This window comes from Acanthochromis polyacanthus, chromosome 18 (genome assembly GCF_021347895.1).
Source record: "Acanthochromis polyacanthus isolate Apoly-LR-REF ecotype Palm Island chromosome 18, KAUST_Apoly_ChrSc, whole genome shotgun sequence".
In the NCBI taxonomy this organism is placed as follows: Eukaryota; Metazoa; Chordata; class Actinopteri; family Pomacentridae; genus Acanthochromis; species Acanthochromis polyacanthus.
This window is the reverse complement of record NC_067130.1, coordinates 30,737,362-30,990,822: the sequence shown is the minus strand read 5'-3', so window position 1 is coordinate 30,990,822 and position 253,461 is coordinate 30,737,362. Positions and strand designations below refer to the sequence as shown.

General features: G+C 38.3%; 6 protein-coding genes across 9 annotated transcripts; 1 reads left to right on the top strand and 5 right to left on the bottom strand.

Moving 5' to 3' along the window:
* Positions 1-10,569: 10,569 nt before the first annotated feature.
* On the bottom strand, positions 10,570-26,907 carry LOC127530958 (tripartite motif-containing protein 16-like). The gene is made up of 2 exons (XM_051938964.1): positions 22,094-26,907; positions 10,570-10,760 (listed from the first exon to the last, which is right to left on the bottom strand). The coding sequence occupies exons 1-2, from the start codon at positions 23,790-23,792 to the stop codon at positions 10,570-10,572; spliced, it is 1,890 nt and encodes a 629-aa protein (XP_051794924.1). The 5' UTR covers positions 23,793-26,907.
* A 106-nt stretch (positions 26,908-27,013) lies between these two features.
* Positions 27,014-56,619, bottom strand: LOC110957167 (cilia- and flagella-associated protein 44). The gene is made up of 35 exons (XM_051938623.1): positions 56,541-56,619; positions 56,364-56,441; positions 55,234-55,390; positions 54,743-54,905; positions 54,369-54,471; positions 54,075-54,291; positions 52,690-52,804; positions 51,609-51,773; positions 50,736-50,891; positions 50,597-50,644; positions 49,692-49,791; positions 49,512-49,606; positions 49,224-49,430; positions 47,186-47,296; positions 46,948-47,100; positions 46,633-46,866; positions 45,618-45,760; positions 44,162-44,441; positions 43,003-43,058; positions 42,576-42,738; positions 42,081-42,211; positions 40,695-40,888; positions 40,470-40,614; positions 40,232-40,385; positions 39,032-39,294; positions 38,603-38,846; positions 38,307-38,510; positions 36,436-36,631; positions 36,245-36,352; positions 35,302-35,432; positions 35,072-35,188; positions 33,102-33,303; positions 32,808-32,968; positions 32,589-32,723; positions 27,014-27,922 (listed from the first exon to the last, which is right to left on the bottom strand). The coding sequence occupies exons 2-35, from the start codon at positions 56,419-56,421 to the stop codon at positions 27,644-27,646; spliced, it is 5,388 nt and encodes a 1,795-aa protein (XP_051794583.1). The 5' UTR covers positions 56,422-56,441; positions 56,541-56,619; the 3' UTR covers positions 27,014-27,643.
* Positions 56,620-57,080: 461 nt separating this feature from the next.
* On the top strand, positions 57,081-73,275 carry pum3 (pumilio RNA-binding family member 3). The gene is made up of 18 exons (XM_022203047.2): positions 57,081-57,163; positions 59,022-59,112; positions 59,376-59,585; positions 60,002-60,167; positions 60,546-60,621; positions 60,850-60,943; positions 61,528-61,594; positions 62,374-62,548; positions 62,785-62,888; positions 64,962-65,040; positions 65,621-65,719; positions 65,954-66,007; positions 67,149-67,229; positions 67,313-67,455; positions 69,643-69,865; positions 69,983-70,070; positions 70,922-71,012; positions 72,369-73,275. Exons 2-18 carry the CDS (start codon positions 59,046-59,048, stop codon positions 72,496-72,498), a joined length of 1,947 nt encoding a protein of 648 aa, XP_022058739.2. The 5' UTR covers positions 57,081-57,163; positions 59,022-59,045; the 3' UTR covers positions 72,499-73,275.
* Positions 73,276-74,202: 927 nt separating this feature from the next.
* Positions 74,203-82,405, bottom strand: LOC110957163 (potassium voltage-gated channel subfamily V member 2-like). Its single transcript, XM_051938641.1, has 8 exons — positions 82,281-82,405; positions 80,298-80,476; positions 80,026-80,203; positions 78,917-79,108; positions 77,226-77,480; positions 77,029-77,145; positions 76,404-76,529; positions 74,203-75,563 (listed from the first exon to the last, which is right to left on the bottom strand). Exons 1-8 carry the CDS (start codon positions 82,326-82,328, stop codon positions 75,294-75,296), a joined length of 1,365 nt encoding a protein of 454 aa, XP_051794601.1. The 5' UTR covers positions 82,329-82,405; the 3' UTR covers positions 74,203-75,293.
* A 5,084-nt stretch (positions 82,406-87,489) lies between these two features.
* On the bottom strand, positions 87,490-173,472 carry vldlr (very low density lipoprotein receptor). 2 transcript variants are annotated; one of them, XM_022203050.2, is made up of 20 exons: positions 173,002-173,472; positions 157,846-157,965; positions 149,519-149,641; positions 136,977-137,099; positions 130,630-130,838; positions 126,247-126,409; positions 125,315-125,437; positions 123,751-123,873; positions 119,658-119,777; positions 116,297-116,422; positions 114,601-114,772; positions 113,634-113,858; positions 113,427-113,545; positions 112,651-112,790; positions 107,254-107,395; positions 105,999-106,148; positions 96,304-96,363; positions 90,344-90,421; positions 89,164-89,333; positions 87,490-88,617 (listed from the first exon to the last, which is right to left on the bottom strand). In XM_022203050.2, exons 1-20 carry the CDS (start codon positions 173,069-173,071, stop codon positions 88,582-88,584), a joined length of 2,592 nt encoding a protein of 863 aa, XP_022058742.2. In that variant the 5' UTR covers positions 173,072-173,472; the 3' UTR covers positions 87,490-88,581. The 2 variants fall into 2 exon arrangements, with proteins under 2 accessions (XP_022058742.2, XP_022058743.2); XM_022203051.2 differs by lacking the exon at positions 96,304-96,363 and having other exon boundaries at positions 173,002-173,471.
* Positions 173,473-184,526: 11,054 nt separating this feature from the next.
* sh3bp2 (SH3-domain binding protein 2) lies at positions 184,527-212,917 on the bottom strand. Of its 3 annotated transcripts, none has more exons than XM_022216787.2 (13): positions 212,538-212,917; positions 196,081-196,220; positions 195,883-195,985; positions 194,489-194,606; positions 193,759-193,826; positions 192,964-193,049; positions 192,792-192,869; positions 191,964-192,669; positions 189,794-189,911; positions 189,044-189,099; positions 188,726-188,801; positions 187,801-187,860; positions 184,527-186,638 (listed from the first exon to the last, which is right to left on the bottom strand). In XM_022216787.2, the coding sequence occupies exons 1-13, from the start codon at positions 212,639-212,641 to the stop codon at positions 186,513-186,515; spliced, it is 1,839 nt and encodes a 612-aa protein (XP_022072479.2). In that variant the 5' UTR covers positions 212,642-212,917; the 3' UTR covers positions 184,527-186,512. The 3 variants fall into 3 exon arrangements, with proteins under 3 accessions (XP_022072479.2, XP_051794587.1, XP_051794588.1); XM_051938627.1 differs by lacking the exon at positions 212,538-212,917 and adding an exon at positions 197,579-197,696; XM_051938628.1 differs by lacking the exon at positions 212,538-212,917 and adding an exon at positions 197,579-197,696 and having other exon boundaries at positions 189,794-189,908.
* Positions 212,918-253,461: the final 40,544 nt, after the last annotated feature.

The following is a 253,461-nucleotide window of genomic DNA, read 5'->3' as shown; positions in this document are numbered from 1 at the left end:
TTTTAAAGTGAAGTGTCAATGTTTTCCCTGACCAACACAAACAGATATGAATAAAGAAAGATCATCAGCTATGGCAAAAGTACCTAATGCACATCACTGCCAATTTAAACAAGCTGTAGGAGAATACACAGATATGAAAGTGAGTGGGTGAATGTAACATAAAACAAAACCCAAACGTCAGGAGGATAAACAGACTGTGTCCTCACTGAGTTGAGTCTTTGCTGATTTTCATACACAGTGTCAAAGCTCAATATGGAAAGTTTCCATGATTTTGTCGTCTTTTATTGCTGAGAACAAGTCTTTCTGGTTCTCTGTGGTGCAGCTGACAAACGACACTTCAACACCATGGATGAGAATGGTATCTATGGTATGAAAAACAATCCTGCTCTGCTTCACTGAAGAAGTGACAATACTTTACAGCTGTAATGACAACAGCAAAGTTTCTCGGTGTTGAACAAAGCAGACATTAAAATACAGAGGAATAAAACCAGCAGAAAAAAATACAAACATAAAAGTTTAACTAATCACAATGTAAAGGATAAAAAACAATTAGACTGGTGCAGTATTTATTCATACGTCTGTCCAGTATTAGCTAAAATGTTTCTGCTATTCTTTCCTCTTGTATGATTTACCTCCATGCAAAGACTTCCACTGAAAGCTGGTGGATCAGTTGTGTTATGCAAAACCACCACCAGGTGTCACTCTTTTTCTTTTTAAGATCAGTTTAAGGGTTTGGAAGATTCTCCATGATGGTGGACGGGGAACAGTTTCCGGGTCATGAAAGGAGATAAGCATAAATTAACATATTTGAAAGCCTTCAAGGATTCACAAACTCTATGAACAGAGGAGGTTGGGGTTGATGGATGGGTCAACAAAAACTGGGCATGAAACTGCTGTTAATTTCTCAGATTAAACATGTCTTTTTACTATGACCTTATCCTTGTGTTTAGCATTGAAACCAAGCAGCTGTTCCACATATTTTGTAGATATCTCGGTTATTGGGAGACAAGAAGCAGACGGCTTGGGTCTTCTCTCTGATTTAGATCTGAGAACTTTAACCTTTAGTTCAAAGTGGCTTTGTTGTAAAGTGATACTATTGACACCTATTCTGTAGAGTCATTTACACACCCAGCAGAGGCACGTGAAATGCACACGCTCGCATACAAACACGAGCAACTACAGAACTACAAACGATCTGTATAACCCTTCCAAGGAGTTGGCTCTTTATGATTTGATGGTGTGTTGAAATATGCTGACTCACAACTACAAACAAGTTAAATATAAAAAGGTTCTTTAATTCTAGTTATCTCTATATCTTAACTGTCTCCATCTTGTAGCCATAACTCCCATCAACTCAAAATTGATTTATGAATAATAGAATTTTTCAAATAATGGTCTCTTCACTGTCTTGGTTTGGTTGTAATGCCTTTGCTTCACCACCAGGTGTCTGTCTTGTCTTATTTTTTCCTCAGTGACGATTGATGTCACCACATTTATTCAGAACTGTTCATCCATCCATTCTCTATACACCGCTTTATCCTCACTAGGGTCATGGGGGGTGCTGGAGTCTATCCCAGCTGACTCGGGTGAAGGCAGGGGACACCCTGGACAGGTCGCCAGTCTGTCACAGGGCTACATATACAGACAAACAATCACACTCACATTCACACCTACGGGCAATTTAGAGTCATCAATTAACCTCAGCATGTTTTTGGACTGTGGGAGGAAGCCGGAGTACCCGGAGAAAACCCACGCATGCACAGGGAGAACATGCAAACTCCATGCAGAAAGATCCCAAGCCAGGATTTGAACCAGGGATCTTCTTGCTGCAAGGCGAAAGTGCTAACCACTATGTCACTGTGCAGCCCTAGAACTGTTTAATTTCCCCAAATTTTGTGATATTGCTGAAGCGTTGCTGCTTAATCTTTCTTTGTTGTCAGATTCATGTGATGCTAAACCTTTGTCTACTTCAGTCTTCAGTTGATATTTATTATTTATTTTAAATTGTGAGAGGAACCACTTAAGTTATTGTAACTGCTGTGATTTCAAATTTAATTTGAATCTAACTTAATAAAATCTGTACTATCTTGTATTAGGCTTCTGTTGAAATAAGCAGGATAGAACTTTGATCACAAACAGTCACTTTTCACCACGTTATTCTTGAAATGTTATTTATTGACTGATTATCAGTATTTATCGGTATTATTTCCCCTTCCAGTCTGTGAATGCTTGTGAATGTCATTCAGTTCAACAGAGAGGAAGGATTTGATTTTGATTTCGGAAAGAGGAGTGGTTTAGAAAAGGTTGCGTGTGATCAGTCAATTTTTATAGTGGCGCCTCGATGACTGATAAACTTGTTGTTCTATTACCATGTGTTTTTTTTATTTTTATTTTTTACTTCAGTGAGTAACTCTGGCCGTCTTCGGAGATACAATAAAGTTGGAATAGAGTCACAACACGCATGATTTGAGTGGGTATTATGTTGGTCTCTGCACTGAAGGAAGCTAAAGAAGCCAGTAAAATACAGGTTCAGATTGATGATTAATGGGTGAATTTCACAAATAGTGGATGATGGTAGGAATAGTTTGGATGAACTATGAGAAAGCGGTCAGCCATTCAGCAAAGAAAGACCTTTTGATGCCAAAACTCCTGAAGCTGTCAGAAGGAGTCATATCTGTGTAGAGCTGAAGGTCATCTGGGTAAGACAGTTGTTCATGGTAAAAGAAGGTCGCACCATTCTGCTCGACAAGGGGTGGTTGCCAAGTGGACGAACAGAACAGTGGGTGACTAGCATCCCAGTGCCAGTCGTGAAAGTGTGGAACTGCTGAGAAGAGGGAATATAGAACAGGCGATCTGGTATCTTAGTGCTGGAAATAGAGGTGGGAGATTGTTGAGATGAGAAGGTAGAACAAAAGCACGGGTCCTGGCATCCTGGTGCCAGAATTGCAAGTCGCTGATTGTTAAAGTGGGGGACAGAGGCTAGTGAAACTGGCATCCTGGTGGCAGTTAAAATATCAGAAGATTGTTGGGTGTGGATACTATGGTTGAGGAAAACTAGCATCCTCGTGTCAGAATGAAGTCAAAACATTGTTGAAATGTGGGGTAGAGGCAAGTAAAACTGGCATCCTGGTGCCTAAAATAGCAGGAGACTGTTGATGTGGGAGGTAGAGTTAAGACCAGCTGTCAGTAGCAGTAGAACTGTTGGAGTCAGGGTAGCTTAGAGAAACAGTTATCCTGTTGTTGGAAATCTAAATAGAAGATTCTTAATCTGTGGGATGGAGGAATGTGTTACGAGCATCCTGGTGTTTAAGTAGATGGTTGACATGAGGGATAGTGGTGGAGGAAACTGGCATCCCGTTGCTGGAACTGCAATAAGTGAACTGTTGAAATAGAGTACTGAAAGAATGCCAGCATAAGAGCTGAAGATTACTGAGGTGGAGTTAATAATGTCTCTTCACTGAATAACTTGTGAGTCAGAGTTTCATCCACTACAAAACTTGACGTTATGAACAGGATCTCTGAAGAGCATAAGACATTGTGTCACTTCTGCTAAATAACACTGCTGTGTAAGCCTAGTTCTGAAGAAAGTATTATGATGGAGGTCCCTGTTTTGTCGGAAGGCATTAAAAATCATAAACTTTGGTTTGAGAAGCAGCCATCTGGGGACCCATAAATTTGAGCTGAATCTTGCTCGTTATTAAAATCTTTATATACATACACTACTGTTCAAAAATTTGGGGTCACTTAGAAATGCCCCTATTTTTGAAAGAAAAACTTTTTTTTCAATGAAGATAACATTAGAAATACAGTGTAGACATTATTAATGTGGTAAATGACTATTCCAGATGGAAACGGCTGATTTTTAATGGAATATCTCCATAGGGGTACAGAGGAACATTTCCAGCAACCATCACTCCTGTGTTCTAATGCTACATTGTGTTAGCTAATAAGTTAAATAAGCAAGACAGAACTTCAGACTGGGAAAAGAACAAGCAATTTTTGTCCACTTCTCACTCTGAAAATGTATTCATTGACTGATTATTAGAATGTAATTAGGTCTTTATTATATGTTTGAACACATTTGCAAGTGTCTCTGTGTGATAAATGAACATATTTAGTGGCATTAAGGGATATGCAGCAGAACAGAGGAGCAAAAATATTACAACAATACAAATATATAAAACATATACATTTACAGACTATACAGGAAATACACAATCTAAAGAGGATTTATTGTCATTGTCAAAATAGCTAATAATGATATTGACTGAAAAAGTTTAAAAAGTCCAAAATGAAAAAGCTCATTATGTCGAGCTGCCTTTATATTTATGTTGCAGATGTTTGAGTCGGTCTTGAATCATGTGAAAAAAGTAGAATTTTCTCTCTTTAAACCATGGTGTACTGAAAACAAACTAAATATCATTGAATATGCAATATGAAATACAATATCTTTCATTTTTTGTTCATTGTAATTAAGCGTTGTGGTGCTGTAGTAATGTAATGGAACAGTCTTGTTTGGAAAAGACCATTTAAAAAAACAACACATAAAATCATATATATGTGTATATAAATGTACTATTACATATCCTTGAAAATATGTAACTACGCACAAGAGTCATATTATCACACACAACATATTATTATTTTGATAATGTGTCACAACAAACCATTATAAATGAAGCATTGTGGTGCCATGGGGATGAAAAGAAACACGCTTGTTTGGAAAAGACCAATAAAAAACAGCAATACATATATGTGCATCATATATATGCAGATATAATTTTGTTATCACATATAATTGTAATTGTGTGCAAGAATCACATTATCTTGGATAATATATTAACATGTAGTTTAGACAGAGAATTATTGAGGTCATAGCGGGTGGATGGTTGACATTTACTGCAGATATATAAAAAGATATCAAACTTTTTATACGCAAGCATTTCTGACACTGATAGTGGCAATGAACAACGCTTGATAAACTAGAAACCCTAACAATGGACCTTTTTTTGAAGCAAACAAACACAAATGCAATTGTTAGTATGTGTATATTATAATTAAAGTTGGCAACATGTTCACACTGGATATAAAACTATTGTTGATTATAGCATCATCAAAAAAGCTTTTTAAAAGTAGATTTATGGTAGATACAAAGAGGGCAACACTGCACCCATCCATTCCATTCATCCATTCTCTATACACAGCTTTATCCTCACTAGGGTCGTGGGGGGTGCTGGAGCCTATCTCAGCTGACTCGGGCGAAGGCAGGGGACACCCTGGACAGGTCACCAGTCTGTCAGCACTGCACCCATTTAACAGAAACATACTCAATGTCTATCTTAGCACACAGAATATATTAAGCTGGGGAATACAGCCGAGGATTCTGAACCTATGTAATAATAAGCCTGAAGTCCAACATGTAGCGGCTGACTGAATGTAGTCTGGACTTTGTGGAGTAGAGTCATGGTGTCAGAGACGCTGTAGAAGGACAGAATACCTGCTCTGTGATCCACATAGACTCCAATTCTGGAGGACAGAGGACCTGAGATGGGATTGGAGACTGAATTATGACTAAATTTATATTTTTTGGGTGAACACCTGAATGCCCAAGACTTGTCATTACTCCCAAATTCGCTATTGTCTCCTTTTCTGCTTATATCTTTGTAGGCGACTGCTACAATAATACCTGACCCGCTCCACTCCATCTCCCAGTAATGACGTCCAGTCAGAGCTTCTCTACTCAGGACTTGAGACTTGGTCGTGAATCTCTCACAGCGACTCGAATATGACTGCTTTTTACTCGTATAAGATGCTTTTCTGTTCCCTTCAGATAATAACATGTGTGCGTTTGCTGTGTTTGGATCCAGTGTGATCTGATACGAATGCTGTAAAAATTCCTCTCTGGTCACAAGTTCCATTTTTGTCAACAAAACATCCACTTCAGTGACTCTCTGTGAAAGTTTTGGAAGTTCCTCACAGAGAATTCTCTGTAGTTTATCTTTCAGTTCTGACACGGCCGCTGTCACATCCTCAAAGTACTGCAGGTGACGGGGTGTAGGGCAAGTCCACTTTGTTGTGCTGTGTCCTGAAAGCAAAGGGAACATCTGCAGGAACTGGCAGTCGTCCTTTGTATTACAGAGTTGCTCCAGTTCTGCACCTTTTCTTTCCAGCTCAGTGATCTCCTCCTCCAAATTTTCTTTAAGATCTTTGGCCCGATTTACTTCAGTTTGCTGCTGAGACCTGATCTGCTGCTTCACCTCCCAACTTTTTTCCTTAATGAGATGTATGACATCTTTAGAGAACCTATCTATGTTCCTCACAGCTGCATCAGCAGACTGATTGATGGCCTCCACCTCCTGCTGAAGCACCTCCACATCTTTCTCTCTGTTCTGGATTCTCTGCTGGATTTTTTCAAAAACTGCATGAAGCGCTGTCTGCTTCTCACTTCGTTCCGCTGAAGCTGGAACTGTATAATGACCTCTATGTTCGCCCAAGGTACACAGAAAACAGATACACTTCTGATCACTGCGACAGAAAATCTTCATTACCTCTTTGTGATGAGAGCAGATGTTGTCGTGAAGCTTCTTGGACGGGTCGACCAGATTGTGATTTTTAAATGCAGGAGATTGATAGTGAGGCTGGAGGTGTTGGTCACAGTAAGAGACCAGACACTGCAGACAGGACTTGACAGCATTCAGTTTTCTCCCAGTGCAGAAATTGCAGGACACATCTCCAGGTCTGGCAAAGTCAATGTCTGCTGTAATAGAATGGTCTCCCGTCTTCTTCACTGCCTCCACCGACTGCGCGATCCTCAAGTCAGGCCTCGGTAAGAACATCTGTGTGCACTGAGGACAGCTGTAGATATGCTTATGATCCTCTTCATCCCAGTGGAGGTTAATACAGTTCATACAGTAGTTGTGTCCACAGGGAATTTTCACCGGATCCTTCATTAGATTCCGGCAGATCACGCAATAAATTCTTTGCCTGTCTAAATTAAATCCTTGCTGCGCCATTTCACCTCTCAGATGAAGTGTCAGTGAATGTTTAGATGGAAGTAGGAAGGATTTTCATATTCGTTCTAACTCCAGAAAGAGGAGGGGTTTGAATGAGGGCGTATGAGGTAGAATTATGGTTACTGATTTCTGGTGAAGTTTCATTGGTGGGCAAAGATCCAGAAACAGCACCGATAGGCTTTGTTCAAAGTTCAAGGTTACTTTATTTGTGTTCCTCAGGAGGAAATAGCTTTAGATATGTGCGGGAATTTCTGTGACACAAAACACACAAACAATAAAACCATAAAGTAGGACACGTGTAAAACATTAGCTTGTTTGTTTTGTTTTGTGCACATTACAGATTTCTTCACGTTATTTGTCAGAAGCTCCTCAATCAGCTGCTGTTACTGTCTGTCCTCCATTTTTGCAAGAATGAATTTAACTGACAGAGGGATGAATGAATGTTGGTATTGTTTCTGTTTGCAAAGAGTTCAATCATATATATTCAGAATTCAACATATGAGAATTCTCACAAAACAACAACTCTGACAATTAGAAATTATCGCGAGGAGCGGATGAGTCCAGATCAGGATCCGACAGCAGATCACATTGTATTGGCCTATATGTCTTAATATCAGGCAGGAGACTTGTCATAGACATGAACATAGTTTAGTTTCCAGCTATTTAGAATAGATTTCTTCACAGTTTATTACAAACCTGCAGCTTAAGACGACGGCAGGAATCCCGAGAGCTGCTGCATTTACTCACCAAGCCCCAACAGAAACTTCAGTTTAGTTTAACTACAAATTATCCTGACATTAACAAATTACCGATCAGGATCTAACAACAGCAGTCAACATTTCTTCACCTCAGACAGGTGAGCTGTCACATAGAGTCACAGTTTGATATTTTGTCACATCGCAGACATCATCATGTTGTGTCCTGAACTTCCAGTTTTACTATGTAGGAGATCTGAGATGAACTGGTTGATTAATTTCTATAAAGTTTGATCAGCTGCTATTAGCTTAGTTGTAGTTTTTGTGGTTTAAGGTAGCTGGATGTTGTGCTGGTTGGTAAAATCTATTTTTACTGAGAAAAGCTTGATCATATTGCCTCTGTATTCCATCTCTTTTTGTTTCTTCTCTGAGAATACACACACACATACACAGGCTGTTTATACACACTCATATGTGCACATATGCACACATAGATGCAGACCTGTTTCCACATTCACCAGATGAAATTCAAATGCACACGCTGACTGACAAACACACGAGGTCCCCGTTTTCTAGGAAGACATTTACACTCGTATGTACCGGTTTAAGAACCTACCATTTGGGGACCCCCTAAAAGACTTACAAACGTGACCCTGTGTATAAGGGGACCACTTAGAAAACAACTAATTAATTAAGTTTTGCCCTCTATGTACACTCACACACACACATCTGGGGACCCACGTACACATTTACACTCTTGATCCTCTGTATAAGGGGACACACACAACAAATAATGAAGTAATTGATTTTTGAAATAAAATTGGGTTGAAATTCAATTTTCTTAGTTGCTGAAAGTATTAATTAAATTGCATAATAATAATCTCACAAATCATGCATCCATCAAGACAACCTTACCAAAGAGTCCAGAGATAGCTTAGATTGACAGTCATATGTAAAGTCTTTGATTTCAAACACTTGTCAGAGCTCAAGAATAATAACACAACAGCAGTAACAAAAAATAAACACATACACAGTAATACAGGGTGCTGGGGCTGTTTTTTTTTTGGGGGGGGGGGTTGAAGAGGGATGGGATTGCTATGTGAGAAACTACTTAGTCTTTTAAATAAAAGAAGCACTAGCACTGACAGAACTCCATCAACTCAACATTATTTTATAGAATTACACAGTGATTCAAATTCTGGTCTCCTCACTGCCGATGTTTGGTTGTAATGTCTGTGTTTCACCACCAGGTGTCTGTCTTGTCCTTTTTCTCCCCTCAGTGCCAGCTCGGCTATCATTGCCCCACATTTCTTTTATCTTATTGCTGAAGTGTTGCTGCTAAAATTTCTCAGTTTTCAGATTTGTGTGAAGCTAAACCGTTTTCTGCCTCAGTCTGCAGTGGACTGTTGAAAGTGATGTTTAATGCACAGTTCATAGATATTTATTGTTCATTTTAAATCATGATAGGAACCACTGAAATGACCATCTGCTGTGATTTCAACTTTTCTTTGAATCTAATGCATTAAAATCTACAGTATCTGGTATGAGGGTTCTACTAAAATAAGCAGGATACAACAAATAGTCACTTTTAACCACATGTTGTTCTTAAAATTTGATTTATTGACAGATTATTGAAATATGATCTGATCTTTGTTATATCTTTATGAACATATTTACAAGTTTTTGTGGGTGATAAATGAACATATTTAGTCCCATTAAGAGATATTCAGCAGAACAAAAGAGCAGAAATATTACAGCAACAATACAAACATAAAACAAACAGATACATATATGAACTAAACATTAACTACATAATCTAATTAAACTTCGTTGTCATGGTTAAAATAGGTAAAAATTATATTCAATAGCAAGTCCCTTATGTTAACCTGCCCTTTATGTCGATGTTGCAGATGTTTGATTCTGTCTTGAATCAGCTGGATAAAGCTAACATCAAAACTTTACTTGTAAGTACATGTGTACGTGGACTGAAAACAAACTAAACATTATTGAAAATGCAATATAAACAAGCACAACATCAAATTTGTTTGTCCATTATGATGCTGTACTAATGTAAAAGAACATTCTTGTTTGGTACCAAATAAAAAAAATGCAACACACAAAATGGTACATATGTAAACATAAAATCACAATTTCATGAAAATGTCTAATTACACACAAGAGTGACATTATCATGCACAACTTTTTTTTGATCATGTGTCACAACGAGCCATTATTAATAAAGTATTGTGGTGCCACATGTTTGTTTGTATGATTTTATAATCACATATCCTCAAAAATATGTAATTGTGTACAAGAGTTACCTTATCAAGTATAATACAGTAACATGCAATATAGACAGAGAATTACTGAATTCTTAGTGGGTGGTTGGTTGACATTTACTGCAGATATATATAAAGATATCATATAATTTTTTGTATACAAGCATTTCTTACACTGGTAGTGACAATGGACAATGCTGGAGAAACTAGAAATCCTAACAATAGAAATTTTACTGAAGCACACAATCACAAATGCAATTGTTAGTCCATTCATATTATATTTCAAGTTTACAAGTTGTTCACACTGGATACAAAAGTACTCTACTGTTGATTATAGCATCAACAAAAAGGCATGAAAGAAAAAAAAGCAAAAAACCTTTGTGAACGTAGATTCATGGCAGTGATGTCGTACCAGATTTCACAGGCGTACTGCACACATTTCACAAAAACATACTCAATATTTCTGGAACAATTAATACGCAGATTTATGACAGAGATGAAGTGCTTCAATGCATTACATTTCACAGGTATACCGCACCCATTTAACAGAAGCCCATTAAGTGTTTCTGGAACAACTCCAGCTTACTTTAGCTCACAGAATACAGCCGAGGATTCTGAACCAAAGAAATAATGAGCCTGGAGTCCAACATGCAGCGGCTGACTGAATGTGGTCTGGACTTTGTGGAGTAGAGTCATGGTGTCAGAGACGCTGTAGAAGGACAGAATACCTGCTCTGTGATCCAGATAGATTCCTACTTTGGAGGACAGAGGACCTGAGATGGGATTGGAGACTGAATTATGACTAAATTTATATTTTTTGGGTGAACACCTGAATGCCCAAGACTTGTCATTATTCCCAAATTCGCTATTGTCTCCTTTTCTGCTTATATCTTTGTAGGCGACTGCTACAATAATACCTGAGCCGCTCCACTCCACCTCCCAGTAATGACGTCCAGTCAGAGCTTCTCTGCTCAGGACTTGAGACTTGGTCGTGAATCTGTCACGGTGACTTGAATATGACTGCTTTTTACTCGTATAAGATGCTTTTCTGTTCCCTTCAGATAATAACATGTGTGCGTTTGCTGTGTTTGGATCCAGTGTGATCTGATACGAATGCTGTAAAAGCTCTGCTCTGGTCATGGCCTCTGTTGGTTGGTGTTCAGTCATGGGCTCTGGTCTTGGCAGTGAAACATCCACATCACTGACTGTCTGTGAAAATTTTGGCAGTTCCTCACAGAGAATTCTCTGTAGTTTATCTTTCAGTTGTGACACGGCCGCTGTCACATCCTCAAACTGCAGGTGACAGGGTGTAGGGAGAGGACACTTTATTGTGCTGTGTCCTGAAATCCTAGGGAACATCTGCAGGAACTGGCAGTCATCCTTTGTATTACAGAGTTGCTCCAGTTCTGCACCTTTTCTTTCCAGCTCAGTGATCTCCTCCTGCAAATTTTCTGTAAGATCTTTGGCCCGATTTACTTCAGTTTGCTGCTGAGACCTGATCTGCTGCTTCACCTCCCAACTTTTTTCCTTAATGAGATGTATGACATCTTTAGAGAACCTATCTATGTTCCTCACAGCTGCATCAGCAGACTGATTGATGGCCTCCACCTCCTGCTGAAGCACCTTCACATCTTTCTCTCTGTTCTGGATTCTCTGCTGGATTTTTTCAAAAACTGCATGAAGCGCTGTCTGCTTCTCACTTCGTTCCGCTGAAGCTGGAACTGTATAATGACCTCTATGTTCGCCCAAGGTACACAGAAAACAGATACACTTCTGATCACTGCGACAGAAAATCTTCATTACCTCTTTGTGATGATCTTTGGCTCGATTTATGGCAGTTTCCTGCTGAGATTTGATCTGCTGCTTCACATTAAAGCTCATACTGTTGATAAAACATATCAGCTGGTTGAAGATCTTGTCAGTGTCCTTCACAGCTGTATCAGCAGACTGATTGATGGCTTCCACCTCCTGCTGAAGCGTCTCCATGTCTGTCTCTCTGTCCTGCTTTCTCTGCTGGATTTTTTCACAAACTACCTGTAGAGCTGTCTGTCTCTCAGTTCGTTCTTCTGAAGCTGAAACTGTATCGTGACCTCTATGTTCACCCAAAGAGCACAGGTAACAGATACACTTCTGACAGAAGCGACAGAAAATCTTCATTACCTCTTTGTGATGAGAGCAGATGTTGTCCTGAAGCTTCTTGGACGGGTCGACCAGATTGTGATTTTTAAATGCAGGAGATTGATAGTGAGGCTGGAGGTGTTGGTCACAGTAGGAGACCAGACACTGCAGACAGGACTTGACAGCATTCCTCTTTGTTTCAATGCAGAAATCACAGGACACATGTCCACGTCCAGTAAAGTAAATATCTTCTGCAGCAGACTGGCCTCCTGTCTTCTTCACTTCCTCCACCAATCCAGCCAACATCGTGTTCTTCATCAGGTCAGGCCTCGGTGTAAAGATCTGTCTGCACTGAGGACAGCTGTAGGTATTCTTCTGATCCTCTCCATCCCAATGGAGGTTAATACAGTTCATACAGTAGTTGTGTCCACAGGGAGTAGTCACCGGTTCCTTCAGTAGATCCAGACAGATCGCACACGTAAGTCTTTCCCTGTCGAAAATAACTCCTGACTGCGCCATTTCACCTCCCAGATGAAGTGTCAGTGAATGTTTGGATGGAAGTAGGAAGGATTTGCATATTCGTTCTAACTCCAGAAAGAGGAGGGGTTTGAATGAGGGCGTATGAGGTAGAATTATGGTTACTGATTTCTGGTGAAGTTTCATTGGTGGGCAAAGATCCAGAAACAGCCTTCCATTCAAAGACATTGATAAGCTTTGTTCAAAGTTGAAGGTTAACTTATTTGTCTTCCTCAAGAGGAAATATTTTAGATATTTGCTGGAATCCTGCGACACAAAACACCCAAACAATAAAACCATTAAGTCAGACACGTGTAAAACATTAGCTTGTGTTAACTACTGTGCACATTACAGATTTCTTAAGGTCATATAGAAGAACCTCCTTAATCAGCTGCTGTTTCTGTTTGTCCTGAATTTTAGCAAGAATGAATTTAACTGACAGAGAGATGAATGAATGTTTGTACTGTTTGTGTTTGCATGGAGTTTATTCATATATATTCAGAATTCAACATATGAGATGCGTCAGTTAGGATCATATTGGTCAGCCTATTGGTGGACTGTTAAGAGAGATCGTGGGTGTCGTTATTAGTATAAAGTTCATGGTACAGTTTTGTCGCTGCTATGATCACAAAGAAAACACCTGCTGAGAGACAGTCAAGGTCAAGATGGTTGTGATGGATGGAGGAGGTTCCTCCAAGCCCTGGTGCTGCGGAAAGAATCATCAGGCAGGATTGCTCACACCTGGAAGGAAGTGGGTGTGGCCACTGGGCTGAGACTGCAAAGCACTGCTCAGGGCAGTCAGTCTGGGTCTGGCTTCGCACCTGGCCAGATCTCCCACACCTCGTGTTAATTTGTTTTGTTTTTTTTTCTTTTTAAAGGTCAAAGGTTCTTTGTTGTCATATCATTCCACATTTGCACATGAACCAATACGTAATTGGACCCTGTTCCCGGTTTCAGCCATAAGACAATCTAAAAATACTTTCATAAAAAACAATATAAGTATAAAGAGACACAGTAATATATACAATATATAAAAACCTACAACATAAATATATGTGCAGTGAACCATCACTTAGTGCAATATTTAGTAGGTAAATAAATAAAGAGCTTAGTGCAGTAGTGCAGTGTGTGTATGAATGTGTGTGCCTGTTTGCGTGTGTGCATGTATATATGTGTGCATGTGTGTGTGCGTGTGTATGCATGTGTGTGTATGTGGGGATGTGTGCATACATGTGTATTTGCGGGGAGAGGTGGTGGTGATACGAAAACAGAGTCGACAGAGACCTGTTTAACAGCCTGGCAGCTTCGGGGAAGAAGCTGTTTCTCAGTCTTGGTTGTGGTCTGGATGCTGCACAACCTTCTCCCTTCAGGGAGAAGGTTGAAGTGTTTGTGTGCAGGGTGGGTGAAGTCCTTTAGGATGGAGGTGGCCCTCCTCCTGCATCTGTTGGTGTAAATGTCAGCGGTGGTGGGTAGACTGCCTCCTACAGTCCTCTGAGCCTCTTTCACCACCCCCTGCAGAGCCTTCCTTTCTGCAGGCGTGCAGCTGCCATGCCACACAGTGATGCCAGTGCTGAGGATGCTCTCCACCGCCCCTCGGTAGAAGCTCTTCAGGACTGAGCCTCCTAGACCGGCACGCCACAGCTTCCTGAGGAAGTAAAGGCGCTGATGTACCTTCTTAATCAGCTGGGAGGTGTTGTGGCTCCAGGTGAGGTCCTCAGACAGGCGTACTCCCAGGTATCTGTAGGTGGAGACCACCTCTACGTCAGCACCGCCGATGTGCAGGGGACGGAGGGGATGTCTGGCTCTGCGGAAATCCACCACCATCCCTTGGTCTTCTTAACGTTGATGCAGAGGTTGTTGTCTCTGCACCAGCCAACCAGCAATTCTACCTCCTCTCTGTAGTGGGACTCATCGTTGTTAGTGATGCATCCCACCACTGCTGTGTCGTCCGCCAACTTCACTATAGAGATAATCTAACGCATTACGGGATTGAATTCGCGAAACGGCTTTTCCCTCACTTTCGCAAGACGGGTTTAGGGTTATGGTTATGGTTATGGTTAGGTCAAAGTTTGTTCATGGTGACGTTTCAGCTGAGACACCGGAGTGTCGATATTTACTCAAGCGCTAGAGTTCACTTAACTTCAAAACGTAATACTCGGTCGTAATAAGGGCGTGTACAGATGACCTATGTGGTCGTTTTTTCAAGGAGGACAGTCTCCTTCATGACTATCGGTGTGAGGGCTAGAGGCCGATAGTCATTTAGGCCCGTCATTTTGGAAGACTCGGGGACCGGTATAATAGTGGCAGCCTTCAGGCAAACGGGAATGGATGCTACCTGAAGTGAGGTGTTGAAGATGTCTGTTAGTACCTCGGAGAGTTGATGTGCACAGTCCCTCAGTACTCGTCCTGAGATGTTGTCAGGGCCTGCAGCTTTGTGGGGATTGATCCTCTGGAGTGTCCTTGTCACATCTCCTTGGGTCACAATAAGGGGCGTGTCATCGTGTCTTTTGTTTGGAGAAGTATGTTTGGTTCTTCTTTTGTTTAGAGGAATGCGTTTGGTTCAGCGGACTATGTTTGATTGATTCTTAATTCTTTGTTTTGTTATATTCATTTATTTGTTAAATAAATTACTTCATATTCTAGTCAGTATAGTGTGTTCTTTGCCACAGAACATAACAATCATCAAGAGTCAACCAAGAATCAGCAATAAACAGGTCTGAATGAATGATAAGCTGCTGTTTTATTTCGTCATCAAGCAGACATTCAATTCGATTCACCTGTATGAAATATTTACATTCAAAGCACATTTATGAGACAAACAAGGTATTGAAAAATTACACAAAAGCAATTAATGAATTGTAAACAAATGTAGATATAAAGCAGGAATTTTGCTTGTTAAAAGAATGACAAAAATGCTTTTGAACCTGGATAGAACAATTTTTCCCAATACACTGTGAAGAACAGGCAGGTAAGTGTCTTAAAGTCTTAGACATACTAGCATTTCTGTCGCACTTCACTTTCTGAACCTTGTTAAGTTTAAGGAGGAGCTGGTTTTCGAAGTTAACACAGTCTATCTGGCTTCATTTGGCTGTGAAGAGTAGACCGGCACAGCTATAAAGTCGTTCATTTGCAGCAGAGGCAGGCAGTGTTCAGCTTTAGAGAGAGCTTCTTAATGGCTGAGAAGGAGTGCAGCAGCTCCATGGTGTCTGTGGCACAAACAAGATAACCATCAAGCTCAACTGGACGTTTTATTGTTTTCTTTATTGGTAATTAAACCTATTCCACCTGTTATTCTGCCTGTGATTCATGTTTGTTTCCTGCTTCTCAGACTGGCCATGATACTAAAATGCCTTAAAGAGGCTGTGATAAGTCTCTGTGGGTATGTCCCTAGTCACTTGACTTGCATTATTGCTGATAAATGTCATCTGATAAACATTTTGGTGGCTTGTTGACTGCTGAGTCAACACCTTTAAAGTACTATTATAAAAATTGATGGATCCGTTGTAAACAGCCTTTTGGAGGACAGAGGAGAAACTAGGCTGAAAGGACGGCAACGAAAAACAAATATGAACAACTTCTGGTGAATAAAAAGTCCATCCATCCAGTCTCTGTACATGTATGTATAAGAGGCATTACAGTAAATTGGATAAAAACATTATTTAAATCATAGATTTCAGGATGTAAAATTTAATAATACTGTGTCACATCTTAGAAAAGGAACTTGTGGTGTTCCACAAGGTTCAGAATTGGGGCCGAAGTTATTTAGGCTTTATTTGAATGACACTGGTACACTATATAATATGATGAAATGTATTACATTTGCGGATGATACAAATTAATTTTGCTCAGGACCAGATATTAAAGCATTGTTGACAAGAGTGGAAAAGGAGTTGGTGAGGTGAAAGGAATGAGTTGATATCAAAAAATGATCATTAAATGAAAGTAAAACAAAATTGATGATGTTTGGTGGTGTTAAAGCAAATTGTGAAAGTCAGTTGTTCCTAAATGGAGATGAAACTGAAAGAGTAACTGAAATCAAATTCTCGGTCGAAATTTTAGAGCATAAATTTAGTAGGAAGCCATATATACAATATATAAACAGGAATAATCTAAAATTATTGGTATTATTTACAAAACTAGCATTTGTTTTGAACAAGAAATGTCTGCATATATTGTATTTCTCACTTATAATGCCATATATGTCATATTGTGTTGAGGTTTGGGGTAATACATAAAAGAAAAGAGTTATTAGAATAATAAATAAAGCTTCCTACTGTGAAACTGCTAATAAACTATTTATACAGTCTTGCACCTTCAAATTTTTGGATACTGTATAGATAAAAACAGAAATATTATTTTGAGTAAAGAATAAAAGTCTTCCCACCTGTGCTCAACAATTTTTTAAATTAAGAGAAAAAAATGAATTTCAGAAGGCTGGGCATCTTTGAAAGAGGTAATGTGAGAACTAATGTTAAATACGGATGTGTCTCATATTTGGGAGATACACACGTGGACAAAATTGTTGGTACCCCTCAGTTAAAGAAGGAAAAACCCACAATTCTCACTGAAATCACTTGAAACTCACAAAAGTAACAATAAATAAAAATTTATTGAAAATTAAATAATCAAAAACAGCCATTACTTTTGAATTGTTGATTAACATAATTATTTAAAAAAACAAACTAATGAAACAGGCCTGGACAAAAATGATGGTACCTCTATAAAAGATTGAAAACTATTTGACCAGAGTGACATGATTAACTCAGGTGTGTCATTTAATTGACATCACAGGTGTTTCCAAACTCATAATCAGTCAGTCTGCCTATTTAAAGGGAGACAAGTAGTCACCCTGCTGTTTGGTGAAAAGGTGTGTACCACACTGAACATGGACAACAGAAAGCGAAGGAGAGAATTGTCCCAGGACATCCGAAAAAAAATTATAGACAAACATCTTAAAGGTAAAGGCTATAAGACCATCTCTAAACAGCTTGAAGTTCCTGTGACAACAGTGGCTCATATTATTCAGAAGTTCAAGACCCACGGGACAGTAGCCAACCTCCCTGGACGTGGCCGCAAGAGGAAAATTGATGACAAATTGAAGAGACGGATCGTTGGAATTGTATCCAAAGAGCCCAGAGCAACCTCCAAAGAAATTAAAGGTGAACTCCAAGGCCAAGGTACATCAGTGTCAGATCGCACCATTCGTCGTTGTTTGAGCCAAAGTGGACTTCATGGGAGACGACCAAGGAGGACACCACTGCTGAAAAAAACTCATAAAAAAGCCAGACTGGAATTTGAAAAAATGCATGTTGACAAGCCACAAAGCTTCTGGGAGAATGTCCTTTGGACAGATGAGACCAAACTGGAGCTTTTTGGTAAGGCACATCAACTCTATGTTCATAGACTCAAAAACCAAGCATACGAAGAAAAGAACACTGTCCCTACGGTGAAACATGGAGGAGGCTCAGTAATGTTTTGGGGCTGCTTTGCTGCATCTGGCACAGGGTGTCTTGAAAGTGTGCAAGGTACGATGAAATCTGGAGACTATCAAGGCATTCTGGAGAGAAATGTGCTGCCTAGTGTCAGAAAGCTTGGTCTCAGTCGCAGGTCATGGGTCTTCCAACAGGACAACCATCCAAAACACACAGCCAAAAACACCCAAGAATGGCTGAGAGAAAAGCGTTGGACTATTCTAAAGTGGCCTTCTATGAGCCCAGATCTGAATCCCATTGAACATATGTGGAAGGAGCTGAAACATGCCATTTGGAGAAGACACCCATCAAACCTGAGACAACTGGAGCTGTTTGCTCATGAGGAGTGGGCCAAAATACCTGTTGACAGCTGCAGAACGCTCATTGACAAATACAGAAATCGTTTAATTGCAGTGATTGCCTCAAAAGGTTGTGCAACAAAATATTAAGTTATGGGTACCATCATTTTTGTCCAGCCCTATTTCATTAGTTTGTTTTTTTAAATAATTATGTTAATCAACAATTCAAAAGTGATGGCTGATTTTGATTATTTAATTTTCAATAAATTTTTATTTATTGTTACTTTTGTGAGTTTCAAGTGATTTCAGTGAGAATTGTGGGTTTTTCCTTCTTCAACTGAGGGGTACCAACAATTTTGTCCACGTGTGTATATTATGGAATGGACTTAGTGATGACCTATTGAATTTCAAAAAAACCATTGAAAGGTAACATAAGTAAAAATTACAATGGAAAATGACTGACGTGAAATGATCAAGAAGAATATTTTAAATGTGTCAAATTTTTTTCTTTTATTTCTTGTATTACTGATATTCTGCATTATTTTATGGATTGTACAGGATAAGCAAAGATAAGCCTCGGCCTCAGCCTATTCCTTTTTCGGTTACAGAACTTGTTATTTTTTTTCTTTTTTGTGAGAAAAAAAATGTTTACTGCAAGCATGTATAATAATTGTCAGCTGAATGCACACAATTCAATTTTTGTACCGCAGATCGTAACCGAAATAAACCACTTATTCATTCATTCATTCAAATTATCCTGACACGGAGAAATGACTGATCAGGCTCTAACAGCAGCTGTGAACATTTCTTCACCTCAGACAGGTGAGCTGTCACACAGAGTCACAGTTTAATGTGTTGTCATGCTGCAGACATCATGATGTGTCCTCAACTTCCAATTTTACTGTTTAGGAGATCTGAGATAAATTGGTCTATCAGTTACAGAGAAAGCTTGATCAGCTGCTATTAGCTTCGTTGTAGTTTTAGTGATTTAAGGTAGCTGGATGTTGTGCTGGTGTTTATAATTTATTTTTACTGAGGAAAAACTTGATCATATTGTCTTTATATTCCTTCCCAGCTTGTTTGTTCTCTCTCTCACACACACACAGCTGGAAATAATATTTAAAAGGCATAATAACGATGTCACAATAAGAATACAACTCATGCATCCATCAAAAGATTAATTAAAGCCAGTTTGTTAAAGAAATATAATGAAATATATTACTTACATTTGATTCTCATTTCATTGTCATTTTTTTTTGATGTAGTGAAAAGTACTAATTTAATTGTAATTGGAGACCTAAATGGTATATCACTGTCTGTTTTGTCTAGCAGCTATTTTATTTTATTGTATTATAAGTATGTGTGAGTGTATATATGTGTATGTGTGTGTGTGTGTGCACATGTATGTATATGCGTGCATGTATATATGTATTTATGTATGGATGTGTGTATGTATATATTTTCATGTTTCCTTGTTGTTGTTGTTTTTAATTTCACTTTTTTGTAATTGATTTCTGGGGATAAAGGGGCAGACATAATAAGACTTGTCTTCTTTCTGCTCCCTTTCATTTGTGTTTGGCGACTGTCTGTATTTACATGAAACCTTTTTTTTTTAATTTTACGAATGAATGAAATAAAACAAACACTAAGACAACCTCACCAAAGAGTCCAGAGATAGTTTAGACTGGCAGTCACATGTGAAGTCATTTAAATAAAGTGTTGATTTCAAATCCTTGTCAAAGTTGAAAACAAACAACAAAAATTAAACACATACACAGTAATACAGGGTGCTGGGGCTGTTTTTTGACGGGGAATAGGATTGTTATGCAAAAAACTACTTAGTCATTTAAAAACAGAAGCAATAGCACTGATAGAACTCCCATCCACTCAACATTATTTTATAGAATTACACAGTGGTTCAAATTCTGGTCTCCTCACTGCCTATGTTTGGTTGTAATGTCTGTGTTTCCCCTCAGTGCCAGGTGACATCTCCACATGTTCAGACCTGTTTCATTGCCCCACATTTCTTTTATATTATTGCTGAAATGTTGCTGCTAAAATTCTCAGTTTTCAGATTTGTGTGAAGCTAAACCGTTTTTCTGCCTCAGTCTGTAGTGGACTGTTACCAGTGATGTTTAATGCACAGTTCATAGATATTTATTATTCATTTTAAATCATGATAGGAATCACTGAAGTCACTGTATCTGCTGTGATTTCAACTTTAATTTGAATCTAACTCATTAGTAAAATCTCCATAATCTTGTATGAGGCTTTTATTAAAATAAGCAGGATTGAAAAAAAAATTATTTTTCACGTGTTATTTCCAAAATTGTATTTATTGATTGATGATTAGAATATGATCTGAATTTTTATTTCATCTTTCTGAACATATTTACAAGTTTTTGTGGGTGATAAATGAGCATATTTAGAGATATTCAGCAGAATGGAAGAGCAGAAATATTACAGCAACAAAACAAACATATAACAAATATATACAATTACAGACTATACAAGAAATACACAATCTAAATAAAATCCATTGTCATGGTTAAAATAGGGAAAAATTACATTCAGTAGCAAGTCCATTATGTTGACGCGCCTTTATTTCGATGTTGCAGATGTTTGATTCTGTCTTGAATCAGCTGGATAAAGCTAAAGTAGAATCTTCTCTCCTAAATCCATAGTGTACTGAAAACAAACTAAACATTATTGAAAATGCAATACAAACAAGTAGAATATCAGATTTTTTTGTCCATTATAATTAACCATTGTGGTGCTGTACTAATGAAAAAGAACATTCTTGTTTGGTTGAGACCAATAAGAACAAGCAACACATAAAATTGTATATATGTATATATAAATTTACCATGACACATACTTGAAAAAGTAATTTTGCACAAGAATCACATTATCGCGCACAACTTATTTTTTTGATAATGTGTCACAGCAAGTCATTATTCATTAAGCATTGTGGTGCCACAGGAATTAAAAGAAACATGCATGTTTGGTAAAGACCAATAAAAAAGAACCCAACAACACATAAAATCAGGCAATTGTGCACAAGAGTTACCTTATCATGTATAATATATTAACATGTAGTACAGACAGAACTATTCAGGTCATAGTGGGTGGATGGTCTATATTTACTACAGATATATAAATAGATGTCATAATTTTTTGTATACAAGCATTTCTTACACTGGTAGTGACAATGGACAATGCTGGAGAAACTAGAAATCCTAACAATAGAAATTTTACTGAAGCACACAATCACAAATGCAAGTGTTAGTCCGTTCATATTATATTTCAAGTTTACAAGTTGTTCACACTGGATACAAAATGACTCTACTGTTGATTATAGCATCAACAAAAAGGCATGAAAGAAAAAAAAGCAAAAAAAAAAAAAGCTTTGTGAAAGTAGATTTGTGGCAGATACATAGAGGGCAGCACTGCACCCATTTAACAGAAACATGCTCAGTGTTTCTGGAACAAGTCCATCTTAGCACACAGAATATGCTAAGATGGGGAATACAGCCGAGGATTCTGAACCAAAGAAATAATGAGCCCGGAGTCCAACATGCAGCGGCTGACTGAATGTGGTCTGGACTCTGTGGATCAAAGTCATGGTGTCAGAGACGCTGTAGAAGGACAGAATACCTGCTCTGTGATCCAGATAGACTCCTACTTTGGAGGACAGAGGACCTGAGATGGGATTGAAGACTGAATTATGACTAAATTTATATTTTTTGGGTGAACACCTGAATGCCCAAGACTTGTCATTACTCCCAAATTCGCTATTGTCTCCTTTTCTGCTTATATCTTTGTAGGCGACTGCTACAATAATACCTGAGCCGCTCCACTCCACCTCCCAGTAATGACGTCCAGTCAGAGCTTCTCTGCTCAGGACTTGAGACTTGTTCATGAATCTGTCATGGTGAAATGAATATGACTGCTTTTTACTCGTATAAGATGCTTTTCTGTTCCCTTCAGACAATAACATGTGTGCGTTTGCTGTGTTTGGATCCAGTGTGATTTCACATGAATGCTGTAAAAATTCTGCTCTGGTCATGGCTTCTGGTAAAAATTCCTCTCTGGTTGTGGGCTCTGGTTTTGGCGGTAAAACATTCACTTCAGTGACGGTCTGTGAAAGTTTTGGCAGTTCCTCACAGAGAACACTCTGTAGTTTATCATGCAGTTCTGACACGGCCGCTGTCACATTCTCAAACTCTTGCAGGTGACGGGGTGTAGGGAGAGGACACTTTGCTGTGATGTCTCCTGAAATCAGGGGGAACTTCTGCAGGAACTGGCAGTCGTCCTTTGTCTCAGACAGTTGCTTCAGTTCAGCATCTTGTCTCTTCAGCTCTGTGATCTCCTCTTGCACCTTTTGAAGAAGATCTTTGGCTCGATTTATGGCAGTTTCCTGCTGAGATTTGATCTGCTGCTCCACATTAAAGCTCATATTGTTGATAAAATATATCAGCTGGTTGAAGATCTTGTCAGTGTCCCTCACAGCTGTATCAGCAGACTGATTGATGGCCTCCACCTCCTGCTGAAGCATCCTCACATCTTTCTCTCTGTAATGGATTTTCTGTTGTATTTTTTCACAAACTAGCTTTAGCTCTTGCTGCTTCTCAGTTCGTTCTTCTGAAATTGGAACCGTAGCATGACCTCTATGTACACCCAAAGAGCACAGGTAACAGATACACTTCTGATCGGTGTGACAGAAGATCTTCATTACCTCTTTGTGATGAGAGCAGATGTTCTCCTGAAGCTTCTTGGACGGGTCGACCAGATTGTGATTTTTAAATGCAGGAGATTGATAGTGAGGCTGGAGGTGTTGGTCACAGTAAGAGACCAGACACTGTAGACAGGACTTGACAGCATTCCTCTTTGTTTCAATGCAGAAATCACAGGACACATGTCCACGTCCAGTAAAGTAAATATCTTCTGCAGCAGACTGGCCTCCTGTCTTCTTCACTTCCTCCACCAACTCAGCCAACATCGTGTTCTTCTTCAGGTCAGGCCTCGGTGTAAAGATCTGTCTGCACTGAGGACAGCTGTAGGTATTCTTGTCATCCTCTCCATCCCAGTGGAGGTTAATACAGTTCATACAGTAGTTGTGTCCACAGGGAGTAGTCACCGGTTCCTTCAGTAGATCCAGACAGATCGCACACGTAAGTCTTTCCCTGTCGAAAATAACTCCTGACTGCGCCATTTCACCTCCCAGATGAAGTGTCAGTGAATGTTTGGATGGAAACAGGAAGGTTGTACATATTTTTTCTAACTCCAGAAAGAGGAGGGGTTTGAATGAGGAAGCATGTGTTAGAATTATGGTTACTGATTTCTGGTGACATTTCATTGCTGGGCAAAGATTCAGAAACAGGCTTCTATCCAAAGACATTGACAGGCTTTGTTCAAGGTTCAAGGTTCCGTTATGTGTCTCTCTTAGGAGGAAATAGTTTTAGATATTTGCGGGAACTGCTGCGACACAAAACACACAAGCAATAAAACCATAAAGTAGAACACGTGTAAAACATTAGCTTGTACTAACTACTGTGGACATTACAGATTTCTTAAGGTTATATATGAGAACTTCCTCAATCAGCTGCTGTTTCTGCTTGTTCTCAATTTTAGCAAGAATGAATTTAACTGACAGAGAGATGAATCAGTGTTTGTACTGTTTGTGTTTGCACGGAGTTTATTCGTATATATTTGGAATTCAACATATGAGATGTGTCAGTTAATGGTGGACTGTTCAGTAAGATCATTGGGGAGGCGGGTGTTATTGGTGTAATTCTTAGTATTAAGTTCATGGTACAGTTGTGTTACTGCCATAATCACACACAAAAAATCAACTGCTACTGAGACAGTTGGTCAAGATGATCAAGAGTCAGTGTCCACAGAGTTTTACATCAAGATGAGCTGACAGGATCCATGAAGAAGGAAGTTCTTCCTCTCGAAGCAGAACCTTAAAGCTCCACTCAAATCTGCTGCTGATAACATGGATAAAGAAAAGACCTTCTGGAGGAAAGTTCTGTGGTCAGATGGAAGAAAAACTGAGCAGAAGTATGTTTGGAGGAGAGAAGGTGAGGCCTTCAACCCCAAGAACAACAAACCTACCATGGTGGTGGCGGCATCATGATCTGTGGAACTGGAACTTTATACAAAGGGAATGGAATAATGAAGGTGTCACAGCTCCCTTCTCCTCTGCCTTGCCTGTCTCCCATCCACTCCTCTGCCCTGTATCTTCCCCTACAGCTCGGTGCCTGAGTGGAGTCTAGCTTCTCAGCTGACTCCACTCAGGCAATCAACCACCTCCACGGCTCCCGGACAGCTGACGATCATCTCACTAATGACTCACCTCAACAATAAGTACCGGCTCAGCCTTCCGCTTGCTGCCAGAGTATTGAACAAGAACCACACAGTTCAGTTCACTCTCTTGCCTCTCACAATATCTGTTTTGAGTTCCTACCTGGTTTTCTTACGTTGTTTTTTCCTGCCTCCTCACAGTTCAGCTGTCCGGGATCCCTGCCATTCTCCTTCCCCTCCGGCTCTCCCCAGACCAGTCATCACCGGTTTCCCCTGCCTGGACCCCCCCACTCCTGCCCGGACCCCCACTCCTACTTGGACCCCTTCTGTCCCTGCCTGGAACCCCCCGCTCCTGCACCCTGGTTTTCCCCCACCAAGCCACCATTTCACCCCCCAGCAATAAAACACTTCATTCCAACCAGCCTTGGTGGTGTGGCTCTCTGCTCGGGTCCAGCCCTCCTCAGATCGTGACAGAAGGAGGTTTTGTCTCCACATTCTTCAGGAAAACCTAAAATCCACAGCTTAAGGTTGATCTTGAATGCAGTTGTGTTTCAACAAGAGAATGAGGCCAAACACATGTAGTAAACGGTCCCTCCAGGAATTTGCGATGTTGCGATCGCGCGAAATCAACCAATCTCCGCCAATTTTGCACGGCCTTGCAATTTTGTCCAATCACTGCAACTTTCCCGCAATTTTGGCCCGCCTCCCGTGAGTTCCACCAATCATAGCAGCTCCCAGCGCAAACGTAATGCACGTACGTCACCGAATTCACTTCCTGTTTATGGTTTGAAGATGCAGACGTGTGTGATACTAATGTCTCTCATTTACCAACAAAAATTACTGCTGAAGACCATGATAAACAATTAATTCACTGATGTTCTTCAAAGTGGAGCTAAACTGTTTTACAACCGCGCAATATTGTGGTGGAATACAAAAAAGGAAAAAAAAATCATTGATTGATACACAATTTTTTTAACACGAAACATATTAGAACGGCTGAAATGAACGACAACAGACCAGACAAATCACCATAATGGAAACTGTTGCATCCAGATCCGTTAGAGCACTGAAAGAATGAAGGAAAATTAGATTATTTATTCCACCTAAGAACACGACAGAGTTATGTGACGATCAGCGTGTGTGAATCCTTCCTCTGTTACCATATCACTCAAAAACAGACTCAGGGATTTGAATGAAATTTTCAGGGTCGGTCAGAAATGACACAAGGACCAAGTGATTAGACTTTGGCAGTGATACGGCTTAAAGTCTGGATCCATGGATTTGTTAAGGATTCATAGCGGCACGGCGTCTGATAGCAGCACGATAACCATGGCAACAAGTGAACGCTACCTCAGCAGCCTGCTGACGATCACATGATTGTGATCCTACTACAAATCTACCACTGTGGACGTATCGGAAGTGACACAAGGGAAAAACTGATTAAATTATGGGGGTGTTTCTGAGTCCCATCAATTCCTGTTGCCCCCTGCAAAGTATGGTCACTTCATGTTAAACCAGTATCTGGCTGCTGCTAATGTCCCACCGTGGTGTGCAAGCTTTTGTGGAAACGTTAAATAATTAATTTCGGAATAAATTTAGTCAATTACAGTGTCAAAATGTGTTCTACAAGCTGGAAAAAATGCAGCTTTTTAGCAATTGTCACTGCAATTTCACCACAACAAATAAGCTTTAAACATCGCAACTTTTATCGCAATTTTTTAGAAAAGCTGCCGTGAATTCAGGCATTTTCGGCCGCAACAATCACAAAAACGCCCGCAAAATCCTGGAGGGACTGAGTAAGTGTTAAAGAAAGGGTTCAGTCAGGCTAGAACAAAGGATCTAGACTGGTCTCCCCAAAGTCCTGACGAAAACCCATCAAGCACTAACTGGTAAAACTATCCTTCCTAGATCTGCTACACCATTCACTGTCACTGTCAAAAGTGTAATAAATGGGAATTTCCAACAAGAGCTTTGCTGATGACAAAATGTCTATGTCTCCTAAACACAGACATCTAAAATCAAAGTTCAGCCCACATCTCAGCACATGGTGGCTAATTAGAGCTCGTGTTGCTCTGAAATCAGCAGTGACGTTAGTCATGATGAGAAGTTTGATAAAGTCAGCTTTTACAGTCATTTTTACCACAGGTGCAGTCTGTAAAGCACTGAGTTACTTCATCTCAAATCACCATGGGTGTTCTTTCACGTCTATCCTTTTTTTTATCATAAACCATGGGTATCTAAAATGGTACCTATGAAATTTTAGCTTGATTTACCAAATATTTTCCAAGACAGAATTTTTAAAAGTTCGACAAATGAGACCGGGAATACATTTATTCCAGTGCAGAAATCACAGGCCACATGTCCAAGTCTGGTATCTCACTGACCAGCTCATGTAGATTGAGATCTTGTGTTCAAGTTTCCCCATTAAATCTCTTAACATGGCGTGTTTCTTCAGGGTAATAAGAAGATCTGTCTGCACTCTTTCCCAATATTGTCAAGTGTTCAAGCCTGGAAGTCACTGTGGGGTTTCTACGAGGGAGCAAGTGAAGTGGTGATGAAGCCACAGTCCGGTGGGACAGAGAGCAAAAAAATCAATCTGTCATTTTTTCTTCACGGTTGTTTTGGGTTCATGTATGATCTTTGTATGTGTCCAGGAAAACACGTTCTTTGAACATTTCATTCACCAACTACAGTGATTCTTAGAAGGAAAACACAAAATAACTGTATGCATCTCGAGGAAAAACAGTACATTTCATGATTTTGATTGTGTGTCCAATCAAATCTCTTTACAGTTACACCGATCTGATTTCAAGATCCCTTTTACAATTCTGCCAATTAGCCGAGAACGGTGATGCAAAAAAGTCAAGTGGTGATTCTAAAACAAGTGATATTATTGAGCATTCATGATATAAGTATGTGCATTCCTCATGCCTCGGTCCACAGTTAATTAGCTCCCTGTCTGCTGGCTGAGTGTTGTGCTTTAAGCTGTTTGTGTGGTCCCTGGTTCCCAGTGCGGATGCTGCCCATGGGGGTGGGTAGAGGGGCGAGAGGGGGCAGTTGGGTTTGGTCTGGGGGCAAGACGTGGCCTCCTTTGCAAGACAGGAGGCTGATCTCTCTCCTGAGGGCCTGGGCCTGCTGTGATTGTGTTTTTACCAGCTCCTGGAGCCTCTGGATGTCCTCCTGGTCCCCGTGTCTCTTGTGGTTCTGGAACTGCTGCTTGCCCTGGATACACAAACAGATGGAGGCCATGCAGTATGGTGCACACTGGTGTCCAAATAAAGAGTTGTTTGAAAGACAACAAAGCTTATGGCAACATTTGCCCCAGATTGCATGAGAAAAGACCGAAACATGGAATACTTATGTAATATTGAATCAGTGTCACCTTCTCAGTTACTTCCTGGTTAATTTTGAAATCGCGTTTCCTTGTGTGTTGCTTCTAGGAATGTTAGTGATGAATCATTAATCAATAATTACCCTTCATGATTTAACCAATAAAAATATCTGAACCTACGAGTCTGTAAACATGCACATCTTAAAATGTAGTGTACACACGTGGAGAAAATTGTTGGTACCCCTCAGTTAAAGAAGGAAAAACCCACAATTCTCACTGAAATCACTTGAAACTCACAAAAGTAACAATAAATAAAAATTTATTGAAAATTAAATAATCAAAAACAGCCATTACTTTTGAATTGTTGATTAACATAATTATTTAAAAAAACAAACTAATGAAACAGGCCTGGACAAAAATGATGGTACCTCTATAAAAGATGGAAAACTATTTGACCAGAGTGACATGATTAACTCAGGTGTGTCATTTAATTGACATCACAGGTGTTTCCAAACTCATAATCAGTCAGTCTGCCTATTTAAAGGGAGACAAGTAGTCACCCTGCTGTTTGGTGAAAAGGTGTGTACCACACTGAACATGGACAACAGAAAGCGAAGGAGAGAATTGTCCCAGGACATCCGAAAAAAAATTATAGACAAACATCTTAAAGGAAAAGGCTATAAGACCATCTCTAAACAGCTTGAAGTTCCTGTGACAACAGTGGCTCATATTATTCAGAAGTTCAAGACCCACGGGACAGTAGCCAACCTCCCTGGACGTGGCCGCAAGAGGAAAATTGATGACAAATTGAAGAGACGGATCGTTGGAATTGTATCCAAAGAGCCCAGAGCAACCTCCAAAGAAATTAAAGGTGAACTCCAAGGCCAAGGTACATCAGTGTCAGATCGCACCATTCGTCGTTGTTTGAGCCAAAGTGGACTTCATGGGAGACGACCAAGGAGGACACCACTGCTGAAAAAAACTCATAAAAAAGCCAGACTGGAATTTGAAAAAATGCATGTTGACAAGCCACAAAGCTTCTGGGAGAATGTCCTTTGGACAGATGAGACCAAACTGGAGCTTTTTGGTAAGGCACATCAACTCTATGTTCATAGACTCAAAAACCAAGCATACGAAGAAAAGAACACTGTCCCTACGGTGAAACATGGAGGAGGCTCAGTAATGTTTTGGGGCTGCTTTGCTGCATCTGGCACAGGGTGTCTTGAAAGTGTGCAAGGTACGATGAAATCTGAAGACTATCAAGGCATTCTGGAGAGAAATGTGCTGCCTAGTGTCAGAAAGCTTGGTCTCAGTCGCAGGTCATGGGTCTTCCAACAGGACAACGGTCCAAAACACACAGCCAAAAACACCCAAGAATGGCTGAGAGAAAAGCGTTGGACTATTCTAAAGTGGCCTTCTATGAGCCCAGATCTGAATCCCATTGAACATATGTGGAAGGAGCTGAAACATGCCATTTGGAGAAGACACCCATCAAACCTGAGACAACTGGAGCTGTTTGCTCATGAGGAGTGGGCCAAAATACCTGTTGACAGCTGCAGAACGCTCATTGACAAATACAGAAATCGTTTAATTGCAGTGATTGCCTCAAAAGGTTGTGCAACAAAATATTAAGTTATGGGTACCATCATTTTTGTCCAGCCCTATTTCATTAGTTTGTTTTTTTAAATAATTATGTTAATCAACAATTCAAAAGTGATGGCTGATTTTGATTATTTAATTTTCAATAAATTTTTATTTATTGTTACTTTTGTGAGTTTCAAGTGATTTCAGTGAGAATTGTGGGTTTTTCCTTCTTTAACTGAGGGGTACCAACAATTTTGTCCACGTGTGTAGACCTGCTGTACTGGTTGAAGCCCAGGTGGAGCCTCCCACTCTTTAACACAGTAGCGGCCAGAGAAGGCGTCACTAGGACTTTCGTCAGTTCCATCTTGGCAAGCAGAGCAAGCAATGTGGGAGTTTAGCTAGTAAAGTACAACCTGTGACGCTTCACCGCCCGAAATACTCAGATTTATTGGAAGAAGATCTGTTTAAATGAGCATTATTTCAAGCTGCTGGTTGGGTAGCTGTGTGATTTGTGTGGTTAGTAATGGTGTACTTTGCTCTGACAGTATATATTATGTAATTAAAATCAGAAAGTATCATGATATCTGGTTAATTTTATGCCACTAATTAAATGATTATTGATTAGTAAGACTGGCAATTATGTATTAATGAAATTATTCAGAATTTGCATCCCTAAGTGCTTGTGTTTTTACTTCTGCCCGTTGTCTGGTTTTCCCTCCCCTTTTGATTGACCCCATGATTTTTACTTTTGTTTTGTCTCTCCAGTTAGTTTCCTGGGTATAAATAATCCTGAAAATTCCTTTGTTCTCTACTAATTCATCCATTTTGCCTCCTTTGTGTCTCTACCTTTTTGTGTTTTTTAGATTTTGTTCTTTTATCACATCAGCTTTTAGTTTCATATTTTCCTGCATCTACAGATGCTCTTTTGTTTGTCTCCATCTGGCATTCTTACACCTTTCTGAAGGAAATTTCATTATCAAAGGTAAGTTTTTTATACTGTTACCACAATCTGTCCGTCTTGTGTTTGCACCCCGTGACAATCATGTTACTTTCAGCTGTAATATCTGCAGAAGCTGAGGCTAACCTTTGCAGGATGTAGACTGGTAAACTTTCATTCTGTCTTCCACTTAAAATGGTAAATTGAAGCAACATGACAATATCTGACAGCATTCCAGTTTACCAAAACTGTTGCTAGTGCTCATTTTGGAATGTTTTTGAAAGCATCTGTCAAATACCAGTCAGACCTCATTACAGGAGTGGAGACAAGTGCATGAGGCTGGATCACCTGAGAACACTTCTGCAGCCAGTCGCATTAATGCAGACCACTTATGTTGACACTCTTGCTCATTTCATTAGTTCTTGTGGTAAATTCAGTCTGTGTCTTGAGCTCTCAGTTACTGTGTTCCTTGTTTTATACTTTTATGATTCACAGCCTTGTTATCCTAGTCAACCTTTAGCTCTCATAATTTGGCTTCAAAATACTAGGGTTGACTGTTTTTTTTGTTTGTTTGTTTTGTTTTTTGCCTGTCCTGTATTATATTATCAACTCCAGTTGAATCAATGATTTATTCTTGGTTGTCAGACTGGCCATGATACTAAAAAATGCTTTAAAGAAGAAGTTGTGAAAAGTCTCTTCTGGTGCATCACGAGTCACTTGACAGACATAGTGCTAATAAACGCCGCCTGATAAACATGTGGATGGCTTAATGACTGCTGTTTCAAAACTAAAAGTGCCTTGATTGCAAAATCTTATCAAAAACTTAGCAGCCTGTTGGAAGACAAAGGGGAATCTGGGCTGAAAGGACAGCAATGAACCCCCCCCAAAAAAATAACATTTGGTGAATTTAGGAAGTTAGGTGAAGTTTGGTGAAGTTAGGAATACAGGGGGTCCTTGACTTACATTGGAGTTCTGCTCCTACAGAATGACGTAAGTTGATTTTCACTGCAAGTCGAAACTCTGGCAAAGCCATTACGTGCATCACGATATCAATCAGTTTCCTTAGAAAAGTCATGTTCAGAGCATTTTATTTGATCTAATTTCACTTCCATGGAGATGGCTTTCCTTTTCTTCAAAGCACTGTGCCATCAGAAGAACCTGATTTATGCTTGGGAGCAATAATAAAGGGCAAAAAGTTAGTGAACAATCTAAGGTGGCGTACAACCGTCGAATGTAAACAAAGCTTATAGCGCTGCGTGACGACGTATTGTCCACTCTGCTTGCCAACTAGTACCACGTAACCAGTTCCGATGTAACGACGAAATGTTGTACGCCTTAAACCGAGGACCTGCCTGTAACCATTATGACCTGACAAGGAAACACTGTAGGTTGAGAACATCAAAAATGAGTCAGAAAGGGCCAAAAAACAGTGCATTGATAGAGTCACTGTATATTTCCTGTTCAAAAACCAAAAAAAGCACTTTGGTCACCACCACCGTGACCAAACCTGAGCCAAAAAGAGACTAAATAAACACCCTAAGGTCCCTTCCAGTCACACATTACAACATTTGAAAATAACAGTGCTTTGAGTAATAAGGTGTCTTATGTGTTTTTTTCCACAAAAATGGTAATTTCACAAACTTGGGCAGCTTTTTCCATTCATTGAAAAATTCAAGATCTTCAAATAATGGAAATATTTATAGCTGAAAACAAGATCTCTGTTGCTTTCCCCAAAAATCTATTCTTATTGTGGGTGTGCTGGAAGTCCTAGCTGTTCATATCACACTTTTTAAAATAGTTTATTGGACAGGGATTGGCCTCAAACATATTTCTGATGTCACAAATGACAGAGTCTGTCTATGTTCGACTTAAAATCAGTTTTAAGGTAAGCTCGGTCAAACTGTCCTTCCTTGGCAGATGAAAGTGAAAACACTCTTCTACTGTGAAGCTCTGTACAGACGAGTCAAATATGAGTGTCGTATTAAAATATCCATACACTTGGACAGTACCAATTGAATTTAATGCACAGAAGTTACCATTTTCTTCTGCCTGGCGTTGAGTTTAAGCTCCAGCTCCTTCTTCTGTTCAAAGAGACTCGTCACTTTTTGGAGCTGTTCTGTGTTACACCTGGTCACCTCCATCAGGTTCTGACGGGCCTCTTCCACCTTCACCTGAATTTGACACCAACATGCAACCAGAAAAAGATCAGTAAACTCATTCCAACAAGTCTGGATCACACATTTGCTGAAGCGTACATCCCACTGTTGGATCTCTTTGGCGTATTCGGCTTCTTTGAGGAGTTTTTCGTGCTTCAGTTCCTCCAGCCTCCTGTTTCCCGACAGCATCTGCAGAGCCTCCAGATCCACCAGCTTCCCGAACTTTGTCATCATCAGCTCGTTGCACTGCTTCCCCAGCACTACAACCACAAACAGATCAATGAACATGAGCATAAGATTATTTCTGTTAGCGTCTTTCTTTGAGATGTACGTGAACTCTTTTGGTGCAGAAGACATCGAGCTCCTCTACTTTCAGGAAAAAGCTGGTCTTACTCTGGATCTTGGCGGCCATGTCCTTGCGGTCGTGGATGAGCTTGGCTTGCTGTTGACAAGCCTGACGGTAAAGCTCTTTCTGATGGATTTTATCCGCCTGCAGCTCCTGGATTCGTTCCTGCAGCCTGTTCATTTCTGCCTTGTCCAGCACCAATGCTTCACTCAGATCTGACGGTATCCAGGCCTTAGTGACAAACTCAATCTGGTAGACGTAAGGGAGGACAAGAAATGGACGGAGTATTTAAAAAATGAAGAAGTTTAACAAGTTAAATTAAATTTCCAGATTACTGAATACATTTAGAGCCAGTATTTTTTCACCAGAGTTTTGCAGTATTTGTACAGAAGTCAGGACTTCCAATATTAAAATGCAGCAATCCGATTCAATCCCCATAAACGATTTAGTAATATGAAGAAAAGCCAGACTGCTCAGACAGAGTACGCTTTAATTCTTTGTTAATAAATAAGGTACAATGTGTAGTTAGACAATTTTTCCAATTTTCATGTTTCTCTGGAAGATTCAAATGTTTGCCAAGTGTCAGTGTATCTATTATTCTTTCCATGTAGATAAAATGAGCCTCCTGAGTGAAAAGCCTACCTCATAACTTCTCAAATTAACTCCTCTGACCTTAAGGAAATTGCTAATATTAGCATTTAGGATGTCCAGATCAAGTTTTTTGTGCAACTGATCCAATCTGATCTAAAAGTTGCAATTCAATATCATTTTCCTGGACAAAACACACTTAAGTACATTACAGACATAAAAATCAATACAGTGCATAAGCTTGACGATTTAGCAGCTCTACAGTGCAAGTAGAAAACATTTTTATTCCTGCATCTGCTCCATGACATCCACAAGACAATGAAAACCAGAATTCTCTACATGCATGTCCAACCCGGTCTCATGGGGATTCGTGAAACTGTCACGTAAGTTTTAGTTTCGGTTTCGTGCGCACCAACACGATTTCGTCATGTTTTTCATGCCGCTCACCACGAAATGTTTTTCGCTGTGGTAATCACATCTGAAAGTGGTTTATACCGGTGGATTCATGACGATCTAAGCTGTCCATCGGCGTATACTGCTTGTGTGATCGCGTTTGCGGCCGCCGGCCGCCGGACATTCTTGAAATTCCTATGCAAATTGGTAAGTGTACCACCGGCTTATGGTTAGGTTATGGTTAGGGTTATGGTTAGGGTTATGTTTAGGGACGATGTCATGCAAAATATAGCGTTGGATTCGCCATGGTTTTACATTAAAAATATAATATAGCCATTCTTTTGAAATACGCTCTGAGTGGCACGAAAAGTCCGCCGTTTAAAATACATTGGTGTGCATTTCGTGGTGAGCGGCACGAAAAACATGACGAAATCGTGTTGGTGCGCACGAAACCGAAACTAAAACTTACGTGACAGTTTCACGAATCCTCGTGAGATCGGGCTCGCATGTCAGAACTTGTATCACAGCTGTAGTACCTGGTCATTCCACCAGGTGATGCTTCTAGGGACACAAGAAGGCAGTAACTTGGACTATGGGTAGCTCTGTGTTGGCAAGCAGAGAGCATTGTGGGAGTTTAGCTAGCCACAGGCACCATGACAGATACTGATGTCATATAATGTTCTCCGGTCAGAGCCAATGTGCTTTCAGGAAAATGTCCAAACACGATTTTTGTTCTCAAATCCTGACATTGCAAGCTTTCTTCCAATAAGATGTTAAGTGTTGGGAAAGAGGTCAAAAGCTTCATTGTTGTCCACATCTGGCAACCAATTCTCTCTCATTCACAAATCAGCAATAAAAAAGCAATTTATGCATGGAAATGGCTTCATATTATTACATATTTAAGTAACGTGCTTAAAAATGTAAGAAGGCTAGTCGTGGTTCTTCACTGCTAACCATCTTCTAGGACTTCCAGAAGTCTGCAGCAGCTTTAAGTTGTTTTGTCACCAGTGAATCTCCACAGTTTTTGTCGGTTTACCTGGTGCAGTCTGAGAGGAACCACCACATCCAGTTCGTTCATTTTCTGCAGCTTCTCCTTGTTGATTATCTCCAAGTCGTCATCCACCGCCGTCCGACTGCTCTTCACTGACTTCTCCTGCAGAATCAAGCAATAAAAAAGTTAAACAAAAGCAAGCACACACATTAAAAAATCCACAACAGAAATACATCAGAAATGAAAAGATGGAGAGATGAATAATGGAGTTTGACCTTCTTGATCAAAGTGTCGCGCTCCCCCTTCAGAGCCTCTGCGATCTTTTTCTCCTCCACCAGAAGTTCCTCTATGTCAAGTCGACGCTTACGAAGCTGCAACGTGTTCTCAAACAACTCTGGCTCACAGCCTGGGAAAGCCAACACATTTTTATACCTAAAGTAGAGGTTTATGAAGTGCAGAGAACTAATGTAATCTAAAACATGAGGGTCAGTGTCAGACTGAAACCTTAAGGGTTTGGTGGGTGTTGTCATGTTTTAGATTTTCTTGCTTTTTTGTCCATCTGTTCGAATAAATCTTGAAAATCTGAATCATGACAGCCAAGCTAGCAACAGAGTTCTTGTTTATGATTCGCACAATAGTCAGATTTTTACCTGTTTCACATGGGTAACATACCAACTCAAACATGCTATCATGTACAAAAAGGATTCAAAGAGACGCTTTTGAATCTCTAAAGCAGTTATTTCAGTCTTTGTACAGATGCAAACTATGGTCAGTCTCTTGTAGGATCCAACTATAGTTCCAAAAAAAATACATGTTTTGCACTACTCAGGTCTGTCTGGTGACAAATCGGACTGAATCCAGTCAGTTTTGAGCATTTTTGGACCTAAGATCAGATGTATAAACTTGACTAAAATGACTACAAATGTGCATATGCAGAAACACTAAATAATAATGCAAGTCCTGATCTAAAAAACTTAATATTTATATGATGATGATGTGGGAAAGATGCAGCACAAAAAGGCTTCAGGTTATACAAATATCCCATTATGTTTGATGTTTAGTATTTGTGTTTCCTCGATCCAGTCTGCTGTAGATCAAGAAGAGCCTTAAGTTAAACAATCTAATACTTCATGTGCAGCATTGCTGATACAAAATTAAAAATCCACTTTACTATGAAAAACTAAAGAACCTGAATGTTTTTTGCTCCACTACACCGACCTGCAGGACAAACCCTGTCGTCCAGAGCAGCTTCCTCAGCGTCGCTGTCATAATCATCATCCCAGTCATCGCCTTCATCTGAGTCTTCATCCCTGTCCTGCACTTCTTCTACAAACACACATCTGGATCATGAAGAACACAAAGATAAACCGGTACAGACATCATCACATGGTGTGCTACTTTCCCCTCACCTTCACTTCCTGTCTGATCGTTCTTCTTCCCCCGTTTGACCTTCTTCTTGAAGACTTTGGTCAGAAACTCTTCGAACTTGTTGTTTTCCCCCAGCGAGGCCTGAAAGGCAGCAGTCAGAGACTTTTCTTTCTCTTGCAGCTTCAATATGTCTCTCTTCTTCTCCTCCAGCTGTTTGTTACACTGCTGCAGCTTAGACTGTCAGGAAACGGAGAAGAGGAAGTGATTAGGATCGATAAGCGGTGATCACCCGTACTAACACAGTGAGCTGCTGCACGTTGAGCTGCAGGCCAGGACTTTGTAGCACTAAGAGACAACTACACTATTACTGTGGTTAGATGTTTTAAAGTGGAAGTGCAAAAAAGTACGCGTAGCATTAGCACATGTAGCATGAGTGAAACATAATTAAAGTAGATTGGCAAACACATTTCAGCTTTGATAATTAAGTTTCAAATCTGTTTCTAAAATGACCCGCTGTAGGTGTCTGTGTTGTTTTATTGTCTTTTAATTTGGTGCAACTACTGATTTGAAAAAACCGCTATGTTTTGGCAGAAAGTCACGATGCAAAGAACGTTTGTATGACAACAGCTTCTAAATGTGATTTTAACAGCCCGATATCCGACAGCAAAGTATTTTTATACATAAATGAGGCAATTCTAATGAGGATTTGTACTTTATGTGTCTTGTAGCTGAATGTGTTGCTGTCTGCAAAAGAGTGGAAAACCACAGAGTGGCATTAAAACCAAAGACTGCCTGAAGGAATAAAATTAAATACCTAAAACATTAAATTCAGCCATGTTGTTGTACACTGGTATGAAATAATGAAATATACATTATTAGTTAAATATTGCCCCTTAAACAGAGTAATTAATAACTGCATGAACATCAAGCTTTCCACAGCAGGGATACAGCGATTATCTGGCCGGTATTTAGGCAGATATTACCAGTATCATTATTTTTATAAACCAATTTGAAATTAAATAAATTATAGGCTCTACTTTGACTATAATGTAAGCACATCTCAGTCTGTATAAACTTTTTGACCTGAAGTAACGTCCCACGCACAGATTTTTCTGATTGGATGTTACATGTCACAGCCAATCAACACTGAAAGCGACTGTTTACAGACAGAGAAGCACATTTGCAGAGCAGAACAGTGTTTTGAAGGGGATATCAGATGTTAACGAAGTCGTAATTAACACCACAATCTTACAGAAGTACTTCTATTTTCTCCTTTATACTAAAAATACCAGAATTTTGACTTGTTTTGCTGACTCTGCCGGGCTAACGCGATCAGTAAGAGTTTTGTTGGCACTCTTAGCCTGTGGTTAACGCTGTCTGAGGTATCTGAACCGTCTTTCTAAAGTAAGACTAAATATATAAATCTGCTCTTACTAGTAGACATGTCTCTCTAGAAGAGACACAACCTGCAAAAACTAAACACAAACTGAACCACAAATCATAAAAACAGGCTATGTTCACAGTGGCTAATGCTATGCTAACAGCTAGCGGCTAAGTTAGGAGGTAGCCTCAGATTAAACTGAAACAATTGCTGGAAAACAATAACAAAAAAGGCTTTAAGATTTGGTCCTTAGTGGACAATGACAGGTACAGAACAGGTAAAGATTAAGAAAATTTAAAAGGACAGTAGACAGATCTGCAGGAGACAAACTGATCAATCACAATCAATCTCACAGTAAAAATAGAACATCCCAGTGCGACATCCTATTTATATTGTACATATTCAACTATTAATGAAGTAATCCTGTTATGAATGACAGACTGCTGCTATCACATGTTGTTACTATAAAATAAGTACATTTCTAATTGACACCAAACTTTTGAATGGTAGTGTCCATGAACTTCCTCCCACCGTGATGCTGCTCTCCTCCTTCACATATCCATCGAGTTTCTCCTGCAGACTTCCATCCCTCTTCTCAAACTGCTTGAGGAGCATCATCTCCTGGAAGAGCGTCAGCAGCCGGAGGTCGGCCAACTTCAGCCGACAGTCCAGACGCTGCTTCTGGTGACGCAGCAACTGGAGATCAGAGTCAAACTCACAAACCGATCTCTCCATCTGAAAGTTCAAGAACATCCACATGTTAGAGTTTAAAAGACATTCTGCTCATCTTTACACTTTTATTTGATAAAAGGTGGATTACAGAGGACCTGCTCCAGCAGAGAGCTCTGCTCATGCAGCAGTCGGATCTCCTCCTCCTTCTGCAGATCCTCCTCCAGCTCACTCAGATCTTCATTCACAGCTTCTTCTTCTTCGGTTTCAGCCAAAGGTGACAGACTCATGTCTTCTTCTCGTGTCTCTTTTTCTTCTACTTCCTCCTCCTTCATTTCTTTCTCCAGCTGCTCCAACAGACTCACAGCTCCATCCTGATCCTCCTGTTCCATGCTCTTCAACCTAGTTGAAAACACACCAAAAAAGTGTAGATAATTCTTGAAGAACATAAATTCAGGAGCTGCTTTTATCCAGTGTTTGAGTAGAAGGCTTTATTCTGACTACAGAAGAACAACTGGTAATGCATGACTGCTGTAGACCTGCTTCTCTACTGAAACATCCAGAAAACCACAGAAATAATTGTGTACTTTGGTCTGAATCCTCCGTAGCTTTGCTCCTTCAGCATCCGGTATTTCTCCAGCGTGGCTCGGCTGCAGTGGAGCTTCTCCTCTGGGGTTTCCTCTGGTGATAGTTTTGGCAGGATGGGTGGAGGTCGGTGGAGATGAACCTCCAGACGCTGCTGGACTTTCTGCAGCTGCTGCATCTGAGCTTCCAGCCGAGACACCAGGAGAACCTTGGAGTCCCGTAACGCCAATATCTGTTTGTTCATCTCCAGCTGCTTTTCACGGATCTGACGGGATGAAAGGAATCATTAAATGAATGTACTATACCTTCAACTAATGTTGTTTTTATATTAGTGCCTAATCTATAGTTATTTAAAACAAAATTCCCAAAAAGCACTCTAGTGTCTTCAAACAGACGTAATCCCAAAGATGCTGGAAGTTTTAGTTTATTAAATGACTCGAGGGTTTTTCCATCATCAGAGACCTTCTTCTCAAACGTCTCTGATTTTCCTGAAATGGTGGTGTTTTTCTTTTCATCAAAACCCATGGATATTTAAAATGATATCTGGGAAATTTTAGCTTGACATACCTAATAGTCTCTGAGACATTTTTTTAATTGCCCTTTGACCCCCATTTAGCAGGTTTTCTCCCTGTACAGAAATTCTAGTCTAATTGAACAACAATATCTGAGGAACTACTATAGATAAAAACCTGAAACTTGCCCTTTTTTTCTCATCATGTTGTTGATCCCAAATCTGTAATATTGGACAAGCAGATCATAGGCAACTGGTCATATTTTCTGAGGCTGTATGTCACAATAATGCAAAACTAAACACGTCACGAACATGAAAAAAACTGATATTTTTGCAGAATTTTTTTTGACAAACTGCTCCAGAAAAAGTAAAATATTGGAGGATAATTTGTTCCAGAAACAGAAGTCTGGTGTCTTAAAATAGCCAGGAAGTTATTTTTTATTTTTACAGACTGCACTTTGTAGGAAAATGTTTGATATATCAGGTTAAAATTTCACACAATTCAGAATCAATGACATGATGACAAATAACACTGAAAAGTTCTGGCTTTTATGTGAAAGTATTTGATATATGAAGATAAGATGAAACAGATACAATCCATAGTTAATAATAAAAAAGCTTCAAGCAAATCAGAGCTGGTGGAGCAGAGGGAAGCTGATGATCTGAGATGTGTTTGTCTGCATGTTTGTACATTTTCCTCCAAGGCGACCAGCTCCTCTTTCTTCCTCTCGGTGTTTATTCTCGGTTGTTTCACCACCATCACATCCCCGATGTTCTCCTGAGCTTCTCTGATGGCCTGAACATCCCGTGGATCTTCATAGTCCTTGTCTGGCTTCTCTGCATAGCTGAGAACAACAGCAACAACCCAGTTTAATTAGAATTTTAACCCCACCAGTGGCTCCATCTGGTTGATTTTTGAATCCACTCACATCTGATCCCACTCCTGCTTCCTCTTCTCTATTCTGGCTCGAGCTTGTTCAGCTTTCTCTGCAGCCTTTCTGAGCCTCTCCTCCTGCCGATCTCCCAGCTTCATCCTCGCAGTTCGAGCCACCGGAGGCCGAATCACCTCCTCGTCTGCAGAACAAACGCAGGCTGATGATGTAGATTACAATAACAAGATAACAGGAGAAACAAAGACTCAGACGTTTCTTCACCTTCTATTCTGCTGCTGTCTTTTGCAGGTTCTGCTTTAGATTTCCTATGTTCTGGTGCAGCGTCTCTTTCTCCGTGAGGTCGACGTGGTGAACTCTGATGAGATAAAGTTTCAGTGAACGTCGGCAGCCGGTAGGTGGAGATTCTGTGGTCGGATCGGATGGCGACTACAGTGACCTGCAGAGACTCTCTGAACCTGGAGACAAACACGAGTTGAAACATCTCATCAAAACCTCTCAGGATGCCAGTAAAATAGAAGATTTAGACACAATATAGGAGTCATAAATAACTGACAACTTCAAGGAAGAAATTAAGTTTTAATCGAGGTTCTTTATAAACAAACAAGTCTTCAGTTTGCAGTCAAAACAGTGAAACTTTACTTGACTGAAACGTGTAAAACACTTAATAAATGTACTTTTGTGACACAAAACTAAAGGCTGTGCCTGTTTAATTACCTGTCACAATAATATAACAATAAGTATGTTGAAAAAAAAATCTAAACCAGTCAGGCTAACCTCCATAATTAATATCACTGTAGGGTTTTAGGTATAATATTTATACTTCCTCTGGTTTATTCTTATTATAAATTCTTCCAACACTATTTCTGATACCTAACTCTCCCTAATCTTTCAAAAAAACATCTAAACTATACATAAAAATCTGAAGCTTAATCATGAATGGTGTACTGTGGCTTTTGTTTGTGATTCGTCACACGTTTTTTTTTCTCGTCGTAAATACTGCATTGAAAATCCCATTGGAATGAGTGGGATGTTGGCTGGACAACTGCCAAAACTCAGCCATCTTTGGACCCCTGTAGCTCTGACAGGTTTTACAGTAGAAGCTTCGTTTAAAGTTTAAACTGGTCACAAGGGTTCAGCTGTTATTGCTGTAAATCTGTGTTTTGATTTCTTTTATGGTTTTTATGCAGTCACAGTTTAAGAGTGGGTCCCTAGGTGTCCTTCAAACACTTATTCTGCTCTAGTTACTGAGTATGTGAGTAGCTGAAAGTCAGAATTAAACTTTAAACTTCAGTTTACCTCTGTCTTCTACCCGCTTATCCACTTTCTGATGAATCTGGAAGGTATGAAAAGTTCTGCTGCTTTGGTGTCTTCCTGTTTGCATTAATTTGCAGAAAACAAACAAAAAACTATACTGATCCTGAAAAAAGTCTGAATTTGTTGATCATGAGGTGATTTATGGACCTTTCTTGTTTACTTAGTTATATCTGACTGATTTCTGACTGTGAGAAGCAGCTGTTTTAGGTTTAATTCTGTTCTATGTTTGGTTAAAGGTAGTGGGACTGCATTAGGGGATGCTGTTATCTGTAGATATCCAGATAATACATTAGTATTTGGTTTTAAGGCGTATATTTGTGTGTATTTGTGTACCGGTTTTGCAGTTTTCTGAGTGCGATGCTGCAGTGTTCCTGCTCCCAGGAAAACTGCTTCCTGACCTCCATCGCCCGCTGAGCCTTCAGCCTCTCGGCCTGTTCGTAGAAACGCCGGTCCAGCTGCAGCTCCTACAGACAAACTCTTCAGGACACTGAGTTTTCAAACATCCTGAACTCATTCCCATCAATAACAACATGCATTAGTCTAAACCTTAAAGCTCACACTGACAAAACAACAGTCCTCATCTTTCCATTTGAACGTCATTTTCACAAGTTTTCAGTTCAGATTTTGAACAGCAGTGGTTTAAAAACATATCACAGCTTTATAGTCACATGAACAGCTACAGTCTTTTTTTAGTGCTCTTATATAGCGCTTTTCTACTCATCAGAGTACTCAAAGCCCTTTTACAACAATTGCTGCCATTTACCCAGACACACACACATTCACACACTAATGTGCAGGTTGCTAATCAACCTATTATCTGACTCGTACCTCTGGTTTCAGGCGAACGTGCTCCGGCAGACTCTGGTTGTCGTCCAGAACTTGTATAAACTTCTTCTGCAGCTCGGCAAACTTCTTCTGCTTCTCTGCGATCTTTAGCTCGGCCTCCCGACGCAGACGGTCGTTTTCCAGCTTCTGTTTCGCTGTCTCAATGCTGGAGGGGTGAGAAAGTTAAGGCGACATTTTCAGTGACACCAAGAACAGGATGTTCTTAGATGCTAATCAGAGCTACAACTTCAACACAAGAATATGAAAATTCATGCAAAATACACTATTGATACACAGTTACTGCTCAAATACTTAGAATAGAGAGCTAGAAAGTAAAGAAAAATGACAAATAGACAAAAAGAATACAAGAATAGAGAGACAGTGGACACAAATAAGACCAAATTATAACTAAATGTGTGAATAAACTCACCTGTAGGCTGCTGGATCCTCAATATCTGGAGCTAGTGTCTCATTTTCAACACCCATCTGAAAAACGTGTTAACAAGACCACATTACATTTTTATACATTTATCTTCATCTTTAACTCTTTATTTTCCTGCCCAGACGTCTGAACCGTCCGATGATTTTTCCTAAAGAAGCTGCTGATTTCTGGAAAAGGAGATTAAAAATCTAAAATTAGACCTAGCGTTCTTTATACTTAGTATAACACCAGACAATACGATAGAAACAGACAGATCTCATCTTTCTACTGAGAATTCTGCTTTAATAACAACGAGGCTGATAACAGTTTCCTGTCTCCCAACAAAACACATCTTTATCTTAGAAAACACAGCAGGATGAGAAAACAGAGTTTACTGAAAGATGTTCAGATGTCAGAACTTTAGACACCTCTTTCTCTTTTAATTTCCATTTATTTTAATATTTGTATTATTCATGTATGGCACTTGTTGCTTTTCTTTTCTCATACACAAACACTAATGTTAACGTGATTTAAATTCATAGGTGAGATACCAAGAATGGAAAGTCGCATTAACAAGTTAAAAACATCTAGTAAGGGAGTAATTGAAAGGAGTGTTCTTTTGTATCTGAATCTTGTGAATGTTGTGTGCCTTTTGTGTGGAAGGTTCAATAAATATCAAGTTAAATAAAACTGGAAAAGAACTGAAGATATGACTTTTAGCAACATATGACAGTTAAAACCTCATTCCAGCACCTCACATCTGTAAATAAAGTACAGTGAAGATAATAAAAATAAATAAATCAGAGAAAAATTCATTTTTTTTCTGTTTTACTGTGTCTTGGTTTGCATTTGAGACAGTTACAGGTAGAGCAAATGGTCTTACAAGTTGTTTGTGGCTATAGAAGTTGTTTTTCTCAGTCCAATTTTGTAAATGCACATTTAGACTTTAGATCATTTGACGAAAACTATATTTTCCATGTCATCGTCACATTCATGATCTGTTTTAACCCATTAAAGTGTTGCCACATGTGTGTTACCATCTATATAACATGGAATCACCTTCTATGCAAAAATATGTACTTTCTAGGCTACAGGTGAGCTCAGTGTTGCAGGTTTATCTCTAACAAAAAAAACACAACATAAAAGAAAGAATAAACCGCATCCTGACCCTGGGTGAAGGAACTTTGGCCGTCTTCCTCTGCAGCTTTCTCTGCAGCTCCTCTGGAGGCAGCAGGCTGAAGGAGAAGATGTTTCCGTCGTCTCCGGCCGTCAGGACGAACAGGTCGTCGTGGCTGCAGCGGAGGTGTCTCAGGTGACCGTAGTGGTTGTCGTGGACGCTCAGAGCCCAGCAGGCGTCCATGGAGGAGAGGCTGAGGTCGCCCGGCTGCAGAGGATAAACCCTGATGGAGCCTGAATGCATCCCACAGAGCAGCAGCTGCCTGTTGGAGCTGCAACACATCAAACACCACCTTAAACTGGAACACTGTTGAGTTATTCCACCTTAAATGATCAGGGGCCTTCTGCTCGACCATCTCTAATTAGATTGAAACTTCTTTTTCACAAAATATTAACTTTTAAAATGTTATCTTTGAGATATATAAAATACAAAAACATCCGTCGATCCCCTTTCTGCAGGTTTTTTCCTCACATTGAAATTTCAGTTTGTTTGAACAACAACATCTGAGGAACTATTAAAGACAAAAACCTGAAATTTTCACTGTTGTTTCTCATCATGTCATTGATTCAGAAACTGGAATATTGGACAAGTAGATCAAATAATCTCTGATTAAAGGTGAGCTGAAATCTGACCAAAAATTTCAACCAACATGAAAATGACCATGTTTGAGCTCAAAAAGTCAACTAGTGATATTTTCTGAGCCAGATGTAGCTGCATGTCACAACCAGATACCGCACCGAATGCAATAACCCCGCCGACGTACCCGTCGGGCGTGGTTAATAATACAGAACTAAACCTGTAGAATACTGTTAAATATGAAATATTTGGTCACAAAAATGCCCAAAAAAGTTTATATCTTGAGCAGCTATAACAAGTTGCACCACAGCAGAAATATTACTACATCGTCTGATCCAAGTACAAGAACGTTCAAAATGTTTCCCCAAATATGACTAAGAAAATATCTCTTAATGCAGGGACATTTTTCATTTTTTTTACAAATCATAAATATCCACATTTGTTGCGATAAAAACTTCTTGTTGTGGTTCCATTTGAAACTTTATAACTTGAAAATCTCCTTAATTTCTGGTCTTATTTCACAATCTGTCTGTGATTCTAGCAGCCTTTATAAATAGGCTCTTATTGTAGAGAGATTGATAACTATATTCTTTGATTTTTTTATCATTTGACCACACAGTCACCCTTTACTACATCTGTTATGTTGCTGTAGGTTCAGTATCGACTAAACCAAACCAGAACTGTGTCTTTTAGCTCTGGTTTGGTCTCCACCAGCGCCTGAGACAGATTTCTGACTCTGTAGATGTTAAATTACATGTTAGCAGTACAGCTAGTTGCAGCTGTCTGCTCCATGGTTGATGAATCTGCTGTAAAACCAAAGCTATGAACCAAAAGAAGAGTTGGCTGATTCGTTAGTTTGCCATCCGTCTACCTGAAGGTGACGGAGCGAATCGGGTCGTCGTCTGCGTTGTGAACGGACAGGAAGTCGAAAGGTTCATCCTGCCGCTGGTTCGGATCTTCATCCTGATTCTCAGAGAACCTACAGTGGTACAGATAACCAGAATCAAAGCCTCCCTGCAGGAGAGAGATGTAAGAAAAACAGATTCAGTGTTTAACAATCTTTTCTTAGATCCTTTTTCTGGATTGTAGACAAGACAGGAAGACTTTTTAAACCCTGAAGGAAGATCTTTAGGTTATGAAAGCTTTATAAAAATGGTATTTTAATGTTTTTCTGATGTTCTTCAAGAAAGTGTTTTGACGAAGCCAAATACAGACCATAATCATCTTACAAATACCAAAATATCCACACCAATACAATAAAGACACATACAACAATGGTTACCCCAAATATAAATACGACTGGGACGTGAGAACTGATGAGGATGACTAACTCTGCTCCAATCTCAGCCAGTAGGAAAACAAAATTGCTGTCAGCTGTTATTATTCAGATAACTGTAGAGTTTATGGTTGCCTCATCTGTCCATCTATTATCTCATCCATTTTAGAACTTTTCATCAGCTTCTATTTGTTTTTTGTGTATTGAGATGAAATAGAGCCACAAACAATGAAAAAATCGGTGAGATGGTGGACATAGTGGTCACATACGGTTTGTTTGCAAGTACAAGTTTGGTTACTAATCTCTGCGAACACTTAAAACGCATCTAGAACCACTTTTAATCTTTAGGAAAAAGAATGAAAACAACCCTGAGGTTCAATACCATGCATTCTTTGGGTTTTATACGTCAATGAAACATTAATTGCAAGAGCAGACTCACACTATTTCCATCTACGATTCAAGAAATACACAAAAAACTGTTCTAGACCTGCACTGCATTTTAGGTCATTTTCTGCCAGAAATGGGTTTATGTTTTCTGTTATCCATCTATATGACTCAGTTTTTGGTTCTAATAAATATAAATCAGAGGTAATTAACCCTGGAAATGTACCATGGAGAGCCAGAACTGCCCAGGCTGTGAATAGAAACCACAGTAGAGAGGACTTGGAGGATCTGGGATGTAGATGGGTGGAAGTTCCTCCTCCTCCTCCTCCTCCTCCTCCTCCTCTTCTTCTTCTTCATCTTTTTCTTCCTCTTGTTCTGTTTCCTGCTGATTCAGTTCTTTCAGTCTCTCTTCGCTCCGTTTCTTCTTCACAGCTTGACGTCTTGCGATTTCCTCTTCTCTCTGAAACACACAAACATCGATCCCTCAAATGTTTCTGTGAACTCGAGCTGCAGTCTTTGACAACAATCAGTAGGTTCAGACCTTGATTCTGGATTTGATGCTCTTGAACCTGAAGGATCTTCTGGGTAAATCCACCAGCTGGAAGGTTTCTGGGGGTTTCCGGGTGTCTGGATCAGGACTGTGGACTTCGACTACGTGGCCGTTCTGACACAAAACCAGCAACTGGTTGTCACTCTATAAAAATGTAAAAACAAGGTTAAATCAAATTTGTGTACCCTTGATTTCTTGGGTAAATTTCATACCTGAGGCTGGAGCTTACATGGGAATGAGGCGACCACTCCAGCGCCTGTACCGGCCCCGGAACATGGATGAAACCGATGGGGTTGTATTTACCTCCGACGGTGAAGAAGAACACGGTGGAGTCTGAACTCTGAGCGGAAAGTTGACGAAGACGAAGGCAAAAACAAAACAACTGATTGATAAAATGTCAATAGCTTTTTGCCAAACTCATCTTGCAACATTTTCCACATCTCTGCCATTTCCTTCTTTGTCCAGATGCCACATAAAATGGACAAAAAGTGAATCTCTGGATGAAAAACATGCCAGTAAAACTGACATTTAACAATCTTAACTGAGTTCAAGACAACAAAAGATGAGCCTTTATTCATTTAAATTTGCTCCAGCAACAAAGAGGATGTAAGAAAAGTGTAGGAGCATGAGTAGAAAACAAAAACAAGCAAACATTATACAGAACTACTGTTGCTATTGTACAGATTCTTCCATACAGAGTATAAATACTGACACTGCACAGATTAATGTGCATCTGTACAGCAGCTAATATTGTACGGTGCAGTTTTTAAATGTATAAAATATTCATAAGGCAGTTTTTAATGTGAAATCTGCAGTAGTAAAGGAGAGACCAAGCTGCAGTAAGTTCAAATTTATGGGATTTTCACACATTTTAACATTAAATCTTTGTGCTTCAGAGAAAACTTATACTTCTGAATGGTACAGAAAATAAAGACCAAAGTTGTGTTTTTACTGATGAAAGTCAAACCCAATACGACCTACCATTGTGCAAGTCTGCCGGGACATATTCTTACATTTTTACATGCTGTACTGCATTTTTTTGGAGCATTTTTATTTGCTTTACATCAATATAACTGATACATATCCCAAATTTTAATAATAAATATTAGCTTACGTCTTAATTACTACAATAAATTGCTGAAAAGTGCAATAAACATAAAAAAATGAAACTAGTTCTTGTTTTTTTTCAGAAATACAGCCATGGCCATAAGTTTGGACACAAGTACCATGACGCTTGTGAATCTTAGAAAATACCACAAAATTGTCACTTACCAGTCATAGCCATCAACCAAAATGAAATACAGATATTTCCAGTGCATAAATTTGATGTTTGACAGCAAATATTGAGATTGGAATATTAACTGCAAATTGTTGCACAAATTTTGTCATTGACCGACAAAAGTTTTTCATATCCTGTGACAAACATCAAACATCAAATTTATGCACTGGAAATATCTGTATTTCATTTTGGTTGATGGCTATGACTGGTATTTATATTGTAAGTGACAATTTTGTGGTATTTTCTAAGATTCACAAGCGTCATGGTACTTGTGTCCAAACTTATGGCCATGGCTGTACAGATTGCATAGCTGTCATTTGTGAATGTAAAAAAGTCGCACAATACCCAGTAGTCTTGTGTATAAAGATTTTTGCTTTGTACGCTTTATTGTGTATTTTTACAAACCAATCACTCCAACTAAAAAAGTGCTCTGACACATGGTAAACATGCGAAATGTTCGTGGAACTCCCTAGATTTTATCTGCAGAAAGAATAATCGATCTATCTTATCTGGTTTTGAAATCTACCACCAATCAAGAATGAATATGCAATCGTAGCGTCGGCACTACGCTGGGTTCTATAGATTTAAGAAGCATTAAAAGAAAAATATCATCATCAATGCTGTACAAGCACAAGTAAAGAAACCAAACAGAACTCAAACTCGTGCGCTGACTTTGTGTCAGTCTTGTGTGAAACTGATGCACGTAAATGTAAACACCAACACAAATAAACTACTGAGGTATAAGCATACCTTTAAAAACACTACTAAACTTTCTAATTACTAACAATCCTTTCACTGGAAGTACAACAACCTGAGAAACTTCCAAAGTCCAGACTGAAAAGAACACCTGCTGCTAAAACTATTTCAAACCTACGATTTCTGGATTCTGGTACAATGACGACTTTAAAGTAAAAATTTTGACAGGTTGCTTCTTCCTGTGGAGCTGTGTGTGTTTTCTTCTGACTCCTACAGGGATAAACACTCTTACCCCGGTGGCGAGGATTTCTCCGTTTCGCTCGTAGGCGACGGCGGTTACAGGAGCATTGTGGGGTTTGAAGGCCTGTTTGAGGCGCAGCTTGGACTCTCCTTCGGGGTTTCTTTCAGTGATATGAAGCCTCTGAGCGGCGTAGAGCTCCAGCAATCGAACCACTCCATCCTCAAAACCTGCTGCCAGTAAACCTCCAGTCTGGTTCACCTGAAGACAAACCCCAGAGCTGCAGAAGTCAAAGTCTGTCCTGTGATTTATGTGAGAGAAGGATTCAGTTTTCAGGTTTACCAGCGGTGGAGCCCAGCGGAGAGCAGTTCCTCCCTGGTTGAAGCGACTGCTGGTCACTTCTCTTTTGGCCACAAAGTCAAAAACTCTGACTGAACCTGGAGAACGTGAACAGAAACGTGCACGGTGGTGGTCATAGTGTGTATTTATACACTGTGTGTGTGCAGGTGTGAATGAGCTCACGGTCCAGGGTGGTTGTAGCCATCAGGTGGGATTTCTTGGACACATCCAGGCCTTGGATCGACCCGGAGTGGAAGGAGAACAGACACTCTGGATCAGAACTCTGCAGAAAAGATGACAGAAAGATTCACTGGACCAGCAAAATGCTAATTACAACACATAGTACAACAATGTAGCTATCTATTTATACAGAACAGACAATATCCCATGTATGTTATATTGCTTTATTCAGTGTTTTGTGCATTGGAGTATCATGTTAAACACTGAATTTTAATGTGTAATAGATTCATTTCACGTATAGCATGTCAATATAATGTGTAAGACTTAATTTTTCCGGTACAATATTTTCATTTCAAGTCCAATATCTCAGTTTAATGTGAAATATTTCATTTTTCTGATACAATATCTTGTGTAACACCCTAGCTTAATGTGACATATTTCATTTTTCTGGTGCAATATTTCAATTTCTTGTCTAACATGTCAATTTAATGTGCAAAATAAAAATTTTTCATGTGCATTATTGGAATTTCTTGTGCAATATCTCAGTTTATTGTGCAATATTTAATTTTTCTAGAGCAATATTTTTAGTTTACTGTGCAATATTTCATTTTTCTGGTGCAATATTTCATTATCATGTGTGATATTACTCTACTACCTCATTATCATCACCGGTATTGCTTTTTTCTGAGCAATACCTGGCAAAAAAAAAAAAAAATTATATACATCCCTATAAACACTCATATTCACCTCAGTTAAAATAAATGCAATGACAACTTTATTAAGCAGTTGTTTTGTCCTAATTAATCAACAGTCTGTCTAGTTAAATACAGTGGACATGAGGACTGTGACTCTTAAATGTAACATCCTCATAACATCTCAATCATCAAAGTGTTGATGTAGAAACTCACTGTGTTGGTGAATGAAAGGTCCAGTTTCCAGATGGCTCCACTGGAATCCTACAAACCCCCCAGAGGAGAGGTCAGGATGCAGGCCATGCTGGATTTCATGTTAAAAACACTTTTATTTAGTGAGGTTTTGTGTTCAGACCTGAGCGAACCAGATGAAGGAGTCGGTTGTGGAGCTTCTGACCATCGAGGACAGACAGACGTTGTGACCGACCACCATCTCATTGGTCGGCTCCACCTCCATCCTGCTGCTGGCGCCGTTACCGTCGGCTGAGTTGATCTTCTCAAAGTCCCAGCCCTGCAGAGAGGGTTACAAAGGCATACTGGATATAAAAAAATTAGTTTTAATGTGATAAGAAATAAAAGTGAAGAGTCCCCGTTTTTGTCTTTAACAGTTGCTGCGATTTTGATGCTTAAATCAACTCAAATTTGAATGTGAGGAAAAAAAACTTGCTGAAAGGGGGTTGATGTGCACTTTTTAAAATGTAGTTTTTTGGACAGTAATTGATAAATCAAGCCAAAATTTCACAAATATCTTTATAAATATCCATTCTATGCTATAAAAACATCTGGGAAATCAGAGATAGCTGAGCAAAAAAAACCCTGATGGTTTGAGAAGGAAGTACGCTGTTGTTTTAGGAAATTACTGAGCATTTTTTAAAAAAAAACTCTAAATCATATTCTCTTTGGGACATTTGGTTCCTTTCCATTAAGTAAAGCAAATAATGGAACCTGCATCACTCCCTTTATAGGAAGAGGACACATTTCAACCTGTGCAATATAGTGCAGGCAAAATCAAATTTCTGAATATCATTGGCCATAGAACTTGGTATAAATACATGTCAATATAAGGTGACAATGTGTTGGAGACAAACATTGCTGATTTCTAAAGATATTTAGTCACAGGAGATGGACAGCTATCCATTGTTTGCTTTGAGAAATTCATTAGAAAACCTTGACAACTTCTTCTAAAAGTGATGAATTTTTAGGTGTTTGGAGGTTATTTTAGTTTTACCCGGATCACTCCATCAGAACCAAACGTCATCAGCTGTCCGTCCTCCAAAGCGAACGGCTGAACCGTCCCGGTGTGGCAGCTCCGTCCATCTTTACAGCAAATCTCCACCTTGATGGTGTTTCCATCCCACAGCAGCAGGTTCCCCCAGTCGGTGCCGGACACCACCTGACAGGAAGGAGGGAGTTAGACAAGCAGCTAGTAGTTCTGTTCTTGCAGAGGATGTTTTAATAAAATAGATATTTGGAAGGTCAAACTTGATCTGTTTGAAATTATGCAAACCACAACAATACATGTTGAAAAAGTGGAACAATTGAAAGTACAAGGAATCAACCGAAAACAACCGAGGAAGACCATATGACTGGATCAAAAGCTCCTGCAGGTCTATTGGGTGGTTGAAACAAAAATAACTTTCCTTTGTGGTTATACTGTTCCCAAAGCTTAATGTGTAGACACAAGTCATCTTGTTGTCATTAATGCAGCTATATTCCTTTACAGACAGAATTTACATGTATATGAATTTACATTTTAATTACAATATATTTTAGGTCTTGTGAGTATACAGGGGTCAGTAATGACACAAAATCAAGCTAAACTGAAAATAGAAACATCCTAAATTTGGAAAATTAACAAACTAATGCATGTTTTAGGCACGGCTTTGGTGGCTTGACTCCAGGTTAATTTATCTGTCAGATTAAAATAATGTATAAAACACTGAATGCTTCCCCGTGACCTGGCATTTCCTACACATTCAATATCCACACAAGATGAATCACGATAACTTGGGTGACTTTTCATTAATTGCCATCATTAGGTCAACATTTTTACAAATACTTTGGTGTCTAAATACCAACAAAACTAGTAACATTCCCAACAATTATCAAACATTGCCAACAGACTAAATTAAGCTAGTGAACATTCTCCCTTATGACTATTAGCATGGTAGCATTCTCAGTGTGATCATGTTAGCATGCTAATGTTATCATGTAGCTGCTGTGTTTTGTCTGTTTGTGTTGTTAGATGCATTTCCAGGCTTTCCTACCTTGCATATAAACTCAAACTGTTAGAACAGCAGAGTACAGACCTTTCCATCAGGAAGCTCCACGAAACCCTCGATGTCTGTTGCCACAGTTTTCCCAAAATGCCCCATAACCCCTTGCAGCTTCAGACCCGTGAATGTGGTAGCCATTTTCCAGAACCTGACAAACAGAAGGAGAGAATTTTTTATTATATGCTTTGAAAAATACATCTTTATTATCACCATTATTTCTCAGACTGTTTCCCGTTTTCACTTTGGAGTTCTGTGCTGGACTATATCTTGGTCTTGAGCAGTGATTTCCTGGAGGTACGTCTAATTGTCTGGGACTTCAGGAAGTAACTGAGTCGGCCTACAGCACATTAACCCAATATAAAGTGCCTCACAAAAACTATTCACCCCCCTTGGAAGCTTTCTTCTTTTATTGCTTTTCATTATTGAACTATGGTCAGTTTTGTATGTGTGAGACTATGAAGGCAACTAGAAGAAGGTTCTCGGGTCGGATGAAACTCAAATTTTGCTTTTTGGTCATCAAACTAGACTCTAAATACCGGGCTTTGCAAAAGTTCTGTTACACGGTCTCATGATCTTCAGAGACGTTTACATGTCGGAGTGAAAAATTCCATTAAATAAACTGAAAGTTCTACCTTATAGGCAGGTGTCATTAATACAATTTTTTTCTCCGGTGAAGTTGTATCAAGATGGAAGTCAAAAGAGTTGAGATATCTGCTCTCCTTCATGCTGGCCACAACAAGTCTGACAGAGCCAAGCAGCTGAACATCAGCCGGATGACCGTCCATAAAGTCGTGGAGAGGCTGAAGAATGGTGAAGATCTTTCAGATGATCTTTCAAGAATGGTGAAGACCTGAAAGATCTTCACCATTCTTTAGCCTCTCCGCAACTCTGTGGACGGTCATCCGGCTGATGTTCAGCACAAAGGAGAGCAGATATCTCAACTCTTTTGACTTCCATCTTGATACAACTTCACCGGAGAAAAAAATTTGTATTAAGGACACCTACCTATAAGGTAGAACTTTCAGTTTATTCAATGGAATTTTTCACTCTGACATGTAAACATCTCTAAAGATCACAAAACCGAGTGTAACAGAACTTTTGCAAAGCCCAGTATGTGATCATGAACACATTTTCTCCATGGTGAGGCATGGTGGAGGCAACATCATGATCAAGGGGGACTGTACTTTTACTATTTTAGCTACTTTATTGTCAGAACAGCTCAATCTGTATCTCAGTTTAAAAAGCTTCTGAAATCTCAGGTGTATTCTTTCTGAAGTTTTTTTTTGTCTTTTCTAAAGTTTTATTGTGCTTTCTTGTAAAGCACCTTATAAATCTTGTTCTGAAAGACACTAAAGACATAAAATATTACATAAGGAGGTTGCAACATTTTCAGATTCAGCACTCAGTACGTCCTTTACTTGATGTGTGCGGATCCTGAGGATGTGAGCAGTCCTTTGTTATACGGAGAGAAGCCGACTCTGTAGACGTCCTGAGAAACGGCTTTGCAGCTCAGCATCACCTCCTCCTGTTTCCACTCCCACAGTGTCAGCATGTAGTCGGGTGAACCTCCAACGCTGGCCAGCAGGCCGCCGTCACGGTTAAAGTCCACGAAGCTGTACTCGAGCTCTGTGCCCCCTACAGACAGGAAGGTTAAAACATCAAAGCAACTAATAATGTAAAATAAGTACTGTGGAGAAGGTCAGTGGGTTTACCTCTGAGGATTCGGTACGGTTTTAGTGAAGGATATTCATACACAATGATGTTGGGCTGGTTTCCTTTCTCTGCGACGGCAAAGTACTTCCTGCTTGGGTGTACCTTTAAAAACACAGAAACACAAAGAAATAAATAAAGATGTATTTGTACTTTTTTTGAACTTTTTTAATTCAGTATGTCCTTCAAAAGGCTTGTTAAGGAGTTAAAACTAAAACATTTTTTATGATGTGAAACATGGTGGTGGTAGCATCATGATACGGCAGCACTTCCTCTTTAAAACACAATAAAATATAAATCTACCTAAATATTACAGCTTAAAGGTTCCAGGTAAGTGATTCTTCCTCCATGTTTTACAGTTTGTCAGTTTTCTCACCGCGATGCAGCCGATTCCTCCTCCGCTGCAGGATCTCAGATATTTCTGCTCCTCGGTGGAAACATCCAGAAGAACCAGAAGGTTTCCTGCTACGAACATGAGAGTTCTGTCATCCAGAAGCTTCAGATTTGATCTGCGGCTGCTGTCGTAACCGAAGGAGTGACTGAATACAGGACGGATTAAGGATCCACATTATACAGATTATTTATACTGAGGCCTTATAATAGATGTATCTGAGATTATTTTATCATGCTGCCAAAGGTTTTATAAGAATACTCATATTTAGAATCATTATAATTGGTTGTTTACAGCAATACAGGATTTATTTTTACTACTTGTGGCATATATTTCTTTGTGAATTAGATAAAAGACGGAGGCTGAACATCTGTATGATGATAACTGTGAAGATCGCCCCTGTAATGGATGTTTATTTACCTCTAATCATCCTGAGAGAAAGTGAGAAGTGAAATGACTTTAGTGTAGAAGGATACGAGAGGTGCAGGAGGTTTTCTGGGATTTCAGACTCGGCTGTGATGGACGGTTTGGAGTGAAGCTCCTCGTATTTGTAGAAAAAGTTTGCAGGAAGCTGCTGTTTTTCAGGTTCTCCTCCAGCCTCCTGCTGCATCTCAGGCTCTCCAGAATCACATCCTGAAGAGGAGGAAGCACATGAAATCAGGTTTTAGTCACTAATTATTTAACTTGAATTGTCCACTTAAAAAAGCATGACAAAAACACACCAGGTAACATAAGTACTAAACCACTGTTGTCAAGTAGAGACTGTCTTTAAGTAAGATTGCTTTTCTCCATAATTTTACATGATTTTCAGGGAAAAAGTTATTTGTTTTTATTCTTCAACTCTCTTCACACTTCTGCTGACATTTCAACTGTTTTTTGTCATCAGCGCTTCCAGTTTAACTTAAAAGCTCGACTAGTATTACTGCTGACATGTCATCTGTCATCTTTATTTTTCAACTGGCACTACAACTATTTTTCTTCTTCAGACATCAACTAACAGGTCAAAACATTTAAATTTACTCATCAAATGGTAATGCGTCAGCTAAAATCTGAACTGCTGTAATGTGTTTTTTTTTCTTAAATTTCTGCTTGGGCTGAACAATTAATTTAAACTTGCAGTCAAAATCCTCATTTCTGACATTCCTTTAGGAGACCTTTGGATTTAACATCCAAGAGAATTCAACCACATATCATGTGCCAATAGTACAACTTATTTAGCATGAATATGTCTGTTTGCCTCACATTTGTGTCCATCTAGACTCTGATGAAGACACTTTCGTACTGAAATGTTGCTCCAGACACCAAATTTGTTGTGAAAAAATTTGCTTCAGTCACTTTATTCAGAGCTCACATTTAAAATAAAGCTTCTGAAGCTTATTTCAGCATTTAAATCACCATTTTAGCTTAACCTGGGAGGTATTTTTATTTCTACTGTCACTTCAACTTTACCATGAACTGTCAGTGTATAAAATATTTGTAATACATCTTTTAAATGCACACTGAGTCATGAGTGAGTACACTTCTATTTTATTCATCTGTTTGTAGTTTATGCATGTTGTTTGTCTGTTTGTTTGTTACCATGTAAAAGTTTTTAAGGAGACTTTACCTTCAGTGTTTTCCTCTGAAGCCTCTGTAGCAACACAAATTGTGTTTTCTTCGGACATTTTTGCCAACTGACGTCAAACTTTGAACGTAAAAACAAAACAAAATACAAAGTTAGCAGCTGTATTCCCAATTCTTTTCTATCAATAAAACATAACATATTTCTTATAAAGTATCCTACCGATAACAACGACTGATTTTAACGTTTGCTACCTTCTGGATTTGGCTGTAATTTCAGCTCTAGTCTGTTTTAGTGTGTTGCCAGGCAACAAGGAAGCCAAGTGCTGCATAGCCTCATGGGTAAAGTAGTTCTCAACCCGAGCTGCGTCAACAGACATCAGACGCCCAATAAAATCAACTACAACTGCAAATTATAATAATATACTAAAAATATGAAGGTAAATGGCCAAAATAAACTTTATAATTGAAGCATTCTGATGATTAAGATGTGTTAATTCGGTTTTTTACTGCGGTGTCCCTTTAAATGTCAGTTGTAAACAAACATGGCCGCTTTAGAATCGTGAAAAAGAGAAAGAAATGGACAGAAATAAACAGAAATTGAATTATTTTGTTGTCGCTATACTTTTAACTTCCAAACCGATTAATATATCTAAATTTAGTGATATATAAAGGGTAAAAAAATGACGTTACGCTGCCGTTTTGCGAGATAAAGGTGTCGCAGCTCTTTTCTACGCTTTACGGCAGCTAAGGTCGACTGTGATTGGACGGTCGCCGTGCCGTAAAGCGTGTTGTTCACAGAACGCATGGGACAGAGCTGATCCAGCGTGTGCGTTCATCTGGAATGTAAGTTTGCACAGTAAAAACGTTGTAAATGTTGTTGTTTTACATTATAATGATATGTGAGTTTTTATATTTACGGTTTCTGACTTTTTTGTGTGTGTTAGCCGCTAACTAGCTTTTAGAAAATGCACCTAAACAGTTTAGCCACGTAAAAGTAGCGACAACACAGTCAAAAACTAATAAAAATAAAGTAAATGGGCTGTAATAGGATATTAAATCAGACAAATTATTAACAGTAAGAGTACTAAAAGAATAAATACCAATGAAAAGTGTTTCTTTAGAGGCTTGTTGTGCTCTGACAGTGTCTCTTACTGTTAAAACTGAAGGTATAATTTTAATTTAACACTTTTCTCTACAAAAAATAAACACATGTAGTGAAGAAAGCGAAACAACAGCGTGTCCTGCAATGGATGTACATTAGTTAATGCATGAACAAGATCACATTTACTTTAAATCGGGGGTTAAATTGGGTCAGTGAAGTTCTAGTCCAGTGAGTTCATACAGTCCATGGCTCAGACTACAGACACTAGAAATAAGGAGTATTACTTCAGCATTCAGTAGTTTTAGTTAAAACTGTACACATAGTGTTTATAGTAGAAGTGGCTTGTTCTGTTTCTGAAAAAAAAAAAAACTAAATTCTCTTCACTTCCTCTGCATTGGTGGCATTTTAGAGTCAAATGTCTCAAATTAAATCCAATTAAATAGTCAGATACCACCTGTGAGAGGTCAGAAGTTTTTAATATTTGCTTTTCTTTTATTTCTACATATACTTTCTGTAACTTCTTTGTAGTTTGGATGAAAGGTGTTAAATGAATCTGGAGGAAAATGTTCACCTGAAGCTGCGAAGTACAAAATACTTCAACCAGACACACTGACGGAGACAAAATCTACAGTAACTGATGTTCTGACCACAATAAATTAACTGACTGTTATTTACTTAAGTGATTAAATCATTTTATGTTTGCAGTAACGCTATGACTACAGATGTTCTATTAGACAAAGATATAAAGATGTTTTTAAGCAATTCTTGTCTTCTTTTTTTTTTTTGCTTTACATCCATGTGGATACAGAATGTCCTTCAAAAGTTTAAAGAGTTTAAAAAAATTGCATTTGTTTAGTATTTTGTCTGATAGTTCTTGAAAGAAAAGCATCAATTTAGTGTCAGACAGTTGTCATATATGTTAGAACACAAACATGAATTGTTGCCTGTTCAAGGATAAAATTTACACTTTGTGCTTGATGAATGCAAATGATTAAGGAAAGTTTATCAGCTTCACTCAGACTCACAAACTTATGCTTGAAAACTTATCAAATGCTTTTTAGATTTAAAAAAATATTTTCAGAAGAAAAGATTTTTGTGGCAAGATACTTCCCGTCATCTCTCTACTCTCAGCTATAATTAAAAAAGAAAAGCATGAATGCCTAAAAAATACTAAAAGAAAGAAACTTTACTTGAAGTATTCACAACTTCTTTTCATGTTTTTAGTACCTTGGTTAAGGAATATAAACATTTAGTTTAACACAAAACAATAAAAACAGGAGAAGAATGACAAAATTCAGACAAAAAAACAACAAAAACACGACAAATATTACAAAAATTAGACACAAAATGACAAAAGAACAATCTAGTATTTTACTTTATGATCAAAACAGCTTGTCATGGTCTAGAAATGATTTTAATTTGATTGTTTTGCAGATTTACAGTCTGCAGGTAATGTCTTCTCTATAATTATTACACTTTACAAAGTCGTCTTGTGGGATGGATTGGACCCTCTGGAGGGCTGGTTTTGGCCCACGGGCCGCATGTTTGACACCTCTGCTCTAAGGTGTGTAAATCTTATCACTTGTTTTTCTGTTTCAGTTTGTCTCCTGGACACACGTTAGGATGGAGGCCAAATCCAAAAAACCTTTTTCTCCCAAAGCAGGAAAGAAGCTCAACCAGAAAGGAAAAGGTAAAACATGTTTCAGTGCAAAATAACAGCTGATTCAACATGAGAACTCGCTCTGTGTGACGTCAAACTGCAACGATAACATCTGGAGAACGTTCAGAGAGTAGATTTTGGACCATGATGGCAGATATCACGTTGTTGTCGACGTTTTTGTAAAATACAACAGGATATTAAAGAGTAATTCACACAAAATTGTTGAAATTTAAGAGCAATTTCTGAGCGAGTTTTTCACTCAACATTTCTGTGAAACGTCTCCGTCCGTCCAGATTCAATCGGGACCAAACTTGGAGGAAAACCAGGGAACAAACCGGGCGGCAAAAAGCCTTTTAAACCGTACAACAACTCAGAGAAGAAGAACCGACCGGGGAAAGGAGGAAATGGAGGCAAGAGAGAGCAGAAGTTTGGTTTCTCTAAAGGCGGGAAAGGAGCGCTGGGGAAGAGGAGGATGTCAACAGATAAAGACGAAGGAGAAGAAGGTGAGAAGACGTCTACTTCTTGCTTTCTCTTTGCAGAAACATTCATGCTAACCCGCATATTAAACCCTTAAACTGGCTGAAAAACATGGATGTAAATATATCATGATTAACGTTTAATACAGTTTAACCTCATTCCTGTGAGCACAGAGCTGCATTTTCCATCTATAACCACATGTATAGAGTCCTTTTTTGTACTTTTTATCAGCTCAAGAAATGCAAATATTCAAGCAAAAGAAGACAGAATCTCCAACAAATGAGATGAACCCACAGCTTTTCTTTCTCTGCGTTATTTTGTCCTTAAACTTTCATTTCTGTCCTGAGTTTTGATTTAGTTTCAGCGGATATTTTTCTGGTTTTGGCTCCTGTCGGCTCCAGTTTTAGCTCTTTTTGTTGACTTTTGTGTGTTTGTGTTTCAGGTCCGACGGCTAAGAGGGGAAAGAAGGAGCCGCTGACGAAGGAGGAGCTGAACAAGATCCGTCAGCAGAAGAAGAAAGACCTGAAGAAGAGCCGGCAGCAGGCGGAGAGGAAGGACATGTTCGAGATCATCTGTCAGTCCAAACAAGTGTGGGGGGAACTGAGGAGGTGAAAACAGTCAGAAAGATGGAATTTTATAATCTAATGTTGGATCTTTACAGATTTTATTATTTTATCTTAGTGGAACAATCAGTAAAGCAACTATCATCCTTTTAGTTATTTCTTAAAGTCGAGCAGAAGCAAAGTGAATCTTATTTTCAGCCATAAAGTGTCAGTATCAGTACAGGATGATACAGATTTACATCCACATTTATTTATTTTTCAACTTACTGGGAACTGAAACTTGCTAAAATGTGCAGAAAAAATCTGAAAAGCGAGTTACCTGCATCATAACCGTGTGTCTGACTGGAGAAAAACTCCATTACAACATGTTACAGGTGAAAAAATGATAAATTTACTAAAACGTCTGCTTGTTTTTATCACCAGGAAAAACTGTGACGACGACTCGAAGAAGAAACTGATGAAGAACCTTCATGATCTGATGAGAGGGAAAGTCAAACAGGTGAGTCCCAGCATCAGTCTCATGTTTTTGTTACTACTGGTCTTTAAAGGAAAACTCTAATTTGTAATAAATAGGGTCATATATTCATAGAATTGTCCATTTTAATTCCAGTAATAGAAGTAAATGTGATCTGACAACATGAATATTTCACTGGATTTGAGATCTCAGGTCTCCAAACTGTGTTTTAAACTCCGTTCTTGTATTTTTTCTTTGTTTTTTTTCCTCCAGATGGCGTTTGCTCACGACTCTGTGCGAGTTCTTCAGTGCTTCATTCAGTTTGCCAGCCACGAGCAGAGACAGGAAGTGTTTGAGGACCTCAAAGGTCAGTTTTTCATCATCTGCTGCTTTTCCTACTGTTGGTCAATAAAGCGGCCGCCTTCACTGTGCGAAGAATAACCGAGAAGTTACAGGAAAAGCTGCTTTTTTTTTTTTTTAAAGTTATAGTCTTCAAAATGTCCCAGAATCCCGTCTGCTCGTACAGAATCAGCTGCTGGCTTCAGAAATCTGATCACAGAAATGGATTTTTAAACAACTTGGTGGATAGTTTGGCACAAAATCTAATAAAACAGGATCTGTTGGAAGGTTGTGCAGCTCACATTGTTACCGCTCAGACTCTGATGATGCTGTGTTCTTATTGTCTGTGTTGGTTTTAAGGCTTTAAAATGTTTGATTAGCAGAGTAAAGTTCAGTGTTGATGCGCTGCAGGCATCCAGCTGTAATTATTTGTTGAACTAGCACAAGAAGTGATGCATAAATGTAACATCTGATGCGTTTTAAGGTGAGAATGTTACTGCCAGAGTCCAGATTTCCACCATCCTGCTGCTGCTGTGGATTTCCCCTGACCATTAAGATCTAATTTACGATGAGAGTAGAATTCACAGACGTGTGTTTTCTGGTGCTCCACAGACGACATCATTGGTTTGTGTAAGTCTCAGTACGGCAGACATGTGGTGAAGAAGCTGCTGATGTACGGGTGAGTCCACACAAACTCCTCTTCTCTGTTTTACGTTAACAAACAGCTGTTTTTATTTTTAAATGAACTACTTTATGTTCAGCCACTGCAAAAGAATCTTTAAGTTAAACGAACGTTTCTCTAAAATTGAACATAATAACCTTCATAAATGTAGGATTTACTGCAGATTTGTTCCATTAGACTTGATTCAAATCAGAAGTGATCTCCTAAAAGTGTAAAATTACAGATTTAATGTGATTTTCAACATTTTAAGCAAGATTAGCGTTTTATTTTGGTTTTTGTTCCACATTTTTAGAGCAGACAGACACCACAGGAGGTTTGAGCTCTGAGGCCTCGCTTGATCACGGTTTGCATTCAAAAATAGGACCAGATGCAAATTTTAAAGCTTTATAAATCCTCAGACGTCGTCCCAACCATCTCCTCTTTCTGAAACGCTCGATCTCATAAAGCAGCAGGTCGTTATAAGAAGTGTTTTTAGTCGGCGTTTCCCCAGTTTTTAATGAAGAAGAAATGGAAGTTATCAGGAAAATTAGAGCAAGAACAACCAAGAAAACTTTCTGCGAGAACTGCAAACTAAATCTGACCTTTTAGAACGTTTGTCAAACTCTACAGCTGATATTTGGCTCTAACATTCAGCAAACACTGGAATCTAGCTTCAAATACTAAGGTACCGTGTCCTCTTTAACCTCGTGCATTCACCGTAGTTCATTCTGGGCGCTGTTATTCCGTCTTCAGTCGCGTTTATACGAGCCTTTGCGGTTTTATTTCTGTCCTCATAGGAACAAGGATCTGGTGGCGGCTGTGATTCTGTCCTTCAAAGGTCACGTGAAGGCGATGCTCCGCCATGCTGCTGCCTCCTCCATCATTGAGTACGCCTACAACGACAAAGCAGTGCTCAGTCAGAGACTCCTGCTGAGCGACGAGCTCTACGGGAACACCTTCACCATCTGCAAGGTAAGACCACAACGCAGTTATCTGAAGAGAATATTTTACACACTTTCTGCTCTGCACACAGATTTTTAGACTCTTTTTGACCTTTAAATCTTGAAAATGAACCTACATCTTTAGACTTTAAGAATTATTTTTGCTTTTTTGACAACTCGAGTGCAGAGAAAGTCGACAAAACAAACTGAAAACTATCCCGATTGAAATGTTCTGGTTGTCTGCTAAACATTTCTGTGTGTGTCCAGTCTTTAGTGTGTAACACCATCGACAAAGTTCTGGAGGCGAATCCGGACAAAGCGAACAACATCATCGACGAGATGAAGCAGATTCTGACACCCATGGCCCAAAAGTAAGGGCAGAAAATGACAAAACACACTTTATTGTTGTGGAAGTTCAGCGATGACTTAGAGGAAGGTTTGCTGATATCTGGAGAAGTGACACAGACAGAGCAGCAGTTCATGGAAGCATCAGCTCTGAGGATTCTCTCTGATCTTTGGGTTCATATTGTAGTCAGAAGAAGGTCAGATTTAGATCACAGAGCATTAAGGAGACAACCAGTCTGCTCAGTCACATCAGAATAGACGATATCTGACCCTGACCAGAGCAGAGTCCTGTCTGAAGGGCAGGAACAGGGACCAGAGGTGGATCATTTGTCATGATGTCAGTTAACAGCTGCATGGAAACACCTTAGTGAGAGGAAAGAGTAGTTTTTCCCTTTAGTTTTTATGTTAAAATAGGAGCCAGAGTCAGTGCAGTTTTGCTAATTAGTCAACCACATTTTTGGTAATTATCACAGATACTTTATTGTCATTGCACACTTTCATATACAAAGAAAGTTCATTGGAGCTGCTCTGACTGCTGCACCTTTAGGAGTGCTGTCTTTGAGGAAAAGGGGAAAAAAAGGACATTTGGGATCTGGGTAGGGATAGCAGAGGGTAAAATGAAAAAAAAAAAGGTTTGTTATAACAAATGAAACCTCCAATGTTGGGAAATTCAATTTGAGAAGGAACCTGAAAAAAAACAAACCTGCAACAAGCAAAGCATGACATTAGACAAGGTCAGCTGGGGTAAGGATGGGGGGTGATGGGAGGGTGGCTCAGCACAGCAGTCCGTCTCCTATACAGCTGCTGCTCCATAGGGGGATTCCTGACCACTGCATCACAAGTGGGAGGGTTGTGGAGGCGGCTTGGAGGGGGGGCATGTGTGTGAATGTGAGCTCAGTTCATGAGTCCAAGTGTGTGTGTAGCCAGTCTCCTTCATCCCAGACCCCGGTGTCTCAGTTCGTGATAACAGCAGGTTGCTATGGAGACGTCCTCAGATAGACTGGTCCAGAAGTCAACAGGTGTCTTTGGGGAAGTGAGGAGGGTTTAGGAGAGCTTTCTATTGGCCATGAAAACTTCCAGAGGAGTTTGTTTTTGTTCCAGGGGCATCAGAATCAGTATCTTCTTGTTTAGGCGGGGGAGAGGAGCATTTTCACCTTCCCCTGGCTGCTCTCAACTTTCTTAGACCTCGGCTGCGGCTATTCTCACCCTGATGGCGTCCACTTTGTGACTCACATCAACAGTCACACCAAGCAAATTGTCCATCTTATGTTTGAGTTCGTCATTCCGGTCACCAGCAGCCTTGATCCGATCGTTCGCAAACACCAGCAGAGTTGGGACGTCGTTTCTGTCTGCGGCCATCCGAATTTTCCGGAAGCTCAGGCCCACAATCAAGACAATTATCAGCAGGCCTGTCGTCATAAATCCGAATATATAAACATCCTCCACGGATAGCGGTGCCAGGCACACGATCCCCTTCTTCCCCCAGGCGTCCATCACGTCACCAGAGGCCAAACCCCCATCCAGGCAGATCGGCTCCCATAAGCCTGTGCTCTGTGTGGCGACAATCTTGTCAATCTCGTTAAGAGACCAGCTAATCAATTCCATGATCAGTGTTTCGAAGGTCCAGTGCCAAGCGATCGCTCCAAGTCAGTGAGACGAGACAGAAGTGCAGCAAGCAGAAATAATGAGGGTGTGGGGAGAAGAATAGAGATGGAGACGGAGAGAGGAAAAAAGCGACCGCCTCCTACCAGAGCTCAGGCAGAAAATGTCAAATTATGTCAAGAATTCAGCAAAGCTACAAATATTTTCTGTTTTCTGACTTTTCATAGTTAAATATTTATCAGACAAACATGAGAAATATCATATATGGGATAAATGAATGTTTGTTTCAAGGATTTTTGTCAGAATTGAAGTCAGTCAGAAGTTTCTGAGTTTAATTATTTAATGAGCAAATTAAAGGTAACAAAACTGCAAAAAGACGTTCAGATGCAGCTGTTTCTGTCTTTATTTTTCCACTTTTATTCCACTTTATCTCTTTTACCGTCATATTTTCTGTTCATTTTGATTGAACTACATGTGTTGCCGTTTCTGTTTTCCAGAGAACAAGTGATCAAACATTCTCTGGTCCACAAAGTTTTCCTGGATTTCTTCCTGTTTGCTGCTGATAAACAGAGAACGGTAAGCGGCTTCTTAATCGTGTTGTAGAAGAAATAAATGACGACACAGCTGCATATTTGTCCAGTAGGTGGCGCAGTAGGATAACCAAATGCTTGTGCAGTTGAGGAAATGAAGGACAAAGTTTGATATTTTGATCTGCTTTAAGGATTTGTGTGAAAATCTGACGATGTTTTTGGTCGTATTTACGGAAAACAATGTAGAAAATTCCACCTTCACTGGAATATAATGTAAATGCAGTAAAAATAGTCTAATTTTGCAGTTAGAAAAAATTAGTATTAGTAAAACTGCAGATAGTTTTTTTTCTTTTTAAAATGAACATTGTGAGCTGTGTTGGCCGTTTTTTTTTTCCTCACAATTAATCTGTAAAATAACACTTTTTTTTGTTTATTAGATTTCAAATAAAAAAGTCACTAATATACATGTTTCTTCTTTCATATTTGGGGAAAAAATAATTAAAATACAGTGAAAAAAATAGTGTAATTTAAATATTACAGCTGGATTCGACCTAATTTGTCGTCTCTTGATGTGTCTGTCGTGTGTTTTCTCCTCTGACCCGTTTCCTTCGTGTCCATGCTACCAGGAGATGATCGAGTCCATCAGAGAGTCGGTCGTCTACATGGCTCACACTCACGACGGAGCTCGAGTGGCGATGCACTGTTTGTGGCACGGAACGGCAAAGGTTTGGTTTTCACACAAACACACACTTTCTGGGTCATTTAGTGACATTTTGTACTGTTGGTCAGCAGTCAGACAAATGTGTATAAATGGTGAAATAAACAAAGTATTTGTGTTGTTTTCCATCAGAGAAGCTGCAGATTAAAGCTCCTTCCATATTTTATTAATTTGCAGCACATGAAGATTTAACTCGAACTAAAATGTTTTGTTTTAATCACGTTTGTTTTTCTTGTTTCAGGACAGAAAAATCATCATCAAAACCATGAAGACGTACATGGTGAAGTTTGCAACGGTGAGTTTCATCACCAGTAGAACCGTTTGTATTTTATTAGAGAAGCTTTAAAATAAGCAGAAATATTTACCATGAGAGGACAGAGTTAAAGTAAAGCTGCACCCGAAAATGTTGGTTTTCAGATAGAAATGTGCAGAAACTTAATCTGATTGATTTTTTTTATTCAACTTTAACTTGACAAGTATGAAGACTGTGAAGGAAAAATGACTGTCCTTTCTAAGGTCATAAATCTGACCTTCTCCCAACTACAAAATAAACCCAAAGATCAGAGAGAACCTCAGAAGTGATGCTGGCGTGAGCTGCTGCTCTGTCGGTGTCACTTCTGCTCATTTAAAATGAAGCTGATTAGAAAATAAAAGGCGTCTGCACACAAATAACACATTTAAACAGCAATGAAATGATAAAAGTCTGAGATAATAGAATGATAAATACATTAATTAGAACATTTATGTTTAATATGAGCAGCTGGAAGCAAAATAAGATGAAATTTAAGGGTGAAAATATGAATTATTCCAGATAGTAGGTACACAGAAAGTGAAGGAAAGCTCAATAAAAGCAACATCTGTAGCGTAATTCAGTCATTTTGGTGTATTTCATGAGATCCTACATTAAAATATTGTATATAACTGAATTTAAAAACAGTAAAAGCTGATGTTACGTGTTTAAAATGTCACTGGAAAGCAGTTCTGATTTACAAAGTTGCCTCAATAACCTAAAATTCAGCGAGAAATGTGTAAAATAAACCATTTTTAAACATAATTCAGTCTCCAGGTTTGACAAGAGGTTTAAAAGTCAAATTCTTACATATTTACACTTTAAATACATGTATCTATGATACATATTACATCATATCTACAAATTTTTACACTCAGCTGCACCTTGTGTGTCATTTTGGACCATTAAACCATAATTTATCGTAGAAGTTCACCAGTCTCCAACAGCACCTGCAGTCTTTATAATTAATAATGTAGCAAATGTTTCTAAATGAGAAGGCCGTTTCCATGGATACACTAACACACAATGTTTTCTTTCCTCCACTAGATGTTATATTTGATATTTGATGATCAGAATAAGAACAGGAACAGTTAAAATCATGTGTTTGTGAAGCAGAAATGATTTTTTATTTATTTTTGTGTTAAAGGGGGAGTTTGGTCACCTGGTTCTTCTGGCCGTGTTTGACTGTGTGGACGACACCAAGCTGGTCAAACAGGCGGTCCTCTCCGTGAGTCTGGAGAAACAAACTTTAAATCTTTATTCATTCATTTATTTATTGATCGTCTTTTATCCGTCGTCTCGCCTGTTCAGGAGATCCTGGCGTCTCTGGACGAAGTCATCGGGAATAAATACGGGAAGAAGGTTCTGCTGTACCTGCTGAGTCCCAGAGATCCGGCTCACCTGCTGCCGGAGATCATCAAGGTGTTGGAGAAAGGAGACGGAAACGCTCACAGGTAACTTCCTGCTGCTGTCAAAATAAAAGCAGTCTCATTGGTTTAACTTTCTTATGAGGCGTTTTTAAAGATCATGAAATCATAAGTCTGACACAAAAGGCTCAGTTTAATTTACTTCCATCCGCGTTTACATCCTGCTGCTGTCAAAATAAAAGCAGTCTCATTGGTTTAACTTTCTTATGAGGCGTTTTTAAAGATCATGAAATCATAAGTCTGACACAAAAGGCTCAGTTTAATTTACTTCCATCCGCGTTTACATCCTGCTGCTGTCAAAATAAAAGCAGTCTCATTGGTTTAACTTTCTTATGAGGCGTTTTTAAAGATCATGAAATCATAAGTCTGACACAAAAGGCTCAGTTTAATTTACTTCCATCCGCGTTTACATCCTGCTGCTGTCAAAATAAAAGCAGTCTCATTGGTTTAACTTTCTTATGAGGCGTTTTTAAAGATCATGAAATCATAAGTCTGACACAAAAGGCTCAGTTTAATTTACTTCCATCCGCGTTTACATCCTGCTGCTGTCAAAATAAAAGCAGTCTCATTGGTTTAACTTTCTTATGAGGCGTTTTTAAAGATCATGAAATCATAAGTCTGACACAAAAGGCTCAGTTTAATTTACTTCCATCCGCGTTTACATCCTGCTGCTGTCAAAATAAAAGCAGTCACAATCACAGCGAGGTAGCGCAGCAACAACATTGACACAAAAGTTCACATAGATGACTTGTCAAACGTAAAAATGATTAATCTGCCTTAAAAAAGTCAGAGACAACTACACAAACAGTGAAAGGAAGCATTTTTAAAGATTAATCAAAAATCTGACATAAGACGGCAAATTTAATATACTTCTGTCTGTGTTTACATCCTGTTGCTGTCAGAATAAAGGCAGTCAATATAAGGAAAAAATTGAATATTTGTGTGAAACATGTAAATGATAGATCAAGTTTAAAAAGTCAAAAAACAACAGCTATGCAAACAGTAAAGGGTATTAGTTTATTATGAGGCATTTTTAAAGCTTATTAATCACAAATCTGATATAAACTTTATATGTTATAATGTAATTATAATATACTGTCTGAACTTGAATTGCTTCAAATGATCCATGAACTTCATATTTATTCACCACGCCTGACGTACGTCAGCGGGGTTACTGCATTCGGTGTGGTATCTGGCTGTGTGTGTGTGTGTGTGTGTGTGTGTGTGTGTGTGTGTGTGTGTGTGTGTGTGTGTGCGTGTGCGTGTGCGTGTGCGTGTGCGTGTGCGTGTGCGTGTGCGTGTGCGTGTGCGCGGTCGTGCGGTCAGATATCTCTGCAAGTGCTGAAGTCAGGATGATCAAACTTGGCACTGAAGATCAGTCTAAGGTCCCCTGCTCAGTTGTGGAGTTAGAGGTCAGCAGATCAAGTAGGAAGGGAGATACATAGGATGATCAAAATTGATAGTCATATGCAAGTATTTAATGCCATCTACTGAAACTCGCCAGTAGATGGCGTGGTTCTGCAATCGACTGAGGGCTCGTCTAGTTCGCTGTGCAATCAGTTTTGTTCATGCAAAATCGCAGTGACAGTAAATATATTTGATTCTGTAACAGCAATTATGGCAAGATAAACTGTGAAAAGCCTAATTTTGGACATAAAATATGACCTAACTAGTGCGTTTTGTAGTTTCTCATAAAAGCAGCTTTATTAGCATTATTTGACTTAAACAACTATTTTTATGATGCCTTTTTTCCTCATAACACCTTTAATTTCAAAACCTTAACTATCTGGAACTGAAATATAAAACAAACAGGGTTAATAAAGTGTTGATGTGAATAAATAACTAACGAGCGTTGTTATTTCTGCTGTAATTCCTGTTTCTGACCAGCAGAGGGCAGCAACTGTTAGAGATCTGATCTTAAACGTCCCTTTAGAGAAAATTCTGAAATAATTCTGTGTTCATGATGATGTCAGCTTTGACTTGATTGGTCAAAATAATTCATCACTTTTGTGTTTTTGTGGATTGTTTATATTACATTCCTGTTCTGTGGTGCTGCTGTTTGTTGATTTTTGGTGACACTGATGGTGTTTCTGAAAGTAAAATTGAACTGATTAGTTGGTAGCAGCAAGTTTTTTTTAGAAATGAACTAAAACAAATGTCTACATGGAGGATAAAGAACAGAAGCTTTCAGGTCTCGTTTCTTCTTCTGCTCAGTAAAAAGGACGCAGCGGTTCGGAGGAAGGAGCTGCTGGAGGTCGTCTCCCCTCCGCTGCTGGAGTATCTCCATGACAACGCCGCCACCATGGCGATGGACAAGGCGACCAGCGTCACCATCAGCGACATTCTGGCGTCGGCCTGCGGAGACCTGAGACCCGCCATGACGGCCGTGGCTCAGCTGGCCAATCAGGAGTTAGTACCAGGAGGGATCAGCGGACAGGTTCGTAGAGGGATTCACATTTATTTTACATTTAAAGAGAAACCGTTTCCAAGTGTTTAGCATCTTAAGCTATAAGACAGGAAATAAAAATAAGTCATTGTTTCCGTTTATCTGCAGCTTCACATGGCTGAACATCCAGCAGGACACCTGGTGTTAAAGTGGCTGATAGAGCAGGACATCACACTGGCAGAAGCTGGAAAAGAAGGTAAAAAAAACACACAATAACACACACATTTATGCTGTAAAATATAAAGATTGTTCCATCTCAGATCATCAGGATCCTTCAGCTCAACATCTCTGATTTACTGATGAAGTTTTAGTGTGAAATATCAAACACTAGAGCAGGATCCACGTAGAACAGGCTGCTGGAATATAATTAAGAATAGTTTGGTTTTTGGGCGTTTTTCGTTGTAGTTTTGTGTCATTTCTTTGGGAGTTAGATCAGTCAGTCTACCATTAAGCTTTGGTGGTACAACTGGTCAAATCTGCTCATTCAGTTCTAGAAAAATGTATAATTTTCCATTTTTCTGATTGTTAGTTTTGTTTTATGACATTCAGCTACGGGTGGTTCAGAAAACGTCACTCGTTGGCTTCTGGATTGTCAAAAATGGAACTTTTCATGATGGCTTCTCTTTTTCTCATATTTCAACTCAACCGTAATCAGACTATTTCAGCTATTTGTCCATTATTCCAGATTCTGAGTCAGTGGCATGATGAAAAATAACTGAAAATCTCAGGTTTTGAAATCATACTTGTGAGAATTATATAGTGCATACTGTAGTTATTTGTAGACAGCTCACACACTCATTCAAAATAATCAATGTGGCCCAGCAATAATGGTTCCTCAGATATTGTTGTTGAAGCAGCGTCCGATACGTGGGTCAACCTGCAATCTTTAAACAAAAAGTGTTTGATATAACGAAGCTAAAACTTCAGAGATATCCTTAAAAACGGCCATATTTTATACCCTAAAAGTTCCAGGTTAATCAGAAATGGTCGAGCTGAAACTGTTGTAAAAATCCTCCCCGTTGATGTCGACTTTTCTCGTCCTGTCAGAGCGCTTCGGTCGGATCCTGGTCGACACTGTGGGGACAGAAAAAATGAAGACGTGGGTCAAAGTGAACAGAGGAGCCATGGTGCTCTGCAGGTCAGTGAATACATGACACATTACGTTGGCTTACCGAGTCTTCTTACTAATGATTGACATTAAGCAGGGATGCACACAGAGGAGTCGGACAGGAATGAAGTTGAGCTCAAGTCTAGTAAATATACTAGCAGATGCATGAAATGTGAAAGGAAAATACATCAACATGACAAAGTATGGCCTCTGAAAACCTTTTTCTTCATGATCTTAGAGCCCTGCAGATGGCATTTTGCAGCCGAGTCTTTGCTTAACTTAGGCGTCATTTTCAGAACTGTGGATCATGTTTGTGTCACAGAACCAAACGTATCAGGAGTTATTGCTGCACAGCATCGAAAAAAAACAAACTTCTGCAGTATAAAAAACCCCAACAACTTTCACAGAACGACTTAGATTAAATCTGCATAGAAAATAAGAATTGAACTGGATTAAAGCAGTTTAGAACTCTTCTAATAAAATGTTTAACCCTTAGATGCATCAGTGGGTCAAAATGAGCCGCTGACGTCATTTTCTTTCAATATCTTTGTCATGTAAAGTTTTAATCGTTACATTTCCCAGCTATTCCTCAAAAAACATGCTTTGATATCATTCCATTTACAAGCTGCCTCTTATACTTTTAAAGAAATTGTAATATCTTTATTACTACCCCGAGCTTTTTATCTCTGATATCATACAAGAGGTGATGCACAAACTTGGAGGAAAAGAGTGAAAAATATCAACGAAATGAAGGCTGACATTCTATTACTGTTCTGTTTATAATTCCTCTTTTTCAATCATCAGAATGTTCAAAATCTGTTATAAAGTGAAAAATATAATACAAACAAGAATTTAAATGATTATTTTTAACCAAAATGACGGTATAAAAACACATTGATTCTTACACGGGTCATTTTTGGCCCACTCACATCTGGCTTTGCATTTGAATGATGGAGCTAATTAAGCACCTAAACTAGTTTTGCTGCATCATGTGGTGGCAACAACCGCAAAATGCTGCAGAAAGAAAACAACCGGTTTTGGTCCATATTTCTGTAGCTGAAATCTTTTGACAACTAATGTTTGGTTTCTTTTTTTCCAGTCAGATCTTAATTTCCAGAGAACATGTAGAGCCTGCACGACAACAAACAAACTTTTGCATCTCTGATAAATTAAACTTGCATTTCCAACAATCCTAAAGGCAGAAAACTGTTATTTAATCACAAAAACATTCTTTCATTTTCCTGTTTATTCGCCCACATCCTGTAGAATCTTAGATAGGAGGTAAGAATTTAAGAGACAACAAAAATATTATAAAAATGTGGATGGACTTTGAAGCCATGAACACCATGAATCCTCTTCTTTTAATGGTGTTTTGTGTGTGTGCAGCCTCCTGAACAGCTGTGACAAGTCTGTGGTTGAAGAAGTGAAGGCGGCGCTGAAGTCCATCACATCTGAGCTCAGCAGCTTCAGCAACAACAAAGGAGCAGAAATCCTGCTGGAGAATCTGAACAAGTAGAGACTCTACTCCAAACTAACTGCTCAGGTTGGAGTTTGTGGACTTTTTCCTCCAGGAAGCACCGAAACCAGATCGTTCTCTGGATCCTGTTGACCAATTTCAGCCTCTGATGGGAGAATTTGTTTGGAATTATTAAATAAAAGTGTTTTGAGGACGAGATGATGCAGCAGGAGAACAGGTTAGAACACACAGATGTTACTTCTGCGATAAATTCTCTAACAGAGACAACAGCTGCTCTGAGTTTCTCTTTTCAGTCACCGTTAAGCAACACTTCTACACAAAACTCACCAGATAAACTAGAAACTTTGGCTTTTAAACCACTGAAAATGTAACAATCTTCTGCAGAAAGTCTTGATCTTCATTGACTTTATGTCAACATTGACTGAACTCAGTAACAAAAGATAAAGTCCTGGTTTCTCTGCAGTCGAGGTAAACGGTAAAATGAGAATTTATAGCTCAGAAACAGCTTTTCACAGTCGGTCTGCCCAAAAGTATAAAAACAAATCACCGTCCTCTAACGGTTTCTGTTCATTAGAACAGTTTTTTTTCTGAGCGATCCATCTTCCCCTCAGAGCCCTGGAGCTGAATAGAAATGATTTCTGCCGTGGAAAACAGACGCAGGTGGACAAATAAAATCAGTTTTGGTCATTTGGGTGAAGCTACCCTTTAGCCAGGACTCATGATGTTCTGGTTTAGATCTTTTTGTTTTGTAAGATTTTGTATGTTGTGATAAACTGTATGAACTTAAAACAACTAAAGATTATTGTGAGAACTAAACTGCATCTTTTTTCCTCATTAAACTCAGTTAAAAGCTTCAATTACAATCAATTCTAGAGTAGACAGTCATACTGTAAAATGTTTTTCTTACCTTTCTTTGTGTGTATCAAAGTGAAATCAATGGTTTTATTAGTTTGCTTGGATTTAACAAGAAGCAAAGTAAAATCGTCAGACTGATTTTCTTCCGTACTTGTTGAAGTCGGCGGCTCAAAGTGATCTTGATTTCAGCTTCCTGTATGACGGAGTAGTGCAGACTTTAACTGTTTACTCGCTCAGTCGGCTGCACGGCTTTCAGAAGGCAGATAAACACATCCAGCGTCCAGATGTTGGGTCTTTAACTCACGGTTTATTTCTGGCCTGCCTTCATTGGTTCCTGAATCCTGGATTACACGTGAGCTTTACAGAGTAATGAGCAGAGTGTGGATGAAGGAGAAGAGGGATGGTTTAAAAAATAAAATAAGAACCTATTCCACACTAACACCACCGACTCAGAGGGTGTTCTCCAGTCTAAACACATGCTGGAAGACTTAAAGTCCTCGTCTGACAATGGATTAAACCTCTAAAAGCACATCTCTGTATCAAAGTCCCATATTTACAAAGTTCTTATTCTATGAAAATAATCCCTTACTGCCTTAAACTGCCTCTTTCTGCACTCACCTGTCCCTGTTTACTGCAGCTCACGTTAGATGCTGCTAAAACGCTGTAAAACTACTCTTGCAAGCTGACAGGATTGGTTCCTACAAGGCCAAATCAAAAATGCTCAGCCGCAGCGTAGACCGATTGCTTTGCTCATGATTTGTTTTTGTAGCACATAAAAAACTAGCATGTGGACACGTTAAAGTGAAAAACTTCATTGGTGGAGGTCTAACAGGAATCAACAGGTAAAAAGGACAAATGAATGGATAAGATAAAATAACCTTGGGGGGCTGTAGGTTTGGTAACCCAAAGTTTAATATGTCAAGCACCATACGCAAAGTCTCTTAAAACGTCCTTTGATCTGAATTCTATATTAAGGAAGAGAAAGAAATGACAGAAAGGAACTCCTGGAGAGCTGGGCGGACTGAAAACATTGACCATTTCATCACAGCTCAGGTTTTCTGCACTTCGTTTTGTCTTTCGAACAACTCAGGGTTGACAGTCCGACTCTGGAAGATTAGTTCCTGGTCCACAACCACGTGAATGTTGAAAACTTTTGGAAGCTTCAGCTGCTGTTTCTTCTGATGGTAGCTGCAGACCCACCCCTCATCAGTACTAATGACATGAAGGTTAAACAATCCCGCTGCTTCCAGACACAGAATTAGAGCTTTTCTGATCTGCTCCAGTTTGAGCTCCATGAAGAATTCGCAGACGCAAACCTACCAAAAATATATGCGAAACAAGTCCTGGTGTTCGTCTGGTACAACTCGCACATGTAGCACCGTGCAAAGTCTGGAAACTTTTCGAACAACCGTCATACAGTCCAGACATGTCTGGTACAAATGTGAAGGGTAAAGCTGTAACTGTACAGAACCTCATATTTACTTCCAGTTCTGTTAGATTTGAGGATTGATCCCTCAAAACTAGATCAAAAGACAGACATGCTTTCCGACTACGCTACCACTGGAATCCAAAGTTTGTGGATGTTCCGAAAACTTTGGATGAAAGGGAATGATTTCTGATTGATCCTCTGTGGAGACGTGGCAAGTAGCACACCTATTTAGTGAAAGCAGAGGTAGAACAAGATGAGCTTCTTTTTCCCTCTGCATAGTTGGACGATCACGATGAAAAGTCGATGCCAGATTTTCAGTTTTGGAAAGTTCCACAGAACGAGAACACAGACACCTCCTATCCGACGTCGGAAATGTGTTCCACCTTCTGGCTTTAAGGTAAATCTCACTTTTACGTCTCGCTGTACTTCATAAACTGGCAGTTCCAGGTAAAGTTTGCAGTATCTGCCATTAGGAATCAGTGATATCACCAACATGCGTCTCAAGATTTGACGTCTTAGCGTAGCCTTGCAGCTCTCCAACCTGAACACCTCACCACGGTTTCGGGTGAACGGGGCGATCGCAGTACTTTGCAAACTTCTTTGCCGCCCTCTGGGTGAAGCGAACCTTCCCACGGGCCTTGGTGACGGTGGTGTACTCATGGGCCTTGAGCTTGGTGTAATAGTCGGAGAACTTGTTGTAGAGGACCGAGATGGGCATGCCGTTGAGGATGATGCCAAAAGAGATGCAGATGAAGGCGAAGACGCGACCGAGATTGGTCTCTGGGAACATGTCGCCGTAGCCCACCGTGGAAATACTCACCTGAAGGACCAAAGAGACAAAAAACACACTAAATGTAAAGACAATAAATGCAGACACAAGAATAAAAACACTTGTTTTCCAGACATACACATTATAACTGATGGTAGCCTTACTTGAAGATGGACTTATGGTTCTAAAGGAATTACCTTTGACTGGAAAATGAGTTTTTTTTCCAAACAAATGTCTCTTTCACACCATTTACTCAGTTTTATCCAAACCACACATTCCAGAATGTCTATAGATTATTATTTGTGGTTGACATTTACTTAGCAGCAGTCATTCAGTGTGTTTAAACTCTGTTTCAAGAGCTTTTATTGTTGGTAATGGAGCGACCCATTTCTGTCCTGGATTCTGAGTGTCTATTTACAGAAAACAATGAAATCCCGATTACCAATTTGTAATTTTATGTCTACTTGCGTTGCACTTTTTCTGTTCATTGTTATACAGCTGAACTGAAGAAACACAGTGTGGCTTTTATTGTAAAAACATAACAGATGGTGTTTAGTGTTGAGAGAGAGCATCATCACAGATGTACCAAACAAGAAACGACTCACTTTTTTAATTTGTTTTTTGTGGGTAACAGCTCAGCTTTACATATTTCAGGGGGTAGAAACTATGTGATTGTTTGCAGTGTTAAACTAGATCACAGCTGTTCTGAGCATGAAGGAAAATAGTTTTTTTTAATTGATCCAATGCTTTGTTCAAACAGCGTGTGTTCGTCTGGCTGTTTTGTAGATGAACTAGTTACTCCTGGAGATAAATCTCTACAGTTCTTGGCAACTAGTGGCTATTTTGAAGCTTGTGATTTACTAAATCCGGTTGCACTTTGTGTCGACTCACAGCGGCCCACCACCAAGCATGCGGCATGGAGGTGAAGTTGGTGTTGTAAACGTCGTGCTCCACGGTGTAGACCATGGCTGAAAACATGAAGATCCCCATGCAGATGAAGAGCAGCAAACAGCCCACCTGCACAGACATTTTCCAGCAATTTAAACCGCAACGAAGTCCATCAGCTTATTACTGGAAAAAAGTGGGTCATTATGCCTCAATTCACAGATTCCCCAACCTCTGACCATCTTCACTTTGACTGCATTTTTCTTCTAAAACTGGTGAATATTTATTGACCATGTGTAAAATCTGAGTTCAAAAGTAACGTTGGTTTTTGAGTAAAAAATTCTTAAAGAAGATTTGGTCATGCCAATTTTTGTGTCATTTTCTTGATGTCATAATTTCAGAAATAATAAAGCTAGAGTCCTTTAAATTTTGTAGCATTTTGATGCAAATTTTTGATAGAAAAGTCAACAAGACCTCATCGTCTTCAAGGATTTTTAACTCAAAAAGATAGCAACCAAAAATCTTTCACCAGCTTTACTTAGGAGCAAGTATGAGATGGTTGGTCATGAACTGAGGTGACTGACCAGAACATTAAAAATATTTGTTTTTCATTCATTGATTTGACACTGACCTGCTGGTAGCATTGTCTGAGTGTGAAGCCGAACGCTCTGAGGCCTGTCGAGTGACGAGCCAGCTTCAAAATCCTAAATATTCTCATCAGACGCATGATTCTCAGAACCTGTCCCACCTACAAACAAAAAAACAACTAAATATGGGTGAAGCGGATATATCTGAAGCTATCTCGTCCCGTCAGGTTCCCATCTTTACCTTTCCAACCCGAGCTACAGTCTCGATGTCTCCAGAGTGCGGCCGAATGTCCTCGTCCTCGAAGCACTCCAGGACGATCTGCAGGTAGTGCGGCAGGATGGCGACCAGGTCGACCGTGTTCAAGACGCTGCGTCCGAAACACTTGATGTCGGGGGTGGAGGCCAGACGCAGCAGGTACTCCAGGGTGAAGAAGGTGATGCAGAACGTCTCCATGCACTCGCCGTAGAATCGGCCGGTGAGCTCACCGGACGGCGTCTAGAACAGACGATACAGCTTAGAGTGTTGTACAGACATTTATTATTTAGAAAGGTAGATCAAGGCCTTTTTAACTGGTCGGTATCGACTTCAACCTCAGCTTGTTCTTGAGTTTACTTCTGCTGTCAGACAGGTGTTGTCAAGAGAGATCATGAATTGCAGCAGGACATTAGTGGTGCAATTTATTAATTATTGGCAGCACTTTCAATCATTAAATGCTTAAATAATATTACTGTTTGTGCACAGAGAACACTTTCCTTGTGCTGACAGTGCAGATTTAGTCAACAGACATTATTCGTGTCATGCAGCATCACAGAAGTCTGTCATGGTGCCCCTTGTTAACCAAACCCCCATAATGCTCTCTGCTCCCCAATATGAGATTGCTTTACTATTAAACAGTAAGAGACTCCACCTTGTGGGACAACCAGGTAACTACAGCTGATCTACAATAAAGACCACTAAAACGTCACACTTAAATCTGAACAATATCATCAATATCACTTTCAGTATCACGTGTAAGATTTCATTTTCATGAGCAATGTTTTGGTCACATTACATATTTCACTTTTATTTCCAACATCATCAATGTAACATGCAATATTTCATTTTCCTGTGTATTATTTTACTGTCATGTCTGATATTTTCTCTGTTCTAGTCCATGCGTATTTTGGCTCACTTATTTTTAGTTTAGTAATGTATCGTACTTATATCTTGTGCTTTTCTACTTTAAAGTACTACATTCATATATTTGTTTTTATCTGGAACAAGACTTTCCGTCTGGATTAATTCACGTTTTAATTTGTAGTTTCTGACATGCATGTAGAGAACACAGGTTTTCACCATCAGCTTGGGAGACACCGTACACCATACTCTTTCCACACAACTTAAAAACAAAACAAAACTCATTCACCACTGTTCCCATTGTCGTTTGCCATTTTTCTAACTTATTTTCATTATTTTATACATTTCATTTGTCTTTGATTGATGATGATTTGACTTTTTTATCTAACATCTTTCTTTTATCGTCATATTTTAGTCTATTGTTTGGTGAAACTGTGGTGTACGCTGACTACAAGACAAACTGGCCCTTGGGGATATAAATAAAGATAAAGATTACTTTAAGACAGTGCCCTGCTGGAGTCTTACAATGCCTGTAACCACCTACAGAACATTATTTAACAGCGTGGCTGCAGAACTGTACTGCAGAGATATTCAGTAGACATTCAGTGATTTTATTGACTTTAATGTACTTTACGTGTGCATTATCTAGAAATATGGTATCGGATTGGGACTTAGTGTTGGCAGATGCTAAATATTAAACGTTATGGGGCAAAACAGTTTGATTTACATGTTGAAGTATTACTAAACAGACTGTTATAATAAAGGTACATTGAGTGGGTTTGCACGTTTCAGCTTGAATTAAAGCAAATACTCACCTTGTACTGCATCTCATCCACGGTGTTGAGCGTCATGACGACCAGAGATAACAGCACGAACAAGGAGGAGGCGACGGCCGTCAGCTTGGCGGTGATGGAGGAGAACGGCTTCTCCATCAGGTTCCAGATCCTCCTGCGGATCGACCCGAGGACCATGCCGTGAAATAGTTTTTCATTCTCCTCCATCTCCACCTGGAGGACAGGAATGCCTCAGCGTCACGACAAAACAGAAACACAGCATGATACTTTAAGCAAGAAAAGAGTAACAAACACATATGACAAAGCAAAACAGAATCTGAAGCTCACAAAGCTACATTTCAAAACTACACATCAAGAAAACACACAACTGGTACAAGAAACTGTGATGGAAACAGCTGTCTAAATCTGTGCCAAGAAAAGCTTATTCTGCTCTGCCCATCTGTCAGGAGGGCGAAGCAGTGATTTATAATGTAGGTCAGAGACTCAGTCTGAAGCAGATTAGTGGCAAAATCTCAGGTAAATATATATATATATTTAAAAACACGTAAATAATTTATATATGGAGAGGAGCTGGTGGTAAAGCAACTAGCCCTAGTGAGCAATTCATTACATTTTGACTCCACTGTGTCCTATAAATTATTCACTATAACAGTGGAATTATACACTTCTAAACTTCTATGATGTAAGCACCACAAATGGACATGCACTATTTATATGTATTTGGTTTGAGAAAATAATCTCAAAACTTGAAGAAAAAACTCCAAAATGATCTGTATGGACAGATGCGCTGAAGCATTTAAATTAATGGCACTAATTAAGGAGAAAATATTCCACTAATTGTAGGACTTCTCTCAAGTGGCTGCATCTGTGGTGCATTAGCGGAGTCACTTTAAAAGGGGTAAATATTTATGCAATGACTTATTTTACATTTTAGATTTTTAATTACTGACATCTGTCTCAATTATGACATAAAGAGTCTTATTTTTTGTAACTCTTAGTCAAAAAAGTCAGATTATATTGACTGTGATTAAATGTGGAAAAGCAACAAAAAGGGAAACTTCTAAGAGAGCTGAATACGTTTTATAGACACTAGAGGGAAAGCTTTAGATGTATTTACAGGACACACTTACACTAACTTCTGCCAGCAGCTGCTGCTGGATCTTCAGCTGTTCGTTCAGCTCGTCCTGCCTCTCCTCGAAGGAGATTCGGCAGCAGCGGTGGCTGTTTTTGATTCGGACGCCCCAATAGTTGATCTCCTCCAGGAAGCTACGAGGACACAGCTCGTCTTTAATCCACAACACTCCAGTCCTGAAGGAAGAACCAGAGACAAACAAGAACTGGAATTTATCCAGAAAGTCACAAGAAGAAATAGAAAGTCATTTTATTCTGTGTTTCATCTCACATGTAGAAGTTAAAGATGTTGTGAAAGACTTGAGGGTCCCGGTCGAAGAAGAACTCTTTGCTATGGACAACATAGTCGTCACACAGGTCCAGCTTCCGGTTGTGGTCCGTGTACGTGGCCAACCGACCAATCCGGGTCTTTGGATACCTGGCAGCCAGCCTGTAGGGCAGATGGTACCTCTAGGAATCCAAAAAGAAGAGAAAATGTTTTAGTGTTGAGAAACGGGGAAAAAAACAATTATCATTCGGAGTATAAAAAAAAAATCTTGTCACAAGTCTGAGTGGTCAATTCCATCACCTATTAACCTGCTGATAACTTTAACTCTCTAATGTAAAACATGAGTTAAGAGATACCCATTTTCCATTAAATATGGGTCGTTTTGACCTATGTTGTGCATTAAAGGGTTAATACTTTTTTAGTTTACAAGAGATTAAGAAATTGTGAAGTGTTCATCACGACTTCTCAGAGCCAAATGTAGTATCTTTATGTTGCTAGTTTTGTCCAATAATTAAGCAATTTACAAGGATATCCTTCTCACATAATTGCTTGAAAAAGAAAAAATCCAGTGTGACATGCAGTTTGAAGGAACCCTAGGAGATAAATTACAGTTCTTGTTCCTCCGTTTGATTTAAGACAGGGTGGCTCAGTTGGTAGAACGGGTCGTCCAATGATCGAAGGGTCGGTGGTTCGATTCCCGCTCCCGCCTAGTCATGTGCTGTTGTGTCCTTGGGCAAGACACTTAACCCGCCTTGCCTCCAGAAGTGCTTTGAGTGCCTTGAAAAGTGCTATATAAATCTAATCCATTATTATTAACATCTCTTAATCAAGATTAGTCCTTGGACTACTGCCATTTTCAATTATCTGCTTCCTCTCGGCCAGATTAGCATCTTTAACCACTTCTATGCAGATGACACACAGTTATATGCGTGTCTTTGAACCATGAAACCCAGCAGCCTCATGTTTTAGCCACTGGTTTCTATACTCCCAGCAGCCTGCATCACAGTAAGCTGACCAACTATCTGCTGGAAATCTTGGTATTTCTGATGCTGATTTCTGTTTTGATGTTCAAGTATGCGATGTTGTTCACTCATGGTTTTTCAACTTCAGTCATTCCTGTCTGCCAATAACTTAAAACTTATATATCTGCACTTATTTTTTTCCTTTTTTGATAACTGTAAGACTAAATACCAAGATCAATCAGAGCTCCCTGCACCTACTTCAACTTGCACAAATCTAACAAAATAAATAAATCATTCCATTAGTTCAGTTCTCACTGCCTTGTGCTGGCTACAGCTTAAATTCTGCATTGATTTCAAAATGTAACTTCACTTTTACATTAAGGACCTAGTAGCCCCTCATGTCATTGTCTGAAATTGATAAATGTGATCCTGTTGGTTATTCCAGGGTCTTGGTTGGTGAACAAAGGTGACCAAGGCCTTTGTCATTGGAGAAACCAAAGTATGGAACCATCTTTATATTGTTAGCTGTCTGGAAATATATTTTAATTCATCGAGTGTCTCATATCTCCCCATAACATTCTTTCATCAGAAGGTGCTCATAAATGTTTGCTATGTTGGGTTTCATTATCTCTTTCTATTTATATTCCTTTTGGATTGCTTTCAGGATCTCTGGTTGTGTCTATGATATTTTTATATGATCCGTTTTTATCTTCAAGCTACTTATGATACTTTTCTTTCATTATTATTGATGTTTTTAGTCTTTTTTAAAGCCCTATTCACACAAACCAGTGTTAATGGGGGACTTGGAGTAATCTGTAATAATCACAGAGCTCGTCTGTTTTCCAATCCAGTATGAATCTGCTCATGAATTTGATAATGTCCGTAAATTTGTAAAGTAAAAAGGTGTAGGTGGTAATATCTGCATATCTACCTTTCAAGATATAAACAGTTGCTTTTTAAAAATCTTTCTAATAATATAATAGCATTGCAGGAGTGTTTTGTGATAGAAGTGCAGTAAAGTTACCGTTCCTCCAACGTTGATGTTGAGGGTGAAGTGTTTGGTCGGAGACATTAGCAGGCGGGACGGAGAAACCGGCAATCGATCCTCCACCTCCTCACGTTCATACTCAGCATAAAGATCATAGATGTCTCTGCTCAGGTCCTTCACAAATTAAACAAAATTTGTGTTAATGAATGCAGCATTTCAGGATTCTATTGGATGTCAACGAGAGAACATGAGGAAACTAGAAAAGCACTCTGAGTGCAGACCTCCACCAAGGATAGTGAGGAAAACAGGGAACCCATGCAGTAAAGGATCATGAGCTGGAATCAAACCTGCGTCTCTGACACAGTTCTGTTTAAGAATCACCTTCTTAACCAGTTGAGCTATTTGGACACCTTGCTCCAATTTGTTGGACGACATACTAACCTATGATGTTTTTGTCCTATTTTGGACCACACACTAAAAAATTCAAAGTGATCCAGAATCCAGGATCCTTTCCGGATTGCTACCAAAATTAAATCAGCTCTTCCTCTTACCATAGTCTACATCCCCTGAAAATTTCATGTGAATCTGCCCAGGCGTTTTTGAGTTATCTTGCTAACAGACAGACAGACGGACACACAAACGCCGGGTGTCACATAACCTCCTTGGCGGAGGTAATTACCAAAGAATAGAAGAAGCAAATACTTGATAATATAAATATTTAGAGAAATATTAAGAGAACAAAATGAAACAAGCAATACTGATACTTTCAAATTGATTTCTCAACCAATAAATTCTTCTAAAGTGAGAAAACTGAGCCAGGAAGGGGTGCAGAAGGCTACTTTACTTACATTTTCATATGATAAGAGGTAAGGCGTGGAATATTTGCCCAATAATGCCAAAATACTGCTTACTCTGACACTAACTGTGCTATTGAGTTTCATAAAAAGGACTTATGTTTTAAAAATTCTACATCTGATTTGTTTAACAATGGTGAACTTGACAGAGATTTTTACAGTTGAAAGCAAAGAAACTGGAGAGAAACTACAAGAAATCAACAAACCATGAATAAATCCAGTATCTCACCTGCATGGAGTTCCATGGCTTAATGAAGGTGTTGTATAATTCCAGGTGTTCGGCCAGTTCTTTGGCAGCTTGAGTCTGGCCGCCGGGTTTGTAGCTGGGGAACAAACTCCTGCTACGAGCTCTGAGGTGGGTCAACATGGTCGCTCCGTACAATGTTCGTACTCAGACAAAAAACAATTAAATTACACTGAGAAACATCCCAGAAAGTCTCAAGTCCATCTAACCATCACACATGTTCTGGCATCTTGCGCACCTTTCATTCAGAAATAAGTCCTGTTCACGCTCACTGCCAGCAGCTGTGATGATGAAGGACGCGACTCCAGGCGTCTAATGCTGCCGACTGAGATGATCTGGGTGCTTAAAGTTTTAAATACTATTATCCTCTTGTGTCCTCTGCTGATCTCTACCACTCTCCTCCCACCGACAGCAACATCTCAGAACTTTCAGCGCTGAATTGGGTTTACAAGGTGATCCTTTAATAACAGTGTTGTCCCACACTGAATTATCTCAGCAACTACTGGATGAACCGCCATAAAAGGTTGTGAAAATGATATTTTTCCATTTTCTACCATTAGCAGATCGAACTTAGAATTTTATTTTGTCACCTGGTTGCACGTCGACAGAAAACCAAGAATAGTGGTACTGCAAGTGTGTAAAGCTCAGCTAAAAGATGGTATTTGTTGTGATATTTGTTAACTACATGAATTGGAACAATATTTAGCAAATTCATGGTGTCCAAAGGATGCTGCCATTTTTGTTGTTGGCACAATTTGGTTTGCTTTGAGTGGAGTAACTATCGGATGGATTACCGGGAACTCCAAAGGGAATTTCTTGCATTGATACATCGCCGTCATCCAACCATCTTCTTCCACTTATTTGAGGTTGGGTTGCGGTGGGAGAAGGTGAAGCAAGTCATTTCAGAGCTCCCTCTTCTCAGTGTTTTCCACTTCTACCTAGGGGATCCCCAAGGTGTTCCCAGGCCAGATGAGATATGCAATGCCAACAGTAAGGTCTGTACACTGGGGTCTCCTTCTAGTTGGACATATCTGGAAAACCTCCAAAGGCATCCTAACCATTAAATAAATCCAAACTACCTCAACTGACTCCTTTTGACATGAAGGAACAGCAACTCTACACTTCAGGCCCACCTGTTTTTTTTGGATTAATCGGGGTTTAGGAGGACTTGGGTTCTGCCAAGATGGTGACGATTAGAGCCGCCACACTGAGCCTCTAAATAATTTTTCAGGAAACCTATGGTTGACATTACGAAGGGTTCAGCTTTAAATACACTAAATGATTTTGTCTTCTGTGTACAAACCAAATAGAAAATAATGGCACTGGGATTAAAGTTATCTGGACACATGGCAATATCTGTTAAGACGTGGTGGACTAATTCAGAGTTGAGGTGAATTACTGACATGGCAAGTTAAGGTGCTGGTCTTAAGAGCATTAAAAATATGCAAAAACCCAATTTGTAACTTTTTTTAAACATGAGAAAACAGACATTCAGTAATAACGTGGTAATTTTTGAATTACAAATGTGCAGAGATCGTTTTGAATAAAGTCATATGTCTAGATCCCTGCAGTTTCCTAGAATGACTCAATCCCCAAAGCCTTAGTGCAGCATCAGCAACAGTGAGGCTGGACTGCCAGATCTTTTTGGAAGGCAAAGCTTTTCATCTACCAGTTGATCTACATCCCAACCATCACTTTTGGCAATAAGCTCCAAGTACTGAGTCAAAAACTGTACCGAATAAAGTTTCCGCTCATGTTAAGTGGAACCAGTTCACTTTATCCAGGTATGTGATCAGGATACCTTCTGAAGGACTATGATTGGAGGTTTTCCAGGAGTATCCACCTGCTCTCACTTTACCAGGGATCACCTTGGGGTCCCCCAGGAGGAACATTGATGATGGGAGGGAAGTCAGTACGAACTTTATTAGCCTGCTGCCTCCACAATTATACTGTTGATAAGCAAAAGAAAATGAATTATCTGATTTCATAATACGAAGTGTGTGATTGTGTGTCTGTATCTATAGCCCTGTGACAGACTGGCGACCTGTCCAGGGTGTCCCCTGCCTTCACCAGAGTCAGCTGGGATAGGCTCCAGCACCCCCCATAACCCTAGTGAGGATAAAGCGGTGTATAGAGAATGGATGGATGGATAATACGAAGCATACTGGATCTCCAGGAAGGCTTAACCTATAAAACATGCATTAACTGCATGAATTTTGCATTTTTGTATTTGAAAGCCGTTTTGGAAGAAAGGGAATTGAATTATTTAGATAGATCTGGTTGTCAACGTCATCAAGACTTTTTTTTGTTGTCTCAATGTAAAACTTTCATTTTCTATCCTAATAAGTTAGTTGGGGTGAATCTTTTCCTTCGTATATGACTCAGAACTGCACATGTGGCATCTTTGCCTTAATCCAAGAGTGTGTTTGACATCTTTTATCACTCTGATGTCTCAGTGTTATAGATGGAGATTAATCCTCACTGCAGTTAATCAGACAATGTACAGATGGAGGTTGACTCGCGCCATATAAAATGACATACCGGCTCACCCACCGTCTCGACCCACTTCCTTGAATTCACAAATGTGTCGCCTCCTGTTCATCCCTCAAGCCGGCCTGATCTGGACGAGACAAGACTGGAGCAGTGATTTTCTGAAGAGATTAAAAACTGAGTGCTGGATCAGGTAGGAAGGAGAGATTCAAGTTATTACCAAGATAGGGTTCTTCACCGATTGTTGATTTTAGGTTATGTCTTTCTTTGCTGCTCTTGTAACTTTTCAGAAGTTAGCTCATAACAAAACAGTGAAGCAGGTTGAGAAGAATTTAGGTGTAAAACAGTTTCTGTTAAGACATGTTGGTAGGTCAGAAATTTGTTCTAAAAGGAAGGTATGAGTATAGATCTGCATCTTAAATCTATACAAACATGGATTGTTAAAAGAGAATTGTTCCAGGTTTTACTTCAAATCATTGAGATAAAGTAAAGCTACATCCTGGAACACATCCTTGAGAATTGAAGATTTGTTTTTTGCAGTTTGAAAACTTGTTCCAACCTCCAATTCATTGTTGCTGTTCTCTAGTCCTTAACAATTTAAGCGTGAAAGTTTATTCTTGACATCAGAAGACTAGGTTGGCAAAATATTGGTTCAAAGACACCTGACCCATAGCAAAATGTTCTAGCTTTGGGCTTAGAAAGGATCAACAGTAAATTGTGTTAAAGTCTTGTCTTCATACTCCAGCAGTTTTGGGTAGATAAATCTAGTCAGGGATCTTGGTTTGAACTGGTGTGGGGCCACATTATCTGCCAACGTGATGGGTTTGAATCTTCTGGACTGCTCATAATGTCTCTGATATCAAACATCTTTCGTATTTAGGAGGTAAAATCTGGATGGGTAGAATTATTACATTAATGCCAAGAGCGGTAGACACATTTGTGGTTGACATTAGCTTCAAGGGCTAGAATGTTAGCATTGCTAGGTAACATTTTTGCCTTTAAAGCCAATGGTAGCTACAGATGTTAAATACTCACCTCCAGTTCTCACGGAAAAATAGAAAAACTATTTCTGCTTTTGCTATTTGAAGGATTACAACAAATCTTTGCGCTGCAGTCCGTTTTGTTTACATCTTGTTTCCCCAAGAGATCACACAAAGTAGCGCTCAAATCTTTAATATCCTGTAGTGTGTGTGATACATAATATTTGTCTGAGACTAGAGAATATCTGTCAAGTTTCTCCTCATGTGCAACCAGATTTAAAAATATGTTAGGATGTTAAAACCAGTCCTAAAAGAAGAAGTCATGTGATCTTGGACAACATCTAAAGGACTTTGTTCATCCCAAAGGTTTTGGATGGGTTGAGTGGAAACCAATGAAGTTCTTTCACACCAAATTGGAAAACTATTTCTTTAGGGAGCAGCTTTTCAGTCACGAAACCAACAGAAACAGAGACATGACTCCTCTGGCCTCTCTGTTATTTCTGGCTCACCACCTGCACCGTAATCATGCAGCATTAGGATTTCCCTTCGGCATCTTGACCTTGAAAATCAGGCCAACAATTCCCAACAGCAGGTGGTTGGAAGTGCACTGCTGGCCAAATAGTGTTATCTTTGTGCACACACAACAAGAAAAATAGAAGACTTTGTTTTGAACAACGTCGTGGATTAGGTTTTAATTCCGAAGTGGTTTGCGAATCAGTTTTCTTCACAGATACAGAGCTTTTTAATCGTGTTTCCCCCTCACTGTACATGGCTAGAAAAAGTTCACAGCAACAGCACACAAACATACAAAATAGTTTTACCAAATCCAGTTGTGTTGTGTTTTTTTTCTTTTTATCTTTTCTGGCTTCTTAAATACATCTGAACTCTAACCCAGGTACGATGCCCAACCATAGCAAAAAATTGATTTCAAGTCAAACGTATACAATCTTATTTACACAAGGAAACATTTGATCAAAGTGCATTGAAGAGTGTCCTGATTGACGGTCATGTCTCTGAGGGGTGATGTGTTATGTACATTGTTTACAAATGCTGTAACCGTGGTGATTTTTACACAGCTTCAATAATAATAATAATAATAATAATAATAATAATAATAATACTGACAGTTTGAAGGAATGCACTCCAGGAGGTACTGATGGAAATAATACACAGAAATGAACAGAAAGTAAAAGAAAACTTACATTTGCTTTTAGATATTACTGCCCAAAACATGATCGTACATAAATATTCACATCTGAATGTTAGATCAGGAAGCAAGAAATAAAGTTTGGACCAAATTTTCCCCGTTGACGCCTCACGTTGACCCTCAAGTCCCACAATATGTTCAGATATTTGCCATGTTGAGTTCTGAGAGCTCAGAGTTCATACATTATCCGGAGAAATCCTGCCTCTATTTCCCCATTCATTGTGGACACAAAAGCCCCAAAAGAGGCGATTAAATTGTGGAAATTCATCCCTCTCCGTCGGACTCCTTTAAAAAGCAGGGCGGAAAAATGTGGCCCAAAAATAACAACGCTTTGGACGCGGAGTGAAAACAGTTGTGACACGTAAATTTGTTGAAGTATTCACATAATAAATAACGTTTCCTCTTCGCCACGCGTAATGACATAATGCACTTCAGAAGGCGTGTGGTCGTAACTGTAAGGGCTTCTGCTGCTACGGACAACCGTCAGCACGGTAACGACGCTAAGGGCTGCCGTAAACAAAAAACAGAAGGAGGAGGAAAAAAACAAACAACCCCAACACGATCAGGATAAATCGTCGTCTGTGCTCACTATCGAAATCTGGAGACAGAAAGAGGGGAAGGGGGAAGAGAGAGGAACAAGTGGCTTAATTAAATTGGTTTTTTGGTTCTGTGTTGAGTGGCTTAGCATAAAGAGGGTGAAATTAATGTGCATGCTGCATTTTGTTTAATTCATGCAGGAACAAAGCTTATTTCAGGGGGAGATGTGTGCTGCAACAGTTTTTTTTTTCTAAGTTAGTGCATGCAGAAAAATGTGTGCTACAACAGTTTTTTTTGCCTTTTCCCCAGTTAGTGCATGCAGATAGATGCGTGTTGCAGCTGTGAGGGTGACGCCAGAGGTTTGAGTCCATCTTGTGACTCTGGTCGGGCTTAGGTTAATCTGTTTAATCTGTGTACAAAGATGTGGACGGGCAACAATGCACTCAGGATTACTCCTGACATAGGTCACTGACATGCTGCCTCCATCCTTTTCAGTGTCAGGATGAAAATATTTAAACCGCCCAGCTGCTCAGAAGCTTTAAGTTGATAAGACTGTGTCCTATTATTTAATTAAGTTTGAGGTGGTTGTGTGTTTCGGGCGACTCACCGCGGGGTAGGTGTGTCCCACGTTGGCGCCGTGCCGGGTGATGTCGATGTTGAGGTCTTCTTCTGTGGTCTTCAGGTAGACGGGGTTGTCGAAGTTCATGCTCTTCTGGTTCTTCAGCTGCCAGTTTCTCCACATCAGGTAGCCGCCTGCTGCCGCCATCGCCAGCAGCACTGAGGGCAGCGACAAACAGACACAAATGATCAGTTAATGTTCAGTAGAGGACAGCATCCCAAACAAGTACCAAGACCTCCCTTCAGGGGACGAAGTACTCTTTTAAATAAGCTTAAGTGTTCTGAATGTAGAAATCAGTAAAGAGCTATTCCATCTCCAATCATCAGGAACCTTCTGATCAATCTTCTCTGATTGGCTTGAAACCTTATTATAAAATACAGATAGTTGAAATTGGTATCTGTAGCATTTTAGATTGATATGTCAATTATTTTTCAATATAAATAAAATAAAAATTGCTTGTCGACCCATTTTCAGCACCTGTATTGCACCTTTAAACGTGTTTGAATGACAATATTCCTATTAAAACAATACCTGAAAATAAAAAAATATTCCAATATTAAAAGAATACATTTTCGTGGCTGTATTTTTTTTAAAAAACATTTTTGAAACTCCAGAACTCTGTTGTCCTTGGATTTGACTATCAACCAATATCTTTGTGGTACAGCTTGCCAGACTGAATAAGCTATGAAAGTTAAATGAAAATGACCTATTCTTCATTTTGGTTACCCAGTATTTCAAAATAAAAGTATTCTACATGTGTAGTTTCATATTATTGTTATATGCAGCTACATGTGGTTCAGAAAATAGCACTAGCTGACTTCTGGATGATCAGTTTTTTTGTTTGTGCTCAAAGACTAGACTTTTTTAACTTCTTCATTTTTTTCGTTCACCAATAATCAGAGATTATTTGATCTATTTGTCCAATATTGTAGATTGTGAATCAGTGACATGATGAGAAATAACAGAAAATTCCAAGCTTTTATCGTCAATAGTTCCTGAGATACTGTAGTTCAAACAGCCTCAAACATGTAGGAATGACACGCATATGAAAGTGGGTTGATAGTAGTGTTTGATTTATCAAGCTAGAATTCTACAAATATCTTTATTACCTTTTATGAAGAATGTGATGTGTTTGTACGTGCTTGCATGTGCTTTTATTTCCACTCACAGACTGGCAGTATGGCCCAGGCAGCAGCAGATCCTTTGGCTGTAGAGTTCACCTGGATGGATGTGCTGATGTTGGCTTCTGAAAGACAAAAGGGTCAGGTCAACACGTGAACCAACACATGCCGTCAGCAGTAAAAATCTGATGTCCTTTATAAATAGTCTCCTAGCTCAGATTGTTTAATGTGTTAAAAGGAAAGAGATTAGTCGACATATTGTCCTGGTGAAGGTCTTTAAAGGGAACTGGGGGGTTTGAAAGGTCAAGATAATGGCTACTGTTTATCCCCACTGCAAAAGAAACACTAACGATCTAGCAGCGAAACCACCTGAAGAAAGTCTTAAAAGATTCAAAAACTGCAAAATTAATGACATATCTGCAAAACACTGATTTTTAAAAGCTGATTAATTGCAGGAAAACATGTCATTATACAGTCATACACTGGAAAAGGAACGATTTACTCGATTTAACAAATACAGATGACTTGATGTGCACATCATTACACGTGTTGTCTGTTTTTAACTGTTATTGTCTAAATTAATAGCCTTTTTTCTTCCTTTTTATTTAGTATCTGTGATTAAACAGAACATCTGTAGCACAACAGTAAATTGTTGAAAGAAATTATAGCTTATAAATAAAAAAAGCTTTACAGTGTACTTTGGCTCTGAACTAAAATTCATAAATTGAAGAGACATATGAAGAAAACTGGAGAAAAAAAGCACAATTTATTCACTATATACAAATTTAAAATATCTGAAAAAACCTTTTCCAAGTACCCACGGTGACTAGTTCAAGGGAAGTCGAAAAACATGATGTCTGGTTAAGAATTTTGGCATTTTTCTTTTAAAAAGATAAAATAGGATTTGGGTTTTCACAGGGTTAAAATGACTGTTTGGGAAAATGATTCCCTGCTTCAACACTTGGTAATGATCCTACCAAAGCTGCCAACATTCATGAAACACAACTTCACACTTTATAAAAGCTTCTGTGTGGAAACCAGTGAAGAGAACCAGCATGAAAGCTTTGATGGTGGATAAATGAGGTTTAGCACGACAAAAATCAGACACTTTAAAGCAGACACTGCACCTCATAGTCCTACTTCACCGTTTAAGACTTGTTTTTATAAAGCTGTTTGTTGTTGTTTGTTAAAGTGTGTTGTTTTTTTTAAGTGCCAACAAGATTTCATTGTAGAAATGCAATGACAATAAATATCTATGACCCTTGAAAAATGGAAACACGCAACAGAAAATCTGCAGTTCTGACATTAAAAATACGAAAATGTATACTTCAAACATCTTGTGCTAATGTGCATTCGGACATTTTTATTACTAAATGTCAATAAAAAGGGAAAAAAACAGAACGTAGCCTGTGGAATCTATAGGAGAATAATTTACAAAACTGATTCAAGCTGGGGTGAATCTCAAAATCCATCTGTTGTCGTACTGGAGTGGTTTCTTTCTTTCTAAAAATAAATGTTAAACTTTGATACAGCAGCGTAGAAAGATGATTTATCATTTAGTTTCCTGGATTTGCATCATCCTTGTCTGGGTGCTGTGATGTGAGAGCTCAGCTAAAAGCAACAACAGACTTGAGGACAAAGAGATAAAACAAAAAGCTCTTGTTGCCAGTCAGTCTGCTCTGCTGACAAATGACCCGCTGATGTCAACCTGAAGCTGCTTTCAGCCACAAAATGAATGATAGAACAACGTCAACGATAAAAACTGGTAACGCAAAGTGAGCCATAAATTCTCTCCGGGGAAGGTAAAGTCAGTCTCCCCACCACTTTGGTCCAGAGTTAAATAAATAGCCATGATGGTGCATTCAGTGCACACCTTCAAGATAAATGGATGCCATTACTTTGGTGCCAACATCAGGTCAAAAGTTTAATTTGTCCAATCATTTGGTTTGTAATTAATCACCGGCAGAACCAACATTCTCAGCTATACTTTGTGTTTAGTGGCAATTAGCAAATGCTAGCATGTTAACACATTGTACCTGCTAAACAACAACACTTCAGAGGGATCAATGGAAGCATGTTAGCATGCTAACTCACAAAATATGAAAATTCTGTATTTTTCTGACTCACTAAAAGGCCAAAATGACCAGCTTCTTTTCAAGTCGCAATCAAGTAGAACATTCTTCAAATTTCTGGGCTCTGACTGAAGTTACACAGTTAAAAATTATTCATCTTCCATGTAAAATTTAGATTTATAGAGCCTTTTTCTTTCACCAGCTGGTTTGTCCTGGCTGGAAATGACAAGTCATAAAAATATTGTAAAACATTGTGTTACTTTTTCTATTTCTATGACTGTTTTTTTATTAAATCTGACTAAAAATGCCACGTCTAAGTTTGTACAGCCTCTTTTTCAACAAAAACAATCCAGCAGTTTTCTAATTACTAACAAGCTTCTTACATGTCTCCACTGAGATTTTATTCCTCCTTCCTTTGCAACAGTCTCCAGCTCTTTGAAGTTGAAAGCTTCCTCACCATCACTGGTCTTTAGTTCCTTCTATACAGATTCTCAGATTCAGGTCTGGACTCCTGAATGTTTGTCTAGGTTCCTGTTAATCATTGCTTGATGGCTTTGGCTGAATGTTCCAGATTATCATCTTGTGAGAAGGTCCAATGCTGCCCAAAACCGAGATTTTCAGCTGATTAACTCCAGAATCTTAATGCCGTCCTCTTTTCTCATGATGCTCTTTACAAAGTTTGACAAGATCTTCTGGCCGATTGGCTGAAAAAAACCCTACTATTACCACCATACTGGACCATGGGGATGGCGTTCTTGAGGTTGAATGCCCCTCCTGGTTTTTTTTCCACCAAATGAAATCCACATCTTTGGGTTCAAAAAACTAACTTTTTGTCTCATCCAACCAAAGAATTGCTAATGAAAAGCCTTCTTGCTTGTCCAGGTGAGCTTTCGTAAAGGCTAGGCAAACTTTTCTTGGTTGGCACCCTTTGAGATTAGCCTCGTTTAGCGTCCGTCTTGAGGTCTTGGGACCAAAACCTTGGTCTTACTGCCGATCATTGGATTCTTCTTGGCCTTTCCCATTTCTGCCACTGCAGGAGTAACTTTTTGCTTCCTATCTTGCTCTTCAAACATTTAGCACACCGTGAAACTCCTTGTACTTTTTGGATTCTGCTTTGCACTGCGGTCACTGACACTTTAAAGCAGATGAGCGATCCTTCTCCCATGTTGTGGGCAGCCACAATGCACAACTCTCTCAGTGACAGACCATAAAAAAAATAATCTCACCATGCTGTTTCGTTTAAGCCATAATTTGTAGGAGTTGTGTCAGTTGCCAGTCAGTTGTATCACCTATTCTCACTTTATAGTCTATCAAAACTCTCTAGAACACAGCAGAAATGACCTAAACTATTCAGGATGATACGGAAGTTACATTTTCTCATCGATTTGTGATGGGTATTAGTTATTTTGGACATGAAAAAAACACATACAAATAGTTAAAGGTGATGACTGATATCTCTGACACCGGGTTTTGTGAATTGTTGATGTCATTTCCAGTCAGAACAAACCCAAAAGTCAAATAAACATTGTAAATCAATATTGGGACATGTTTCATAGCTGGAACTCTTAAAAACAGCCATAATTTATGTTTTTGGCCACTTAGTGGAAGGTCAAAAAATTGGAACACAGCACCAATATTTTACCGCCTTTTTATGCCACTCAGAAGAAAACCACAGAATACCAGCAGTCTTCCCTCAAGATTGAACACGTTTTTACCTTTTCACAGCATCTTTCATCAAAGGCTGGACTCTAAAAACAGGCCGACGTTAATCTAAAACAAAACCGCTCAGGTCTGCAGAGCTTTTGCCCCTGTTGTAAGCATAAATTCTGCCTCTCTCCCAGAGAGCTGAGATCACAGAGTCAGAAAATATGGAGCAGAAGAAAACGAGTCGGCGAGAGTTGCTGATGTCGGCGTCTCTTGTTGCACAAATTCATTTCCTAAAGACGCCCGAGGGATTTGAGTTACACTCCTTTTTTGTTCGGCCATATAACAATCACTTTAATTACCAGATTATCTCAAAATGTAAGTGGAACTTGCACAGAACGTTTTTGAGACAATTTCTCATTTCTGCCACAAGGTGTTGCTCCTGAGTTGTGCTTAGTAACCAGACGGAACATTAGCAGAAGATGTATAAAAATTGGACTTTAACCACTATAATGACCTGAAACCTGATGAATTAAAGTCACAAGAACAAGTGCTGTAATTAAGAAACCAACCAGGGCTCATCTCGTGTTTCGAGTTAAGATTCTCGCATGCTTTCATTCACCAACAGCATTTTTCACAGGATTAAGTCCAAGTTACTGAGCAAACACCTAATGCTAACAAGTTTTCCACTCACTATTTAAGTCTCATGGGTCTGAAATGTTTGACGCATAACCAACACAAACAGCATTCACACATTAGGCCCCAAAATCAACAAGCCAACTCCCTGATTGGATTCTAGCAGTTCAGCAGATGCGAAGCAGGCAACAAACACTCAACCTGCACCGAGTCGAGACACACAAAGCCTCTACTCAGTTTATTTGCACATGGATTAAACGTGAGGTGCGATTAAATCCGAAGGCAAGATAAACAAAAAATCTTTAAAACCACACAAAAAAACTGCAGCCTGAGAATAGAGATGAGAGCAAAGAAAACAGTCAAATCCAAACAGTGCAGCAGAAAAGAAAAGAGTTTTAACAACCATAGACTTTCCAATTTTTTGGACCAAACTTTGACGTGAACTAAATATTGATTTGTGAATAAAAAGACTTCAAGGTTGAGTTTTGTGCAGCTATTCTCCATCAGAGTAAAGTTACAACCAATTCAGTGAAAATAAATGTTTTCTTTACACTCGATTTAACCACTTCGTCATCGTTTACAGATGTTTGACGGCAGGTTCTGCTTCACTTTGCATGCAAACAGGAATAAGCATGCTCTAGAAGCGCATTTATTATGAACCTTGAAGTTGTATGGATGTTTTTTATGATCATACGTTTTTATATTTCTGTAAATATCTGTATGGATGTATGCTGAAAACGACATTCAGACGAAAAGGAAAATAAAGCCAATATTCATGGATTTTCTCTCCAATGTTTCTTGTGTTTCTTAATTCAATTTTGGAATAAACACATTCAGCGTTGTGGCAATGATTGAACCAATCAGGACTTATTAACACTGTTGTAGAGCCAGTCTGGAGTCAGAGTGTTTTAATTTTGAAATAATTTCCATAACGAATGAAAACGGACAACGACGCTCTGATTACAGATGAAAAAATTACAGCTATGACGACAAAATGATTTATTAGTGTCTAAACTGTTGATTTTAACTGAAAAATAAACCACTGTGCCTGGTGGAGTGATTTCTCACATTGTGGGACCTTTTTCTTTTCATACTGAGCCTTAATTTCTTTACATTTTGTGGGCTCTGCAACAGTTACACTGCACCTTAACCTCACATCTGAGTGAAAATTGGTCCCATTATTGCCTCGGTTTTTAGCAAATACTTGAAAATCTACTGCTAAAGTGGTGTTTTATGGAAGACTGAACAGACCACATGGTAGGTGGGATGCAATTACCCTCCTCAGGCTACTTGACCATTTGTTGCAAATTAACTGCCTTAAATCAGTTATCTGTAATGCACCGAGGCTTAAAACATGCCCGAGTGTGCGTCATTACCAAAGAAGAGACCCCAAAGGAGAGACAGAAGACTGTATTGCAAATGCAGCTAAAAGGGAACGTTAAAAATCTCCACACAAGAAGCAATCTCACCATTAATTGCATAGAAAAAGCTGATTCATGAGTACATAAAAGGCTGCAGCCAAAAACAGATGTTTCCCAGCTTAGAAATTCAAAGAAAAAAGGCACTCTGAATCCACATTTTTGAACAACATGCTTCAGAGCGAGCCACCACAACCCAGAGACGAGCAGATTGCAGGCGACGGATGATTGTTTTACCTTGGGGTGGTTGTATTAGAGCTTTCCCATCATCCTTTGCGGGACCTTTGGTAGAAGGGTCTGCCACAGAAAGAGCCGAGAGTCATGCTTTTGATGGCAAAAACATCAGATGCTGGCCTATTTTTAAACTCCGCACATGCAAGCGGGCCTTCTTTGAATATAGACCACATCTCAAGAGGCCAAACTAGTAAATAAACGCCTCATAGACGAAAGAGGGATCCATTTTGTTCAGCGAGAAAGAAGCCAAGACGAACACAAACAGCAGTGCTACATAAAGACAGCCCTTACAGTTCTTCTACTTTGATCCGACGCTTAAGCTGGACGAGCAAAGGAACGACACTGAAGAGCAGTTAGAGATTCAAAGCTGCATCGCACAGTAAACGGTATCGATCAGGACGTCTATCAGTTCCTGTACGATCAGGAAGGACAGCCGCGGCAACAATGAAATCCTTACAGCTGGATCAATATGTGGTTAATTGGAAGAGGGACGGCAAGGTTAGATCTGATAGTTGTGCTGTGTAGGGGCTGGAAATAAATGCACAACATGATTAATGTCGAACAAGCCGATAGTCAGTACAAGATCAGATGAAAGGGATAAACACAGATTTACAAGTTTACTCAATCATGGGAGACACTGCACAAACAAACTAGTAAATATTCGAAAAACGCTTGAGAGAACTTAAACCGCTCAGAGTTTGGTTGGAGTTTTAAGGGTTTTTTCTAGCAGCAGCTAATATAAACTTGAGCCAAATGCATTCTTTTTTAAACTTGTCGTGTCTAAACATGCAGCCCCAAATTGTTTAATGCACTTTCTTCACATGTTCATCGGTGGAGTTCCCCTTAAAGGTTCCATATAAAAAGCCCCTTTTAACAAGTTAAAGTAAGTTTCATGTGTCTGTAGTGTCTGTTTTTCAAGCTTTGGCTCAAAATACTGCACAGATTTTTCATTCTAACCCCTGGTTTTAAGGTTTTAGCATCATTTCAAATCTTTAAAGCATACTATCCCTTTCCGGAACAGGGTAAAAGGTAGATATCTCCCTGTATTTACATAAACTATGTTAAATGAGTATGCGAGTTTGAAGAAGGAAATAAATGGACAGTTGTTTCTCAAATCACACAATGGGGGCATGTAATTAGATTCAAAAACAAAGAAAAACACGATTTTGCTGGAGTTTTCATACATTTTATACTAAACAAATAGCAAAAAACCCAATATCTTCCAAAATGGTGTATATTACCCAAGATGCTTGATAGAACTTGAACTTCTAAGAGTTTGGATGGAGTTTAAGGGGTTTCCATGCTAGCAGAAGCTAATGTAACCTCAAGCTTAGAGGATTCTTTTTCTTTTTTAAACTTTTAGTGTTCAAACACGCAACCACAAACTGTTTAATTCAATTTCTTTACATGTTTAGCACCAGCAAACAGACTAATGTGTTTATTGATGGAGTTCCCCTTAAAAGTTCTATATAAAAAACTCTTTTTAAGTTAATGTAAAGCTCACGTCCTTAGAAAGTGTTTTTCAAGTTTTAGCTCAAAATACTGCACAGATTGTGAACTTTACCCTCCTTTTTAGGGTTTTAGTGCTGTTTCAAATGAGCCGTTTCAGCATCTGTAGCTTTAAATCTGATACATTTCAGAAAGAGGGTTACATCTAGGGTTATAACTCTCTGTATCTACAAATACTCTGTTCAGTGACAGTTTATCATATTCTCTGGGTCCCTTGACTCAATGGGGGGTTGCAAATATGTTCAAAAAAAACAAAAAAATAGATTCAGCAAAAAAAAGTTTTTTTAACCTAAAAATGTCATCTAAGGCATCAGAAAACGGACTTGCTGTACATTTTACATTAAATTAATAGCAAAAATAACCTAGATTTTAATCAGCTAACCAAAGACACACATCGTAGTCTTTGTCAGTTTGAGGAATGTTGACCTAATTAATTGCAGCAGTATTCCCAATGGCAATCTTTCACAAATCTTAAAAAAAAGGAAACACAGGCACTACCACATTTAGAGCAGCTTTCAAATGTCAACTTAAAAATTACCTACATTTATTCTATCGGGCTCAAAGTGCCTGAAACTGCCTTCATATTAGCAAAGTGTCGGGCTGTCTGGACCAGACAATCAGTCAGTCGCGCCCACGTATCGATCGATCATCGATGGGCCAGGTGTGCGACAGCCTTTTATCTCATTCCTCACACACTCATCTTCTGACTTTAGTGCCACACCTCGAGTGCTTTTTCAAGAGAAACTTTCCAAATGTGAGTGGCGTTTTTAGAATTTGACTCACTGCACTGAAACAGCAAAGATAAGCAGAAAATACAAAAAAAAAATCTTGCGGAATAACCGAAGATGCAGACAGGAAGAGGTTATAATGGTAAGTTTTTAGTCGGTTTTTGGATATGGAAAAAGATTTTCAGTGAGAAATGCAGAGTACAATCAAAGGTGTTTACAGTAAAAACTTGAGAAGATACCTTCAGGACTGCAGAAAAGTGAATCTTAATAAATCCAGTAAGGGCTTGGAAAGGATTTGAACTCTATTAGCACATTTAATTCAGACCTAAATTGTGATAAAATACTGGCAAACCCTCAATCTGAACCTGACTGTTTTATAGACAGATGGAATCCGTGATGAATGATACCTTAGGAAACAAACTGGAACTAAGTAGGGTCCCAACAGAGCCAGACAAAGAAACATCCCGTATTTCAGCCCGAGATTGTTCAGCCGGCAGGAAAAGCACTCCCCGGTTGCCTCTAAAGGCGGCTCTATGAATCCCTCTGCGGTAGTTTAAGGTTCAACCCTGAAGTGAAGAGCGGTGCTTATTACTTTCTCTCGCTAACAAGATTAGAGCCGATCAACGCTGCAACCGCACAATGCTTCACAGTTCCTATTCGGTCCAGCTGCAACGGCTGTAAAATGGGATAAATATGTTAGCTGGTGGTTTAGCAAAGAGCAACGAGGCCTTTGGCAAAAGCCCAACTAGGTGGAAAGTGGAGGAGCATTCAGCGAGTGACAGGCATCCCTTTTTTTTTTTTTTTTTTTAAACCACCCACACTATTCTAACCATTTCAACAGTAGCTACAAACACAGACAGGCATGTAAACACAGTTGTAGAAACACACATGCACATAAAGACACTCCCAAGACAACCGAGCGTGCACATAAAGACACTCACTCTCTTGGATGTGCATGCAACCGGACCCAGTCGTGCTTCAATGAATACAAGTTTGCATGGATTCCCATGCTCAGAAGTGAAAGTGTACACTCTCACACATGCCACGGGGATAAAGACGCTCACAAGCTGCGTGAAAGTGTGCACAGAAGAAGGAAAGGAAAACAAAAACAGCACCACACACACATCTCGGCGGTCTGGGTGGCACATTCAGCCATCAGAGAGGCTGTTAAAGAGCCCGGAGGCAGGTCCAGATTCCCAAACAGGCTGTGAGGAGGTGAGTCAGGCTGCAGGGGCATTCACTGCATAGAGGCCATTACATTTCTGTGGAGCAGGCAGGCTGTAAAATGTGCTGCAGAGCTGGTGCAGAGTTCATCTCATCCTACTGTATCATCCACTGCTCTCTATACAAGTCTTGTGTGAAATCATTGCAGCTTTAGACTAAAAGTCAACTTGCACAGGGATTGTTTTTTTTTTAAATTTCAGAATAAGGAGAAGCTGTGTGACCAGAGAAGCACACAAACATCAAGCTACAAACGGCTACTTATGTAGACGTGAGAAAGAAACGCACTATTTTTAATTTTACCACATTGCTACAGTTATTTGTTGTTTAAAACCAAGAACAACACCTTTCTGAGCTAAGAATGTGAAGCATTATAGTGTCTTTTGATTCCATTTTCAAGTGTAGTCACTCAAGGTTTCCTTCCACGTGTTTTTTCCTTTGAAAAAGCTGAAACCTTAATCCTGGTTGAAGTAAATAAGGCATCATTACACAGTAACTGGAGGTAAATGAGTTTACTTCTACACAGCTTTTGCCTCCTACAGCTTCCCAAATACACTTAAAGAATTTCAAAATGCCTACACAGTTTGCACAGTAAATTGGAGAAATTTACTTTATATTAGTAAAAGTAGCAGCGTGCTAGCATGTTAGCGTGCTAAGAGCTGATCAAAAGCACTAAACATACAGATGACATTGGAATTCTGAGATGATGAAAAGTCAGAGGATCACCAAGTGAAAGCAGGTAGGAGTTAATACTTTAAACCTCATCTTATTTGTCTTCAGACATTAGTTTAGGCTTTGGATTGGCTGTCTTGTTTGTTTTGCTAACTGAACAAATTCATCACAATCCACAATAATTCCTGTGCATGGCTAAAAACCAGAGGTGTTACCAGAGAAAGACGAGCTGTTGAAAGAATCCATCTATTACCGATAGCTGCTTTATTCTTTGGAGGTAGCTAACCGGTAGCTAATGACCTTATAAATCCATAACAGTGATCAATAACATGGAATGAACTCTGTGGACATTAAGTCTTGTGTTGGAGACAACCATTGGCATTCCTGATGCCATTCCTATTGTGCATTTTGAGACATTTATCACACAAGAGCTCTGACTAGTTCAGAAATCCTTTTTATAAGCAAGCCAAATTAATCGTTAATCATTAAGCGTCACAGGAGACTTTGTCATGGGTGCACTTCACCACCTAAACTCCCACAATACTCTGTTTTCCAAGCAGGTAGAAGTAGTCTTGGGTTAACACATTTCCTGACATGCATGTACTTCATCTTCTGCCTTATCAGTTAATGTATTTTTCAACAGCAACTACTTTAACAGTTAATAATTAACATCCCTACTTTCTACTGTGGGAGGAAGCTTGAGCACCTCGAGGAAGCCCATATATGCCCAGAAAGAACATGCAAATTCTAAAGGGAAAGGCTGAACTGACCAGCAAGTTCAAACCCAGAACTTTGTTGTTGTGAAGCAACAGTGTCAACCACTTCAACACCATGCCACCCCAACTTAAAGAGTCACGAACAGAAGTCTAGACGAGAATACTTCAACACCAAAGATGTTGGATTTGTCAAACATAGCCAACTGTCTGCCTTATAACAGCTAAACCAAGAAACATCCAGCTAATTGTGGTCTTGTACTGAAGATCTTCTAATATAGGGGCAAACTTAAGATTTTCTTTTTACACACTCACATTTCACTGGTGACTCTGCATGTAGTTTTACGTTTCAGTGAGCATTGAAAATGCAGTGACAGTTCTCTCCCCATTCATTTCAGATAGATATCCCGTCTTATTAGCCCAAACTAACTGCCCAGGGGCATTACCTTTAAGGCTGCCACAAGGCAAGACTTCCCTATAAGGACTAAAAAAAACTTGACAAATACAATTTGAACATGATAAAATGCTTAAAGGAAAAATATTGGATTCAAGATTTATGTTCAGTCTTTTGAACAGAAATACCATCAAATTTTTACAATGAAGTTAGTGATGATGCCTTTTTGCCTCAAGACATTTGGCACAATTGGGTGAAAACAACTGCTGACATAACCCCCAATGACACTAAATTTAGTGTCATTGATACCAAGCAGTCCTGTGCCACAACACATGCTTGAATAAATGTTGACATGGTGGATGGAGAGATGAGCATTACAATCAAAAACGACATCCTCCAATACGTTTCTTTCCCCCCCATTAATTGAGGGTAGCTTTGTTGAAAGGCAATTACTCTTTTTCCACTTTTCAATGCAGTAAAGTCAATGCGAAGATCACTACTGCTAGAGCAGTTGGGGTTAAGAGCCTTGCTCAAGGGCACAACAATGATATGGTGTTGATTAAGAATGACAAAAGCAGCTTTTAAGCATCCTTACATTACTAATCTTTGGGCTACTGCCTCCATGTGTTATGTATAAGAAGCTAGCCACAACTTCTACCTAAGAGATACCAAAAAAGTTGACAGATTTCACCGATATACAAAATGAAACTGCAGCATGTGAGCAAAATGGAAGCGGAGTAGTACTTTAGAGATCATACAGATGCTATTACTGGAAAGGACAGGCTGCAGAAGCTGTCAAGACTCAGCACTCGCTTTAAAACAGGGGAGAAAGTAGAGAAGAGTCTTAAAGAAACCTCAACAGGCTAACTAGGCAGACTTTCACTCAGGAGGACGGCAGTGCTGAGAGTTGTCAGGGAGATGCTCCAGCACTTTGTGTACACCAGTGTCTCGGTCTACAGCTTGAGCCCAATTAGGCGAGTATGTGCGCTGAATTTAGCTGTCAGGTTCCTATCCAACGCTGCTGCAGCATGAAAAGGCTAATCTGTGGGAGCGCAGAAAGGAACTGAACTGCTCAAGACAAAGACAACTGTAAGGGGAAAAGTACAGCGTTTCCAAGCAACCTTTTCCCAGCCAAGAAAAAGGAAGCATATGGAGAGCAGAGCCGGAGTTTTAATCAGTTTCATTTAGAAAAAGCAGCAGTTCAGTCATAATGAGTCTCGCATCTAAAGATTCACATTCTGCTCTTTTGTCAATTACATACAGTAAGCAAAAAGAGTCAAGTAGATTTCAGAACTTTATAGGAGCGAGTGAATCTTAGTCAACAGAAGGCTGGGAGTTGATTCAAACTAGTACAAACTGTTGAAACTTAATTTACATCATTTTTACTTATATTAATTCTGTTTTGACTTGGTTTTGTCAAAGTACAGAGACAAAAGGTTTAGCAAAAAGTGAAACTGTTCAAAAATAATTGGACTGGAGGTCTTGGTGAGTTATAGATCAAATATGACATGTGGTGTTCCCCAAGGATCCATTCTTGGTCCTCTTCTGCTGTTACCAAAAGCTAAAGTTATCGAAAACAAATTATCAAATCAAAAGTATGTGGGCAACAAAGAACTACTACAAGTTACTATGGCCTCATTTAATTACTGATTAAAACAAAAAGTCTTCACACAGGTGTGTACGAAAAAGATGACGAGTATTCCTGCTCACTGTGAAGCTGGAAAAAAAAAATGCATTCATTAGCACCATGTTTCAATGCTACATCTTAATCAGGCAAACAGTTTGATGCAAAGACAGAAGCCATTTTAAAAAGGGTGTGGTAATGAGTTTGCCATGAATGAATGTACTCTACATACCATAGAGAGCTATAAAATACCAAAACATTACACCAAAATGGCTATTTTCAATATAAGAATAAGAAATATAACAATGAACATACAAAGAATGGGCAAAAAGCCCATCATGGTCTCAAAAAGACCTAAACTCACAGGTTGCATATGTAGAATAACCTGCAATTACAATGGAAAACATACCCAAGAAAATACAATTCTAGGAGATAAACACAGCAAAAAGGAAAGGTGAACACCACAGTAATACATTTCTCCCCATTACAATATGGAGAAAAATAATCATAAAAAATCTTAATAAAGCAAATTATTTGATTGTAATTACAGGTTAATCTACACATTCAACCTGTTAATCTCGGTCTTTTTGAGAACGTGGCCAGCTTCAAGCGTTCATATTCTCGGATTTTACTCATGGTTATATTTCCTTTTTTTTGCTATATTTATGATTATTTTTCAGTTGCTATCAAATATATTCACTTGGTGGAAAGCTTTGGTATTTTGTACCCCCATATGTTCATTGGTGGCGGGGTCACAGCCACTCCCCAAACTATCTGCCTGATAAAGGTCTAGAATGGAAATGTTGCACCCATATAATCACTAAAAAACTGCATTGAACACTTACTGACTAGTTGTGCCAAAACACCGTCCCCTTAATCAAAATGAACTTTAAAAATAATACCTATTTTTGGTGCCAAAAATAAAAATCAGTGCTCACTTTTGGACACCTCTGTCTTAGATCTGGGGTAGTTCATATAGTTTAAAGTCTTAGTGTTCTCGCATATAATTCCATTTCGTTTCCAACTTTGTCCAAAGTTGATATTTGGCCCAGTTTCAATGTGACCTCTGTTCTAACCCAAAACAAATCCCTGCTATAGCTTCCAAAATCTTACAGCAAGTCTTTTAACAATAGTGGAGGCTGGCAGCAGACTCACACCAGTGGTTTTGAAGTGACACATCTAACAATCACACATGGGTGTTTTTGCCCATTCAGCTGTCAGAGCCTCAACATAGCCACAATCCACTTGGAGTCTGGAGAACTGAAGATCAGGACTTAACCCAACAACAGGCACAAATGAAGCGGAGGATAGCGCTCAGCAGCCACTGACAACGACTGGGGGAAGGATCGACCTCGGGAACTGACACAATTGAGCTGTCAGAACGAGACTTTCAAAAGGCGCCGCAGCAGAGATGTGAAGAGGGCTGAGGCGCCGAAAACTGGATCACAACGACAACTGACGCAGCTACTGTTCAGCTGTCAAGACGACTGAACGCGGATAGACAGCTGGGTTTGTGGCTGGCATGGATACAGATAGAAGACGAGACTCTGAGGGATCACAGACACACCGAGGAAGCATGTTTATGAAGAAGGGAGACTCTTCTTTTCACATCAAAGCCAGTTTAACCGATAAAATTCATTCTGCTTATTCACAACCCATCGAGTGTTTTAGTCGGATCACCTGTGAAATCCTGCCTCCTATTTTTGGCTTTTCTTTCAAACCAGTTCTTCCTGAAGGAGAGGCACACAGGAGACCAGCAGCATTTTAAATTAAAGCTGAAGCGGAGAGGATGATGCATCTTCAGTGTACAGTTATGCACATTAACACAATGAGCAGCCACAGGGGTTACATTCGTTTTGTGGTTTATCTGGCTCCCTTTTCAGCACCAGTGTAGCCGGTGTTCTCCCATGAACACAGTTACATCAGCCTGCTGGATTATTGGCAACATTTCCCCCAGGATACCCATTAGTTTCACTTTAAAATATCCTTCCCCTTCCTGAAATTTTTCCAGCATTGCTAATACTTACTCTGCCATACTTAATGCATTATTGATATTCTGGCTAGTGCACCACATAGGAGAGAACCACAGAAAAAATATGGAGTCGTTTGTGAGCAGAATAACAATTTTTTGATGCGTTTGATATCTCTCAATCACCAAACTTCTCATATTTCTAGACCAACAATTCCTGATTAAATGACAAATGTAATTGTGTGAGATTAGTTTTTTTTCTCAGTTGATCAGGAATCATCAGGAGTGCAGTTGGCTAAATGTATTTTCTGAAGTAAAGGTTCATAGAAACCTGCTGAAACTTTACCTCACTGGGTTCTTCTACTGTGTTACAACTTCCTAACAACATGTTGGATTTGTTTTACACTCTGCTAGGACCACGTTTGCATATTTTATCACGCGCTGCAATGCAGTCCTGCCATCTGGTGAAGCAGTTTGGTGAGAAATTAGGGAGTGCTTGGTTTGGTGCAACAGACTTCCCTGAAAAATCATCACGAAACGCTCACTCTATACATAAATGAAGGATTAGTTTGATTTCAAAATGGCCAAATGCGCAGCCTGAATTTTCCATGCAGGATTTCAAACAATCAAACAGACAGTACTAGTGTTACAGAACTAGAGCAATTAGCAAACCACGTAGCATCATGCCTCACAAGGATTGTTAGCAATTTTCAGATCTATCTGAGCATTACAGAGGTTTCATACGTTCACGTAGAGGTATTTGTTTTAATCATTAAGAAGCTTGCAAGTTTGGTGCAGTGAGGTTGAGGTGTAAACATGAATCAACAAAAAGCCCAAAAATGAACTTCAGCAGGGTCTTGTAACTCACCAGGTCTGCAGCGGAGGCCGTCGGCAGCCAGCTCCTGACCCTCTGGACACACACAGGTGTATTTGGGGGAGTGTTTGTTGATTTGCGGTGCAGGCAGGCACATGTAGCTGCAGTCTCCATTTTCACCTTTCTCCGTGCACCAGTTCGTGCCTGCACACAAGAGTCAACACATTAGCTTCCTTGACATACAGAACAATCTGCAAATCAAAGCTACAGTAAGCAAATTTCCCATCAGAACTAAATGTAACAATTATTCTTATGTAGTCCTGAACCTGTTTAAGCACCCTCCTCTGCTCTAACATCTACAGATGCATATAGTGCAAGGTTCAAGGTTACTTTATTCATATCCATGATTTTTTTTTTTTTTGCAGAAAAATGATTGCATTTAGCATTCCATTACAAAACAGACCTTGAACTTCACAGACCTGATCGAGTGAAAAGAAAACGTGCTCAGTGTTCAGCCATTCACCAATACAGCAGCAAGGATAGGATTAAATAAAAAGAATCAAGAACAAAACGATAAAAAAAAAAAAAAACCTTGGGAAATAAAAGCAATCTCTGGGACACAGAACAGGACAAGAACAAAACTTTTACAAGTCACAATAGTAAACAGAGCTAAGAAATAAGATAAAATTACAAGTGTGTTGGTTAACAAAAGTGCAAGATGGACATCTGCACAGGTGAAGCAAATTGAAGGACTTCAGCATATGAGGTCTGAGCAAGATTAACGTGTTTTTCACTAAATTTTAAAACCATTCCACTACTTATCTGAAAAAACAGCTTCTTTCTTAGCTTCTCCAAGAGGCTTTCAACCACGTCACATGGTTACATCAACAGGTGGAGTTTGCTAATGGAGCTGCCCATCTCCTCTGAGCTGAATCAAGCTTTTAAGATGATCCAAGTGGCTGCATCATGTAATCAAAGGCTGCTAGGAACAAATTCATGGGCAGAGCGTATTGAAGCTGTTTAACCTTAAAGAGAGAAGCTAGTATGCTGATCCCTGCTTCTATAAATCTCAGCTACATGACATCAGAAGCTATTAGGTTTGTGTTAACAACAATGCATGATTACAGCTACATGATAATTATCATTAGTAGTTTCCACTCCTTAATCGTGTGTAATTATAGTAATTTCTGATTAACCTTATCTCAGAAAATGGAAGGTCTTCAGAATCAGCCTTGATATGGTGGATGCTGTGATGTCACTGAGTTTACAGGAAGAAATAAACGTCTGTTCCCTCACAGTAAGCTCCTACCTGACAGCTGAATCAGCTCGTGGTAAACGATGATGTCCTGGGGGTCGTTCAGGTTGCTGGCCAGCGTCACCACATCGGATCCGGTGAACTTGTTCGCACCGTAGATGGCTTCATTCTCACCGTCTGTCCAGAAGACTCGATCCTGTTGAAAAAGGACAGAAAAATGAAGCACATTTTTCTCTTAACAACTACAAGATTTCTAAATTTCAAGCTGTGTCCATCAAAATGACACAAACCAATGCTCACTAATTCACAACAAAGCAGAAAACAGTCAACTAAACTATGTTAGTCTAAAAACAAGTCTTTGTTTTAACCAACCAAAGTTCATTTAACCACAAAAAAAAACGTAAAAAATCTGTTTTAAGTGAGCAGTCAGTTATTTTAGCAAGAATTTTAGCGGCCACAGTATTTAACAACGTAAAAACAGCTCATTGCCGGTCATTTTTGTCTTCATGTAATCAACACTAACAAAATATGTGAATAAAAAAAGTTCTCTCTACAAACAAGATCCAACTTCAACCTGAATCAAGGGAACTAAGCAGAGCTGCATCCATATGAACCTATATCCGACATGTGCATCTTCTTACACACGTGGACAAAATTGTTGGTACCCCTCAGTTAAAGAAGGAAAAACCCACAATTCTCACTGAAATCACTTGAAACTCACAAAAGTAACAATAAATAAAAATTTATTGAAAATTAAATAATCAAAAACAGCCATTACTTTTGAATTGTTGATTAACATAATTATTAAAAAAAACAAACTAATGAAACAGGCCTGGACAAAAATGATGGTACCTCTATAAAAGATTGAAAACTATTTGACCAGAGTGACATGATTAACTCAGGTGTGTCATTTAATTGACATCACAGGTGTTTCCAAACTCATAATCAGTCAGTCTGCCTATTTAAAGGGAGACAAGTAGTCACCCTGCTGTTTGGTGAAAAGGTGTGTACCACACTGAACATGGACAACAGAAAGCGAAGGAGAGAATTGTCCCAGGACATCCGAAAAAAAATTATAGACAAACATCTTAAAGGTAAAGGCTATAAGACCATCTCTAAACAGCTTGAAGTTCCTGTGACAACAGTGGCTCATATTATTCAGAAGTTCAAGACCCACGGGACAGTAGCCAACCTCCCTGGACGTGGCCGCAAGAGGAAAATTGATGACAAATTGAAGAGACGGATCGTTGGAATTGTATCCAAAGAGCCCAGAGCAACCTCCAAAGAAATTAAAGGTGAACTCCAAGGTCAAGGTACATCAGTGTCAGATCGCACCATTCGTCGTTGTTTGAGCCAAAGTGGACTTCATGGGAGACGACCAAGGAGGACACCACTGCTGAAAAAAACTCATAAAAAGCCAGACTGGAATTTGCAAAAATGCATGTTGACAAGCCACAAAGCTTCTGGGAGAATGTCCTTTGGACAGATGAGACCAAACTGGAGCTTTTTGGTAAGGCACATCAACTCTATGTTCATAGACTCAAAAACCAAGCATACGAAGAAAAGAACACTGTCCCTACGGTGAAACATGGAGGAGGCTCAGTAATGTTTTGGGGCTGCTTTGCTGCATCTGGCACAGGGTGTCTTGAAAGTGTGCAAGGTAAGATGAAATCTGAAGACTATCAAGGCATTCTGGAGAGAAATGTGCTGCCTAGTGTCAGAAAGCTTGGTCTCAGTCGCAGGTCATGGGTCTTCCACCAGGACAACGATCCAAAACACACAGCCAAAAACACCCAAGAATGGCTGAGAGAAAAGTGTTGGACTATTCTAAAGTGGCCTTCTATGAGCCCAGATCTGAATCCCATTGAACATATGTGGAAGGAGCTGAAACATGCCATTTGGAGAAGACACCCATCAAACCTGAGACAACTGGAGCTGTTTGCTCATGAGGAGTGGGCCAAAATACCTGTTGACAGCTGCAGAACGCTCATTGACAAATACAGAAATCGTTTAATTGCAGTGATTGCCTCAAAAGGTTGTGCAACAAAATATTAAGTTATGGGTACCATCATTTTTGTCCAGCCCTATTTCATTAGTTTGTTTTTTTAAATAATTATGTTAATCAACAATTCAAAAGTGATGGCTGATTTTGATTATTTAATTTTCAATAACTTTTTATTTATTGTTACTTTTGTGAGTTTCAAGTGATTTCAGTGAGAATTGTGGGTTTTTCCTTCTTTAACTGAGGGGTACCAACAATTTTGTCCACGTGTGTAATTCAGATCTTCAGAACCAAATGTTTAGCAAAATGTGTGAAGAAACTGTTGCATACAAAAACCATCCAAAACCATGGACAGACAGATTCTAAAATCACAAATTCAACCATCTGTGTGCTGACACCCTCTGTGTGGCGTTCTACTCTCTGCAGACGCCACCTGTCAAAAATCGCATGACGAAGGTGGCTTTCGCTGCTCATGTCAGCCCTGTTCAGTACGTGTTTATGTGTGTGAGGGTTTTTAACAAGTGACAACAGTGCTGACAAGCCTTCACGGTAAAATCTACTTTGAATGAAAACACTACAGCTCAGACACGACCCGCACCTTGAACACAGCGTGTTCTTGTGAATAAATGTGTCATCTGTCTGCATGTTAGCAGTGTGCGAGTGGGTGTAGGTGAAAATGACAGCAGGAGTGCCACATGTCCTTGATTCGATGATTCCAAAAGACTGCACGCGTTTAATTCCAGCTTTTGAAATGGCAGATTGTAGTGTTGGTACTTAACATTTGCACTGTCGTTCAGATAAGAGGGTGTGTATCCAACAAGTTCTGTGAGTTAAACCATTAACAGAACAGATTTAAAAGGATTATTCAGGTTTGTCTCAACGTGCCATATTTCCAATTAGTGCGGCCATTTACTAACATTACCCCTTCTGCCTCTGTTGTAGAAGTTTGCTGAAAAGAGGAGTCAGGATTACAGAGTATATTATCAGGGCAACCAAAGTGAGGTCCCTTCATTTGAAACCTTCAAGTTTAAAGTAAACACAAAAATCAGGCTCTTGGAACCACTAGCTGCATTACATATCAATGCAATTTTAGTTTATAAAGCACCACTTCACAGTGAAAGTCATCTCCACTTAACTTAGTAAGGCCAAAACATAGCAATACTACAGAGAGAATATAAATAATGTAGACGATTTATTTTGGCAACAGTGGAAAGAGAAAAAAAAAAAACCTCCCAAGAAGAAACCTCCGTCAGAACCAGGCTCAGGGAAGGCAGCCATCTGCCTCGACCAGTCGGGGTCAGGTTGCTGATCGCTTTAAAAGCTTCCACTGACTGTTCAGTTGATTTTGAGAAAAGCATCAATAATTATCAATGCTGCAAATTCACATAAATGAGTTAATAAACTGCTGTGCACAAATGAATTTGCAGGTAAAAGGTTTTCCAAAAATGTCTGTACGAGATGCTCAGACCCAACAACAAACTCTTAAATGATTAATTTTTGTGTCGTTCATTTACCAACATCTCTACAACAGAGGTGGATAGCATGAAGTTAGCATGACCTATAGAGACATTATTAATTGGAAATAGTACAGATTGAAATAAACCAGAATTATTTGTAAAGCTAAACGTCTTAGCGGTGTCCTTCCATCATATTCTGAATGTTTCATGGATACAGTTGTGTTCATAAGTTTACATACCCTGGCAAAATTTATAAAAAAAAAAAAATCTCCCATTCTTTAACAAAAGCATAAATGATCAGAGCAAATACAATTGTGTGATAATAGATCCTCCAGAAAAACGCGGGCTAAAATCCTTGATTATACGAATAAATATACAGGGTTTTCATGCCATTTTATGCGGGAAAATTGCAGAAAGTTGCAAAGTATGCGAATAGTTGTGAAATATGCAAAAAGATGCCAAATATGTAAGAACTGGGAAAAAAGGTGATTCTTCTCCTACATCCTGTTACTCGGACACACACATCCCTTACTGAGGTTAAAACACTTTCCTATTCATTTTTAAGAAATTGTAATTGGGGTTTAACCACACACGCGCATACACACCCCGGTGCGCTCCTTCACTCACACACACATCCACCCACACAGCGCACTCCCTGGAGAAGTTATGGAGAAGTGCTGCAACACGGTTGATTTTCTTCGGTGCTCCAGAATGATGTTGCACGGGGTGCAAAAAAGTTTGCCCCCACTTTCGTGCAGTAAATCTGGGTACTGTTTTGCCCGGTCTCTGACTGAAATATTCGTAGGTAAATGTGATCTTTGAGCATTCGCCATTCTTGTTTTTCATCTGAGCGCCGCATCAGCTCGTGCTTCTACTGTGTGTGTGAATGCGCGAACTGATGACGTCAGGCCGGGCGTCACATAAAAACCCACTCACAACTCCATTTATATCGGTTATAGTTTTCTCATTTTATGCGGGAATTGTGAAATCAAGCGGGACCCGCATATTTCTCTTTTTTTTCGTGGAAATGTGAGATTCTTGCAAAAAAATTATGTGCCGTTTTGCGGGGATTATGTGGCCTTTTGGGAAATAATTGACCCCCGCATAATCAGCGGCATTTTGGTGATTAATGCAGGAATTCATGCAATCGCATAATCGCGTTTTTCTGGAGGGTCTAAAATAAATAACTTTGACCACTTACCCCAAATGAAAAGAAGGGAAAAGGGACAATATTTCACCAATTTTTCCAGGATATGGAAACATATGAGCCCAATTGTAATATGATGCAGAATTAAAGTTGAGTAAAATTTATTGCATCTCTAATACGTCTCACTTATTTTTGAACCACAAAATGAACTGTGTGTAAATGCACCACGTGTCTTCTCAAGCTGTAAACACACAATTTTCTACTTAATCCACATTGACAGGCAGGAAAAAGCAAATATTGGACCAGGAAATAAAGGACAACAACGTATGATATGATTAGAGTTGTATTGTCTAGAAAATCTCCCAAAAATATGACTGTACCAACACAGAAACGGTAAGAAACAAGTCCACTTCAATTTTCTGCAGGAAAGTAAAAGAGAGAAAAGAAAGATGCAAAATTTGGATGGAAAGATGGCTGCAGAAACAAAAACAACGAGGACTACAAGCTTCACAGTGAGGTGAATGTGACTATGCACCCAAAAAATGTTGAATTTAATATAAAAAAAATACAAATTCTGAGGCAATACTATCAAGCAGGGTCAAGATAATAGACAGTCTTGGATCAAACAGCCATTTTAAACAGTTTTGCTATTATCCTGACATATGTGACCCTGACAGCCTTCAAACTACCGAGAGATACCATAAACTATGATTTTATCTCCTTGTCAACACCATCTGAAGCAAACTAGAACAGATTCTGTCCACCTTTGTCTCAACCAGAAGCAATAACTGGCCCAAAAGTGAAAATTAACTGAGAGAAAAGGGTGAAAGAAAGAGTTAAAATACCTCAAAAACAGTGAGAGCGAAGGGATGAGCCAGATACTCTGAAGACTGGAGCACTTTCTTCCTGTTGTCCCCGTTCAGGTCGACGCTACAGAGCATGTGCAGCTTGGAGTCGACCCAGTACAACCTGCCTTTGATCAAATCTGGGGAGGGGGGGAGAAGAAAGGAGGTCAGGACAAGGTGAGAAATAAAGGAGAAGAAGGAGGGAGAATAATTGAAACAAGAGAGTGCGGAACAGACAAACGGTCAAAAAGAGGAAGGAGGACGAAGTTGAGAGGGAAGAAAAGAGAATTAAATCAATAGAACATTTCATTAACGAGGGCAGATCGATGGCTTTTTCACATTATGGTGAAGCAGCCACAAAGAAAAAGAAACAGAACAAGGAGAACATTTGATTACGTGATCTGGTCAGCTTCACCTCAGGAGTCATGGATAATAAATGTATGAATTTAAATGCTTCTTCAAAATTCAAAAATTCTCATTTTTGCTAAAAAAAAGTTATGTAATTGTAATCATTTTAAACTTTTTAAATGTCTTGAAATTCAACTTTCGCAGCTTCTTGACTGTTTAATATTTGAAAAGCAGGAATAGCAGATGATCAAACACTAAAAGCAGTTAAAGTGGCAGCTGAAAACTACAAGAATAAATAAAAATAAAAAATTAAATAAAACGTAGTTCACCAGTCAGGTCAGGAGTAAGTGTAAAAAGGAGTAAAACATGGCAAGTATGAACTCTGTTGAACTGCAAACACATATTGGTTCTTTAGTGTGTGTTCCCACCTAGAGTGATTCCATTGGGCCACTGGATATCTGTCGCCACCAGAACTTGTCGGTCCACTCCGTTCATACCAGATTTCTCAATCTTAGCTGGTTCGCCCCAATCAGACCAATATAAAAACCTAAAGGACCAACATAAAAACACACTCGGGTCAGAAAATGTACATTACCAAATGGAGATATAACCTGACAACACATCTTTCTACCTACCCGGACAGCGGATCCACAGCGATGGAGGCCGGTTCTTTGAGGCCGCGGTTGAACAGAACTTTCTGCTTGGTGCCGTTGAAGTTGGCGACGGAAATGGTTTTGGTGCTGAGATCGGACCAGTACAGGTTCTTGTAAATCCAGTCCACGGCGATTCCCACCGGGATCTGGACGTTGTCGATCACCTTCTTGTGGCTGCCGACGTCCCCACGTTTATCCAGCACGGTGCTGGGAGGACAAAAGGGAACAAAGGTGGTCAAAAAAGTGGAAGTTTTACAGTTTATACACATAAATATGAACGTTACTGTGGTGGAAACTCAGATAACAGACATTAAGATCTCAGTTAGTCACAACTGAATTTCTTACTGCACACTCTTTCTACCAATTATTGATAATTTTCCCAGTCCAATGGAAGATGAAGTACCTGTCACCATTTGTGTTGGATGGCAGGAGTTTCAGGTACTTTCTAAGACGTTATAGCTGTTTTTGACAGCAAAGGAGGATATGTCTCTATTAAACCAAGATCCATTACAAGATACCATTACTGCCCATTTAATATTTAAAAAAAAAAAAAACTATCATAACAAAAACTTTGGCCAAGACAAAAAATTATGCATTTGAGTCCAGTAAAACATAATTGAACTGTAACAACAGTGTAGATTCCTACTACATTATTTTGCATAGAACTAAGATACAAAACCCTAACAACCAGTCAAATATGTCAAATTTGGCAATTAACTTAAACGTTCCTGGAAATTCCAAACCAGTATGGACGCTTCACTTCAACCGAGGTTCCATGTTCAGAAAATAAAATTAGAAGTCATATATACTAGAGTATTGTGCTGTACAGTGAGACTCCCACAGTTCTACAGCCTCCCTGACTCCACCGTTGGAGACACCAGTAGCTCGGCTTTAACTGTCATGTAAACTTTAAAATCCAATCCGCAGCATTTTGTTCTGTCTGGTCTACCTATAAATGGCCTTCTGGCCCAGGTCGGCCCAGAAAATCATCTGCTGGTTAAAGTCAGCGTCCAGAGCCACGGTGTTCCTCTGCTGCTCCACGATCTGGGTGTACTCCTTCCTCTCCAGACCCAGGCGGCGGATATCTCGTCGGTTAGTGAAGATCAGGCAGGGCTCCTTACCTGAGGACGGGAAATATTTAGTTAAATCACAGACAGAAACTGAAGGTCAAACTGAGGACTCTCTGGTTTCATTTTCTGCTGCTGCAGGCTTTTACTCTTATTAGACTTAATGGATATTTTTTAATTTAATCCTCTCATTAAATGTTAAAAACATCTTAACGTGCTGTTTCCTTTCTAATCTTCCATATCAAACAGACTCCGTTATAAAAGAACTATTTGGCGGTCGTGTAGAACCTGGAAAATTCAGATTTCTGATAAATGTCAAAGTACAATTTGGCATTTTTTTTATTAGGTATTATCTGTTCACAGCAAACAAAGAAGCACTGTCAGGATTAAAAATACAAAGATGGTCTTTGTCAACAAGCAACACAATAAAGTCTTTTTACTGCAGAAACAAACAGCATGTGATCAAACAAAAGGATGACAGAAGCGCCTGAACTACAGCCTCAGAGCCCTTCTGATTACATTTCATTTTACTGGAACTAGCTGTTCACACTGAAATAGTTCAATTCTACTTTTTTCAGGCTTTTAAAGGTCTGAACGAATAATTATTGGGTTCAAGTAAACTTTACCATGTATGAGGTCAGACAGTCTCAAAAAAAGAAAAAGCACTTCTGCTGCACTCATTTATATTACAAACCAGAATCATTGACATTCATGATCAGGGTCTTGACTCAAAGCCACAGGGCACCATGATGCACCCTTTTCAGGGCAGACATTGTTTGATTTGTCTCTGAAACAAACTGTACTGATGACAGTTATGTTCCACTAAGGTCCAGCGTTTTTTCCTCCTCTCTTATTGAACAAAATTACCAGTAAAAAAAACAATCTCCATCCACATGAAAGCCCAAAAGTCTGACCAAAGACATGCGGTGTTACAACCCTAACCCAGGAGGTTACCAATGATGATGCATTAAAAAAAATGGCGAATCACATGCACAGGCGAGTATTCGGATCTCAAAATTAATATCTGGATGCGACCGTCACGACCGAATATTCGAGTCCAGCCCTACTTATTTGCATTTTGCTGGACTAAAGACAATTTCACAAAAGCATATCTAGATCCAAGTAGAAATACTTCACCCAAAACCTGAAAAAAACAAACTAATTTTAGTCAAGAAAAAGGCAACTCTTTATTCTTTTAATTCACCTGGATATTCTTGATAATACTGTACATATCCAGGTCTTTTTCATAACTGGAAAGCACTCATTTGGCATTTTATTTTATTAGGTTTACTCATTTAATACTACTGCAATCTGACAACATCCCTTTGATAAATGTGACCTTTATGAAAATTAGAGTGTTCATTTTATTTTGAAAGCCTGTTATTTGTGTACACACACCGGTAAACAGGAAAAACGCAACATTAGAAATCAATACTATGCAATGAAAAGCAACAGACACTACAGGCTCTGACATATCTCCCTTTCAGCAGGAATGAAGTGGTAAACACAAAAGGAGAATAAAAAGTGGTGCATCTGAAAGGCTGTTCTGTTGTCCTGTGTTCCCAGCTGTCGACTCACCGACAGCCTTGCAGACGCCGGTGGTCGGATCCATCTGGTAGCCGTTGTGGCATTCACACTTGTATCCTCCCTTCAGGTTGATGCAGATCTGACTGCAAATGCCAGGATTCAGACACTCGTTTATGTCTGCAAACGGAGAGAGAAAGTAGGATGATGAGGGCCAAGAGAAGAGCAAGAGAAGGCAGCTGCTGTCTGACATGTTTAATTATCAACTCTGCTAAACGCCTCAGTTTGGCTAATCACACGTTTCCACACGGCTCAGATACGAGCACAAAACAGCTGCAAGATGCTCCTCTTTTAACAAAATTGCACCTTGCTTGTTTAAATGGATTATTTTCCTTAAACATTCCCAGGATCTTCATGTGTGCTCAGGATGCAGAAAATGCAAATTAAAACCTTTAATTGCCGACGTTCTGCCAGATTGCTCCACAGCAACAAGTTGCTCTCTGCAGAATTACATGTAAATTCTCAATGTTTTCAAGAGTTTAGTGGTGATTTCACATCTGAGAGTAGATTAAATGCTCATTCCAGTTGGGATTACACACATTTACCAACATCCAGAGCAGCGTTTGAGGCCCAGATTGGCTCCATAACACAACTGTGTCGGATCAGTGCCTCCTGAACGTAACCAAGAGGATTTCTGCTTTTAGGGAAACAGATTACAACACGGCCCAACGCTCAAACCCTGCGGAGGCCAGAAAGAGCACAATAACACCATAGAGTGGCTTAACTCACAACAGCAGCCCACTGTGTGTCCGACCCGCCCGTCTGGATTAGTCATTTCTAAGCGACAGACTTGAAGAGCAATGAATCTTTGAAGAAAAGAAAAAAAATCATTGAACCTGGATGCAAACACGCAGAACAAAGAGCCTCTCCGTTCTTTGTGTTTTCTTTCAAACGATCCAGAAAAATAACCTGCCAAGGCCGCTGTTGACAGGATTCAATTTCAGGGCCGCGATGTTTCTCTGTGATCTACTTTTCAGGCGACCAAAGTTGCCAGGAAACAAAAGCGTGCCAGTGAACAACAAGAACAAACTGATTTACTGCATCTGTATTCCCCCCCCCCCCCAAAAGAAATGGCAATATTACCTATGTTTAAAATGTACTGAGTAAACTGGGTTCAATAAGTCAGATGTCAATAATCAAATACCGTGTCTGATGCATGGCTTCTGGTCAGTGCATATTTAGCATAATAGGGCTGTTTTTCCAAGAACTGTTGTTCCTTTTAAAGGTTATCACAGTTTAATTCTGGGTTTTCAGGAGTATAAATGGAGTAGATCACAGCCGTTTTTTCCTGTTAAAAGGCAGTTTTTCCTTCCCACTGTCGCCTTAGGGCTGGCTCTGGAGGTTCTGTAAAGCGCCTCGAGACAATGTGACCTGAAACTGGCACTAGATAAATAAAATTGAACAGATTTGGACTGTAACTGTTCCAGAGCAGGTTATATTAATATGTATTAAAACTAGTCGTGGTATGTAATTTAAAAAGTTTAATAATTAGAGACTTTGTAATCAATTAGTCACATTTTTGTCAAATAGCAATATCTGACACAATAAGCAAAGTTTGTCAGTTCAAATAAATTTTGGTTGAATCGATGAATAGACATACAGGGGTCCTCAACTTCCGTCAGAATTCCGTTCCTACGGCACAACGCAACGCGATTTTTGCCGTAGGTTGGAACTCACAGACTTTGACGTATGCAGCATACAACCAGCGAATGTAAACAAAGTTATCCTAAAGCGCAGCTTGATGACGTTTTTATTTGCTCACCAACTAGTTCCCGTGCAAAATTTATTTTAAGTCACAAACACTGTATGTCAGAATGATGGAACAAGACTTTCTTACTAAATTTGAGATGGGGACGCAATCATGAAACACCGTAGATCGAGGAGGTCATAAACCAAGAACCTGGTGTACAAGTGAACTTAAACAATGAAAATGTTTATATTTCTTTCATATTTATCTGCATTTTCCATCTGTCTACGACATTCACAGATTACTGCAAATTCAAAGTGCAATTATAGTAATTATATTCTACATTTTAAGACTTCTTGTAAACCCAAACACTTTCAGTGTCTTCTAAAGTGGTCTATTATGGGATGGCTGCACTGTTAACTGGTAGCTAACGTTAGCTCTGGTGCTAACAGCAACACGTTTTACATTGAAGTGATACCGTCGACTTGAAATGCTGTGATGAGAAGAAAACTTTGCTGCACAATTTGAACACAACCAAGCTTCTATTTAAGCTGCCATCTGAGCTTTTTCAAAGAAAACTTTCTGTCCAGCAAGTTCAATACGGTCTTGTCTTCCATAACCGTTCAAACTTTCTTGTACGCTTTTTGCAACGCGTTAATTTTCCTGTAATTAATCGAAATGAATGCATTCAGGTCCCAGCCTTAATTAAAACAAAATCTACTGACCAATTAATTCTCGTGGAAATAGTTCAACAGTAAGACGGAGCGTTTTTGATCTGCAAGCAGTTCTAAAATCATTTCATTTTCCAAACCACTTTGTAAAGCGATAAACAGACACTGATTTAAACTCTGAAGCCTTACAGCCTGTGTGTCTATTTACCACTTTAAATGGGGTTTTAATATTTCCTTCAAATGCTCCCAAAATGGTTTAACATCAAGGTTGCAACTGAAAGACCAAAAGTTCAAAAATGCCTTAAAATTTTCAAAAAACTGATAGTGAATGTTGAATTAATTCCTCTATCTAATCATGAAAATATTTCTATTATTATTACTCCAATTTTTTTTTTTTTTTTTTTACAGAATTTGTCTTTCTTGTGAGTAGGATAAAAGGAATGCATGCGCAATTTTGCTGTACAACCTTGCAATGCAGGATGATAATTAAATTGAATCTTGCCTTTTGAATAGGAAACCCACATGAAAGCAACTTTTACTCAGTGACACGGTGATATTGATGAGCCCATTAACTAAATAGTCACACAGTCTGCAGAATTTTGCTTTTAGCTTGTATTGTATTCTTAAGATCTCATCAGTTTAGGAAATAGTTTGTTCTTGTCATGAAAATATGTATGCGACTGCAGTTGCTAGGTTTATTGAAGGCAGATATCAAAAAGCTACTGTGGGTATTCGGGCTGCAGCTATCGATTATTCTGGTGATTAATCGACCAATCATGTGTCTCCGTTTCATCCAGGCTTTGTAGTTTATATTTCAGATCTAATTATATTCAGGTATACTCATAAGGTGTTTTGGATCTTGTTTTTTCCTAATTAATGCTTCCTTGTTGGGGTTTTCTTGGGTTACAGACCAAACCAAAACATTTTTTAATAATTGCAACACCTTCCTGTGATGTTGACCTACCTTATTGATTATTTTTATGTAAAGATCACGTACCTCCGCAGGTCTTGTGGTCTATAAGCTGGAGTCCAGGGGTGCAGTCACACTCGAAGCCAATCACCATGTCTTTGCAGATATGGGAGCAGCCACCATTGTTTAGGAGACACTCATTCAGATCTGGAACACAAAACAAGACTTTTCAGCAAAGAAAGTCATAAGACAGAGCCAGGAGTTAGCATTTTAAAACATAACTGTGTCACTTTTATGGTGAGAACGGTAACAGAATGGATTCAAACTGGTCCAATGTGCGTATTTTACCACTGAGATAATAAAAAATGTTGCATTTTCTAACTGAAAGGTTAAGACGACAAAGTTGGTTGTTTGGGCAGGAGTTGGGAATCTTGATGACAAAGCTACACAGCAAGGACTGAAGACCATAATGTGAAAACGGTATCGAGACAAGCCTGTTGATTGTTTTGATCAATATTTTCCAAAAGCAGAGTACAAACCCAGCATTGTTATTCTGTTCTGCAGTAATGAAACTGAGCCGACTGCCATCTCAGACCCCTAATTGGTCTCCTGTAGACATTATGTGAAAAGAAACTCATTTTGGGCACTCAAACAAGTCCTTTCACTCTTTCAGTCATTGCACAAACCCAATGATTACAGGAGAGTGTTGGAAAATCAATGTGGAACAGTACGTATGTGAAGAAGAAAGAATATTTTTAGATGGAACTGCACATGAGGACAGAAAATAGTGGCTCTCTGATAGAAGTGAGCTTGGTAGTTTGGTATTTATTTTCCGTGAGCCCTGCAAAATGCAAAGAATGAGCAGACCTTCAAATGTTGAACACAGCAGCTGCAAGGTTTTCTACAATTCATTGTATTATTTATAAAGACATGAATTCACTTTACAAAATACGCTACAAACCTGCACTAATAAACTGGATTATGCAACTAATCACCAGCTGTGCAAGAACATTGGTGAATCCTAAAAAACTCTTCTACCACCTTCTCATAACACATCGGTGTGTAGTCCAAACATCCTAATGGAAGAGGTCTGAAAATACCAGAGCAACAAGGTAAGAAAGCTCTCATCTCCTGTGTGACCTTTACAAGCTCCTCTGCAGTCAACAGTCCACCCCTGCAAGCACAATTTACAAAACTCACCATTGGGGCTGGACCCGAATATCCCCCTCCACCCCGTCGGGACGTTACCGGGCAGAAAGAATATGCAGCGTTACTGTCTTCCCTCCGCCTTCGGCCCACATCGACACATATCTGCTCATCTTGTCATGTGATCACATAAACATATACACATATGTCGATGTGATCACCCCCTCCTCCCCCCAGACGAAAATATTCGGAGCTCGTCTCTTCCCTGCGCCTTCGGCCCACTTCAGCTCATCCCGCCGTGTTCGGCTCATCTTGGCTCTTCCATTCGTGTTACCACCACCCAAATGGCCGGGTGGCTGCCGACTCTGACATCACGCTTCACTTCCTTGCATAAACACAAGACAAGATGCTGAAGACCTCCGCTGTTTGGGAATTCTTCAGTTTAACTGAAGACAAAACGAAGGCAAAATTTGGACCCGAAACCAGACGAACGGATCCGAATATTCGGGCCGTCTCTGCCAAAGGTAGGTGAAATTACTTGATTTCAATTTGGGCAAATCTGCAATAAAACGCCTTATTTGAAGTGATTTTTGGTCACACACCTGTCTGAGGGAATTGAAGTTGGCTATTGCTAGCATGTACTGTATCCTGCATGTGATGCATAACCAATGGGCAGCAACCAAATCATGTGCTACTAGTGGAAAAACTAGTCTGGAGGCCTGTGAATGCAAACTAGGCGGGGAAAAAAAAAGGAAATCCACCAACACAATGCCAATTAAGACTGGTTAAATTGCAGTAATAGTCTCCACACCACACCTCACATTGTAATGTTTTTTCTTCTCCAACAGGTTCAACAATGGAATAGTGTTACTTTCAAATCAGCAACTAAATAAGGGAAGTATGGTTGTACCTTGCTGACACGTTTCAGCTGCATCTGCAGGTCAGCAAGGTAAAACCATACTTTCCCTATTTAGTTGTCGGTATAAAAGTAACGCTATTCTATAATAAACAACAAAATGAACATAATCCAACTACTACGAGGTTCAACAATAAATTAGAGAACCAATGAACTTATGAAACAATTATACTGCACAGCTACATGAAGTTTTCAGGTCAAAACTTGGCGACAAGCCAGGAAAAGTTCCACCTGACAATCTGTGGAGCTTCACTTTACCAGGACTTTATCTGGACCCAACTCTGCAACATAAGGTGAAGGAACAAATTTCTTAAAACTTTCTAATCATTAACGGCCAAACGTCAAACAAACCACTGCGCCACAGTTATTTTACCCATCACATGTCCAAAATAGATCCTCTACTAGTCACACCTTCTCATTTAATGGATTTTCCTTGTCTTCATGACTATTTACATTGTAGATTCTCACTGAAGGCATCAACATTATGAATGAACACATATGGAATTATGTTGTAAATGAAAAGTGTGAAATGGGTCAAAACATGTTTTCTATTTTAGATTCTTCAGAGTAGCCACCCTTTGCTTTGATTACTGCTTTGCACACTGTAAGCATTCTCACCATGAGCTTCACGAGGTAGAACCTGAAATGTTTTGTTTCCACAGGTGTGCCCTGTCAAAGTTCATTTGTGGCATTTCTTTCCTTCTTAATGGGGTTGGGACCATCAGTTGTGTTGTACAGAAGTGGCAAGAACAAATCATGAACAGTCATGAAATGTAGAAAAACCATTAAATGAGAAGGTGTCTAATCTTTTGACTGGTAGTGTATAAAACTGAACTATTCCTTTATTTATTCATCATAACTTCGCATTCCTCATTGAGATTTTGTGCTGTCTTAGTTGTTGTGTTCAGTACTATTAGTGTGTGCCGTTAAATGCAATCGCATGTATTTCAGCTCACATTGGGCTTTCTTGTGCTCACATTTGAGTCACTTGATCAAAAATGTGGCATCTTGTTTGACCAGCAAGAGCGACTCTAATCTGAATTATTTCTGGACAAATAATCTGATAAGACAGATGTGCATACAAACAAATAACTCTTCACAGTTCCCCTGCAGAATCATTTTTCCATTTGAGCATCACGAATAATTTGCTCTCAGTCAGGTTGTTTTTTTTTTTTTTTTAGATGAGTGAAACTGGATTATTTACACGACGTCTTTGTGTCTGTCTGAGCTGCTGTCACTCTGAAGTTTAGTATTCTGATTGTGGAGAGCAGAATAATCACTTTCTTCTGAATAATTCTTTGATCCATGAAAGAGAATTATTCAGAAGTGAACTGTGGGACTCACGGATGATGCTCCGGGCGGGAATTATGTAAAAATCCACATATTATCAGCATAAATCAAAGTGTAGCAGAGAGGAATGTCATGTAGATTCACCCCATTTGCCTAAATTAAACTCTGTCCTGCAGACAGGGAGAGACGTCGGAAGTTATTGAAGAAGCAAATCATCTACTGAGCGGTGACAGAGCGAACGGGCCTGGAATGTGCTTCAGCTTTTCTTTGCTTTGGTGCACGGCGTCGAAATTAAAATCAGAATCTGGAAACTCTAGTTCAACATGTTTTATGTCGCTGACATTTAACACAGATGCTGACATTTGCAGATTATAGTAGTAGAGTGGGCTGAGCAACAAGATCATTTATATTTACAGATTCTAGTTAAAATATACAACTAAAAGAAAATCAAACATATCACAGAATTCTCGTGCAGTTGTTTGATCTTCAGTACGCTGCTGCACAGACTTGATGTCGGAAGCAAAAGAAAACAGCAGCATCCATTTCACTTATTTTTGGTTTTAAGAAAACATCAAGCTGCACATGAGTTATTTCTCCTGCTGTGAAGCTGTGATGGATTCATTTCATCAGATTATTTAGATCAGCTGCAAAAACTGAAAAGTTGATGACAGCTACTAAAAAAAAAAATTACAGAAAATAACCGATTTCTGATCTTTTTTTTTTTTCACAAACCAGGCCAAAAAAAAAAAAAAAAAAAAAAAAGAGCAGAAAGTGGAGTGCTTCTGGTTTTAGATAACAGATAAGATGTTTTATTCTGCTTCTACTCACTGCATTCCTTGATGGGTTCATCACTCCAGTCAGGACAGTCTCTGGCCTTGTTGCACACTTTGCTCATTTCGATGCATTCCCCGCTGCGACACTTGAACTTCTCCGGTCCGTTACACTGAGTCACTGCAGAGAAATAAATCACATTTTTCAGGTTAAGTGCTGTTACTTCTGTCATGCAACATTTATTGTTATTTATATTCAATTTAATGTTATCTGTAGAAGTCTAATTCATGACACAAGTCATCTCACAAAACACAAAGCAAAAAAACCCAAAAATGTCAATTCTTACAACTCTCCTGCCATCATTGCCATTTCCATGGGATAAAATCTTATTCAAAGCTAAGAAAATAAGGTCACTTCTAAAAATGTGACCATTTTAAAACCTGTTCCATTAGAAGGACACGCTTTGTCACATTTCAACCCTCGATGAGGTCAATTTTTGCAAGTGACACAGCAAACAGTCTCCATTTTGTTTACGTCTGTTTCCCCATGAGGCGAGGCGGCATACTGCTCCCTCTGGAACGGCAATCTTAAAAATATTCTGTAGTATGTGTTGCATTATTTCAAAATCTTGTATTGACTGCTTGTCAGATTAGAGAGAATAATATGTGTGAAGTTTCACCTTATATGTGTGAGGCAACCCAGTTTCAAGATCTGTAAGGATTTTAAACTCCTGCAGTGATCCCAGACTAACACGTACTCCGTTTTTAAGTCCTTTAATACAAGTTTTATGAGCTCTTCTCAATCTTTAAAATGAGGTTTCCAATTTAATCATACAGCTTGGATTAAAATCTGAAGCTTGTGAATGTCAGCTAAATAATCAACCAAAATCAGGCATTTCAGCTGCTTCCTGGACTCTGTGATGCATCTCAAACTGAACATCTGTTCCAAAGCCACATTTGATGATAATTGAGGAAAAGCTCAAGGAAACAAGACAATATTGAGGTTTCTTTTTCTGTTCTAGAAAAGCAGACGCACAGCTGTGCCTGAACACACCTAAAAGCTCCATGACGACAGCCTTAGATTCCAAACATCCTACACAGTGAACAAACAGACTTTGCTTCTATGCCCGAGGACAACCCAAGATGGATATCACAGAGTTTTTCTTAGTGAAAACTCATCTGGAAAATAAGTCAAAATGCCTGCATATACAAACAAACTCAGCTTCTGTATCTCAGATCAGCCTGAGGTGATGAATAAAAACAAACACATCTAAACATTAAAAAACACATAACATTTGAAGCTGTACACTAGGGGTGACACTGAGCACGGAGCTAATATTTCTCAAAGCAGAAATAGTTTTTATGAACTACTGTTATTAAATACAAATATTTTACACACTCTTTGCTTTCAAGAAGAAGAAAACTTTGCTACCCCACTATTCTGTTTGCCGGAGGATATTAGCTTACAGTAGCTCTGGTGGTGTAGTTACCAGCTCGGACTGTTCCGCCTATTTGCACTTTTATTCTAATATAAATAACCCCACTGCCTCAGATGCAGATCAAGATATAAATACTGAGCTCCCTGCACGCCTCTACTGAGCACACAAACACAGAGCGTTTACTGTTTTTGCAGTTGGCTTCATCCGATCCGTCTGAGCAGTCTCTGAGGCCGTTGCACTGTCGGCTGCCCAGGATACAGTTTCCATCGTCGCATTTGAACTGATCCGGCCCACAGGTGCGAACAGCTGCCAAAGACACACATTCAGACCTCGATTACACGTGTAACTAACACTGATACTGCCCATGGATTTAACAGTTCATTTACAGACAGGAAATTGATCAACAACAGGTGTAATATTCAATTTATCAAGCAAGAATGCGATTTTATTATGAATATATTTGGGTTCTGGAATACTTGTCACGACATTTTCCTCTTTTCTAAGCGAACCGCAAAGTTGAAAGCAGAGAAAACATCAAAACAACGCATTATGTTATTACTGTCTGACAGGAGAAGCTGTTGTCAGGATAAAGAACAATCAGATTTAAAAAAAAAAAAAAGTTTCTAGGACTGATATTTTATTTTGGTTTTGTTGAAACTGTATCCTGTTAACAGCATGGATTCACTTAGAGAGCACCAGACACACAGATTGGCAGATTATCAATGAATTGTTGAATTAAAGGAAGGTAGAAGAGGTGACATTCATCATGGACCACAAATCAAATTGTTTTGTTTTCATCTCCAAAAAAAAAAAAAAAAATCCACATGATTTTTTTGGCAGAAGTTAACACCCTGAATGAAACTCTTCTGTTCATCCATCCTTCCACAGGACATTTTTTTCCATTTTCTGACAAATTATCTTCAACAAACGCATTTCAATCATCAAAAAAAATCCAAAAAAGGCCAAATATTCCTCAAACATTTCTCACAAATTGCAGTCTGCCAATACGCTCAGCTATTAAAGCTTTTAAAGTATTATTGAGGACATTTCTGCTAAAATGAACATGATTCTGTCCATTTTCTTCAACGCGTGAATGGCAGCTTGTGTGTACATACGACAGTTGGCCTCGTCACTGCCGTCCTTGCAGTCAGGATCTCCATCACACCTCCACTTCTTGTGAATGCACTCTCCTGAGCGGCACTGCATCTCGCTGGACGAACACTTGGCCGGCGGCGTCGGGTGGCGACCGCATCGAGTCGGAGACTCATCTGACTGGTCCTGTGGCGAAAAGAAATTCACATTTTTTAAGCTTCTCCTGACAAAAAAAAAAAAACAAACAAACTACAGTTTCAACTTCCTACTCTTACACTTTTTGCTTTAGATGGGGAAACGGGTGCCATTTGTGATGTTAAAATGGTCAGAGATACTGTAATATGCTCATGTAAATGAACGCTGGTTGTGTCAGGCGGTGGAAGCTTTTCCATTTGCCGCTCACATGTCCTCTTGTAGCCGTTTCTTGGATGGGAGCCTGAAATGTCACAAGGCTTTTAAGGAACCAATTACAACAGGAAATAATGTTGTGTTTTGTGATGACATGTTTTGACCTCACACTGGCATCAGACTCACAGGACAGAAAACTGACATGCATGTACAATGTGCTCACACAGGTACATACAGGAAACTGATTTATACTTTGCTCATTTCTTCCTGGAGTCTTATGAATGTGAGGCTCGCAGAGATTGAACTCACTGCACCCAGTCAAAAATAGTCCTACAAACTGGTTTTACTGGTCAATTTTGGCACCAATTAAACAAATTTACTCAACTAGTGAGTGCAGGTGTGAAAATTCTGTCACCTTTAAACAGACTGAGGCTGGCAGTTTCCCTAAAAGTCCATTTTACCTTTCATTGCCTGTAATCTAACTCTCAGCAGGAACACAAAAAGGCATTTTCCCCAAAGGTGTACAACCACTCTTCCCTGGTAATTCTCAGTGTTTCACATTTTGGCTGTCTCAATGCAAGACTACAACAGAACAGACGAGTTGAACCAGGAAGTGCACGTGCTTTGCAACAGACTTTGAAGCAAAAGTAAAAACAGATTTCCAAGGCTTGATCCTCTGTACATAACTTCATCTTTGTCCTTATGGATTGTGTGAGTGAATGACTTTATACAGACTTCATAAAACAATATCAGCCACCAGGATTCATGCAAAACAACCCCTGAAGGACACAAACGTCACGGTTACACCCAGACTGATTAACTGGCAGCTGATCTGGGGGACGTGCAGGTCGGACACGGCAAAGCTGCGAGTGTTTAGCGCTCAGATCTCAGGTGATTAGCTCATTAATTAGAATTAAAAACCGGCCAATCAGATCAGAACGGGATCAAGGAGGAGCAGCAGGAAGGAGTTTCTCACACTTTCATCATCTCGCAAAGTCACTGACTCATGTGAAAGCAGATTAATGGAGTGTGAGAATGTGTGTGTGTGTGTGTGTGTGTGTGTGTGTGTGTGTGTGTGTGTGTGTGTGTGTGTGTGTGTGTGTGTGTGTGTGTGTGTGTGTGTGTGTGTGTGTGTCGGCTGCTACACAACACTGACGCAGGGCCGGCTGGGCGTGAGAGGCCGAGAGAACAGGGAATAACAACGACCTTCCCAGTGAACGTGGCATTTTAAATATTTGTGGGTGTTTGCATCCATTAGCGCTGCCAGTGATGATCGCAGAGCCAATTAGCAGGTGCGTAGCAAACCGATGAGTCAGAGAAACTCGTCCTACCGTGTGTGAAACGTGTTAGGAGTGTCAGTGTTTGTGTGGCGATCGTGTACATGAGGCAGGTCAATAACCACTGGCTGTTGTGAAAATTGAACTTGCTGAACCGGTGTGTGCCCGGAGAAGTCATGCTGGGCAGTTTATTATAGCGAGGATAAATCTGCTTAGAAAATGAGAGGGAGTGTGTTTGTGTCTGCTTTGTGCCTTTGTCAAGTCCTTTGTGAACAAAAGTACAGAAAACCCAGACTGGCAGTAATCATTAGAGACCGACCAATGTTTCTTTCATGGCAGATGCGAATTTTTAGAGGCCAAGACAGAGTGACAATCAATATTTGGAACAGATACGCATTAAAAGGTATATATTAATAGCACATGAGAGCAGGGAATCTGTCATTTATAGCAAGGTTACTTCAACAGTAATGACTATTTCAACAGTTTCGTTTTATTTGTTTAATCTTGCATCATGTTAGAATATATATTTTACATTAGTTACAATAATCTGTTATTGTTCTCCAGAAAATCTGCAGAATATCAGCCTTGATAATCGGCTGATCAACACTAAACATCTTCCTATAGGTCATGTCTTGACTTCCATAGCTGTAAGTTTGTCATTGACTTTGAAGTCCTTTCCAAAACTGCATTATTTTTATGCAATGAATTACATTTCCAATTGAACAAAGCTTGAAAGACTTCTAAAACAATCATTACATGAAGATAAAGTAAAGATGTAAAACCCAAGAGGTGCAGATGCTGACCAGAGTTTACTTGAACTCAAGTCAAATGAATATAGTTTGGTTGATTAAAACACAAAAAGGTCTCAAAGATGAGGGTCATCCTTTCTTCATGAACCCTGTCAGTCCGATTTTGTGCCAGAAACTCCTACTGTGGCTGATTCTGCACTCTGCTCACCCCAAGTTCAAATTCAAGCTAAGGAGATTTAACATAACTTACATGCCTCTTCACCCTTAGCCATGACCACAACCCTGAGCTTTAACACTAAATTGTAACTCTAGAAGAACTTTCCTGTGTCACAAGTATCCTCAGCCTGAAAATGCAAACTAAAAGCTCAGAAACATAAAACCACAAGTACAGAAATGCATTTTAAAACGGTTCAACGGGGAAACCAAAGTGTGAACATCCAGACATGACTTCCTGTTGCTATAGTTTAAATAGTTATGTTAAAAAACAAAAACAATTATTGACTGACAAAAAAACAAACAACCCAGTCAAAGACAGGTAGCAGGCTTTTGAAAGTCTTAACCCTACAGTGACTTAATCTGTGGCTGTGGTTTCTATATAAGGAGCATTTCCATCTAATCGGTACAGATGTCAGCCTAATTTGATCGGGTTTTGTCTTTTTCCCACCTCCTCTAGTCGCCAGCAGTTGACGAGCAGAGAGCATTGTGGGAGGTTAGGTAGTAAAGGGGCACCACGAAAAGTCCTCTGTGACGCTTAATGCCACCCAGCAAGAGCTGAAGTAGCTAAATACAGCATCACTGTGGCCTAGTGACCGATAACTATACTACTGGAACAGCGAAAGACACACTACCAGTCAAAAGTTTGGACACACCTTCTCATTCAGTGTTATTTTCTACATTACTACTGAAGACATCAAAACTATAATACATATGGAATTGCATTATAAACAAAAATGTGTTAATCTTCAGCATTAATTTACAATAGAAATAAATAAAAAGTAAATAATGAGAACTTTTACCTGGTTGTGTACATAAAAACCTCAGCAGCAGATCATAGATCAGCATCGTTTGAAAGAAATGACTGACCTTAGTGAGGAAAACCTGTCTACATTCCCTCTGTGAGAGCTGGATCAATTCTTGCTCAAGTTGACCTTCAACAGAGCTGAAGTTATTTTGTGTTACATCGATGGATTTTGTACAATCAATGTTGCAAAAAAAGTCCATATGAAACTGTTTATTTTTACAACATGTAGGGCTTTAAAACAGAAACATGACCATGTGGCTTAAACGTATTCTCAAAGGTTTTTCAGGGAATTTCAACCAAATTAATGTCACTACTGATGACGTAGTCAGTCTTTATTGGTCACGGGTTTACCGTTGACTAACTTCCTCCTAGTATTCTGAACTGCAACAATTCATGTAAGTTAAGCAGAGATCTACTTTATTGTCCCAAAGGGAAATTTATCTTGGGCAACAGTAAAGCTTCAACTCCACAATAAATAGCATTACAGGGAGTTCTAGGTTTACGACGTCCTTGATCTACGGTGTTTCGTTGGGCTCGGACCATGACTTTTCTGAAGAACTGATTGACATTGTGATGTACATAACCACTTTGTATACATTTTCTCCGGAGTTCCAATTTAAGGCGAAACTCGACTTAAGTCAATCCATAGGAACGGAACTTGGATGCAAGTGGAAGACCCCCTGTATATGTGTCTATATCAAACAACATCCAATATTTAGACCATAAACACAGTCTAACACGGTAATCTGCTGTCTCTTCTTGCCATGTCACTTTAGTGTAACCAGCTATTGTTAATCATCTTTCTGAGACTTGCATTAAAAACTGCATTACTGAAAATCAGACTACATTTCAGGCACATAAAAATAAGTGTGATAAATTTCTTGCTCCGTCGGTGTACACTAATGGTGCAAGAATGTAACTCCTTTTTATTCATTTGTGCTCCCAACTTGTAATCCTCCTTCCAGAGTGTCTGATTGTTGGGTAAGTTAGCGTGTAGCTTTTCCCTCCTACCTGGCAGTCCACGTCGTCGTCACAAACCCAGCTGGCCGGGATGCACGACGAGTTTCCACACTGGAACTCGCTGGGACTACAGGAGGACAGAGCGCATTCCACCTCATCCGAGCCGTCGCCACAGTCGTCCTCGCCGTTACACACGAAGTTCCGGGAGATGCAACGACCGCTGGCGCACGTGAACTCGTTGGGGGCACAGGTGATGTTACCTGGATGGTGATACCAGAGGAAAAAGAAAATATGAATGGTAAGTCATTTGGCAAGACAGAAAAACCACACACAAGGTCTTTTTGCATTAGTTTTTTTTCCTCCAAATTTAGACTAATCTCACTGTATTAGAAATTATAATGACAAACAGAAGCTTGAATGTGCATATGACGTTACTTAAGTCAACCAACTTCCTTTTTAAGCTGAAACAGGATGAGTTAATGTCAAGTTGAAGTAAAAGTGTTCAGAGGATTTATGACAAGGGTTTTTCTGGACTAAGAGCAACACACAAGACTACCATGCACGATGCCCAGCTTTGCCTGGAGTAAACCATATTTTTCTGTTGGACTGAAGCTGTGCAACATTTGGCAATCCAATCAGTGAATCAAGTTCAAGCACGCCAAAACAGCTCTGCCTGAATCCAGTTTCGTCAACTGCAAAGCATGCTAGAGGAAGAATAAAAGCTTGGGGCTGTTTTTATGGTTTAACCTAGAAGATAAATCTTATAATGCTACTTATACAATGATGTGATAATTCTGTGGTTCCAGTTATTTTGTAGCAACGGTCTGGAGAAGACTTTCCGGTTTCAAAGTGACAATGATCCCACTCACCAAGCCAGCTTCTCAGTAAAACAGTTTTCACAGTTAGCTTTCACTGAGCCGTGACCTCAACCACATTAACCACCACTGGGACAAACTCAAACACTGACTGCAGTCTAATTTTCCCACCAAGCATCTGTGAACAAGCTCACAAATGCCCCAAAATGTAGTAGAAAGTCTTCCCGGAGGAGTGGAGGTTGTTATAGCAGCACACTGAATGCGCTCCAGGTAGTTTTCTCCTCAGAATGAATTATGCGAATCCTTGAAGTTTAACAAATCTGTCGATTGCATTTCCTTCTTCATGAAAATCCAGATTTTCACTTTTCACGTCTTGTATTCATTATATCTACAGGGTGCTTCCTGTGCAGAGGATTTTTTGGCTTCACCAAAGAGTGCCAAAGGAAAATCACCTGCACCAAAAATCACAGGAATTCAAAATGAAAATGTCCAATCAATTCTTTAGCCTGCTTTGTTTATACAGTCTTCATTTATTCAAGCATGACTGATATTTTAGTCAGAAATGATCAGAGATAACAGGAAAAAGAATGTATTTTTTAAATTAATACACCAGACTCATTGCCTATACTGTAAACAGACTAGTCATGTTTACTCATGCGTAGTAAAACCCCCAGAAGAGAAAAAAACCCCGATCTGTGGCATAACAGTGATTCTGACTGCAGCTGAAAATACTCAGCCAGATCAGCTGCAGTGAAACAAGGAGACATTTGTTAATTGTTTGTTCACATCAAATATTTGCCCTTGATCTGTGACGCCAAGATGATTTACTGCGGCATAGCGTGATGCACGTGTTCAGGCAGTGACCTTAAAGTGAGCTGCCACCAGAGCATGTAAATCAAATGCTTACAGCCACGTTCTCTCTTCCTCCGGGTGCTTCCACCCACTCCTCCCTCTGAACACTGGTGTTTTATTATGAGGAAGCAGACAAGTGAAAACATGGTGCAGCCACGAGGTTTGGTTAAAATGGCATACTGTCGACTGGTATACTGACTCCTAACACATTTCTAGGACGCCAGGCATCTCCAAGTAGCTATATGCTTGATGTGTTGCATCCCACAGTGAGTTATGGTCATCACACAGCTCAGGAAATTCTGGCCTCAAAGATCCACCGATGTAGCCTAGCCGCGCTAGACCCAGGTTTGAAGTAGCAAGGGTCTAGGAACGCTCGACAGGGAGGGAGGAGGGCTAAAAGGTTGTCTATCAAATCACTCTGCAGCAATTGGGTAGGTATACAACCAATCAGCACAACGAATAGGCTGACGTAGTTCCTAGAGCGCCGGAAATCAGAGGATGCGGGAGTTCGGTGAAGCCTTATTTATACAGTCAATGGGTGAAGCTCAAGTTGAATTTTAGCTTCAAATCTTTAAAGGGATAGTTCGGGATTTTTGACATGAATCTGTATGGCATCCCCGTCAGCAGTGTTGTTCATTCACACAGACTTACTGCCGACAGCGTCCAGTGAGCAGAGATCCTGTCCGGTTTTGGTCCAGACGAAGGTAGTCCGGTAAGTTTGCTGGGGTCACGAAAATAAAGCGTTTTCTTCTCAAACCAATATGTGTTCGAAAGAGTGATATATTTGCATTACAAAACCGTTGTCCACGAAAAAGTCAGACCTCGTAAACGCTTGGCACTATTTTCTCTCCCTTCATATCACTCCGCGCTGCCTCCAGCTGGCAGTCGCGCAGGTTTCACTTTGTTTACTGCTCGTAAAGTTAACAACAACATGTCTGACTACGACAGCGATGATGAATATATTGACTTCAGCATTCAGCCAAAGGGATATCTTTATGAACCCAAATATACTGAAGCCGAAATTCACCAGATGGAGTTAGAACGGGCAGAGAGAGAGGGTTTACTTGCTATTTGTGCGCAACTCTAGGCACATTCTTATGCAGGGCTCTCTTGGAGTAAAAAACAACAACAAAAAAACAATCAAAATAGGAAGTATAAAAATTTCCAAGTCAATAAAATGCAATATGATAAATGCATCGATCAGCCACAACATTGTGACCACTGACAGGTGAAGGAAATAACACTGATCATACTGGTACTTTGTTTTGTTCTGTTGGAAAACCTTGGATTTTGACATTCATGTTGAGACAAATTAATGCTCTCTCTCTCTCTCAAATCTGAGAGATCTGGAGCAGTTTGCAAAAGAAGAGTGGTCCAAAAGTCCATTTGAGAGGTATAAGAAGCTTATTGATGGTTATAGGAAGCGACTGGTTTCAGTCATTTCTTCCAAAGGGTGTGCAACCAAAAATTGAGTTCAGGGTGCCAAAAATTTTGTCTGGCCCATATATTGAGTTTTGTGTAAAAAAAATAAAAATAGCCTTACTTTTTATTAATCTCCAGAGCAAAATATGTTTTTTTGCATATCCCAACTGAGGTCAGAGCGCAGGGTCAGCTACAGTACAGAGCCAGGAAGGGTTAAGGGCCTTGCTCAAAGGCCCTACAGTGGCCACATCAGGGTTGGAACCTCTGACCTTGGGTTCAGTCGTCCAGAATTCACCCGCTGTGCCATCACTACCATAATTTGAAAATTGTCTTTTTTCTTCTGCCTTTTTGCATTTTTCCAATGCACACCAAGGAAATAAACTCATGTATAACAAAAACATTTGAAATTGCAACAATTTCTGGGAGAAATGATGTATTTTCTGGAAAAAGTCTAGAGGTGCCAATACGTTTGTCTATGACTGTACATAATGTCACATTGCATGAGGTGGCGTGAGGTAGTGAAGGGTTTGTTTTTGCTGTCAGTCTCACTGTGACAGGTGTTTATGGTCTAATTTGCTGTGACACTTTTCTTACAAAAGACTTGCAGCAAAAATAGCATGGTCTTGTAACTTGAAAAACTGAAAGGAGCCAATGAGCTTGTAAGTAGCAACCAAAACCCTGCAATCAATATGTACAATCGCATTTTTACCTAGATTTCTACATGCTGCACTTGTATGTAGTATTTACTTCTGCAGTACGTAGCGTCCGAAAATGCACTTCAGAACACATTAGTGGTCCTAATATAGAGTACAGATGATGAGATGCACCAACACCGTTTGTATTAGAGGCATCAGTGCTGATAAACAACACAGCGCTCACAAAACATCGACATGTTTCAGATGAAAATACTGACACATTCATTAACATCCTCCACTCTCAGCACAAATGTCAAGCGAGGAAATCCAGCACCAATAATCAATCATTAAATTCATAGTCAATTTGTTCTGGTTAAAATGTAGCGGATACATCATTTTAAATTCCACTTGAATCCCACGTTTGGTTTGTTTTTTTCCCCTCATTAAAATTTTCCAGCACACTTACAGGCTGCTTCACTGTCAGATTCGGTTCTGTTTGTGGGTCGAGGCAGAGCTTCACGCTCCGCAGGAGAAGCCGTTAGTGTGTTTATGTTGCACAGCGTTCAGGATAAACAGCTGGAGGATGGGATGTAATTGATACAGGCATCCCTGACACAGTCTCAGTACTTTTAGCAAATAAGGGACATCAACTGTTATACTTAATAAGCAGCACTTAATGAGCAGAGCTTCTGAAGAATTGTATCGCTGCACCTCTCAGAGTCTCAGCAGGCTGCTTCATTTGCACTAAAGTTGTCTGCCCTGTCACTATAGTAATGAGGCAGGAAAGCAAACAGCACAGTTTCAGCTGTAAAGAAGGCAAAGTTCAGAATGACTTTCATTTCAAATTCATTCATTGCATCCTGGACAGAGTTTCTGCAGCCCTCAGCATCCAGTAATCCATCGTTCTAATAGGCAAGTCAATTGTTTAACAATGCATTAAAGGCAATCTATGTGAAGCCGAGGCCAGAAAGTATCTTGATTCCACATGAGACACAATCAAAGGTTCCTTCAAGTGCTCATAAGGCAGCGGCGAGGAAACAGCATGGCTGCTATCCAATATCCATACTTTAATACCACATACCAAACCAGACCATGTTTAATGAAGTACACCAGAAATGCCTAGATGTCCTACAACAGCTGGTTGGATTTTGAAGTATGCAAGCTACAATGATTTTCTGGCCATTTTGACCCATATTTCTCTGTACATTTACATCACTCCAACAGCCTACTTCACATTAAAGACTGCAACGATCAAAGCTTAAGATACATTTTTAATGAGAAGGCAGCATTTCCCAGTTGTATGCATGATCCATAAAAAAGTACATACTTCAATCAATCAGCTGTAGCTGATCCAGAACACTGCTGTCAGAGGCCTAACACCAGCAAACTGGACCACATTACATTGATCTTCAGATCACTGCACTAGCTTCCTGTTAGTCAAAGGAGACTCCTCATCTACAAAGCACTGAATGGTCTTGGACCAAAATCCATCCTGGACTTATTAGCTCCATATGAAGCATCAGAGCCCTCAGGTCATCACAGACAGGTTCACTGTGTGTTCCCAGAACAAGGACCAAGACTAGGGAAGCAGCACTCAGCTATTATGCTCCTCACCTGTGGAACAAACTCCTGAACACCTGAGGTCTACTCAAACTGTCAGCTATTTTAAAATCAGGTCTGAAAACCATTTTGTTTGCTGCTGCTGCTGCTGCTTTCCCTTAGATGTTCAATCTGTTTTCTTGACTTTTAAGCTTCATTTCTATGATTTTAATACCTACTTTTAAATCCAGAGGTCAGAGAGAATCCTCAGAACTGATACTGGCACTGCTCACACGAATATGCTGCTTTGTTGTACCACTCCTTACGTCAGTAAACCTTATTCTCAACCAAAGTCATCTGAGTCTCCAGAGTATGTGTCTGCCTCCTCAACCTTCTCTCAACATCATGAACTTTCATTAGCAATCTTTATAAGTAATTTCAAAGTTCTGTGATGCATTTCTTTCCCATTGGAAATCACTTTAAATTGCCTTGTGTATGATTGATTGATTGATTGATCATTTATTTCAAACCAGCTTCTGACACCACCAAAATCAGACAATTTACATAAGTGATTTGAAAAGGGGATGGATTGTGCCATTCAAATAGACTTGTCTCATTTTGTAAGGGCAGCCATAGCACATACTTAAAGTACAAAGAAAAGGTATGCAATTCAGAAAGTAGCCAAAGATCTGGATCAAGGAAAAAGAAGCTGCTCGATCACAACAAATTTCACAAAATGTTCTTGATGGCAACCTAGAAATCATGTTTTCAACCTACTGCTTTCCAAACAAATTGAAATAAGGTGGATATAAACAGATCAAACAGTCACAATTGTTCCCATTGCATTTACAACTGACAGCAATTGCCTGCGAATAATAAATAACTCAATTTGGCTTAATGGTGACTGTACTAAAGTTGGATCTTCTAGAAAAAGGGGAAGTTTAACCCGGTCTTCAGGTCAGTCAGTATCAAAGACTTGCTGCCTGAGGTTAAATTTCATGTCTTCTACCTATTTTTGATGCTACATGACCATGAAAATCATCACAATGTTTGAGTTGAGGAATTAGCAAAGGTTAACTACGTCCTGTTGAGTAATTTAAGTAAAAATGCGCAGACAAGTCCATCTTCCACCTACCACAGTTGACTTCGTCCTCTCCGCTGTCACAGTCCTTCTCTCCGTCACACTTCCAGAAGATGGGGATACACTGGGTGGTTCCTGCTCCACAGCTGAACTCGTTCATTCGGCATGTCCTCATGTCTGCAAGGACGAAAAAAAACAGAAACCCAACATCAGCACTGTATTGGGTATAAATGGGAATCAGTCTGTTCAGGGCCAGTGATGATCAGGCAGCTTCATCAAACACAGTCAATCAATTCTGGATCAACAGTTGGAGTATTCAAAAAGTTTTCTAGAAAGAGTCTTCAGAGTCTGATGTGAATAAAGTTTATTCAATACAGAGGCTGTAAGAACAACGAGCAAAATCTCCACATTTTAACTGACTGCACAAAGTGTTAGATCATCTATTATACCTATGCAAATTCCTTCTAAACGTTCCTCTCCCGTTCTGGAAAGCCAAAACCCATCTTTTTAAGCATGACCTAGGTTTCAACTCACAAGTGCAGTCTTCTGTTGGGTTGCCACATTCAACAAGATTATTTAGTGCATTTATGACTTCAGTTGACAAGTCAGGCTTTCCAATATTATCCCGTTTGCTCTTAAATTTATCTATTTGTCTAATTCTAGCATTTGTTCAATCAACAGGTAGACTCCCAATTTGGGTTTACGTTCGTTTATTTTTTTCTTGTTCTTTCATATCTTGAGCTGAAGATAAAGCAGTTGCTGGTGCTTGATGATAAAGGAAATAACACAAATACACAGCAACCACAGGAGTGAACATGGGGTTGAAATGGTTCATGTTGGTCTTGTCTGTTCCTCGTGATGCAAACTGTGGTTATTGCAACATCATACTGGACATTACCCTAAAATAATGCAGGTATTTGGCAGAAGTAAGGCATTTGAGTCACAGCTGTGTCATTTTTGGCAGAATTTCTGTCAGAATTCACCAACTTCTAATGGAATTTAAGTGCGTCAATCAGAAAATAAATACAGCAATCTCAAATAACTCCCATTTTACTTTCAAAGGATGCTTCATCTGCATATCTGGGACTTCCACAGCAACATTCAAGCTCCATATCTCATTACTAATTCTGATTTACCACCAGAATGAAGCTTGGGATTTTCTCTTCAGGTGTTTTTTTATGGTCACAAATGTCTGAAACAAAACTGAACACCATGCGGGTTCATGTGTGATACTTATGCAACAGAGCAGTGTTATTTTAACGTATAGTGTCATCGTGCAGCTGTAGCCACTCAGCTGTTGGCTGTTGAGTGTTTTCCTCAGCGACAGCGGAGCCAAAAATAACAGGAAGACACAGAAAATTACTGACTTTTGTGCTGGAAAGAGTGAAGAGCTTTGGGCAAAGTTACCTGTCAGAGAAAGATGCTTCACTGAGGTGTGATGGCGAACACAAAGTCCTCACTTCTCAGTGCCCTGACATCCACAGAGCTGCAAGCTGTTACATAATCCAGTTTACTGGAACATCAACAGCTGAGATCCTGAAAATCTTATTTATATAACAACGTTGAGGTTTTCTATTAAGTTTACAGGATAAATATTTCCTCTCTTGACATTTAAGCAGCTAAAAGTCCAGCTGAGTGCAGTTTTTTCTAGCTTTACAGAACAAATGTGCATTTTTGATCTCATTTGTTTGTTAATTTAAAAAATTGATCCATAGAATCATCATAATCTCTTGTACAGACAGAATGGCAAGTGTGAAATGTGACTCATCGGCATACATATTCAACCAACAGCACTCGTTTCCATAAAATTTCAGCTCCAGGATCTGGGTTTGCCTCTTATCCCAGCGATCTTCCACTGTGGGGGGAGATAACAAGCAGCGAGCCTCATAAAAACTGGCAGCGCTGTGATAAGAGCTGCTCGGCGGAGCGGCGGATGAAGGTGAATTGAAAAGTGGCTCCTACAGATGTATGAATTATTGACTATGAGAATTGTAGTTTTGTTGATAAGCCAGGTAACGATATGCTGCCACATTTCTGAATTCAGTTTGCTGTGTTAGACTCCCGATGACTCGCTCTAAGAATGACAATGTAAACTTGTTTCCTTGTTCAAAACCCTGACTGGCTTGTTGATTTTGTGCGCTCCTTGACGAATTCAAGGTCACAAGTTGCAGCAGTTCAACCAGTTTAATAATTAATCAGTTGAGTATTCACTAGAGACGTCATGAGGTGCAATACTTCCATACAAAGTCAAAACAAAATCTTGAAAATGTGCAGCTGTCACAGGTAGTCAACGGCTGATTACGATTTCTCCAGAAAGGCGTCAGGAATTGCAGGTGGACCAATAGGTCTGCTGCAATTTGTGAAGGTCAAAAAAACAAACAAAAACATCCTCTAAAAGTTGAGTATGGAGAAACTGAATGTCTGCATCAGTGATAAGGTACTAGTGTTAGATGCTCAAGTCAGAATATAAACTGTGTCACATTTAGAACAAGAAAAGCACCGGATGAGATGGAGACAGATGATTACTCAATCTCCAGAATAAGAGACAGGATACTCGCTTATTTAAACAAGAAAAGCACTCAGAAAGAGCAGTACCCACCAAGGCTGCTCAGGTCCTTGCATGATTTCCGACAGACAAGTCCTCAGTGGTGGATTTGGAGCAGGATCACAATCATGTGATCATCAGCAGGCAGCTGATGTAGCGTTCACTTGTTGTCATGGTTACAGTGACGCCGTGACACTGTCTCACAATGATACAGGAATTTAACAAATCTGTGGATCCAGACTATAAGCTGCATCACTGCCAAAATCTAATCACTTGATCCTTGTGTCATTTCTGACCTTCCCTGAAGATTTCATTCAAATCCCTTAGTCCGTTTTTGAATAATGTGCACAGATAAACGGACAAACGTACGTCGATCGTCACATAGTTCTACGTTTTCTTTTTTCACTCCTTCGCCACGTTCCTCGGTGGAGTAATGAACAAAGAAAACCTATCACACATGTCTTAGAAGCTTGGAGACAGAAACACAGACCTAAACGCAGAATTCAAGCTGAGGAAGTTTCAGTTGTTACTTTAAATTACCATCATCATCCTATTTTTCTAACATCACCATGAGAAAGATGCTGAGCAGATGGAAGACCAAAGCAGGCCAACAAGACAACTATATCTGAAGCTTTACACAGGAAGCTCATATATGACTTGCTTTTAAAAACTATTGATATAAAATATACAGCAGATGAGCATTACAGGAGATAGAATATATATTTTAAAATGTAGATATTTTTGTACAATATTGTTTTAAATAACAGCAATGTATTTTTGTGCTACTTGAAACTTCCATCTCTAGTTCGTTTCAAATAAATACATTAATTTCACTAGTTATCATGCAATGAATCCTAAAAAAATGCACTCCATCTTGCACATGCACTTTTTATTCTTCTTACCTGTTAATTGCTGCTATTTCTACAACTACACTAACCTGCTGCTATCTACAATGATCCCCATCATGTACAGTAGTGCACTTTTTATCCTTATTACCTGTTAAATTTTAACCTGTTGCTATATTCAGACATGCACTAGTTTTAGCTGTCGTCAGTTTTATTTATCTGAATGTTCTCATTTTTTAACTCTAAGACCTTGCACTGGTGAGGCATTTTTTTCCTTTTACTGTGTATGTACATACTTCGGTAGTCCGTGGTAAAACTGTAATTCTGCTTACCAATGATTCCTTTAATGTTATTTTCTTAAGTTCTGCACTGATAACATGACAGCTGCACTAAGAAAAGGACATACCAGTCAACTTTCATATTACGTTTAACAGTAGGCATCTTTAACCCACCCAAAAAAAACATCACAAAGGGTCAGTAAAGGGCAGAGTAGAGGAGGGTGAGCAGATGTAAACAAACAATTTAGGAGTAAAAATATTGAAAGAGACCAATTTGAAGTTCCTTTCTGCTCATTTTAAACCCGAGCAGCTCAACAGGAACTAAGGATTACTTCCTTAACGGCGACTTAAATATGAGCACAGTACAAGCCCTTCAAACAGAAATTAGCACACACACTAGTGACTCTACTCCATGCTGCCAAGTCATGTGTAACAGCTGGTCAAACAGCACAGTGATACAACAGTAGATGGGCTGACCGGCACGTACACGCCTGCAGCTATGACTGGAACTTAACACTTTAAAACACACACACAACAAACTGGAATGCTGTTCAAGACCTTCAGCTGACCGACACACGTTTCCAAGCAGGAACACACACACACACACACAAATACACACGCAGATTGTAGCTTTAAAACTACACAAGCACAGCTCGACGTCAGAAAGCTGCCAAGGCTGAAGACTGAAAGATCAAATGGCACAGGAGGACGTTCAGGCAGTCACGTTTTCTATGCAGAGATTCATAATTATAAGAATAACTTTATTTATAAAGCACCTTTTGAAAACAGAGATTGCAAAGTGCATTGACCAACAGAGGACCGGTCAGTCAAAACATGGTGAAAGTTACTCACAATAAATAAGTCTAGCAACACCAGGTAAAATTTAAAAAATGCCACGCAGAAGTAAGGGAAAGAACAAAAGAAAATAGAGGGTAAAGCCATAAAGACAAGGCTAAAAATGATAATAGCAGTAAAAAAGTAAAATAAACACAAAATGAACAATGGCATAAATTAAATCCAACATCTTTAAACGGACTCATTCCTTTGTTTGATATGCATCCTAATCTAGCTAATTATACACTTAACTTCATTTTTACTATTTATTTTATTTGACTGCTCTGCCTCATCTCCTTACGTTTTGCTTGATTATCTGTGTTTGTATGTTTTGACTGTCAAAGCACCTTGTGAAAGCTGTCAAGGGTGCTTTACAAATATAGTTATAAGTTTAGAAAAACTGACAAAGAAAATAGATGAGAAAATACTATAAAATAAAAAATAGTAGGCTAAAAAGGTCAACTAAGAGGAAGTCGGAATCTTAATTCTCGTTTTATTTTGCAATAACAAAAGATTTATTTGAAGTTGAAAGTGACCAAATAATTAATCTGTCATATTAAAGTGGTACAGTGATCTAACCTTGATTTCAAGAGCACTGGGACCATCTACACTACCGTTCAAAAGTTTGGGGTCACTTAGAAATGTCCTGGTTTTTGAAAGATGAAGATGACATTAAATAAATCAGAAATCCAGGCTAGACATAGTTCATGTGGTAAATGACTATTCTAGCTAGAAAAATCAGATTTTTACTGGAATACCTCCATAAGGGTACAGAGGAACATTTCCTGTGTTCTAATGCTACATTGTGTTATTTAATGGTGTTGAAAGACTCATTGATGGTTAGAAAACCATTGTGCAGTTATGTTAGTACATGGATAAAAGTGTGAGTTTTATGGAAAACATGGAATTGTCTGGGTGACCCCAAACTGTTGAATGGTAGTATACATAACACCTTTGATTATTTAAAATCATCAGGTTCTATGGGATCAACTGGACATTTTTGTGGCAAGAAGTGGCGCAAACGCATTTAAAAATAATCCACATAGTGTGTTTTTAAGTGCCATGCCACCAATTCATCTGTAGAAGCACTCCAAGGTTGCTTTATTAAACCAAATCCAGAATGAAGGTTGTAATGAATCCATTCAACCAGCTCAACCTTGTGTTTGCATTTAAAATCGTTATGCAGTTACTCAGAGGTTTGCTGTAATGAATGACAAAGCAGATGGTCAGCTCAGTGGAAGGTTATCTATAGAAGGTTTGAGTTGATTTATTTTAGGACGAACCAAAGCTCCATCAGATATTAATGCAACGTTAAAGCAGTAGAACTGAATCCGTTGTCCTCATCTTTTCCAACAACTGCTTCTTACCCAATGTATTTCATCTAAAGCTTCTAAACTCAGTGGGATCCTTGGCGATACCAAACAGCCAGTGGCTTTTCAACACCTCACCTGCTATAAGGACTCCCTGATGAACACAGCTCTCGTTTTTTTGGCAGATTGCAGCAGGCATTTGCCCCAATTCCAAGATGTACCGTTTTCTTTTCTGCCAGAGGTGTAGATTTTACTTTCTGCATTGTTTTGGAGTCGTGTGCACTCAGCCCTGCTGTGCAGACACGCTGCAGCAAGAAGCAAAAAGACGACGACTCCTCTGTGAAAACGCTGAGCAGGTAGTACAACCCTGCTATGAACACCTGAAACCCTCTGCTGCCCAAGTAAACATCACTCCACAAACACTGAGAAACCAAGCTGCTACTTTATAATCAACAATTGGTCTTATTTTGGTGTTTGCTGCCTTTTTTTTCCTACTCTCTACTCTCTTTGTCAATGCTTTAACAGATGCTGGTCTATCTACTTCTTTCCCAGCGATATTTTGCACTCAGTTTTGTTTGATATTGAATTACACTGCTCAAACATCCTTGTTCTTATTTACCGAGGATGATTGCAGCAGTTAACCAGCTGATTTATGCATACACACAGAGTGCTAAAGTCGATTCTGGCAGGAAGAAAACTCACTGCATTGACTGAATAATGAAGGCCAGCTGCATTTCTTCCACTTTATGTAGACAATCGTAAAAACATCACTTTCTAACAGCAAACTGCACGCATGTTCTATTATTTGCAATTTCTGTCAAGTAAGTCAGCGGATATAGACTCATATGCTGTATTAACATATAGTGCAGCTTTAGCAGCAAGAAAAAACTGCTATTTTAATGACTGAAATGGGATTTGTTAAGAGCCGCACTTCCTGGTACATTGATTTTTTTGGAGTAATAACCATTAGGAAAAATCTGGAGCTAAAAATGGACATGACAAAAGAAAAAAGACTGTATTCCACATTACAAAAGTAACTTTGTGCAAAAAAAATTAGTGTAAAATGCATCTTAAGAAAACATTTCCTATTTCAGTGACAAAAGCAATGCACAAATTTTGACCAAACTGCCAAAAACTCACTGTTTAAGGCGGTTATCCCTCTCATTGTCATTTTACTCCTTCCTTGTCTGCACCACAGAGAACCTACCCAGGAATTAGTCTGATACTGCAGCACCTCCACTTTATTCCAAACCTGCATTGATTAAAGCCTGTGGATTAACCTAATATGCACAATGCAAGAATAGAGAAATAACATTCAACATAATCTGACTGTTTCTTCTTGGAGTACGTATTTTCTGAGCTACACTTTCTTTACGTCTTCAGACGACTTGTCTTGAAATTGATTTAGGCATTCATGTGAAGCCGAAGAGCGAAAACATCAAACCAACAAGCGGTTGATGAATCGCCTTCATCTTCCCAGTGATGTTCATCTCCGTACCTGAGCAGACGCCAACATTCATTTGTCTTTACCGCGGTGCAGATGAGAGATCCTCATTAAAAAGAGAATGTAGAATAACGCTGCCCATCGTTACGCTTGTCTTTGATTCCGATGAGCCCCTCAGCGAGACCTCTCATCGCCGTTCTACCGTTTAAAAGCACAGCAGCCTTCCTCGGTTCCGTTTAAACAACTTATTTATTTGACAGGACTGCTGGCTGGGGACTCCCCCTCGCTGCTTTTAAGTCCCTCGCTGAATTTCGGCAGCGGTGTGATAATCCATTAGGAGGAGCAGGAAGTCTCCATCATGCACTCTCAGCTATGGTCACATATCTTGTTTGTAAAATTCTGTGACTGGCTGCTCACCGGACTCAAAGAGTAATCCGCCCAAAACCAAAGTGTTTTCATCCTCATGGAGAAAGTTTCCACAAGTTACTATGTCAGAGGTGGAAGCACAGGTCAGAAAGTTTACTTATAAACGTAAAACTTCAGCACAAAAAGCCTCAACATGACAATATTCCCTGTGCAGAATACAACATTTTTTTGTTGTATTTTTAGACACAAATATTTGTCTTTAATGTGATGAGCGCAGGTCATTTTAAAATTCTTACACTGCACTAAAAATAAGTCACTTGAAAGTGAAAAACAATAGTATGTGACATTTTGTTTTTAATGGAAACATTTTTGTCTTTAAAGGTCCCAAGTGTAAGGTTTCTCTGCATAAAAAAGAATGCATTAGAATCGATATTGTTCTTAATCATTGATACTTGGCAGATAAAACAATTCTCCACTTAGCACTTACTGTATGGAATACAAGTCATTTTTTCAGTTTTTATTCATAAAAACAATAGCATCAGTAAACAAACTAGCATTTAAAGGGTTAAAATATTAAAAATCAATAAATATTTGGTTATTATGATCAAGATTCATGTATATTAAAAGAAATCAGTAATTAAAAGTGGAAAAGAATATTAGTATGTAACATTTTTCTGTATCGTTTCTGACGTGGACAATTCTGTCTTTAAGCTCCTGGGTGCGAAGTTGTGTTTTTTTGGTGCTTTTTTTTGTAAACTTATGCTGCAAAATAAATAATAGTACATCAGAATCAATGTTGTTGCTCATCACTGACATGCCAGATTGTGAGACTCGACAGAAGAATTTGTCACTTGCCACTTACAACACAAAATATAAATGATTTTTTTTCCCTGTCTTTTTTCTTCATAAAAAAACAACCTAAACTAACTTGCATTTAAATGGTTAAAATCCTGAAAATTAATGAATATTTGGTTATTATGATCAGGGTTTGTACTTTAAAAGAAATAAGGCATTAAATGTGAAAAATATGAATAATACGAAACATATTTTTGGCATTGTTCCCAGCATGGACATTTTTGTCTTCAAAGTCCAAAGTGCAAGTTTGTTTGTTTTTAAACCTTACACTGCTGAAAATAAAATGCATCAGAGTCAGTGCTGTTGTTAATCAATGACACATAACAGAGTGCAATAATTACAAAAAAAAATCCACGTAAAACTTACTGTATGTAAAATTTAAAAATATCTAATATTTTTCTCATTAAAAAAGTACAATGGCATGTAAACAAATTGGTATTCAAAGGGTCAAAGTACTGAAAATTAATTAATATTTGGTAATTATGATCAGGACTCACGTATACTAAAAGAAATATAGTATTTTTTGGCATCGTTTTTGATGTGGACATTGTTGTCTTTAAGGTCCTGAGTGCAAGGTTTGGTTATTTGTGTTTAAAATTTAAAAAAAAAAAAAAAGTGTACACCGCATAGAAAATGTATCAGAATGAGTGCTGATAATCACTGATACATGCCAGACTGAGATAATAAATTAAAGCAATCTTAACTTAACACTGACTGTATGGAATATAAATAATTTTTCTTTTATAAAAAGGATAAACAACTGTGATGTCATTTAAACAAACTGGAATTTAAAGGGTTGAAATCCTGAAAATGAACAAATATTTGGTAATTATGATCAGGACTCATGTACATTAAAGGAAATGAGTCATTAAAAGTGAAAATATGATTCACATGCAACTTTGTTTTGGTATTATTTTTGGCGTGTACATTTTTGTCTTTAAGAACCTCTTTTTTTTTAAATGACACTAAGGTAGCAAGTCCTAAAAAAAGTTGAAATCTCCACAAAAAGCTGAATGTTATCCTTGCCGCACTGCTTTTCTCAAGTTCAAAAATAAATCTTAAAGCTGAAATGGGATAGAATCCTTTATACATATCCCTTTTACTGTACAAACGGCTTGATTTGAAGCCTGTCCAACACAAATATTCATGTGAGACCAACACGGTACCAAAGACTGTTTGCTTCCAGCTCTTCTGGCTGATTCTGGAGAAGAAAAATTTAAAGAGGCAGAGATGTCGACCACCTTGTAAGTGTCACTTCCACTATAACACGATTACACTTTCAGATCAACTAAGTGACAGGAACATGAGCCTAAATAGATCAGAAAAACAGTTTTTACACCGGTTTATCCTCGCTGTTTTTGGCTTCACCCTGAACCTCTGCTCTTCCCTGCAGTCGGTGTCTTTGGTAATTAAAGCTGCTCACATTCTCTGGGTGTCTGGGGGCACATGTACAAGCCCCGGTTTCATACTTTAATGTTCATCATGTTGTGCCTTGTTAATCTCTATTTATGTGCTTTGTTGCCGTGTAAACCCCTGAACGAACCCATTTCTTCAGAGTAATTTATAAACGACAGGAGCGGCTGACATGTCCTCTCTCTGGTGGCAGACACAGCAGGAATTATCATCAATCATCATGCAAAGCATTTACTCAGCACTAAAAAAAAAAAAAAAACACATCAGTTCTGGAGCTCCAATCAACCTGAATCTGTGTGACATCTAGCTTGATTACGTGGGTCATGTTTTAGGCTTTAAGGCCAATTCATCGTGTTTGTGAGCAGAGAGTTTCAGACGGCGGCTCAACCATGGCCAGAAATGGAAACAATGAGAAAGTATCTTAAAATGCAACCCACTAAGCATCAACGGCTCCAAAACATTTCCTACGACCATTCTCAAAGCAGCAGTTCCTCTAATGAACTCAATACTTCTGTTTCTCAAGTCATTATGTCATTTAGGAAATTCACTCCCAATCAGTGTGCTGGTGGCCCCGATTGAAAAATAAGCCTCTATTTAAATAGATTTAGGTGTTAATACCAGTTCTGCAGAGACTCACAAGCTGTTTGGATGAAGCAGGTCAAGAGGTTGATTCACCGGTGAGCTCGAGTTACATGATTATTTTGATTGAGGTGTGATAGGAGTGTCACGTTGTTAGTGGAGTAGGAAAAACATCATCAGCTAATGGTGTTGCTGTTCATTAGCTTGTTTTAATCAGTTTTTGACCCTTAAGGGATTCTGATTTCCAGTATTTCCACAAGTAAATCTTTATTTTCTTAACAGTCTCCAACTTCAGCATTGAGTATAAAGCATACAGCATGTTGTATGCTTTGGTAATGGGCTATTATTGGGCTTCAAGTGTCCCTCCACCAGCTTCACCCTAAAAGCCCTGGCTAAAACTGGAAAACATGTCATCTACCAGACAGCAAGGCTTCAATTCAGCTCCACTAAAACCCAAAGACGTCCTTACTTTATACGTTGGTCTTTCTATACAGTCTTTTGCCAAACACAAAGTGTATATAATCACTTATTAACCCTTTAAGCTTCAGTCAATTCCAGCCGTTTTCAGTACAAAAAAAAACAAAAAAAACAAACAAAAAAAAAAAAAAAAAAAAATCGCTAATATTCTATTTTTAAATTAAAAAAAAAGACGAAAAATACGGGGAATATTGGACGCACATCGCGAAGTGCATTTCCTTGAAAACGACCGGTTTGTGGATTTTATACCGACTTCAGGACATGTTTTGGACAAAATAGTTTACTGGCTTGTGTTGTCTGGATGTAAAAGGTTGGATTATGGCCGTTTTTTGTGGAATCTTTTTTTCTGTGTGTAATAATGAACCCGGAAATGTGAGTCGCGCTGTGTGCGTTGAAGCCGTGTATAGAGAACAGATGGATGAATATTTGTTTTTGTCAGACAAATGTGTTTTTCTCACCCGCTGTGGTAATCACATCTGAAAGTGGTTTATACCGGCGGATTCATGAGAATCTAAGCTTTCCATCGGTGTATAGTGTTTGTATAATCGTGTTTGCAGCCGTCGGACATTCTTGAAATTCCTATGCAAATTAGTAGGTGTACCGCCGGCGGTACACCTACTATGCACTGAAGCGTAAAGGGTTAAGGACCAGATAAAAGGAAGGAAGGTAAATACTTCAGGGAAGTGTCTGACTTGGCTCTAAATGTGAAGATAAAGGCACTTCAGAGCACTAAATAGTATTAATCTACCTTTTAAATATAGTCTTTAACAAATGCTCCATTATCTCCCGTTTGTGTAAAAGCTATAGCATTCACGATATTTTTTGCTTTAAAGCAAAACTGCACATTCAAGAGCGATGGAAACATGCAGACAGTGCAGGAAGTAATAGTCAGGATAGAGAGTACAGAAAAAAAACAGAAAGGAAGCTATTGCTGGTCTTAAATGTTTGTTGGAAGTCAATTGTGATAAAACTATGCAATAATTATCTTGTACTATCAGCAAAGATGGAAGACAACTGGTTGCAGATTCAACTTGCGGCTGATATTTGAGTTATCTGTCCCATTTCCAATCCGTAAAGCATACCTTTAACTTCTATATTCCACACAGATAAGACAAAGAACTTCTTCATTAGTGGTTCAATCAAGGGTTTGCCACAGGTTCTAACACTGAACATTTACTGGCTGAGGTAATATGTTTAAGGTAAGGTCTTGGGAAACAAATCTTACAAGACAATTAAGATTCAACTTGATAAAAATGATATAGTTTCATACATTCCAGATTGAAAAAAGTCCATTTGATAAGTGATTTGTTTTGAAAACTGCAGCTTCTTGCAACTATATAAATGCGTAATAATGGAATCACACCTGTGTTACCGCAAAACAACAACAGACTGCAAAGACAAAATATTTACACTGATAAGTCTCACAAAAGTTTGAAGAAAGTAGATTTTTAGCGTGCACTGAACTGAGTAAGTCAATCATCTTGGGATGTATGAAAGCTTGGATAAAACACCTTCCTGATGGGTCTTTTCCGACAAACATTTAAGCAATGAAACATCTCTGAAGTCTGGCATTGTTGAGTTTCCATGGTCACAAGTTCGCAAACAAAATCTGACAGTAAGCTCTATCAGAGAAGAAACTTCTCTACTTACGGCAGATTTCTAAGCTCTCGTCTGACCCGTCCTCGCAGTCCGGCTCCCCGTCGCAGTGCCACCTCTTCGGAACACACTGGCCATTTTGGCACACAAAGTCCACCTCTGCACAAGTCTTCTTGACTGTAATGTGGAAGAGAAAATAGAGGTGGAGTCGTTATGCAGGCCTCATGTTCTTTAATAAAACATCTCGCATTAAAGAAAGAGAAACACATGAATAATAGAACACATTCATACCAACGCACACATGAACATGAGTTCCTGTTCACCCGACCACAGCCTCCTTCTTTCTTTCTCTCTCAGGTGAAAAAGGTCATGAGTTTACACCCTGTTGCCTTCTGATTAAGCAAACCTCACACGTTACATTTGCAATTAGAATGCATTCAACACAACTCTCTGCTGTACTCATTATCCATCAAAAGAGGAAGACGGAAAACATCGAAAAGATTGTGTCGGGAGATTAATCTTGCTCACATCAATTCAGACATGACATTCGTGCTGCATTATATAATTAATTAGAGACACAACAAAGAGAAAAACTTAAAAAGAAAACTGCGGTCATGTGTTTCAAAGCATCACTGTACACAATATCAGTGTCAGGGTAATGAATATAAACCACAGGGTTTAAGTTTAGCTTTCCCAGCTTTATTGGTCATTAATTGAGGAAATATTCACATTCTAGAAAGATAAGGCATACAAAATTAAAAATAAAGACCTAATAAAGGCTATATGCACCTTTTACGTGTGGCGTTATTGGATGAATGGACTCAAATTGTAGGACGCACAATATGCAGAACTATGGTTTAAAACGAGAAAGTAATGGCGCTACATTAAATTATTGCAACTGAAAAGTTATAGAAAAGATAATATCATTGGACTTGAATAACTAAGAACAGTATTACATTATGGGTTTGCATGTGTAAGTTGTTACAAAATAACATGACATATCTGATCATTTTTGACAGGAAATTCACAAAATATTAACTTCACCTTTTGTATTCCAATATGGACAATAAGAAATGCCAATTTACAGTTACAGTAAAAAAAGAAAAAAGTGCAGTAATTTTGCTTCCAAGCTTGATTTGTTTGAATAAGTTTTAGAGATTTGAGCAGGTCAACTGTTTGACTACTTTGCAAAAAAGAGACAACAAGCAAGAAGTCCAGTAAAGGTAACTATCGTGCAGCAGAAATTTATTTAAGTTTTGCTTGCCTGTTAATTATGTGGCAGTCCATTTGGAGCCATCTGTGCTGTAGCAGCTAAAGCTAACATTAAACTGAAGACAGGCTGAGATGCTTCACAGCTCTGAATAACAGAGGTTTAAATTTGAGAGTTTCTAAAGTGGTCAAATTTTTTTTTTTTTTTTTTTTTTTTTTTTTTTAAAGCATGTGCTTTGCAGAACTTTGTTTACCACATCATTATTTGGAGTCAGCAACTGTCAAGCTGCTTATTAGCAGCTTCTCTGAAATTAATGCGAGGGAAAACTGTTCAATTACAGTAAAATAAACAACATTACGTTTAGTTTTTCATATTAAAGTTATAGAGCAAGGGGTTTTCTGCAGGCGCCATTTTTCACCAGGAGTTGCAAGCTTTTACCTCCTGTAGCTTATGACATTTACCTATGTACATTATAATTACAATCAAGGTTCTCAGGATTTTAATTATAATTTATGGCAGGAAAACAATCATTTAGCCTGATCTGTAGCCATCCCTGATCTTGTGAAAGCCCAGATTAAAAAAGGCTACTAGGTGAAGCAGAAAACATGAAAGTGCCAAAATTATCCCTCATGGTGTGTCAGGGAGAAAAGAATTTGGAGGTTTTCCAGGATGTTTGAGGGATTTCAGGTCCGTACAGCAGCACAAACCTCTCTGCTCTCAGTAATTCCATGTATACTGAGGGATGAGGGAGGCACTTCAGCCTTTCCCTCAGTTTCCCTGACCAGAATACAAATATGTGCTTGAAAAACAACCGACTCTGATTTAAGCCGTGACAGCAGAAAATCGCAGTGGGCCTCATTATCAACCCTCTCTCTTTTTTTTTTTTTTTTTTTATTAATTAAATCTGGATTCTTTCACGCATGTGTGTGAGCGCCTCACTTGTTTCTGGGCTGAAAGTTAAAGAGCTCAGATTTCCCAGAGAATGGATAGTAGTTGAAGTCTCAAATGCAACAAAATGTCAAAGAATAAGACAGAAAGTGAAGGAGGCGAACTGATCACAGTTTCACCACACACATCACACGCTTCTGTTCGGACTCAAATTCAACAACCACCACTTGCTATCTTACATTAAATTAAGCATGTGAGCCTTCATTTACCTTATCTTATTCCTACAGGAATTCTATGTATACTGATCTGTAAAGGGGGTCCACTGGGATTTACTTCCTCAATATCACCTTGCAGTACAATCAGCTGCTCTTCTCACTAGCTTCCTCACCCATTTCCATCACTTGTTCTTTCCTCCCTCCCTCCACTATCATGTGACCCACATAGATGAAAGTATTGGACACACACAGAGGCCATATTTAGCTCTGCTCTATGCACCACCTTCCCATCACCAGGTCATTCGGTCCCGAGGGATGCTGGGAAGGCTCCCGGTGGGGCTCGGCTAACGTGGCGGGGTTGTGAATGTCATATGACGAATCTGACATGAGGGTAAATGTGAAGACGCAACGGTATAAGTCATCTACCATATCCTGTGGGAACTCACCAGATGAAATGAAAGAGCTGTACACTATGTTAGCCTGTATAACTGGAACAAAAGCACAAAAGTAAATGAAAAAAAAAAAATCATGTTTAGCACGCATTCTTGATTTTATATAGCATTTATTTGTGTCGTATCTGTGATGTATAAACAGAAACCTTGCCATGTTTTGCTTTTTTTTTAAAGGGGAATTCGAACGAGACTTAGTGTTTTAAGTGAAGTATCACTGCTTGTATTAAAATTCATCATGACCCAATTGCTAAAATATAGCACCGCCAGATGGTAAATACTACAGTTAGCATGCTATGACTCGCAATAGCGTGCCTGTTAGCCATTTAACTAAACAACTGTTCAGCTACAGTTGCTGGTTACAGTCATAAGAAAAGCACTCAGAGCGCAGTACTCCACCAAGGCTGCTCATTCCCCATGTGACACTGTCAGAAATGCAGCTTTTTTTTTTTAGAAATGCAGCATTTGTTTATTAGTTATTGATGATCAGAAATCACAGCAACACAGAATGTGTCCATTTAAGATAGATGTACCCACAAACACAATGACCTTGTGCTAAGCACAGGCGCGTTATGCATGTTGACGTTATGAATGGATATCGAATTGCGTGATCTAAATATGTAGTGGGCGGTGGGAATTGATGGGACTCAGAAACATCCCTACAATTTAATGAATTGTTCCTTGTATGTATAAGTCTACAGCGGTGGACCTGTAGTAGAATCACAATCATGTTATCAGCAGGCAGCTAACGTAGCATTCAGCTGTTGTCATGGCTACAGTGACACTATCTCACAATGATACAAATCTTGAACAAATCTATGGATCTAGACTATAAGCTGCATCACTGCCAAAATCTAATAACTTGGTCCTTGCGTCACTTCTGACCTTCCCTGAAAATTTCATCCAAATCCGTTTCTCCATTTTTGAGTAATGTTGCACACAGACAGAATAACAGACGGACAGACAAATGTACGTCGCCATCGTCACATAACTTTGTCACATTCCTTGTCAGAGTAATAAATATAGATTTATTTTTTGCTTTTGTTCAATTCATTGCAAGGCCTGGAAATGTTTTTCCCCTTCACACATTTTACTACAAATAAACTCAATTTTCTTCACAATAAACTGAATGCTAGCACTCCAACAAAGATGAGTTTCCACAAACTTAATGCCTTAAATACATGATTTTGTTGTTGAAATTTGTCATCTGCCAAGTCTCCGCATCTAGTCAAAAATGGAATTAAATTATTCCAGGCCACAGGCTGTCACAGCCAACTGCATTCATCTATCATCATTTCTGAATAACAACGATGCACTGAGTAACGCTGTCTGCATTCCAGATCACATACTTTTCTTGTGCAACAGTAAACCGGTTGCACTATGAATATTTTGTACATTTAAATAAAAGTCTCTGTGCAATATAAATGATTCAAATGCACAAGAATGTGCCCGACAATCCCGTGACATGTCGTTACTTCACATGGATTATGTGCAATATTAATATTTTCTACATACCGGGCTTTGCAAAAGTTCTGTTACACTCTGCTTCATGATCTTTAGACACGTTTACATGTCGGAGTGAAAAATTCCATTGAATAAACTGAAAGTTCTACCTCATAGGCAGGTGTCCTTAATACAATTTTTTTCTCCGGTGAAGTTGTATCAAGATGGAAGTCAAAAGAGTTGAGATATCTGCTCTCCTTCGTGCTGAACATCAGCCAGATGACCGTCCACAGAGTCGCGGAGAGGCTAAAGAATGGTGAAGATCTTTCAGGTCTTCACCATTCTTGAAAGATCACTGAAAGATCTTCACCATTCTTCAGCCTCTCCGCGACTCTGTGGACGGTCATCCGGCTGATGTTCAGCTGCTTGGCTCTGTCAGACTTGTTGTGGCCAGCATGAAGGAGAGCAGATATCTCAACTCTTTTGACTTCCATCTTGATACAACTTCACCAGAGAAAAAAATTGTATTAAGGACACCTGCCTATAAGGTAGAACTTTCAGTTTATTTAATGGAATTTTTCACTCCGACATGTAAACGTCTCTAAAGATCATGAAACCGTGTAACAGAACTTTTGCAAAGCCCGGTATGGAAGAATCTGTACAATATCAACAGTAATTGATATTTCTTTGTCGTTTTGTGACTGATGTATTTATGTTTTGTACTATATTTGCTGCTTTAACAGTAAAATTTCCCTGCTGTTGGATTAATAAAGGCTTTCTTACCATTTTATTTTCAGTACATGCTGCAGCTAGTAGATATCGTTGCAGGCAGTAGTCATACAACTGGGACACGCTACATCATAATATTGCGCCTTAAGCTTTGACCATCTTGCTCATGTATCCGTCACAGTCTGCGGCTCAAGCTTCTCACTGAGCCAGACACGTATGATGTATTTTAGTTGGATTGTGGGTCAGAATGTCCAGAAAAGCGTGTCGGATTGCACACTGCAAAATGAGGCCATGTGTAGTAAGACATCCTGTATTTTTCTTTTTGCATATAGTATTTGATGTATGGTACACTTTATAGTATGGTAGTCTGGGAATTGGAATACACACTGTGAAACCAAGCATTAATATTAATCTCTAGCTGAAGTACTTCAACGTCTTACTGCTTAACAGCTAGTGGCATCTGTTTTTGCAAATAACGAATCTGCTGTTAAGGAGATGGAGCCCAAACATTTTACTCTTACATGTCTTGGTGTTAAAAAAAAAAAAAAAAAAAAAAAAAAAAGAGACAAAATTCAACACCAAAGAATCATAAAATAATTGTAAGGGCACCAGTGTAAAATGTTAATCTGGCACCCTGCGAGGCGACCTTTAAAGATACAACTCAGACTAAGTTTCCAGCTTCATTTCCATATTGTTCACTTTGGCAGGGAAATGCGCTTAATTGCAACCAAGACGGATTGTCATACGGTCGCCCACGCTGCACCAAAGGCCACATAAACAGTAAACAAAACACACTACCAGTCCAGCTACAGTAGAGAAGAAACTGAAATGGCAACTGATCACACAGAACAGCAGCACAGACTAATTTGGGTTGTGATTCTTACTGCTAGAGAATCCCACGAATAAACCAAAAGTGTATTAGTTCGTTTCTCTATACTGTGACTTTTCCACCCTTTCTGTACATACACATGGCTTTGCAACTCTTTAAACAGCTCACAAATATGTCCTGTGATTACCTCAAATGGATGAGAGCTGTAGCCAGTTATATGAAATGGGTATAAGCTATCCATTTTGAGGGAGATAATTGTAATTTTCTACTTGCATAAACATCATTCCTAAACCAACAAAGAACTGTAGAAAGGGAAATAATTTCATATGCCACCCACCCAACTCCCCACCTGTTCCAGTGGCTACTCTCTAGGAGACGTTATACATCACTGCTGTCCAGGAAACCGATTCTAAAACGGTTTTATCCTCACCACCTCCCTGGCATATCCGCCTATCACTCCCTCATAGTCTAGACTGCTTTGTTGTGCACACAGTATTTGATGTCTTTTTTCATTTGGATGTATTTTTCACGGGTCTGTGCTGTACCGACTGAACCATTGGCTTTACTGTGCGGCCATTAAAGCAAATTAAATGGACGTTTGGAGAACTGGAGAGTATTTCCATCAGCAGGATGACACACGTGGGATTAAGTCACAATACAGCGTGTGTTCACGATAATGCATGAGCACACCACCTAGTGCAGCAATCTGGCTTAAAGATTTGTTTCCAGATAACAATGGAGTATGAGATAGATAAAGGTTATTGACAGAATCTATTGGTTCTGATCTCTTTGTGAGATTTGTTGACATAAAAAAGTGGCATAAAGATTATAGCTGGCCTTATTTTTAGTGGAATACACGTACAAAACAGAAACGATGTGTGTGGCAAAGAGAAACCACTTTTCAATGGCAATCAAAGGTCTGGTGACTTGTGTTTGAAAGCAGAGACTTAAAGTACAGACTGCATTCCCTTTGTTATGGTGAGCAGCATTTGGAAAGCATTTACCTCTCACTGACAATGTTGCTTAAGCGACCCCAAATTTAATTACAAACAGCAACACGACCGTAAGGACAAAATGAACAACCTTGGGCTCCATGAACAAGACACATCTGAGAGGTTTCTGAAATACAATCAACCTCCTTATTAATTAGTGACACTGATGTTGTTGAACCTTTTCTAAAAGAAAAATCTCAACAGCAGCAGAAATGAAGCACAACATGCTTTGTCCTGTTTAGTTACTGTAGTGCTGAGCAGACTTTTCATTAAATGTGCCATCCTTGGTAATAGGGCTACAGACTGCGACAAAAATTGCCATATGTGACTGTTTTTTGAGGGTGTGCAAGTTCAAATGTCATGCAGTTGCGGTTGTGTGAGTGTATGATGATCACAAGGTGGATCTGGAGACGCTCCAGTCATTACAGGTAGCTGCTGTGTTAGATATCATGGTTGAAAGTTATTCTTTTTCTTCTTCACTGGCTCAGAAACAATCAGTTTTATCATTACGGTGTTCCGAAGATGAAACGATCCATAGCGGATTTTGCAAAAAAGAAAAATGTGGAGACGGAATCTGACTCAGACACACCTGATGATAAAAACTGCAGGCAGGAAGATCTCCACTGAGCCAGTTAAACAGAAAAAGTAGCTCACTACACTCAATCATGATGGCTAACACAGTGCTAGGGCGAAAAAAAGTGAAACTAGCATCAACAGCAATCACAATTTTGGCTTCCTCCAATCAAGCGAACATGATCGACTGTGGTACTGAAGTTTAAAACGTGGTCCACTCATAGGCACGTTAGATAAAAATCAGTTTTAAGTTGGTTAAATCTGACAGTAGGATGAGTTAATTCACTCTTTTCCAACTCATTTTTGGTGTAACAGCTGTCCGAGTGAACTGCAGCCTTTGAGCTAGCATTTAGCTTAGCCTGCATGTGAGGCGTTCAGGGAACATCTGTAAATAGTAGCATCTATAAATGAGCAGAAGTGCATTAAGTGATGAATTTATCCTGACCAGCTTATAGGATTGATCTTAGATAAAGAGTTGTGACAAAATAAATGTATTTTCAGATTAAAGTATTTTACAAATTTAAAGTCTCAAATCACTGACAATCTCTACACTAAAACAAAAGTAGGTTTTGTAAAGACAACCATTTATCAGCATGCAAGTTGGAGATACAGTTGTGGAAGTGCTTTACCAAAATAAGAGTGTGGGGGGTGGAAATGAGTTTTTTTGCAACTAGTAACAACGCTGAGTAACCGTTGGAAAATGGTGCTAGCTGCCTTTTTCATTATTCATACTGCTCAAAACGAAAGTGTAAGGGACTGTGAATCCTGCTCTCAGGGGGTTAATCATTTTGTTTTCCACTGTCCAATCATTGATGTACACTGTGCAATTTATTGAAAACAAAATCATGCAAGACTGAAGCATTCCCTTAAATGTTCTAAACAGTGTATTTATGGCTTGTAGAAGTTGCTACAGGAAAGAGCTTAACTGAACACCAACACATTTCTGGCAGTCTTGCTCATTATTACGGTGTTTTACTCCTACATGTGCATCCACTGCTCTTCCATACAGGCATTCATTCTGTCTTTTCTGTGTGACTGTGTTCGTTTCCTCACCACACGAGTTCTCGTCGCTGCCGTCGGTGCAGTCCTCGTCTCCGTCACACTGCCACACGGACGGGATGCAGCGGCCGTTTCCACACTGAAACTGACTGGCTTCACATTCTGTCTTAGTACCTGCAAGAGAAGACGAACACACAGGGCACATGAGGTAAAACTGAAGTGATTACAGCTCTAAATGTTCACATAATAATCATTTACTGCTTCAACTGTAATTTGCTTTTTGTTTAGTCTTAAAAGGGTTCCCTGCAGTGCAGTAATTTCAAGCCAAACAGCACCGTCTTGCACTCAGAGGAGCCCAGCATTTTGGATTTACACACCAAATCTTCTTGCCTCCTGAGCAGCTTTTTGCACAACTATCAACAACAACCAGATATGTGAAAAAACTTGCACCAAAGTCTAGCTAGGCGAGTCACGATTTGTTCTGGAAAATCTGCAACTTAACAACTCTTTAAAACTGGGAAACTGAAGAAAGCTGAACGTTGTTTTTACACAAAGACACGCAACTGAAGATTATGCAGCAGCAGCAGTATTTAGCAAAGAACTGAGTGTGTTCTGAAAACGTTTAACTGTTTAGGGTTTAGTGCATTGAACGTTTTCCAAAGAAGAAACAAAGGAAGTAGTGAAGTAATGTTTCCAATATTTTAATCATAATTATGAATTTTGGTTTGATAAAAAGATGGGACTAGTAGCTTTTTGTCTATGGTTCCAGAGACACAGAAACATAACTGAATGGCAGATCAACAACATTTAGGTCAAAAGAAGAAAAGAAAAATAACTGACTTGTAAATTAAGCATCTTTCAGTTCTGAAATACTGTTTGGACTAAAGAGATTTAAACAATGGAACGTGCAGTGAGCAGTTTAATATTTTCTGATGTTCTGTCGACCAAACAAAACCTTGAGTCACCTGATAAGGCTTAGTCAGGTTACTAATTATTGACTCCTTGAACAAAAAAACTGCAATAAAAACTGCTTGTGATGGTTTCAACAAATTAAATTCTAAAGATTAACACCACCTCAAAGCCACTTTAATACAGTTTTCATATTGGCTAAAGGATGAAAGGATATTACGCTGGTATGGACACATTTCTCCAGGACTTCCCAGTAAATACATTAACAATCTGGACAAGTGGTAGAAAACAAATGATGGTATAACCGATGATTCATTTGAGGATTTTGCTAAAATCAGCAGCGTCTGATGATGAGTTCCTGTCTACTGGAGTCAGCAGTCGCATCAGCATTGGCTGCAAGTCTGAAAATGGAGGTTAAAACTCCACAAAAAAAGCACTAAAGGGTCTCCTACATACACAGAAATGGCCAGAACAATCCCACTTGAAGCATGAAACATTCAAACAGCCTGCAATCAGACACAAAACAATACATCTGACTTTACTACCTCTGACAGGAAAAATTAAATATTTACTGCATCTGTAGCTTGAATTTAAGACCCTCTGAGGCCTTTTCTGAGGTAAATTAAGTTGGATTTTTCAAGGTTTCCTTCACAAAGAGTCAAAAAACGAAATGAGAAACAAAGCAAATATTTATTCCCCCCATTTCCACAGTTTCTTATAAGAGTGTAGTGTGCCCAGTTTTTACAGCAGTCTGTACTAGTGTGTCGTACTGGAGGCAGCGACGACTCCAGCTCCTAAAATAACACAGTTTGACCTTGGCGCTTGCTTTAGTCTGGACTGAGTGTCTGTCCAGGTGCATAAATGGAGCGCAGAGCTGTGATAGAAGCCTGGGAGAGGTCACAGCTCTGGCTGAATCACTGCTGCTGGGAGGTCAAATACTTTTCATTTAAAAAAAAAAAAAAAAAAAAACATTTCTCCTGCTAAAGTATTTTTTTTTTAAAACTGCAGGTTTACATCAGATTTGTGTTCTCTACAAGGATGGAAGACGCCTTTTAAAAATCAGTCACTGTATTGCCATCATGAAGGAAATAGTTTAAAGTGGGTCAGCCGCTCCTCTAGAGAGAAACAACACACACTGATTTGGACCTGAAGAGCTTCGGGCCTGGAACTGAACACATGACTGAAGATCTGCACCAACGATTTTTGTGCACAAGTCAGAAAAAGGACGTCTCCACTCACTGCGATAGTCTGACATTTAACACAAGGCTAAGAAAAGCACACTACTGGGCCAGATACTGCTCAGGAAAAAACAACGATTGTATGAAACGTAACAAGACATAAAATGAGGTTTTCTACCAATTAAGCAATTTTAATATAGGCAAAAAAACATCACTACAAAAGTAAACCATGCAGTATCTGAGAAGATTAATACATTGCTAGAATCTGTCAAAAATGGTAAAAGCAAGCATCTCTGGAACAAAATAAAACAGTGGAACGTTCAAAAACTCTTAAAATGGTGCTAATGGCAGCAGTTATCTGCTACATGATAATATTCTTGCTGATTTAAATTCATTAAAATAGTGTAATTTAACTGTCAAATGTTGAAAAAGAAAAAAAACTGACTTTTGAATGTGAATCTGCAATTTACAGGCAAAATTAACATTTAAACTAATATTTTTTTCTTTGATTTAAATGGTGAAAATGGCAGCAAAAATCTGTTAAATAATGATATTTTTGTGGATTTAAATTCACTAAAAATTGTATAACTTAACAGTCAAATTTGGGGGAAATAAAAAAATCTGCAATGATTAAAAAACTGGCTTGATGTGGATCTGCAAATTTTATAGGCAAATTTAAGATGTAAATTAATACTTTGATTTAAATTGCAAAAATAAGAGCAATTATCTGTTACATAATAAGTTTGCTGATTGATTTAAATTCATTCAAAATAGTGTAATTTAACTCTCAAATTTTAATAAAGAAAAAAAAATCACACTTGTAAAAATTAAAAAAACTTTAAATGTGGATCTACAATTTACAGGCAAAGGTAAGATGAAAATTAATACTTTTTCTTTGATTTAAATGGTGAAAATAGCAGCAAAAAAATCTATTAAATGATATTTTTGCTGATTTAAATTCACAAATAAAAAAAATGTGTAATTTAATCGTCAAAGTTGGAAGAAAATCCGCATTTGCAAAAAAGATTTCTAATGTGGATCTGAAATTTACAGGCTATATTAACACGTAAATTAAGAACTTTTCCCCCTGTAATCTTATGGTATGCAGTTAACAGGCAAATTCTGAAAAATGACAGTAAATTCTTTAGAAAAAATGACAGTGAACTTTAACTTTCCACGGTTTAGTTCAACAGGGTTCACTGTGAGAAAATGTCCCAACTTCAGCTGACTTTCTCCTTTCATTAAAAGGCGTCTGTGTTCCACAATTTCTAAAACTTTCTGAGGCCAAAAGTCTAATACTTAGACCTATTTCATGTTGCACTCGTCTGGCTCTGCTGAGATAAGAAAGGAACCAAAGATTGCACTTCTGACTCATTTGTTACTCAACTATTTGTACTTTTCACGCGAACAACCAAGAAGAACTCTGTCCCTCTGAAAACTGCATTTAAATTATACGAGTGGGTTTTTTTTGGGACTGCTGGTAGGACAAAGCAATTTAAAGATGTAATGGCTTCTGAGAAACTGTCCATTTTTCTTTTTGTTCTGGCATTTTAGAGGCTAAACAATCAAAAACAACATTATAATTCGCAGAGACATTGTGACAAACCTGCTTCTCTATGCAGTTTTTCATGTTCAGTGTTGGATTTATGGGTGTTTGCCGAGTGGATATTCTTATTAAATCAAGAATTGCAATGTTTATGTGACGGCAAATGCCTCAGAAACTGCATCACAGAAAAGAACCTTGAAAGTATTTTCTTCATCAGCCACTTGCGATACGAGTGCTCAGGAGGAGGTAAATACTCAGCCTGAAGGCTTCCATTCAACCACGACTACACCAGCTGTACTCACACCACAGAATACACAATCCTGACCTTTCATTCATAGTACCACAATCATGGCAGAATGGACCACAGTGTCGCTGCCTGCATTTTAATGGCCATAAATCAGCACATCTAACCAACAACCACCAACCCAGAGACACTTAACGGGCAGAGGGAAATGTTTTGTTCCCCTCGGCAATAAACCGGACGAGCATTGGAGAAACGAGCAACTGTAAAAAGACAAATCGCGGTGCAAAATTGGAAATAAAAGTTGCTTAAATGCTTCATTAAGAATAACATATCAAATGGGCAACACATTTCAGTGGAGCTGCTGCAATATACAAACACATGGTTTGAAAATAACTGGAATGATGCAGCACTGAAGAAGCGCGTTTCCACAAAACTATGAATGAAGACAATAAAATTGGGGCAAACATAGCTACACAAGGGACAGGACCTATTGTTTGAATATACAGCCAAAGAGGACATCACTTCATCATTCTTAGTGTTCTGTCGACTAGTTTCACTTCTTTAAAAGGCAGACTTGGAGGATGTCCAAGAGGTTGGCATTAATGTGACTTCAATGTGAAATATTACCTAGAAATAACCACATTTTACAGACAGGGGCGTAAATCAGTTGGGATTTCACAGATAACACTGCACCATTTTACAGAATAACACTAAATTCTGACTCTACAAGAACTCTCTGTAAACTGGATTTAGGTCAAGATGTATTATTGATGGTACAAGAAAAAAAAATCTGACCAAGCAGAAACAGACAAATGCGTCAAGGAATGACACCAAACTTCCTCTTTTTTATAGCTGACTCTGAATAAAAACTGAAAAAAAGCCAAAACTCATTCAAAAAAAATTACTTGAGAGGCTTACTACTATTCAAATGTCACTTGGATTAAACAAACAAAAAAAAAATCAATAAATTCAAGCATAGTTCAGCAAATATTTGATCGTCCCAATGTTAATTTAATCTGGGTCTTATCCAACACCTTCTACAGCCAAAACTTAAAAAATAAAGGTTGTCTTGTCATTTTGAGACAAATTTGTCACAAAATAAGAAACACTGGAGACAACCCAATGATCTGCAGAAATAATACATGCAATTGGCCCTGATCTACCTATAGTGGACACAATGTTCAGTCTCCTAGGTGAACACATGTGGGTCATTCCAGCTCAATTCACTAAATGTTAAAATGAACTTCATGCCTGACCATCTTACATTTGTCAGATTTTTCCTCTTGGGGTTTTAGATAACAGTTGAGTTTAAATTTTTTAAAGAAGGGTGGCGTCACATCCATGTATTTGCCCTTTTTTGTGCTAATCTGTGGAGTAAATGCAAAAAAAAAAAAAAAACATTTTAATAAAGTTTACCTCTGACTGGCATCATATTCTACATTTCTAACGCTGGTACCAATCACAGAAAAAACAAAAAACCTGGCTCTTAGGTTGAAAAATAAAAGCTTCATAGTTCGTGAAATATCAAAATAGAAATTAAAAAAAGTACTAGTTTGCATTCATTCTCAACTTAAGGCACTTCAAATACTGTTCCACAGATTGGCACAAAGAAAATAGCGCAAAAATCAACACGATCTCAGTTTCCTTAAGAATTTTTAACTCCAGAACTAACGGTACTGATGATCCTGGATCAATAATCATCACAAAATCTGTCAAACTGAAGATATTCAGAAGTGGGGCTTTTAGTGAACCGAGTCAGAATGTTCCATGTACGCAGGCATATCATGTGGTGTTATTTACGTTATGTATCATTTGCTCAAAACAGGAAGTGCACACCTAAAACAGGAAGTCAAATTATGTTTCCTTCTGGCATTACGGCACGAGAGTGATTATATTTTGGTTTGTATCCTGGTTGTGATTAAGTTGTTGGGAGTTTCCTGTCAACTGTCGTGCATGTAAACATGATCCTCGTTTCAGAAACCTGGAGAAATGAGGACACTGGGCTACATAAACATATCATCCAAAATACCGTAGCAGCTGAGATAGCAAGAAATCACACCTGCAGGTAGATGTTAACCCAGATATTGTCATACTCGTGTGTGCTGGAACATGAAAAAACTGGTTTGGTATGCTCCGCGTAAAAGTCAAATTTGCACAAATGCAGGAGGCTCATGCAGCGTTTCTTTTTTTATACCGATATTCAATTTGCAAGGATATAAAACATGTTTAACCCTCTTGTTGTCCTCATTTACAGGCACCAAAAATATTGTTTCCCGTTTGAAAAAAAAAAAAAATTCAGTGAAAAATTCTCCAAAATTATGATAATTTGCACAACCTTCAGGAAGAAAATTCCAATAATTCCTTTAAAAAAATGTATCTTAAAAATTTTATTTAAAAAAAATCCCCCAAATATTTAAAAAAAAAAAAAAGAGTAAAAAACTTCCAAAAAAATCCTGAAGATATCTAAAGTGATTACATACATTTTCTTTCAGAACATTCACACAAAATTAAAAAAAATAAAAAAAAAAATCAACCAAAATCCAGCAAATTTCACTGGATTTTGGTTGATTTTTATGAGAATGTTCTGAAAAACATTTTTGAAGTTTGGAAGCCAAGGTTAACCCTCCTGTTGTCCTCATTTACGGGCACCAAAATAATATTGTTTCCTCGCCTGAAATAATCCAAAAAAATTCAGCAAAAAATTCATTAAATTTCTGAAAATTTGCAAAACCTTCAACAAGAAAATTCCAACAATTCCATAAAAGTTTCTCTTGAAAGTTTTATTTAAAAAAAATTTTTTTTTAAAAATCCCCCAAATTGGGCAAGAAAATTCTTGTAAATATTTTCAAAGAGTGAGTAAAATATCTAAAGAGATCACATATCTATCAGTGAAACTTCTAATATTTTCTTTAAGAACATTCACATAAAAATCAACTAAAATCCAGCGAAATTTGCTGGATTTTGGTTGATTTTTATGTGAATGTTCTTAAGAAACATTAACTTTTTTCTCCCTACCAAAAATGTTCAAAGATTTCCCAAAAATGTTGAAAATGAGGACATCAGAAGTTTTACTGTGAAAATATTTTTCCCCCCCACATTTTCAAACTTCCAAACAGGTCAGGACGCCATGAGGGTTACTGCAGGGTGCTCGTGTTTTCTCCACTAAATTTCTAACTAGACTCTGACGACAGTCAAGATGAGGAAACTGAAGAAAGCAACCCAGCAACACAAAGCTATGTCCCCTGAATCACAATCACTGCTCAATCACACTGCATAAAAACACAGCGTGGTCACTGCATGGCATTATTCACTACAGGGACAAGGTGAAATAGAAGTTATACGGATGTAACTCCACCTATACGACGGCATTGTTCTCCAGCGTCACCTTATTTCACAATGTAAATTGAACAATGTAACTGTAGGGGATAAATAGAAAATGACCCGAGTGTCTACAATGCTTCCATTTATTATTGTGCAGCGCTCTCAGTGGATGAAGCATCACAGGCATCTGCAATGGAACCACTTAAATAAACAATAAAATGTATCAATACAATAGAACTAGGAAGACAGCCATTGCAGCTTCCTGTAACTGACTTAATATTCTTTTAACCAATAACTTGCAGCAACTCTTTGAAACAAGAGTAAAACAACTTGTAAATGCTGTTATAGACGTGAAATGTACAATAGAAAGTCTGCAGTTTGGTACGCTAATGCAGCAACTTTCTTAATGGTGTAACTTTACAGAGTAGTTCATTTTCTATCTCCAGACTACTCACTCTGCTTGCAAAACCTCTAAAATATGCAGAAAAGCCAGGGGTACACACACCAGTCACCATCATGACTCATTAAGTTCATTATAAAAGTGGTAACAGCGCATTAACATTTGAAGCAAAGCTCATTTTTCCTTTCCGTTCTTTTCCACAGGGCTTTCATTTAGTTCAAAAAACCCAAACAACGGCACACGAGGGGAGCAGTTCACACATCAACGTTAAAAGTCCCGACTCATCACTTCAGCTCGACCTCCTGCTCGGCGCTGACGGACGTTTATTGCTGACGGAGCCAGAAAGCGAGGGGGATCATATAAAGAGAGCCTCGGGCACCAAGTGACTGTTTGGTTCTGTGCTGATCGAAAGCAAATCACCATATGAAGCACAGAAGCGTCATAAAAAAGGTGCAGAGCGGCTTTCGGATCACGCAGATAATCAGTAAACTTTTCTGGCAGTTCAATTTGCTGAATCCCCAAATCATCCATCAACGCTCACTGTGGATTGTTGGTTATTTACAAGGCTAGCGGTACGACATGTGGCTATTAAATGATGCGGCTGTTCTGTTATAACGAGGATAGGCTTTAAAAACACGCTCCACAAACATCCCAGCGTCCGCATTGACCTCATGTAGCATTATAGGCTTTTCTTCTTTTCCTTACAATCAAATTTGAGTCAGGGGAACCCATTTCTAGCCTTTTCCAGAAGTGGAAATAGAAAGTGACAGATCCTCTGAGACCACTAACAGAAGACCTACTGCACCGTTTTTACCAGGATGAAGCAGTGTGCAGCTGCATGAAGGGAATATATTGAAGGGGAAAAGAACTGCAGTAGAAGTTTTCTTCATTAAAACTGGATTACAGCACCAGTCCCATTATTTTATGGCCACACCTTGTGCAGCAGTGGCTTATGAAACTCCAGTTGACGTACTGATGCTAAAGCTTTTCCAAATAATTTGAAAATTTGGATCAATAACCCTTTCAACCTCAAAACATGCCAGCAGGTTTGAAATGCACGTTATCTTCCAACAACACCCAAATAACACTATTACTCAGAGCCAGAAACGGTAAAAGAAAGATTAGTCAGTTTAACTTCTCGATTGTCTTTACAGTAATCATGCATCAGAGAAAAGAAGTTTAAAAAAAGACCAAGCCTAAAATTGAGATATATTTGTCCAAAAAAACCTGCATCTGCACCAGATTCTGTAAAAAATACTAAATTACGCCATCCTCGGTACAGTTAAGAAGTCGGTCATGTGTGACTCAGTCACTTGACAAAAACACGTTGAATACTCAGCAGGTTGTGTTGGAGGATACACTCAGCATGGTGAAACATCTTTGGGGAGTTAATGTGCAGAGCAGTGTGAAAAACACCCACCTTAAATGAGTTGTAAAAACGGAAATAATTTAATGTAACCATCCAAAAGAGTCATTATGAGATTTTCAGTTTCATTTCATAAATCGTTGAATCATAAGGATAATTTAAAATAATTAAAAGCACAATAAAGGTAAATGCTCATCTATTAAAAAAATATTTGATTTAAAATGTAATGTTCTACAATGTTCATTTGATGGAGAATGAAACAAGTCACATGACAGCCATGGGACTGAGTCAACAAACGCCAACATTACCAGGGAGGAAACGATATGACCTTAAAAAACAACATGACTATTCTGCATGGTTTGAGAGGTGCATGTAGCAATTGTGACTTAAAAGCTTTATTTGTTTCACATTTGTTAAAGTGCCTTGTATGCACAGCTGAACAGTGTTGTCACAAGTTAGCACATTGGACCCGTTCAACAGAAAACGAGCTTGAAAGGCTTATTTTAGGAATCTGTCTAATTAGAGACACGTTTTGTGAAACTTTGTGTTTTCTGAAATGTTTGTATGTCTTCATTTTCATAGTTTTTACAGTATCAGCTGACTGAAGAGAAAATAAATGTTAAAAGCGATCTATATGATGCATAACCTTCATTATATCAGACCAGAGTAGTCACATTAAATATCTACAGAATGCCACCCAGGCCACCTTTTCCCTCTGCCGTTACTAAATAGGCTCATACAATGCTTTAAGTTTTTTTTTTTATCCTAAAACAAAAAATCTAACTTTGTTTTTTGTGATTTATGGCATACGTAACGTGGCCATACTGCACAGAAGACATTTTTTTAATTCCCTCTACTTATAGCCATGAGTGGACTGTTTCACAGGAGTTGCAGGAAGTTACATTACACAATGAGTAAAAATGCAGTCAAAACACAAACATACCAGAACTTTAAGCAAAACGCCTGTATTTCTGGCATTTTCATTGGCGTCAGAAAGAAAAAATAATTTAAAAAGTGCCATTATAATTGGGTGGTCATGCAGACTGAGTGTAGAATAATTTGAAAACCGTGTCCAGCATTAGCTAATGACACTCGGGTACTTTTCCCACCTTTAACAACCACTTTCCTGCAGGAAAACTACACTGTCTTCAACAGAAACCAACAGATTCCTCCAACAGTGAGAAAGAAAGTACACATCTGAAACAGCAGTGCTGCTTGTAAAATGGCTTGCTGTGCTGTAAAACACACCAGAAATGTGGTGTACTAAATGGGGTGCAGCATGCAAAACAAACAATGAACCGGGGGTTGCAGAAAATGATATACTGCAGTGTTCCTTTAAGAGCATATCCTCCTGGGTTACTACTCTACACAGAAACCCATTGACTTGCTGTCTGTAAAACTGCACACCCTGCACTTTGATCCTATCAGCACAATAACAGACTTGAGTAGTAACCTCAAGTATACAAACCTGTATGAGAGTATTCTCCTTCTCCCTGCAGTGTCAGGCTCAATTTTTAGCTGACAAGCGAAGCCTGAACGCTCCCAACTGAACAGCACCGCTACAGAACAACGACCGAGGAAGTTTTCACCGCTACGTCTTATCAAAGTTAGGTGTAATCTCCCTGCTCCTACACTTTCAAATTCCTGCTCTGTGCCTTCTTTTGTTGTTTTGCATAAAATAGTGCAACAACAGTTCACAAAGACCAAAAAGGAACGCATAGCTAAGGAGTAGGGAGACAGTAACGCTTCTCTTGTGGCTCCAGAGCACAAAATGGGAAAAAAAAATCTCAGCATAGTATTGGCAAAGCCACGTAGAAAATGAGTTTATTTCTTTTGCAGGAAGAGATTTAGATAAGCGTCATTTTATTTTGCACAGGGAATGCAGTTTGTTAAACAGCATGACAATGTGATTAACAATATTTTGATTAAAAACATCACAATTACTCCCAAATCATTCTGACTACATTGTCAAAACATTACCTCGTCTACTCAGAATGACTGCATTTTCCTGCATTTTTTTTTCCTCGTGTGTCTTTATTCCTAGCATCACCTGGGTTTTCTTTCCACTCATAATGGCTCGTTTTGATCAAAGAAATTACCACATTACCTTAAAGAGCCAATTACTGGGATACAGACATTAAATGCAGGCGTGAGTTTGAGATTAAAGATTATTTCTCATGATAATCAGTCACCTGCTCGTACTATTCAACAGGCGTGGCGCTGCAACGAGCCGTCTCCTTCCAGAAATAGTACATCATTGTGTGCTATATAGCCGCTGTCACACTGGAGGTCATGGTAATGCAATTTTCCCCAGTAACAGAAACAGAACACTCCTCCTCCTCCTGTCCACCACCCCGCCCACTTCAAGAAACCAAGCGCACCCCCACAAAGCTACCCTCCCACAGCTGAGGATCTGGGTCTAGCGTGGTATCACAGTAACCATGGAAGGAGAGGAAAAAAAAAATACATCCATTTTAATCAGGCCAACGTTGCCGCCGCCGTCACCTAATTTGCGTGGGATCTTGTTCAAATAGGCTCATACAATCTCAATCTGTGGGTTAGTGTGTGTGTTTGGGAGCTGAGAGCGAGGCAGTGGTGGTGATGGTAGCGGTGGGTGTACGCTACCCTGAGTGTGTGTGCACATTACGAGCACTACTTTTGATTCACTGCTACCCCCCCCCCCCGAGGGTCATTTCCCACGGTGGGTGGGAATCTGAGAGGACAGAAATCTGTGCAAGACGCTAGCAGACAAACACGACTCTTTCCGCCTCCCTGAGACGTTTCATAATTTAACCTGCTTGCAAAGTAGTGCTGACATGATTAGTAGGTGCATTTATGAAACTATACCCATGACGTGTACATGTTTTATTCACCTGGAACCCAAAAAAGGAAGCTCTGCATAGCACAAATGCAACAACTAATGACTTCTAATTGTGATTTTTTTAATGCAGAAGTTAAACTTTAGTTCAATATTTACAGTGGAATAAATTTAAAATGTGATGAGCATTCCCACATGAGATGAGGCATTATTTTACACATTAAACTCCAGTTCAGAGGCCCTGCATAGCGTACATCCTGAATTGCAGCCTTTGCGTTTTGCTAATAGCATTGTCTGAAACTACAATTTCGATTTGGAGTCAATTAATCATTTACCTGTCTCGAGCCTGCACATTTCATTTACTCAACAGTCCATAAAGCTATATATCACACTGATACGCTCACTGGATTGTACTCCGTGTTTTTAGAAACCTATAAAACGGCAAAAAAGCTACATAAAGCAAGTGCAAAGTAACTAGAAGCACAATTTAACCTCATCAAGAAGGGCTTCTTCAGCATACAGTCAATGCAGAAATATGAGTTTATTTGCACTTGGCAGTAAAAACAAAGCATGATAGCTGTGGATCAGGGTTAGTCTGCAGCATGACTGGCTAATATTTTACATAAAGCAAGTACATGTTGTGCTTGGTAGGGTACATTATAAAATAGAATGTGATGTGCCAAAAAGATTAAGCAGTTAGTTGACAATAAGCTAAGGCAGCAAAACACAGATGCTAATTTAGGAGGATTCTCATTGCTATTCGTGTGCACTTTAATCAACTTGTCTGTATTGATTTTGATTAATTTAACTGTATTTTATTCTGTAAGGCACTTTAAATATCCTCTGTGTGTGATAAGACGCTGTAGAAATAGACTTGCTTGTTTTAGAAGGATTTGGTGCAGTAAGAAAATACTGTGGACTGCAAAAAAAAAAAATAATCAAATCCTATTAACAGTCCAAAACCTAAAGAGATGCAATCAACAGGGACAGTGTGATGTTAATGCACTAAATATCTACTTTTAAATTAGAAACAGACCCATATGAACATAAAACAACTTGTAATTGACATCTCACAGTATATCCTGACATTTTATTGACTTAGAGGTGATTAATCAAAAATGATTAACTTGGAATTAAATCTATCATCAGCTGCAGCCTTTGGAAAACTAATCTACAAGCGCCACCAGCTGATAGTAATAACTTAACCTTGCACTCTGCTACTAATTAGAGCTTCACAGGGATCTCTTGCGGTCTTGAATTCACTGTGGTCACTCCTCTGCCGCTACCCTGCCAAGGCTTGCTTTCTACCCATGTTTTGTCAATTTTTCTTCATCGTAATCCCCTGTATTTTTTCCTTTCCTCCACCCTGCCGTCTGTCTCCCTCTGTCAGCTTCCACTTCAGGAATAAATAAATCATCATGCCGGCTGGCAGAAGGAGAAACCCACAGTGGAAGTAAATGAGTAAATCAGGACGAGGCATAAGACAGAAGCAGGGGTTTGTATACCTTTTTCAGGGCTGAAATGAATTGATCTCATGGCTAACTGGCCATCAATTAGCAGTGGAGAGCAGAAGCTGTGAAGCAATGCGAACCAAAAGGGTCCATACAACCTTCAATTTTCAGAGATACTGAGTAGAGCTAAACCGATGACTGATTTAAGACAGAAACAAACTCCGTGTAAATACATTTAAAAAGCACCCAAAAGCAGTAGATGTCTAGTTCTAACCCCACAAAGAGATTCCATTTCTGGGGTTGATTAGTCCAACGAAGCACAGTCAACCCTCCAAGGAGCAGCCAAGACAGGTGTACAAGCTCGGTTCTTGTTCGCTTACATCCCTGGAATCAAAGCGTTTTTCTCAGTACTGCGACTCCACAACACCATAAGCAAATAAATCACACAGAAAAGCTGCAAATTAATCTTTCAAACCTAACAAAATGATGCTAATTCAAGGGTTTTTTTGGCAACAAGAGGAAGAATTAGCTTAAAAGGTACAACCAAGTACGGCTATCCCGCCAAAGAGCAGCCAAGACAGGAGCCCAGTTTGGTTTGCGTTAGTCAAGATACCCCAAAATGTGGAGCGTTTCCCAGTTAAGCAAATATCTTAATCAAAAATGCACACAAAAGCAGCAAATGAGTCATTTTAACTCCCTTAAAAGATGCTAATTCAAGGGCTTTTTCACTAAAAAGAAGAATCAGAATCACCCAAGAACAAGCTAAAAGGTGCAACTGAGACAGGTGTACAAGCTTGGTCCGTGATAGCCAATTCCCCACCAGAACTAAAGACTTTTTTTCAGTACCATGTCTCCACTACAAGTGAGTAATTAAATTTAAATATGAAAATGAGTCATTGTAACTCTCCAAAAATACACCAATTCTGGGATTTATTTCCCCCAGAAGCTGACATTTGATTAGCCAAACTGAGCACGGTCATTTCTTCAAGAAACTGCCGAGACAAGCCCCCCAATGAATTTATATAAGCCAATATAAAATAAGCAAGTAAGTCGTTCTAGCCCCACGAAAGATGCAAATTCTGGGGGTTCTTTGCTGAGAAAATGACGGTTAATTAGCTTAAATGAACACGGTCAATTCTTCAAGGAGCAACCGAGACAGGTGTACCAGCTCAGTTCATGCTAGCTAGCCTCCACCACCCGGGAACCGAGCGTGTCTCCCCCAGCACCGTGACTCTACGACACTACAAGCAAATTAATAAATAAGAGTCCATACAAAAGCAGCACATGAGTGCATTTAATCTCACAAAAAGATGCCATTTCTGGTGTTTCTTGGGCTTCTTTTTTAACCAAGCGCGGTCATCCCTTCAAGGAGCAGCCGGAGACAGGTGTACAAGCTCGGTTCGCGTTAGCTAACCTCTTCCCCCCCAGTGAATGGAGCGTTATTTCCCCCCAACCACTGTGACTCCGCGACACTATAACCAAATTAATAAATAAAAGCCCATATAAAAGCAGAAAATTAGTGTATTTAACCCACAAAAAGATGCCATTTGTGGGGCTTCTTTGTCCAGAAACTGACGGTTGATTAGCTCAACTGAGCACGGTCATCTCGTCAAGGAGCAGGCGGAGACAGGTGTACAAGATCGGTTTGTATTAGCTAACCTCCTCCCCCTCGGTGAATGGAGCGTTATTTCCCCAACCACTGTGACTCCACGACACTATAACCAAATTAATAAATAAAAGCCCATATAAAAGCAGAACATGAGTGTGTTTAACCCACAAGAAAAAGCCATTTCTGGGGCTTTTTTGTCCAGAAACTGACGCTTAAATTGGCCATACGGTCATTTCTTCAAGGAGCAGCCGAAGACCGGTGCACCAGCTCGGTTCGCGTTAGCTAACCTCATCCCCCGGTACACGGAGCGTGTTTCCCCCCAGTCTCCGCACACACAAGCGCGCACACACACCGGAGAGGAGCCTTACCGTGGACGTTAATAAACCGGTGCTGGAGACACACGAGCAGCAGGAGGATCCCCGGTGTGGACGTGACCATCTCTGGCGGTGTAACGCTCGGTTTGCTAGCTGAGCGCTCGTGGCCTGCCTGCTCTTTAACACACACACTCACACGCACACTCTCACGCGCGCGCACACACACACGGCAGGGCAGCTCGCACCGACGCCACAGCAGAAATCCCGGTTCGGACACCGGAGAGCGGCGGAGGGGAAACGGAGCCGCTCACGCCACGCGCCCTTATGAAGCCGTTCACTCCTACAGCCGCGCGCCGTGCGGGCCGCGCGGGCTCCCGTTCTGCCGTCTCGTGCTCGAATCCATTCTACGGGAATGTGACGGTACCGAGCGGCGACCGGTTCGTCTGAGCTGCTGCACCGGAGACAGTCTCAGCTGAGGAGGGTTTCTGGGTTTTTTCTCCTCCGTCAGTCTCCAGTTCAGTGTTTAACCCTTCATCGTCCGCAGTAAATAATTAAACAATGAGCCGCAGTTTACATCCAATACGCGTTTACAACAGGAAACGCTAAAATACACATCTTAGTGGGTTTATTTAGCCTGTACTTATGGAATTATTATCTACAATATTAATATTATAATAATACAAATATACATGTACAATTTCTCTCTCTCTCTCTCTCTCTCTGTCTCTCTCTCTCTCTCTCTGTCTCTCTCTCTATACACATGTATATTTGCATATTTTTTTTCTAGTATTATTTTTATTGGTATTAGCATTATTATTACAAATAAAATACTGTTTAAAATGTTCATAAATACTCATAAAATTATTTTATTTCATTTATTTTTTAATAAATGCTTACTTTTTCTGTTGTTTTACTTGAAATTACCAGTAATATAAACAAATATAAAACTGGGGAAAATAGCAATTTAAAAAATACTTAGCATATTTCAGTCCTTAAAATATATTTTATTTCAAGTAAATGCGATATCTGATTTTTTTTTAAAAAACTGATGATTTAAATACAGCAAAATAGTGAAAAACAAAAAAGTAAAAATACTGTTATTTTTTTTTATTTTACAGTAAACTTCTGTGAGTAATTTATTGAGAACAAAATGGCGTGAGAATGAAATGTTCCCTTTCATTTTTTGGGCCATGTATAAATATAGTAAAAATAGCAAAGCAGATATTCGCCTTTATTTGAAATAAAATGTATATAAATGTATGTATAGCAAGAAATAAGCAAAATATTGTTTTAAGTGTTATTTTCTCTTGTTTTTTATTTTATTTTACTGGTAAGTTCTAATAAAGTGATATTGAAATTTCAAAAAAATCTATTTTTTAGTAGGTTATTTACAATTTTTTATCTTTATGTGAAAATACATATGAATATTCAGGACGGAAATATACTAAATATATACTGCTATTTTTCCTTCTTTTTTTATTTTTTATTGTTTTTTTTATAACTGGTGATTTCTAATAAAGTTATATCTAAAATGGATATCTAAAAAATTTAAATAACAAAAAATATAGATTCTTTAACTACTTATATGTTTAATTCCTAATATTGTAAAATATTTAGATTATTTTTACATTTTAAAATATTTTTTTGTTGTTGATTTTTTGTTTTATGTTTTACAGATTTTTTCTATGTTGTTAAATTCCCAGAAATTTTTTTTGACGTTTTTTTAAATTTTTTAAAAAAAAAATATAGATTATAAACTACTTTTTACCCAAGAGACCTACATATACGAATATCTACTGGATATCTTAAAATATATATTTTTTCTTAATCTGTTTATTAGTTTCACTTACAGTTATACTTTTGTATTACATAATTATTTTTTTCACAGTCTTTAACTGTATTTTTGTTATTTAGGTTTTATTTTTTATTTTTTTTAGGTTATTTATTTTTTCCATTCTTTCTGTACAAATTCACAGGAAATGTGCAGAAATATCAGATTATTTATGAAATTATTTTTAAAAATACAGATTCTTAAACTGCTTTTCAACCCAAGCTAGCTGCAAAGTTTTCTGCAGACATGTACAAATATACGTATGTTTTTACAGTATATGTCTTCCAATGTGATTTCACTATGAGCACTTCTGTGTCCACTTCTTTTTAAATAATTATTTAAACTGTTTACTGTTATTTTACACTGTGATTTCCTTGACTTCAAACAAGGCAAATAAAGAGCAGCATTCTCCAGATAATAACTTTTGGTTTTTGCACACAAACATGCATAAAATGCCAAAGAAAAGAAAAACCTCTTCAGTATGAGGTGATATGTTTTGCTGAACATACTTCAAGGATGACAGCACATAAACTGTCCATATATCTCCCTGTAGTCTCTGATTTTACTAAATTAATTATGCTCAGTATCCAAATCAGAGAAGCTAGTTACCTGAGTCTCATTATTCAATCTGGGAATCTCCTGCAGATAAAATGTGTTATAATTTTTGGCAGCTGAGGATTTAAAACGCCAACCACTTGAACCTCACCATGTGCTTAGTTCAGGTTTTATTGCCAATCATTTAGCCATAGCAGATGTCTCATTTCCCAAAAAAATAAACACCAGATACTGGAGCCGAGCTCAGCCGCTGCGTTCTTTTCACTCTGAGGCTACATCTTGATCAGCGGGCCTTTGGTATTTCTGCCAGGTTTTATGGAGCCTCGTAGTTCTTATCAGAGGTTTGAACCTCATCTCCAGTGATGGCTGATGGCTGCTGATGCTCCCCAAGGCTCCGTCTGTCCCAGATTTTTACATTCCCTGACAACACGTTCTCAAACCGCTGTATGACTCTGTAAGCAGAAGTGTCTGTCTTCCTCCCTCTCAATGCCAAATGTACACCGACTGATTGTAGATCTGAAGGATGGAAATCAAAGCCGTTATGAAATACAAATGTGCTGGTTTAGCCATGAGGGACCTACAGAGAGAAGATGATTCCTGAAGTCCATCCACAGTACTGATTTGATTTGATGGAATTATAGCTTTGACAGAGCAAAAAGAGGGCTTTTTATTTTCACATAGCAGAAAATAGTGTGAATAGATCTGCAGAATTTGATGGAAAATGCTTGAAGCGCTGTGGATAGAAGATAAGATTTATGTCATTTTAGACTCATTTTGAGTAATTTTGACACAATTTGACTTTATTTTGGACACATTTGAGTCATTTTAAACTATTTTCTGTCATTTTTATGACTTTAAAGGTTCTGATTACAAGAAATGTAATTTAAAAATACTTTAATGTTAATTTTAGTTCAGCACAATGTTCTGTCAATTATAAATTTCTCAGTTTAAATACAATAAAATGATTGTATCTGTGGTTTTCTGACTCCTGCTACTTCCTAATCCTGCCCTGACATCAAACTAAGAATATTTCCACCAAATATCATCTAATCCTCTAAAGACGTCTTCAGGCAGTCTTGGCTTTGTGTCATATTTATAATCTGAGGATCTTACTTTGTTGACGAGCTCCTCATGTCCTCCATCTTATCCCGTCCTCAGCAGCCCCTTAATCTGGATGGGAGTTTGCCGTTGTCATGGAAACCCTGGATGTTGAGTCTCAGTTGCCCGCTGAGTCTTTACATCCGGTGACTCATTTCTGATAGACTGAGCTGAATAAAACAGAGAGTCTGATATGATACTGAACGGAGAAACAGATGCAGCAGATGGAAGCTAGAAGGCTTTACTTCCTGCATCTTTAGCTGTTCGACTGTTGGAGGTCACCTTGTGTCAAAGCCACAATCTTGTACTTGCCTCTGTTCCACTCTGCACTGATCAGAAAGAACGTCATGACCCCCTGCCTGATATTGTATTGGTGACTTGTCGAGGTCTGGACTCCACTAGAGCCTGAAGGTGAGCTGTGGTATCTGGCACCAACATGTTAGCAGCAGATCCTTCAGGTCCTGGAGGTTGCGAGGTGGAGCCTCCATGGATCAGACTTGGGGAATCTGGATTCCACGTCAACACCTCAAACTGGTCATTGTTGCTCCTCAAACCATTCCTGAACCATTTTTATTTTGTGGCACCGTGCATCATCCTGCTGAAAGAGGCTATCATGGAATATCGTTTCTATTAAAGAGTGTACAGGGTCTGCAACAATGCTTAGGCAGGTGTTACGTGTCAAAGTAACATCCACATGAATGGTAGAACCCAAAGGTTTCCCAGCAGAACGTTGTCCAAAGCATCACACTGCCTCCACCAGCTCGTTTTCTTCCCATAGTGCATCCTGGTGCCATGAGTTCCCAGGTAAGCGACGCACCGGCCCATCCATGTGAATTTCAAGTTATTGTGGACAATTATTTATGCATTTTGGAAAAAGTTTAGTCATTTTTGACTAATTTTGATTTAACGTAGGTCATTTTGGATGGATTTCACCAAATTCTTCAACATACTGGATACATTTTAGACATGGGACATTTAGAAGAATATTTCTGACAGGATTTTTTGCGATTTTAGACTAATTTTGAAAACATTGTAGTCATTAAGGACACAATTTGACTTCATTTTGGAGACATTTAAGTCATTTGAGACTTTTTTCTGTCATGTTGGATCAATTTTTGATAAACCTAAGTAATTTCGGACAGTCTTCACCGAATATTGGACACAATTTAGACACAATTTTTATTTATTTTGGACTATGTTTGGGTAATTGTTGACAAGATTTGTCTCATTTTAGACACATTTTGAGTCTAGTTTTGTGTATTTGCAATGAAGTGTGCCGCTAGAAGCAGAACAGCGCACACATATGTTATTTTTGCACCTTCTTTCTTTTTTGGACCAATTTTGGGTCATTCTGGACAATGTTTTATGCATTTTGGCCAAGTTTTAGTCATTTAGAACAGATTTCACCTAACTTTAGATACATTTTTTGACACATTTTAGGAATTTTAGATCAGGTTTAGTAATTTTGGACTCGTGATTATTTTTTTTGACAAAATTTGGATAATTTGGGGCATTTTTTAGTAGTTTTGTTTTCTTGCAGCAATGTGCACAGCTGGGAGATTTGCAGTTGCCAACAAGCTCATAGCTGATTTTGTTCAAGACGAATCACTCCGTTAAATTACAGCAGAAGCTCCTCTTTCTTCTCTGAGGGCTCAGCAGAGGAAATAAAAATCCCAAAAAGCCCGTCCTTCCAGTCTGAGATAAAGACGCTCCTCCTCTGGCGTCTTCAGAAACCTGGCCCAGATCTGAGCGTGATTAAATATCTGCTTCCAGCCGGCCGTGAGCTCCGGCAGCTTCCTGCTGAGACGAGGATAAAGCTGTTTGGTCTGAAGTATTGATATCTGTGGGCTGTGTGCAGGCCTCTGCTTTGGAAATGTCGCCTCTCTGCTGGTTTGAGCACACAGTACGGGGTCATGTTTCTCCCCAAAACGAGATGGAAATGCAGAAAATAAAACCCTTCCGGACGCTGGTTTTATGAAGCATCCGTATCTGTGCATGCAGCAGAATGTGAAAGTCGGATTTGTTCAACAGAATATGTGCAGATTTCACTGGTTCTTTACATGAATCTAACAAAAACTATTAGAACAACTGCAGCAACTGCACAACACAGTCATCCTGTGAGCAGAAACGTTGATGTATTTTAAATTTCTTTCCTGTGAATGTGGCTGCTGTCTATCCTCTGACACCTTTTCAACTGGTTTTCTACAGTTTGAGAAATTCTGAATGCATTCCTAGTTATTTTGCGAAAATTTTGGCTATTTTGGACAAATATTTAATCGTTTATACTGTGCAGCTGGCTTACAATAGATTTCAATAAATCGTTTGGATGCTTTTAAGTTATTTACGGGAAAATTTAGGTCATTTTTGACTAACCTTGAGCCATTTCAGACAATTTTTTTGTCTTGTTTTGTATAGACTTTTTATCATTTCGGACAGTTTTGGGCAAATTTGGGGCGCTTTTGATAAATTTGATTCATCTTGGAGCATATTTTACTTTTTTGTACAGACTTTGAATAATTTTAGACATATTTTGAGGCAGATTTCTAGCATTATTGACAAATTTTAGTCATTCTGGGTAATTTTAAAGTGGGACACCAACATCGAATAACTGCCACATTTACATGTTAATAAGGATTAAATGGAACCATCTGGCTTGTTAACCTTCACCTTGAGTTTGTACTCGATGACACTGTGCAGCAACATCAGTCTGCCATGTTTGATTAGAGACTATTGACCACACAGAAAATCAAACATGCAGACATTTAGACGTTTACTCCATTCACTGTACAGTATATAAAGATGGATAAAAGGTCTGCAACAACACCAGTTCGTTCCCTGAAGAGCTCCCTGTGGTGGCCATCTTGGCTGTGCCTGGCTCATCCTAAATTATAGTTATTCCAAGAATGTGCAAAGATATGTAGCACGAGTGGTGCTGAGTCAGATAATACAAACATATCTGGGTCAGAGATTGTTCTATGATGTAGCAAACTGTTACTAAAAAGTGGCCATGTTCTTAAAAATACATAACTTTAAACCTTAATACTATTAAAAGAGGTAAGTTATTTAAAAACTAACTCTCTGTTCTTTTGTCATGAAAGGGGAAAGTAGCTGGAAAGAGCAAACAAGTTTTTTGCACCAGGCTCTAAACATGTTTATTCCAGTTGTAAAGTCAGACATTTTAACATGGAGGTCTACAGGGATGGAGGCAGCCTCTAGGGGACATTTGAGGAACTGCAGCTTTGATAATTTTCAAATTGGCTTCATTTGGTTTTAAACATTTGAGTGGGAGAAATGTTTTAAAGAATTGAGAAGGAGGAAATTACTTTTCATGAAACTATTTGCACTAAAATCATTATATTTCCCTCAAGTCTTGCACAATTTAGGTACTTACTTCATACATTTAAGCTCCTAAAAATGTGGTTTATTCAATGTTTCTGTAAAGATGGAGTTACTTGGAGTGTATTCATGGGAATGTGGCTGAAATGTGACCATTTGCAGAAACAAAAGAAGGTTTTGTGCTACAGAGTGGCGAGAAACTCCTTTTGTTGGTACAGTTATAGATAATGTGTCATTGTTCACTGGACAGTATAGATTTGGGTGCTACAAGAGAAACTGGTGTAGTTACAGGGTTATGGAATACTGAATTTCCCAAACAGGACCAAACATCTCCACGTTTATACCTGTACTGTGACAATAAGATATAGTTATAAATACAGGAGCCACATTTACATCGATGAAAATGATGCCAATCAGTCATAAAAAGCACAATAACTGCGGAATAAAAGGGGAAAAAATATGTACACCTGTGATAATATCCATAAAGATTCATTTGGGGCCTGATGCTGTGTTCAGAGATTAGTGAGGAAACCTGCTTTGTTTGTGCTCTTATTGGACGAAATGTGAGTTCAGCACCACAGACAGCGACAGTCGAAGCTTCTACTCGTTTAACAAATACTCAGCTATTGGTATTTATTTTGATCAAATGTCTCTGTTAGTTCCTTGCACTGCATTAAGAATTATCTGTAAATAGTGACCTCTAACCTGCCTCTAAAGAAATGATGTTTACAGGACGCTAAGATTGTGTGATGATGTCCAATGTCTCAAATAAATCCTGTGACATTATCAGACTAATTGGTTTCATAATTGGTATTTATTAGTTGCTGCTTCCTGAACCATCTCCTTGCTGAAGGGAAGCACATTTTTACCTCATTTGTTACTAATTCCTCAACTTAAAATCAGTTTTTCTTGTGACACTGAACACTAAATAGACTAAAATTTGTCGAAAATGACTCAGAACTTGTCCAAATTGACTTAAAAAATATCCAAGATAACTCAGAATTGGTCAATTCTTTTTATTTGATTCTTAGAGATTAATTTGAGACACATTTTAATTGGATTTGGACAAGTTTCAAATAATTTTAAGATAAGATAAAGATACTTTATTAATCCCCAGGGGAAATTCAGGAGTTTTAGACAAATTTCCAGTCATCTTATATGAATTTGGAATTATTTTGGACACCTTTTAACCGATTTTGGAAAGTTCTGAGTTTGTTATAACAAATTCTGAGTCATGGTGGATACTGTGTAGCTGGTTTTGAGGAATTTTGGATGCATTTTAAGTGTTTTTGGTCAAATTTGGACAGATTTTGAGTCATTGTATACAATTTTTACAATTTTGTATCGATTTTTAATAGTTTTGGGTTATTTGTTACAAATTTGGGGGGCTTCTGACAAATCTGATTCATTTTGGACTATTTTTAAATGGGTTTGGACAAGTTATAGATAATTTTGGACAAATTTTGAATCATTTTAGCAAAATTTTTGAGTTATTTTGGACAGTTTTTAACTAATGACCAATTCCGTCTGAATTCACAGATGGGGGTTGCAGCACCATTTTCAATTTGGCTTTGGATGATAGTGGTGGGAGATCATGATAAAAAAAACTTTATGTGCGAAATTACAGGCATCTACTCCCAGTAGTTTTTGAGTTATGGCATTTACAAATTTTAATAATTCAGGCCAAAATGCCCTCCTCCCAATCCTCGCAAGTAGGGTTAAGGGTGTTAAAAATATTAGAAATCTGACAGATTAATGTCTTAGCACCCTTTAGTATTGCTCTAGACCAGACTGGCTTATAACTTATGCAGGGGGAGCCCTCTAAGCACATTATTTAGAGAGATATGGACTGAGATATGGATGGAATAAGCCCAAAGTTATTTGAAACTCTTCTATGTAGATTCACTTAAAAATTGTGCAAAATGACTGAAAATGTGTCCAAATTGACTTGAATTTGTCAAAAGTACCTCCCCCCAAAAAAACACATTTTCAAAATCTGTACAGAACAAGTAAAAACTCTCTACAACAACTCGAAATTTGCTCAAAATTGCCCAAATTTGCCCCATATTACTGACCCAGCTATACAGTATCCACAATGACTAAAAATTTGCCATAAAAGTTTTTGCACAAGTTGCAGTAGACAAGTTAAACAGTGTTTCACACCAACCAAAATCAGTCCAAAACTACTCAAAATTAGATGAAAATGACTTTTCCCCAACTTGATTTCCCATAAGTACATAAATCAGATCTAAAGTCCAGTTTAATGCTGAAGACAGTCAGATATTTATGTTGTTTTGAGTCATGATGCTTTAAAACTGCAGCTTTTTCTTTCTCAAACCCAAGAAGTTGAAATGAGGAAAGGGTAAATAAATTTAAGGAAGATTTAATGACGGAAGACTGGAACAGTGTTTATGATGCAAACAATGTAAACAAGGCCTATGAGGATTTTTTTACAAACATTTCTGTGGTTATATAATAAAAACTCCCCAATAAAGACAGTGGAAGAAACAATAAGAAGTAATAATAAGCCATGGTTAACAAAGGGGATATTGAAATCTTGTAAGAAAAAAAATAAGCTTTATCAGCACTTTATAAAGTATCGAACAGTAAATTCAGAGAAACGTTATAAAACATATAAAAATAAGCTGACTAGCATAATTAGACAAGCAAAAAAAGATTATTATACAATTTTGCTAATGCAAAACAAAAATAACATTAAAGGTACATGGAATGTTTTGAGAGATGTTATAGGTAGCAAAATGACTATTTGTCAACCGTCTTATTTACTAAATGAACAAAATGTGGAAATTCGTGTAGAAAAAATGGCACATGAATTGAATTCTTTTTTTGTGAATGTAGGCCCAAACCTTGCGAAATCAATTTCTCCAGATGATAATAAAATAAGTTTGAACAGTGAGAGCAGAGTCTTGTAGTCTCTGTATCTAGGTGAAATTGATGAGAATGAAGTGATAGCAATGGTTTCAAAACTGAAAAGTAAAAAATCATGTGGTAGTGATGGTCTAGATATTTTCATTATTAAAGAAAGTATACATTGTATATTAAGCCCATTAACCTACATATTTAATTTGTCATTCAGTACAGGGGTATTCCCAGATAAGATGAAGGTAGCTAAGGTTATTCCTCTTTTTAAATCAGGCGAAAGGAAATGTCTTACAAATTATAGGCCAATATCTTTACTGTCCCAATTTTCAAAAATATTGGAGAAGCTGTTTGTTTAAAAACTTGATTCTTTTATTGAAAAACATTTGTTGTTACATGAAAATCAGTTTGGCTTTCGAAGTCGCCACTCAACAGCCTTGGCATTACTGAAAATCACAGAGGACATTACCACACAATTAGATAATAGGAATCACACAATTGGAGTTTTTATTGATCTTAAAAAAGCCTTTGATACGCTTGGCCATGGAATAATGATATCCAAACTACAGAAATATGGAATTAGAGGGATTGCATTAGATTGGGTCTCTAGTTATTTAAAAAATAGACAACAATATGTTGAGTTTGCAGGTTATCAATCTAAATTAGAAACAATTCAGTGTGGAGTTCCACAAGGCTCAGTATTAGGGCCCAAACTTTTTATTTTATATATTAATGACCTCTTTGAATTTTCAAAAGTGTTGCGCTTTGTCCTTTTTGTAGATGACACAAATTTTTTTGTGTCTGGAAATAATTTAAAAACATTAATAAAAACGATTGAGACAGAAATGGTCCTGCTTCAGAAATGATTTAATAAAAATAAATTATCATTAAATTTAAGCAAAACAAAGTTTGCTGTTTTCAAATCAAAAAAGTCCAGAAATTGTAAACTTGAATTTAAATGGACAGTGTATAGAAAGAGTGTCTGAATTTAAGTTCTTAGGAGTATTCATCGACGAAAAGTTGAAATGGAAGTCGCATATTGGACACGTAAAGAAGAAAATATGTAGAAATATAGGTGTGATGAGTAAAGTTAAGCATTTGTTAAATTATAATGCATTGAGAATATTATACTGTTCTTTAATTTTACCGTATTTGGTATACTGTTTGGAGGTTTGGGGTAATTCATATCCTACTCATCTGTTACCCTTAGTTATTTTACAAAAGAGGGCTCTTAGAATAATTAATAAAGCCACTTCAAAAGAGCATACAACAAAACTGTTCCTGAAGTCAGGACTATTAAAATTGAAGGATTTAATTGTTTTACAAACATTAATAGTAATGCATAAAGCAAAAAGAGGCCTGCTACCTTGTGGTTTGCAAACACTTTTTACTTTGAATAGTGAAACAAGTAGAAGAAATCTTGACTTTAAATATAATTCTGCAAGAACGGCTCTTAAAGGAATGTGTGTATCTGTCGCGGGTGTGGAAAAATGGAATTCTTTGGAAAAAGAAGTGAAGCAATGTTCAAACATTTTGCACTTTAAATGTAAGTTTAAAGAAAAAATATTTAACATTTACGCAAAGGAGCAATAACAATGATGTGATTGATCTGTAGATTGATTGTGGCCATCTGATGTTTTTTGTTGTGGTTGTTTTCTGTTTGAGTTTGGAAAAAAGACTTAGGTAGGAGTTAAAAAGACTTATTCTTCATCCTGCTCCTGTTCTTGTACATGGGATGTGCGTATTTTGTGCTTTATAAATTGTATCCATTTGTTGTTGTTTTTTTTACACATTACCATGGAAAAGAATAAATGAAATGAAATGAAATGAAATTAATTGTAAATACAGAAATTTAAAAACAGACAAAACAACAGGAGGCTTGAAGTAATCTTTTATGTATTTTCAACGTATAAATCTGTAGAAAATAATATATTTACATTTGTATAAACATGTTTTTTTTTACAGTAAATACAACATTTACATATAAATATAGAAGAGCATTTTACAGCATTTTAAATTCAGAGCTGCACAAACTGGATCTGTAGAAGTAAATGATTGTTTTTCAGTTCATGTGTGGCATCAGTTACAGTTTGTTTAGCTTCTCTGTAAATAAATGAGATGTTTTCCACCTTTCAGAGACTCACAGCTCCGTAGAGTGCAGGTTTGTCTAATTTCATTGTCATTAAATTAGAAAAAAATACAACAGTTTTGACTTTAAAAACTTGACAAAGAGAATTTTTTCTAGTGTAGTTTGCAAGCATCAGTCATGATTATAGTTTTTGGACATGAACGAAACACACGCTGTCTGATAATAAAGCAGAAAAAAGGTGAAAGTTTTTACAAAAATATTGGAATTATTTTTTGTAATGTGGTGAGAAAAGAAAGAAAAACTGAAACAAAGTACTTATGAAGTAACTTCTGCTGTATTAAATCCTGTTACATTTTGGTTTTAGGACCAAAGATAATTTAAAGACATAAAAAGTTAAATTTATGACACCATGATCATTATTTCTGTCCTCAGAGTTTTGGCACAACCCTTTTATCTATTTAATAAAATCCATACATCTTGATGAAACTGATATTTATAATGCAGAGCATTAAATATATCTTATTACAAATAGAATTCAAAAATTATATGTCTGTTGTACATATAGTACGATGATGTGTTACAAATAAATTAATACAAATTTATCATAGAAACTTAAAACTTTTCCAGAATGACTCAATATTTGTCCAAAAATAACTCTAGATTTGTCAAACATGGCTAAGATTTGTCCAAAATGACCCAAATTTGCCAGAAATAGCTCGAAACGTGTCCGAAATTATTCAAAAATCTGTCCAAAATGAGGTAAAAACTGTTCAAAGTGACAAAGAATTGGTCAAAAACTGCCCAAATTTACCCAAAATAACTCAAAATGTGTCAGAAATTATTCAAAATCTGTACAAAACGAGTTAGAAAACTGTCAAACATGACATGAAGTTGGATTAAAATCCCCGATATTCCCCAAAATAACGTGTCAAAATTTTGTTCCAAATCTGTACAAAAGACCTAAAAACTGTTAAGTGACACAAAATTGGTCCAAAATTGCATAAATTTGCCCAAAATAACTCAAAATATGTCAGAAATTATTCAAAATCTGTACAGAACAAGTTACAAACTGTCCAGAGTGACCAAAAATTGGTCCAAAATTTGCCCAAAATCACTCAAAATGTGTAATAAATTATTCTAAATCTGTCCAAAATGAGTTAAAAACTGTACAAAGTAACATAAAATTGGTTCAAATTTGCCCAAAAAGGTCATAATGTGTTCAAAGGTATTTTAAATCTGTATAAAACAAGTTAAAACCCGTCCAGAGTGACATAAAATTGGTCCAAAATCGCCCATATTTGTCCAGAATAACTTGAAATCCATCAAAATGTAACTAAAAGTTTGCATAGCTGGTCCTACCAGAGTGGAAATATTGATTTTTTTTTTAAGTAAAAGCAGGCATTTTGGTGTCACAGCGCCCCTCTGTGGACAGAATAGACCACATGTTCACAGTTTGCATAAAACAGCAGAAGTGTTGGTTAACAGAGATGGTGGAGAGGTTTTAGAAAGGTTTCTGTCACAACTACAGTCTTATTAATCATTTAAAAAGCGTGTTTTCAGCACAAAGATAACAGTTACTATATGAAGATAGGAGTCTAGCTCATCTTAAATATGTTGCAGAAATTTTTTTTAAATGCTGTTTTCTTTCCACTGAACAGTGAGAGGTGTCCTGTTACAGCTTGGTAACCGGTGTGAGTTTGTATACGTCCATGGAGAGACGGATTCCAGCTGCAGAGACGCTGGTTTTCCTGCTCTGGTTTCAGCTTCATGTCGGCCTCAGGTTCCGTAGGGCTTCTGCAGACACAGCGAGCCGTGGTGAGGAAGAGGATGGCTGTAGTAGTGTTCAATCAGAGCCGGCAGGTTGGGGAAGGTCAAGTCGCTCTCTAGATATGTGCAGCCGTCCTGCAAGAAACACCCAAAGACAGCAGGAGACGATGTCAATGTTTAGTTTCTGAAATTATTCAAAATCTGTACAAACAAGTTAAAAACTGTCCAAAATGACAAAAAATTGGTCCAAAATTGCCCACATTTGCCCAAAATAACTACAAACGTGTACAAAACAAGTTAAAAACTGCCCAAATTAACTCAAAATGCATCAGAAATTATTCCAAATCTGTACAAAACAAGTTAAAAACTGGCCAAAGTGACATAAACTTGGTTTACAATCACCCATATTTGCCCAAAATAACTTGAAACATGTCAGAAATTATTCAAAATCTGTACAGAACAAGTAAAAAAACTGTTCAAGGTGACTTAAAATGGGTCCAAAATAACTCAAATTTGTCCAAAATGACTCGAAACATGTCAAAAACTTGTTCCAAATCTGTACAAAACACGTAAAAACTGTCCAGAGTTACATAAAATTGGTCCAAATTGCCAAAATTTGCCCAAAATAACTCAAAATGTGTCAGAAATTATTCAAAATCTGTACAAAAACAAATTAAAAGCTGTCCAAAGTGACATAAAATTGGTCCAAATTAGCCCAAAGTTCAGAAGTTTGGGCTTACTTAGAAATGTCCTTCATTTTGAAAGAAAAGCAGCTTTTTTCAATGATGTATGTATTAATGAGCTTGTTTTTATCATATTTTAAAAAATGCAGCAGCTTTATATGAGAAAATTCCCCAGCTTTGCCTAATAAAGTCTCCGGTGAATGTATCTACAGTACCGTTCAAAAGTTTGGGGACACTTAGAAATGTCCTTACTTTTGAAAGAAAAGTAGGTTTTTTTTTCAATGACGATAACATTAAATGAATCAGAAATACAGTGTAGACATTGTTAATGTGGTAAATGACTATTCTAGCTGTAAACGGCTGATTTTTAATGGAATATCTCCATAGAGGTACAGAGGAACATTTCCAGCAACCATCACTCCTGTGTTCTAATGCTACATTGTGTTAGCTAATGGTGTTGAAAGGCTCATTGATGATTAGAAAACCCTTGTGCAGTTATGTTAGCACATGAATAAAAGTGTGAGTTTTCATGGAAAACGTGAAATTGCCTGGATGACCCCAAACTTTTGAACTGTAGTGTACATGTGGTTGTAAATGCAGCAGAGAGCTGTTACCTCTTCAAACAGTCTGTAGTTCCTGGCTTTGGCGATACTGATGTCCCAAACCACCAGCACCTGCAAAAAATGACAAAATTCTTTAATTTAGATTTATATAATTCGGCATGACAAACTCAAAATATTAAGACGCAAGATAGACATTTGTGTCAAACATGTACAATAAAGTCTGGAAGGGATGAACTCGGACATGAAACCAGGATAAGATGGAAAACAACACGAGATACGGGATGAATTGAAGTCCTTAAAGTGGCCAAACTTGTGAGTTTTTGGAGGGTTCATGATGAAAAAATAAAGCCCACACTTACATCTAACAACTTACTAAGATAGTTCTGAGTCTCTTTCAGCTCTGTTTTTGCTCTCCACCAACTCCAGAGAAAAACATCAGTCTATTTATCTGCAGGTAGTGTAGAGTCCTATTTTAGCACGACAGCTAGCTGCTGCGGCTACACGAATAATGAAAACAAAGCTGTGGGCTGGACGGCTAAATAATGAGCTAAAACTCACTATGAACCTCCAAAAACCTGAGAACGACAGAATTAGATGTAAGTCACTACAAACAACCAGTGTCATGATGCCATTGAATTAGCATTGTCATTTAATGCTTTAAGATCTTAAAAACAAACATTACAGACGCTATAGCACAAAAATATCTCCTATAAAACAAGAAATGGCCATTAGAAGATTTGTTTTACGAACCATAAAGACTTAAACAGTCCGTAAAAACAAGCACTGCCTAAAGATGACCGGTAAATGTATGAATGTTCACTATTATCATTATTTAGTTTTCATTTTCAGTAGCTGGGGCTTTGGATTTCCTCAATAAGACCGGCATTGAGTGACAGCTGCATTAACAACACAAATACTCCCAGTACGAGACAGGAGAACAGTTTTAAAATGACAGCACATCTTTAGTTTTTTTTACCTTTGCCGTTTTGGTTCCAGACTTCCTGATGCCGTACAGTCCGTCCTGAGGAGAAACGGAGCTTTCTCTGAATAACCTGCAGGTAGAGACACAATTTTAAGAGAATTGAATGAAACAATTCTGCAAAGATTGAACAAGAATACATGTGTAAATCTAATAAAACAACGTGAAATACAGCAGAATGAGATGGCAGATTTTTACCACCAGAGGGCAGAAAATCTCTACAAAGCCGCACAGAGTGAAGGCACATGTCAGCGTCCATAGATATATTATATATTTACCGTACATATAATGACCGAAAAATCTGTGTTTTCTTACTTTTCTACGACACTGGTTTCAGTTGAGTCGATGAACACCGAGTCTGGAAGCTGCACCTGCAGGTAGAAACACAAAGTAAACAATAGGATGTGTTTGATATTAGCTCAAATATGATGCAGAAATAATAGTAAAATAAATACATAAATATAATTGATGTAACAATAGCTTGAGAAGTCCTTGTTTGTTAATACGTATCAGGTATTTTTTGTTTAACAAACTGAAAATCGTCAGACAGCCACTGAAGTTGAAGTTACAAACGTGTTTGCTTTGGATTTAAAAGGAGAGCTAAAATGCTACATTTTAAATTAATGTCACAAAAAGGTGATTTACAACCCAAATCTAAATCTTATTAAGCCTCATTTGAGTCCCAGTAACTCATATCTGCACCAAACACTGTAAATGAGATGGAGGTGGTTCTGTAAAACGGGAACTTTGCTGTAAGTGAAGCATGCTGCTGTCATTTTATATGGTTCACTACATAGTTATGTTTCATCCCAACTATTTGCTCAGCTTGATGACTTACAATCTACTGTAATTGCTTTGTAACAGGAGATTTGTTTGTCTCATCTGAAACAAATGACTAATGCTCTAACAGCTGATACACAGTGACTAAACAATCCAGATATAGGCCTATTGAAACGAAGCAGGAGTTCACTGTGCTCAGTCGAGATAATGAAAATTGGTTTTCCTTATCTGAAGCTATGTCTCTAGACGCCGTGACTCTATTGACATGATTTCAGTTTCTCTTACGTTCTCGTAGTCTTCGTCAGAATTGTCTCCTCCGCCGGGTTTGATCGCGTCTTTTTTCCTCCTGAACTCCGTCTCATCTCCCAGTGAGCGGAAACTCTGTCCATCTGGAGATGCTCTTCTGGCAAGAAAACACATCTTAGTGAGGCGGGTCTAATCATTTCTTTGAATCTTATTAATGCTGTGTATGTTTGTGCTGTTTTTCAGTTTCTACGTCTGTTCAATCAACAGTAAGAAAGTTTTAGAGTTGGTGAAAAGTGGATGTTTTCTACGTCTGTAGTCTTCAGGTCAACCGGCCGACTGGTTGGTTGATATCCTCTGATCTGAGCAAAGTCTCATTGGTCAAACATTTTGGGAAAAGTGGTACATCAACTGCATAAAACCTTGTTTTTGACGATCGGAAGAACAGATCACTTGTGAAAAACTGAATATTTTATAGAAATCCCGCGTTTTAACAACTTTGAACTCCCCCAAATCAGTTAACAGTGGTTTCATATGCTGCAAATACTAGTTTTTTAATATTTATTTTTTAGATATTTATGCTTAAAGCCAATTTATGTTTGTTTAGGGTGTGCGTGATGTGAATTCATCCACCCATGTGAAACCCAACATTTGCGACTGCGTTTACCTTTCACACTGCAAAATACTGGTCGTTTGGAGGAGGAGCTACATGAGGAAATTTTCCATCATCCACACCTTTATATTTCATCTTTAGAAGAGTTGTAATTAAAGTAATTGTTTCTGGACTTTAGAGATGCTTTGATTTAGACAGTTTCTGTGAACAAAGCCCAAATCCAGTAGAAAGTTCTAATTTCTCCAGAAGTCCCGTGTTATGTCCGGCTGCTGTACTCAGCACACCTTAGGATTAATTACCAACATGGTACTACAGTTCAATCTGTAACTAACTACTACATTCTCTGAAAAGAGTAACATCACAGCCTTTTCAGAAACATGCCGTTTGGTTTCTATGTCTGCATCAGTCATGAGCAAACCATTAAAGGCCAGCAGATAGAGTATGTCATTTTCGTTGCACCAGAAAAACAAATAGTGTTTAAATCAAATGCTTGTTTGGAGTTGAAGCTGTATGAGGAAATTCTCCTTCACCCACAACTTTGAAACTAGAGTTACAAGAGTTGCGATAGCAAATTTGGACGTTGTTTCCTTTAACAGGGCCCAAGTCCAGTAGAAAATCTCCAGAAGTCCCGTGCTACATCCGCTTAAGAATAACATGGTGCTACAGCTCAATCTAACTACTTTATCCTCTATAAAAAGAGCATTTCACAGCCTTTTCAGAAACATCCTACGTGGCTTTCTATGTCTGCTTCCCAAGTCTACGTGTGTCATGAGAAAACCATGAAATGTCCCTAATAATGCTCGCAGATAGAGTATGGATGACAAAAATTTCATCATCCATCCAAGTCCATAAGGGTACCCAAACATTCTGATGCAACTGTCCATGTGAAGCCCAAAACTTGCAATTGTACGTACTGTTTGCACTGCAGGCGCACCAGAAAACCAAATGCTTGTTTAGAGGAGGATCTGTATGTAGCTCAAACATGTTTTCCATCAACAGGGCAAAGCGTAAACTTAGTGTGAAGTTCTAAATTCTCCAGAAATCCTGTGCTATGGTGTTCAACACACCATAAGAATAATCATGAAATGCCAGTGTACATCTAACTACTACGTCCTGTAAAAAGAGCAAAGTCACAGCCTTTCAGAAACATCCACTGGATCCGAATGTGTTTTCCTACATTAGACAATTGGTGTGAGACAACAATGCATACCTATTGTAAATTGAGTCGAACTGTGTGAGCATCTATTGTCATTTTTAAAATCGGCTTCAGTCATAAGACAATCCTGAACCACCCCTAATAAGGCAGAGTGATGCCGATTTAGGTAACCAAGAGACAACATACATGTTTTTTCCCACACAACCAGCAACTTCTGTCAAGCAAAATTTCCTCAATAACTGCTGTAAAGTTTGCGTGGAGCCACGCTAGCAGTTCCCGTCCACTTCCAGTCTTTGTGCTGAGCTAGGCTGAACACACCTCTGTACAGAACACACAAATGAATCGGAATTTCACTCTTGGGATAGAAAAGTAAGTATGAGGACTACTATGGCTCTTTCTCAGAGCATTTTGTGTGAGTGTTTTTGTGTCTGACTGGAGCTTACTGAAGAGGTGTTCCTGACGGCTTGGGCTTGGCTCCAGGCATCGGTGGTTTGGCCGTCGGTGGAGGTGGTTTGAGTATCATCAGTTTATTGTGTATTCCAGATTTAAGCAGTGGAGAGAGTGGAGGGTGGCCAGATGGTGAGAGATGACTGGACGGTGTGTGGTTGAGGGACAGCGTGGACCCTACCGGGCTGGTGGATCGCGGATTCGGTAGACTTGGTTTGCTGTGGAGGTGGTTGTTTGCCAACGACTGGCTTCCTCCAGCATTAAGGGAGATGTGAACTGGACCATTTAGCGCCATCCTTTTCTCCAAGTGGTCACAGATGGGCAGAGTGGCCGGTGACTGAATCGACACCGGTGGCAGAGCCCTCTTGTCACTTCCAATCCCCCCCACGGAGGTCGCCCTGGCCTGTAGAGGCTTCCTCTGGTGGGGAAGAGGAGGTAGAGGAGGACTGGTAGAAGAGGGGTTTTGTAGATGGGGGGCAAAGGGCAGAGGAGGTGGGAGGCCTTTGCTGAAGTCTTTTGGTATGGAAGGAGGTGGCATAGAAGGCGGAGGTTTCTTCGGAAGTGGGCTGGTGGGGTTTCTGTGTTGTGGGATGGGAGGAGGAAGACCTCTGTGGACAAGTCCTGGACTGGAGTCTTGGTGGGATTGAAACGATGTCGGCACTGGGGGAGGAGGGTAGGAAGGAGGCGGTCCTGTAGGTCGACCTGAACAGGTAAAGAAAATACAACATGGTTTCTTGTAATTCTTGCTTCTCTACATGTTGCTTGCAATCTTTTTCCAGTTTTGACAGATTTTCAAGATAAAAAGGTGTTGCATGGGGCCTCACCTGTAGATGTTGGCGAACAGTCACTGTCCGGCTTCAGATAGTCTTCCTCGTCTTCATCCTCATCCTCCTCAACATAATCTTCACACGGAAAGAAAAGATGCGACAGTTTAGGAACACACAAATATAATATATAACTTGTGTCTCGCGTATGTGTTCATCATCATAGTCTTACCATCGTCAGCGGTGTCCACAGGATGTTTAAGGTCCATGGGCCTCTCAATGGTGCCATAGAAACTGTCTGCATCTGAATCCGAGTCACTGCGGTGGACAGAAAATTTTACCGTTAACAAATGCAATGCTAACTTTTTTCTGCAGGCAGCTTGCTTTGTTTATGCTATATCCAGCTAGCTAGAAAAATCTAAATTCATGTCAAAATACTTCTGTTTATGGAACGTCGGAAGATTTTTGAACAGCAGTACCAGCAGCAGCAGCAGCTTCAAATAGAACTAGTTTAGATATCACAAGGCACAGAAACAGCTCTGATAAATTAAATACATTAAGTTTCCCATTAAATAAGGCTCAAGACACTGACTATTATGATTAGCGATGAAATGAGCTGCTAATATCCCCACTGCCAGCAACACCATGTGGTCTGAATAAAAAACACTTCAGGCTAGTAGATTACTAATCAAATACAAGAGGCCATTTTAATTACCTAAAGGAATTATAAATTAGCCTGCAGATGTAGCTTCTACCATCGAAAACGTCAACCTTAAAGTCTGCTGGGAAATAGTTGCATCAGGCAGTCATAACCTGTAATAATTAGTTTTCTGGATTCTTACTCAATTGTTAAAGGTCATAGAGTTTCATACAGTGTGCAATGGCAGAAAATGAGCTTTTCTACGTGCGTATATACACTTTATCTCATTACATTTATTATTCCAGTTAACAGTGTTCTGGGGGGCACCTATAATTAATATTTTAAACACATTATGTGGTAAAATGTAATGTGATTTGTTGGGCTTACCTTGGGATCTGTGAATCTTTTCTGTCGTTATAGTGATCGATCTCTCTTCGCAGGTATCGCATCCATTTCTGCAAAATATAACGAGTGTCTGTGTAAGATTGAAGTGCTGGCAATATCAGAACACTCACAAGCATTATTTATTTTTAAATCTATATAAAGAAAAATCCCAAATATTTTAGCAAATGTGTTCATTTTCCATGTGTGTTGAATGAAAATGCTAGCTAGCTTAGCTCCATCAGTGGCGTCTCTCCCCATTTTAAAACTGTTTTTTGTTGCATGTATTCAACCCAATCTTTAAAACTTTATCAGAATGTATCTGACTCTGACAAAACCCACTTTACACTCAGATGTGGACATCATAAACAGCTGACACTCATCTTCTAATATGACTCTAAGAGACAATAAATAAGGGAATTACCCAAATATTAGCAGATTTACTAACATGGATTACATTAGCAAGATTTTTTTGAAGACAGAAAGGACCTTTTTTTAAACACTATTGGTCCTGATTTTAGTTACAAACATAATTTCATTGAATAAAAGAAACTAATTCTATACAGGAAACAAAATTACAAAAGAATATTGAATAATTTATATATATTTTGACATATTTTAATTATATTTAAGACTTTTGGAAGTTGAAATCTGTGGTAAAATCACAGTGAAGCTCTGTGCAGCTTAATTTTGGTGTATATTTTTATACTTCTGTGTCCAGCAGTTTTGTTCTCACCCTCCTTTCGTCCTCGCTGGCGGCTGAGAAGAACCACGTTCTGTGTTTCTTACTGAAGTGGACGATTTTAAAAGGAAAAACGTTGCTGGACGTCGTTTCCTCTGCTGCTCTCATCACTCTGTGGAAGAAGAACAATCCAAAACATGCTCTGTTAATTATTAAATCAGCTAATCATTCAAATCCTAAAGAATAATCAGTGAATAAACACATCTGTTCAGCAAGCTATAGTTGACATAATTACAGCAGAATCTTCTAAAATGAAAAGATATTACACTGCACCGCCCAGTTATTGACTAGTCACCGGTACACAGTAAAAAAAAAAAATCGGTTTAAGATAAAAAAGGATGGAATACTGGAAAAACAACAGCAAATCTGTACAGTAATTTGATTAAATAATTCAATTTAAATACGGCTAAACACATATAAATATATAAACAGTTGTTAAAAGAATCAATTACTAAACTAAAAATACATATTTTTAATGTTAACATTATATTTTGGTGAGTTGTTGCTGTTGCTTGTCTTCTTAAAAGTCAACATTTCACTAGATATTATCTGTAATTTAACTAAATTAGAAAAATCTGTAAAATAATTGTTTAAAAAATTATCCATGGTCATTTTCAGTCCTTAATAAGCACAAGTTTTCTTTCAAATAATGGCAAATATTTGTAAAATAATGGCATCTTGGTGGATTTAAATGATGATTAAAACATCGTTTTATGGTCAAATGTCCTAAAAAATGAATTACCATTTGGAAAAGTACACATTTTTTGATGAAGACTTCATTTGCAGGTCTGTTTTTTCGGGTTAACATTTCTGTGATTTTACTAAATATTGTCTTCAATTTAATAATAAAACAAGGGAAATCTTTAAAATACAGAACAAAATGGGGAACTTTTCTTATGTAAAAGAATATGGAAGCCTATTTGTGTCATTATTATCAAATTAAACTTCTAAAATGTCAAATAAAACTCAGTTTACTTTTGATTTTATTGACACAAATCTGACTCCATAAAGCAGATTCACATCTCCAAACGAGTTTAACAACCTTCTGCCCCCTGAATACAGAAATCTGAACAAGGAAAGACTTTATTTTGGAAATGAGTGACTTTAGAAGAGAAGCAATGTGAGAATAAAATCGCCCAATCAGAGCTGTTATGTAAATTACATGTCTGGGTTACTTTGGTTCAGAAAGAAGGAAGCCAAAGAGTTCTTGGACGGGACAAAAAAAAAACCTAAATTCACCAGATCTCATTCAATCTGTGAGAAAAAAGCCTGAAACTTTTGATTGACTATGTATTTAACCAACAAAACGTCTGATAACTGCTCATGTAGACGATCAGGGTTATGCTAACAGACATCATGACTGACTGGAGCTGCGGTATTCCACCCACCTGTTGTAGCCGTTGAGAGAGAACGCCCCCTGTGGTGCTGGAGAGGTACTGCTCTTAAAGTAGTAAACACAGCCTTTGTGGATGATGATGTACCTCAGAGGCCCTGGAACACACAGATTAAGGATGTTTACCATGTTTGTAAGCTGAGAAAGGTGTCAGCAGAGGCGGAGAAGCCTTTTCCTTTCACTCTGGACTCACATTTCATGAGGCTGAACTGGCTGCCTCCCTTCTTGTGCAGGTATCCTGCGGTGGAAACTCCTCCCGGCATGGTGAGGAGGTTCTGGGCCCCGATGGCTCGCATCGGCACCGGCCAGCACATCTCTGGAGACGACATGGTTCTGCAGGGGAGGAGGGAGATGAGGGGTATTTAGACAGAGAAGACGGTATAAAGAGCAGACGTCTCCTTCACAGGGGCGAAAGATCATAGAAACAGCAACTCTAAGACAAGTACAATCCATGAAGATCCATTTTACAATCGTGTTTCAGGTTTTCTTTTTAGACACTTTAGCTCTCAAACAGAAAACACTCGGAGAGCTTTTTGGTGGTCTAAATGAAACATATGCAATGACAGGTTATCAGGAGAAACCTTTTCACTGCAATGAGCTCCAAAAAATTCTGGAAAAGAAAAAAAAAGGTAAAAGTTTGAAAGTGAGGACGGCAAAAAACAAAAACATGTTAAAAAAAAACATTACAACAACAACAAAACAGTGTACTTTTATAGTTACACTTTGTTTAAAAAGTATTAGTAGTAGTAAAAATACAGATTTTTGATACGGACATTAATTATTTTTTTGGCCTGTTTGTTTTATAGAAAAAGAGCAAATTAAGATTTTTTTGTGATTTTACTTGATAAATGTAATTTAACAACATTAAGAAAATCTGTAAAATAACAGTGAATAATAATTTATTATTACTACTACTACTACTAATAATAATAATAAGTCATCTATTAAACTACTTCTTTAAAAATAAAAATATTTTGAGGTAATATTTTTTTAAAACTTCAGTCAAAACTCTAATTTAACAGTCAGATGTTGTACAGAGAAAAGAACGGACATTATAAATACAGATGTTTGAAATCTGAAATTAAATTATCCTTTTTTTTCAAATAATGCAAACATCTTTAAAACATGATTTCTTTCTGATTTAATATAGCATGATTTAAACGTCTGTTAAATAATCATCTGTGGTAAAAGAAGGCATGTATAGTTTCTGCACGTTTATTAACATGTAAATGAATGTTTTTTTTCCTGTGATTTTACTAGATACTGTCTGTAATTTAACAAATCAGAGAAAATCTAAGTAAAAATATAAACTGTTTAAAACGAGAAAGATTTGCTTCTGGGTCACAGCCAGCTGTAAAATGTAAAACAAAAACAACAACAACAAAAAAACAAGATTTTATTCCACTGTATTCTTTGAAATCTGCCTTAGAACTTGATGAGATCCAAAGTCAGCTCAACACCAAACACAAACTCTCCAGAATCCTCAACGTTGCAGAAAATTCGGATGAAATTCTTGGAAGGAGAATCCAGAAATCCAGCATGACTGCATCTATTCTGTCGTATTTGACAGTAAAACGCCACAGAGCTCAGGGAGGATTCCTCTGGTCCTGCTTTAACTGCCGATCAATCAAACCTGATGGAAAGCAGGAAAAGCAGCAGCTCTTCCAGCCTCCTCTCCTCTCCTCTCCTACCTCCTGCTGAACCTCCTGCTGAGCCTCTGGAAGGCAGCGTTGTCCCTCAGCAGGCCGACCGCCGAGCTCCACACCGAGCCTCGAGCTGGCAGGACGTCCATGTTTCCTCTACTCTCTGTCCTCTTCCTGCATCTCATCTCTTTTCTTTCCCTCTCTCTCTCTGGTGATTTCTATCTCCCTCCTTCTTGCACATAAACAAACCCAGAGCCATGATTTGAACATTTGGTCCAGACAGGAAGCTCGCAGCATTACAGAAAACTCTACATGCAGCAAAAACAAACACTTCTGCAGAACTTCTTCATCTTCTAATGTGTTTATGTGGAGCTTCCAGTCTATCAGCTGCATCTCTGGGCGTGTGAGCGGCTCACAGATGAAGCGTTCAGCCAGACTTCACATCAGAATTTACTCCCTTTATCTGAGAGAAACGACTGCAGGGAAGATCGTCTGTCTGGCTGAGCTGTAGGAGCTTCACAGGCTGGAATTTAACGACAAGGAACTGATGTTTCATGTCCAAATATCAAGAATGAACAGCTGGTTTAAGGTTTAAAAACAAACAAATCAACAAACAGGAGCAGCTGGAGGTTAAATAGAATGAAATATAACAATTTTATAGTCAAACACTGTGAAGAAAGAATTATTGTTTGTAAATATACAGATCTGTGGACTTTATTTACAGTTTTTTTTAAAGTTAACAGTTAAATTTATAAATTTATATTTATAGTTTGTCATTTTTCAAGATATTATCTGTAACATACCAAAACAAGAAAATATATGAAGTAAAGTTAATAATGTAAAGGACAAAAAATGCCAGAAAACGTACAATAACACTTTAATTTATGTTCATACATTAGTTTAAAAAATATGTAGACATTGTTTAGAATTTTGAGATATTTGATTTAAGGTTAACATGGAAATGAAGACTTTCTTGTCACAATTTTTACTAGATATAATCTGCAATTTAACAAAACTGAGAAAATCTATTAAAAATAACAGTTTAAAAAATGATTTACCTTTAAATTCAACATTTTTTATTTTATTTTATATTTTGGAATATTATGATTTTTGCTGATAAATACTCTTTTAAAGTAAAGTATGTAACTCTCAGGAAAAAAAACAAAAAGAGTAAAAATATTTAATTTTATTTAATTCAATTTAAATACAGTAAAGCCTAAATTTTCCGTATTATTTTTTAAAAAAATTATGCATTTAAATCTTTGTCCTGTTCGTTTTAAGGTTAACATGTAAATTAAAAGTGTTTGTAGGTTTTAGCTTTTTGTAATGTTTTTAGCTTTTACTAGATATTATTTGCACTTTAAAATAGAGAAAATTATTAAAATAATAATTTAAAAAATATTTAGCTTTAAAATCAATATGTTTTATTTTACATTTTCAAATATTATATGTTTTACAGATGAAAATAAAATTTTACAAATGGTATAATTTAAAAGTTAAACCTTGAAAAAGAAAAAAATACTATTTTTATTTAATTTGAATTATTTATAATTTTTAAGGCTTAACACATACATTTATATATATATATATTCTGTTCTATTACAAGATATCTGTAATTTACCAAAACAAAGAAAATGTATGAAGTAAAGGTAACAAGTACACTGTAATAAAATTACAAGTACGTAAAGTATGTAAATACCAGAAAACAAACTGTTAAAATAAATGAAAATAACAGCAAAATTATGTGCAATTTTTTTTTTACATTTTCAGTGAATTTAAATACAGTAAAACTTTAATTTTATGGCCGCACATTACTTTAAAAATTATATGAATATATATTTTTTTTGGGGGGGAGGGGGGGGGTAGATTTTATTTTTTATTTTTTTTGTAATTTTTTAGTTTTTACTAGATATTATTTGCACTTTAACAAAACATTAAAAAATGGAAAAAATAGCTAAAATAAAGTTACTTACCATTAAAATCCACAATTTAAAAAAATCTGTAAATTACAGTTTTTATTATTTTGCAATCCTCAGTAAACATTAAATGATTTATTTTTCAGATTAGATAAATGCAGAAAAATGGTGTCATCATTTTTGAAACTTTGTATCTGTTAATTTTACTAAATATCTATAATTTAACACATAACAGGAAAAATTCTGTAAAAATAACAACGATTTAATATTTTAAAAATTACTTACAGTTAAAACATCTCATTTTAATTTCAAATAACAGATTAAAAGTGGCAGCATTTATCTGACTACTCTGATTTTTAATGTCAGAATATTAAAAGTCAAAGTCAGTCGTTAGTTTAAGTTTTAAGAACAAATAAATGAACTCAATCAGGAACAGCTGGAAGTTAAGACGATGTTGGCAGAAAGTCTGATGTGATGTCAGCGTTTAGGAACGAAAACAAGCAGAAATAAAATGAGAGAATCTGGGAGTTTGGACAGAAAAGAGGGAGTGAGAAGCAGATAAAAGCTGCTTTAGAAGCCAATAAATCGTCAGACTGGAGCCTGTTTGTGACCTGCAGCTGATCTCTGAGCACGTTTTAAAGCTCTCACACTGTTGACTGGTAACTGACCTCAGAGCAGCGATAAACTAAACCTCATCTGAGCGTCACTGAAGTCACAGCTGCTTATCGGCCACACCAGGATTTCCTCCCAGAGTCAGAACTGAAACAACACCATGAAGCCCAGGCTGCAGATTCAGCCTCTTCTCATGTTTTACACAGGAAACGGACCAAAAGCTGGAATCCGGGACAAACTGCACACAGTTCAGGATTGATTTAAAGACAGCATGGGTTCATATGAAGGAGAAAGCAGCTCCTGTCTTTTAATAAGGAAGCTTTAAAGGGTTTCAAACTGAGAAAAGTGAATAAATGTGCATCTTTTTTAAGTATTAATTCTATTATAGTGGTCATATTTCTGATTTTTAAGACCCAAATGCATCACAAGAAGCTACAAAATCAAGAAGCGCTTGTTTAAATATAACAATCTGGGCGGAAAAGACACTAAAATACGCTGTAATGGGAATAAAAATTAATGTAAGGTCTTTGAGCAGAGCTATGATTGGAATTATTTATTTCTTTTGACACCTGATGTGCATTTATACAATGATAAAAGACCTTTCTGCTGCCTCTGATGCTTCATTTTTTTTTTTAAATAAAGCGACAATTTCTTCCAGAGTTCACTAATATTTTGGCTGCTTTAACATATTTCAGTCTTTATTCTTCACTTTGACATACACACAGGGCTTCAACTCAACATGATCGCACTTTAGCATGTCTATAAAAAGTGGAGGCAGTGGAGATCAGTTAGATACTGTAGTTAGAAATGTAAATTAAGTCCACAGATTTTACATTTTTAAGACTTAAATGCATCATAAGAAGGTATAAATTCAAGAAATGCATGTTTAAATATAATAATTTGGGTGATTCAGACACTAAAATATGCTGGAATAGGAATTAAAATTAATATAAGGGCTCTGAGGAGACACAAAGGAAACAGAGAAACCCAAAATCATGTCTTTTAAAAGCTCTTATCTGTGATAAATAAGATGCTTTTAATTCATAAAAATATATTATGCCACATATTATACACCTTTTAAACACTTCTGCTGCCTCTGATGCTTCAGACTTTAAAATAAAATGTCAATTCCTTCAAGAATTTACCAACATTTTGACTTTTTTTTAAGTATCTTTCAGTGTTTGTTCTCCTCTAGTTAATGCTTTAAGCAAACAGGACTTAAACATATGATTAAACTTTTACTTTTTTAGCTTTAACTGAGTCTTCAGCTGCTTTTAGCATCTTTTTTGCACTTTCTACAATTAACAGAATGCGCAAAAAAAGAGGGAAACCGTGACAAGGGGGGTTCGGTTGCAAAAAGAAAGATAACATCAGTTTTATGACAATCTAAGGCCTTTTTAAAGCATTTAAATCAGCACCACAAAGCTCTGTATGACCAGCGTGAATCTAAATTCGAACGTCAATCAACTTAATTCTCTTCTATTTTAAATTATTTTCGATGCAAATCCTCCTGCAGGGATTACTCTGATTCCAAACACTTAGAAAATAAAGTTATTCAAATCTTCTGGTGAGAATTCCTGCATATTTTACAGGAAAAAATAAATACTGTGCTGTTTTTTCCCCCAATAAATCCTAACAGTGAGTAAACTACACCGGTAAACCTGTTAAATAGTGGGTTTTTTTTGGTCTAAAATGCAACACAAAGACTCGTTTTTAGCCCCACAACCTCAAATCTGCAAATCAGAAGCTGTAATAAGCAGAAAAACATGAAAAATGAATCACAATTCTAATGCTATGAAAAGTTCTAGCAGTTAGTTTTGCAATATTACAAGAAAATGTCCTGATATATTTAGGAAAATATGCACTATTTTGAATCTGTGCTCTATTTTAACAACATTATAAAGATTAAAGAGTTCTTAGAATGAAGCTGTGATGATAAATTCTGTTTGTTTATGTGTGCAGTTGTGTTTATTTATGCAATAATAAGGAATTTTCAGATTTAAATGGAATGTTTGGAATATTTCAGGAAGGAAAATGATTGTTTTTCTTAATCTTTACCGACTACTGGCATTTGATTTTGTGTTTTCTTCACTTTATAATATTTATTATTTTTCACTGTTCTCAACCTGCCTGTTATTCTTCTGCTTTAAAGTCAACCAGGAAGTCACTATTTTACCAAAAATAAAGTTATAATTGCCAAGGAAAAAGACTTTTTCCTCCAAAAATGTTCCAGATTTGTTCAAAAGCATCTAATTTTCAAGAATTCCTTCAACGTTTTCTTATCTTCTCCAATAGAAATACATAAACGATGATAAATTCTGAGGTCATTTCTGGAAATATGAAACAGAGAAATGAGGAAGCGTCTCAGTCAGCAGGCTTACAGGATTTCTAGGTATTAAAGTCACTCTGGCCTCTCCTGTCATGTGGTTTTTACATCATGAGAACACCTCCCTGTATGCAGAGAAGTTCCACTAAGACTCACATTTGATTTTTCCCGTTTTACTCCTCAGAACAAAGTGTGGTTTTCAGCAGAGAGTCGCAGCTCTGAACCCTCCTGAACTCTGCTGCTGCTGTTTGTGAGCCAGAAATGCTAATGGGCTGTTTGACAGGAAGGGAAGCTGCTCACATACCAGACTCATTCAAACACGTTTCCTCCCTGGACGCAACAAACAATGACCGGGCTGCACCGGCCTTTCATTTCAGCCGCTTTAACTCGGTTCAGACGCCAAACTGCTGCTTTGTCTGAACAAAAAGAGGTAAAAGTGCTGCAGAATCATCAGATGTCGGTTCGTAAAGGCGACTAATTCACAAAAAATAAAGCTAAGTAAACAGAAAAACACATTTATACGCCCAAAAGGCATCATGAGAAGCTAAAAGTTAGCTTTAAGATGCTAAAATATGCTGTCATGACCATTAAATCAGACATAAAGAAGCAGCTAAACTATAAAATCATCCCTAAAATCCTAATTACATCATTTTAAAGCTCTTATCTCATGTCAAATAAGAGGATTTTTATTTTTTTATTTTATTTTTTTTATTCATTTAGGCTCCTGATATACATTTAACATGAGAATAAAACACCTTTTGAACACTCTCATGCCTCTCATGCTTCAGACTTTGCAATAAAATGTCAGTTTCTTCCAGAGTTTACTGATATTTCGACACTTTCAGTGTTGATTCTGCATTTGTTAATGCTTTAAACAAGCAACACTTAAAGATAATATGACAAAAAACTTGACTTTTTCAGCCTCAACTAAGTCTTGACCTCCTTTGGGTGTGTTATTTGGTGCACATATTAACAGAATGATTCTCGGTTTTGATGCCAATCTGCTGGTTGGAATCATTAGATGCTGGTTTGTGAAGGCGACTAATTCACAAAAATTACAGTTCACTCAAAAGAAAAACACATTTATACGCCCAAAATGTATCATGTGAAGCCAAAAGTTAGCTTGAGGTGCTAAAACATGCTGTAGTGAGGATTAAACTAGGAAAGCATAGGAAGCGGCTAAACTGAAAGTCATCCCTAAAATCCTCATGACATCACTTTAAAGCTCTAATCACATGTCAAAGAAGAAGAATAGTGATGAATCGACAGACAGCTGCAGACTGACCGCTCTTTTTCTGGAAACTGAAACTGAAACTCTGTAAGATGGAAAAACCCGATGAGTCACATCAGAGGACAGTATTCCTGCTAAATTACATCAACACAGGTAAATTAGTTGTAACTGCATTTAAATTCTGGTAAAGTGGCTGTAATTGGAGACTAAAGCTGTAGTTTATCAGTGTTTACTTCCATATTTAGAGTTCCAGTGCTACAGGATGAAATGGACTCATTAAATATTAGGAGTGAGAACCTCTGCAGTCAGAGATTATGTGAGGCATGAAGGCTTAAAACTGAACTACAGCAGCTTGGGAAGGGGAGAATTATTGCATTAACAGTACTTTGTCCTCATGATAACGTTTAAAAAGCAGTGATTAAATCATAAAATCTGTTCATCACAGCGTCCAGCGATCGTTCAGCTCAGGAACGTCCACCAGTGTGGAAGTGAAAACTATCAAATCACAGGTGAAAATGGACATTTCCTCATTCGGATTTTGTCTGTTTGTGATATGATATAATTATTCCAACATATAATAGAAAATATTCTAATAATTATTTTAATGACTAATTATTAATTAATATAAACATTTTAAAATAATTCTTCATATTATTATCATATATAATATTATACATTATTATATAATTATTCTGAATATAAATATGTTTAACACATGCATTTATTTATTATGTATTTTTTCTGGACTATTGTAAAAGAATCAAAAGCCTAATTCGCATACAAGGCATAATTTACATTATTTATCAACAAGTCCTCCAATTCATACGACCGCATCGGTCGTTTTCACCGTGCACCGGAATACGACCTATGCGGTCGTATGAACGTTTGCGCCCCTACGGGGAAAACGAACGCATTACGGGATTTAATTCGCAAAACGGCTTTTCCGTCGCAAAACGGCTTTTTTCTCACTTTCCCAACACGTTTTTAGGGTTATGGTTAAGGTTAGGGTTAGAGATAGGGACAGGGATAGTGTTAGATAAAAGTTTGTTCATGATGACGTTTCACCTGCGACTCCAGAGTGTCGATATTTACTCAACCGCTAGAGGTCGCATAGTCAAAACGTAACACTGGGTCGTAATACTGGCATGTACAGACGACCTATGTGGTCGTTTTTTGTTTGAGGACAGGCTCTTATTTATTTATTTATTGCTGATTAAAATACAGTTTTAAAATGTGTAATTTAACAGTTAAATGTTGCAAAAGAACAAATTGCTATTAGGAAATATCCAGATATTTAATGTTGAATTTCCAGTTTTTGGAATGTTTTATTTCAGGTTAACGCTTAAATTTAGATTTTTTTTCCTGTCACTTTCCAAGATATTTTCTGTAATTTAAAATAAACAGGGATAATATAAAATGTCAAAAGATTTTTTTTAATTAATTTTTAATTAATAGACAAAATCTTTCTATCACATGACTATGCATATCAAAAATAACGATATTTCAATATTTTGTGGTCACAGGTTCATCAATATTTGTAAAAAAAAAAAAAAAGGACATTTTCTACAGCTTTGGCCTTTTTTTCTTTGACACTCAAATATGTAAATTAACATTTTTTTCTGTAATTTTATTTGATAACATCTGTAGTTTACCAAAACAGGAAAATTTATAAAATAATGTTAAAAATATAGATTTTTATGTGTTACTTTTTAATGCTTAACGTACATTATTTCACTTTTACATCCCAGCAAATATCTGGAACATAATGATATTTTTAGATTATTTAAAGCGTAATTATTTTTTAATTTGTGAAATACAGAATTATTATTTGTAAAAAAATGCAGAAATGTGATGTGGATATTATTTACAGTTAAATAATAAACAGTTAATTTAAAAAAATTCTGTGAATTTACCAGTTATTTTTGTAGTTTACTAAAACAGCTAAAATCAGCAAAATAACAGTAATTTGTTTTTTTAAAAAAGCACAGTTAAAAGCTAAAAACATTCAGTTTTTACAGGTTATAGTGCATAAATGACCTTCACAGCAACCATCAGGTCCGGTGTTTAATTTCCAAAATAATCTATCACCATTTACAGAATCAGAACTCTACAGATCCACCTTTAAAACCGTGTGATGTGGCTGAAAGCTCTGGAAAAAAAAGTCTGTAAGTGGCAGCATAAGATCTTCAGACTGTCAGAGGGGATTTCTACAGCGTTCCTCTGTTGGGAGTTTTTGGCTTTTTTTAATGCAGTGGTTCTCAAACTAGGGGTCGGGACACCTTGGAAGAGTCACTAGACACTGATTGAATGATTCAAACATTCTGAAAACTTGACATACACACGTGGACAAAATTGTTGGTACCCCTCAGTTAAAGAAGGAAAAACCCACAATTCTCACTGAAATCACTTGAAACTCACAAAAGTAACAATAAATAAAAATTTATTGAAAATTAAATAATCAAAATCAGCCATTACTTTTGAATTGTTGATTAACATAATTATTTAAAAAAAAACTAATGAAATAGGGCTGGACAAAAATGATGGTACCCATAACTTAATATTTTGTTGCACAACCTTTTGAGGCAATCACTGCAATTAAACGATTTCTGTATTCGTCAATGAGCGTTCTGCAGCTGTCAACAGGTATTTTGGCCCACTCCTCATGAGCAAACAGCTCCAGTTGTCTCAGGTTTGATGGGTGTCTTCTCCAAATGGCATGTTTCAGCTCCTTCCACATATGTTCAATGGGATTCAGATCTGGGCTCATAGAAGGCCACTTTAGAATAGTCCAACGCTTTTCTCTCAGCCATTCTTGGGTGTTTTTGGCTGTGTGTTTTGGATGGTTGTCCTGTTGGAAGACCCATGACCTGCGACTGAGACCAAGCTTTCTGACACTAGGCAGCACATTTCTCTCCAGAATGCCTTGATAGTCTTCAGATTTCATCGTACCTTGCACACTTTCAAGACACCCTGTGCCAGATGCAGCAAAGCAGCCCCAAAACATTACTGAGCCTCCTCCATGTTTCACCGTAGGGACAGTGTTCTTTTCTTCGTATGCTTGGTTTTTGAGTCTATGAACATAGAGTTGATGTGCCTTACCAAAAAGCTCCAGTTTGGTCTCATCTGTCCAAAGGACATTCTCCCAGAAGCTTTGTGGCTTGTCAACATGCATTTTTGCAAATTCCAGTCTGGCTTTTTTATGAGTTTTTTTCAGCAGTGGTGTCCTCCTTGGTCGTCTCCCATGAAGTCCACTTTGGCTCAAACAACGACGAATGGTGCGATCTGACACTGATGTACCTTGGCCTTGGAGTTCACCTTTAATTTCTTTGGAGGTTGCTCTGGGCTCTTTGGATACAATTCCAACGATCCGTCTCTTCAATTTGTCATCAATTTTCCTCTTGCGGCCACGTCCAGGGAGGTTGGCTACTGTCCCGTGGGTCTTGAACTTCTGAATAATATGAGCCACTGTTGTCACAGGAACTTCAAGCTGTTTAGAGATGGTCTTATAGCCTTTACCTTTAAGATGTTTGTCTATCATTTTTTTTCGGATGTCCTGGGACAATTCTCTCCTTCGCTTTCTGTTGTCCATGTTCAGTGTGGTACACACCTTTTCACCAAACAGCAGGGTGACTACTTGTCTCCCTTTAAATAGGCAGACTGACTGATTATGAGTTTGGAAACACCTGTGATGTCAATTAAATGACACACCTGAGTTAATCATGTCACTCTGGTCAAATAGTTTTCAATCTTTTATAGAGGTACCATCATTTTTGTCCAGGCCTGTTTCATTAGTTTGTTTTTTTAAATAATTATGTTAATCAACAATTCAAAAGTAATGGCTGTTTTTGATTATTTAATTTTCAATAAATTTTTATTTATTGTTACTTTTGTGAGTTTCAAGTGATTTCAGTGAGAATTGTGGGTTTTTCCTTCTTTAACTGAGGGGTACCAACAATTTTGTCCACGTGTGTACTTCCTTCTGGCTGAGGTATTGTACTAGTAGTCAATATTAAATGACTATAAATTGTTTCTGTGTGTGTAGGATGTTGGGTTTTTAGTGTTTTTGGAGGTTGTCGGTTTAAAAACTTAGGTTCTTATCTGTGCACAACTTCCACGCCGTCGAGCACATCTGCGACAGACTTCCACAGCTGTCAGGTGGCTGCTTCATGAGGCTGTGGCTAACCGAGACCTTTTGCAAACTCTGTGCTCTTGACAAACATCTGATCACGAATCCCCCCTCAAGAAGAGCTTCCAAACGCAGATATAAAGGTCAGAGGTTAACCACCGACCCAGTTGCAGCAGTTGCAGTCCATCGCGTCCAGGAAATAGCCCATATCTCACTTCCTGTTACTCAGGTGCCACTGACTGACCACAACAGTTTCTGCACTGGTTTCCACCGTGATCGTAAGTCGAAGGTGTGAAGACATGAACAGAAAGTAACGGTGAGATGGTTTATCTTAAATCATCGTGTTTCCACACAAGTCCAGATGAGAAGAAAGGAAAACCATCAGAGAACGCTGAAACAATGACGATGAAACTTCCACCTTCAGTTTACCAACAACTGATTTGAACTTACTCCTGAAAAGACATGAAGAATTTTGAATTCATATGCTAGAAACAAGTTGATTTAGAAGGATTTAGGAGAATACAGGTGCTATTTTATTTTGGTTGGGTATATACAAAGTCTGCACTGTTACCTACTGCTTCCAGCAAATAGCCACAGCCTCATAATCTGACACCAACAGTGGCAAAACCTCTCACATTCTCCCCTTCTCCTGAACTTCCACATGAGTTGGATTTCCTCTTTTTATTATATGTAGGATAAAACTTATCAAATCCTCTGCAGGTCGATGCTTGTCGACTCTGATGATCTCTGCCATACCTTGTGTTCAGCGCTAAATAGAGCATACCATCATGCTAACATGCTAAATTCAAAGCCAAATCATGGTTTCTCCATGTTAGCAAGGGTCCGCATTCGTCTGCAAATTGCAAATATCCACGTAAAGACGGGAAAGTTTGAAGTCGGGAGTTTGCTTTAGAGTTATTATAAAGAATCCTGAATAGAAATCTATGTTAGAATTCTGCTATAAAACAACCAGCCAATCACTAATTGCACAAACGTAAGCTTGGTGTTGAAATTGTGCACATGTAGCGTGGTAAACCTTATTTTGGCAGTTTTTTAGGTATGTTTTCCATCAGATTTCATTGGAGATTCTATACACACAGGTTTTTCTCTACCATAGCTGTTAAAAATATAGTTGTGGCTCTTTCTCTGTTCATTTGGATAGGGACCGGGGCTTGTTAGCATAAAACAGCTGCCCAAGATGGCTGCCGAGAGCCAAGACTTCTCTATACTCCTGGTTGCATTATGTATATTAAAAAAAAAACATGCAAAGGTTTTGAGTTCGTCTGCCAACACAGATTTGGAAAACATGAATTGATCTTAGCAATATCTGCATAAAATTAACACCATTTTGAGCATGGTTAGCATTTAGCGCAAAGCAATGCTGTAGCTAAGTATAGTGAGGTGTTAGCTTAGTTGTAGTCTCTGTTTATATTTTTTAAGTAATACCGTACTGTCTCGACTCGTATAATAGATCTATTAGATATTGAGATCACATTTCTACCCTGAATTCTTCTAATACAGAATATGCACCTAGTTTATTCACAATGTTTGTTTTCGAAATGCACTTTCTTCATAACTTTCAGCCGCTGAGCATGAATTCTAAACCATAAATCTGATTCAAAAAGTGCTAAAAAAAAACTTTCATACACAGATAATGCAAGCTTCACACTTTCTACAGTGACTTTTGTCTTTTGTTTGTGCAACTAGTCCAATAATTTGCTCTTCGTGCCTCCTAATGAAAGAAAATCTTTAGATTCACTGTTCAAAGAGGGATCGTAAAGTATTATTGGTTTCAGTGGCTGCTAAATCTTTAATACACATGAGATAAAGGGAAGATTCCTTCTTGTTGCAGCTGCTACGGGTTAAATTACATCAGTCTGTGGTGGTGACTCAGATAGTTGTCAGATTAAGATATGGAGCCACAGTCTGGTCACATCCGAAGACTTCAGTAATCAGAAAACTACATGCAATTCTGGACTCTGCGTGACTTCCTGACGCTTGTGGTTTCATCTAAATGGAGCAGAAATGACCGACTGTGAAGGTTTCTATGGTTCCCTACGAACAACGATCAGCGCAAAAGCAGAACAGAAAGAGAAAGCCAAATGTAACTTCACACCTGCGGCTCAGGCCTCATTGAAAGCTGAAATAGTAGAAGCAGGTCCTCTTCCTCTACCTGCGGCTTCACCTTCGCATCATCGCTTCCTGCGTCCAAATATGGCAGCGCAGCTCGACAGGAAGTGCACTTCCATAACGGCTGCAGGAAGGATTCCTCTGAGACTAATTCACACAGAAACACCGAACCAGCCTCCAGAGAGTGAAAACCGTACAGCAGCCGTGTTTCTTATCTGGAAACGCAATCTCAGAGATAAGGGAAATGCTCAGTGATTCAGAGAGAGGTAAAGGAAGGTAGCAGGAAGACAGAGCGTCGAGATTTAGCCCTCCCCCCCAGTAAAGGGGTCGAAAATGAGAACACGTTTCCTGTAAATGTCTTCTGTTCTGTTGGGTTTCTGACAGCAACCCTGCAGAGGAGCTAAAGCGGAAAGCTGACATGGCCATCATAGAGGTTCATCACCGCTGAAAAATAAAGCAGATTTTGTCTCTGAAGATAAAAAAACACCAGAAAAATAGACCTGATTTGTGATGACAATAAACTGACCAAAAACCAACAAAAACCAAACCTTTGGGAAAGTATTGCTTCCCTGTTTGCTGCATATGGAAACCCAACAAAACCTCACAATGATGTCATATATAGTGTCAAATTTAACACCCTAAAAGGTATTTTGTATACAGTATATTATTAAACTTAACTTTAAATATGAGGTATGCTTATTTCTAATTCTACATTCAGCTAAACATGCGATGAAGCTTCCTCTTGGTAGCTACCTTCATGTGCAAAATTTTCAGCAGGAATTTTTCTTTTAGTTGCTAGAATGTTCTTCTTAAAGATGGCTGGACTACAGAAATTCTTAAAAATCACACTAAAGTTCCTAAAAAGCTTTCGAAGTGTTGCATTGAATGCTGTCATCATACAACATCGTGGAACATTGTGGGAAGGTTTTCTGTAACGTGTGAACCACAACAACAACAACAACCCCAGAACATTGCAGGCAGAAAGTTCCACAGTGTTTGTGAATGCATCAGATTACTGGAACATTTTCCAAGTTCTGTCCTTGAAAGCATCAAAAAAGAACGTTCTACCTTCGTATAACATAATCTGTGTCCCTGAGAACATCTCCAAGCATCCTGTGAGGGTTACGTCCTGTAGGAAGATTATTTTAAAAGATAAATATCCCAATAAATTTCTTTAAACATTAGGTTAAAGCTATAAAACTTTAATCGAACTCATACTGTGATATTAGCCAACATTTTGCTATCACTAACTGCTCAATTTTAAAAATTCAAACCAGTTTCTTTCAACTTTTTTTGACTTAATGACAAAAGCAACAACAAAACCTGACTGTAGTTATTGCATTTTTCATGTTCTGTTTGCTCACATTTACCCTCTAAACTGCTTTAATGGTCGCCCTACTGCAACTGTGCAAGATTCAAAGAAGTATTATTACAATAAGGAGCAAAAATCTGAAAAAGTACAACAGAACTTAGTTTTTCTTATTTCCACTTCACTGAATTATCTCACAAACTCCTCAGCTTTAGTGTGTGGCTCTTTGGAAGAAATAAATCATGACAGTAACTTGGAAACTAGTGGAAAACCAAAGCAGACAATGACATTTCTACACTGATGCACCACTAATCTACTAATAGCAGTAATTTAACAATGAATTACTCACAGGATACACTTATATTTTTGATACTTGAGGTAAACTTAGCTGCTGATTCTTGTTTTGTTGTCATTAGTTCTTCCAGCAGCAGCTCCATCCAACTCATCTGTCCTCAAAGCTTCAGAGGTTAAACTCTGCATTCAAGTTGTGAAAGATCCTCAGTTACATTTTACACATCCAAAAATAGGACATGACCCAAAGCACAACCTACTCTTATGTGTTTCTGCAATGCTGTTACATCATTTTCAGCCTCTATGCCCAGGACTCATTGAATTTACAGTAACAACAACTCCGTTTACATCCTTTATGACGCTCTCTCACACCTATTTTTAGTGTTTGTTGCCAGTACTTGGTAAATTCAACACCAAACTCGAATCTAGAAGCGAAGAACTTCTTGGGAAAGAGATCAGACTAAAAGAAAACTTGATCTTTTTTTCTTCAACAATGCATCACGTAGTTAGATTGAGTAGGCGTTAGTTTATGTCGTAGGTGTTGCTCTTCCCCCAGCTCAAAATATACTAACTTCTATTTTCAGCAAAGTTTCACACCTGGCAAAGTGTGACAAAATGTTACCATTCAAACCTGTCGCTTCTAACTCTCAGACTTTCAAAAAGGCTCTTCTGAACACTGTGGGTTGCCTATAAACTGTTCTGGGTAAAGGCATCAGAAAAAGGTTTTTCACCTAGAAAAATCCCTCCGTTGCTTTATCAAGCTCTTGTAATGGGGAAGAAACTTTACCAAATGAAACACTAACCAATGCAGATGATGCAAATCTCCTCCTCAGAAGTTTTGCAAAGAACACGACACCCAAGAAAGTAAAAATAACCACCGAATGCCACCAGATCAACCAACCGATGAGATTTTCCTTCACTCCATCAAACAAGTCTGATAACTTGTCATCAAATCAAGATTTTTAAGGACTTTTTGTGGTAATTTATCCACAAAGAAGCAGCGAGTACAAAGAGAAAACAAAAGGATGGAATCGGTAACACAAGCTAGTGCGGGCTCAGAACTTACATGACATCCCGTTGATCCCGAATACACATCCTGGCGCTTGGCTTGGAGCTTCGTGCGAACGACTTCTTCTTCCTCAGCGACGGAGCGGACATGTCAGCAGACATGACGGCGGCAGCACGGTGCAGTTTACCACCATAATTTTCAACCACGTGGAAGGACGGAGGGCAGTCGGACGAACTCAAATTAGACAATTGGATTCAGATTTAAGATTAGAGGAAGGGTTAGTTTTGGAAGTGAAGCACCAGAGTGCAGATAGATAAAAGGAAAAAGTAGGTAGAGATGTATAAAATGGTCATAAATCAAAAAATAAGGCAAAGACGTGGCCAGACGGGAGATAAGAGCGATCAGTTGTGTCGATTAGTAAGTCTGCTGGTGGTCTGAAGCTCTGGTACTCCACCAGGCGCTTCCTGAAGGGGGCTCCTCCTCCAGCCCCGGCTTCTGATTGGTCGACCGGTAGCGGCGTGTTCCTTCCTGCTTCCTCAGAGACGGTACGCAATTGGCCGCCGGATGCAGCCTACACACACACCACTGCACACTAACCTCACACACTCGGACACGGCGGAGCTGAAAACGAAGCCGGGGGACTTTCCATCTCATAGGAGGGGAACAATGCAGAGGTCAAGAACATGCAAACACACAACCTGAAATAAAGCTGTTCCCGTCTGAGGCTGCAGGTGAACTTTCATGCTACTGTCTGGCCATTTAAATGCAAGAACCTTCAACTTTTGTGTTCCTCAGAAGACGTCGATGAGCCCACTCATCCGAAACAACAAGACTTACAAGCTCTAACAATTATTTCAAGGGAAATGTTTAAATCTAATGTTCAAAGATCGTTTTCATTTCCAGCCATGTGTCTATAAAGATAATATGATGTTTTAGGAGCACAGGTTATGTTCCAAGAAGACAAAGGAGGAATGTTGTCAAACCAACATTAAAAAAATATTTTCCAGATGTTATCAATGATCAAAGTCTTAGATGATTTTTATAAAAGCTTTCCTTGGTGGAACATTCCGCCTGCACTGTTCTGAGGATGTTTTGGAGGATGTTGAGGGATCATAGAATCTTTTAAACATTCCCATAATGTGGAAGAACAAGAGGAGCAACATGTCTGTGTAGCTCCTCAGTCATCCAGGTCGTGGTATCGTAGGCACTTCAGTAGAAACCAACTGGACTTCTCCTGTAGGTTCTTGAAGACGTTTCACTGCCATCCAAGAGGCTTTGAACTGAAGACGAACTTCGGATGAAGGTGAAACATCTTCAAGAACCGACGAGAAGTACAGTTGGTTTTTACAGAAGCTCCTACAATTATCAAAGGAGTAACGTTCTCAAACCGACATTCAAAAAATGTTTTCCAGATGTTATCGAGGTCTCAGATGACAGAATGTTTTTGTACAGAACGTTTTCTAACTATCGCATAATGTGACACACTAAAGGTAGAACATACTGCCTTTTGATTGAGGGAACGTATTCTAGAACGTTCTTCTCCAAAACATTTTGACAATGATAACAAAGGAAAGACGTTTCCAATGCAACATTAAAAAACATTTTTAAGAGGTTATGGAGGTCTCAGATGACAGAACGTTTCTTAAAAAAACGTTTCAGGATTGTGATATAGCAGCAAAAGTGGAACATTCTGGCTGCAATGTTATGAAAATGTTTTGGGGATTTTGTTGATGGACTCTATAAAACGTTCTCACAATGTTCCACAGGGCTCCATGATAAGAAAAAAAGAACCTTTTAAGCTCAAGCGCAAGTTTTGAGTATGAGTATGAAGGTCCAACAATGTATTCAAACGTTTTTAGAACAACTTCAGCTGTCTGACCTTTAAGAAGAACATTCTGGGACCTAAAAGAAACCTTCCCATTGAAAATGTTAGCAGAACTTTCTCTGAGATCACCTTTCAGGGAACGTCCCAACAACATCACCTACAAGTTCTAATAATTCTTTACAGAAAATGTTTTAGACGAAATGTTCAAAGAACGTTTTAAGAATATTTTTAGTAGCTGTAATGTTCCTATGAAGTTATTATAAAGTTCTATCATCAACATTCAGAGAATGTTGTCAGGAAGACTGGTTATCTTCCGCAATGACGAAGTAGGAACGTTCTCAAACCAAAATTCAAGAAATGTTTTCCAGATGTTGTCAAGGCCTCAGAGGATTTTTAAGGAGTTCCTGCAATGCGATATATTAACAAAGATGGAACATTCTGGTAGGAATGTTCTGAGGAGGTTTCAAGGATTTTCTTCATGAAACACATTGTAGAATCTAGTAAATGTTAAGCGTCTGCTGAGAATCTTCTGGTAGGATTTGATTATGTCTTTTCAAAAATGAACAAGTTGGACCTCAGGAGCAGCTCCCTCTTGAGGTGGTTCTGGGTCACTTTCTGTCTTTTTTTTTTGCTACTTATACGTATTGTTTTCCCGAAATTTTAATAATTTTCCTGTGTTTCTGCTTATCCTGTTGCATCCTGAGCTTTTTCCTCATTCCTTTCTCTTTATAGGGTCATTCACACCTTATTTAAAGTCTGACAGTAAATCCAGAAGTACTAAAATGCGATTGGTGTTAATTGTGGTTGATTATAGGTTCCTTTCAAGGCAACATTAAAGCATCTCCAAAAGAGAAACATCTGGATTTGTTGGGTTTCTCTCTATAACATTCTAAAGTCTTGGCATAACTATCTGAAGTGTCTTGGTGCTATAAAATTTAACTGAACTGCATTTCTCTGTGGTACTCTCTTTGACAGGTCGCTATTTTCAATTAAGACACCACAAGTCTCACAGCAGAGCAGCTCAAAGTCTAATTTTGGTTTCCAGACCTCTGACCACTGTCAGCAGCTCAGACTGTGAGGTGTTAGAATTTAAAGCCACTAAAGAGCAGGTTTCTCACTGGTAACTGCACTGTCAGGTTTTAAAGTTCAGCAGAGAGTAAATCAGATAAAGTACACTAGAAAAATCAAGCAGAAAATGTAGCTTTATAGAGATACTTTCAGCTTTGCTATCTTCAGGTACATACGTCAGTCATTTATAAACAACTATGCGAGGACAAAACATCAAAGTGTGACCGTTTTTGTCATAGTTATTAAGAGAGAAACCATTCTCAGTGATTAGAAATAGACGTTCAAATACTTAAATGATAGAAGGTGTGTCCAATTTACCACAATGTAGATGAAAAGATATTTAGTTTTATCCTGTCAGTGGTGACAATCATGGAAGTTTGGAAGCTAAGGTTAACCCTCCCATTGTCCTCAGTAACAGACATAAAAAAATATTGTTTCCTTGTCTGGAAAAAATCCAAAAATTCAGCAAAAAAATTCCCCAAATTTAAAAAAAAATAAATTGTAAAACCTTCAGCAAGAAAATTCAAATAATTCCTTAAAAGTTTCCCTTGAAAACTTTATTTAAAAAAAATCCCCCAAATTTGGCAAGACAATTCTTGTAAATATTTTTTAAAAATGAGTAAAAAAATCTTCCAAAAAATTGTACAAATATTTAAAGTGATTACATATATATCAGTAAAATTTCTAATATTTTCTTTAAGAACATTCACATAAAAATCAACCAAAATCCAGTGAAATTCGCTGGATTTTCGTAGATTTTTATGTGAATGTTCTTAAGAAACATTTTTAACATTTATTTTTTACCCACCAAAAATGTTCAGAGATTTCCCAAAAATGTTGAAAATGCGGACAACAAAAGTTTCACTGTAAATAAATATTTTTTTCCCCACATTTTAGAACTTTAAAACGGGTCAATTTTGACCTGCAGGATGACAAGTTTTAACTAGCCAACCAGCTGTGTCTTGTTTGGCCTTTTGCTTTGGAAACTTGAGGTCACTTTTGGACTTCCACTTTAGTCAAACCTGCCATATTTCTCATTAATGTGGCTTTTGTGACCATCAGGTTGACATGACATTGAGCTTCCTCCATTTGGTGTCTTTTAGAGCTATAAAAGGTACCAACTTGCACTCCACAGGAACCACCTGATGCAAACTATTTTCAATTTTAAGAAGCGGAACCCAGAGTGGCTTCAGTTTGGTTTTAAATGAGAATTCCAGTTTGGTCCGACTTCACGTATTTCATATTAATGTGAACATTGTGGTTCTGTGGGTTGAACTCTGCGCCTTCGTTGGGAAACAAGTTGCACAAAACAGCGAGTTCATGCTAATGGTGCCATTAGCATGAACTACAAGCAAATTTCTGAAAAGGCCGATGTTTTTTAAGTTCCATTGAAATTAAATGCAAAATCTTTCCAACAGTGGAATTGTTTCGTGACTGTGAGGAATACCCAATGTTTTAATGACTGGTGCCCAACAAACAAAAAGACTCCAGGGTAAACAAGACAATCAAAAATGGCGTCACAGTTGGAAAAAGGCAACCTGGGGTACGTTATCGCCATTGGACTGGACATTAGGGCAAACTGCTAACTGACTACTGTGATGAGTTATTTCATGCATGTCAGTTTGGCTACATCTATTGGACTATGGATAGCTTCCAGTTGAGTTTTCTTCATACTGGGGAGGTAGCAGCACACCAGATAACAGTTTAATGGTTGCAAAAGTGGGATGACAAGATAAGACCATGTAGTTTTACTCATCTGGTCTTGGCTTAGTCTTCCACTTGATTTTTGGGAGGTGAATCATCTTCTCTAACTCATGAATGTTTATTGAAACTTCCTCAGTCGTAGCTCCACAGCTGGAATTACTCTCATTTATGGACACATGTAGATTTTCCCAGTGTTGAGCTCAGAAGCACCACCAGCTTCCAGAAGAAGGTTGTTTTCCAAGTCTTGTCTTCCTGATATATTAGCTTGTCTTCTTTAGACTCCAGTAAGTTTCGGTTAAACAGCTGACCACAAACTGAAATGAGCCACTTTGGTCTTCAAGTTAAGTCCATGAGATTCTAGAGAAGTCAGCCTCATGCGTGTCAATAAACCGGCAAACGCATAAAATATGATGAATATGCAGGTGAAGCAAAAAGTCTGGATGGAGATACAGTTACCAAAATGGCTGCAAATGACTAAGTTCTATGTTTACAGTCATTAAAACACAATTTTTTGTGAAGCCCCAATACAACTTCTCATTTCCACGAATCCACACAAAGGAAGTCCCTCATGCAAAGTTTTCACACCAAATGACGGGCAGCAACAGAAAAATGCAAAGATTTCTTTCAAATCTTGCAACAGACTGACTATTTTTACTCAGTGTTAAGTGATTATGTTTGCTTTTGTGATTCTGACCAGGAAAACCCCTGGTTAGAATGAAAAAAGCCTAAATTCTCCATTAAAACCATATCAAAGCCACTTTGGGTTCCACTTCTTCAAATGGAAATTGGTGTGCATCCAGTGGCTACTAGAGTTGGTACCTTTTGCCTTTTAAAGACACCAAATAGAGGAAGCTTAATATCCTATCAGTCTTGGTGCTTGATTATTAGCCAGTTCCTTTAATCAAAGCAAAATGAGGATCGACATTGTCCAGTCGACAGTTCAGGAATTAGTCCGACTTCATCATCTATTGCAAAAAAAAAATAATAATAAATCCGAAATCGACACTTATACTACTGACATGTTGATTTAGATAAGTATTAAGCGAGACATTTTCAGGATTTCAGCAAACTGCCATCTTTTTTAAAAATCAAAAGTGGCAAAGAAATCACTGGTTAGATTACGTTTAGAGGAAACAATGTTGGTGTTAATTTTGAATGAATGAATAAAAATGAATTCCCACCTTTATGAAATACATCTGAAGCATTCAAGAGTCAAAGTTTCAAACCAGATACCCATTTAGGATCAGGTTTATGATTAACAAAAGCACTTCTTTGATTACGGTTAGAGAAAGAGCTTGGGTTGGATGACTGGTGGTAGAAGAATTCAGATCCTCTACTTATGAAAGTATTAACAGCAAACTGTGGAAATACTCCTTAGCATGTAAAAGTCCTGAATTTGAATCCGTAAGTACAAACATATCAGTACAATCAGCAAATTGTACCAAAAGTTAAAGTATTCTGCAAAAAATAAAAAAGCTTCCTCTCAGTGTTTTGATGTGATATATGATGGATCAATATTCTATGTGCATGCTGTATTTAACTGCTGTAGATGTTTAAGGTTGAGCTAATTTTCACTATTGTATATACTGTTGCATAGTTTAGTCTACAAGAACGTATCATGTTCAACTTTCTTTGAGCTGGGAAAACAGCACTACAGAGAGATTTTCCAGATGTTATCAAGAGAAAAAACTGACATTTTTGCATTTTACGGATAATCCAAGAGTTTTAAAAAATATTTATTTAATTCTAATCCTATGAGATTGTTCAAAACTCATACAGACACACTTCATCTTTGAGTTTATCAGAAAAATTCAACTTCAGAAACACTATATTTTGAGGTATATTAACTTCCAAATGTAGTTTTTCACTGAACAGGAAGGGTAGGAACAATCTGAAAAGTAACCAAAGTCTTCAGAAAATTGTAATGCAGTGAAAACCACAAGTACCTCTGAGGTGTAGTGGAGGACCTGGAATTATACCAGTACTTGAATAAATCTACTTAGTTACTCTCCGTCATTGGGCGTAACTGCGTCACACATTAAATTTGCATCTGTTAAACGTTTCCATCTTTCCAAAACAGGTTCTTGACAACCTTTAGAAAATAACTGACTTACTGTTTTTCAAACCAAAGGAAGAAACGTATTCCGTGACCAGAAAGGTCACAACTTTGCAAAGGACACACAAATAAAATATTTGAGTAAGTGTGAAAACTGCTGTTGCAAACCCATCAAGTGGAAAAACTGACTTTAGAATATTTTTGCAGGACTTCAATGACGCAAAAGGACTTAAGTGTTGAGTGTGTTCCTGTAATAACAAGTCACCCACACAAGAAAAACTGCAATAATACACAAATAAAGCCAAAATTCACTGAGAATTGAAAGTTCACTTCAAAATGAACCAGACAACGTGATTCCATCTGTACCGCAGGAGATAAAAATGAGATGTGTTTTGTGAAATGTGAATTTCATGATGCAGGCAGCTGGTTCCGGTTACAGTGATGCTTCATCTGACAGCAACACAACTGGAATGAGTCAACGGCAAACTGCTTAGATTCTCAAACTGTTTCTAATTCAGTCGATGACAAACAAACCTCAAGCTGATATCAGTGGGAAGCCGCAGAGAAGGAATTAAAACTGGTTGTGTTGATCATCTGACACCACTCAAACAGCTGTCCACTCCTAATCTGGTTATCCAGTGAAGAGTCATTCAAGAATTGGAGAACTTTTTATGTCTCACCCATCAAATTTAAAATAATCCACATACAAAACACTAGAACATGCAGTTGTTGAGCAAATGTTCTTTGTTCTGAGACCAAATCTAAAAAAAAAAAAAACTAGGAGAAAAGAATGTTTAAAAATGCCAAATAAGTCTGGAGTTCCCCAAAACATTTTCTCTTGTCCCACCCCCTGATGACCAAATTGAACCACAAATAAAACAGTTAAAATGAAACTTAAATCTCCTTTTTTGTTATTTTTCATTGATGTCTCTTGTAATTGTGGGAACATTATTATATCAACATAATATTTTAAATTATAATTATTGTGCATGGAGTGTGTGTCCCACAACAACCCTGTTAGCAGAACTTTATCTGATGGAAGAAGAAGTAAACAGTGATCAGACTAATTCTTTTGACCGTTTTCCATCAGTCAGTTTGTCCTCTTGGTCAGCAGTAACAGCTAGCTAAATATCTAGCTTCTAAAAAGATCACATTAGCATGGATTAGCAACCCTGTTACTGTGATTAGAGTAGGGTTAGCAAACAACAAACAGAACATGGACTAAAAATGCTACCATTGATGTGTAAGAGGAGCCAATCAAGCCTTTGATAGCTTATTACTTATTATTGATAAGATTTATTTTTCAAAGATTATGGAGCCAAAATATCCTCCAATTCTGGAATGACCCTTAGAGTTTCATAACCATCTTAATGAGACTTTTACATTTCTCCAGTGGTGGAAATGGAGAGTAAAATTGATATTGTACAACTATACTCATCTCCAGAGGGACAATAGACAGGAAGTGGATTTCATTTCCCCTCACTGAGTCTCACCTGTTATCTTTCTTTTTCATTCCTCTCTTCTCTCAGCTGCAAGTTTTCTGTCAGGCACTACCAGAAACTTTTTAGAAATGGGAAATGCAACATACCAGCTTCATCAGACATTGTCTCAAAAAGAAATAAGATAGAAGTGCGATACAGTCCCCCCCCCAAAAAAAACAAAAAAAACCCCAACTAAATAGGCTAAAATAAGGCTGGAATAGAACAGTAAAAAGTCATGCTGGCAATGATACTGAAGTTCTAAGCAATTTTGAACATGATAATGAAATGAAATGACATTTTGCATGTTTCATTCTGTCATTGATCACTTTTAGCCTTGATTAGACTACAGTATATTATAGTATGGCCGCATCTCATTTTCCTTCTGCTATAGGGAGAAATAAAGTGCTTTGGCATTTTTCTTCTTCTTTAAACCAATCACAAGCATCTTGGGAGCAGGTAAGTAAAGGATGAAGGATGTGGTGGAACATTTGTAAACAAGAAAGCAAGAAGTGTCATTAAAAAAGCACAAATCGTGAGTAAAAAATGCAGGACTGACTCACTACACTTTGCAATACTTCAGATGATCAGAGTTGGAGGTTACTGCTTGGAGTTTGTTGCCATTTTCCCAAAGTGAAGTCGACTTCAAACTTCAAACTTTATTTATTTGTATAGCACTTTTCATGCAGAGCAACACAAAGTGCTTCACAAGAATTAAAAACAAAGAAGACAATAAAATACAATTAAAAAAAACCAACTCTCCACCCTCCCTGCATATAGACAGCCATTCACATGCACACACCCACAGACTCACACATACACAACATGACATCATCATCATTTCGCGTTTATACCTGCATCCTACCACCACTGAGTCAGTTTACTCTTACGATAATGTTCCTCACAGAAACCCACCACAGTGACACAAATAGCCACACGATATCTGTCATTTACACGAGAACAGCAAGTGATGCACGAGGCCAAGATGCAGGCAGTTGGTCGCAGATCGCTGCATCAGTCAGCTTAGACGTGTGAGGGTGATTTTCTGGAAACGAAACAACTGCTGGCTCTTCACTCATTCTTCTAGAGGACTTTGACAGAGGACTTTCTGGTACTGCTTTGGACTGGTTTATGTCATACCTCTGGAAGGACCAAGTGCATCAGCCTGGGAAGTTCTAAGTCCCAGACACTTCCTGCCCCCCAGGGTCTGTCCTCGGTCCAAGCCTTTTCATTTTAAACATGCTCCCCTTTGGCTGTGTCATCAGCGGCCATGGAACCTCTTTCCATTGCTACGCTGATGACACACAGCTTTATCTCAGGACTGTCGAAACCCATCTGCTCCCCTGTCGTCTTCATCATCATCATCACTGACCACCTGCTTGGAAGAGACAAAGTCCTGGATCAGTCAAAACGTCCTCTAGCTAAACAGCTCCAAAACTGAAGCCATTCTTACCGGCACCCCTCATCAGCTCCAATCATCCTCCATAACAACCATCACCATTTCTGGACAAGACATTCCCCTCTCATGGGCAGTTACCAACATCGGTGTGAGACTGGACCCTCACCTGACAATCAATAACCACATCAAACATCTGAGCAAGTCTTCATTTTTCCACCTCAAAAATATCACCAAACTCCGTCCCACCCTCACCCTTTCTGATGCAGAGAAACTCGTCCACGCCTTTGTCTCCTCCAGGCTTGACCACTGCAATGCATTTCTCATCGGGATCCATAGCAAGAGCCTGCAAAAGCTCCAGTACCTTCAAAACAGCGCTGCTAGGATCCTGATGAGAGTGCAGAAGCAAGACCACATCACTAGTGCATCAATAAGAAGACATGATGAACGTTTTTGAGCGAAGGCCACATCACACCCATCTTCTGCTCACTCTCGCGCTCGTCACCCATCATTGCATTCACAGCATGCCCTGGATTATCTCAAAGAAGTCCTCTGTCACCAATAATCCACTCCAAACTTCAGCACTAATAACTGTTACCTCCTCTGCATCCCCAGAACTAAATTCCAGACCACGGGAGACAAAGCCTTCAACTCAAACGCCTCTCACATCTGGAACTCCTTCACTGACCAACTCTACAGACAGTGCATGTTTTTTTTGTTGTTTTTTTTAAAAAAAAGATCTGAAGACCTTTCTTTTTAACAAAGCTTTAAATTGGATTGAAATTTAGATTTGATATATTTACCAGCTTGTTTTTGTTTTTAACCTTTTACATCTTTAATGGAGCACTTTGAGATTTTGTTAAAAGAAAAGTGCATTACAAATAAAATCTATTATTATTATGATTATTATTAAAGCAAACAAACACAAACATCTTATGGCAGACACTTTTGAAATGAATCTGGTTGAGTTTTCTGACTACAACATAGTGGATGAGTGTACCAGGAGAATCATACGTTCTAAAGTTTTTGCCGTTTGTGGCATTTTCCAACACTTTGAGTCAAATAAAGCACATTCAACCTCCGTGTAACGACATGCAAGCAAAATGTGGCTGCATGCAGTTCAGACTTTGTTGAGATTGATAGTGAAATGTCACTAAGTCCAAACTCATTCTGACATGAAATCGACGTGTTGAGATGAAAGACAGGAAGGAGAGCAGGTTTGGGGGACGCTGTGAGGTTGTGGATTGCTCACATTATGGAAACTTGAGTCTGCTGTGAGGAAAACACCATTTCATTTGCTTGAAATCTCATTTGCTACGACTTCTGCAGCTAGAATTTTTCTGAAATGTACCAGTTTTCTGGGGCATTTTCCAACACAAATTTGCCAACAAAGTCCAACAAAGCAATAGTTTCCCACTGTGGTTAGGTTGCAGACTGTTGTGAAGAAAGTTACACATTCAACCATCCTAATCTTATGTGTGCCTGTTCATTAATGTGACTTCATGCAGTTCTAACTGTGTTGAAACTGATACTAGAATGTCAGTCAGTTTGACCAAGTAAGTTTGCTGTCAGGAGTTCTAAAGAAAAATGAGCTATTTCTGACATGAAACCGAGATGTTCAGATGCTGTCAGATTGAAGATGGAGAGGAGAGCATGTCTCAAAGAAGCTGTAAAGTTGTAAATTCGAGTTGTGACTCTTGAGAAACCATCTAATCACAGCTTTCACAGCATACATAGCACATAAAGAGGTGACCAACAACAGCTGGAGGTGCTAAGTAGTGATTCTGTTGCTCTATCCTCGATATGCATCCATAGAAATTGTCCAGTAAAGTTAAAAAAAAAAAAAGCCAAAAAGTTCCACCATACACTTGTTTTTATCCGACTTTCTCTGGTCTTTTTATAGTTGGATTCACAAACACAAACTGAGCTCTACCCCTTCGACGACAGCATGTTAACGAGAATCGTTAAAAAAGAAGCCCTCCAACAGCAGATCCAGTCAGTGGGCTGCATTATTTTGAAATTTAAATGACAGAAAACACACATCACTGCACTCTGGCTGCACATAAAGCAGAAGTTCAAACGGTGCCGTTCAAACAGTAAAGTTTATGACCTTTAATAGCACAGAGCAGTTAATAAAAAGCATGAAAGATTGTAAAAGTGGTCCACCATCCGGAGTGTTGCTTCAAACAACAGAGCAAACTGAATGCACGTTTTCCAAAATAAAAGTCTGCATTTGTTTAATATTAACATAAGAGCAGCAATAAGCACATTCTGATGTCAATACATATTAAACACTACTAGAAAACTTGCAAAAACATGAAATAATTAACCCAAGGGGCAATGTTAGCAACTGAAACTTGGTTTTCTTAGCCTGCTGAAGTAATGCAGCTGCTCAGTTAGTACCTTAGTACCTTAAATAATGTAATATTCTACACTATAATGTTGGTATGTTTGCAAAGTAGGTGTTCCTTTAGCAGCATGTTAGCAGAATGTGTTTTTTAATGCTACAAATGCTTAAAAAAATGAAAAAAAGCATCATTCATCTTATGTGTTGCTTGTGCTGGTAGCTTATTATGCATTTCTGGAGTAAATACCTGAAAAATGTCAAAGAAGGAAACATATTACATAATTTTTTCTTCTTTTGTCTGCATGTATTCTCATTGTTTAACTCCACAGAAGGAGTGTCAACATTTTATGAGATTAATGCATATTTTATTCTTACAGCCAAATATTATATTATACAAATATATTTATTTTACATATTACATTATATATATGATGCACAGATATTATATTGCACTTCTATTGCTGACTGCTCTACATCTACATCTGCTATTCCTTCCTTTTCTGCACGGACCAGTCGGTGAAAATGCTTGTGTTTCCTAGCTGATAAAATTAGCCGGTGACCGCGGTTATTTCTGTCACCCAAAAAGAAAAAGAGAAGCTGCTCTCGTCTATTTCCGTGAGAAAATAAGAACCCACTGTTGCAAACAAAAGAAAAATTCTTCATAGAGTTGAATGATGTTGTAAAAAACCTGACATTGTAACATTTTGTTTTTCACAGTAGTGTAGAGAAATTTTCAGCAGCTGACTTGCATAGATCTATCTGGAAAGAATTAATATGTCTAGAAAACAAATATATACACTGCTGTTCAAAAGTTTGGGGTCACTTAGAAATGGCATTAGGTTTGAAAGAAAATCATCTGTTTCTCAATGAAGATAACATTAAATGAATCAGAAATCCAGTCTAGACATTGTTAATGTGGTAAATGACTGTTGTAGCTGGAAACAACTTATTTTTAATGGAATATCTCCATAGGGGTACAGAGGAACATTTCCAGCAACCATCACTCCTGTGTTCTAATGCTACATTGTGTTAGCTAATGGTGTTGAAAGGCTCATCGATGATTAGAAAACCCTTGTGCATGTCAGCACATGAATAAAAGTGCGAGTTTTCAACATGAAATTGTCTGGGCGACCCCAAACTGTTGAACAGTAGTGTACATATTTTTTAAAAAGCTCCCCTCCTTCCCACATTAGCTATTTTTTTGTTTTTGCTAGCTAGGCAGCTGTGCACAGAGAAGCCTCTTGTCTCCGCTCAGTTACTGCAGTGTAGAAGCTCAGGTAAATGTGAGACCAAAAATGACTTCAAGGACAGGCTGAATCGATCATGCAATCGTAATTTTGACTGAAATATTTGCCACTATTATCACAGTCAGCTATATATCACAGGGACAGGAGGGTTGATAGGAATAAATGAGCAAACTGAGGTGGGACATTGACTTCAAAAATGCAATTTGGATCTAAATACAAGAATAAAATTTCTCTATGCTTCAAGTCTTGCTGGAGGTTATTTTGACCCTTAACACAAAAATTTGCATTACTGCTGGGTGAAATTGCAATGCAAAAGAACCTAGTTACAGACATCAGCTAGTAACAGTAGAGAACTCAAGTAACCAAAGGCGGCGCCATAACTGCTCAACTCTATCAAACCAGACACAGAATTCAAAAAGAACTGATTCAATCTGTCCACATTTTGTGGCTTTTGAATATCTTTGTATCTTGTGACTTGTAGTTAACTGCTCATGCAAAGTTTTACATGCGCAAGCTTGCACCTTCAACTCCTCAGAGCTATTTTGTAAAACAGATCTTAATCACTGAGCTGGTGCATTTTCTATGGTTAAAACAAATGGGAAGCCCAATGTAGGTCCTCCCACTTTGCAACAAACAAATCGGGGCTATGCTGAAGTGTTTTACTGTTATGCATGATGGGTATCGAAAATATTCTGTCATTGAATTATTGCGTTCTTTTTTAACTTGATGCAGTCATTTACTGAGAAGTTTGCAGACCAATTCAAGCGTCATACCAAGAGTAGTTGGGGATTACCACCTAGCACCACACTTCAACATATGATTTATTATCTCTCTGACTCCAACTATTCATCCACTGAAACCAACAAATACATTAAATGAACTGCAACAGCTCAGAAACAAGAACAAAGCTGAGGGGCTGCAGATAGTTCCACTTGCTGCATCTACTGTACCACCGTCCAGATGCTCTTTGAAAAGCCAAACAGCCCGTAATAAAGCTCACATCTTGGATAAAGCCTATAAGATGTTTGATCAGACTCACCCATGTGTTGCTGCGTCAGCTGAGTAGTTCCTCTTTGTGTGTCATCGGTGGTCTGAGCCCTGCAGAGCTCCACTTCAGCCCACTTCACTTCCTGGCCGGGCGGCTCAGAGCTGCTGTATAAAGTGTCACAACACTCTCCCTTCAACCACAAGACGAACCGGCGACAGCGCTCATTCAAACACAGACGATAGCAACAGCACAGAAAATAGCAACACTGGTCGACCTGACAGCAGAGACCTTTAAACAGACCTCCTGTGCAGCATAAACTGTTGAAAGGTGTTGCTTTGTAGGATGTCACAGGTTTGAAACTACAGTGAACAAATGCATGCATGAAGTTCCACTGTTTGTATGTGTGCAGCCAGAACTCAATAACCAACTTCTCCTTTATGCTGTGGATGGACCACTCCTTCATTTCACCAATACATCATAAACAATCACTAGTTAATCTGAAACCTCATGCTGCTGATTAAACCAGCCTTCATTGTTGTACCAAGAAAAACAACTTTAGTGCAAAGAAAAATCAAAAGAGAGAGTCCAGTGTTTTTTTACATTAGAAAATGTGTATACTCTGGAGAATAAGGCTTCATCTGTAGGTGTTCTGCTGTTTTTACAACTGTTAAATGACTGTAAAAGTCTTGACTGTGGCTCTACAAGATCATAAAGCCACTGAAATCCAAATGGTTGATCCTGTGGGGAACATTTAAGTGATCTGTGGTCATTGATTCAACCCCTAAAGCTCGTCTCTGTGTATCAAAGCTACATATTTAGATTTTTTTTCAATAAAAATAGTCACTTTTTGCTTGAACATGAGATTGATGCATCTCTATAGTTTTGTTTCCTATAGAATGCTGCAGCATGAGCACACCAGCTCACCTACAACTCTGCTGAATCACTGCAAAACTACTCTAACAGCACAATGTCAAGTTGTAATACTGGAATAATTGCATAAATTGCAGCTACAGAAAGCTTCACTCTACACATTGACAGTTTTTGTTCTCAGGTTTCTTACGTACAAAACTCTGGAAGTTTGAACTCATGTTTGAGGCTGTCATTAGCAAACTGCAGTGATTACTTTGAGCATGATTTGTCTTCCAGGATATTAAAAAAACCCTCTATGGACATGTTAACAATGGAAAACTTGATTTTCACCAGACAGCGGTCCTCAAAGTGTGACTGAAAGGACATGGACGCATGTTTTCTTCCCTCTGGTTTCCATCTGGGAGACTGGTCCGTGTTCTACGAAGCACCATTATTCTTAGGTTTAGGTTTTGTTTTCTTCGGTTAGATTTAGCTACCAAAAGTACTTTATTGTCCTGAAGAAAATGTCATGGTTTGGGTTGAAATACCACTCTTTTATTCCATTTTTGAAGCTTCTCCTCAATTTTTTTGGGTTAGCTGGGATAAGAATCATCTGATATACAGTACACTACCATTCAAAAGTTTGGGGTCATCCAGGCAATTTCATGTTGTCCATGAAAACTCTCACTTTTATTCATGTGCTAAAATGACTGCACAAGGATTTTCTAATCATCAATGAGCCTTTCAACACCATTAGCTAACACAATGTAGCATTAGAACACAGGAGTGATGGTTGCTGGAAATGTTCCTCTGTACCCCTATGGAGATATTCCAGTAAAAATCAGCTGTTTCCAGTTAGAATAGTCATTTACCACATTAACAATGTCTAGACTGGATTTCTGATTCATTTAATGTTGTCTTCATTGGAAAAAATGCTTTTCTTTCAAATATAAGGACATTTCTAAGTGACCCCAGACTTTTAAACGATAGTGTGTGATTTGTGAAAGGAGCTGAAAAGAAGCAGTACAACAATTGGTAATATGTTGATTAAAATGTATTTGTTATACATTAAAAGCGTAATCTGGAAAATGTTTGACACAAATTAACTGAAAATGAACTTTGGGTGTATAGAAATAAAATGTTTTGGGAGTCAGGGCATCATGATCATTATGTAGTTTTCCTCTTCAACAAAATTGTCAATAATTTTTAGACTCCAGCTTCTAATAGTGCAGAAGAACTTTTTGCCCTCATTTGGTTCTATTGCATGAGTGTTTTGGGGTTTTAGGCTGAGGAAAAAAGTAGTCCGAAGGCGGACTAAAGACTAAATCAAGATCACAATGACTGACGAGATAAATGCAGCTTTGATCCTTTTCCTGTCATGTTTCTTCTAGTCACGCTGGTATCAATTTACCAGACACTTTTATCCAAAGCAACGTACATCTGAGAGTAGATACAACATGAGATATGTAGGCGGGGCAGCACTAAGGACGTTGTCTAAGGGTCTTCAAAGAACAATTGCCCCTGAATGGGATTTGAACCACCAATCTTCTGTGTTAAAATCATGGGTGCAGTCACTGCGTTATCCAGCTGTTTCATGACTGTAGAATTTGTTGGATGCCCAGTTAGTTGCCAATGTCGGTTGAAAGTGATGAAATTGGTGCGGCCCAACTTAAATTCATTCAAATTTTTTCAATCCGCTAAGCTTTGGTTGTGTTTTGTTTCAAGCAGTGAGATCGGCGTTGCACCGTAATCGGAGCAGATGGTCAGATTGAACCAGATAGCAGCTCATTACAGGAGACTGAACAACAAACCACATTAACTTCCCTGCTAAAATCCCCTTCTTCTTATCTACCTCTCAGTCACGAACATACATCTTGTCTTTCCACTAAGCTCGCTGAAGAAAGTGTCAAACAGCACCGAGGGAGAGTTCACTCGGTCAAAGGTCAGGTAGAAAACTTTTCCGATGGTTCACTCATGACCTACATAAGAACTGTAACGGCAGACCCTCTTCTTTTCTTTCAATGTGCTGTCGTTGGACTAAATAAAATTAAATTTAGCTTAGTTTATCCAGAATTATGGCATTGTAGTTCAGCTAGATGGCAACACTGGAAGTTACAGCAATGGAAAGTTTCCATGGTAACATCCAAAATGTTCTGATTGGTGCAAGTTACAAGACTTTTGCAAAAGGCGAAGATCACATTGACATTTCTTTAAGGTACATAAAGAAAAAAGGTACAAATTTAACAGGAAGACTGGCTAAATTATCATTTTTCTGATATGGTAGCATCCATGGTTTTGACGGTTCTTGACAATTAACTTGAAGCCATAGCACCACCAGATAAACTGTAACCCAACCCAAATTATCCATCATATCATCCATGTTCTGTTGCATATTTTTGGCTAATTAGCTTTCTATTGACATTTTGCAACTGGTCCTGGTGCATCCAGAGCTGTTCCCAACCCAGATGAGATGCATAATCTCTCCAGAGTGTTCTCCTCAATCATTCGAATTAAAATTTCTACTTAAAGGTGACCAGGATACGTCCTGATTCATGGTTCTGCTTTTGTGTCCATTTGAGTGGAATTATGGGAATTCAACCAATGCAGAAGCTACAGAGATGCATTTGTGTGCAGCCATTTAACAAACCAGATGCCCTGAGGCGATGGTGCCATGTGGAGGTCAAGTGCTGATTGGCTGAAAGGTTGGATGAACAATGCGTGTCTTTATTAGCACCGTTTGTGGCTGCTGATGCAACAGGACTCGGTTTCACTCCACTAGGACTCCTATCTTTCAGAAAAAGCACAAACACGAACACCAACTGCCAACATTTCCGGTTGTTCCACATATTCCTGACTCTGCCCCCCTTTGGCAGCAGACAGCAACAACAGGACAGACTTCTTTTTATGTTGCACCAACACATTTTCGGCCTTCAGATGCATGAATGATCTCCATTTACTCCATTTAATGCAGCCACCCTACAGAAGCAACTCACTCCAGCTGTTTGTATTTACAATCTCATTCCTTTTTCCATTCTTTAGTCGCTACTTCGGCTTATAACCACAGGAATTTATATCGACTGGCAAATCCAAAACTTTGCATTCCGCCTCTTGGGTTATCTCAGTCTTGAATCAGCTACATTCGTTTTAATATTGGATGTTATTTGGAAAAAGTGACGCATTTAGAGTCATTCTGTCAACAGGTTATTAACATGATACCTTCAGTTTCAAAATGACAGTTGGAAAGTTGTTCATAATCACAAAACCTGTGACTAGCAACATAAAACCATGCGTCATCCACCGTGTTTGTGTTAAATCTGACTGCGCATGACTCAGTCGTGTGTCTGGATGTCGTTTTTGTCACTAAATTTAAACCTTCAGTTGTTTGACAGGAAGAGAATATTTACTGCGGCTTGTACGGTGCAATCACGCAGTCTCGGAGAGAAACCAAGTTCCACTGCAGCGTTTGTGTAGTCTGAACGTGGAAGCATTAGCCACAAGATAAACAGCACCTCCTCTGAAACCAAAAGTAGAAACACATCCTGTCTTGGTGCAGAAACTGAAGCAGATCTGCCGTCCTGTACACTCACAACAAACTCTTATTGTTCAATTGATCCCGTACGAATATTGTCAGCAAACTACCATAAAAATCAAATTAAGTTTTAAATACCTTTGCTTGAATGTGCAAACATGCGATGGTGCTGATTCTTGAGGTCAGACGAGGCATTTGCTGGGTTCCAAACCTTCTGGAGCTGCAGGGTTTAGCAGAAATTCAGAGAAAACCATCTCCACGCCCTACAGACTGGAAACCACAGCTGCTGCAGGGACATTTCAGCAATAAAAGATGCAAATTTTAGGCCAAAGTGTACTTTTAATACCCATTCAAAGTCCTAAATCTGACTGTCTTCTCAGTGAGGTATTCCGGCTACCAGTTTGCCGTTTGCAGGACAACATCAAGGATTAATTGATGAACCCCGTAAACTGTTGTGGTTTTTATCCCGTTTAATTTTAGCATCTCCACTTCAAACCCAGCTCCAGTGCATGAGTTTACAGCCAGTCATTATGCAGCTGTGCAGTAATATCTGGCTGGATGAGGCTCACCGGGTCAAAATACCCACAAAACTCTCGGTGCTGTTCAGTTCCTGCATGTTTGGGACAAAACTCTCGCTGCTGTGGTGAAGCTTTGATGGGAAAGTAAAGAGTGTGAAGGCTTGAGTCAATGTACTTTCACTCTGGGAAATTCCAAATATGCAGACATTACCTAGTTGTTTTTTTTAAACTGGGTTGTTAATTATATTCAGACAGAAACCGCAAATATAAATATATCCGACTCGTAGCAAATGATAAAAAAAATGGAAAATTAATGTTAAACACCCTATTTAAAAACGTCTTCGTTATATGTGTTGTGGCGAAACATCATTTTACTCATTTTTTAAGACAACTGGGAAACAATAGACAATATTTTGCAGCCAGTTTTATTTCAGTTGTTTAGTTTGAAATGGATCAGTTGGTAGTTTTTGGGTGATTTAAGTGTTTAATTGAATCAAGAAACCTGCATCTTCGCTTCATATTTACATAAAACTAAACATTTTTGAATTTTGGATGAATGCTAGCATCAAACATCGTTTTCCAGTGGCACCAATGGCTACGTTCACACTGCAGGGCTTAATACTCTATTCCAATTTTTTTGTGAGTTCGTTGATATTTCCAATTAAATGCGACTTGTATGTGATCTCCTGTGTGAACCTCACACGACCCAAAAGTGTCCCGCATGCGCAAAAGAGGACACAACAACAACACGCAGAGAGCTTGTTCAGTGTTTACGGAAGTAAACATGGACGCTAACAGTAGAGCATGTCTGGCCATTTAAAGGTTGTTGTCCAGCCGTAGCCAGCATATTTATAACTTAATCATTTTTAAGGAGAAGGTCAAGAAGCGGGGCAGTGGCAGCAACGTCTGTCCAGAGAACTGTGTGGGTGCGGAGTCGCAGCCAGGAGTGGTGGGATAGCGATGTGAGAGGCTTCACAGATGCAGACTTCATTCAGAATTTTCGAATGATAAGGGTGACCTTTACGTACATATGTGAGCGCCTCTTTTTAACACTCTCACGGCGGCCCGAAGACGTGTTTTGCTTGAACGCAGAATAGTGACGTTTGTCGTGTACCAATGACATATAGGTCAGATAAATGTGGCCTGGCCGTTCAGACTGAAGTCGCACGGCAAAAGATCCGATACGTATCGGAATTAGGACCACATATCCAAGTGGCCTGGGTCGCATTTGAAAAAATCGGATCTGTGTGGTTCAGACTGTCATGAAAAGATCAGATACAGGTAGCATGGGGCAAAAAAAAAAAAAAAAATCGGATTTGGGTCACTTTAGCTTGTAGTGTGAACATAGCCAGTGTTTTATTGCTGTGTGTCAGTTTCCCATGTCTTCCTATATTTAGCTGCTTTGTGCCCATTCATGCTAATTTAGATTTACTTGTGGCTATTTTGGATTCATTTTTGCAGCATTTTTCTGCCTAATCATGCTTGTATTTGTGTCTGTTTTGCATCTTTTCATATCCCATTTGTGGTAGTTTTACACCTATGTGGTATTCTTGTGCCTAACTGTCGTATTTTCTGCTTTGTGGTTGTTTATTCGTCATAGTTTTGCATCTGTTTCTTCCAAGTCATGATCATCTTTCTTTTTTTTCAAAATCAACTTAAATATTCTGCAGGGAAACACTACCATTTTACAGAGGTGGCCGAAGTTAATGCGCTTTTTTTTAAAAAATTAAAATTGTTGTATGTTAGACGACAGGTAAAGTGCTCGCCACTATTGACCCCAAAAGAGGAACTGAAAAACTGCAATCCAAGTGCAGACCAACACCAGAATTTACAGAAGTAAGTTATTTTCCAAATAATAAACACCATAAATAAATATCTAGAGGATAAAGGGCAACAGTAGAAGCAGGAAAGAGAGCATGTTGAGCTTTGGTAGCCAGAGTTTGGTGAGAATACGACAATCCTCAGCCAAATGTTTGATTCAAACCTGCTCAGGTTTTTATTATTCAGGTAACTGAAACCATGTGGCACAAAAAAAAAAGATGGACGCCACCATAAATGTTTAGTTTAACCATAGTTTAAGTTGAAACACTCATGTTGCACAGGTAAAAACACAAATAGCACCACATAGGTTATCATTTCAAACAATGCACTCATGGTTTATTCAGGATTCGTTGAAGTACTTGACTTCTATTTGTAGCAGACACATTTACATAACATTTGTCTATTCAGCATTGTGGTTGTTTTTTTTTTAAGTTGTGCTGATCTTTTTTGTTTTACCATTGCTGAGGGATCCAAATTTCTGCTGCGGTGGTCGTCTGGTTGGTTTCAGGTAAAAGTTAGCTTCAGGGCGTTTCCAGGTTTTTATCAGAGCTGCCATGTGGGCCGTACCAACTGCTGCTACTTCAAGGGGTGGATAAGCTTCGTTTAATTTAAATAATACGTGATTTGTGTTGGGTAATTAGATATATTTTGGGTTAGTCTATCATTTTTCTCTTGATTAAGTTGATCTGTTGTACAGTTTAGTGCTTTTAATTGTTGTCTGTGTTTTACGTTTCCCCTATTGTGTGTAAATGGTTCAGTCAGGAGTACATATGTGTTAATCCCCTTTGGTTCCATGTTTTTCAGGTTTGTTATGAGTTGTTAGTTTTTTATTATCAGTGCAGTTGATTTGCTGTTATTTTGTTGCTTATAACTCCAGTTCAGTTCTTATCTTTTGACTTCTTTATTGGCCTTGAATTTATTATTGGTTTTTGTAAATTTGTTTGTCCTTTTTTTCACACTTTGCAGCTTGGTCCCACACATAATGTTAACAAACAAGTCTATGCATTATGTTGGATTTAGTGCGAAACATTTGCTCAGTTTGTCTCCAGAGTTAGAGTTTGAACGTAAAAGTACACATAAATATAACATTTTAAAAACTGTCAGTATGGGCATAAACCTTTATATAACGAGCTGCTATTTAGCTACAGACAAATGTAGTAATTTGACATATATCTGTACAGAGTTTAAGAAGGCAGATAAATTACTGTATAAATAAAGTAAATGCTCTGGAAAAAAATGTAAATAAATGGCATTATTGGCAGAATAGTGAAAACAACTGTTGGATGTTAAAGTATGATCTGTATTTTATTGATGTTTTAAAAAGAGCTTTTTTGGTAAAATTATGATTTTTTTTTTAAATTACAGTGTAGTGTATAATTTCTTTAAAGTTATATATATTCAAACCACAGAGCAAGGTGCTTGTGAACAGTCCTCATGGAAAACCACAGTGATGTACGGAGGAAACGAGCTTCACCGCACTACTTCTGAAGAATTTGGTGTCATAGTTAACCTTTCTAGGTGGCTGGAGAGTTTAAAAAAACACAACAACACAAGGTGTCATTTTGAGGAGACGCTGCAGCCACAGTAGGAAAAATGCTCACGTAAAAACTGAACGATAAAGTACACACATATATACACCGCCTTTCAGAAGTTTGGGGTCATCCAGTCAATTTCATCTTTTCCATGAAAACTCACACTTTAATTCATGTGCTAACATAACTGCACAAGAGTTTTCTAATCATCAATGAGCCTTTCAACACCATTAGCTAACACAATGTAGCATTAGAACACAGGAGTGATGGTTGCTGGAAATGTTCCTCTGTACCCCTATGGAGATATTCCACTAAAAGTCAGTCGTTTCCAGATAGAATAGTCATTTACCACATTAACAATATCTAGACTGTATTACTGATTCATTTAATGTTATCTTCATTGAAAAAACTGCTTTTCTTTCAAAAGTAAGGACATTTCTAAGTGTCCTCAAACTTTTGAACGGTACTGTACTGTAGATACATTCACCAGAGACTTGATGAGGCAAAGCTGGGAAATTTTCTTATATAAAGCTGCTGCATTTTCGAAAATATGATAAAAACAAGCCCATTACTACACATAATAAACTTATTAATGATGTCTTAGTGGGCTGTGGTGATGCAGCATCATGATACATTCATGTATTTAAAAAAAAAAAAGTGGGAAAAATAGGACCAGCATCTTTAAATGCAGTCCACTAGTGAAACACCACCAACAGCTATGACCTCAATAATAAATATAAGGTACAACTATTGCATTTTTAACATCATGACAGCAAATAAAAAGGCACATTTCTTAAAAATACAATGCTGCATTGGATTGCATTAGTTGTTGCAGGTGTTCCTAATAAAGTGGCTGCTGAGTGTATACATATATATAGTAAATAAAAGGATACCAGAGAATACAAATAAAGAATCTAAATACAGTGAAAATAAGTACAGGAGTAATGGCTGGTTCCCATTTGGATGCTTCAGCTTCAGGGTTCTGATTCATTGTTAATGTTGTCCCAGCTCTACTTTTTAATCCAAAACATCAGTTTCTTTAGTACCACGTGATCATGGAGCTTTGATTTCCCACATGTGGAAGTTTGGCACATGACAGTAAATCTGACTTAGGTGTAGATGTGGATTCTGTTAGCTGAATGTTAAAATCTCCTGCGATGGGACCGAAAGCAGTCTGCACCACTAACTTCCTGTTTGGGGAGTTCTGGGGGCGCCGCTGTTGGCGTTCGGGGGTCTGTCGACTTTTACAGAAACAATATGCAAATATGTTATCGCCCGAGCGTATTCTCCAAAGATTGGCGTGTGGGAGTATCAATGCAAAGAGCGATTTGCATGTTGCAGTTTTTCTTGTGAAGTCGGGACTCTGGGGAGGCGGATGTAAGAAAGCTGTGGGCGTTTGTGCAAACATGTGGCAGGTGTGTGGGCAGGTGTGGAGACGCTGCAGGTAGGTTTCAGGTCCCTCTGTGTTCAGATAGCGATGGGAACGCTGACATTTGACAGATTGCATTTTTATTTTTAGCTACCGCCCACGGATTTAAAGACCCATACCTGCTTTTGTTTATGGTTCAGTTAAGATAAACTTCTGTTCGGTTTTGCTATAAATCTCAGTTCAAACAAAGCTTCCACTTCATGTGAGCCGCAGGAGGATGTTGGTGCGATTTCCTTTTTATTCACTTTGAATGAAAACTTCCTCTTCTGAAAGCTGCAGATAGCAAAATTCCAACAGTGTTTTCATTACTGAGTGTTTCATAGAACGAAAATGTTCTTTTCATATTTTGAGTCTGTTAACTGCATGCTTTTTTACTAACCCATGTACAAACATGATAAAGTTTGGTGTGTATGTGGAATATTGTGTGCATATTTGTATTTCTGTTGCTCAGAAATCAATAAAACTTGAATGTTGTCTCACCTCTTTGGATTCTAGTAGCTTTTTATTACGTATACTAACTTCACAGATTGATTATTTTGACTTATTTCCTACTTTTAACTACTCCTGATATCTGTCACTGCAGTTTGTTTTATTCATGTGTTTGTAAAATGTATATTTTAAAACTCATTATTATAGTTTGTAGTATTTTTTGGTGTTATTTTGTTATTTTTCTACTAATATTTGTTCATACTATCCCCTCTGTTGCCATAACAATGCAAATTTCCTCGGTTTGGGGTTAATAAAGATGTATCATATTGCATTGTTTTCTTTCACAGCAATCAAAAACATATATTTAAGATGATTAAATTAATATCTGGAGACCCAGCAGCAATCGCCAACTACTGCAGTTCCTCAAATTGCCACTAGGGGCTCCAAAAGAGAGTCAATCCCCATTAACCTCCATGTTGAAATGTCAAACTCTACAGCAGAAATAAACATGTTAACAGCCTGGAACATAAAATACTTTTGGTCTCTACATCTAATTCAGGAAAACTGCAGAGGAAATAAAGTTCTATAAAACTCACCAGTTTAAATAATATTCAGGCTTAAAGATGCCACTCCAGGACAGCAACAGTGCTGTCATATGTTGACTAACGACTTGAACTAGCGACACGTTTTGTCAAAAAACAACTTCCTACATATTGATGTCAAGATTATAATGTTTTTTATATGTATACTCTACTTTCTGCAGGCTAGAATAGTCAATAAATTATATTTTTTTCATGTTTGTGACATATTTCTTAGATATAGTCAAAGAAATTGCAGTGAAAGAACAAATTGTTGCTGCATTGATGTTAATATGACATCAAGAGATCTTTTCCACTAAGTTTTTATGCTGATAAATGTGCATGGAGCAGAAAAAAAATGAAGAATGCACTATTGTTTTTCGATTAGGAATGTAAACTTCGCTACTATGAAGTAGGTGATCTCGTTTTCGTCTTTCCTGTGCAGCTTCAGTTTACTGCTTCAATTTATTTGCAAGTTTTATTCCATATATCAACACTTCTACACCTATTTGTGCATTTAATGCTCATATTTCAAGGTGTAAAGTGTCCATTCTCTTTGTTGTTGCACTACAAATGAAGCTAATTTCATCAGACAAACTAATAAAACATTGTCAAACATCTTGCGATTATTTTTCAGATTTTCAAACAATGTGTTTTCATATATTTGACACCAAAGCAGTTGGTGTAAAAGTAGTGTAAATGTTTGTGTTGTGGCACAGTTACATCATCATTTAGAACAACAGTCAAAGGTGGATTGAAGGAAAAACATACGACCTGTTTTTGACACCGCCGTGGCCACTTTTAAGACATTTTCACACGACTTTTATGCAGTGACGTTTGAACAGGTTTCACATGTGGTTTTCAAATTTGCAATATTTTATATTTGGTGCAGACTTATTTGTGTGAAGGTCATTTCAGTGGGTGGGGGGATAGATGTTCGCTCATGTATGCATCTGTGGTTCAGTTTTTCTGTGTTTCCACTCACAGAGGATGTACGGTGCCAGAATAACCAAAGGAGCGACGACTTCCTGTGTTTGAAGAAGTGATGCAGAAGCTTTGTCATGATCTGACAGTCAACGTCTCTATCTGTCCGTCCATCTGTTCACATGTATGACGCATGAAAATTAAAATAAAGTGACCAATCATGCTACAGTTACACATACAGAATCAATCGGTTATTAAACATATTAATAATGACTGTGAACTTGAGGCTTGGTTTCAGTTACATGTTGGTCCTGTTGGCATCATTTTCAGTCGATTCTGCAGCTTTTGTGGTTCCCTTTGAAGAACTTTTTCACAATATTCTGACAAACAATCCATCTTACAACAAACTTTATAGCTGCATTGATCTGAATTCGGTTAAGTGGATGTAGATTGTGGGTATAAACCCGCAACTGGCTGCACATTCTGTGTGCTGTGTATGTGTTACCGTTTTCAGAATCCACTTCATTCTGGGAAACAACAAAAACTTCCAAGCAGCAACCTACATGCTGACAATTTCAAGTTTTTCTGAGAAGAGACAGGAAGTCCTGCTATTTTTTTCTAAGTAAATTAGCCATTTTAGTGACAGTTCTGGTCTCCCAGTGTGAAAATATTCCACCAGTTGTTATTTTAAAGGGGCACAGTTGCTGCATTCTGGGTTAGGCTCCTGCCAGTAGGATTGGTTTAAAGTAATACAAAGAAGCCAGAATGTATTTTTCCCCTCTTTCTTCTTTGCAATATGAGGCAATGAAATTGGTCAAATGGCTGCCAGTGAGCAGGAACACCAGATATATTTGAATTACTGAAGAATTTGTAGATTTGGTTGATTATTTAGAGGTCTACAGCCACAGTCTGGGCAAAAAAAGATCATGAAAGTCCATTTAATAAGAGATTACCCATCTTTAGGATCAGCATATCCACTTGGTTTGACTAACTCTGGTGATATGACCTTTTGACTTGAATTGTTCCTCTTTTTTCCACAGTGGAGTCAGCTTTACCATAAAACGATCATGTAATCATGACCACTGAGTTAGAAGCAGAGCGATTATAGTTTGAGAATTCAGTCAAAACTGTCAGTAGACTTCTGTTTATGAAAAGCGCCTCACCTATCGATAATTTAAAGAAAAACCTCAAGACATACCTGTTTTAAATGGCTTCTGCCTGCTTTTAAAGGTTTTAATATTTGAAATTTACTTTTATTTTAGAAATAGATCTTAGAAGTTGCCATCCTCTTACCTGTTATTCTATCTTCTGTTGTTTTACTGACTGATTTCATTAGTTTTATCCTGTCTTGATGTTTGCACATGAATTGCTGCTGCCTGTCTAGGAGCATGTGTGCTATATAAATAAATAAATTTAATTGGATTTGAGAAGCAGTACTGGTGAAGATACATCTTGAACTGCAGATTCCAAGATGGCGACCAGCAAGCCAAGTGGTGGCCAAAGCCAAGATCCAACAGAATAAAAGACAAGGTCAATGTCAAATAAAGGAGGAGGGTCTTTAGCAGCAGCTAAGAGTTTGTTTTTTTAAAGTCATAGCGCTTCTTATATGAAAGCTAATTGCTGTGAAGGTTCCATTACGTCAATTTCTGCACCTGGATCTCAGAACATCCAAGAAACACGGGGTTGGTCGACCTCAGTGCTCAAACTGGGTTATGAAGGTGGAAGAGTTCTGCCAAATAAAGAGGCCCCAACCCATCTAAAACCTTAGAAAACACTAAATAAAATCTTAAAATGCTTCCTGAAATGGAAAATATGCGACTGGAGAAACGGCAGAACTGGAACTTTGTCTGTCTTGTTAAAAGAAGCCTTTTGTTCCAGCTGCAGATTCATAAGAGACGACTTGTCTATACCTAGAAATGACTACAAAAAGCAGGATTTTACCCTGCATTTTTCTAGCAGCGTTGTCTCTCTGCATTGATAGCTGGAGGATAAATACACGTTTGTACTGTTTGCTGTTGCTCCAAGAGGTATTTTTAAGTCTTTTCTGAGTCCATAAAGAGCTCATTGTATTGGAGAGCCACACTATTCAGCTTCTGTTGTTTTCTGAAGCTGCATTGTTTCGCTTATTTCTTTTTTATCTCGCGGTGTGACCACTTTTGTCTTGAAACCAGCTATCGATGCAAACACCACTGGTGCTGTTCTCAGCCAGTGACTGCAAAGCTGTAATTCTGCAGCGACCATGTTATTAGACGACGCTCTTCACAAGAAAGAAACCCGAATAAAACTTCTTCTAAATCTGGATGTGGGCTATTTAATGACAGTTTATTCTACTGATGTTTCACCAGTTTGCACTATAAAGACTGAACAACAGTAAAGTTGTGTGCCTCTGTGCACATATGATAATATGTGAGCCTTGTCTTTGCACACTTGTAGCTTTGGCTTGGAACACTTTATCTGGGATTTGGACATTCCTTGCTTGCTGGTTGTGTTTTTGTCCACATTCAGCTTTGTCTCTGCACTGTTTATGGTCTGAGCTTTGGACAGTCTTTGCTTCATCTTTGAATACTTTTGACTCTGTCTTTGCACTATCTTAGCTTTCATAGTTGTTACTTTATCTTTGCACTGCTTTTTTGCATTATTTTGCCCACTATTAGCATTGTTGGACACTTTTTGCTTCGTCTTTTCTCTGTTTTTAACCTGGGATTTGGACAGCCCTTTCCTTGTCTTTGCACACTTTTTGCTTTTCGCTTTGAACACTTGACTTTGTCTTTGCACTTTTTCAGCCTGGCCTTAGGACTTTAGACCTCCTGGCCTTGTCTTCAATCATCTTTTTCTTTATTTTTGTCCACTTCTTTCCTTTTCTTACCTTGAACTTTTTGCTTTGTCTTTGTGCTGTTTTTGCCTCGTCTTTGCGCGGTTTTGGTGCATTTCTTGCCTAATTTTTGTCCACTTCCTGCGTAGTCTTTCCCTGGACTTTTTGCTTTGTGTTTGCACAGTTTTTATTTCATCTTTGCAAGGTTTTCTGCCTGGTCTTTGCATCGTGTTGGGTTTGTCTCAGCGCACTTTCACATTGTCTTTAAACAATTTTAACACAGTTTTGTCATTTCTTGCCTAGTACACTTCTTGCCTTATCTTACCTTGAACTTTTTGTTTTGTTTTTGTGCAATTTCTATTAAATGTTTGCACTGTTTTCTGCCTGGTCTTGGCACAGTTTCTGACTTGCCTTAGCAGTGTTTCTACTTTGTCTTTGCATATTTTCAGCCTGGGCTTTGGACACTCCTTACCTTGTCTTTACACACTTTTTTCTTTCTCTAATGCCAAGTTTGTGGTTTGTCTTTGCACCATTTCAGCTGGTTTTTGTCATTACTTTGTGTTTGTGCAGGTTCTTTGTGCTGGTTGGGCATATTTCTTGCCAAGCTTTTGTCCACTTCTTGCCTATCTGCCTAGTCTTTGAATAGTTTCTGCCTCGACTTTGAACACTTTTGTCTTTAGAAGATTTTGGCTTGTCTTTGCACAGTTTTGACATATTGCTTGCCCAATTTTTGCTCACTTTTTGCCCTGAACTTTTTGTTTTGCCTTTGCATGGTTTTCTACCTGGTCTGTGCATGGTTTTTGCATTGACTCTGCACTGTTTCTGCTTTGTCTTTGCGTATTTTCCCTGTGTCTTCTCACTGCTTTTCGTTGCTTAGTCTTCGCTGAGGATGTTGTCGTTTCCCTGCTAGTGACAGTAAGAATCGTCATCCCACGTTTTGTCACATCTCTGCTCCTCCTCCCACGCTTCTAACAGAGAGGAACACTCAACGCTATTATTATCCCTGACAGGAAGCAAGTTTAACCACAGCAGCGAACTGAGCCGACTCTCACTCAGTTGCTGTGTCTCTGACTCATCTCTTCCTCGCTGTTGTTTCTTTCTGCAGCTTTCAGTTTTCTAAAGCTGTTCTTGTTTCCACTCCGTCTCTCAGTGCATCCCGTGCTTCCGTCTTTCCTGCTTGCTTTGCAGCTTTTACTGTACGTGATGCTAAAGGATCTGAATTCCCCTGATTCTCTCACTTACGTATGTCTGCTGTTATCCGGCCGTGCTGCTAGTTTTGCTTTTGTTTGTTGCGGTCGAAGTTATAACTGCTTCTCAGTATTCAGCTACATGAACACAGTGGAGGTTTTGGGCTTCTCAAAGAATTTTAAAAAGGACATTTCAGAAGTTCAGCAGAAACATCTTTTCCAGTAACAGCTTCTCATAAGTGAATGTTTTCCACCAACAGTCAGGTTTAAGGCTTTGGCTAACACCTTTAACTTGTAGATTTCCATTTTAATTTATTTATGAAATGCAGAAAGAACATCTCACAGTCATTTTTTTGTCTTTACACATTTCTATGAGTTTTTGATTTGTCTTTACACAGATTCCATTTCATTTTTTGCACTCTTGTGCAGAGTTGTTCCCCTGTCTTTGTACAGTTTTTTGGATCGTTTTTGCAGAGTTATTGCCTCGTTTAGTCTCACTTTTTCCTTGTCTTGCTTTGCGCATTTTGCTTTGTCTTTGCACCATTTTCTGCCTGGTCTTTGCATATTTTTTGCTTCATTTTCACACCTTTTCTCCCTTCTTTTTGCACTGTTTTTGCTTTGTTTTTGCACACGTTTCCTGTTGTCTTTTTATGGTTTTATGCTCATTTTGTTCAGTTTTGGCTATACGCTGGCCTCCAAAGAAGCTACATTTTCCAGCTGCTGGGAATAAAGTTCCCTGTAGTCCTGATTTTTGCCCCAGTTAATTGCCACTGTGATAAAAAGGATTGTATTCTTGTTTTAGAATGCATTATTGTCTTCTCGTTTGATTTATTCCTGTGCTTTGTCTCACTTATTGTATGAAATCTTTTTTTGTCACTTCGTCATCTTTTTATTGCCAGTATGCCAGATTTCCTGTATCCCAGCGGGACTTTAATTCTCCATTTATAGTATTACTTCTCATTGTTCTTTTTTAAGTCGTCTTCCCACACATCTCTCCTCAGCACTAATGAACACAAACAAGCAGAAATGTGATGATCAGACTGACAGACACAAAGAAAAACATCACGTCAGACAAAAATTACTTCCTAAACAGTCAGAAAGTCCCCTTTTATCCCACAGAGTTAAATTCAGTGTTTTGAGTCTGAAAGATGTTCAGACAGGACAGGAAACATGAGTAAAAAAGGGAAGTTTTCATTTTGACCAAAATTAATCTTTGTGGGTGTTTTGTTTTGTTTTACAAAGAAATGTCTGATGAACAATATTCTTCCCCTTTACATGTTGTGCTTTGACTTTTTACTGGGAGCATGTAGGAGCAATAGCTGAAGAGGAGGATGCCGCTCTCTGGTGGTAAAACCGAGTATAAGACCAAAATAATGGAAATTACTAAGGGGGCTTTGGGGCAAAAAAATTAAAATCCAACTCAGAACAATGGCTCCATCTGGTAGTTAACTATAGGAACTGCAAATGAGCTGAACAAAGCTTCAGTTTTACAGCAGAAAGGCTGAAACAACTTTAACGAGAAAAGCACTCAGAGAGCGCAGACCTCCTCCAAGGATATTGACATTCCCATGGAACATTGTATTCACATACATTTATGTACGATTTAGAACATTTTGGATGACATACAAAACTATGAAGTTTTTCTCACATTTTGGACAACATACGAAAATATGACATTTTACTGAAATTTTGGACGACGTACTAAACTCTGACGTTTTTCTCACATTTTAGACCACATACCAAACTATGACGATTATGTCTCATTTTGGACAACATACTAAACTATGAGGTTTTTTCTCTCATTTTGGACAACATACCAAACTATGACGTTTTTTCCACATTTTGGACAACATACTAAACTATGAGGTTTGTTACATTTTGGACGACATACTAAACTATGAGGTTTCAGTTACATTTTGGACGACATACTAAACTATGAGGTTTCAGTTACATTTTGGACGACATACTAAACTATGACGTTTCAGTTACATTTTGGACAACATACTAAACTATGACTCAGAGAGCGCAGACCTCCACCAAGGATATTGACATTCCCATGGAACATTGTATTCACATACATTTATGTACGATTTAGAAATTGAAGTATTGTATTTTCATGGAAACATAAGACATATTTTCATGAACAATTTTATTCCATTCTTAATTAATCAACAGGGAGAGAGGAAAACAGGAAACCCATGCAGTAAAGGATCACGAGCTGGAATCAAACCTGCGTCTCTGACACAGTTCTGTTTATGAATCACCTTCTTAACCAATTGAGCTATCTGGACACCTTGCTCCAATTTGTTGGACGACATACTAACCTATGATGTTTTTGTCACATTTTGGACTACATACTAAAAAATTCAAAGTGATCCAGAATCCAGGATCCTTTCCAGATTGCCACCAAAATTAAATCAGCTCTTCCTCTTACTATAGTCTACATCCCCTGAAAATTTCATGTGAATCTGCCCAGGCGTTTTTGAGTTATCTTGCTAACAGACAGACAGACACACAAACGCCGGGTGTCACATAACCTCCTTGGGGGAGGTAATGATCTCTAGGATTTCATCTTGTACTAACTTTATTTTCTGACTTTAAACCTGATCAATACCTATAACTAAATACTGGTTTTGTATGTAAGTAAGTCTAAGTATTCAAATTTGGAGCCATCAAGGTCCCAAAAGTCACCATATATTATATTACACACCACTAAAAATAAGACTTTGCGGAATCTCCTCTTTGTCTTGTTGCAGGATTCCAACTTTATCATGTTTATTGACTTTATTGTGGCACTAAAATCCCAACAGACTCCTACATGAGTACTAATAATGAGCCTCATCACTCAAAACACAAGCAGCCATTGAGTCAATATACACCGATCTAATCAAAGTGTTTAACATGGATCCAGTTTTCACAATGCAATCAATTACTGGGAAGTCTTTGGTCCTGGTATTCATTTGGGTGTTACTTTAACACAAAGCATTCATCTAAACCCCATGGTAACGACAATCCTGGATGGTAGCAGGATAATGCACTCAGCCACACCTTAAAAACTGCTCTGGAACAGCTCGAAGAACACGACCAAGAGCTCAATGTCCCACAATTTGATTGAGCATCTGTGGGTTGTGTGGTAGTCGTTGACCCATGAAGGCCCCCCAAACAACCCAATTTGTTCTCTATTTTTTGGTTTCTATTTATTTATTTTTACTGATAGGCTATCTGGAAATAAGTAAATGGCAAATTTTAGCAACTGATATTAAGTATTTTGCTAGTGGAAGGTTAAAAATATACAGTCTATTTAAAAAATACTGCAGGTAATTTAGTAAAGTTACAGGATTTAAATATATTTTGGTTAGCTTGCAGCAGACAAAAGCGCAAATGCTGGCAAGCTAACACGCTAAATTCAAATGGTAAACAGTAAATACTAAACCTGCTAAACATCTGTATGTTGAGCTGCTAGCGTGGCTCGATACTCTTCATAATATCACACTATATAGTGATCTTTACCCCATTATTGTAGTTATATTGTTAATTAGAAGACTCAACACAGGCCATTTGCTGTAAAAACTGTCTTTTGTCCTTCTCTTTTCTCCTTCCTCGTGTCTTTTTCGCCCTCACTCGTTTCTTTCGGCTCAGATTTTTTACAAGCTCTGCTAAAACCTTTCAGGAAATGGAACAAAGCCCAACTAGAAAGGCATCAGTGATTAAAATAGTAGCTCCGTGGAGCCAGTATAGCAACAAATAAAACGGGAAAAGCCAATAAAACGCACCAAGAAAAGAGTGTTTCCTCTAATAAAACTTTTACATGCTGCGTTTCTTCTGTAAACACCATTAGAGCGTGACCGAATGAAACGTCTGTCTAGTGTTCAGGGGAAATAATCCCTGAAAAGCTTTAACTCTGCACCGCATGAAACACTTCATGATAGAAATGACACAACCATCAATTAACAGATTAATGTAGTGGAAAGTAAAGCGAGTTGAATCTGTCAGTATAATAGGTTACAGTGGGATGTTTGCAAAATCAGACACACAAACATGAACTAAATCAGTCAAAACTGACAGATATTCAGCAATATTGAGGAAAAAGCAAATCTTTGGTAATCTGTTGTCTATATACACATAAATATCCATATTTATTGTAATCCCTGCATGCATAAATTACAAAAACACAATTCTGATGTGATTTCCAAGCAATATGAATTTATTATGTGGCTGAATCTGCCTTATTTTTTAGTTATAAAGTTTTGTTTTCAGTTGCAGTTTGGCTGGGCTTTGGAAAATATCAAGTTTTAGGGTAAAATCTGACTTTTCACAACATGTTTGAAGACTTACTGCATTGGTGTCCGCCTCATCTAAAATATGATTGATTGACTAAAACAGAGCAACACTTGGAAAACAACACAATAAATGATCAGTCTATATGGATTGGGTTGAATTTGTGATACATCATGGACAAATGCAACTTGAGAGATAATACGTTTATGTCAAATTATAACTCAGAATGCTGTTTAGCTGAACAGGAACATCATTTAAATACATTCTCTTTACCTTACTGCTGTATAAACTGTCGTAAATATGACTAAATCAACATATCTAGCAAGTAAACACCAAGCGGCATCTTACAGGGCTGCAAAATGGCACTAAAATAGAATGCAAATAGCCGCAGTTCCACAAATGTCCACTAGAGGCTCCAAAAGCGAGTCGATCCCCATGGACCCCATAAACTGGGTTCTGACTAATCTTCTTATACTGGTCCTATTATCTGCCACTGGAGCTAATTTCATGCTTGCATTTGTAAGATTTCTATTTTTAAGGCTCATTATTATTGTTTTATATTTCAATATAACATTTTTTCCTCATTCTTCAAACAAACGTTTTAATGCCCCCACAATATATGTAGGATTGCAAAGCAGCAATGTCCAGGGATGAGAAAAAAATGCAAAAATGACAAAAGTTGCAGTTCCTCAAATGACCACCAGAGGCTGCCTCTGAAAGTGAGTCCATGTTACAATGTCCAACTTTACAGCACAAACAAACATATTTACAGCCTGATATGAATAAGAATTTTGGTCTCTATGGCTAGTTTCCTAATTCATGACAACTGTACAGGTGATGAATTTTTATATAACTCCTCTGATGAAACTGTATTTAAGCTTAAAATTATACGCAATTAAGGTAGTTTCAACGGTAGCCTCGGTCCTTAGCTTCAGCTCCACTGATGCTCCAACTCTTTGCTCATTTTTGGATTAATCAGGAGTTAGGAAGAGTCAGAAACTGGAAAGATGGCAACACTCAAAGCTATCATACCGAGTTTTATCCATCTTTACATACGCCTTTGGCTACGGAACTTATCAAACTATTAAAAGGAAACACAAAACAGGTGTAAACAAGTTAGAACATTTCTCTGGATGAAGAACTGCATGGATAGTTGAAATGGAAAAAATATTTGTCTTGTTAACTGGACAATTTAAAATGTAATTTAACCATCTTTAGCGGCTGCTCAAACTATATTATGCATTATTATCGTAAAACTCTTGCTATTTGTGCAGTATTTTGTTTAACTTTGAGTTTCAGTGGGTGCTACAATGGAGAACATTGCTAATCTTCCAAACGTAGAAATATTAAAACACATTTATAGAGCATTGCATGCACTAAATATGCTATTCATGGCGAATGAAGACACTGTAAATGCTGGCTGCTGCTGAAAAAAATATTTCCATTAATTCCATTTTATATCGGCAGTTCTGACGCAGTTGCGGTTGAAAGGATTAATAAAGTACGCTTTATGTTGACCAGTTTTTTCCTGTATTTTTGGATCATCCTGTTATTTACTGTGACTCTTCAACATATAGTGCAAGGTGCATGAAAAAATAACCTGTAAATCTGACTGTATTTGCTCGAGAAGGTGACTCTGAAAAGGCCTTTTTTAGCTGCAGACTTCAACATAATGTAATTACTGGTGATTTCATGCCGTAAAAGTGGCGAATTGTTGTAAAAATGTGTACACAGTGGGGTATTTTTAGCAGGAAACTGTGACCCAAAGCTCTGCTGACGACACCGAGGATCCAAGCCGCCCACTCGCATACACAAAGGTGATGCTTAAAAACACCGAGTTCATTCCAGTTAATGGAAAACATGTCAGGAGAAGGACAAAACGTGGGAAACGTGGTGAAAACAGGCCCACCGCTGCTGCTTCAATGCTGCCTTTCTTTACTGTTGATTCTCTCAAATTGGAGTTTGCTTTTCGGCTTGTTTGTGCTTCCAGCTTCACATTTTAGACGTTCTGATGGGAAAAACAATCCAAGTTTAGCTCAGAGTGGTGAAATATGTCTTCAGATCTAGAGTCCAAACCAATCAGTGTTCATGCTTCCACTGTAGGAAAACCTGCATCTGGAAAACTTCCCTTTAGAATGAAAACAGTGGGATTGGACCACATTTAGAGGTGGTTCTGATTGGTGTAAATGCACAGTTTGACCACATTACAAGAAAAAAAAGTCCAACACAAGTCAGCGCCAAAGGTTTAGAGGTCGCCCAAAAAATTTCTCATCCATCGGTGAAGCAGGATTTGGAGTTACAGGGAGGTAAAAATCAGGTTAATTCTAGGGTTTTAGAGTTACAGTGGTGCTCAGTTACAACCCAATCTCCAGAAAATTACATTCCTATATGTCTAAACTGCATTCTCAGTTGGATTTGGAAGACAATATATGTCCCGCTAGGTTACGTTTCTCTGTAACGTATCACCAATAGGCTTCAAATCAACACATAATTGTCTTCTTTTCAGCCAATCAATCATATATTAGTTGTATCCAAGAAAATGGAGGAAATCCTTAAAAATTGTAGTGAAAGAGTTGAGTTTTATCTCAAAGCAGGACATTTTTTCCTAAACCGAACCAAGTAATGTTCGTGCTGAGCCTTAACCGAGCATCTAAAATGCAAAAGTATCTAACAAAGCGGGACAGTGTGTAGTTTTTGTGTCAGAACACCAGAAGTAAATGATAAAAGAAACCAAAATTTTCATTCTTCTTTCCCACTGTCAACTTTTAAAGCAAAACTATGTCTTCCTCAAAACATAAATGAGGATTGAGTTGAAGATCACTGAGCAGATAAAGTAAAAAGTTACATAATTTGCCACTATTTGCTTGTAGTTTTGATTAAAGCACTGCTTCTTCCGATGCCAACCCAGTTTTTATGCCTGATTTCCAGCCGTTACGCTCTTCAAAGAACTTTTCATAGACTGCCTCAACCCTTTTCTTTTCCTGAAAAACTTAGATACAAGAAATACAGATTCTCAATGGAGGAAACTTCAGTCTTACCTGCTTTATTTTGTTTTTCCCTGATGACTGCAAACAGTTTCAGATCCTGCAGGTAAATCTGGACTCCTACAGCTCACCTGTTCTTCATTCTTTAATCAGGGATTCAGAGTAGAGCGTCTACGTGTTGCTTCCAACTTGGTAGTGTCTACGGATACGGGTCCGTATCCGTAGCCCACAGGCTACGGGTACGGCACTTTCCATTTGCCAGACAGATACGGACCCGTACGCGAGTCTCGCGAGTCAAGAAGCTGCTAACCACTGCAAACTGTTGAAAGGTAAGCTTAGGTTAAGGTTAGGGTTAGTGTTAGGGTCAGGTTTAGGGTCCGTACCTGTCGTACCGATGCTACGGGTCCGTACAGCTAGTGTCTACCGGGAGTCACGTGACCAGATCTCGCGTATCTGATTGGCAAATGGCAAGTGCCGTATCCGTAGTCCACAGGCTACGGGTATGGGTCCGTACCTCTAGCAACAACCTTCCAACTTCCCCCATGTGATTCTGGTCTTGGTTGATTTCAAGTCACTGAAAAGAGATCTTTGGGAAAAAGTGATGATTCGAGATTATTTTGTTCAGCCATCTCTGATCTCCTTTGAAACTCTTTATCATCAACTATGGACATTTAAAATGGTATCTGGTAAATTTAAAATAAAAAGTTGAACTACTCCAAGGCTCCAAGGCTCCAAGGCTTCAAGGCTGGATTATTGGTTGTGTATTCCAATTTCACTTTGGACGAAAATGCACAACTTTTGGTTAAAAAAGAAGGTTTGAACTTGTGGAGGTCTTGAAGGAAATGAAAAAGCTTTAAGCCTTTATTCTTACTACCTACTTTTAGCTAACCTGTGAAGCTCTCTTGGCCATTTCAACTTTAATATGTTTACTTTTAACCTGTCACATATAAAGCAGCAGAAAGATTTGATATAGTGTACCAGTACATTCTGTTCATTACAGATTAAAAAAATAAATAAAAAATTAAATTAAATAAAAAAAATTCCAGTTATTTTTTGCAGAGTTTCCTGGCTGTGTTAAATCACAGATGATAAACAGTAAAGTCATAGAAAAAATGTTTAAAAAATAAAAGAAAAAAATGTCAAAAACTCTAAATGAAAATCACATTAAAAATACATAAATGAATAAATTACAAATTTTAATTAAAAAAACAAACATTGAATGAATAAATAAATAAAGTAAAAATTATTTGCCATTATTTAAAAGGAAAATAATGGTAAATTTCAAATATGAAATGAAAAGAAAAAGTCTGATTAGACAATTGAACCAACCTATGAAGATACCAAAGTTCCTTCTGTGTGATTAATGGGCATTTCTCCTATTTATGAATTAATAAATATAAATAAATAATACATAAATATAATAAATATATTATATTACTTATTTAATTTACTCCTTGATTTATGTCAGATATTCTAGAATTGAAGTTCTAATATTGTGTTTCATGATGTTCTGTGTATTTAATCTCAGTATCTGTCTGTAAGCATCGACTTCACTTGTCCTCCATTCTGAGCTCAGATCAACTCCTACAAACCCTCAACAGATAAATTCATAAAATGCATCCAGTTATTTAGCTTTTCTGAGGACAAATGACCCATTAAAGTCATTAGAATCACCCTCTGGGGAGCATGAATGTCTGTATTGAGGCTCTGGATCATAATGCTGCTGTCTTTCTGTTCTCAGCTTTTCATCCTCCACCTCCACTCCCTGCTGTTCCTTTATTCTTTTAATCCATACGGTAGCTGCTCAGAGCCAGGCTGAGGTTACTGTAGTTCATCTTCAGAGCAGATCCAGAGCGGTGCCCATGTAAGGTCACTTCCTCCCCCAGAAACAGGGCCTGAGGCTGGGCCGGCCGGCTGGGAGCTCCAGCCTCCTCCTCGGCCTGGAAGTCTGTAATTACTGCAGGAAGGTCCAACGAGGGCTGAAGTCTCTGGAGAAAACTTCCTCCAGGAGTGTTTCAAATTAATGTGTAATCACATGTTCACGCATGTTCAAAATAACATGTTTAAAAAAGAATATGTGCTCAAAAACGCCCAGCACTCGTTGTCTTTGTATCTAAAAATATATTAAACTCATTGCTGTCTGGTTGTTGTGCAATGTAGAAAATAAATGATTTTTAAATAGTTTTTAACTTTTATTCTTTACAATAATTTGCTGTTTCCCTATTTAGTTAAATTACAGATAATAGGAAGTACAACCACAGAAAATAACATATTCATTTAGATATAAAAAGTGTAAAATGGTTCCAAAAAAGGCCAACATTTGGTCAGAATATTTGTCAGAAATCTGTATTCATGTAAGTTTATTTCTTCTTTTACAATGTTTGACTGTAAAATTACACTATATTTACCATCTTTACATCAGTAAAAATCTAATTATGTTACCGATATTTGTTGTCATTTGAAAGAAAAATTACTGATAATAATGATTGAAAAATGGTAGGCAATTTATACAGTATTATTTTTTCATAATGTTATTTTTCAATTGATCCTGTGTAGTTAAATTACAGACAATAACTAATAAAATCCCCCAAAATATTCATTATTATTATTATTATTATAGTGTTGAGTGTATTTTTTATTTCTATATTGAAATCTGCAAAAATAATAATAATAATAATAATTGTTGTTGTTGTTGTTATTGTTGTTGTTGTTGTTTGAAAGAATAAATGTACACAAATATAAGGGTAAAAATGATAAATCATTTTCAAAACTGTTATTTTACACCTTTTCCTGTGTCAAGTCACCACAAAAAAATAAAAATATTTTTATTATTACGACTAAAATGTTGTGCAAGAAAACTAAGAAAGTTAATTATTATATATATATTATTTAAATCAACAAAAAATTTTATAGTTTCACAGATATTATCCATGATTTGAAAGAATAAACATTTACAAATAAGATGAAAAATGGAGAATAATTTTTAAAACTATTATTTTACACTTTTCCCATGTTTATTTAAATAATGTATAATATTTAATAAAATCAGACATATAAGATTGTTTAAAAACAGGTAGTAGTCCACATTAAAAATGAATATTTTAAATAATAATTATATTTCACCCTGAAATTATGCAGTTTTTAATTTTTTTTACTGTATTTAAATGTTTTATAGACATTTGTCATAATTTAGAAGAAAAAATATAAATATTAAATATTTTAAAAATGAGGTTTAAAAAAGATATTAAGATAATGTCTTGTAAAATTACAGAAAGTATTTATTAATTTAAAGGTTGACTGCAAAAAGAAAATCAAAACAAACAAAAAAACAATCCAAAAGCGTAAAAATGTTCCACATCAAAAAGTTTTAATTAATTCTTTTACAATATTTCACCACAAAATTACATTTTTTTCACAGTGTTTAAATCTGATAAATATATCATTATTTTGACAGATTTTTGCTGTTGTTTCTACAGTTTTCAGACATTACAGTATTCTTCAATTTTTAAATGTATTTTTCTGGCCAAGATGTTGCCATATCTTTTTTTCATCGTTTTTTGGTTTGTTTATCCATTTATATTTTTACAGTGCAGGATTTTCCCTTTTTCAGCATTTTTCTGCTGCTTTACTGTAATGTTTCCACATTTCCGGTGGTGAAATCCATGGTTTAGTTTTCAGGGAAGATGTTGACTGGTTTGGTTGAATATTGAACTCGTCATAAACGTGATAAACCTGCTGAACCCCACAGAATAAAAATATCATTCTGGTAGAAATGTGCTGACTGTTCGGAGACACGGTTCAGCTTTTAAACCGGTCCGCGGTCGATGACGGAGCAGCTGAAGCTCAGTGACGCTTTCAAAGATCTGAAAGAGTAGAAACCTCCCAAACCTGGGGATGTACAGAAACCAGCAGCTGAGTCAGTCCACAACTGTATCAGAGGTTTTACTGTCATTTCCCACAAGTTTCATTCAGTCTGAAGTCCACAGAAAACAAGAGAAAACA

Excerpts from the sequence above, each read along its gene's own strand:
- sh3bp2 (XM_022216787.2), bottom strand. The coding sequence starts at position 212,641 with ATGTCTGCTGACATGTCCGCTCCGTCGCTGAGGAAGAAGAAGTCGTTC. Across the intron at positions 195,986-196,080 it reads CCAGTTCAGCCTCATGAAAT|GGCCTCTGAGGTACATCATC; the intron begins GTGAGTCCAGAG and ends TGTGTGTTCCAG. Across the intron at positions 194,607-195,882 it reads TCTCTCAACGGCTACAACAG|AGTGATGAGAGCAGCAGAGG; the intron begins GTGGGTGGAATA and ends CTTCTTCCACAG.
- LOC127530958 (XM_051938964.1), bottom strand. The coding sequence starts at position 23,792 with ATGTCTTTGGATAGAAGCCTGTTTCTGAATCTTTGCCCAGCAATGAAA. Across the intron at positions 10,761-22,093 it reads AGTCTTCAATCCCATCTCAG|GTCCTCTGTCCTCCAAAGTA; the intron begins GTCCTCTGTCCT and ends ATCCCATCTCAG.
- pum3 (XM_022203047.2), top strand. The coding sequence starts at position 59,046 with ATGGAGGCCAAATCCAAAAAACCTTTTTCTCCCAAAGCAGGAAAGAAG. Across the intron at positions 61,595-62,373 it reads AAGAAGCTGCTGATGTACGG|GAACAAGGATCTGGTGGCGG; the intron begins GTGAGTCCACAC and ends CTGTCCTCATAG. Across the intron at positions 65,720-65,953 it reads TGTGGCACGGAACGGCAAAG|GACAGAAAAATCATCATCAA; the intron begins GTTTGGTTTTCA and ends TTCTTGTTTCAG.
- vldlr (XM_022203050.2), bottom strand. The coding sequence starts at position 173,071 with ATGGTCACGTCCACACCGGGGATCCTCCTGCTGCTCGTGTGTCTCCAG. Across the intron at positions 114,773-116,296 it reads CGGCGTCTGCAAGGCTGTCG|GTAAGGAGCCCTGCCTGATC; the intron begins GTGAGTCGACAG and ends TCCCGTCCTCAG. Across the intron at positions 106,149-107,253 it reads CGAGCTGATTCAGCTGTCAG|GCACGAACTGGTGCACGGAG; the intron begins GTAGGAGCTTAC and ends TCTTGTGTGCAG.
- LOC110957163 (XM_051938641.1), bottom strand. The coding sequence starts at position 82,328 with ATGTCTCCGACCAAACACTTCACCCTCAACATCAACGTTGGAGGAACG. Across the intron at positions 80,204-80,297 it reads AACATCTTTAACTTCTACAT|GACTGGAGTGTTGTGGATTA; the intron begins GTGAGATGAAAC and ends TTCTTCCTTCAG. Across the intron at positions 79,109-80,025 it reads AGCTGCTGGCAGAAGTTAGT|GTGGAGATGGAGGAGAATGA; the intron begins GTAAGTGTGTCC and ends CCTGTCCTCCAG.
- LOC110957167 (XM_051938623.1), bottom strand. The coding sequence starts at position 56,421 with ATGTCCGAAGAAAACACAATTTGTGTTGCTACAGAGGCTTCAGAGGAA. Across the intron at positions 35,189-35,301 it reads GCGACACTTTGATCAAGAAG|GAGAAGTCAGTGAAGAGCAG; the intron begins GTCAAACTCCAT and ends TTGATTCTGCAG. Across the intron at positions 32,969-33,101 it reads CATGGCCGCCAAGATCCAGA|TGCTGGGGAAGCAGTGCAAC; the intron begins GTAAGACCAGCT and ends TTGTGGTTGTAG.